Source organism: Crocodylus siamensis, chromosome 1 (assembly GCF_052110815.1).
Source record: "Crocodylus siamensis isolate JL-2025a chromosome 1, ASM5211081v1, whole genome shotgun sequence".
NCBI lineage: Eukaryota > Metazoa > Chordata > Crocodylia > Crocodylidae > Crocodylus > Crocodylus siamensis.
The window spans coordinates 178,167,552-178,455,909 of NC_143395.1; the positions used below are offsets into that span (position 1 = coordinate 178,167,552).

Consider the following 288,358-nt stretch of genomic DNA (forward strand, 5'->3'; position numbering starts at 1 on the left):
GACCGGCTGACTTGAATACATCCAGCCCCTCCAGAAGCTCCTTAATTAAATCCTCACTAACCCTTGGCCCAGGTATGCCTCCCCTGGGGCCCGAGGGGGGCCCAGCAGGGAGGTGGCTGTTCTGGTACCTACTTAGGAAGACAGAGGCAAAGAAATCATTAAACATGTTAGCTTTGCCATCTGGCATGACGACCAAATTTCCCAACGCGTCCTGCAAGGGCCCCACATTACCCAGGACCTTCTTTTTACCCACTATGTATTTAAAAAAGAACTTCTTATTGTCCTTAATCTGGGAAGCTAGTCCCAGTTCCATCTCTGTCTTGGCCTTCCTAACTACCCCCCTACATCCCCGAGCAACTGCAGAATAGTTCTCCCTGGTGATGACCCCTTCTTTCCATTGGGTGTAAGCCTCCTTTTTAGCAAGGAGACATTCCTGGATGCTTTTGGTGAGCCATGGAGGCTTGTGTGCTCTCCTGCTCCCTTTGATCCTGGTTGGGATTACCTTCCTTTGGGCTTGGAGGATCGTCTCCTTAAGGAGCGACCACTCTCCTTGGACACCTGGCTTCCCGCCCCTCTGGGACCTCAGTGCTTCTCCAACTATCCTCCTTAGCTCGCTGAATTTTGTCCTCCTAAAATCTAGGGCCGCTGCCTTACTGCATGCCTTTGTCACCATGCACTGGATGGTGAATTCCAGCAGGCAATGATCGCTGTCACCCAGGTGGTCGAGCATCCGCAGCCCCCTCACCAGGTCATCACCCGTGGCCAGCACTAGGTCCAACAAGGCGTCTCCCCTGGTGGGGCTGTGCACCTCCTGGGTTAGATGGAGGTCCTGCACTCTGGCCAAGAACCTACGTGAGTGTTCAGACCTGGCTGACTGCTCTTCCCAGCAGATGTCCGGGAAGTTCAGGTCCCCCATGACTACCACATCCTTAGCCTTCACTATCTCTGTGAGCTGACCCAAGAATTCCTGGTCAAGCTCTTCTCCCTGGTTGGGAGGTCTGTAGTAGACTCTCACCGTTAAGTCTCTTTCCCCTTGACTGCCTTGTACTCTAACCCAAAGCACTTCAGAGTGCCCCTCCCCTGACTCCTTGCTAATTGACGAGGATGTGTATTCCTCCTTAATGTAGAGTGCCACGCCCCCACCTCTGTTTCCTATCCTGTCCCTCCTGTACAGCCTGTAGCCCTTGACATTCACTGCCCAATCATGCATTGAGTCCCACCACGTTTCCGTGATCCCCACTATGTCCAGGCAGGTGTCAGCCAGCAGGAGGATGAGTTCCTCCTGCTTGTTACCCATACTACGAGCATTTGTGTAGAGGCATTTGAGGCCTCCCGTGGATGTGTGTACTGACTCCCTAGTCCCAGCGTTACCCTGGCCCCTATCTCTTACCTGTTTATTTGCTTCGCTCGTTGGTTTGGGCTGGGCTGTAGTGGTGGGTGCTGTGTGGTCTGGCAGTCTGATGTTTCCACCACCCTCATCTACCCCTACTATCTACCCCTGATGTTTCCACCACTACTCATCTAGCCTAGTTTAAAGCCCAGAAATAGCTTCCTGGAGTGTATGGCACTACAGCTATATTTCATCACATAATTCAACAAATATGACATGGTTCAAATATGGGAATCAGTTATACAGGTGATTTGCTCATTATAGGTACAAATTAGGAAGCTCCTTTGGGAGGATCTCAGTCTATTCCCAAGGGTCACTGCTGGGTCAGAGTCACTCCAAAACAACTTGTCATTAAAACACCTGAGACCAATATATTTCTTTATATACTTATACTTTCCTTTATATACTTTTCCAATAGGTACCTTTTAAAAAAAAAGACTTCCAGAAAACCAGGTGATTTGCCCATATTTACATGGGCCTCTGTAAACCCTATCATGTCTACAGCCCTCACATCATACTTGAGAACTGCCATTCTTCTGGAAGGACAGTCATACATTTGCCCCTAATGCCACTCCCTCATTCCTGCCAGCTGACATGTCATTCCTAAGCATGCATTGAGCTCAGTTTCCTTTTCAGCTCTTCTTCCTATTGAAGATTTCTCCCAGGATTTCTAGGCAGGCTGTAAAGGGCTTCCTTCCATCTTCCTCACACTTATTGTGCTTCTCAGTGCAGTCCAGTCATGTGTAAGAGAAGGCCCTCAGTCAGCTGCTCATTCCCTCTGCACACAAGGTATCTATGGGGTGAGGGAGAAAAGATCCCATAGGACTTTAGAAAGGAAGAACTGCAGGAGAGACTGGACTGTGCATTAAAACATGGCAGTGGGAAGAGGTAAGGAGAGGAAGGGCCAGGTGGTTAGCAAAGACAGAGAAGGGAAACAAATCATGTCAGAACAACTGGGACCAGATTGAACCATAAAAATGATCCCTCACTCTACACTGTCACCTCTGCAACAACAGGACTGCGGATGTTAATATTTAACATATGGCTTTTATCATTTGGCTTCATTTGCTTTGGCAAATAACAAAAACAAATACAAAAAGTAAAACATGAAATGGATTAATCTATTTTCATAGGTCAAAATAAGAAACATGTTTAAAAAGCATCCTTTTAACTGGAGGAGTTAGACAAACTAAGAAACAAAAAAATCGGGGTCCTACAGGTTTTTCCACCTAGAAGCAGCAGCTAGTGGTGGAGTCACATGCTAACTTGGTACTGTTCTGTTTATTTACAAAGAATATATAAAGTCCTGCTTCCTTGAACCCAGAGATATTTAACAGGAAACAGGCTCTTTTCTCACAATCCCAAACTCTTTTCCCAGAAGCATTTAGCCTAACACCACTTATGCTTTTTTGCTTTTTTTCTATATCCATCTTCCCACCCCTTAACCCCTCCTAGCCTCCAACTTCACTCAGGGCCACACAGGACTTGCAATGACTGTTTCCTTGATTTTTTTTTTTTTTACCTTGTTTCTCTGGCACTTCCTTCTGTTTTGTTTTTTTACTCAGAAGCACATGTGCAATTGTGCAGCAATCTTCAGGAAACCTCTCACTTTGCATAGCAGATCTTTAAGTCAAGCTTGCCACACTGATCTATGCTGTAGGCAGTGGCCTGCAGTGTTTAGTTATTACTAAAAAAGGGGCATAAACCTGCCCCCTTTTAACCTAAGCAGAAGAACAGGTATTAGGGGCAAACCCAAACTGTGAAAGCAAACAAGTAGAGTAATTAATAAAGAAAAGGTACCTCTGATTATTAGCTTGTAGTGCAATTAAAACTTTATATTAACAGTACTGAAAATACTTGTAGTTTTATTGCATGTCTCTGAATATTTGATATTTTTCTAAAAGATCCCGCTCTCTTGAGGCCATATAACGATATAAGAAGCTCAGCTTTTCCAAAAAAAAGTAAAAATGCTTCTATCCCTCATTGTTAAAAAGAAAAGCTGGAAGAAAAAAAGCCTTGAAGGTTTAGAATTCAGAACACAAAAAGACCAAAAACATTATTTTTAAAGACAATTTAATAGGTTTTGTGTGGCTGAATGAATGACATTTGAATACTCAGGAGGTAGTTTGATTGATACACATGCGTATATGTAGATCTGAACAAATGTATATAATGTATGTGTCTGGATAGATAAACACACACACATTGTATACATACATATACATATTATACACACACACACATATACACTTTGTGTGTGTGTATATATATATATATGTTCAGATCTATATATACGCATGTGTATCAATCGATTTATCTCCTGGGTATTCAAATGCCATTGTGTACAAATGTATATAGGCTACTATGGATCTATATATAGCTGAACAAATATATAAATATACCCAGATATACATATGTTCAGATACACACATATACCTATATCAATCTATCTGTCTCCTGGGTATTCAAATGTCACTGTATACAAATGTATATAATGTGTGTGTTTAGAGATAAATATTTGTGTGTGTGTTCAGAACTATATAAATCTCCATATCTATATCCATATATTTAACCTGCTTTTGTGAAGCTGAACTTTGCAGGTACAGGGGATTTGCTGAGTTCACATGATTGATGTGGAAGGCTTACAGCCTCTCCCAAAGGGCAGTGAAGAAGTATATGAAGTAAACATGTTTAAGTTACCAGACATTCAGTGAAAAGGTGTGATGGGATTTGATTTGCAGTCCCAACAATGAGGTCTTCTGCGATGCTACACATACATTGCAGGACCATGAGTCTGGGATCAGTGATCAGACTTCAATTGCCCTGTACTTACCAATACAAGGGGAGCCCAAGATCATAAGATGTGATTAACTGATCAATCTTTCCAGAGGTTAACATCTTTCCAGAGGTTAAGAGTATCAGAAATCCATGATCATCTTTAGCTGTAGATGTAGATGTGAAGTTTTCATCCAGTTAATCTGCACCCCATACACACACACACAATAAATCCCCCAAAAGATCTTTTGACTAGCAAGTATAATAATAATATACTTGAGCAGACCCAGAACCAACAGATATCCACAATCTAATTTTCATTTTAGTCAGAATTACTGTTGGCATGAGACAATTTAGCTGTATTTACAGGCAATTTCATTTTGATATAACATGGCATGTTGAATAATACTGGGTGTGTCTACACGAGACACTGACTGTGCAGTAGCCCGATACTACTGTACAATAGCGTCACGTGGCAAAAACTGTGACATGATACTGCTGAGCTACTGTGCAGTAACATCACAAAAAAGGCATTCATTGGCTTCTGTGCAGCATCTCATGTTGACTTGGCCACTGGAAGGCAAATCGCTTTCAGCTCTTTAACATAAAAAAAGATACTCCATGCTTTTAATTTGGAATGAGGAAATTTTATGCCTTTCTGAAAGTTAAGATATTTACATTGGTTATAGATAAGAAAACTTTGTTATTTTTTTCCTGAAACAAAAAGGAGCAAAAACTAGAGGCTACTAAATTACAAAAATCAGCTCTGACTCTGGTACCTGATCACTACAGGTAAGATTCTGCCAACCTTACTCTGCAAGAAGTACCAGGGAAATCTATCTGAGAAATGGGATGCCAGATGAATACAAGGATTCACCACTCATTGCAGGATCACAATTTAAAATGCTAGTCAGCATGAATAAGGAGAACAAAATATACCTTTACAATAGCAGGCCACAGCTTGCTGAGAATTACAGAAATGCTATTGAATTATCTAGCTATCACTAGATGTGAAGTATCTACCATCACCAAATCACTTTCAGAAACAATTTGTAACAAGAATTATCTATCATAGCATAAAAAAATGTAACAGATTGAAAATAACTATTCTAGTGATTCACAACCAAGGTGCTATGGCATCCTGGATGCTTTGAGAACCTTTCAAGGGTGCCACGGGGCACCATGCAATGTTAGCATTGTTAGGTGGGCAAATATGATTCACAAGATAAATCCAAAGATTTCATATAGTAAGCCACAGTGTTAAAAACATTCCGATTTCTTTGCAACAGAAGAATAGCTCTATTACCCTTCTGTTGTCCAAAAATGAGTGAAAACTAAGAACTGGCATTTTCTGAGGGGTGCTTTGAGTCTATCAAGAGGTGCCCTGAGTCTAAAAAGGTTAAGAACCATTGCTCTATTCCAACAGTAATAATACATACACAAGGAAAGGATGTTTAAATGGTTAGCCGATGTGTGTCTTTAAGCCATATAGATCTGCAGACATGAACTCCTAACTGTCATTTTGGGAAGTCCATGTATTGAATAACAAAGTTTGTGATACCGAGTCATTTAGTAAAATGTTTGAGTGTCTGGGTTAAAATGAAATAAAATGAGAAGTATCAGCAGCAACTAACTTTAGCCTCATTTTAGTCTTTGGAGCTGATGAATGCACAAGGCTGAGTAGCAACAGGCCTATTATGTCCCTGTCAGTGCAAACTTGCACCTTTGGAAATCCTCTCGGCACATAGGCCAGAGCATGATGAGCAAACATTTCTCATAACAGCCTCTGATACAAAAAGTGGCCAAAGATAATTGCCCTAAGTATTATCACCTCCAGCAAAAACCACTGAAGTTCTGAGAAATGTGTTTGCAGCATATAGACATACAGAAGCCTTTTCAAACAATAACCCTTATTTCATATCTGAGGAATTCCAAACATTCTTAAGGAAGAATGGTAGAAATGTACTAGACTGGCTTATCATCCTGATTCAAATAGGTTAGGAGAGTGCTTTGTCCAAACATTAAAGAGTGCTAGAGAAAGGTAACCATTCAGGTATATCGGTGAGTCACTCTGTAGCAAATTTTATCTCTTCTTACTGCCCTGACCCCCAAACAAAAATGTATAAAAGCCCAGCTGAGTCATTTTAAAAATATCATCTTAGAACCAGATTTTCATTCTCAGGTGCTCAAATAGCAAGGCAATTACAATATGAACCAGTACAAAAATACGAAAGCAAAGAAGTGACTAACAATCAGGTATTCTCTTCTAAACAATAGAATCCTGGTTCCATTGAAGTCAATGGAAATTTTGCCATTGACTTCAATGAAGCCAGAATTTTTCTCCAGGTGTTTACAGATAAGTGGGGAGGAGAGAAATGGAAGAGGAACAAAGTGTAGAAAATGAAAGGTGCTGGGCCTGATAATGTAACTTACTGTCGTAAAAGGTGGAATGATTAAAAGGAATTGAGATAAATGATCTCGTGTTTAATTATAAAATATTATGGAATTCTGAAACTTGGAAAATACTTTCTGTGAGTGCAGGTTAAAAAGTAGCTTACCCTAGACCCATGTGCATCACTAGCCAGTACAGTGATTCTACATGTTATACAAACCCATTCTGGATGCCAACCACTCTAGGTATTCTATTCTAGACTGGACTGCCTATTTAACATATTATGGTGCCTTAGGATTACAATACAGATCTCTGGGGATGATATGATGCTATTCCCCAGGTGAGCATTTTTCTGGAAAAAAAATAGAAAAAAACTGAAATTTGTTCCTGGGATGTAAGTAAATCAATGTATAGGAGGAGTTATTTTAGTATTTGGAATGGGACATTAAGTATGTGTTTTGCATATTCATGTATTTTAGTAGAATAACTGAAAAGATTCATTTCCTAAATGTACATGTCCCGGGAGGCAAAGTAACGTGGGGCACTCACCAGCAGATTGAGATGAGACGCACATGGGGAGGGAAGAGGAACCTGCGCGGCTTGTTAGTCACCTCTTTGTACAATTATGGCTGGCTGGTGACGTCAGCGTCAGACGCCGGCCGGCAAAAATAAAAATAGTAGCCACAGCTATGGAGGGGGTGGATAGCCAGGAGATGGACCTGCAGCCGACGCTGGCAGCAGAGCGGGCTCCACAAGCAGAACCCAGGGAGCCTGATAAGCAGGAGATGACGCTGGCTGGGGAGAGACAGGCACCCCGTCGAAGACCCCTGCTGAACAACAGAGGTGAGACCAGCTGGCCGAGTGGAGGGAGAGCGGAAGTGGTCCCTGAGAGCGCAGTAGGACCCAGGTGGGAGTGCCGGGACAATGGGGCACAGAGGACAACACGCCAAGGGGCGAAGACCCAGGGACAGCCCTGAAAGGGGTTGCAATCGGGGCAGGGATCGCCGCCGGGGCCCAAAGTGTTAAGTGATGGACCGGAGCTAGTCAGGGGAGCGACGAACAGAGCAATCCCTCCCCTTAATGGTCCAGGGATGGGGAATAGGTCACGGGTTGGTTTAGGTGTATTTGTTTTATTTGGCTACCCCGAGCAATGGGGCAGAGGCAATAGGGATAACGTCCCTGTGGTGGAGCCACAGCGAAGCCTCAGTAAGGTGCCATAGTGGGGAAGGCACCCCATAGGAAGGGATCGGGAGTGAAGGGGTATAGGGGCTGGCTTGTGGGGCAATCAGAACCTCTAGCCATTGGCTCCAGGATGTGGAGCAGGAAACGTGACCCATGGGGAAGACCATGGATAACGGCTAGGCAGTCCACCGAAGGCGGCGTGAGGCCGGGGTGTAGGGGTGGTGGAGCCCCATGAGCAACCATCGGGCACAGTCTGGGCCACCAAGGTACCTGTTAACTGACCCCACCTACTGAGGAACACCAAGACATGGCAGGCCAGAACGGGGCTGGCGACGTGGGAGGAGAGAACTATCTTGAGGACAAACCAGCCCGGAAGGGGAGTGACATCTGCCAGTAGATCAAAGCCGCCCGAAAGCGGCTGGTCAAGGCCCAGCGGTCGCAGTACACATCTAGGTTAAACTGCTTCCCTGGGATTTTCTTAGTCCCTGCACAGACTTAAGAACAAAGGTGATGTGTTGTCATAACAGGTGTTCTAGCCTGTACCTGCCTTTGGTTTGAAGAACACTGTGATTGAAAATGGCTAGACAAATGCGCTTATAACTAAATAGTTTATGTGTTCTAGTGACCTTGGAATATGGTGGTTTAATAAAGAATAAAGGAAATCCACATGGGCCTATTGTGATCCTGAGATGATCATCAAGTATCAGCAGTGTGACAAGCTAGAGGACCACAGTTTTATAAACTGTATATTTATAAATAAATACCAGGTTTTGCTTGTTTCTCCATGGCACCACAGAATTCTGACATACTTTCATTAACTATGCCATGGTATAATGTTCTGTAGTACCTTCACTGAACCAATGACTGAGATGTATTTGGACTTTATCTAAATCCTAAGAACTAAAAAGGATGAATCATCAATGCTGTGATCACATTTGTAAAGCCCTCTGTTACTGCATGTGATTCTGCTGCACTTTCAAATACTTCCCACTTCAAAGCAATAAGAGTTTTTAAACATTCTTTTTACTGCGATGCATATTCTCCTGCTCTTTTTAGGAAAAAATAATTAAAAGCATTAGTTTGATGCATAAACTACAAAGTACATGCTTTCTTCCCAAAGCTACAAAAATCCTTGAATGACCTCACATGTGAGCATCCTAATATATGTCACATGGGACAATCCATCATATACTAAGTTCATAAGAACATCATAAGATGTGTTTTTTATATATATATATATATATATATATATATATATATATTTAAACATAAAAGTGTGTTACACTCTTAATGGGGGCTAGTAAAACAGAAGAAAAATGCACAGACTCAGGTCTTGGACTTTTCAACACTTTGTCTACATTTCTGTTTCATCTGCTGCATTTCATGGCTCATTCAAATGTCAAAATGAAAATCACTCTTGTAAACAATGCCCTCTAAGCATTTATATTTTTTTACTATGCATTTTGAACAAGCTTTTTGATATTTTCTTTTTTACAACCAATTAATGAAAAACCACTCTAAGCTATAAAAAGGAAATAATGTTAGGTTCTGGCATGCATTTATTGCAATGTTTTAACTGGAAATCTGGAAAGAAAACCCAATAAATATATTTGGGAGAGCCCTAAGACTCAGGGGGGAAAAATGTGAGAAATCCTCCCTGCAATTATTTGAATTAAAGTTTAAAAAGCAATCTTTTTAAAACTATGACATTTTCAATGTAGTTGCGGAAAGAACAACAATGAAGTCCTTCCTATTCTTACATTATTTTTAGTCCTTTGTTTATCATAGTGTCTTGAAGCCTAGAATGGAAAACCTCTCTTGTCCTTTTTTTTAATCTGTTAGATATTTATCTTCTACCTCTATCCCTTGGACCAGTCTTTTGAGGGCTGTAGCTTGGTACATGAAGTTGGACTCATTTAAATAGGTAAATTAAACCCCATGCAGAATTTTAAAAAATTGTGTAATGTGAAACTATATAAAGAAAAGTAGTTGCATAGTACATTCTGAATAAATGTAAGGAGGCAAGGTTTCTTCCCCACTTTACATACCCATATAGATGTGTACAGGTTCATAAAAATTACAGGGATTTTAAAAACTCAGTTCAGTTCCCCTTTCCTATAACCTTGTTTCTGTCTTGTTCAATGTTGTACATGGCTTTCTGTTCCTCATGAGTCCAGTTGGTTCATCCTCTTATTCTCTGCCCTTTAACCTCCAGTGGTCTATTTGGGAAGTTACGGAAAAGGGCCCTCCTCCTCCTTTCTTTGTGTGGTCTAGTTGGTCCTCCCAGCCTTCATTCTGGAACTCTGGCCTACTGATTACTATAGAGACAGACAGCAGTGCTTAAGAGAAGATAAAAGAAGTAAGGATCAGACCATCCGGTTGGAGAAACTGGTTAGATGCTGGCAGGAAACCTCAGACAAGCAGATTGAAAGGTTACATTGCCTGGGGGATGACTGTTACTGAGAGAGATGCATGGAAAAAGGTGGAAGTTTATCTCCCCTTAAACTTCTTTCCTGCAGCCACCTAGCATGGAACTGATGTCAGAAATAATAATAAGCTCCAGGAGGCAACAGTTGGTTTTGAAACAACTCTCCCCTCCCCCTTCCAAATTCAAGCAGACCAACCTGACTTAAGAAAACAGAACTGGCACAGATCAAATACTCACATACTCCACTTAGTTCTAGGCTAAGGTACGTATTCTGCCATGAAAAGGGCAATTGGACTATAGTTATAATCTGCCATCCTTATAATCATTCACTGAGCATACAGCCCTCTAATACAGACACATGCCATAGTTTGGATACCAAAGAACTCCGCATGTGGTTAGTGGATACTGGGCACATCTATGTGTGCATTTGCTGCAGCATGTTTACTCGCAAGTAAATTACGCATGAGTAAATGGTGCTGGGCAGGCATCTACACATGCAAGGAAGCAGGAGCAGATCTGCTGCCAATCTGCTCCTGCTTCCCAGAGCCCTGTAATGAGCCTCTGCCACCACCAGGGGAAGCTCCAGGCTCCAGCTGCAGCTGTCAGCAGCCCTTTTCAAAAGTCCACCCCACCTGTTGCTCTCTAGCCAGTCACTTCCTTGGCCAGGAGCAGTGTACATAGTTCAGGGACAGTATGCAGCCGCACTCTCCTTGGTGCCTCTGCCTCCCTGTGCCATGGCTGCTCCTGCCTCTGCCTCTGGCAGAGATGACCAGTGACCCATGCTCCTGTTGGCCTGCCATGCTGACCACTGGCTGGCCTATGGCCATCTCACCCCTCCCAGGTCCCCCACTTGTAGCAACCACCTGGCCACCCACTGCATGCTGTCCCAGGGCCATCGCCATGCACCTGCCACCCTGATCCCATCAGTCTGGACGGACCCCAGAAGGGACACGCACAATGGGATCCAGGATGCCACCACCAGGGCTACCATTGCCCTCCTGGGCCTCACAAGTACTGCTGAACTAAGATTGTATGCACTAAGCAATGAGTTGTTTCTGAGAAAAATTGTTCTCTAAAAGGAGCTGGTAAAAAACAAGAGAAAAATGGGGTTATTGCAGGGAGGAAGGCAAATCGAACCTGAAGTCTTCTTTGTTCCATTCAGGGCTTGGAGCACCTGACCTGGGAGCAAATTTGCTCCTGGATCACATCTACACATGCATTACTGTGTAGTAACTAATCATGAATAAATATGATATCTGCATTTGCAGGTATCAAACTGACTCATGGTTAGGGGTTTGGCCTGTGCAGTAAGCATGTGCATGTGTAGACGTGTACGCTTACTGCAGAGTAAACTACGCTACTGTGTAGTTAAGCATCTCATGTAGATGTGCCCACTGAGTAACAAAATCTAAATAAGTTGATAGAAACAGTGTAACTGTGATAACTGATCACATACACATGCCCAAGATAGGTGCCTTGTGATAATGCATTACTTACACAGGCCTACAGTGCCTGCCTGTATGACAGAAAGCATGTGGAAACTGAACAATAGGGAAATGGGCAGCACTTCCAAATAAGACCATTACCAAATAAGATCATTACCAAAAAGTTAAAAATAAATGCACTTAAGAATGGTTATGCTTACAGATAGCCAGCAGCAAAGCAACAAATTATCTTTGGGATTTCTGCATCCATAGTGAACAATTCAAAACAAAATTCAGTTGAGAATGATCTGCTTTCTCTGATGGCCCTTCCAAGTCTGACACTGAACTTTAACATTCAGGGTCCTACAGAATCATTTTGTTTTCTTGTGCCTGCCTTCCCTTAGACTGCAAAAAGAGATCAGTGAACGGAAGTCAGTATAAAAGACAAACCTGCCCTATCTTCTGTTCTGCACCAGCATGTCATACAGATTGATAAAGAAAGAAATTATATAGGTAGGCATGCTTTCCTATGTTACGTGATCCTCCCAAGGGCTAAACCAAGGGCAGAAACAGAAAAAGCGCCAAAAGAATGTTCAGCACCCATCACCATTAGCATAGAAAGCTTTTGCAGTTCTGTCCCATAAAAACATATCATCAAAACTACAGATATCAATAGGCAGGCATTGAAAGAAGGTGACTTTTTATGAGCTCCAGCCAGGATTGTATATTTTATTCAGCTCCTCCTCCAAGCTTAAATATACTTTTCAAACCAAAAGGCTCTTCCATTAATCCATCAATGGATCAGGATGTAGTACACTCACCCTTTACTGTAAGAGCAAATATTTCAAAACAAGGGTATTTTCTGAACCTTTAGCCTTGTGCTATGCATCTCAGTCTGGTAGGCAAAAATAACATAAATCCTATAACATTTAGACACTTGTTTGAATTCGGCTTTTTTGCACCAAGAATTATAATGACTGTTTTTTGTCAGTCTGTCTCTCACTGTTGCATTATACCAACATTCAGCATTGACAACACTGTGGCATCTAGCACAGTGCTCCAACTGATAGAACTCAAATGAAGAATCTAAATCCTTTGAGGGCTGCCATTTATTCCCTAGTGAATCTGATCAGGAATCACAAATATGGTTGAATTAAGATTGTATGCACTAAGCAATGAGTTGTTTGAGAGAAATTGCTCTCTAAAGGAGCTGACAGAAAACAAGAAGGGAAGGGAGTTATTGGGGAAGAGGAAGGCAGATCCAGCCTGAAGTCATCTTTGTTCCATTCAGCCTCTTTGAATCTCTTTGGTTGCGTGTCACTCAGGAGAAAAAACAACCCATCTGAGATTGCACATGCTCATCCATAAGATGTCATCCATCTCCATATCTCTCACAGGTGCTGGCTCCATCCTTTCCTACCCCACCTGGGACAATTTGCCCTACACCAAATCCCATGTGAAGGGGCATGCACAGCAGCAAAAACCAGCACAAATTTGTGCCACTGCTGTTTTTGCCATGGCAAATGCATGCTCCTGCATGTGGGGACACACTATGTGTCCACTAGCTACTGGATCACAAGTTACCATTATAGTTCTTTTTAAAATAAATGGAGAACCCAATCTCATATGCTTAGCTTCTACTACTAGTTTGACTGATTTGTTGTATTTACTATCCATTGGTCCAGATTTTGTTTTGCACTACATGTACCAAGACTAGCACATTGCAGATTTAGCTTTGCTAGTGGCATTGTTCACTTTGGCTGCCTTGTTGCATTTCTATGTCTTGTTAAGAAATTTATAAGGAGTTTCTATATTGATTTTCTGCTGTCTATTAGAATACAGAGTATAATTTCATCTTTATGTGTATCTCTCTCATTTGGATTCACCTTTTTTCACTCCTAAACAGAAGTAAGAATTTATAAAGCATATATATGTGTTTTCTGAGAACAAAAGACCTTAACACATGGAAGTACAAGTCATCAGTTTTCCTCCATCTCAGTGAGATGCTATATTGATATGGTTTAGTATGTGACAGCATTACATGACCACCACATTACATACAATGGCTTGCTGGATTGCAAATCTAATTCAGGTTAATTTGACAAAATTGTGTTATCTAAATAAAGCTACCATCTTTTTCAATAAGGCCAAGAAAGCACATCCACTTCTCTCTGATCTCAGCTGCTTGATTAGTACCATTTCCTCAAACACTGGGCATATCTACACAAGACTACTTCTACTGAGCATTAGTGCATCATGGCAAAAGCCGTGCTATTGCGGAGTAGAATTAGTCTACTGCACATTACCGTCACTAAAAATGCACACGCCAGCACTGCACAGTAGCACTGATTACTGCGCATTGAGTTAGTACCTGTTATTACACATACTAAACTTAACGTCCAATAACTATGGCACATTATTGCAGATGTAGATGTGCCCACTGTGCAGAATAAAATATGGCTTGGGCTGATTACAGATTTTTTGTAAATTATTTTTATGAACAGAGAGAGAGAGAAAACCAAGGGATAATACTGGATCTATTAACCTCCTGAGTCAGTTGATGTTGAGAATTATTGAGAGGAGGCAACAGGATGAAAAGAGAGCACAAAAAAAGACAAAAGCAAGGGGAGAGGAAGTCCCCTTGGGACTTCTGTGTACACATAAACAAAACTACTCCATGTCTCCAACTTCTCTGCCAAATAGTTGTTTTATCATGCATGTTAAAAGCAGGAGATACAAAGGAGAAGATCCTTAACTAATAGGAAATAGGTCAAAAGGATTGCATGTCTCTTGATTTCTACAAGTGATATTTATATCTTTAAAGGCTTTCATAAAATACCCTCCCATTGCCAATCTGTTTTTTCCCCACAAAGGCTCAATTTGATGAACCACTCAACTATGGGAGATTGCTGCAGTGATATAATGACAGTGTCAGGGACATGCACTTATATAAGGCAGCAAGGCTGTTTTACCTGATACAAACAACATTTCTAGTGGGCTCGGCTGAATTTCAAGTTATTTTAGTTATGTCTTATTTTTAGATCATTTTTATCATCCCTGTGTAATTTTCCCACTGAGATTCCAGTACTTGCATGGAGTACACTCCACACACAGCATCTGTGCCAGGAGTTCTGGGCTGAAAAAAACTGGCTGCTTAAGAGAAATACAGGGGCAAGCCAGTAGAGCCGCCACCTAGATCCAAAGAGACAAAACAACTGATCTAATTTACAGATTTTCCCCAAAATTTCTGTAGTGCTGCAAGTGGAATTGTACCTCTCCTAACCTCAGCATGCCAATTCACTCTCTAACAAAACAACCAATATGTACTCAAACACTGTGGGTCACAAGATGGACAGTGAATAGTCACTACCCATATTTCTGCAGCTTCCGTGCTAGACTCCCAAGACCATGTGTGGTTCTTTATGGTTCCTACGTGCTACAAAGAGGGACCTTTGTGGGAGCACAATTGTCCTTGTGTTCTGCCTACTCATATTACACTTGAGGTGTGTATTATTTCTGTGGCAGCATTACAAAATGTAACCCCTTAATATGTGGACTACCCAGGAGAATGAAGGCCTACTTTTACCTTGCTTAATTCATAGTTCTATGAACTGAAATGAAAATTTCTTTGTAACCCAATTAAAGTTTATCTAGAGAAACATGTAGTCCAACTCTTTACTTTCCAGAATAACATATGGCACAGTGGCTTTACAGCTATCATTATTTTATAATCTGTGGTAACATAGAAAAGTAAGAACAAAAATGGCCTTTTGCTTGCATACTTCCTTATGCATAGGGCCTCTGGCATGAAATTCCACCATTCAGTCATTAGCTGGCCCTAGGTCATTGTTACTTACATTTCAAAGTAATTTGTAAATTATTTTTATAATATCATAATTTTAGTATATTGAGCCCATTGTTCCTGAGGATGCTCCAAATGCAAAGATTTTACAATTGGGAATTATTCTGTAACCTAAAGTGACATATGCTACATGTTACAGTGTTAAATATACAAGCAACCCCCACTTAGCGCTCTTAATTGGTTCCAGAAAAAACGCACGCTAAGCGAAATCCATTTGCCCATAGGAATGAATGTAACTATAGGTAACTGGTTACCACAGCTGTTTCCCACCACTTCTCACTGCCACTGCCTCTCCTCATCAGTCTGCTGGCCTCTCCAGTCCCACATGCCAACCTGGGCCTGCAGTCCTGCTGCCTCACCGTGGGCCCCCACCGGCTTTGGCCCCAGGCATCAATGCAGACCCTGTGCTGATGCCTGTCCCCACCACTCCCCACTTCTCACCGCCACTGCCTCTCCCCACCCACCTGCCCGCTCGCCGGCCTGTGTGCCAACCTGAGCACCAGCACTCTTGCTGCCCCACTCTGGCCATGGGCCTCTGCTGGCCCTGGTTCTGCACTCCTGCTGGCCCTGGCCCTGGGCACCAGTGCAGGCCCTGCACTCCTCCCCATCTCCACTGCTTCAGCTGGTGAACTCAAGTGGCGGAGCATCCCACACAAGTGGGGTGGATGTTTGCAGCTGGCTGGGAGCAGGGGGGTTTGCAGCATCCCTGCTGTGTGCCCGGATGGCTGTAAACCCCACCCTGCTCCCGGCTGGCTGCAAAACTGCCTCCCCTCCCATGGGATGCTCCACTGCCCCACCAGTCTGTATTCAGCAGCTGTGCCTGGCTTCTCCCCACCCCACATGCTCATGCCCAGCCCCCACTCGCTGCCACTCACTGCACTTGCTGTCGCCACTACCACTGCTTCTCCCCGCCTTCCTGCCAAAACTCACTGATTCCACTGAGTGCTACAGCAAAACTCGCTGAGCACTCAGTAAAACCAGGTATCAATTTTAAATGAGCACTATAGCAAAATAGCACTAATCGAAAACACATTAAGTGGGGGCTGCCTGTACTTCATATCTAAAAGCTCCTCTATGTTCCTCTTAACTATATAATTGGTCTAATAGAAGACAATCCACAAAAATCCTTGCCTGTCACAGTGTCATTCTATTTCACCTCGCATAAAAACCCAAATTGTGCTAAGTTGCCTAAGTCCCCGATAAAACTATGTTTATACTTTATGTGACCAAGTTTGTCCTACTGCATATGTTCAGAAGTGATTAAGTAATGCATCAAGGAGCCACGTTCACATGAGCATGGATGTTTGGTTCCCCAGGGTCAAGTAGCAGTGGGATACCTTATGCCACCGCTAGTTGTTCCTGGGGAACGCCTGTGCAACATGCCCTCTGGCACATGGCAGGTTCCCTCAGGCGGGGTAAGCCGGTGACTATGCTGGCCCCAGCAGCATTACCTGGGGGCCAGGGAACCTGCAGATGCATTACTCCTGCAGTTTGTAGCCTGGCTGACAGCTGGAGCATGGCTCTAGCCTACCAGGCTCTGGTTTCGGGCAGTGTGCGCTGTCTCCTTATGTGCTGCCCTGCTTTTTTTCTGCACATGTTTTTTTAACCTATGGATTGTTTTATCTGTTTATTTTTGTACACTTGACACTGCATATTGCACATAAATATGTGTATTTAATTAATCATTTTTTTTGTTTACAGATAACTAGACACCTACTAAATTCACAATTTCCCGATTTTTGCAGAAACTGTGAATTAGGTAGGTCCCCTGTAAAAAAGCTCGGCTCCTGTGAAAACGCAGGGGGACCATGGAAAAAGCTGGAAAATGGCTGGGAAGTGGGGTGATAAAAGGAGCTGAAAACAGAGGCAGGAAGCCCTACTGTCCTGAAGCATGTTGAGGAGGGATGGGAGGGTAGGGAGGGAAATTTCTGCAGCAGAGCACAGCAAGTACCCCTATGCCTCTGGTTGAGGGGCCCCAACAGTCCTGCCCCTCCCTGGAGATTGACAGATGGCCAGAGAGGGGTGGCACTTCCAGGGCTGTGTGGCTAGAGGCAGCGGGTGGGGAGGGGTTCACTGTGGTCCACTGCAAAATTGGTGATTGGCTCCATGCTTGGGCTGCGAAATTGAGAGGCAGCCCACACAAATTAGGTAGGTCCCTACAGATAACATATTCCCCATGCCATTATGGCAGTACCTCAACTGTACCATTCTGTAACTCAGATCCATAACATATGCATGTCATTTAAACGTCTTAGAAGTGTAGCAGAATTCTTCCCAAATGGTCACTGGTACAATTAGGACTAGAACTCTATGGCCTTGGCCCCCACTTCTCTGTTCTAATAGCTCCCTCCCTTTCTGGTGCCTAGAGGCCAATTTGCAGGACAGCGCATAAACCTGTTTTGTCAAAAACAGCTCATCTGTGTTTCAAAGTAGCTTGCAAGTGTTAGCAGTAGATTTAGCAAGACAGGATTGACTTAGCTTTTCATAGTCTTTGATGCCCTATTTTACAATATTGGGAGACGGTGGCTGTAAGTTTTCCTAGCCCCTTTCCTTTGGCTCCTGCAACACATGATTACACTATTGTGTCTACATAATACCTTAAATACCAGCAATATATTCTCCATTCAGTAGTTAAAGCATCTATGTAGTGTACTGTAGTAAAACAAACAGCTGTACCCTGCAAAGAATAGTTGAAACCTCAGAATGAAATACTAAAATGAATCTCTATGGTGAGTCTAGCTTTATTGCACAGAGAGATGAGTCCATGAAGACTGTATACACAAAAACATTATTTTTGATGGAAGTATAGTACTTAGCTTTGAGAAAACAGTTGCAACTGATTTTCTGTGCTCTACTTATAGGCTACAATGCTGTGTACCCAGCTGTCCCTTTTACAGAGCTTTATGCATCATTCTATGTATTATTTATACTTGGAAAAGAGAGAGCCACACAGGAGTCAGAACTTGTTTACATATCAGTTATGAAGCAACTTATTAGTGCTATTGTGTCAAAAAAGTATTTGTTTATTCAGCAGGCTTCTCCATAATCCAGTGATAACAGAAAATCAGAACTTCAATTAATAGAGAGTTGTGATATCATCCTCCAAAATATATTACAATTTTATATTGATTTAATGAGCTGTAACTTTTAAAGTGACTGTCTTTAAAAGAGCTGCACATAGTTGCCTTTATTATTACAAAAGAACTAAGTGCAGGAGTATGAAATTATTGTACTTACATTAAAGAAAATTAAGGCAGAATGCCCATCTTCTTAACTTTATGTTCCTTTAATAGGCACTCATTCTTCATCTTTCCCTTTCAAACATAAGAATGCTTGAAAGGCATAAAACAGGTTCTTTTTAATAAGAGAAAATAAGAGGACCGCCATATAGAAAATGACTAAATTATGCTTAGTTTAGGGGTTTCACTTCTCTCTTTTGCCTCAGGGTTTTGGGACATTAAGGCCATGTTATAAATCCTGGTCAGTGCTTTTTCTAAAGAGCAGAAATGAGAGTTTATTAGCATCACAGTGGTTGCCTCAATAATGACAAAACAGTTGCTCATTACTGCTCATTAGATTCATATTAGATTCATTTGCAATAGCAATACATCTTCTATTCATACTCGATTGCAAAACAACAGATATGATTTGACACCTGCTGTAGTACAGAATTCATTAGAAAGTAATAATACAAATAGGAATTCAAAGTATGGACTTACTCTTGCCTCTCTGATGATTCTAAAATTTAAGTCATTTAATGCCGAACTTTTATAGGATAAACAAACACAGCAGGGAATCATTTTTTTAAAAAAAATATTACACTCCTTGTAATAATTCACAGGCACACTCACACATATGTATATATGCATACTAATATAAAAGGCAGGCAAGAAGAAAAACAGATGTATATATTAGTTCTGTATATAGTATATTGCGCTTACATATACACACCTCAGTGAGTGAAGTAATGTTCTAAACTGGTGATATTTCTAATGTACAGATTTACAGGTTAAAGTAGCTATTAATTTAAAGATTCACAATTACACAGACACACACAAAAAGTGTATTTTTATAATGTTAAATTAAACAAACCAACAAGGCCAATATTTGCCTTTATGTCAGGCAGTCAAAGGTAAGAAAGAAGGCTAGGAATTCACTTGAACTGTCCTTAAAAGTCATGACATTCATTTACTTTAACATTGTATAGGTGCCACTATATGGTCATACTTTTATTTCATCATCTGATATACTGGTTATGGTGTTATCAGGCTGTTTTATCCCCTTCCAGTGAAAAAAACACACTGGGATCAGGCAAAAAGTGCTGTCAAAAATCATGAGTATTTGCCTCCCTCACTCCAGAATAGCCTTGGTTGAACTGATCTTGTAGCTCCCCACCTATAAGGAAATGACTGAGCGATAGATTGCTTCTAGATTCCCAACTTTGTAAATCCCAAGACTGTGCACATCAAATCTCCTTGGGCCCAACGTTGTTTTCCAAGCATTGTTCAGTCAGGTCCTGTAGCAACTGCGTTTTTCCATTTTCACTCTTAAAGAACAGAAAGAAAAAATATTTGACTGTCAACATCTTTTCTGACTTTTTCCATACTCTGCTCTAGACTCTATATACAGAGTAGGAGGCAACAGAGAACAAGTCCCCTTCCATTATAATTCGTTCTTTCATCCGCCTTTCCCCACAATATGAACACTACATTCATGAGCCCCAAATATTTACTGTTCATACAAAGGGACTTCTTTGGGTTCTGAAATGTCACAAGGCATCCTATAATATTAAAGAGACTGCAGCACTCAACCACTAGATAGCTTTCTTCTTCTCTCCTTTTAAGCCAGTTTCTTCCAAGCACTCGTTTCCAGCAGTCGGTTTACAGAATGGCCCATACTTTATGATTGTTTTGGGAAATAACTGTGTGGAAACTGGACATTGCCCCTCACCCTGGCCTACTTTAGTTGCCATTTCTACCTTTTGTTTCTCTCGGCAATCTCGTTGTTTAGACCTGATCCATAGTGATAATCAAACTCAGTTTTCCATGGCAAAACTGGGTAAATGCATCTTCTGCTACCTAAATTATTTTAGATGTGAAATTAATTGTTGAGTCCACAATTAGATACTCGTGTAATATAAAAGATCACATGGTTACCAATGGAACTTTATCAAAAATGTACTCTGGAATTCTGTAATAGTGTCAGAGCTGAGGTACAATGACTGAAGATCTCAGCTGTTCTCATGCACCATAGTTTTACTGGCTTTAAAGAACCTGCAGCAAACCTTTACTCCAGCTGAGGATCCTATGCATTATGCAGATTCTTTTGAAGTAAGGCATTGCTACAGTTCAGTCCTTAGTTTTACAGAGAAAGTTCATATGTCAGTTTATGCATCTTTATTCATGTTTCTGTTTGTTTCACTTCTCCCTTACTGATCATAATAAGCAACATCTAAATTGACTTCATTCTTAAACACTTAATAGGGATGCTGCAATTTCAGGTAGGCCAATGTTTTCAAATCTGGATGCCTGGTTAGGACAGCAAACCCAAGTTAGGCACCTGCACTCAGTGCTTTGGGTTTCAGAAGCCCTGTGTAATCACCCATAGTTAGTGGGTAATGCAGCTCTAGAGCACTTTGCAGTCCAATTATGCACCCAGTTGGATTGATGGATTGCCCCCAGGAGTCTGTTTTTCAGAGGGACACTAGTTAGCTTTCTTGCCGCAGCTACTCTGTTTGGACCACTGTTCCAAAACTCTAACTTGCTGATGTTTAGGAGCTTTCTTCTAATTTCCAGCCTACATTTTTTCATAGCCAGTAGTTTATTGTCCTGATGTATGTGTGAAGAGTAATTGGATCCCTTCCCTACATTTATTCTGCTAGCTGAACAAGCCAAGCATTTTTAGTCTCCTCTCCATAGCTCTTTGCACTTGTTTCATCTTTCCTGTATGCAGGTGACCAAAACTGCATACAACATGTCTCTGAATTTCTAATGTTAAATTTAATTCCATTTTATATTCGCCTAGTTCTCAAGGTCATCTCATTCTTTCTGCTTAATATTTTCCCCTTCATATGGACACTGTTTCCCAACTCTATATTCTCAGAATTCCTGAGGAACTCCACTGGTAACTGCTTTCCTGTCCAACAGTCCCTCCTTTACCCCAGCTATTAAGTAAGTCCTTACTCACTTTCATAGACATTTTATATTAATCCCCATATTCTCCAAATTATTTAACACCATAGTTACTCAAATCTAAATTGACTCTGAATTTAAGATGACCCCTCAATAATTAGATTCTATATATGGAAAATGTATAAATTTGTTATAATTTTGCAGGTATAGAATCTGATGATTAGGGGGTTGTCTTAAATTCATCCCCTCTCCCACTGCCACAGCAGGTAAAGCAGTAGGTGGGTGAGGTCAGGTGGCCCCTTGCCCTCTGGCTCCTCCATTTCTTCCCCCTGCAGCCCTCCTCTGCCCTCCCTTCCTCTTAACCCCCTGCTCCCCACAGCCTCTGCCCCTCCCTGCTTCTTCCAGTTCCTGCACTTTCCCTCCTGCTTCCTGCAGCCTCTGCCCCTTTCCTCCCACTCTCCTCAATCTCTGCCTCTTTCCTTCCCCCTCCCACTTACTGTCAGGCACTGCTCAGGCCCTGCTCCCTCCCAGAACACAGCATGTGGAAGCACAGACCTCGCTGGGCCATGAAGCAGTGATGGTGTTGCTGACCGACTGGGCATGGGACAGTTTCCTTGTGCTACATACCTATGAGGGAAACCAGCCCAACCTGGAGCTAAGCAGTGCCTGACAGTAAGTGGGAGGGAAGGGGACAGCAGAAGTTTGGGGGGGGAGGGGGGCAGAAGTTGCAGAAGGCAAGTGGAAGGGGGTGAGGGGGAGCAGGCAGCTGCTGTGGGTCTGACTCTGGCCCCAACCCAAGCTCAAAGCCAGAGTCAGAGCCACAGTGGCCACCTGCCCCTGCACTCTTCTGTATGCATATCTAAAATGAAGGCTTTTTCTCTCCATGCTGTTTGGTGGGGGAGGGGAATCTTATCTTGGATTTGAGTAAATATGGTAATTTCCTACATGGCACCACATCAAATTAGATACTCAAATATAAAATATACCTATTATATTTATCTATATCCAATATCTAAAATATAAAGAAAGGCATCAGGTCATTCAGGTTATAATCTGCCTTTGGCAAACCAATATTACATGTCATCCCGTTTTCCATTGACCTCCATGTCTTTCATTATTTTTTCCTTCAAACATTGTTCTAAATTCCCTTACATGCTACAGAGGTCAGATTAGTGAGCCTGTAGCTGCCCAGATCACTTTTTCCTTTTTTTAAATATAGATACAATGTTTGAAATTCTGCAATCATATGGTAGCGTCCACAACTTGACAGATTCATTCTGTTCACTGCCTATATCTTTTGGGTGAGAAGCTCTTTTCTTCTTTCTTGAATTATGCTTCTTGACAGAGCACGCTCAGAATACATGTAAAACAAGAAGTACCATATGTAAAACAACATTTCTAAATTGCAAATAAGTATCCAGCCTTTCTTAAGGGGGGCACTTCGTTATCTCACGATCTCTTCACAGTGTTATTTAAATGCTACTTCAGATTTCTAATCCTTTGTTCCTGCTTGTCAGAGGGAAGTAACCTTCAGCTCTTGCTGGAGGAATATTTAAAAATCAAACGTTTCTTGGTTTGGTTAGTCAGTAGAACTGCAAATTTTAAACTGGGTTTATAAGAGTCCCTGTATGAGATAAAAATCAAACGATGATATGGCAGTAGGGTGGGGTGTGAGAACCAGTTCAATAAATTAGCATTCCTCTAAATCCATTCATAACAAATAATCAAAAAAGTAAATTACCAGGTACTACAACTCTAACAAAATCTTTTCAGTAGACATCTTATGTAATGAGGGCTCCACTCTTATCACTGACTACTTGGGGTTGCATAGCTGTGCATGATCAGTTGCCATATTGGTGACTCTATTATTACTTTCATGCACTGTACTCATGTGAATTCTGAAAAATCAAGGCACTGCTTATGTATTGGATGTATTATACAGCTTATTTGCCACTTTACCACTGATTTTAAGTGTTGTATCTAAATGAAAGCAGCCTGAACTTTCATTAAAATGCAGAAGCTTCCTAATTTCTTCAGGGAGAAGAGGTGTTGACTCCCTACCTCTTTCCTTCTGGATGGGACCTGAGAAGTAACAATGCAAATATATTAATATTGCATGGTCAGGCCTACTTTCTATTAATATGCCATTAATACAATGACCCTTGCACAACATTTAAAGATCAAGAAGATCAATATTTATTCTGAGGTCAGAAAAAATCAATTTTGCAGTAAAATGAGTCATATTTAATATATCCCATCACAATAATTAAGTTTATATATAAAAAGCATTGATATGTGAATAATGGGTGTTATGACAGATGAATTTTATCTCACAAAACAGCACATGTAGATAATATGGGAAATGGAAATATGTCAATTAATATATGTGTCTTGGTCCCCAAGTACTTTGCCAAATTCTTCTGTCTCCCTAAATCTTTTTGCTAACAATGCTGCTAAATAGAAAGGTAAGAAGCCATTGCTTTTTATAGACCAAGGATATCAATATGGTATTACTAATACTCCTGGTGTTCCTTCATTTCCATTCCTGATTGTCCTTTAAATGACTATTATAGTTTCCACAACATGTAAAAATTGCTGCCCATCAGTCTTCTCCTGCATATTTTTAGTATATAATAAATGTACACTGGAAACCATTATGACATGGGAAACTAGATCTGTTTTACTGCATAATTCGTTATATGGTATGGATAAAAGGCACAACACTAGGTAACAGCCGTAGCAATCATCCCTATATAATCTCTCTCAATTTACAATCTCAGAGTACCTTAAAGCAAGCTTCTCCAGACCTTTTCAGGTGGGTGAAATAGGACAGGTATGAAGTGACTCATACAAAGCCACAGAGATACTGGAAGATCCAGGATTAGCCCTCCCAGAATTACTTCCAGAGAGAATAGTATTCCTCAATGTCTAACCACTAGACCATGGGTTTTCAACCTTTTTGGGTCAGTGTACCCCTGGCAGCTGATCAAAAAGGCAAAAGTTCCCTGGCGGCCAGATGAGCAGGGGAGAGGTATCCCCCAGCAGCCAGTCAACTAGTGGAGGGTCCCCCAGCAGCCAGTCAAGTTGAGGGGTGTCCCCTGTGGCCAATCAGCAACTGTGCCAGTGCCACAATGGGGGCAGAAGTGCCGGCAGTGCAGCGGCGGAAATGCTAGCAGTGCAAGTGCTGGCGGTACAGTAGCAGCAGAAGTGGCAGCAGCAGCAGCAGTACCTGCTGTCAAGTACCCTCTAAGGCCATTCCAAGTACCCCTGGTTGAAAATCCCTGCACTAGACACATCCCCTTCCTGCACAGTAAATTACTTTCTCTGTGACCCCTGTACCTTTTGTACACTATTTAAATGGGCAAATGAAACTAGAAGCATGCTCTTCCAAAGCCTGTATTTCTTATGTAGACACACACACACACACACACACACACACACACACACAGAAACCCTGTATGAATGCATATATACATAGAGAGTACAGTAAAGATATGTCTCTCAAGGCGGCTCCTGAGAAGCCTGCCCTGCCCACCCATTCCCATACACTCAGGCTTCTTTGCAGCAGTCTCGAAAGCTGTAGGGTACCAATGCAAATGTAGGATCATAGATGGGATCATAGCAAAGCAGGCCTGAAAGGGACTTCACAAGGTCATCTAGTCCAGTCCTTTCCTCACAGGAAGATCATCCCTGACTAAACCATTCCTGCTAAGTGTCTGTCTAACCTGCTTTTGCAAGTTTCCAAGGATATAGATTCTATAACTCTAGGAAGCCTGTTCCAATTCCTTACCACCCTCATGGTGAGAAAGTTCCACCTAATCTCTAGCTTAAATTTTCCCTGCTTTCGTTGCTCCTAGTCCAGTCCTCTACAGCCACAGAAAAAAGTTGCATTTCAGTACCAATTTTTACATTTGGTTTAAAGAGAGGCCTGCTTTCTTATATGATTTCCAGCAGTCTCAGCTGCTTGCTTCTGTTTTGTTTTACAAATAAAAGCTTTTAGTACTTTGAACTCGCTACAAGTTGCAAAATGCTAAAATTGTCTATTAGAAAAACCTTAATCAGTCAGAAAGTTGGTAAATTATACCTTCATGTCATCCATATTGAGTATCCATTACTCCTGGACATAGCACATTAACTGACTCATTAGCTATTTCAAACCATATGGACTTGGGTTTGGGTGGGTCACTTTGATAATATCCTGAGGTGAGCTTCCTAATTATTGTAATTATGTGATCTCAATCATGGGGCCAGTCACACAAAATAGTGTCAGAGACTTTAAAATGGGTGTCAATGCACCTAGACAATGACTGAGATGAGCGACATGCCCTCTGGATGTTTTAGGTCCCTTGATACAGAGAAAAGTAATTACTTAAAAAGTTCTGAGAAACTGGCAGTGAGTGCAGTGATGAAGTAAACATGCAGCAGTGCATGGAGTGCTGCGGTTCTGCTTGAGACTGAACAGATTTCTCAGCAGAAACTGGGAAGGCTGACGGCTTGTTGCTGCTGTTCTTTATACAGAGATGTTATGTCTCTGGTGTAAATTTAGCCATGATATTTTAAGGAGCGAAGAGCTCTGGGGGTGAAGGGGGAAATTAAAAGAGGAAGTGCTAAAATGTCAGTGTTAAATACCACAGAGGTGTCACAGTCCAACAGTGTGAGAAGTTACAAGTTGTTCACCTACTGCAGCAAATTTAAGGGGCTTTGTGAAGGCTGCAAGATTTCAGATAATTGACTGAAAACTTTTATTCTCTGCTTAGGTAGCTGAGCTGAAACAAGTAACAAAAACATAAAGGATTGAAATAAATGGAAAATGGGGTAGGATTTAATGTATAATATTTTAAACAAAAATCCCAATACAGAATCAGACCACAGCGATGATATTTGGTAGTTTTAAGTGTACATATAGTACTTTCTCCCTGAAAAAAATCTCAAAATACTTTGCACATGTAAACCATACTAACAGCATGGCTCTTTGTCACCCTCTGCAAGCTTTTCCATGAACAAAGGTTTATCAATATGCTACTACCTCTGAGCTAAGGGGTCAGGGTACAATTGTTGAAGTTTGTAAGTGACTGACAAGCAGACGCCCCACTTTCAAAAGTAATGTAGGCACATAAAAACCTCAAGGGCCATATTTTTAAAGCTATTAGATGCCTAAAGATGCAGATGGGTGTTTTTTACAGCAAGACCATGATTTCCCTTCCTTGGTTGTTGTGAATGCAGTTATACCACCAGAGGCCCTTACAGGAGCTGGGGAGAGATACTCTCCCTCCAATACTAAGGGAGGGTGAAGATTATTGAATTCTATCTATTCATAACCTGAATGTAACTAGGACACTCAGAAACAAATAACCAAAGGTTGGTTTGTAAGACCTTCCCTAAGAGGTAATGCTAAAGCCTGTCTGGTAGTAGCAGGTAGACTGAAAATGCAAATGATAAAATTATTAGTTAGAAGTTTCAGACAGTAAAGCAGAGCATAAACAAGTAATCCGGGCTCCTGGGGCGATTCACAGAGACAGCAGTGACTTCTGGCTGCCACCAGGCCCCCACCATAATTGTGTGATGTCACTGGCAGCTGGTATTTTTTTGGACCCCTCTCAAGTCAGTGCCTGGGCTTGGTGCCCTGGACACCCCACCTTAGTTACTGTACTAGTGGAAAGTTATTTACCCAAGTGCCATCATTATCACTTTTCTCACATCCTAGGCGTAATTTCTAATTAAAGTCCCAGTTCTCATACCCTTCCTCCTGTTTATTAATGACTTACTCTGGGTATGGACCCTTTGGAATTTGAGTTAGCACAGGATCCCTCCCACCTGCTTATATTGTAAGGGTCCTACAGAATTGGTCCTTCAGTAGTATGGCCTGAACCTCTCATCTATTAGCAGTGATCTTCAAAACGTATGCTTGACAACCTGATGATGTTTTCTTCCTCTATATCAGGAGTGGGCAATTAAGGGCCGCATTGATAGCTCCACCCCTTGACAGGTGCCCTGCCCCCTGGTTGCCATCTTGTGACCAGAAGTCCTGCCCCCTAACCTTTACCACCAGAAGTCCCTCCTATTGCCCCCAGAAATACTCCTTTCAGCAAGGGGTTTTGTCATCTCAGAACCAGAAAAATACCAACTATATTCTAAAAATTGAATGTCTACAATATTCATTAATTTTATTTCAAAAAATATTTTGTCCTGATTTACATGCGTTTGTGTAGCGTACATAGAAGTGATTGCACAATAGCTTAAAATGAAGTCTTATTCTTGTATGTTGTGGGAGGTGGTGGGCATGGGTATAGGTTTGTGGGGGGCTGTTAGTGTGTGGGTATGTGGGGTGAGGGAGCATGTGGGTGTGAGTGTGGGGTGAGGGAGCATGTGGGTGTGTATGTGGATATGGGGTGTGGGTGGGTATGGGGTTTGTGGGGGACTCGGCGTGGGGGGACAGTGGCTGGGGTGGGCGTGGGGGTCTGCATGGAAGGCAGTGTGGGAGGGGTGTGGGTACATGTGTACAGTGGGGTTGCATGAACACACAGATACACATTCACACAGTCTCTCATTGCACACACACACACACACACTCTCTCTCTCTCCCCCTCCCTCATTGCAGGAACGCACACACACACACACATCCCCTTCCTGGCCCTGGGGTACCAGCACAGGTCCTGTGTTCCTGCGGTCCGATTATGCAACTGGGGGCCATCTGGTGGCAGAGCAGCCTGAAAGCAGTGGCAGACAGAGACTTCCAGGTTGGTGGTGGGGCAAGGGGGGAGACTGGGGGGGAGGGGCAGGGCCAAGCTGACCTTGGTGGCTTCCTGTGGGTCCTACTGCCCCTGGATCCTGTCATCCTTGACAGGCAGCCAGGAGCAGATAAATATTAATTTTCTAAATGTGTAGGGGCCCCACAGGCTGGATAAAATACCCTGGTGGGACAGATCTGGTCCATGGGCCATATTTTGCCCACCCCTGCTCTATATGCACACGCCTCAGAGGATGACACCTCTAAATAGTACAGGCTTATTAAAACAACAGATAATCAACAACTTTGTCATGATAACTAGACACTAAACAAATGTATATGCTAGCTATACAGTAGTCTATCCCTCCTCCCCTTCAATTACAATGCAGGCACTGCAATGATTTGAAATGTTAGATTAAAGGTTGCTCTCCTAATTTTTTCTAACTAAAAACAAAACATGAACAGCCAATATTCATGACCATAGGAGCTCTCACATAGCCTGGTGTATGCTGGTAGTGATTGGGTCTGCTGACTAGAGAATCCAAACAGTTATTTGTACTCTCAGAACTATATGTAACTCTCATTCTGCAGGGACACGCATCTTGGCAGAATCTCTGGCTCAGTCCTCTTGAGATGGAAACGGGTTCTTTCATAATTAGCTCTCACTGCAGAAAATGCATCTAGAATAACCTCTGTCATCCTTTCCCTCAAGTCAAACAACAGCCAAACAGCTGGTCACTCTTCCCTCCGAGGCAACAGTAGAGAGAAAAGAGGGTAGGGTAGACACCCTTGACCTGACTTTTATGAAGCTCATGTTTCCTGAGAGGTTGCTAATAGGATGATGATCCAGGCAGTCAGAGAAGAGTGAGCTGTCTCCACTCCAGCCCAAGAGAAAAATTTTACCTTTCCTCCCTTCTTTTACACAATGGAGCAGTTACTGGGTGAACAGCTTTACAAAGAACCAAAGCAGTTGAACCTATATATATAGATATGTGTATGCTTATTTTTATTCTTTCTCCCTTTGCTCTTTATGTAACACATGCTTTCATGAAAATCCCCATTCTTTATCTGAAGCGCCATGGAATGCACTTCTTATGGACAGAGAGGTCATTGTCCTTCACCTATAAGTGCTTAGATTCATAAATTTACTTATTTCACTGTTACATCCAGGAAAACCACTTTTCCAGTGCAACTTCTATTTTTCAAAAGTGCTTCTAAATTAAGTATATAACATGTACTGTTTTTAAAAATAAGAACCACCTACTACCAAGAAAAATGCACAATCTTGTTATAACGAGTGGATTATTTCAGGACTGTCAAAGGTCAAATAGGTAGAAACTCGCTTGTTCCTATATTAAGCCAGTCTCAAGCCTGTTCCCTATTTAAAAGCAAACCCCCTCCAGGTTATCCACTGGAATCTCCCTTTTCTGTGTATCCATTTTGTCCACTGTACTATAAACTTAAAATTACATAAGTCAAACAAACATCTACATAATTTTAAAAATGGGCAAGATTTGAAATGATGCAGTTGCAGTCATCTGTCTTCACTTTCTATTCTTCAAAGTATGTCAGAGAAGTATATAGCAAACTTCTCATTTAAAACCAATGAGGAAGCTAAACCTCACCTACATGTGTAAACATGCAAGCCTCTGTCTTGTTAAATGAGTCACTGGGAGGGTACGCAGCCTGACTTGAATTGACAAAAATAGCTTAGACAGCATATGCAAGTACGTAGCTTGTTATAAGTTAATCGTACCCTTGCGTCTTTGCTTTTAGTTTCACTTTTGCTATTGGTTTCCAATTACAGTATTTCAAACATCCCCTTCTTTTCATTATTTTCTTATTTTCTAGACTGTTATACACTTCTGTTCCCATTTTGTAATCTTATTCTTGTCAAAAACTAAAAAAAGCTTTATAGAATTTATACATATTTCTTGACTAAGAAGTATTCCATTCAGCCCGACTTTCCAATAGTTCTATGTATTTCACTAGTTTCCTTATGCTCCTAAAATTCTGAACAGTTTCATGGAAATGAAATCACCCCATTCTCACTTTTTGAGCAACAGAGAAAAAAAATCAAAAGTGCAATTACAATTTTTGCTTATTTGGACAAACATATTTTTTCTATACGTTCACACTTAATCGGACTTTTTTCACACATATGCTATTAGATTTCACTGTTAATCTTTGGTTTCTATCATAAGCCTGCTTTTCCCACTGAAAAATATCTGTGACCTCTTCCACAGCTTAGGTTGGCAAAGTCATTAGTGAAGTATGGACCCACATTTTACAAACGGCTTTGAGAGCAATGCTTGATATCTGCTACATATCCATAGATTTTGTACATACCTGATTATATTCAGTGCTGCTTCTTGCCCTGGCTTGCATGCCTTTCTGGGTGTTCTGCAGGAGGGTGAACATATGGCTCGAACAGTAAGCCACTTAATTTTTTCATTTGGTTTTAGTTTAGTAATTATAATTCTGCTGTCTAATTCTTAAGCAAAAAAAGTTACCTGTTTAAACAGCAATGGCCCAACTATGTTATAACCTAAATTTGGAGTAGAAATAGGGAAGAGAGGTCAGGGGCAAAGCATTCTTTGTACTTTACATGTTCTTATATCCCCAAAGAGCCTTGAAAATCCCTGGTGTAATTACAGTAGCCTCCAAGGCATTGGCAATCAATATTAGAAAGGTTTCAAGTTCCTCTTTCACCAATTAGGAATTACAAAGGTCTGAAGGCAGCATAGTGGTTCTTCCCCACTTTTGTAGATGCAGGACATTGTGTTGTGTTTTGTGAACAAGCCAGTTTGGAGAAGGCATGGTTTCTGGTCCCGGGTGTCCTGAGAACACTTTGTAGGTGGTTGGGATATACCATGTGAGAAAGGGTGCAAGATCCTTCCTGTCAGTGGTTCTTGTGTTGTAGCATGCATTAGTCATTATGTAGGGTACTGTTTCTTTAAATATTGCAGTACTGCATGCCTCTTTAGGCACAATGTTTGCTTGCAGTTTTGATTCCTGTTCAGAACAATGAAGTTATCAAACACGTAAACTGTGCTGCTTGCTCTCTCTCTACGGCTCTAGTCTAATCTCTCCACTTCTGTGGGGCCACAAAATATAACAGTTCTGTTGTTGACTGCTGGCTCTCTGGGCAAATGAAACCGTTCATTGGAAAGGAAATCAATCTTGTTGGCTGTGTTTTGGCAACTACTGTGGAGTAGAAGAAAAATCCACCAAGAGCATCAGGATTGGCCAAGAGAAATTATTTGTGACTAAATTTGTTTGCTTCATTTTGAGCTAACCCTTTAGTTTCTGCCCTTTGCTTGCCATTTGGTGCAAGTTATTCAAGAAACACAAGTATCTCATGTGGCAAATAGGAAAGAAGTGGCCATTGAGGAGTCATTGTGCTCAAGGCAGGAGACAGCATGTGACGATAATTTCATCTGTTCATTGCCAATTAGTGTTGTCACTGGGATTTAATTGGTCATGAGCTTTGGGGACCATGTTAGACAGGGCCATATATTGCTTGGTGACAAGAAAAAATCTGCTTATTACTTGGAGGAAGTGGTAATCCATCCAGGACTGCAGTTGAACAAAAATACTCTCTAAATTCATTTCTAATCCAGGGATTAGATCCAAGGTGTGGCTGTTATGTGTGCTGGAATGATGATTAACTGTGAGTCATGGGGTGAAAACAGAAGAAGATTTTATGTCTCTGGCTTTTATCAGTGGGCATGGCTGAAGCCTATCAGGACAATAAATGTGGGGAATTCCACTTGGATCATTGATTCACTGAAATCATTAGGAATACATTGTTCTTTGTAGATTTGCAGGTGAACATGAAACTTCACGACTCAGGAGTTTGAAAAATGTTGTGTTTTCTGGGACAGCTACATTCCTGTGACCAGGTGGCTTGCCTTTTTTAAGGCAGGGCCTGAGGCTAGCCAGCCCCATGGTTATGTCTTGAAGGAGGTCAGCTCATCCTCATAGAAGAATAAAAGAGCACCACTGGGAAGGTTGTAGAAGGGAGCTGGGCTCCTACAGTAGGAGTGAGGGGTGTTTCAACATTGCAAGAGGTCAGGGGAAAGGCCTGTGGTACTTTAGGTCAGTGTTGGTAAAGGCACACTTTTGTTTGATGCTTTGCCTCAGTTTCCCTGCTTGAAGACAAGAAAAAAAAAGTGGGCCTGGAAAGAAATTGGGATATGGCTATTAAGGAAGGCTAAGAAATCCAGCTTGAGTGAAGGAAAATGGAGACAGCAGGTATCCTGAACTCGTACTGGGGAGCGGGAGCTCTGACAGCCCCCTGTTAGCTCTGAAGTCTGTCACCATCTTTAATATGTAATACAGGATGCAAAGCAGGAGACTGGTACATGGTTTCCTTCTTGTTGCTCAGTTCACAGGGACACATTTTCATTCACTGAGATTGAAGCATCTTGCAAAGAGAGGACATGCTCTGCATTTCACAAGGAAGGAAAGCTCCAAAATAGCAAATGCAGCTTGCTCAGGCCACACAGCCTGGAATACACACTCCGGTAGGGTGGCCGCCATAGAGGACAGTCCGGCTGTCCTCTGTCTTCTATTGATATAAAACCTGATGCCTTTAGGTCCTCTATTTTTCTCTTCAAGAAAGATACCTCATAAAGGTGTAAATACAGCATGAGCTGATTTAGCATGTTTATTTGATTTATATTATGATTTATATTATTGTATTGTATTAATGCTGGGATGCTTATCTTGCTGGGATCCTTGACCCTAGCTGACTTCCAGCCTCTGGGGCAGGGGCTGGACTCGATGATCTTCCGAGATCCCTTCCAGCCCTAATGTCTATGAATATTTAGTGCATGAAACTAAAAAAGTACCCCATGAGGTGTACCACCTCATAAAGGTGTCAGGTTTTGTATCAACAGATCTTGCGCTCCAACCCGGCGCCTCTACATGGAGCTGACTTGGAGCCTTCTCCTTGTGAGGCGGGGAGCAAAGCGGTCGAAAACAGCGGGGGGAGTTTGGGAAGCTGGGGTGTCACAGGGCTCCCAGACTGCCAACAACTCTTCCAGTGATCCCTGGAAGCGGAGAGACGGAGCCGCTGGTGTGACTTTGCTCTGTGCCTGAAATCAAGGGGAATATATTGAAACCCTTGGGAATACATTTCTCCTGGTCTCTTTGGAGAGCCCCCCTGCTGCTGCCTAGGACAAGCGGGGAGCCCTGGGCCCCGTCCCCTGCGAGTCTCAGCGCGGGGACGGACACAAGGAACCGCGAGTGGGACAGCCAGAGGCGCCGAGCCTGTTACCGGCAGGACAGGACGGGGCGGGACGGGGGCGGGAAGCGGCTTGGCCGGCTCCTCCCTGGCCGGCCGACTCCGGACGTGGCGGCGGCGGCGCAGGAAGGCGGTTGGTGCTGGGCTGCGGAGCTCCGGGGCGGCTGCAAGGAGGCGCCTTCAGCCCCGCCGTGACACTGAGCGTGTCTGGCTCCTGGAAGGGGGGTCTTCACTCTTGCCCCTTCATTAGCTCAGCGGTGCCAAGAAGCCTCGAGGCCGGGTGAGACGCCCCTAGGGGCAGGGCTTCTTTCTCAGGCCTTTCTGTACCAGGGCCCATGTGTGAACCCTGCTGCCCCTCAGGCAGGCTGGCACTCTGGAAGGGGCAGCCCAGGGTTTCCCACGCTTGCCCCCTCTGAAGGAGCCTCCATTTTTAAAGTTTGGCCCCCCGTTTCGAGAGGGCGTTCACCACCCTTTTTCGCGCGGCTTGGCGGGCTGAGGAAAGCTGGGCGAGATGACCTCTGGAGGGGCAGCCTCTTCTCCAGCCCAGCGGTTCGTCATTGTTGGCAGAGATGTCAGGGCACGGAAAGTTTTCTTGTGGAAAATTTCCCAAAACGGAATATTTTCCAGCGTGTGTTTTTTTTCTGTGGGAAGTGTTTTGTTTCTCAAAACTCGCTGTTTCATAAAATCCGTTAGTAACAGTGAATGGGTGCCTAATACAGTATTCGGCAAGCTTGGCAGTTTCAAAATTGTAATGCATGTTTTCCAGGTGATTATCCCTAGAGAGAATACAAAAATGTTTTGTTGATTTGTATACAGGAGGGGAAATACACCCACGTAATTATCCAAACCCAAAATCAAGTTATGAATTCACCTAACTGTCTGTGCAGGTCAAATCAAAACCAAAGCACATCATACATATCATGTACAGTGCTTTGGGTGTGCTAAGATTAGTGTGTCAACAGTTTTCAGTACTTTGGGTTTTTTCCTTAAATTTAAACAAACTGTGTAACGGAAGTACATGCTATTGTGTATTGTCTTTACATTTTTACAAGTATTCCAATCACAATAATTTCTTTCCGCGTAAGGCTTGGGATTTGTTTGAATATCACATTTAAACCACACTAAGCGTGCTGTATTTAATGTTTTTCTTAATTAAACTTTTCGGTTCAAATTCTTGTGGCTATTGGGGCCTACAGTTAACATGGGGTCCTCTTTTAGTTTTGTGTACTAAATATAAATCAAACATGCTAAATCAGATCACACTCTAGGGCGTTGGAAAATTTTCTAATTCAAGCTTTTTCTGGAAAACCCACATTTCTGGTTGTTGGCGGTGGAAGGGACCTTACAGATCATTGGGTCCAGCCCCCCTGCACTTGGGCAGGAAAGACTGCTGGGTTTTCTCAATCTGTCGGTTGCAACCTCAAAGGTGGGTCACAAAAATATATGAAAGGGTCGCGAGCAAGCTTTAAAAATGGATCAGCAAACTTTAAAGGAGAAAAACATGGGGAACTGCAGGTTTCCCTTTGCAGGCTGGCAGAGTTCCAGCCTGCGAGGGGGTGCTTGGGGCTCTCCCTGCCTCACACACGGTCTTGCCCCACACACTGGGGGCTGGGGGTAGCTTGGCAACCAGGCTGTGGACTAAAGCCTTTTATTTCCATTGTCTGACCAGCTGAACTTGAAGTATAGGCCCTCATTCTCCTTTTCCTTGCCTCCTGTTATTGAGAATTTCAGTTCAAAGAGAAGATAAGATGCTGCCATTTGGATTTAGTGGCATTTAATGCCTTCTTTGCACAGAGATAAGTGGTAATGGAGAATAGGAGCCAAACTGGATTAGGTTTTCTGTTTTGCTTAAAAGGCATTGACAGTTTTCATTTACTTTTACATTTCATTTTTTCTTTCAAGGTGTGATGCCACCAAAAGGGAAAAATAAGTTACCTGTTCCGCTTCCAGAAGGAATGGTATTGAAAGACACTGAAGGGAAAGTGTGGAGGCTGGGCGCTATGATTGGCCAAGGAGGATTTGGCTTGATCTATTTAGGTAAAGTGCTGGTAGTATTTTGTGGACAGAAGTATTTTGTGAATGTGTTAGGAGTAGTTTTACTTTATCTGTAGTAACAATTTCCTTTTTTCATTACTGATCATTGTGATTTATGAATGTATTTCATCATCTTCACAACACACAACTGCTGAGAAGTTTTGCTGATGGAACTAAGTCCAGTATTCTTAACTGGACTGTTCAGAGTGGTAGTACCTTTGGCCTCTCAGACTGGATAAGTAGCATAGGCCAGTCCTGTGATTCAAATCTAGCTGTGGAGTAACCCTGTGCACTGGTGCATCTGGCATGTAGGGCTGCGTCATCTGGTCTGGGGGATTTCCAATGGGTTTGGAAATTTGGGGGCAGGGGGGCTGTGGCAGCATCAGTTGCTCCAACTCAAAGCAATTACCACTACCATCACTCTTCTGTTGCCTAATTTCTAGACTGATGGAGAGCCCCGTGGAGTAGATGACAGCTCTGCAGATTTGGCTTGCAGGCTGGAGGTTGAAAATCAGTGGTTCAAATTATGGTTGGCATATGCTATATTGAAAAAAAAAAACATTTACCGTAGCCATATTTGAGTCAGTAGTTATTTAGATGCTTCTTGGTGCTGTGCAGTGTCATGAGTGATGACATTGATTCAGCCATGGCACTCTTTCTCTTGAGTTAGTACTGGTTCAGTGCTGTGGGCTTTGGAGGTACCATCCTTAGCTGAGAGAAAATCACAATACAAGATTTTTGGTCATTTCAGAATTGTTGTTGGTTTTCTTCACTACAAGTAGTACTAACTTTGGTGCCATATATGAATTAAAACTGTGAACTTTCTTGCATTTTCATTTGGAAGTGGTATTCTTTACTGAACCTGTTGCTATATACTCTTCAACAGAAGCTGCTTTTCAGTCCTGAGGTAGTTATTCTTCAGAAGGCTGTAAATGATTCTGATATACATATAAAACTGTTGCTGCTGTCTATAAAAGATTTATATTCTGTTTTCAAAGCAGCATTATAGACTTTTTCTGCACTGCACATTTGCAGTATACACATGAAAACTAGTTCACAATGATCTGTCAGGGACTAAATTGAGCTTGTACTGAGACAGCAGTATAAAATTAATCCTGAATAGCAACAACAATGTAGTCCATCACCCCTAAAGGCAAAGATTCTCTATTTCATTTTTTTTTAAGTTAGATAGTGGAATGTTAGATACTATTTCCAGATTCTTGGTATTAATATTTAAAACCTTGCTGATCAAACTCCTTCAATACATAGACCAACTGCATATTGAACATAAAGGCTTAAAAGGTACAGCTGATGTTTTTTCTCTCCCTTTTGTACATGTTGTCATGGAAAGTATAATTGCACTTTTTTGGCATCCGTTCTTTCTTTGTTTCGGGTAGTGTCATTTCTTTATTTTCTATTTTCCCTTCTGTTTGTTTTTTTTTTGCCTGTCTATTATGATGCCTTGTTTGTACTGAGTGCTTTGTCAGAGTATAATCTCCTAATATGTTGGATGATAGCAGAAGCTTTCCTTTTAGTATGGTTTTCAGACAACTGTTACAAGACAACTTTTCATGAGAATGAACGTTGTATAGCAAATGGTTTACTTCTCAGTTCTCTTGTTTATTAACTGCAAGTAGGCCCCTGTCTACTCGCACCTGCCTGCATTGGTAGACCCCTGCACCTGTCTGGAGCTACACGAAATTTGGTGGGGCTTCAGGCAAGCAGAGTACTTTGCCCACTTTGTGGAGTCTCGGCGAACAAGCTCATACTTCCTGTGGAAGTGTTAATTCATGGGGTCCCAAAAATAAGCATTCATCCAAATGAATGAATGGAACAGAGGTCCTCCTGCATTTCTCTATCAGGTAATATTGTCCATGCTTTGCTGGTCAGAAACACCTTTGATTGAATGAAACTCTTTCATGAATGGGCGATGAGTGCACAATAGCAGTAACCCATGTTTTTACTTCTTGGAGACTGGTCTTGCATATGGTCAGATGTTGTTAAAAGAATACTATAGAAGCCTACTGTGCTTACTGTCAGCAACAGGAAGAGTTGCCAATATTGCTTCTGCATCCTGAAATCTGTGACTTCAAGGACAAAGCGAGTACATTTTCGAACAAACTGAAAAGAAGGATTGTGGACAAAGCAGCAATTAACTACTATAATGTGCTCTATCATGGAAATTGTGTCTTCCATTTCATTGCATACATAGAGAAGAGTAAGAAGGCTTCATTGGCAACCAATCTACCATTGCTTCTGATTGTTCTCCACACGTTTATATAGCCATTCATTTAAATAATATGGAGATGGAGACAACTAATAAGAGCTTGACAACAATCCCAGTAATGCTTAGTTTAATCCATGTGAAGACAGCCAGAGTTTCGTTCCAGGATTTTGCTTCGTTCTATGTTCCACTATAAATAAAGTAGCATGCAAACCATTTTTTTTTAATTCTACACTGTCCAATAACATTCTCTCCTAATATTCATCTCTCTTAATATCTTTTTGTCAGATACTTTATCAACATCTGTTGCCCAAGGTCAAAAAGAAAAGGGAAAAAAAACCCCTTGCTGCCATATCTCTTTCTTGTTCTATTCTGTAGTGTTCTATTCATAGCCTTCCTTGGGTGAGATCAATAGCCAAGGCCCCTCAGAAATGAGCAGTCACAGAAAAGGCGAAGGGCAGAGCAGTTCTGATATTTACATTTTTTTTTCTTTTGATGTACATGATACCTTTTATGACCTTCCCTGTAATATCAGTCAGTTGCCTTGGAGAGATACTATGCCTAAAGCATATATGGGAAGCATAAGAAAATAGACCTTAGCATGAGCAACGGAATGAAGTCAAGGTGCCACCAGAGATTGCTGTTCAAGGGTTATTTGTAGGGAGGGGGGAAAAAGGAAGTAATGGAAGGGGAAATAGAAACTCTCAGAGGGCTCCCATAGAGAACAGAAACTGATACGTGGGACTTGGGTGTAATGCAACAATGAAAGAAGAAGAATCCAGGGGGAGTAATTCAACTGATTTTTAAAAATGTGCCTGAGAGCCATGAAGAGGATGGCTCTGTGGTACTTCCTGTTGCAGTAAAATCATACAAAAAACTTGTAAGTGATCTATCACACAGAGATCATTATGTTTCATACAAATTTGGTTAGTTTTCTGCCTGATCACACAGACCACCAAGATAACTTCATTTGTTATAATGTTTATTATTTTGAATCTTGGCAAGCTGAAGCAGAAAGCAGCCAGTGAACTAGCAGAGAATCACATTGCAGTCCACAGTCTTCACATACGCTACTGGATGTTCCTCCTGGGAGGTCTGCAGTGTAACAGAAGAAATACAGCTGTTGTTCCTGCTAGAATTCTTACTGCCATCCTTCTAATGGTGGCTAGGATTGATTTTAGTCCTCTTACCCCTTTCAAAAGGGAGACTAAATGCTTGACATAGCTCTGCACTGAAAGCCTGGTTTCCCTTGTGACAGATATGGGAGAGAGGCATGTAGCAAAGTTGTGGCTAAAGTAGGCAATGGGCCAGTGAGAATGGGCCCTGTAGGGGTATGAAACAAGGAAGCTGATTTCTTATGCTCACATGCTCATATCCACAGGGAAGCATACTGATGTATGAGGATTAAACCTCATTTAGGTGTTCTTGTTGCTGAGAGAGGTCCTTTTTCAATCTTTGAGACAGAGTTGTCTTAATATACATGTTGGTATATGTGACAGAGTGATTGCTAAGCCTGCAATAAGGTGATAATCCAGAGGGAATCCTAGAGAACTGAACAAAATGTGATGCTGAGCAGGAGACATTAGGCTTGAATGTCTGCAATATATGAACAGTGTAGCTCTTTATAAAAAAAAAAATAAAGGTTAACTTTACTGGCTGTATCTTTTAATAAGTATTTTTACAGCAGTGGTGTAAAGTTTTTGATGTACATTGTTATAGCTTAATTCCCCATTAAGTATGTTCCATACTCCATTAAACTGTAACAGTGTGCTTGAGAAATTTTACACTGCTTCTGCAAATATATTTACTAAAGATGCTTTTCTTAGAGGGTTCTCTTCAGTAAATCAAACCTGCTGAAAGCTATTTAATGACACAGAACTAGGGTTTGGTGATATAAGTAACTTTTTAAAGAAGACAACACCTAAACTTTTCTATATATACAAGTTGCTGATCTCTGATTATTATGTTCCTCCTTTCTAAAATACTTTTTAATACAGACATTTTCTTTGTTTTTTTTAAGTCCGTGCCTTTTCATCGATTTCTTGGGGCTTGTCTATGCTTCCTTATGTTTCAATTCTTGGATTTCCAGAGCAATTCTAAGTAGCATACAAGTGGTACAGTTCTTACCTTTGTTCCAGGAAGTGTAGTTTTCACCACTGTTTAAACTAGCTTAAACCTCTTCAGAAATATATGGCTTGTGCCATGGGAGAATTCTGTGGCCTTTGAGCCAGGCCTACTGAAGCTGCTCCATGTTAGTTTTCTTCTTTGACCTGCAATTTACCAGTGGCTTGCCATAGCATAGCTGGGACAGAATCGTACTAGTCCTTTGACAAGGGCAAGAAAAAGGAACATGACTAGGATTTCCATGATCCAGTGACTGTTTTATTGCCCTGTGGGGATTGGTGGAAGTACATAAGAATTTAGAATGGTATGACTTAAAGAGAATACCAGACACTCATTTATCTCCTTGATCACAGCTAATGATTAATATGGGACTTGATATTAATCATTCTCTTGTCTTACTGCAAGGACTCCATTAATGCACAATTTGGGCTGAAAATTTAAACATAAAAAGGTCACAAGTGCTCAGTTAAAGTTCTAAAACCCAATGTTAAATGTCACCATCCACCATCATAAGTTTGAGATTTCCTTTCCTTCATTCCCAGTGATTATACTTTGACTTGAAGTGTTCAGTAGTCCTGATGTCCAACTCTTTGCCCAAAGGCAGGATGCCCTATTCCTAAACAATCCCAGGTAGATTCCTGACCAGCCTCTTCTTAAAAAAAAATCCAATGAAGAAATTCCAGAGTCTCCCTAAGCAGCTTGTCTAGTTTTCTATTAGGAAGTTTCTCTTCAGAGTCAACCTAATCTGCTTTGCTGTAGTTTTAAACCATCATCCTTGTGCCCTGCTTTCTGTGGAAGTTCTTTCATGCCATTTTTAAATGGCTATCTTGTCTCCTTCTTCCCCCCCAACTGACTTAATCTCCCGTTTTCCAGAATAAACATGTCCAGTTCCTTCAATTTTTCCTTATGCAGTTTGTATTTCAACCCTTATATTGTCTCCCTCATTCACCTTTTTAAAATGCAGATTCCAGAACTACACATAGTACTCCAGTTAAGGCTTAACCAGCGCTGAGTTAAGTTACAGAATGGCTTACCTTGTTTTGCAGGAAAGAGCACCGGGGTCAGATGACCCCGGCAAGGTGCTCATCTAACTTCCTTTTAAAAATCCCCAGGCTAGGAGCCTGCACCACCTCCCCTGGAAGCTGGTTTCAGGCCCTAGCCACCCTGACTGTGAAGTAGCGCCTCCTAACCCTAATCTAAACTTACCCTCCGCCAGTTTGTGACCGTTATTCCTGGTCACTCCTGGCAGCGCACGGGGGAACAGGGACTCCCCCAATACCTGCTGATCCCCCCTGACCAGTTTGTAGCAGGCCACAAGGTCCCCCCTTAGCCTTCTCTTGTGGAGGCTAAACAGGTTCAGGTCCCGTAGCCTATCCTCATAAGGCCTGCCCTGCTGACCCCTGATCATACGAGTGGCCCTCCTCTGAACTCTTTCCATATTGTCCACGTCCCTCTTGAAGTGTGGCGCCCAGAACTGGACGCAGTACTCCAGCTGCGGCCTGACCAGTGCCGCATAGAGGGGGAGGATCACCTCCCTGGACCTGCTCGAGATGCATCTGTGGATGCATGACAGGGTACGATTGGCCTTCTTGACTGCCTCCCCACACTGCCGGCCCATGTTCATCGTGGAGTCAATGACGACTCCAAGATCCTTTTCCGTCTCCGTGCTGGCAAGAGGGGAGTTCCCCAACCTGTAAGTGTGGTGCCGGTTCTTCCTCCCCATGTGCAACACCTTGCACTTATCAGTGTTAAACCCCATCCTATTCTCATCCGCCCACCGTTGCAACCTGTCAAGGTCAGCTTGTAGCCTATTGCATCCTTCTAGTGCACCCACATCCCCCCACATCTTAGTATCATCAGCAAACTTGAACAGGGTGCTTTCTACCCCCTCATCCAAGTCACTGATGAAGATGTTGAACAGTGCAGGCCCGAGGACCGAGCCCTGCGGAACCCCACTGCCCACATCCTTCCAGGTCGAGAAGAACCCATCCACTACCACCCTCTGGGTGCAGCCCTCCAACCAGTTGGCGACCCATTTGACCGTGTGGGCATCGACACCACAGTCTCCCAGCTTTTTGATGAGGACAGGGTGAGAGACAGTGTCGAAAGCCTTCCGGAAGTCCAAAAAGACTACATCCACAGCAACCCCTGCGTCTAATGATTTGGTGACCTGATCGTAAAAGGCCACCAGGTTGGTCTGACAAGACCTGCCACTGATAAACCCATGTTGGTTGCCCCTGAGCATGCATTCCCCCGCAAGGCCCTCCTGGATGTGTGCCAGGATAATTTTTTCAAAGAGCTTACCCGGGATTGAGGTCAGACTAACTGGCCTGTAATTTCCCGGGTCCTCTTTTTTTCCCTTTTTGAAGATAGGGACCACATTGGCCCTCTTCCAGTCCTCTGGCACCTCGCCAGAGCACCACGAGTGCTCATAGAGCCGTGCCAGGGGTCCCGCAATGACCTCAGCCAGTTCCTGTAGAACCCTAGGGTGAAGATCGTCCGGACCAGCGGACTTGAACACGTCCAGCCTCTCCAGAAGTACCCTAACTAACTCCTCGCTAACCCTTGGCCCAGGCGTGTCTCTCTCGGGGCCCGAGGGGGGCCCAGCAGGGAGGTGGCTGAACTGGTCCCTACTTAGGAAGACAGAGGCAAAGAAATCGTTAAATATGTTAGCTTTGTCATCTGGCGTGATGACTAAGTTGCCCATCGTGTCCTGCAGGGGCCCCACATTACCCGGGACCCTCTTTTTACCCCCTATGTATTTGAAGAAGGACTTCTTATTGTCCTTAATCCGGGAAGCTAGTCCTATCTCCAACTCTGCCTTGGCCCTCCTGACTGCCCCCCTACATCCTCGGGCGACTATAACATAGTCCTTCTTGGCGATGACCCCATCTCTCCATTGGGTATATGCCTCCCTTTTAGCAAGGAGACATTCCCGGATGCTCTTAGTGAGCCATGGGGGTTTATGTGCCCTCCTGCTCCCTTTGACCCTTGTTGGGATTACCTCCCTTTGGGCATGGAGGATCGTCTCCTTAAGGAGCAACCACTCACCTTCGACATCCGATTCCCTTCCCCTCTGGGTCCTCAGCGCTTCCCCAACTATCCTCCTTAGCTTGTTGAAGTCAGCCCTCCTAAAGTCTAGGGCTGTTGCCTTGCTGCAGCCCTTTGCCACCTTACGCTGGATGGTGAATTCCAGCAAGCGATGATCACTGTCTCCCAGGTGGCCCATCACCCGCAGCCCCCTCACCAGGTCATCACCCGTGGCCAGCACTAGGTCCAACAAGGCGTCTCCCCTGGTGGGACTGTGCACCTCCTGGGTTAGATGGAGGTCCTGCAGTCTGGCTAAGAACCGACGTGAGCGATCAGACTTGGCTGACTGCTCCTCCCAGCAGATGTCTGGGAAGTTCAGGTCCCCCATGATGACCACATCCTTAGCCCTCACTGCCTCTGTAAGCTGACCTAAGAATTCCAGGTCGAGCTCTTCTCCCTGGTTGGGAGGTCTATAGTAGACTCCCACCGTTAAGTCTCTCTCCCCTGGACTGCCTTTTACTCTAACCCAGAGCACCTCAGAGTGCCCCCCCTCTACCCCCATGCTAATTAACGAGGAAGTATATTCCTCCCTGATGTAGAGTGCTACTCCTCCACCTTTCCTTCCTATCCTGTCCTTCCTGTATAGCCTATAGCCCTTGACACTCACCGCCCAGTCATGCGATGAGTCCCACCACGTTTCTGTGATCCCTACTATGTCAGGGCTGGTGACAGCTAGGAGGAGGGCGAGTTCCTCCTGCTTCTTCCCCATACTTCGAGCATTCGTGTAGAGGCATTTGAGGCCTTCAGCGGTTGTGCCCACTGACCCCCTAGTCTCAGCAATGCCCCGTCCCCCATCGCTTACCTGTTTCTCCCTTTTGACCATTGAATAGAACCAGCCCCAGCAGTGACCCTGGCGTAATCCACTTCATACCGGCTGCCACCTAGACATTGAGCCATTGATTACTACACTCTAAGCCCGATGCTCCAGCCAGTTTTCTGTCCACCTTACAGTCCATTCATCTAGCCCGTACTTCCTTAGGTTGCCTGCGAGAATGCTGTGGGAGACTGTATCAAAAGCCTTGCTAAAATCAAGGTATACCACATCCACTGGTCTCCCCGCATCCACAGAGCCAGTCACCTCATCATAGAAGGCATTGGTCAAGCATGACTTGCCCTTGGTGAATCAATGCTGACTGTTCCTAGTCACTTTCTTCTCTTCCAAGTGCTTAGAAATGGATTCCTTGAGGATCTGCTCCATGATTTTTCCAGGGACTGATGCAAGGCTGACTGGTTTGTAGTTCCCTGGATTCTCCTTCTTCCCTTTCTTAAATGCAGGCACTATGTTTGCCCTTCTCCAATCATCTTGGGCCTCTCCTGGTAATCATGAGTTTTCAAAGATGGCCAGTGGCTCTGCAATCTCATCAGCCAACTCCTTCAGCCCCCTCAGGTGCATTGTATTTTGTCCCATGGACTTGTGTATGTCCAGCTTTTCTAAATAGTCCCGAACCTGTTATTTCACCACTGTTGACTTCTCACCTCCTCAGACTGTGCTGCCAGGTGCAGTTGTCTGAGAGCTGACCTTGCCTGTGACTACTGAGGTAAAAATGGCATTGAGCATTTCACTCTTTTTTTTTTTTTTTCCTAAAAGCGCAATAGGGTATTTGTACATGACACAGGGATTTAGTTGTCCTTAAACTGCTGCAATTTAGGGTGAAGTAAACACCCATGTCATGTACACCCATGTCAGAGCCTGATCCTTATCTGCCTCTCCAGCAATGGGGAGGGGAGAGCAAGTTGCTGGTGGGAAGAGCGGTTCCTGAGTTGCAGGCGGGAGCTAGTGCTTCCCTGTGCAGCAACGGTGGCACCTGCCTGCAGGCACCTGGGGGGCACCACAGCTGTGGAGGAAATCGCTGGGCCCCTGCACAGCTGAGGCAGGCAGGCTCCGGAGAGAAGAAAAAAAGATCAGGCTTGCTGCTTTTTTTTTTTTCCCTTCTGTGGAGCCTGCCTGCACAGGCTACCTGCCCAGAGTGAGTCTAAAAGGAAACTTTGGACATATAGGCCTAAAGATGCAGATTGATTCTGTACATTGAATTGTATAATCATTGTTTTTAGGATATCAGGCAGAACTTCTGAAGATAAAATATAAAGCTAGTTTGCCTAATGACTGCTTTTTGATTGGTGCCTGCACCCTATTGAAACTGGCATCACATCTTCTTAGTAGGCAGTGTGTCAGCCTGGCAGATGGGCAGGAGTGCACATGTGCCAGAAAACAGTGTGTGCATCAAGTTTTAAGTATTAGAGGCATGGACTTTCATCCAAGAATACTGTAACAGCAGACTGTGCATAGCTTTGGTGCCTGAGGTTAAAGGATATGTCATACCTACTCCAGCTCAGACAGTAACTTTGAAAGTTAAAAGGTGGCCTTCGTAGCTATGGACTGCAGAACTTTGGCACTGGTAGCCCATGATTAAAATGTAGTAGAAAGATGAGAGAAAATCAAAGAAATTCCAGCCAGAACTGCTCTGTATTGGAGGCATTTGCAGACTAAATCCAAAACAGTTTTGCAGGGGAGCTCCGTTTTTCATTGGCTAGGTCAGCGAAGTTGTTATGAAAGCTGGATTGCAATCTACTGTAGAGGCTTCTGTACATGTAGTGTCTTCATAATAGAATCTTAAGGAAGCTGAAGAAAGACTTCAAAGAGACGGGGTTGAAAAAGCTCCTTTAAAATGTGTGTATACAGAGAATGGTACTGTATTATTGGGACAAAATCAGGGCTAGTGTAAACTGAAACAAGGGTCTTCCTCAGATAACAGCTCATCTACAGTCTCTTTTAAAATACGTAAAGCTTCAATTTCACAAGAGGTTTGGCTGGGGAGCAAAGTGGGGAAATATATAATGGGTCCGAATAAAAATAGATGTTTGATTCATCATGGTACATTCTGTTCTTAAAATGTACTTGAAAACTACAGTAAATTTAACAACACCAAAATGTTTATGGTGGTCACTGTGAATTAATTGTTTTTATTAACATCAGAGTCATATGAAAATAATTCTTTAAGATGTTTACATCAATCAGAACGATTAGAAGCAACAGAATTTGGGCCTCGTTGATTCTGTAGGCGCCAGGATTTTTCTACTCTTCTTATTTCCAGAACATGACCAAACCAGCTTTTGAATCTGGTGTTAAAAAAATCCTTGATTCAAAATTTTATTTCTGCACAAACTGAGCTAAGACAGTGTCCACTGAAAAACTATGCAAACATAAATCAATAAAAAATGATTTGAGATAACTTTGTTCATGTTTCCAAAACATCCAGCAGAAGCAAGGAGACCAGCTGTGGGCAGAAGTATGGATATTTTTCCTAGCTGCCAAATAGATGTTGTTTTTCTTTTCCACTGTGTAAACTTTGTCAACAAAACTGATTCTATGAGTACCATTGAAATCCTTCATTGTATTCCAGACATGACTGCCACAAATTAACTGCTAAAACTAAAACTGGCACATTAAAACTGGCAAATAAAATTGGCACACTTCTTTGTCAGACTGCATGCAATTGTGCCATGTAGTCCTAGAAAATCACGGTTGATCCAGAAATGCTCGATTGTTACATTGTCTTATTAAAACTCGGGAAGCTACATTAATTAAGGTTGCAGTAGAAGCCAACAAAAGCAATGAAATTCACAGCTAAAACTGATAGAAGCACCCTAAATGCTTTGTCTGGGCAAAGCTAGGGAATTTTGGACCTAGGTTAGTTTGAGGTAACTTTTTTCCTTCAATGGTTAGGTGACAAATGTAAATACTATCAAAACATTTTTTTATTCCAGCTTGTATTTTAATACAGTTTGTCAGCTACTCCTCTGTGCAGTAGTTGTAACTCATGGCAATGTTTCCAATTAGTTGGAAACTGAAAGGAAAAAGTTACTGAAATATGAAGATACATTACAGAAATAGTTCTTGGTGTACAACACACCCCTCTGATATGCAGTAGTTTAGATGAAATGTGCGTATGTACCAGTGCCACAGACTGGGGATTTTTGCTTGTTATGGTGTTATTTCAGGGTACCCTTTCCTAACATAGTCCAACCATACAGTGCCTGTGGCACCATGTGTTAGGTGCCATAACAGTCACCCTGCATTTCAGCACTGCTCTCCTGCAGGGTCTCTGCTTACTGTTTTCTACTTAACTGATTGTAATGTAATAAATAGCCATGTGCTATTGCACAGAACAAGGCATGGTTAATTATATGTATACAGTAATTAATTATGAGTTGAACCTGTGAGAGAGTGGTGCTGGTCTTTGAGAGATATAATCAGACTGATAAACCTTGGAAGCCTTTCTCTTTTTTTTTTGTTTTTTTTTTGTTTTTTTTAAGTAGGCATGTGCAGTAAAGTTGATTTAAAAAAAAAAAACAAAACAACCCAACAAAACTCTGTAAATGACCAAAAACTGTCTGTCTCACTGGCAAACCACAGGAGATAAAAGTATCTGCTGTACAGTATATGTGGTTAATAAAATGGGATATGTCGATGCGTCTTATGCAATATTAACAGCATGAACAATTTGGGGTAAATCAATATTTCTAGAAATAATCACTGAAAACATTTTTCCTAATATTATCTGTAGAATGTATTGCAGTGGTTGGTGCAGTATGCTTGTTACATGTTTAAAGATTATTCTGTATACATGCAATAACAATTATACATCTTTTTTCCCTACTTGTACCTTACAGTCTTAGAACACACATTACAATATTCCTTGTTCCTTAGCTAGTTTCTTTCTCCCTTGTTGCCTCAAAGCCACATCTGCCACAGTCCTTTCACTCTTGGCTTGATTTTAGGCTGTGAGTTTTCTTCAAAATGTGCTATGAGCAGAGCTTCAAAGATCAGCTGGAAACTTATACTGTAAGAAACTAGGGGTTTAGACTCTGGTGCCAGACTACCACCAATTAATTGCCCTCTTTTTCAGTAGTCTGGTGAGCAGGTACTTGCTAATCAAATTCAGAGTATGTGCTGTTAAGAAAGATGGCCCTATCACAGTAGCAGGAAGTACCTATGAAGTTACCTACAGGAGCATTCAAATAAAACCAGCCTCTTCCAGACACACTTAGATTCTGCCTATTGGTATGCACCTATTCTTTCTTGATTAAAATAAACTAGCTTCCATCTTCCTGTCAGTAAGCAAATTACTATGCTCCTGCTTAGGCCATATGGCATTGCTAAGCTATCAAGGAAACATGTGAAATATAGTGGGAAATTATCTGTGGATATTTCAACATGTGGTCTACAGTCGGTTGGACCAGGTTAAAGCATGGTTCAAGGCCATAGTCTTGAACCTTGGTTCTGTTTCCAGAGATGGAGAGAGATCAAAATCCAGCCTTTCATCTAAAAATAAAAAATGTTTCCTGTGCATTCTGTTTGTTAACAAAAAAAAAAACCCCTTGAAAATGCAATCTGTATTTGCCTGCCTGTCTCGTTCTGTAAACTGCTTAAAACATTAGCTCCAGGAGGTGTCAACTGCTCCATTTGTCTTCACTCTGAAGCATGTTGCCACATCTAGGAGGGGATGAGGCAGAGAAAGGGCTGCAGCATAGGATTGAAGCCCTAGGGTCTCTTAATAGCGTGCATCTACTGGCTTAATTTAGACCAGTTGATAAGCAGAATTGAGGAGCTAGAGTAGCCTGATTATCCTTAACCATGTTCAGATGCCCATTTACCCAGTGTAGGGATAATTCAGTTTTGTCAGATCAGAGTTTGTGGTTTTGGTAGTGGAATAAAATAGTTAAACTTCGTTTTTGCCCATGTTAGGAGTTAGTGATTCACCCCTGGGTTTCATAGATTTCACAGACATTAGGGCTGGAAGGGACCTCGGGAGATCATCGAGTCCAGCCCCCTGCCCAAAGGGCAGGAAGTCAGCAGGGGTCATAGGATCCAGCAAGATAAGCATCCAATTTACTCTTGAAGGTGTTCAATGTAGGTGCTTGAACCACCTCCGCTGGCAGACTGTTCCAGACCTTGGGGGCTCGGACAGTAAAGAAATTCTTCCTTATGTCCAGCCTGAAACGGTCTTGCAGGAGTTTGTGACCGTTCGACCTCGTCATCCGTTGGGGCGCTCTGGTGAACAGACGTTCCCCCAGATCCTGGTGGTCACCCCTGATAAACTTACAGGTGGCCATCAGATCACCCCTGAGCCTATGCTTTTCCAGGCTAAAGAGTCCCATGGCTCTCAGCCTGTCATCGTAAGATCTGTTTTCCTGACCTCTGATCATGCGCGTGGCTCTCCTCTGGACTCTCTCCAGCTTCTCCACATCCTTTTTGAATTGTGGAGCCCAAAACTGGACGCAGTACTCCAGCTGCGGCCTCACCAAGGCCGAGTACAAGGGGAGAATGACGTCCCGGGATTTGCTCGAGAAGCATCTATGGATGCAAGCCAGCGTTTTGGTCGCTTTACTAGCCACAGCATCGCATTGCAGACTCATGTTCATCTTGTGGTCAATGATGACCCCCAAGTCTCTTTCTTCTGTAGTGCTATCCAACGTAGCACTGCCGAGCCTATAAGGATGCTGCAGGTTTTTCCTCCCAAGGTGGAGAACCTTGCATTTTTTGGTGTTAAACACCATCAGGTTCTCGTCCGCCCATTTGCTGAGCTTGTCCAGGTCAGCCTGGATCACCCGCCTATCTTCTGACGTGGATGCTTTGCCCCAAAGTTTGGTGTCATCGGCGAACTTGGCCAGTCCACTCCTGACTCCAATGTCCACATCATTAATGAAGATGTTGAACAAGATGGGTCGAAGGACAGAGTCTTGAGGGACCCTACTGGTCACAGGGCACCACGATGAGTGACTGCCATCGATTACAACCCTCTGGGTCCGACCACGGAGCCAGTTTCCCAGCCAGTGGATCGTGGTGGAGCCAAGGCCACAACTGGCCAGTTTTGCCAAGAGGTGATCATGGGATACCAGATCAAAGGCTTTTTGAAATCAAGATATATGACATCAATCTCTTGTCCCTTGTCCAGGTGATAGGTCACCTGGTGATAGAAGGAAATGAGATTGGTCAAACAAGACCTACCCGCAACAAACCTGTGCTGGCTATCCCTTAGAATGTTAGCCTGGGCCAGTCCATCAAGGATGGCCTCCTTAATAAACTTTTCTAAGATCTTCCCCAGGATAGAAGTCATGCTAATGGGCCTGTAGTTAGCCCATTAGCTAACTACAAAGATCCGTGCCAGGGGCTGGACTATGACGCTCGCCAGCTCCTTGAGTACCCTGGGGTACAGATTGTCAGGGCCGGCTGACTTGAAGGTATCCAGCTTCTCAAGGTGTTCCTTCACGAGGTCAGCATTTATGGAGGGTAGGGGATCCCCATCACCCGGATCTCCCTGTCCCATAGCAGGCATGGGCATGCCATGGGACTGATGAAAGACTGACGCAAAGTACCTATTTAATAGGTTGGCTTTTTCCTGGGCGTCAGTTGTCAGTTGCACCATCTGGTTTAGCAGGGGTCCAGCATTGCCCTTGCTTTTCCTCTGGCTCCCCACATATCTGAAAAAGGACTTTTTGTTGTCCTTGATGCTTGAAGCTAGTTGGAGTTCAGTTGCAGCCTTGGCTTTCCTGGTTTGCTCCCTGCAGGACCGGACCAGCGCAGAATAATCCTCCGTGGAGGTGAATCCCATCCTCCATCCTTTGTAGGCTTTCCTTTTTAGCTGCAGGAAGTCTGCTAGGTCCCTAGAGAGCCAGGAGGGCTGCTGTGCTTTCTTGCTGCCTTTCCTTCCTGTTGGAATAGATTTAGCTTGTGCATTGAGGATTGCTTCCTTGAGAAGCAACCACTCTTCTTGAACTCCCATCTCCCTGGGGTCATGGTCCCTGTGGGCCTGACGGACAAGCCTCTTGAGCTTGTCAAAGTCGGCTTTTCTGAAGTCAAGGACTTCTGTGTTGCTGACTGACTTGCCAGCTTTACGGCGGATGGTGAAGGTGATCAGCTCGTGGTCGCTGTCACCCAGCTTCCCATCGATCACTAGGTCGCCGATTAGGTCATCCCCCATAGCCAGTACCAGGTCGAGCAGCGCTTTGCCTTTCGTTGACCCATAGACCTCTTGAGTCAGGTAGAGGTCATCCACGCACGAGAGAAAGCTTTGTAACCACTCGGATTTTGCTGAGTGATCTTCCCAGGAGATGTCCGGGTAATTGAAGTCCTCCATGACAACCAACGTCCTGGAGCAAGCGGCCTCAGTCAGTTCCCGGGCGAAGTCCTGGTCAAGCTCAGGACTTTGAATGGGAGGTCTGTAGTAGACTCCCACTGTTGTGTCCCCTGTGCCGTTTTCCCCACGAATTTTTACCCACAGGGTCTCTAGCTGTCCATGCCGGTCGCCAACATCAGCTTGCAGGGACATGTAGCTTTCCTTCACATAGAGAGCTACACCCCCGCCCCTTTTGTCAACAAGATCCCTCCTGTACAGGTTATAGTCCTCTATACCCATGGTCCAGTAATGGGTGGAGTCCCACCAGGTCTCCGTTATCCCAATGACGTCATAATTCTTTGCACTGTGCAGGAGGATGAGCTCCTCCTGCTTGTTACCCAGGTTCCTGGCATTAGTGTACAGGCAGGCAAGTGTGCCCTTGGGGGCTCTTGCCTTGCCCACAGATTGTGCCAGGGCTGGGGCAGGGGTGGGCTCCCTTAAGTGCCTTGGTCTGCTGGCTTTGTGAGGGTTGCTCAGTGGGCCAGCAGTGGCAGTAGTCCCCCCCATCCCCCAGCGGTCTTAGTTTAAAGCCCGGTGGAGCAGGTCAGCCAGCCTGGCTGAGAAGAGCCTCCTCCCCAGGGGAGAGAGGTGGAGGCCATCTCTTCCCAGCAGCTCGCTGCCTCTCTCGCCAAAGAGCGGGCTGTGGTCATGGAAGCCAAAGCCTTCCCGATGACACCAGCTCCGCAGTCTTTGGTTCACTGCGTGGATCCTCCTCTCCCTCCTCAACCCATAGCCCAAGACTGGGAGGATCGACAAAAACACCACCTGAGCTCCCAGACCTCTAAACCCCACTCCCAACTCCCTCATGACCTGGCTGGGGGTGCTCCGAGCCGTGTCATTGGTGCCCATGTGAATAAGGAGCATGGGGTAGTGGTCTGTGGGCCGGAGGAGCTGCGGGATCCTCTCCACAATGTCTCGGATGCGGGCCCCCGGAAAGCAGCAGACTTCCCGGGCTAAGGGTTTGGGACGGCAGATTGCCCCCTCAGTGCCCTGCAGGATGGAGTCTCCCACAACAAACACCTTTCGCTTTGACTTGGGGAGAACGGGGCCAGTAGCTGCGGTTGAACCTGGGTTGCCTGCGGGAGCTGGCAACTGAGCAGGCTCTGCTGGGGCTGCAAGAGGTGCGAATCTGTTGCTAAGCTCCGGCGAGGGAGGGGCCTTGGTGCGGTGGGCCCTGGGGCCCTTGACCACCTTGGTCCATGCCCCTGACTGGGCAGAGTGGGAGGTCCCAGAGTCCTCCTTAGTCATGGAGGGAGACGGTGCTCTCCCCTGCGGCTCCCGGGGGAGAAGGGCCTGGCAGTAGGACACTTGTTTCCTGGAACTCTGTCTTGGGTTTTCCATCGATTGTTATTACAGATGTGAATTAGTCTCATTACATTTTAATCCTGAGGTGGCATCCAAGAGAAATGCCAGTTCTTTCAAGGTCGGAATCCTGTTGTCTATGAGTAACAAGGAAGCCTGTTCCTGTAAAAGGGAAGTCAGCCCTGTTGAGAGACCCCAGGTGTGGGGCATTTGGATATGCATTGAGTGTCACCGTAGGAGCTTTAAAAAGCTCCAGAAAGAGTTGGGCAAGGGAGGAGGAAGCAAGCTACGAGCAGAACAGCTTACTACAAAGACGGACCAGACTGTGCTGGGGCCAGAGTCCAAGGGCTCCCCTTCTCGTGCTTGGGACATGGCAAAAACTCTTGGTTTTGTTTATTTGTTTGTTATTGCATAAAGACTGTGCTTTCTTTGGGAGAATTGGTTGAGGTGCTCCTCATGGGGCAGAACCTACCTGCAGAAGGCAGCAGGCTAGGCAGCCTGCTTGGTGTGGAACAGAGTTCTGTCCCCCAGCCTGTAATTGGCATGTCTGGTCAGTTGCTACTGTTTTTAAATTTCTACTTGCGCTAAGAAGCACAGTTTCCAATTTCCCCTTTGGGTGGTTTGAGCTGCACTGTCCCTATTTTAGGCTAGTACCCAGGGGCAATGCGTAGGGGGTGCATGCAGGTGCACCTGCTGAGCGTGGTGGTGCATCCCCTGCAAAAAGGGGTCATCAGCGATTGCCCCTAGGCACCGCTGCCAGTGGTGCCTGCCACTGCCACTGCCACTGTCTGCGGGAGCTCCTGCACTTACTGCCACCGGGCTCTTGCCACTGCCAGCACAGCTATGCCCCCCCAGCTGCTGGGGGCACACACTGTTCATGCTAGTACCTAAATATATAACGTTGGGATGGGAATGTGGGCCAAATTAAATAGCAGTGGGGGAAGAATGTAAAATCAGTCATTGATCAAACAGTGAAAATGGGATGACATAGGTTGTAACCTTACTTGGAGTCTTTATCATGAAAGCAAATTGACAGAAAGGATACATGAAGAATACATGGCTGACCGTAGTCATTGAGAAAACAGCTTTGTCTGTTTTAATGTACAGAGTTTTATTTAAGTTTGGTGTAAGTGGGGAGCAAGGGCCTTAGCTGATGAAGAATTAAGATTGGATTGAGACATTTCTGCCAAAAGCAAGATTAGAATTGCCCATGTTTATATCTAGGTATTGTGAAAATTATAAACTGAGTTATGCAATGTTTTGAAATTAAAAGGGGAACAATTCTAACTATTTTGGGAAAATGTACCTTTCATCACTTTTTTTCTGAACATCCTTATGTGTTATATACATCGTGCTACATACTTTGCTCTTCAAGTTTTGGTCATCAAATACTGCATGCAGTTTCATTGCCCTATTTCTCTAATTTTGCAGCTTCTCCTCATATTGATATTCCTGTAGAAGATGATGCTGTGCATGTGATTAAAGTGGTAATACACATTTCAATTCTAAATCATTTAATTTAAATCCAATAGCACTTTCTTTAACTCTTTTTTTTATTCTTGAGTGTTTAGTGACATTGCTTGCTTTTCTTTTGTTCTTGTCACATTTTATCCATTAGAGATAAGTCTGGCATTTTTTTATTGCATTCCTAACCATGAACTTCATAATGGAAAAAATGACTGAATTTAGGATTATATCATAATTATACCTGGGAGGAGTATAAGAATATTGCTCAGGCACGTGGGGATGGAATCAGGAAGGCAATTAGAGTTGCAGCCTACAGGGGACATTAAGGGTTTTTACAAGTAAAAATGTTAGCAACAAGAGGAAGGTCAAGGAAAGCATGGGTCCCTTACTGAATGTGGGAGGCAACCTAGTGATGAATGAGGAGGAAAAGGCTGAAGTACTCAATGCTTTTTTTGCCTCAGTCTTCACAGGCAAGGTCAGTTCCCAGAGTACTGCACCAGGTAGCACTGTTCAGGGAGAAGGTAAAAGAACAGCTGTCAGTGGTGAAAGAACAGGTTAGGGACCATTTAAAAAAGCTGGATGTGTACAAGACCATGGGACTGGATGCAGTGAATCCAAGGGTGCTGAGAGAGTTGGCTGATGTGATCACAGAGCCTTTGAAAACTTTTGGCAAACGGGATGTCCTGAATGATTGGAAAAGGGCAAATATAGTTCCCATCTTTAAAAAAGGGAAGGAGGAAGATTCAGGGACTATAGACAAGTCAGCTTTACCTCAGTCCCTGGAAAAATTATGGACCAGGTCCTTAGGAAATCCATTTCTAAATACTTCAGGGAGAAGAAAGTGAACGTTCAAGTTCGGGGGGGGCGGGGCTGTAAGGTCCCTTCCAGCCCCTAACATCTATGAAATGGGAGCAGTCGTCATGGATTCACCAAGGGCAAGTCATGCGTGACCAAACTGATTGACTTCTATGATGAGATGACTGGCTCTGTGGATGTGGGTCCCATAGCATTCTTGCAAGCAAGCTAAGGAAGTAGTGGTTGGTGAATGGACTGTAAGATGGATAGAAAACTGGCTGGATCATTGGGCTCAACAGGTACTGATCACTGGCTCGATGTCTAGTTGCCAGCCAGTATCTGGGGGTTGATTCTGGGGCCAGTTTTATTCAATGTCTTCATCAATGACCTGGAAGATGGCACAGAGTTCACCCTCAGCAAGGTTGCAGATGATACCAAGCTGGGGGAAGTCGTAGATATGCTGGAGGGTAGAGCTATGGGGAAGGGCTAGGATTTAGAGTGACCTAGACAAATTGGAGGGTTGGGCGAAAAGAAATATCATGAGGTTCAGCAAGAATCCCATGCACCAGTACAGATTTGGGATCAACTGGCTAAGCAGAAAAGGACCTGCGGATTACAGTGGACAATAAGCTGAATATAAGTCAACAGTGTGCCCTTGTTGCCAAGAAGGCTAACAGCATACTGGGCTGCAGTACTAGGAGTGTTTCCAGTAGATTGAGAGAAGTAATAATTCCCCTCTTCTGAATTGGTGAGACCACATAGATTCATAGATGTTTGGGTTAGAAGGGATTTCAGTAGATCATCGAGTCAGACCCTCTGCCCTGGGCAGGAAAGAGCACTGGGGTCTAGCTAGGTGCATGTCTAGCTTCCTCTTGAGGTAGGGGAGAGCACCACCTCCCTTGGAAGCCCATTCCAGATTCTGGCAACCCTTACAGTGAAGAACATCTTCCTGATGTCCAACCTAAATCTGCTGTCTGTCAGTTTGTGGCCATTGTTTCTAGTTACCTCAGGGGGTGGCCTGGCAAACAGAGCATCTCCTATTCCTTGCGCCCGCCCCCCACCCCCCTCCCCAATGAATTTGTAGGCAGCCACAAGATCACCTCTCAGTCTTTTCTTGTGGAGACTGAAGAAGTCCAGGTCCCTCATCGAGTACTGTGTCCAGTTTTGGGCCTCCCACTATGGAAAGAATTTGGACAAGTTGAACATGGTCCAGTGGAAGGCAGCCCAAATGGTTTGGGGGCAGGGGCACATGACTTCTGAGGAGAGGCTGTGGGAACTGGGATTATTTATCCTGCAGAAGAGAAGACTGAGGAGATTTAATAGCAGCTTTTAACTATCGGAAATGGGGTTCCAAAGAGGATGGAACTAGACTGTTCTCAGTGGTGGCAGATGATAGACCAAGGAGCAGTGGTCTCAAGCTGCAGCAAGAGAAGGGATATTAGGAAAATATTTTTCATTTGGAGGGTGGTGAAGCACTGATATGGGTTACCTAGAGAGGTGGGGGAATCTCCTTCCTTTTTAAGTCCTGGTTTGACAAAGCTCTCGCTGAAACGATCTTGTTGGGGGTGGTCCTACTCTGAGCAGGGGGTTGGACTAAATGACTTCTGAGATCCCTTCAAACCCTTATATTCTATGATTCTATGAGTTTTATAAATTCAAAGTTACAATATTTTTTTAAAATACAGTTTTCTAAGAAGTTCTTATATGTATCTCTACTATGTGCTTTCTTTTCAGCATGTATAATGGTTTTTATTTATTTATTTTTTGCAAGTGGAAGTTACTGGTTTTAAAACTGGCATTTTGGCTGTATTATATGAAAAATTGCCTCTGTCAAATGTTATAATCTATCATTAAGAAGAAATAAATAATAAGTCATGTAGAATTTACATTCCATTATGTAGGTAATCTTTCTAGTTCTTTTTTTTAATTCTAAATGCACTTGTTTCTCTGTAGGAATATCTTGAAAATGGGCCCTTATTTTCTGAACTGAAATTTTACCAGAGAGCCGCAAAACAGGAGTATAGTAAGTTTATATTGGCAAAACAAATAATTCTAATTAAGCATATTTAAAAATCCATATCTTTTTTTACAGTTATAACCTCTTCATGCTTTTTGTGTGTCAGACTTCAGATGCAAGAACTAATTCTGGTCTAAGTGACATTTACTTGCATTTATTGTGATTGAAATTTGTGATTCCCTTTAGGTTAAATGGGAACAGAAACTGGTCTGGTTGGTTGCCAGATTGTATAAACTCATTCGCATCAGAGGGCAAAAATGAGCAAAGCTAGGATAATGGCCTTATATAGTCCTTACAGTTCTACCAGGAGAATTGGCATTCTCCTATCAGAAATCACAAAACCTACAAGCGTGCCTTCCATTTCTCCTAAAAGTGAGGATTCCTCAGTTTGGGGAAGAGGCAGGGAGCAGGAGCTGCTGCTTGCCTCCCCTTTCAAACTGGTCTGGGCAGGGGAGGCAAGCAGGCGAGGCAGACCAATTTGGGAAGAGAGGCAGGCAGTTACTCCTGCCTCTTCCCCAAAGTGGGCAGTCCCTAGTTTGAGGAAGAGTTAGGGGGCTTTAGCCTGCTGTTCCCTCAACTCTTCTCCCAGGGGAAGCAGCTGCGTGGCTCTTAATTCTACACAGGGAAAGCCATCCTCCATGTGGCATGGTCAGTGTCAGTGCTTGCCACCTTCATTTTGCTGTCCCCACTGTCCAACTGGGTTGCAGAGCAATGATTTAGAAGCTGGCAGGGATGGGAAGTGGGCTTGGGGAAGGCTTTTCCTGCTCTAATTCCTGGCCCCCTGGCCTGGGGAACATGCTAAGGTTTTTTCCCCATTGGTCAAGTCTGGGGCGTCTTTCTCTGCCACTCAACTCCCTTCTCCGACCTCCTGCACCACCCTTCAAGTGGAGGAGTGGAGCAGCAGTGCTCCTCATGCCTTCCCCAGGCCTGAATTGCCCCGGTCTTGGGAAGGTGCAAGAAGTAGGAGAGAGGAGGTGGTTACAGGCTGAACCCCTGTACTGCTCCCTCTCCTGGAAACATTTCTAACAGTGGAAACTTTTCAGAAATTTCTACTGCTAGAAATGAATGCCTGCTTCTGTCCGAAGTCCTAGCACAGGTGTTGCCTCTAAGGCTGATTCTGCTAGTTACCATTTGCAGGATAAAAGTTGTGCCTGTTCTAGAATCTTACAAAAAGTAACTAATACGTTAAATAAAAACCCTACAAGCCCATGGGCTTGTAGGTAACTTTTTTTTCTTTTTTTTTATGGAAACAGTCCCAAACACATGAGATGTTGAGTGAAACCAGTGGTCAGCAATGTTTCCTGGTGGCAGGAAATGGCCCATCTTAGTTCTCAGGTGGGCCATCACTAGGATCTGACTGCTGTTAGGACCTGGCCACCTCCATTGCTGCTTCTCCCTGCCACCACTTGTCTGTGCCACCAGGCTGCAGTGAAGCCCAGGAAAGTTCCCTGCCTCTGGCTGCCCACCCCCACTCCCCCACTACTGGACGCGGCCAAGGCTCTAACTCCCTGGACTGGCTCCAGCCAGTCAGCCATAGGTGGCTGACCATCAAGTTAAACCATAAGGACACCTGAAAGCATTCTGTATTGACCTGTTTTCATTTTTGCTTTCTGAATAGATAAAGCTTTAGAAATACTTCATGTTCTCATCGCTGAATTCCTATTGCATTTTTATGGCACAGAAAATTATATGTTAAAGAAACATAGAGCTTTATTAATGTTTTGCAGAATGCAAGACAAAAATAAAATTCCATTCTGAATTTTTTAAATTGAACCCTTCTGTAAAAATTATTTTTTTTTTCCTTTTTAACAAAGATTTTGAGAGAAGTTAAATTACAAGTTACACTGAGGATTTTCAACATCTAGCTTTAATCCTGTTTTCTGTCTGTTTTACCATGGTGACAGTACAAAAGTGGATGAAGCTCAAACAAATACGATGTTTAGGAATTCCAGTATTCTGGGGATCAGGATTGGCTGAGTACAATGGAAAAAGGTAATAAGAAATTGAATTGAATTCAGTGCTCTTGGGCATAAAGTGGCCTGAGTAGCTATTTTCAGTGAAAAGCAGGAAGTTTTGTTTTAACCTTGTTGAGTAAAGCTGGCTGCACTCTCTTCATATGAAGGTTTTTCTCATTGTATGTTTTTAATAGTTATAGATTCATGGTCATGGAAAGATTAGGTATAGACCTGCAAAGAATATTTGATGCTGAACGCAGATTTGAAAAAGAACTTGTTCTGCAGCTTGGGATCCGAATAGTAAGTATAGGGGAAATGAAATGTTTCTGTTTTGACATGCTTTGTTTTTTCTAACAAAGCCTGTTTTTTTCCTGTAATGATACCCGTCTGGACCCCAATTAGGGTTCAAGTTACAGGCTTACATAAAAAGTATGCTGAATTTGGAGCTTTACAGTGTTCTCTTAAAATGAATTGCACTTTTGTGGAACAAGTGTTAACAAAGGCTGGATCTACTTGACATTAGAGCTCTATGTCCCCAAACCAAAGTTCACCGAAGTCCATGAAGAGAGTTCTTTTGACTCAGTGGGCTTTGAATCAGCTTTTAGCTTGGAATAGTGACTGAATGTTGAAATATAGGTGCCAAAATCAGGTGCTGAAATTCATATGTAAATGCCTTAGTAAAGTGACCTGATTTTTCTGAGATTGTAGAAACACTTTATTTTAGGCATCTGCATTTGACAGTTTTAGCTATTGTGCTTTCAGCAGTGCTGTTTTGTTTAACGCAGGTGGACTGAGATTAGCCTTTTGGGTTATAGATACATCATCACCTTGATTTTTCTGGTCTCTCTCAGCTTGCCTAGATTATTGGGAGATTGTATGATGTTTCCTTTGAGGGCAGTGGCATTTTTTTTGAGAGAGACTGGTATTGAATTAAAAATGGGCTTTTTAATGATCTAATAAAGGGCCTTTATACTGCCCCTTGATTACCCTCTTTGTACTCTGCCACTGAATTCTCGTCACTGCTGAACTGTTTAAACATTATAACATCTCTCAACAGCCATGATTCTTTTCCTCTTTGTATAAAATGACCTGCTGCAGACATGCCACTTCTTTTTTTGCAAAGTAAGAAATTACCATACCCTCTCCAAGAAAAAAAATTACGAAGTACTGGGTGGGAAATAATGTACAGGCTTAAGGTCCAGTATCTTGTGAGCCATCAGAATGAAAAATGAGTTTGATCCCTTTGGAGAGCTTGAAATTCCCACAGCCCTTCCATTGTTATAAGATATTTGTTTCAGTGAATCGTGAGATAAAAGGCCTGGCGATGACAACATTATTATTGTGAGTAAAGAGATTTTAAAGACTTCTTAAATCCTCTGGGTACTTATACAGGGTAAATTGTGGCCCAGTTAGTAGTTCCTTGCATCTCTGTGTCTGCTACTAGCACTGTGGAAGCAGAGGCAGGTAAATGGAGTGAAGGGGGAATGAGCTAAATCTTGGCTTTACTTCTTGACATACACCTGGCAAGTTCTTTTGTGATGGGTGTAAGTAGAGGAGCCTGGCAGGGGACTGTGACTCATTAATTCACAGTCTCTCTCCAGGACTTTTTCTAACTTAGAGCAGTTAATTGCCTCACTATCTAGCATAGGATATAAGCAATTGAGGCTCATTGAATTTTGGGGGCAAGGAGGTATGGTGGTAATGATGATAATGCTTCCTTTCTTTATTTTTAGTTGGATGCCTTGGCATATATACATGAAAATGAGTATGTCCATGGTGACATTAAAGCAGCAAATCTGCTTTTGGGTTACACAAACCCACATGAGGTAAGCACAGTGTTACTTACATGTGCAGTTAGTGTAACACTTAGAATGTTTATTCATCAGCAATAAGCCATACATTGTTTTTGCACTAAGAGTCCATGTATTAAACATTACAGGATCTTATTGTATAAATGCTGCCTATTCAAGTGTGAATTGTTATGTCAGATCCACAGGCCCACAGTGCTTTTGCCAAGTGCAACAGAGGAGTGATGTGAGAAAGTGATATTCTAACTACCTGTTGGCTCCTCTGATTCTTAGGCTGCCAGAATGTAACTTGGAGCAATCTCAGGACTGTTCTAAATTGTGCCTTATAGAGCTGTGCAAAGACATTTTTTCAGGGATCTAGCCTATTATATCCATAGCTTTCTGAAGATGTTTCTGTTTTCATGATATTGTATAAATACTGTTGTTACGTGACTTTTATTTTATCATTTTCGGTCTAAACCGATCTAGCAGATAAATATTATGAAGACATTTGTATGTTCTTAGTAGCACTGGGTGTAGAGTGCAGTACTTTAAAATGTTAGAGCTAACTATAAAATGAAAATTTTTTTTTCTAAAATGCACCAGTTCAGAATTTTTGCTTTTTCCAACTCTTGTCATATATTCTATTAACCATGGGGTGTCGTAGGGAAATTGTTCAAAATATTACATTTTTACACGTTTTTACAGTTTACTGCTTTTTCTTTTTAAAAGTTTCTATTCAAATTTTGACCAGCTCTTATGAACACTTGGATTTCTCCCACCCTTTTTGATACTGCTCCCAGTGATTGACAAATAGAGGTTGCCTGGTTATTCTGATACTTTCAGAAATTGAACCATTGAACTACCAAGGACTGCTTGGTGTTTCTGAGTTCTCTTTCTTTATTCTAGAACTTATAAGTTTTGCAGCTCATATGACCATTCCACATCAACTTTTAAACCTTCTTAAACAAATGATTTAAAATGTTATACAGGCTATTTAAAATAGCTGCATATGTGCTTTTGTGATAATCAGTCCATAATATCCAATTATGGTAGCATTTAGATTAGTAAACCTGTTTTGGAGATATTTGGGAAACAAATCATTAACCACCTTAGCTATTAAGCAACTACAGTTTTTCGCACTGAAATTATTTTGTGTTGTACAGTGAAGGTTTAGCAACTATAAAGTTTGGGTGTGGACAGAGGTACACGGACAAAGGGCATATTCAAACGGTGCACCTGGGAGCAAAAGACTCTGGAGCAGTAAGCTCTAGAGTTTATTCTTATGCATTAATCACATACGTAGATGCATCCAGCATCTGTTCACTGAGTCCCTGTTGATAGGAGCTTAGTTTTTAATAGCAGCCAAAACTTTTTAGCCACATAACTTAGGCAGTATGGCACATATGTTTATTGCCAAATAGTCATTTTGCTTAGATCTTTATCCACTACTGTAGGACACACTCAAATATTTGTCTATAGATAAGTTCTAAGTGTAAATTCCAATAGAAAAAGATTAGGGATGGAGGAAATGTAATACCGGATGTTGGGCTGGAGTAGGCTGGGGATTAAACATTATTTGTAAATCCCCAGCAAACAAAGAGAAGGCGTTAAGTGCTTACAATCACAAGAGGAGTTAAAAAAAGAATAAAATTTACCAACCACAAGCAGAGTCACTCAATTAAGTTCATATTATCATAGCTCTGACTTCAGAGGAGCTAAGATAATATTACAGAAGCCTGAGATCCAGCCTACCATAGTTGAAAAAGCTGTGTGACGGTTCATTGTTACAAACATTTCAGGATAACGTTTACTATGCTTAGCATGTACAGCAAGGGAGATGGCCCCAGGCCTGCAATAACCACAGGACTTTTGTTCATTCAAATGTAAAGGAATCTTCTGTGGGTAGTTTTCTCTGTTTTTCAATATATTTTATTCCAGTAATTTGTTATGCATGCAAAACTGAGAATAATACTTTACCAACAGTATTACTACAGTGTTCAAAATGGCAGGATTAAAGCAGACTGAGCACTGTAATAATCCTCCTCCTGGAATCTTCGTTATGGGTCCAAACCCAGGAGCTGTATGCTCACATAAATGCTGCTGAAGTTAGTAAGAGTTCTGAGCCTGGGGTCCTGGCAGGATCAGCTCCCGTATGGCTCACTGTGTATACTGCCACTGTGTATACTACCCTCCTTGAGTTCTGTATTCTGATTAAATTGGCTTTCTAATATGCCGCTTATCCAAATTTATCATCAAACTAACAAAATAATTCTAATATAATAAATGTCTTAGTCCGTCTGTCTGTCTGTTCGTCTGTAATGCTCTTGGAGCACTCTGATTGGTTACTGAAACAACCAATCACAGTGCTCCACAAGCATTACGGACAGAAGGTTGTGCAGTGGACCGCTGCCATGACAGTGGGGATGGAGTGGGAGGATGAAGCAGGGTTAGGGTTAGCAAGTTTTCCCCCCCACCATCCATCCCCACGAATTCTTGATGGGCAATTCATTAATATATCATAAGGTTCCATAGGGCAGCTCTGTTAGCTGAGTGGGGAGACTGAACTATCATCATGCCATATATTTTATAATAGTTTTATATGACCAGTTTTACTTTTAATGTGGTTATGCTGTTCTAATGTCCCTGCACACTTCACCTGAGGTTTGAACCTTTAGATATTACTTGGAGAATGGGTATGTTTCTATTACCTTTTTTTTTTTACCTGTAAAGCATTTTTGATCCTATTGTTTGAAATGGGTAGATGGCATTCAGTGCAGCCCATAATGTGACTATGTTATTAAGTCAGGAGTTGGCAGAGTGAGCCATTGGCAGGGTCAAAGTAGAGTACAGGATGACTGGAGATATATTGCTAAAGCACATGCAGGCATTGCTGTGTGGTGTCTGTATTGGGGTTTGGGTGAGGGAGTGGTTGTTACAGAATATGACTTGTCACTCTTTATTTTTAAACTGATGATGTGTCAGTAATTATAGTAGCTTTACACAGTATACTTTTAAATATTTAACTATTAAAAAAAACCCCTATAAACAAAAAAACAACACTTTAGGTATTTATTTCCTGATTCTGCTTTTAAATTTCAAGATTTAGGCTTCCAGAACTGGACGTGTGCATTTGCAATCATATTTTGAATTATCTTAACTGAAATATCTTAACTGGCTATTTCCACATACCACTACAGTGCATGAAAGTTAGACAAACAGATCTGTGTACAGAGTTTCAAAACATTACCTTTTGACTTATTACAGGACTGTGAGAGCCTATTATTCTGTTGGTTGGTACTAAGAAAAATACATTCTTTTAATGCATTCTTCCTCATTCCCTAAACTGCGTTTTGGGAAGTTCTGTTGTTTTGTATTTTAATACTTTTTATTTTACCCTTTAAAAGAAGAGTCATTTGTAATACCTTTTTTTTTTAAATAAAGCATCTTGGAAGTTTGGACCACAATAATCACATTTCATGATTTCTTTTTTAGAACAACAAATATAACAAAACATCTTAAATTTATAGTCATGTCTAAATCCTCTAGCAAGACGGAGAAACAAACAAAGCAAAGGTCTTGTCATTCTGTGACTTTCAAATGATGTTTAGAAATGGTTAGAAGATCAGAATCAACTGACCTCAGAGAGCAACTTGCTGCAGATCCATTCAATAGGTGGGAGCAAGGCCATTCAGTGAGTTACAGGTCAGAAGAGCAATTTGCAGTCAATATGTTTTTTAACATGGAGCCAACAGAATGACTGACAATGGAAGTGACTTATGAGGGAAGAACAGATGAAATCAAGAGAGTCTTGCAAGCAGTCTTGCAGTGAGTACCCCTATAAATTAGGAGTAGTAAAGCACTATTTCAGTATTGTGTTGGGCCTAAACACAATTCACTACGCAGCAATAGCTTTTTATATGGCAGAACAGAATGAGCATTATTAATATAGACCCCCAAATGACAAAGCTGAATCAATTAACCTCTTTAAATCCTGGTACTGTTGCAAGGGAAAACCCGATTGACTACCATCAAATAGAGGCTTAAAATCAGAGAGATCTTTGTAAATGGAACAAGCTTTGAGAGTGTGCCTATTAAACTGTTGTAGCATTATACTTATGGAATATTCTGGCAGGCATCTATACCCTCACATCTGCACTGTTGCCAATTTTTAGTCCAACTATCTTAATACTCGATGAGTTTTTTCTTAAAGATGCAGCTGCTGGAATTAGATCATATATAAGCTTATGGCTGGGATTCTCAGGTAGAGATGTAAAATGAAAAACAAGCTAAAAGGGAAACCTTAAAAACAAAAACCTTAAATAATTTTAACATGATAAGGGAAATAGAAAAGAAACACAGTTTTAAAATCTCCTTTTTTAAATCAATGCCATGTCTTGGAGTCAGACTTGGGATTCTTAATGTTTGTCATTGTCAATATTCATCTGAGTCCTTTCTAATAAATTATTTTTACAAGATGCATCCTCTTTTTGTTGTGATGTTTGTTGCATATAGAAGTTGATAGAATCTACGTTTTCAGGTATAGTATTAAATAGTTAAGTGTTGACAGCATTTTGGCCGTTCCCTTTAACAAATAAAATATAGAACTCATCTCAAACACTGATTAAGAATTCAATAGGAAAAACAAACCTATGGAACCTCAACCATTTTCAGTTTAAATTTGAGTGGCTGTTCATCATGGGAAAAGTTCTTCTTTCACTTTCATTAGGTAACCTGCCTTCATTACCTTCCCAGGCAAGAATATCAATTTTTGGTATTGGCAAGGAATGTACTTTTATAGGAGAGAAAGGTCTTCTGTAGGTTAGAAGGGTCAATCTACTGGCTTTTGACATGGCAGTTAGAAGATTATTTTTGCTGTGAAGGCAGACATGACAGTCTGATACAAAAGGACTAGATGGAACAGAAAGTAAAACCATTCTCACTGAGTAGCTGCCTGTTTTTATGTGTTGTAGGAAAGATATAGTGCCCAGACAAATTGGTCACAAACAGGCAGCAAGATTTATAACCTTTGTATTTTGACTCACTTTCCTTCTCTGGAGTAACATCCACTTGGCAAGGTCTGATCTCCTTCTGCAAATTCTCTTTGTATGGTGAGGCTGGGTTTGGTTTACGTTGCTGATGTAACCCTGGAATTATGGAGTTCATTTCCAAGTGAGAAAAATGTGGTATTGTGTGGATAGAATTCAAGAGAAAATGGAGAAGAGACAGGAAATAGAATGGGAATACAGTGACACATGAGGAAAGGAGGAGAAACGCTCTGAATAGCATGCACCCTTAGTTTTGGATTCAGAGACTCTGTTAGGGATAGCTTGACATCACTGGTCTAGCTGTTGCCTGCCTCTATCATAGAATTTCTCCAGAGTTTATAGAGAAAGGTATCTATTTCCTTGCTATAAGGACAACCAAGATATCTAAGGTTAGGAAGAAGGTAATGGGCTTCCTGTTCCCCTTTCAGTACTTGGAAGAGGGATAGTCAGTCCCCAACATCCTGAAGATGTTTTGATGGCCCTGAACATAATCATTTCTTTCTGCTTCTAGGATTTTGTACTTCACTGTTAAGCCCTGCTTCACTCAAAACAAACTCAATCCTTTCGAGTCCAAGTTCCACAAAGGGAAATTTAGGTTAGATATTAGAAAAAAACTTTCTCACAAGGAGGGTAGTAAAGCACTGGAACAGGTTACCCAGAGAGGTTGTGGACTCTCCATCCTGGGAGGTTTTTAAGACCCAGATAGACAAAGCCTTGGCTGGGATGATCTAATTGGGAATGGATCTGCTTTGAGCAGAGGGTTGGAATAGATGACCTCCAGAGGTCCCTCACAACCCTAATTTTCTCTGTTTCTAATTTTATATATAGTATATGTACAATTTAAGACAACTTTTTTTTTTTCCCTTTTTCCTACTACAGTTCAGCCAGGTTTGTGCAAATTTAGCAAAGTATTTAAATCCTGTGTCTTCCCCCCTTGGCCCAATTGATTGTATAGACTACAGTGCTGGTTGTCAGCCTGTGGTCTGCAGATCTGTAGGAGGTGACTATGATCAATCAAATGTATGTAAATACCCATATTTAAAATTCAGAGGAGTCTGCACCTCCGTTCAAAATGTCCAAAGGGTTCCGCACCTTCATTTGATATTGTTTAGGGGTCCGCAAGTGAAAAAAGGTTGAAAACCAGTGGGCTACAAAACAACACATTTCCTCTATGGTGACCATCAGAAATTTTGATGTCAGGATCAATTTTCCAACCTATTTGTATTTATTTTTCTTTCTTCATTGTAGTTGGTGCTTTTTTCCTCCCCTTCCTACAATAATAACATTTAATTAAAAATCCCCACAATGTGCAGAGTGAGTTAAAAGGGCACCCTGATTTGCATTACCAAAAGCTGACAGGCAACTAGGAAGAAGAATTATTTAGCATGGTAAAAGGGGTATAATTAGGACTAATGAGATGAAATTAAGAAAAGGATCATTGCCACTAAATGGGCCTGCTTCTGCACCCATTGAACTTGGTAGCAGACTTGCTGATGGTGAAAATTTGGCTGCAAGCGAGTCAAAGGGAATTCTGTTGTTGGCTTCAGCTGGGCCAAGATTTCAATCCTAGTAACTCCACAGGTAGAAGTTCACCCCCACTGGGTGCATCTATACATGTGCTTTACTGAGGAGTTGACTAATTATCTCCTCAATAAAATGTCACGGTCTATGTGTGTGCTAATATTAGGTGCAGTAAAATAATTAACTCCACTGTAAAATAGTGCTGTTGGGGATAGTACTATCTTGGAGCGTGTAAGCTGGGATGCAGCACTCTCCTCCTGCAGGGTGATAGCTAAAACGGAGTCATTTACTGCACTGGAATAAATTTCATAGATTTCATAGACTTTAGGGCTGGAAGGGATCTCGGAAGATCATTGAGTCCAGCCCCCTGCCCGAAGGGCAGGAAGTCAGCTGGGGTCATAGGATCCCAGCAAGATAAGCATCCAGTTTGCTCTTGTGGTCAATGATGACCCCCAAGTCTCTTTCTTCTGTTGTGCTAGCCAGCGTAGCACTGCTGAGCCTATAAGGATGCTGCAGGTTTTTCCTCCCAGGGTGGAGGACCTTGCATTTTTCGGTGTTATACACCATCAGGTTCTTGTCCGCCCATTTGCTGAGCTTGTCCAGGTCAGCCTGGATCACCCGCCTGTCTTCTGGTGGGAATGCTTTGCCCCGAAGTTTGGTGTCATCGGCGAACTTGGCCAGTCCACTTCTGACTCCAATGTCCACATCATTAATGAAGATGTTGAACAAGATGGGTCCAAGGACAGAGCCTTGGGGGACCCTACTGGTCACAGGACACCATGATGAGTGCCTTCCATTGATTACTATGCTCTGGGTCTGACTGTGGAGCCAATTTCCCAGCCAGCAGATCATGGTGGACCCAAGACCACAATTGGCCAGTTTTGCCAAGAGTTGATCATGGGGTACCAGATCAAAGGCTTTTTTGAAGTCAAGATATATGACATCAATCTCTTCTCCCTTGTCCAGATGATAGGTCACCTGGTCGTAGAAGGAAATGAGATTGGTCAAGCAAGACCTACCTGAAACAAACCCATGCTGGCTATCCCTTAGGATGTTGGCATCACCCAGTCCCTTAAGGATGGTCTCTAAGATCTTCCCCAGGATAGGAGTCAGGCTGATAGGCCTATAGTTAGCCGGATCCACTTTGCTCCGTTTCTTGAAGATAGGCACCACATTGGCCTTCTTCCAGTCTTCAGGCACTACACCAGAGCACCAGGAATTTTCAAAGATCCATGCCAGAGGCTCGGCTATGATGCTTGCCAGCTCCTTGAGTACCGTGGAGTGTAGATTGTCCGGACTGGCTGACTTGAAGGTATCCAGCTTCTCAAGGTGTTCCTTCACGAGGTCAGCATTAATGAAGGGCAGGGGATCTCCCTCACCCAGACCTCCCTGTCCCATGGTGGGCATGGGCGTCCCATGGGACTGATGAATGACCGACACACATGTAGACGGTGACTGGGGCAGGGGGGCAGACAGCTGCCTGCCACCTAGCTGCACTTTCAGCATCCTCGTGCCCTAGCCAGCTTCTCTGCTGCCCAGTGCTACCATCTGGAGCCCAGGGCTGACCCCCAAGTCTGCTGCCAGCCTGGCGCTTCTCCACCCTGGCTGAGAGTGCTGATATCCTGGGAAAGTGTAAAGGCTGCATCTGGGAGCAGTTGCCTCTGGCTTAAACATTACTGAAGTTTATTGCCTCACATTAATTGAACATGTAGATGCACTCACAGTTGTGAAAAATCTCTTGCTTGTGAAAGATGTGGAAACCTCATCATTGGGTTAGTTTGAACTACACTGGGCAATTACACCGATGAATGAAACTTCAGTGTGTTAGGCAAACCTCAGTGTCTTAGAATTAAGCTGTTACATTTCAGAAGACACCAGTGGGCTGGAAGTGTGGAGATGCCCTTTTTCACACTATTGTTTCTCTTAAATGTCAAAATCAAACTTTATATTAAAAGTTAGCCAGAGTTATTAATGGCTTGTGTTCACTTTGATCTCACTTTTATTTGCACTTGCTCAGATCTACCTGTCAGAAACCTACAGTTAAGCAAAAAATCTGAACTAAGAACCTCCTTTGCAGCCTCTTCTCTCTATGCTAACCCATAGAGTATTCGCTGGACTCTTGTCCACCCACTAAGCTTGATGATATAGTAGCTTGAATTAGTTCTTTTACCATTCTCACTTGGTGCATTATTGACATTAGGCTCAATTAAGGTGGATACTGGAGCATCAGGAAATACACTGGAGAATTCAGGAGAAAATCAAGTCAATCAGCCCAACAAAGCTTATTTCTTGTCCCAGATTTCCAAATGATGCCTATAGTCTTTAATTTTGTATCACAGTTCAGTCCATCAGGTGAAAAACATAATCGGTAATCTTAAAAGCTATCACCCTGCAGGAGGAGAGTGCTGCATCCCAGCTTACACGCTCCAAATAAGCACCGAACCTGCAGCAGAAACAGTAAAACCAAGAGAGCAGACATCCCAAGATCTGAAGCTGCCTGGAGCACAAACAGGAAGCAGTGGTTTCAGCAGAATGTGTTACAGAACAGGTTTTCAGAGGAAAAGAAAGAGAAACCCACCCACAGTGATATAATTAAATTAAATGTAAACGCTTCTGCTGTTTGCATATGCCTGGATAAACTATTTCTTATTAAGCTAAAAGAGGAAAATGAAAGCTACTTTAGAATAGACTTAGAAAAAAAATGTTACCTTTCATTGTAATGTATTTGAAAGATGTTTATTTAGAAATTCTTTCCATTGACTTCAGTGGGCTTAGGAGCTGGATAATGGTGCATTTCATATGTGATCTCAATAACACCCTGCATGATAGGGTAAGAGGTGCTATAAATATTTACAAAAAAGTAATTGACTATTCTTGCAATGGGTAATGTAGAAAAGCAAAGATGAGGTAGGAGTTTGCACGTCTGCTACCAAGAAAACCACCTCATTTAATCTAAAATATGCAAGTGGTAAAATAAACATATCTGCCCTATTATTCAGAATCTGAGGATGAGGAAACTGAGGTAGAGTGAGTCAAATGAATTTCTCAGGATCACAGAAAGTCAGTAGTAGTGTTGTGTGTAAAAACTTCTTCTTCTAACCCTGTGTCTGCTGATCTAACCTATGGCTGTCTTTTTAACAGAAATTTCTTGGGGGAAAAAAGTGGGTTTCCCCACAGTCGTACTATCCACAGTCAAGTATTAATATTCACTTGTGTAGCTACATATTGTTGTTTTCTTTACGTACTTATCTACCGGGAATAATAGTCAAAACCTTGGGGCTTTATCTGTCTCTCTCTCGGTACTTTGGTACATATAGGCAGGCATCGTGAAAAGTGTGCTAGCTCAGTATGTGTAGATAAAGGTGTGTGTCATAAGAAACAAACTTGTTCTGCAGTTCATAGTAGGAGCCAAAACCTGTTCTCTGTTATACCAGTACAAATCCATTAAACTCTCTGAGTAATTCAGAGCAGAATTTGATTCTGTATGCTTTCATTTTGTTTTCAGCATAACTGACAAACATTTAGTTTAGATTGTTTGTTTTATGAGGTTTTTTGTTTTGTTTTATTTAAACAATTGTGCCCAGTACTAGGATACCAGCAGTAATAATAGTAAAGATGCAGCTATGATCAGTCTAGTGACTAGCAGTGCCATTGTCAAGTTCTGTATTCTAACTGGGATTTTGCATTTTAGGAGAATGAAGTACTTTTCACTTTTTATGTTTTTATAGGCCTTGCTATTGTAAACTTGTCTAATAAATCTAAGTTGGTGAAAGATTTGATTGCATGCCTGTGCGTGCGTGCGTGTGTGTGTGTGTGTGTGTTTAGCAAAGCGTGGAAGGGGTCCCATAAGCAGTATGAGAATAGATAAAAGACATATTGCAGTTTATGATGTCTAGATGCCCACCTGGAGAGAGGAGAGCTTAGGAACAAAATAAAAAGACTGAAATCCTATTCGACTCTGAAATAAGATAAGAGTGTGGTAGAGGATGGATTTAAATGGGGAGGGCAGCTGTTACGGCCCCCAGTTGTACATATTTTATCCTGAGGCACCATTTGGTTTAATAAAATGTAGATCTAAGGCTGTCCTTAACCTACCGGTTTCTTAAGACTTAATTATAAAGGTTATACTTTCAAAGGACAAAAGCATTATTCATTTGTCTGTTCATGTCTTCCAGGTTTATCTTGCAGATTATGGACTTTCCTACAGATATTGTCCCAATGGGAACCACAAACAGTATAAGGAAAATCCTAGAAAGGGCCATAATGGTACAATGGAGTTTACCAGCTTAGATGCCCACAAGGGAGTAGGTAGGTCTCTTTCTTCCTTTTATATTTCAGAGGAGTGATTACAGAATGAGTAATCAGGCTGCATAAACTGGCATGTACTGGAGCAATGGCAGGTATTGTTGAGAACTGATCAAATCCTTATGTGAAAAGAGGTGACCATATAAGTAATGTTGCTTCAAGTGCTGGTGGGAGGGGAATATTATTAAAGGTGAGAGAGTGCTGGGTGGAGGATACTGGAAGATGGAATTGGAACAGGAAGCTACAAGAGAAGTTTTACATTTAAAAACAGAGTTGGTATTGGTAATAACAAAGAGCGTAGCAGTGGAGGAGTTACTGGGCACTTCTGTATTTTTCTGGCCAGACAAGGATGCCTTCATGCAGAAGTGTGTCTGTTTGTCATAGTTTCTCTGTCTCAGTATTTCAAGATGACATCCTCCTACAAGAAGAAAATTCTTTTTTAAAGCTGTAAAGTGTTAACTTTTTGAAATCTTTTTCAGTAGCCTTTCATATATCTTACTTATTTAAACTCACTTTGATGGTATTGGAAACACATTTGCAGGTAAATTACATACATAGTCCTTTTATTGGATATTGATTGTACTGCCTTGCATTCCAAGGCAGACTTAATTCAACAATTCCCTAATTAGTTAAAGTCATAACCTATGTCTTGTATTCATTTACCATTAATTAAACCTTAGCTGTTTATTACACTGCAGTCCAAATCCAATAGCAGACCCATAGAGCCATTGAAAAAAGGGAGTGGGAGGTCAATATTGAAAATATATGGTGCAAAGTCCCACTGATGGCTGCATTGTTCACAATCAATATGGTCAATGCAACACAACTTTCTTAGTTGCTATGTCAGCAAGACAAAAAGTCAATTCTAATGTTATGCCAGTGAGAAAATGGCGATTATTGAAAAAACTTTGACTCTTGCTGCAAAACAATATTTTTGTTAACTTAAGTCTCCCCTTCCTACTCCCATCCCCCCATACTGAATTTAAAGTAATGGTTTTTAGTTGCCAGCTCTGCTAAGACCACAGTGTCACAAACGATAACTGTAGAAATTTGTGCTTGTTAATAGTTGCTGAACTGTTACCTTAAACTAATACTTTCTAACGAGTTTTAGTTGGCACAAACAACTGTATATTATTGCTTTTTCTATTAAAAGGACCATTGACCATGTAATGTAGAGGGTCTTGATAATTTGCCAGTGCTGTTAAAACCTGCAGTCGTTTAACTCTGGTCATTAGGAAAAATGAAATAGGACTGTCAAGTGTATGCTACTATAACAATTGCATGGCTTGATCTACTAAAAATGGTTTGTGGTGAGGAGGCCCTCTGATTCAGCCCCTTCCAGATCCACTCAGTGCTTGGGGTGGTTTCTGTGAATCTGTGACTTCTGACAACAAGCTTTGTCTGGAAAACTAGCCCTTGTTTGTCAGTATCAGTGATTTTCAACCAGAGTGTGTGATTGTAGAGTAACCTTGAGGTCTTTTCAGGGGTGCCGGGGGTGTCATGCAGTGTTAGCACTGTTATGTGTGCAAGCATAATTCACAGTATAAACTCAGGGGGCACGTCCCCATGAGCTATGGTGCGTGGCAAGTTGTCCCGGGTGGGGTTAGGGGAGGCTGGGTCTGGCAACTGAGCTGGCTCTATCAGCCTTACCTGGAGGCCTTTCGGGGCTCCAGCAGTGGTGATCCAGGCACACAGAGCCTACCTGGTAGCCAGAGCATGGCTCTGACCAGCTGGGCTCCAGTTTTGGGTGACACATGCTGCTGCAAAGTGTGCCATCTTCTTTTTTTTCTGGCATGAGTTTTTTTGACACTGGGATCTTTGAGTGTAAAAAAACAAATCAAAACAAAACAAGAAAACCCTGCTGTGCTGCAAATTAGGAATACAGTGAACGTCCGCATGTGTTCCACATGCGGTTTGCAGTGCTGCAGACCACATGTGCATGCTCGTGAGGATGCACCTAGAGATTTTCAAATAGGAATAGAGTGTCAGAAGCATTCAGACCTGCTGTGGTCTTTGAGCAATTTGCAACAGAAAAATTGCTCCATTATTTTTCTGTAGTCAAAAAGCAAGTAAAAACTAGGGGGTGTCTTGAATCTAACAATGCTGAGACCCACTGGTGTACTTGGTCACTGAGAATGATGTTGGAGGTTGGGACGTTTGTGACTCGGGACCTGGGCAGATGCAGTACTTGTTTTAATTTTCTGGTGAATAAGGAGGCAGCTCAGGAACTTGACATGCAAGAGGACATGCATCTTTTATTTCCCTTCCCTTTTCAAATGGAGCAAGGGTCATTTTAAATCTGGATGGTGATAGTTTTGTGCGAGTGATTGAATTCTGCATCTCCAATCCCTATGAATCCTGAGTCAGATCATGCCCTCCTGTTAAAGCCGCAGTATGAATAGATGAGAAAGTGTGTGTGTGTGTGTGTTTTTGTGGAGGTATGTGGGTTTTCTGGAAAAGGAAATTTCCATGAGGCATTTGTTTTGGGTTTTTTCTTAGTCATACAGGGTTTGTCCCCAGTGGAAAAGTCTGGAGATCCTGACCACAATTCTGGCAAATCTCAGGGAATCCAGGGGAGGTCAGAGCGATCTGGGCTCCACCCATGGCACCCCAGGCCCACTGGTATCATATTACCACACAATCCTCATGGCAGCAGAAGCCCTTGGGACCCTTAGCAAAAAGATAATACTGTCTGAATTCATTTCTAACATTGCAGGAGATCTTGCAAGGGACAGAAGGAGAAATTGTGCCCTGTGTGAGTTCTATCAGGGCAGTAAATTGCTGTTAGGGCCTCATTCCACATGCATCTAAAACATGGAAAAATCCAAATCTTTCACAGCAAGTAGCTGCTGCCTGCCCCAATATGTGGTGATTCACCTAACTCTTGTGAGGCCCAGATAGGTAGCTGTAAGACACCATATCTCTACTTTGCTTGTTTTTTTGGTTCTGCTGCCACATTCATAGTATTTTGGGTGTAGTGCCACAGTATTGCTAAACAGCACTGGATATGCATCCATTTTAGAAAAGGGGGAAAACCAGTGAGTTAAAACACTTGCAACCTGAAGGGTTCAAAACATTTTAACAAATATTTCCTTTCTAAAAATAAACAAATTTTCCCCCCTTACAAAATGTCATTAAATGTTTTTGTTGGGGACATCTCAGCTTTGTAGTTTGGCATTAGATTGTCTGTATTTTGTCTTATTAAAATCACAGTGGGGAAAGGAAGAATAATAGCAAGAGTAGGAAAATGCAGCCTTTATGTTGCAGTCTTGTAGTTTAACTGTTAGAAAACACAAGCCCTGTGCAAGGTGCATGACCCAGTTAGCCACTCTTGGACTCTGGCTTTATATGCCCTACTCTGGAGAGCATTTACCTAGGCTAAGGATGGGCAAGATCTGGCCCACCAAGGAATTCCATCCGGCCTGGGGGTACCCACCAATTAATTGTACTCCACCTAATCCGTGTGCCTCCCTCTTATCCTGGTGCGTGGAAAGGCCTGACCCAGCCAGCATGCAGCTTCCAGGAGGGGCTGCTGTTGCCACTGCTGCAGTTGCCGGGGGACCTGCTCAGTTTCCCTGGCCTTCAGCAGCTCCTCCTTGTCTCCTTGTTGTAGTGCTTGCTCTGGGCAGCAGGTAGGAAAGCAGCAGGGGCAGGGGGAGCTGTGGTATGGGGTTGGCATGCTGCAGCTGGGCAAAGGCATGGAGCATGGGGCTGGGGCTGGTGGGAGCGTGGAGCCCATGTCCAGGGAGGCAGAGGGAGCATGGAGCTTGGGTAGGCAGGGTGTGGGTGAGAGGGAGGGTAGGGGGTGTGGAGGCCCCCCCACACGTATACCCCCGTAACGCATAGTCCCTGCTGCTGGAGGCAGCAGGCTGGGGCCCTTAGGGCATTTGTACCGTAGCAGCTTGTGGCTCCAACCAGGGCTGTATATGGTGTCACGGTGCACGGCCAGGCTGACCTGCCTCTGTCACGCAGGGCTCCCTGTGGCACACATGCAGCTTCTGGCACATGCACACCACCAGGGGGAAGCTCCACACGATGGAGTTGGCTGCCTTCCCCACCACGTGCAGCTACCTGGACTCTGCTGGAAGTGGCTGGGAGTCCTGCCCCCTGCTTCTGTGGTAGCAGCTGGCTCCATCACACTGGGCTTCCCCTTGGTGGCGTGCAGGTGCCTGGAGCTGCATATGTGCCCTGTGATAGAGGTGGGTCAGCCTGGATGCACTCTTGATGCACTCCTTACCACCATGTGCAGCTCTAGCTGGAGCCACACACCTCTGGGCAGCAGTACCTGTGTGGGCTGGAAGTACACTGAGTAACCACCGCTTGCTACTGCTGCTGCCACCAGTGGCAGAGACTGTGTGCCAAGAGGAGGAGTATGTGGGGAGTCCCCACAGCCCCCTTCCCTCCTTCACACCCCACAAACCCCATACACCCACACCCTGCCCCCCACACCCCACCATACACCCCCCCAACCACACTTCACACACTCCCCGCCCCCCCCAATACAAGAGAGAGACTTTATTTTTGATCTGTTATGCAGTCACCTCATCTACACTACACAAACACAAATCATGACAAAAATATTTTTTGGAATAAAATTAAAGTACATTATAGTAGATGTTTGACTTTTAGTAAATGATTTTGTTTATGTCTGGTTCAGATGGCAACCCCCCATCCCCCCAAAAGGACTACTTCTGGGGGTAAGAGGAGGGACTTCCAGTGGCAAATGTCAGGGTTTAGGGGTGGGACTTCTGGTCCCAAAATGGCAACTAGGTGGTATGGCACCTGTCAAAGGGTGGGGCTACCTTTGCTGTCCTCAACAGCTCACCAAAATTCATTAAGTGGCCCTCCAACCAAAATAATTGCCCGCCCCTGGTCTAGGTGGTAGTTCACTTTGGCCAGTCTGTGGGAGGCAGATTTTAGGCTGCTTAGACATTGCTTTTAACTGAAACATCTAGTCATAGTAAAGCACTACGGGGGTAAACTGGCTGTTGTAAACTACTAGTCCAGCAAAGGCTGAACAAAGGGGAGACACGGGGAGAATAAGATGAGGATGCCGGCTGATGCATATGAGGGATGTAACTTTTCCAGTGATTCTTAGGATGTAGTGTTTGCTCCCCGACTGTGTTGCCTGCAGAAGGAGAGGGAAGAACATCTTTCAGGATGGTAAGGCCAATGGTATAAGGACCTGGGCAGTGTAGTGTTGGTAACTGCTTGTGGGGCAGCGCTGGGATGATGTTTCTGTTATCCTCCCACGTTGTCAGCTGTAAAGCCCATTTAGAGTTAAGGTTTACTTATTCACATTTCCTTTGTTCTGTTTTTTTGGTATATGATTTGTAAAAACCTTGGTAAGGCTTGAAAAAACACAGGTAGGTGTTTGGTTTAAAAGCTAAGCAGGGGTGATGGTGAACATAATAGTTTGGTTTGTATTTTACCAGTAATTTGATATGGGTTAACTATATTTTCTATGCTTGAGACAACTTAAAATACAGTGGTGGATGAATGGTGCATGGCTGGGGCCACAGGATCTCCCCCTACCCTTTTTCTGCATCCTGCATTCTGGATCCAGTGCATCTGGTGCCTACTCCAGCTAGTCTGAGATCCATGATGTATATGGTGTCTATCCCGGACTGGCCAGGGCAGGCGTGGGGTGTGGTGTGGGTTCTGAACTGGCTGGGGTGGACTCAGCTTGCAGCTCAGATTCTATCATGCACAGATCCCAGGCTCTGTATGTAGGGCCAGTCTAGTGTGTGCCACATGCCGTATCTTTGACACCTGCGCTGTAAATGTGTATTTGGGGACACAGTTCAGTGTACAATCAGTCCCTACCCTGAAACTTTTATATTGCTTTTTCAGGCTTGAGCAGTTAAAAACAGTATAAGGACACGATTTTATCTCCATGGCTGGTGAAATCGGTGGAGCTTTGCTAAGTTAAGGTTTTGGCTCATGATAGTACAGCTGATAATGAGTGAATTGCTCTACAGACATACATGCATTAATGCTGCAGAGTCAGTCTCCCAAGTTGCCACATGTCAGATTTCTGGTTATCCATGCAACCTGATGCATATGCATCATCATTCAGTCTTCACTTATGTGATCATACTTTTTTCCCCCAGAAAGACCTATACCTCATTCAGTGCACAAGATGGTTGATCTTCACTGAATGAGTAGCCTGTTCAGTATTTCTCTTTATTTTCATAACACAATATATGGTCCCATGCCATTTTTACTACCCACTCTTCAAATCCTGCTCTGAATACACATTTTTAAATTTCTTGTATTCTTGTGTTGTATTCTTCAGTACAATATCTGAAAGCTTCATAGCCATGAAAGAATTAATATCTTTACAGCATACCTGTATGGGAGGGAAGAATTATCCTACTTTAAGACTGAGAAATGAAGTGTGGGGTGATTAAGGTCAAGATTTTGAAAAGAATCCACTAATTTTGTGCACTAAACTCGAGATATCTAGGACTGGATTTATAGAGAACTAAACATTTTATAAGACATTCTCTGTATAGTTTCCTGTTACCTCAGCTACAGTTATGAGTGCCTGGAACTTCTGCAGATCATTTGATCCCAGGTATCTGAATTTTAGCACTCAGAAAATGAACACACAAATAGTATCTACTTGTGAAAAATCAGAATTTCTGCCTTCTGTATCATAACAGGAACCTGGTGACAAATGCAGGTACAGACTAATTCTTCATGCGTCATGCTTAAGAGCCTAGCCATGACTTGTCATCTTTCTGCAGGGCTCTAATTTATTCACTACTGATTTTTTTTTATTTTTTTTTTTAATTTGCAACAAATGAGTTTGGGATCCTTCACAAAACAACCTCCTTTGCTACACAACCTCAGTTCATTCCCTGAGCACAATCTTTTATGTGGACTGAATGAGATGGGACTCCTGAAGGAAAATCAGTATGCTATGAATAGTTAGACTGTATCAGAAAGCATACACAGAAGGTAGCAAATTTAAGTTGTACAGGCAGTCTTAATTTGGTCTTTCCTAACACTTGAGGAAAGGCTTGATGCTCTTTGAATGTAATATTTATTTTTAATATTTGTTGTACGTGAGATCTTTTTCAGTGAGTTTACTTACTCTATTTCATCATTAATATTTCTCAAGGCTCAAAAGAAGCAAGTGGTAGAACTTGTTTCCATTTGTCTAGCTCAGGACAAATCTATAATAACTTTCACAGGTTATTATTTATGAATTAGCTACACAAAAGCAAATATATATCTGCAGTGTTAAAAATGAATGTAAAACCGTGAAATGGTTACTTTTCAAAGTAACTCTTAAGTAGCCTGGAAACTGAAATAATCTCTCTTCATAAAGCAAGTACAGTACAGCTAGCTTCCTCTCAAGCTTCACCTGTAATTTAAAGCAGCATACCTTGTGGCTCTTGGACTTCAATTTAACCCATTCCTTTCTCGGCCCTTGTATAGCACGGGGGTGGCCAATCTGTAGTATGGGTAGCCTCTTTGTGTGGCACGTGCCAAATTGAGAAGGGACAGGCAATACAGTGGCAGATAAGTGTCCTATCTGAAAGAAGAGCATTGGATCAGGCAGGGAGCAGAAAGCAAAACAGCAGATTGAGCAATAGGGGAGTGCAGAACAGGCCCTATTCAATTCAGATTCAGCCCAAATTCAGGGACCCCAGATTCAGGGACAGTGATTCAATTTGTTGATTCGGATCACTGCCCATGCTTTGATTCAGTAGAACCTTTGCACAGCCCTGTTGAGCAGGGGAAAGGGATTGGAATGGCACTGAGGGAGAGTATAGGGCTAGTTTGTGGCATGCCTGCCAAAAAGTTTGGCCCCCACTGGTTTAGCGGATCAGTTGAGATAGTGTCCACTGAGATCCAAGTTTCTAGGGATTGGACAACACATTATTCTCCCACGGTTTGCAGTTTTATGATAGTTATAAGACTGGAAACTTCTCTCAAGAAGTATAATTCATTTTGGAAACTGGAGTCCTTTTTCATTTGAGCTTTTGGGTTAGGTTATAAGCGAACTGGTATGTGGGGAAGGGTAGCCATGATGGGCCAGGGATATGAGAGAAGTAAGATTTGTGAAGTGAGATAATATCCTTTATTGGACCAACTTAGATAGTTAAGAAACAGACTTTTTGGCTTCAGCCTTCTGCTGTCTCTCACAACTATGCAGGTTCATCCTATAAGTGAACTTTAGACATACTTGAGTTGTTGAGACTCCTTGTTTATTCCAATAGGAGTGTGGCAATATGGTGTTCATACTGTATCTGCCTTCCACCCTATTTCTAAAGGTGGTCTTTGCCTTCCTGCTGCAGTTTCCCTGTCATCTTGGACTAAAACGGGTGCTGATCTAGGGGTAACAACAGAAGACAGTTGACTTGAGGACTCTTCTGTTGGAAGAGTCCCTTCGAGTACTGGTTTGATGGGGGAGCTGATATTGGTAATGAACTCACCTGATAAGTCTCTGAACACCGAGGGAGGCTGATCAGAGAATGAATTCATGGAAGGACTGGAAGGTTATAAAAGGTGGGACCTGATATATTCTTAGTCTTCAGTAGCTCAAATTGATAGGGGAGCAGCTTGGACCAAAATCCTGATGAGGAGAGGGAAACCTGGGCTTTCTTCTCACAGATGAACTCCCAGGACTCTCAGGCTTAGCCATCCAGGGTTCCGGATGTTCTGAAATGCCTTGTGCTTTGTCTTTTGCATAAAATAGTGAGGGTTTGGGGAACTGAACGCAATCCTTGCTTACTCACATCTGTCTTAAGCCTCTGTGAAAACTAAACTGCAAACCAGAAGGCAAACGCCTCCAGCAGAATACTTGGAAGGGGTGGGTTTAAGTTGAAGTGGGAGTCTGAGTGCTTAGGATTTGAACCTGAGGACAGGCGATTCATTTATGGCTTCCAGCTCTTGTGGGGAGGGAGTGGAAAGGCTACGTCACTCAGCGATTTGGTTGCAGGATCTTCTGACTACAACACTGCATGCAATCAGTAAGGAGCACTCAGCAAATACCATCACATAGGGATGTGTTTTTAATTGGAGATTGTACTTTAAATTAAATTCCTTATTATGCTTCAAAGGTAGAGTCACTATGGCTGCCTTGTTTGTTTTAGCGTTGAATTTGAGTAAACCCTATTGAACATATTCTTACGTTCATATTTTTAAAGGCCAGGCTGTATAAACAGTATAACATTTTTGGCTTGTTGCTTGATAATTAAAGAGAATTATGTCTGCATCAAATGTACATTTTAAAAATTTGTGACATAGTTAGTAGTGTTAAAAAGTAATATTTGGATCAATGTGTTTTATAGATTTTTGTAGATTTTCTACTCACTGAGGCATGCAGTCAATATCTAATTTCTCCGGAGATATACTGCGCTTAACATATTGAGCTTTTTTTAAATACTCTAGATCTGTGCATTGAGTGTGTAAGACCAGTTTCAATTTGGTATCATTGATAAACGCAAGGCTATGAACTGTCTATATTAAATTCCTTCCAATGTATATTTGTATTTGCCATGAAGCTTTCCTGTTTGTTTGGCCTTTTAACAAGCAAGTGAATTACAAAATTAATACTAAGCTATGTTGCTTGCTTATTACAGTGGTAGAGATCCACACCAAAATGTTTGGGTTCAGCAAAGGCATTCTGGATTGGATCTTCACTGAAACAGTTCATTAAATGTATATTCTTTCTCATGCATATTTTTAAGATGAAGATGTTGATGCTGATGATACATTAAAGATATCCAAAGCTGGCTGATGGGTCATTTATGTCTACTCAGGGTCTATTTTTTTCAGTTTGTTAGTGTTGGATTCTTATGTGGCATCCATGGCCAAAAGTAACTTTAAAAAAAAAACAACCTCAAAGCTTTTATAGCCATCATCTCTGCTGTAGGACTTGCCAGTTATTCCTGTAATTTGTGCCTATCAGATTGGATTGTTGCAGTTCATGTCACATGAAATCAGTTGTAATATGCACAGTAATAATTTTTACTGGCATCATATTGGTCGTAGTACGGTAGTGGCTTCAATGTCCTTGTTTATTCACTTTTCTGACAGAACTGTTGTCTTGTGGCATCTGGAGGAGTTTAATACTCATCTGTTTTTCTTAAGCTTTTGCTTGAGGGAGTACACTTTTGGGGGGTCTGCACATGTTGGTCTACTAGGAATGGGAAGTCCATTATTTTTATCAATGCTGTCCAGATTAATTATGTATTTCCATACTAATTTTTTGCCTGTGTCCAGGGTTTATATTCTGGGTACATTGTAAATCTAAGAATCAGTTATAGATGTACTCCTTGTGTTTCCAAGCTCATAGATTTAAACACCCTACTAATGTGGAAAAATCAAAAATCAAAACCTTTTCTCATTAAAAGTATCAAGGTAACAGTATGTGATAACACTGGTTTCCAGCATGCTAGTGTTTTTAAGCTGCCACAAACCAAATATGTTCATAATTATTATTTTTCGAGTTGACTTCATATTCATGTAGTCAGATTGTTGATGGGGTAGTCAAATTCTCCATTCTGTCCACAAAACCTGGCAGAAAACATGTAGATTCTTCTGTTTTGGACACAACTTTCTCTGATGTACTTCTTAGAACAGGTTTTTTTTTTTTTAACTTGGTGTTGTGGGGTTTTTTATACATACATTCTTTAAAGCACTATGCAAGGTGATAGTACGTATGAGGGTGTGTGCATATGTAATACTGTATGCTACAGGTAGTGCTAATGTAGTTTGTTAACCAAAAGAAATGGTATTTGTGTAGGGGGAGAAGGGGACCAAAGAGCTTTCAGTTACAATAAGACAGCAATAGATTATGAACTCCATTCAGCAGATGAATAATAGGATTTTAATATTTTGAAGGAAAGATTGTTGGAGAGCAGTAGCTAGCAGCATAGATGTCCTTAGGTAGATTTCAAAGACTGATTTACCATTGAGGAATGGAACTTTTTCAAGGTACAGAGCAGGAGGGTTGTCATTCCAGGTGTAGAGAGCTGCAGGGAAGGAAGCGTGCAAGATGAAGAGTGGGCAGAACCAGGAGGTGAGATGAGGTGGAAATGAGTCTGAATTGTGCAGAGCCCTGAAGATAAGTTAAAGGACTGTTTATGTTGCCAAGTGCTGGATATATTGCAAAGGAATGTCTGGTACAGTTGGAAACAGGAATTCAGGGCAAGTGGGAGAAAAGTATGCCTTTGGTGGTAGAGAGAGGTGGGATTGATTATTTTTATTTTTTTAACACATTCTGCCTGTTCTGTGTGTTTCAGAAGGAATAATCAGAAGCAAGAAACATCTAAATAGGATTCATAACTGATTTGACATGGTCTGCTATTTATATATGTAATCAGTTGATGCTTTCCTCTATAAAATATTTTGGCCCACTTACGAGCTAGAGAGCTCATAAGCCCTTTCTAAATGTTTACAGGAAGCCATTCATTACCAAACTCTAAGAGAAATTATCTGGAGGACTTCCCTCTCCTTGTTTTCATTCCCCTGTTTTTGTCTGTGAACATGGATTTGTTGTGTTCGGCCTAACACTGATATGTCAGTTCCAGTATTCTCTTTCTGCCTGTGGCTAATGCCTCATGGTATAGCAGAAGTCAAATTCCTCTATAATGCACTAAGATAATTGTGCAAAGCTGTATGTGGAGAGGGAAAGGAAGTCTTTCCTGGCCCCTGCAGGAAATCAGCTTATGGTCTGAAACATGAAATTGGATAACTCTTCCTTTCTAAACTCCTGTATAATGCCTACATACACTGATGCCAGGAGGCCCCAGTCAGGACCAGAGGTCCCACTGTGCTAGGCACTATACAAATATACAGTGGCCCTTCCTCTGAAAACCTTACAGTCTAAACAAATGCCAATGGTATGATTATAATGTAATACTAATAGTTTTTTGCTATTATATGTTCACTATCTTCATCACTTATCAGCCTTCTAAGTCACTCTGAGTGGCAGGAGAAAGTTAGCCAAATAAGGACTATAATGGGAAAAAACATTTTATATTACAGGCTGTAAGAGTTTTTGGGCACGTTGGGGGATTGAAAGTATAGAATGGCTGGTATATCATTTACTTTTTATTTTGAAACAGTAATCTGAATTTATATTAGACCTAAACTAACTGCAAAATCTGGTACCCACAGAGGCATAATATATTTTCATCTCAGTGTGGGTTGCTTCAGTTACACTATTCTGACTTAGTGAATTGTTCAGCTCTATCCCTGAATATTGAGTATGCACAATAGGAGCCTGATTCTTAATTCATAGGTGTTCCTCTACTGGAATTATTCCTGATTTATTTTGGTACAAACAAGTACAGAATCAGGCCTTAAACCTTCAAGTTAGAAAGGAAAATGTAAAGTGTAGAATACCTTCTTAGTACTGATGTGGTCCCCTCAAACAGCATTTAATATTGGGCTAGGAAGCCAAGTATTATACTTGCCAATAGGAAAGGATTATAGTAATTGGCCATTTATTTTTAAAAATAAAGCATAACAATTCTTAGTCTACACAGAAAATACAATTTGGTTGACATTAAATAGTTTTTTAAAATATAATAATGTAAAAGTGACAAATTTATTCAGCAGAATTGCTTGATTTTAAAAGAATTGTAGGAAATTTCACTTGCTACGTTTTAAAGTAAAGCAGGTTTTGAGTTCTTTCAACCCATATTTATTTTGCTAAATTTATCAAAGACCAGTCATTTCTGATTATATTAGCAGATATATTTTTCAGGTTAAAATGTAGCTATGATACATTTGGTAGACTGTTCTATGCCATGGAAGAATCCAACTGCTTACTACTTTAAATCATATTACTCTTTTAGTCAAGTAGTTATTTGTCAGGGGTTTTTTATACAAAAGATCAAAATGATAAAATAAATGCTCAAAAAGTGAATGTTTCTAATATTGAACTAATAAGAAGTTCAGGGAGGATAGAGTAGCGTACAGTCAAATAAATAATTAAATTCTAATACTTCTGTAGGGATCTTTAAAAGATGCATGTAAAAAAACACTGACTTCCAAATATCTAGGAAGATGAAATACTGTGTTAGTTTATCATCTCTTTGTAATGTTTTTCATTTTATTTTTAGTGGTGGTTAGAGTGTATAAGTTTAGTTATTCATCTATATTTCTGTAAAACATCACTTTACACTTTGGTAAATCTTTCACACATGCACACACACACACACACACACACACACACACACACACACACACACACACACGTTTTACTATATGAGTGAAGTAGCAGATCAGGAAATGGGTGAAAATGTGAATTAGAAGTAATTAGACATGGCCAAACTACAATGAAGTAAATTTTATTCTCTGAGGACTATTTCATCTGAAGACCAGTTATGTTAGGTTAGCTTCAGAAATCTAATTGACTTGCCATTACTTACAGCTTCATATCAATTATTCCCTCAGTGAAAAAAGTGGTCCATTGTAATTCTGACAATTTTTCTCAAAGGGCTACTTGTATGTAGCCTATGTCACACAAACAGGTGCCAGCATAGCATTTTGTGAAAATTAGAGGATCTGCAGTCAAAAGTGCTGGTTTATATGGTTGTAATCTGGAATTGCCATAATGGAAAAAGGAGTTGTGAACACGTGTATAAATGGAGTCATTCCACAGTTAACGAGAGATTTATGACTGAAGAAATCACTACAGAACAGCAAGTGGTAGAGATTGTGTTTTTATTTTAATATGAGAGCCAAGTCTTGCATTAGGACATTGTTGAATATAGCACAGAAAATAAATGACACCCAAGGGATAGCGTAGTATTCTGTTAGATTGAAGGGCCTTTAATAATCCGATAGTCTAATAGCAGTTAAAATAGAGAATGTATAAGAGCTAATCTTGTCTTCTGCTTTTATAATAACTTACGTATGGTAACAAGAAGCAGTTATGATGTGTTGGCACTAACTTTTAGTGGATGACTTTTTAAATTAAAGATAAGTTTGCTGAGTGACTTTTTGGAATTTATTTGATGAAGGCTCATAAAATATGATACCTGTTTACAGCTGGATTAACAGCACCAGACTCTACCAGTAGTCTGTATGTCTCCGTACTCTAGACATCAGGTACCAAGCAGATATAAAACTCACATTTTTCTCAATCTTTTTTAGAGGTTACAAATTAATTGGGGAAAAAATGTATAACTTATTTTCACATGGACCTGCTTTTATTTAGTCAATTATTTTAATCATGATCAACAAGAAAACATTAGTGCATTCCTACTTACTGTAAACTGTTGGATATGCTTCAGATACACAAAGAAAGAGTCAGCCTTTTCATGTGTAAATTATACAGTTATTTTAAATTAACAGTTGACAATGTTAGTGGTTGGAATACATTGCAATGTGTTTCTTTCCCTGGAAAAAGCCAATATACATATAAATTCAAATCCCTTCTGTCTCTCTGTGTAGAAGATGTTTGGGTTTTGTAGAAAAGAAAAAAAATGCATTATTGCATTTTAGTCAGTTCTTCCATTTGGGGCATGGAGATGGTTATGGTGTTTGTGAAATAAATCTGTGTTTTTCTTACTTGGAAACAAAATTTATGAATGACTTGCTAAACAGCAAGTGTATTTTAGCCTGTGCTACAGCTTTTTCTTTAAGCAAACAGTTATGGAACTGGTAAGTAGATGGATTTGGTGTATAAATGTACACTAGATGGCAGTTTTGTCATATCTTCCAACTTCAAATAGTTCTGTAGTAGAACAGGAAAGGCCATCAGTGTTTAGTCTGCACTCAAAGGGTCTCTGCATGACCAATGTGGACCCCATGGACTTCCTGGAACATGTGTTAGCAATTTAGCAGCAGACATTTATTTCTTTGTTTTACTGCTTGGCTCTTTGAGAAAGTGTTGGTGCTAGGTTATGGGCTGTCTGGATCATGTCAGAGGCCATGGGGATCAAGTTCATGTGACAGGCCAGGCTAAGGAAGGATGAAGTTGGAGGAGGTGAGGAAACTGACCCTTACTTTCAACAGCAACAAGTCACTGCCTGTCTGTGGAGTGAAGCCAAAAGCCTGGGCGTTTTAGTTCTAATACAGCTGAACAAACAAAACACTTTGCCCATTTGGCTTTTTCATATTTCATCAACAGTAGTTCAATCAAAGCCTTTTCTATTTCTTAAGAAGAGGTCCTTATTCTTCATCTCTCTCTCTCTCCTTTTTTTTTTTAAATTCTTACTCCTAGCCCCATCCAGACGAGGTGACCTCGAAATCCTGGGCTACTGCATGCTGCAATGGTTATGTGGGAAGCTACCCTGGGAGCAGAACCTGAAGGACCCTGTAGTTGTCCAGGCTGAGAAAATAAAGTAAAAAAAATTAAATATTTCCATTATTACCAAAACGGGTCTGAAACGGAACTTCAAAAAGAGTTCACAGCCTGGAGAGTATTACCTTACATGAAAACTGAAACAACTTTCCTTAATTAAGATGCGTGCTAGAAAGTTCTTAAAAGATGTGAGCTCTGTGCATATGTGCATCATGTGCACCTATTTATGTATGCACAAATACATGGAGATTTGATGTACACAGACTCAGGTTGTGCATTTTTTTGGAATATCTTTTTGACTTCTTGGTTATTTAAAAGGCTACATTTGCAAATCAGTATATCTGTAAGCTATGTGATCGGAATTATGCTGTTAAAATATGTACTGCTTTGCAGAGACCAAAATGTACATTATGAAAGTTTTCCAGATATTTTTCATGTTGATACATTCCCTTTCTTCCATCTTCAGTTGTGTAATTATTATTTTTTTGACAACAAATAAATCTTCTGGTTTATATTTTTAGTGCTACATAAGCCTACTGCCATAGAAACATTTTAAATACCCTAATACTAAAACTTTAGCTGAATTTTTTCCCCCCCTCAGCATGACTAATTAGAGCATACTAAAGCAACTGTGTATTGCCATTTTTTTTCAGTGTTCTCACTGAAGGGACTTGAGAGAGTTAATTGCATGTGGTACAATATAGCCTGTACAAGGATATACAGAACAGCAGTTATCTATAGATATAGCATCACAATTGGAGAAGGCAGCAAACTTTTAAGTAGGGCAAGTCACAACAGAGGTACACAATAGGGATAGCTGATCCACAAAAATCAATCTGCAAATTCAGTGTGGCATCAGCTCTCAACAGAGAAAAAGGTTAGCCTGCAGGCGGTGGATAATACAGATTGCATCTGTAAATGTTGACATCGTACGTTATGTTTAATATTTCTCCTTTAGAAGTTCTGATCATTACAGAACCCCCTGCAAACTAGCACTTATACATTCAATGTTAAATCAATTTAATCAATCAAGCTGCTTCACTAATTTTGCACTTACAGTTAACTCTGAGAGTGCTGGTATTTTTCCAGTGTGCCATCCCAATAAATACTTAGAAGGAAATACAAAAGTGGTACAGTTCTGCTGAGCAGAATTTTTCTCTTATTTGTACGACTGGAATGAAATGAATGCCTCGGTAGCTTCCTTAATTGTCTCTGATTTTCTGTCCCTGTAATGTTTTAGATAGCCTGTATGTATACACATAGATTTCCATTTATGAGCATTGTGTGCAGTGTTCTGGGGGGGTGGGAACTTGCCCCTTTTAACCCAGATGGTCTTGTGGTAGAACCAGATCTGTCCTATTGAGGAAGACTGGGAGACCTGGATGTCAGGGAGCTGTTGACAAGGGGACAAGGCTCGGGATCCTACTTTTGCAAAGAGCATGCCATTCTCTTATCTTCCCCTATTTCTCTAGTCACATAGCACTGGATTTTTCTTGTCCCTAACACAGAAGAATAGAGCTGTTTTAGGGCTTGGGAGACTAGCCAATTTATAAATATCTTACCCAGTGGGCACCCAGTAACCGGCAGCAGTCATTTACCACCCTACTCTGCAGTAGCAATGAGCAGTGGTGACACAGTTAGTGCACACTGACACTATGTTGCCATAACATTTCATGTAGACATACCCAGTATGTGTCAGTTCAGGCACTAAGGTAGCTATTGCAGAGAGTTTTTCAGCCCTGCCAGGAGCAGGGGCAGGGACTTTTGTCTCTTTAGCCTCAGGGATTTTTAGCCAATGCTGGTTTTGCCTTTATTTATTTATTTATTTATTTATTTATTTATTTTTGAGGATGTATAACATGCCATGTTTTAACTCCTAAAGTCTCCATCAGTATCAGTCACCTTGGTACCCCTTTGTGTTTCATCGAACTACACTTTTGCCAGCTGCAAACTTTTAAAGACAAAACTGGTTTCAAGTTGTCAGATGACAAATAAAAGTATCTGAAAGGTTTACATTAAAGGAAAACTCTAGTATAACATAACAGATCTTTTAATTGTGACCCATAATTACAAGCGGTGAAACAGCGGTTAACTGAAACAGAAAAATATTTAACAGTCAAAAAAAGGAAATGGTGCAGTGGCTGCCTTATGAGGTATATTAAGCTAAGGGAATGCAGGTCCCATGAGAAAGCATAGATTTTCAAAATGCAAGTTTGTGGAAATTTCCCTTAATTTACTTCAGAACCTCCAGTTTCTGATGCTGCTTAATCAGATCTAAAATCTCTTAAGCCACAAGACAGGCCTGTTCTTGGCCCTTAACATAGAGAGTGTTACACAGGGATGAGTATTTGAAAAGTTTATTTTTAAAGACATACTGGCTGCATCTGTGCATGTACTTTACTGCTGAGTAGACTAATTAGCTGTGAGTAAAGTGTCACCTTCTACATGTGTGAGGTATTAGGCCACAGTAAACTAATTTATGTTGGCATAAGATAGTACTGTCAGAGAAAGTACTATTTTATACTGGGGTAATTTACTGCGATTAAATGTACGCTGACCATGGGTATAAATTGTGCCTGGTCAACCCAGCCAGCCAGGACTCAGGCGTCTGCCTCCTGCCTATCCACACAACTCCACACTTTCGGCACCCTCATGCCCCAGCCAGCCTTTTTGCTGCCCAAAGCGGCCACCCAGAACCTGGGGCTGACACCTCCCCCCCACCCACCCCCCGTCAGCTTGGGCCTGTTCCACCTTGGCTCAAATTCTGTCACCTTGGGTGCACATAGACACCTTGCCTGGAAACAGCTTACTCTGGCTCAAACTGTTGTGGAGTTTATCGCTTCACAATTGCATGTGTAGATGCAACCACTGTGTTGTAAAATATCTATTGAAAACCTGCCTTTCCATTTCCCATTTGGCACTAAATGTGATGGAGTTTGTGCAGACAGCTCTTCAGAAGAGATTTCCAGGGCCTCGGAGCTTCTGCATGCTAGGCAGTTCTGCTCTGCAGTCTCTCTCCACTGTCACAGTGGCTAGGTTTTGAGGTATGACACAGCCATAATATCTAATGCTCCACAGATCTACATGGCTACTTCCCCACTACCAAAGGACAACCCTGGCTGTTGTTAAGACCTGTGTAAAGCCATTACATACCAAATTATTAGTTTGAATAGGAGTGATCCCTTTGTGTTTTCTCTGAGTCAAACTGATCTATCCTTATCCTCAAGCCATGGAGTGGGTCCACTGTGTTTCATTCAAAGCAGGACAATGCAGGTTTTGAAGTTAAAAAGCAATTTTTCCCCTTGTGTAGAGTTTGCTTCTCTTGGGTCTCCCCACAGGCCAGGGAAATAGAGCCATGAAGTACAGGTATTCCTGCTTCCTCTCCCCCTTCTCCAGAGCTATGAATACATTAAGATCTTGAATGCTATAGTAATGACTGTGGAGAAGGGGTGGGCAAAATGTGGACTGTGGGCTGGAGGCAACCCACCAGGCCATTCTACCTGGCTCACAGGGCCCCTAAAAAATTTAGAAAATTAATATTTATCTGCCCCGGGCTGCCTGTCATGCAGCCCTTGGTAGCTTGCCAAAACTCAGTAAGCGGCCCTCTGCCCAAAATAATTGCCCGCCCCTTCTGTGGAGCAACTCTGATGGCATCCATGCTGTGCATTACTCTGACCTAATTACTGGGGATGTGAAAAATGGACCAACACATGTTTAAAAATGCAGAGAATTGTGGCAGAATAACATGACTTCATATAAGGACAGACTGAAGTCACGATACTCATCGAGAATAAGGAACAATATTTAGTTACAGTTATGCTCAGGAACGAGGGAAGGTATAAATTATCCCCATCCTCCCTTTTTTTGTAGAATGGATCTTGTTTTTAGTTCCCTCTCACTTGGTCAGCTGTACTGACTGGCAAGTAGAAAGTCTAGCCATGGCTCTGCTTCTTTATTTGTTACAAAGCAGATGAGGCACACACTGCTTTCCCCCCACCACACATGTAGTTGTAACACTGGTGGCCATAGCACAGCTGTCCCTATTCCTCTGTGTTGTGTCTAGGAAGAATCTGGTGCTAAATGATGACAGAAACAGATCCATAGCTGCTCCCAACTTTCAAAATCACAGGAATTTTTAGACTGAGTGCCAAGAGATAATTTTAAACCCAAGGGATTTATTTCCCCTCTGGCAAGTTTATAATCATTTTCAAAGAGTGAAGGTGCTTACCTGGCCACAGGTATAATTTTGCTTAAATCTGTGGGTTTCAAATTGTTAAAAATATAGTGGGTAGGTGAAGAGGAAATGTGAATCCCAGATGTCTGTGCCTTTTGAAATGGAGTCTTGCTGTCTCCAAGGACTCCAAATAAAGGATCACCTACTCAAAGCCTGATTTAAACTTGTTGCATTCTTGTGTTTCAGGCTTATGGATGAGCTCCCACATTCAGTGATGAAGTTGGCTCCTGGAAGCAGCTGTAGTAAGCATGATTACAGAAATATGGTGTGGTGTATAAGTTTAGCTTATTCTATTTGGGATTAAGACCATTAAATATGTTTATAACATTTTTGGAGGCAGAAAAGCAAAGTAAATGCAGTGAAACCTGAACTGTAAAATATTAGGCTGAATTACCAACTCTGCAACACCTAAGAAAAATGCATTCAGCAATGTGCCAATTATCATCTTGGGGTTTGACCCCTAAAAGTATAACACCTAGGCACAACAGTTGCCATGTGCAATCACCTTTAGTCATTCCTGGCATACCAAACTTTGCAGGTTCAATATCTACACCACAAATAGTCTACCAGCCATCAGAATGAGTTTGAGCAAGACTAGCAGGTAAGAACAGGCTAGGCAGTGTATAGCATTCCTTTGGATATCAGATGTGTCCCCCTGTATCCTGCCACTTATGGCAAATTATTAGGTAAGTTTGGTTGGTAATGTCACTAAGATTCATACCCTTTAGTCATTTCCCCTGTCAGTTTCTAGTACTGTTTCCCCCAGATACTGTTTTAGTTGCTTCCTACTTACCTTTATTTCTCTTTCCAATCCTTCTTTTTGTTCCTTCCCCATTTCCTTTTCTCTATTCATGCCCTCAGTTCATTAGTCACTCTACTTTCTCCACTTCTTAATTTGTTTCTTCATTTACAATTCCCTGCAACTCTCATGTCTTACCTCCATTTAGTCGCAGGAAATTATGCTTGATGAAAAGGTTGCTGCATTAGCGCCTTCCATGAAACAAAAGGTTTGCTGCTCTTTCCATGCTTCTTGAGCTATGTTGTTGGAAGCACTTTGTTCTTTCCCATAGACAGAAGAGGAGTAGGAGCCAGGTAGCAGGTAATCGTATATATATATGAGTGGTGTTGCATGTGAGGCTAATTTTCTTAATTGTACTTATGTAAAGCTGGTGGCTGAGTGATGTAACTCTTGATTTGCCCCAGTGCAGCAAAGAAGTGGACCCAGTGCATTTGTAAGTGTGTCTGTTCCAGGTTGATAACAGTCACTATTAAACAACTGTTCTTTTAACTTCTGTGCATATTCTAATAATACTTTACCAGTAGTAAGGCATGATCCACACCCAATATATTCAGTTAACATTTTCCATTGACTTCAGTGCAACTGGATAAGACAAAAATTTACAGAAGCATTTGTTTAAAAGCTGTGGCTTGCAGGTTTGCTTACTGGTGCTGCTCACAGCATTTGTGCATTCCAGCTGGACACTCCTAGAATTAGGGTGTGAGATCAGCCCTTAAGACTGTTATTGTAGATGTCCTTCTTGGACAGGAAGATTTTGTTGTGTTATGCTAAAATGATGGAAATAGGAGATTGAAATGCAGCTTATAAATAAAGGGATGGCTTAAAATCTGTTAGTGGGATAAAGGAGGACAGCAGGGTAGATGACAGATCTTGCTCTTTATCAAGAAATCTTATCTTTCTGCTTCCTTTCCCCATTATCCCATAAAATGAAAATTAAGTAGATGATATATCAATGAAAGACTTGATTTTCAGCTATGGCCTACAATTTTATGGGTGTACCTGATAGCAGAGAGACTTGCATCACGAATGAGAGATATAAGCTAGGTAGCATAACATCCAAATGCTATGAATTGCGCCTAGAATTTCTTCATTGTAATTGCAAAATTAAAGGCCACATTGAGTCCCAGCTAAAAATTGGGCCATAAGCTATAACTGTTAAGCTTAGCTTGAAATCTTTTGTTTAGCCTGAAAAGACTGTCTCTGTTATTGTCAAGGATGTTTAAAGCCAAACCAGAATTCCAAAGAAGCAAACTTCCAGCCCAAAGCCTTGCCCTGTGTCACTTTCTTAACATAAATGCTATGAACTTTATTCTTTGACATTTTGGTAGTTTCCTTTATTAAATAGGAATACTATCCCTCCAGGACACAGTTATGGCTAATCACTCGGAACAGGGGCAGCCAGCCAGTAGCACATGCTGCAAATGGTATGGGCAGCCTCTCTCTGTGGCACACAGCAGACTGAGGATGGGGCAGGTAGGACCAACAGCAGGGAGCAGAAGTCTGAAGATCAGATTAGGCAGGCTGCACAGGGCAGGGAGCAGAAAGCAAAGCAGAATATGAGACAGGGAAAGGGGATCCAAGTGGCACTTCAGGATGGCAAGGGGTTTAATTTGTGCCAAAACGGTTTGCTACCAGTCCATGGACCAAATCCAGCCTGCTCTGTAGTGTCTTCAGATCAGGCTTGGAGACCTCGTGCCGCACTACAGTCAGCCACCTGAGGCTCCAGTAAAAGGGGAGTTTTGCCTGTGCCATGCCACACCACAGTTGGGAGGTATGGGCTCTGGTGGAGGGGACCTTTGCCATACCACTTTGGTCCCTGGGGAGAAATGGTGGCAGAGGCTGCGCTCTATTGCCTGCCTGCCTTCTAACCTGAGCTGGGTCATTCCAGTCCCTCCCCCTCCAGAAAACATTGTTGACCCCTGACTTCAGGCATCTTAGCCACATGCAGTCTAAGGTATTAGAAACGCTGCAAGGGTTTTAAGTACTGTAGGTACTATTAGGATAGAAATGTAAGATGGAGTTGACAGAGAATTTTTTATGACTTAGCTGCTTCAAACTCTCTGAACTCTAATTCATATGTGGTTTTGCTTGTACTGTACTTTTTAATGGAGATTGTATACAAGTAATCCAAAAAAGAACCCCTTGGTTTGGGGCAAATACTCATTGAGAAAGGTTTAGTAAGTATTCTTGAGCTGTTTACTCATTCTGCTTATTTCCACCGAATTCCCAAATGTAGCAGATACAACTGGAAGTGTGTTTATATACTCTGTGAAGCTGTCTTAACATCTTTACACCATGGGTCAAAAAGGACTCATGTCAGTATCTACTGTGACAATTTAATTTTAGGATTATAGTAAAACATTCAATAATAAGAGAAGCTTGCTTGTTTCCCTGTATGTACCCTATAGTAGTATTACCAGATTGCTGAAGGCATTGGTATCCCTTGAGGTACCATCTGGTGGCAGTGGCAAAACAGTGTAGTTGGTAGGTTACACTATTTAAAGACACAGTCCCAATAAAATCAGTGGTTGTATAATGGTTTTCAGGATGTCTGCATAGTGCATAGTTTGTCAAATAACTTTAAATTAAAGCTTTTTTCTCTGTTTTTTAAATGCTCAAAATGTAATATGTTTATGTATATATAAATATATACTAGCACTAAATATACAACAGTAGCATTTTAAAGGTCCTGCTATGATCTACCAAATTTCAAAATATTTCTAGATGCTAAATAATGATTAATGATTTTGAACAAACATGTATCTAACTTATGCATTAATAGTTAACAAAGAGCAATAGGGGCACCAAGTAATTTTTTCTTACTCCGAGAAGGAAGTATCCTTTTATTTCAGTATTTTTCTGTCTTTTAGATATTGCCTTTGGTCCTGTTTTATCTAGGTGGTGGTTCACATTGTTTTGTCTTGCTTGGCAGTAGGGCTGGGCATGGGCAGCTTGAATTTAAAGGTTTTCCAAAGCTTGAAAACTCCATCAGATGAAACTCACACTTAAAATACCCTTCACAGGTGAAATAGCCAAGTTTTTGGCATGCGTTTATGATTTAGCTTATGATGAAAAGCCAAAGTATGAGGTGCTAAAGCAAATCCTGGTGGATGGACTCAAGTCAAGTGGAAGGTACTATGATGGCCCTCTGGAAATTTCCACTGCTAAATGCACACTAAGTCAGCCTGCTTCTAAAGGTCTAAAAGTAAGTAATGCAATTCTGTGATTATTTTCTGAAACCTACTATTTGATAGTTGCTTTTCTTTTGTAAAAGAGGAAACAGTTTAATATCTCAAAATGAGACTGACACAGCAGTTCTGTTGCCTTAAATACATCACATTTGTTAATTCCTGTTTCCCCTAGCTTTGCTAAAAAGTGGGATGTCAACCCTTAAGGAGGAAAAACTGTCACGAGTCCTTTTGACCTACAGCCTCTCACTTCAAAGTAGTAGGTCTGTGGAGAATCATTTACTTTCAGGATAATGGGGAAGTCAAGGACTTTGTTCGCTAACATCTTGAAGGCAAGCTTGAATGCCAGGTTTTTCTTTTTGGCCAGATTAAAAGCAAAGTTGCTTTTTCTTAGTAAAAGCATTTAATTCACTTTCTCTCCCTCAAACTTGTGTCATTTGCTTTTGCATTCCTCCAGCCACCAGTCTGGGTGGGATGCTATTCTGAGACTTAAGTAGCTTATTTGTATGCAGTGCTATATGATGCTCTTTCTAGCACAAAGTTTAAAACTGACAGCTATCGTGTTTATATATTTTTCCTTTGTATGTTTAAGTCTGAATCTATACACTTAATAAAACCTTTTATGTTTTAATAAACTTGGGACTGGTGCAATTAGCAGTCTTACTGGACATGATATGAAATGTCTATCTCCTTTTAAACTACCCATATGCAAAGGCCCTATTTCTTCTCTGATGGGTGTGCAATAAGTTAGGGTCAGGGTACCATTCATTTTTAATATTTCATGTGAACTTTGGACCATCATAAGTGTACATGAGCCAAGAATGCAGGATGCAAACTAATGTGACTGATAGGCTGCTAGATGAATGGTGATTCAAGTATCAGTGCACAGATGGTTCTGATTTGCTGAGTTTTGTAGCTGCTGCAACTGAAGACATAAAATATCTTTCTAGTCATAAATTAGCTCTTTGGAAGCAAAACCTTGGCACCAGAGCTTTACAACCTTCAATTAGTAGGGAAAGAAGTATTTGAATGACTGTGGTATTGACATCTGTAGGCCTGCATAGTAATCATTCCTAATAGAAGAGAATATCTGTTTGAGGGGGTTTTGCATGGCTAATTAACCACCAGTGAGAATATGTAATTTTTTCATGATCTCCTGATTGTCACCTTTCTCTCATGATACAATTACATTTTATTGTAGCAAGTGGCTCACAAACCAATTGTCAGCACTATTTACGTATTGCAGAAGGCAGAACAAAAGTTCATGTTTAATAAAAAGCCACTGGATTTTGATCTTGGTAATTACAGAGACTTATTTTAGGAGTTTTATTGACTTTTGTCTTTTTATCACTTTTTTTACAACAAAACAAAAAGCTATTTCGGAGAGTATTTCTCTTGCAATAATGGTCACCACTTAATCTATGCTAATTTGAGAAGCTTATTTCATTTTTTTAGTTCATAGAGTTTTCTAAACTTAATTGAAATATAAAACAGCAGTTGTTAAAAAAATTGTATCTACTGTCTCCTTTACTGATCTTATGTTTAGATCTCTTCACAAGAATTTTAGACTTCTAAGTATCGGACATTGAATAGCAACGGTAAAGTGTGGTCCTTCACACATTCTTTTCATTTAGGGGCACAGCAGAAGGCAGACCCCTTCTAACAGAATGGAAGCTGAACCCATGATGTGAAGCTTACTCAATCCTGTCAGTTTAAAATAGGTATTCAGAAATTAATTGCAACAGAGGAATAGTAGGTCACAGGAAAACCAAATCAAATATATAAACATAAGAAACATTATCTTGCTGCAAATTTATATATAATTTCAAACCAAAGCAATGCAAGATTAAAAAGGCAAATTTATTCTGGCACTTAATATAGGGTTTTTCACGTTTCATTCTCCATGTCCATATTCAATTTAAGTTAATCAGCGATTATTTTTTCTCTCTATATATAAAATTTTAGATTACTATGAAAAACTGAATATCCAGATAGTTGGATGCATGAAGATTTATTTTGCAAATCTGCTATGCAGTTAGGTGGTGTAAGGGGTTTTTGTTAATGTTTCTCTTTCAGCTGAAAGTGCAAAATATTCAGTTTTATATTTAGCCTAAAACTTAACTTGGATATTAAAGTGGCATGAAAGACGGCATGAAAGACATTACTGAACTTGTTTGCATTGTGAGAGATTGAAGAGTTACTACAGCACTTGCTATTTGCAAGTGCACAACCCCATTAAAAGTCCATGAATGAGGAGTGTCAATTACCACTGCTGCTGTTACTTGGACAGAAGCAGAATTATTTTTAATGGCCAGTAACAAGGTCAGAAAAAGAGAGTTGTGCTGTTTGCAGATTACTTGATCTTAATAACATCTTCACTTAAATTTTCAGAGCGATTTCTAATACTTACTGCCTTGCATTAAAATAATATGCATGCTTGCACTGTTTCAGACTACACTCCCTTCACTTTCTCTAGCAATAGATAAAGTTTAATTCATCTAATTCATTGCAAAACTGGACATAAGACAGAAGCTTATTTCCTGAATGGCTAAAGGAGGCTTCTACTCTTCTTCGTGAAAGCTGAGGGAATGCTATAGTTTACTAGAGCTGCTTTACAGTTGGCTTAAGTGAGCATTGAATATAAGCAGAGGGCATAAGATATTTTATAGACTTAAATATATTCCTCTATTACTGGAAAAATAGGTTTCAATCTGCAGTTGCTATGGCTTACCTAGTTGCTTTTTGTGTTTGGAGACCTAAAGGCAGAACCACATCTGGAAGAGATTTTTGTTCCTGGAGGGCCAGAAGGAACTTCTGTCAGGGCTAATATACTTTGGCTGCGCTGCTGACAGAGTGGACTGTTTGGCTTTGGAAAAGACTGTATTTTCCACAGCCTTCCCACTTCCACCATTTTTTCTCACCTCTTCCCTTCTGCATGTTCCTGTTGCACCTTTCTTCTGTTTAATATGAGCATCTCACTTCCTTAAAAACATAACCTACATATAAAAGATGAATAACTCCCACCAGCCTCCTTTTCTGGTATGAGGGAGATCCTGCTTAGGTGCATTTTTTGGGTGAAGCTTTGGCAGTATGACCCAAGGACAGAGAGTTGATCCTTTATGTAAGCTGTATCCAGGCTATGCTAAGCATCTAAAATGCTCTCTGTAAGCCAAGAGATAGTTGGAGTGCATCTGGAGTACTGGCAGTATTGAGGTTTGCATTGGCTTCAGTCTCCAAATCATATGAAGGTATAGGCCCTGGAAGAGCACATGACAGTGGCCTCAACTGGAGGAAGTAAAATCCTTGAAAAACACGGGCAAAGTTTACATCAAACTAGAAAGGTCATAGCCCCCTAGCCAAATGCGGATGATTAAAAGCTGACTGTATTGCTGCTGTTGTCAAGCAGCTGAGGGTCTGTGCAACCCTAACATGTAAACCTGAGTAGCTAATGGTAGATGTAACAATACACAAGCAACAAGATTTTCAGGGAATACACAAGCAACAAGATTTGCTTGGTAATATTTTTTATTAGATCAACCCTATAGTCAGGAGAGATAATGGGCTATATATATCTGCTTCTTTCCCAGACCAAAGAGCAGGCATTTTATTCCTCAAAGCAGGTCTAACCTCTCTCCCAACTACTGTAATTACTCAAATCCAAGGTGCAGATTTTATCCCCAAGCAACACAGGGGGGAAAGGGCCTCACCCTATATACAAGTACTGACCCAGGGCAGGTGGTAGCTCAGCTCTGGCTTTAGCCCTGGGCATAAAGCTAAAGCAGGAACTCAGCTGCCACCTACCCCAGAATGGTGTGGCTCACTTGGTAGAGGAGAGGACTCGCAATGGGGGAGGGGGAGGGGAGTGCAGGGAAGACCACGCGATGTGGGGGGCAGTGTGCTGGGAAGATCCAGTGTGTGGCTTGGGGGAAGCACAGGAGAGCCAGAGCACATGTGGCAGGAAGGGAAGGCACAGGGAAGGGAGTGGGGGGAGGGGCAGGCAGCAGAGCGGGTAAAGGGCAAATGGTGGGGGAGTCTGCCATCAGGAGGGGCAAGTAGCAAGAGCACAGCAGGGAGGCAAGCATAGGTATGGAGGACAAAGGGCAAGGGGGAGGGAACGAGTGCGGCTTTTGCCCCCTTGCTGCTGCTTTCTCTGCCACAGTGGGAGGGGGGCAGGGGATGAATTTAAGACTATAACAACCTTATAATTTTCCATGCATAGAATCTAATTCTCGGGGAGTCATCTTAAATTGGAAATCATTTTGTACTTGTGTAAATAGGATATTGAGTTGGTTCAATAAAAGTTATTACCAAACAAACTAGGGGTGCACTGGTACAGATGTTGGTAGCCGATACAAATGGCCGATTTTTTTTTAAGGAGGCATATCAGTCGATACCGATATGATTTCCAGTACAGCTTCATCCAGCTGGTAAGTCTGTTGTGGTGGAAGGAGAGGAGGGAGGGAAGGGGCATGGGGGGGCAGATCAATGCCCCCATGGTGAGGGAGGGAATGGGGCTGGGGCAGGTGCAGGATGGAGCCATGGCTCATCCCAGGGGTGCAGGGGGGGTGGCTCCCACCACTGCGTGCACCCTGGAAGGGCATGGGGGAGTGTATGCTCCCTGGATCTACACAGGTGGGGTGGGGGGCTGCAGCTGTTGACTGGAGCTGGGGCTGTGCCAGGCTCTTCTCAGTGGTGGTGGTGGGCGGCAGCAGTGTTGGGAAAGTGCTACAGTGGGGCCTGCAGCCACCCCAAATTGCACCATAGACCCTCCCAACCTCCCATCCCAGCGCCACTGTCACCCACCCAAAGCAGCCCCAGTTCTTTCCAGTGTGTGGGTGGAGGCGGGGGTTGAGTTGGGGCCATGCTGGGTGGGTGGCAGTGCTGGGAGGTTTTGGGAGGAGCTACGGGGAAAATTTGGTGCTGCTGCAGCCCCCTTTCCCAGTGCCACTCATCCCAAGCCCAGCCCCTGCTGAGAAGACTCCCAGCTCCAGCCAGCAGCTGCAGCCCACCTGCCCCGCCCCGAGTAGATCCAGGGGGCACACTCTCACACCCTCTGAATGAGCTGCAGCTTCATCCCACCCTGCCCTGACTGGGCAGTGCCTGCCCTGGCCCCACTTCCTCCCTCACAATGGGGGGGCATTGACCTGCCCCACACTGTGCCTCTTCCCTCCCCGCCCACACCAGACGTACCAGCTTACTGGGATGTGATCCTTGCTGCGCTGTGGCACGGGCATTTATCAGCCAAATTATCGGTTGCATCAGGCCAATTTCCACTACAGTTAGTTTTCTTTATTTCAGCGCCAATGCGGTATCTGACGAATGTGTCAGTGCACCTCTAAAACAAACCTTGGTTTTCACCATAAGAAACTGATACTTGCTTCTACCCTCTCCTGTACCTGCCTTCACCCAATGTCATCCCCCTCAGGGTCATTTGGACTGGGTTTCAACCAACTTTTTTCAGTAATGACCTAGTCTGAACTAGGCAAGGCACTGAACTGCACTGTCCATGTCAAATGAGAAACATTGATAATGGCTGTATCGTTAATGGGCCTTTTTACAATGTGCTCTGGGGTGGAGTGGGGAGCACTTTAATTAGAGCAGCTCTTGGGAGCCACTCTAATTAAAGCACCTGCAGCATCTCAGAGCATCCTCCTTGCATGTGTATAGGTGCCCCCAGATTCTTGCTCAGCTCTAATCAGAATACTTTGAACACATTGCTTCCATACCAAGCTATCATAAACCCTGTCATATCAGTTCACTGTTTCATCGTCACTTCCTGTCTGCAGTGAGAGAGACCAAATCTTTATTTTTCTATTTTGTTTACTACATTTCTAAGAAATGGACCTTTTAGATTTCTAAAATGGTAGGACTAAAACCGCTGGGGATAAAGCTGTTAAAGAAAAAAAGGCTGAGCACACACAGGACCCTCTGATAGATTTCAGATATGACATTTCACACAAGACTACTGCAGCCTTATATTTTTTTATACCACCCTGCATATTTCAGCATGGACAGAATGTCTTTCCTTCAACAAGGCTAGTGGAAATAGGATATGTTTCAAAGGTGCCTAAATGCTATTTTCAGCCGTGAATTATTTTTCAGACTTTCAGAACATTAGTAACTTTCAGTAAGACTGAGGTTTTTCAAAAGAACTTAATTTCTTTGTGAAATTTGCAGTTTTGTGCCTAATTAATTGATAACATGAAAAGGAGGCAGATTTATTTCATTTTTACTAGCTATAGTAAGAAAAAGCCCTTGTGCAGAGGGTCGCATGCAATATTACTGCTGTTCAGTTGTTCAGTATGCCAGAAGTACTGAACAGCACCATGTAGCTTACCAGTTGTTTTAGCTCCATTTACTTCACAGGTTACACATGAAAAAAACGGGCACACGGTTGAGAAAAACTTGGCTGAACTACTGAAACCGTTTAGAACATACTTCCCAGCACATATTAGCAGCCTATGGGGAAAATACACATTTTTACTGCAGTTGAATTATCTTGACTAGAAGAGTTCATCATGATTCTTTAATTGTTTTAATACCAGGGGTGCTCAACCTTTTGGCCTTGCCCACCAGATGATTGGTGCAGGGTTGGTCCACGAGCCTGATCCGCTGCAAGGGTGGTGCATGGGGTCATCCTGTGGGTGTGATCTGGCAGGCTAGCCCAGTCCCACCCCACTCACTGGATCTGGCTGCAGTGACCCAATATGCCAACTGCGATACTGTCTAGAAGGACCACGTCATCCAGCCCATGAGGCTCTCCAAGGGTCTGGAAAGCTGGCAGTGGAGGAGCAGCAATTAATGTTGCTGCTACCCTCCGACAAATCCCACCACAGTTTCTGGACCTGTAGGGAGACCTGCAGGCTCCATGACCTGGCTATTGGTTGGATCTGGCCCATGAACTGGAGGCTGACTACTGCCATTTTGGACAGGTTTTCCTTAGACTCATTGCAATGGTATAAGATTTATTTATAGTTCATCATTTAAACTAGTTACATTCCCATTAATTCATTATCTTGATAACCAAAATAATTCTAAAATGAAAGCTTCATAGAATTCCCCAGTCAATCATATACTTGCTAACAGCAGCATATCTAAGTGCTAGTTTTGTCCTGTTTTCAGGAAAGGCTTTTCTGACAACAATTTCCTTGGCATTTCTACTTCCATTTTCAGTCTTTTTTTAAAGCTTACCCTTGCATTTTTGTGCTGTACTTTAAACACAAGTTTCTGTTGGATGTGTTGAATGTTTTTGCTTATGCCATGCTATTAAACAAACATACATTAAACATACAGGGTGATTTACCAAAGCCTACACGAAGACAATTTCAGCAGAAGCAGGGGAAGCTAGAAGATAAAGAACGTAACCATCTAAGAAAAACTGGTCCTATAATAACAAAGAGACGACAAGATGAAGGGAAAGAGGTTGAATTTAACAGGATGCTTCAGCATGAAGAACTACAGCCGGTAAGAATTTTTATAGTGTTACTTTAGAACTGTAGTTCTCAACGTTTTCAGGCTCACGGCATCCCTCCATAACTAATTCAGCAAGCATTTGACCAGAATACATGTTCAGAATTTTATTCTATGTCCATTTGTGGTCACAGATAGAAAAAAAGGAGGGAGAAAATAAACTATTAGTAGGGCTGATAGTATTTCAAAGGAAGCATCCCAAATGCCAAACGAAGGATCCCTGAGGTGTAGCCTTGTGCAGGGAAGGGGGAAAAGGTGAGGGAATGAGAGGGGAGTTGCGCTGAGCATATAGGAATGGGGTGAAGGGGAAAGAACTGAGCAGTCTTACTTTCAGTGGCATGGGCTCACATATGGACTTGCAGGCACTCACCCTTATTTGCCCTCCGCTGCATTAACCCTCTCACAGCTGCTACTGATTGACATGTAGATCAGGGCTGTGAAAGGGTTAACAAAGTAGTGTATCAGGCAGCAGTGGGTTGGGGGGTGGGAAGAAGCTTTGAGCAGTGCAGAAGGCTACAGCTTGAGCACACACTCTTGTCTCAGCACTTCCTGGGCTGACCCTGTATGCTTTTCCCAGGAGAGGGATGTGGGACAGTCCTACCTGCCCTGCACATCTGTTGCCAGGAAAAGCATGAAGTTGGCCTGGGAATGGCTGTGGCTCCAGTCACAGCTGCTTCCTAATCTGCCTTCACAAGTGAGTGGGGCATTTAAACTTGGCTGCAGCAGCATCCAAATCATAGCATGCCTGAAATGAGTTTGTTGGTACCCAGATTGGAAACCACTGCATTAGCATACGTGCACAACATACACGGCACACTTGAAATCCTGAAAAGTTATCTGCTTTGATGGCTTTAAACTTTCTGCAAAAATAACAAACTCAATATTTCCATGAGTACTGGATGTTGGCATATGTTTAGATTTGCACAACCAATACATTAAATTAGAAAAATATAAAATGTATTTATTCCCTTATCCATACATTAGTGTAGTACTAGTTCCGTAGCTAATCTTGAACATTAGACCTGTAGTCCAGGTGTTAAGGAATTCCCCAATAATCACACTCTTATCTAGTGGTCACCAGCAAAGTAAGTGTTTGAAAGCATGTCACACTGTATGTACCTTCTCTAATTATAGGGGGAAACTGGATTTTCTAATAGCCTTGTTTTTCATACATGACTGTAGTGTTTTGTTTTTTTAACAACGCATAATATTTAACATTATTTAACTCGAAATGATTACATTCTGGCTTCAGGCATTGAAGAGTCAGAATTCAACTAATTGTAGCCCACTAGCTCAATTTTATTGTGTGAAGGGTTTGAAAATACTCCTTCACTGCCATATATACAAGGCCAAGGTAGACTTAGGGCACGTACAGAAGTGACATTTTATTGTACGATCTAGCCCCTGAAAGTGCTCTACAGCCATGATCTAACACATGGGCACAACTGCATGGGCACACTTCTAAACTGGTTGATCGTCTGAAAAATTAAAGCTTGTCTAATCAGGTAACAGATTATGGTACTCTGCTTTAGACTGCCTTAGGGAACTTGTGTTCTCCTGGGGGTAATTTTTCAAGCATAGGTGGGCCATTAGCAGAGAGAGGAAAGGGAGCAGGAGCTGCCTGGCTGCTATGCTTGACTTGAGCTGGGGGGTGGGAGCTGGAATAAAGCACCTCACCTTGCAGCCCCTGCCAACTACCCCGCATAGTGTATTGCAAGTGGGAGGATGGACCAGATCTCCAAGACGAGGGGCTCTGTTTCACCCCTCCTTTCCCAGGTTCTGCCAGGCCGCTTGAGAGCGTGAGCTGGGGGTGGGGTTTGGAATAGAGCCCCTCACCTAGGGTCTTGGTCCAGCTCCCCCAGACCCCCAGCTGGAGCAGCTGTGGGGTGGAAGGCCATGAGGCAAGGGAGCAGACAAGCTTGATTTCCACCCCTTTCCCCCACCCCAACAGGTGAACATCTGCTGGGTTTGGGTGGGGGGTGCTCTAGCTCATGACACTTTATGCAAGGCACTATGAGTTAGAGAGGGGTGAACGTCTGTCATCGTGCTTACTGCTCAGTTTAAAATTTAAGGGAAATAAACATCCCTTCAAGGTTTTGGTAGTGTGGGGTGAGGAACAAAACACCCCTCAGGAAGAGAAGACTTGTTTCTGTCACCTCTTCCTTATTTCAGATTCATTTCAACACCAAGCAATATTATTGGATAAAGACTTGAAAGTTCACTGAGAAAATTATTTACTAAGCACAAATTTTAGCTTTAAAATTAGCTTTATTAATCATCTAAAAATCTTTGCTTTGTGCAGTCTGCTGATCCCTGTATTGAGAGTCCTGTACAAGGCAGCAAAGTGAAGCAGAAACAGCACAGCTGTGCCAGAGGGCATCAGTCAGTCAAGTGGTGAGCACAACAATTTTGGAAGAATCAAAGCTAATAGAAAGATGGCTAGACTGAAACAATCTCTGGAGCCCTGACTAACCAGACTGGAAGAGGCAAATCAGATGCTATTTTCATACAGAATTTTTTTATTGTGGGGTACTGGATGTAAACGTTTCTGGATGCCACCCTACCTCCTTCTCCCTTTCCACATAGCTATGCAAAGTTACTCTATTTGAAAGCAACTGGTTTTGGTTTTCCAGGCAGGTAGTCCATTCCCCATATTTTGAAGGAAACACTGGTCCCAAACATTGTTCAAGGGTAACAACTTAAGCTGTGTATATAGTCCTTGTAGATCCTGTTGCTGTTGAGTAGTGTTGGGATGTACACTTTTGCCCTTTTTTTACATTTAATTTAGAAGGCTAGGATAGGAAGGTATACTTGGTGTTTTTTGCAGTATGACTGATGGTGTGATCTATAAAATTAGAAAAGATGTTTAGGAATAGAGAAAAAACAATAGCTACATGCAGGAGCGCATAAACATCAAATAGCAAAGCCCAAGCAAAAGAATAAGTGTGGCAAGTTTTATATATGGTTGTCTAAGTTCTTTTGGGGTGGCATTTTGAACAGGTTGGCAGGAAGCCAGGCTTATTGAAGTCCCATTACCAAGGCAGTATGAGTTGTGGTATTATCTATGGGGCGAGAAGGATAGAGGGGCAATTTCATTCAAGTTGTTACAGGTTCAGAAGTAGCTTGTTTGGGAGGAACTGTTGGTAATGAGCAGGAATCCTGGTTTTCTGTGTTTAAAAATCCCAAATTCTCCAATTAAACCCTGCCCCAAAATCCACGTTTTTCCACTATTAAAATCAAACACCACTATATATCAGTTGAACACAACTTTTTATTGAGATATTTACAATTTTAAAGCAATTTGGAACCCTACTGGTGCTTCAGTCATTTTAGAAAATACATTCTAAATTCCTACGTATTTTGGTGTTTTTGCTTTCATCATGGAAAACCAGAGCTCTCCCTGCCCCCTTCACTCACCAGGATGCAGGTCCCCCCCACTCCCCTGCAGCTTTGTGGTGCTGAGCAGCCCTGATATGCTGGTGCCCTGCCCCTGCCATTGCCCCTCACGCCCAAGCCATAGCCCTATTCCCAGCCACCAGGCCTGTGGCCCAGCTAGTATCCCTCACTCCCAACTCTGTCCCCTGGCCCTGCTAGGACTGCTTACTTCTCAGTCCCCTTCACCCCCAGTTTATGAGGAAGGGAGTGAGCTTGTGGGCGAGCAGGACATGTGTGCCCGGAGACTTCTGTGCCCACGGTCGGGACACGGGGCTGCAACTGGGCCGAACCAGGTCTGGGCAAGAGCTGCCTCTGCAACCCAGTGAGCAGAACCCAGCATGGGATGGAGCACTGTGCTGCCATAGCCACCAATGTGAGGCACACCATACCTGCCTGGCAGCAGCTAGGGCAGAACTCCATGACACTGCTGCGCCACACCTTGGCAACCATGGGGGCATGGTGCTTTTGCCTGCTGGGCCATGGAATTAGCTCTTGTCTGGAGCTAGTCTGGCCTTGCTGCAGCCCCAAGCCCTGCTGTGGGTGCAGAAATCTCAGAGGGCATATGCCCCCCCCCCCCATACTTACCTGGAAGGAGCTGCTCTCCACCGCTGCTTGGCCCCCACATGCACATGTTCATGGTGTCCCTTGCCTCCAATTGCACTCAGCCTCAAGTATCCCCTTGTAGACTGGAATTCTGCCAGCCTGCAAAGGGAAACCCATGTTTTTCTCCTTTAAAGGAGAAATTCTGCATTTTTTCCAGTGAATAGAAGACTTGGATCCCTGGTAATGGCACTGCAGTCAAAGGCACGGGTGCATAATGGGAAGGGAGAGTTGTTTTAGCCCTTGAAGTTTTTTTCTTTTTAATTTATTGGGGGGGGGAGGAGGCAGTACATCCAGAAAAATGCAGTAGTTACAATGTTGAACAGATGTAGACTTGAGAATAGTCCACATAGCAAAGTAATCAGGAAAGCAGGATGGCCCAGGCATAATGAAAAGTTGAGTAAGAACAGAACATACAGTACGCAGGGGGAGAGAAAACCAAAGAAAACCTTTAAGAAGCAGTCAGAAATAGAGGTTGCATGTAATGACATTTCAGCATCCATGGAGGAGAGTGTTTGGTTAAATAATGAGTGAGAGTCAGAGGTGACGATGCATCCTATGTTAAGTAGCCAGAAAGCTGTTGATTCTGGAAAAAAATAATGCTACAATGTCCTCCAGTACAGCTATAAAGACTCAGAATAAATTTAGCTGTGCCATGACAGTAAAATGAAATAAAGTGTATTAGAAAAGATGGACAGATGAACCAAACCTGAGAATTCAGTATATAGTTCCAAGCTGAAGTTTTATGAGCAAGAACTGTGAAACTACAAATGTATACAATCTTAGGGCAAAGTTAAAAGTATATAAACCTTTAACCATTGCTTTAAAAAATGAAAATAATTCTAATTTTTTTTCAAAACATTTATTCTATGTGCTTTATAGATTTGCTTTATAGATTTTCTTTCTAGTTGCAGATGAAATCACATCTGAATTTACATACTTAGAAATCTTCACGTTAGTTTCACCTGACTAACATGTTTACAAAATCCATAGAGCAGTATCAATTCAGGATATTCTGACACAAATCAGAATTTGTACTTCACTGAACTGCTTTGCCTAAGTTTTCCCCTAACAGTTAATGTAGCAGAATATTTTAATCCAAGGGTTGGTCACCTACAGCCTATTGGTAACCGAAATCCAGTTTGCAGAGCCAAGGGATTTCAGTGGTGGAGGCATGCCCATGCCCCACTGTAGCCATACAGCACGGAGAAGTGTCGGCAGTGACTGGATTCCAGCATCAGCCTAGCCTGGACTTGAGCTGAGTTATTTGGGCCCATTACTGGAAACTTTTGTCAACTGTTGTTTTGAATCTGTTTTGACTCAAATCATCGTTCACAATTAAACCTGGAAACTTTTTTTCTGCAGGAAAAACCCATAAGACATGACTACCATCCCCAGACAGTTTTTTGGGAAGTTGAAAAGAAACACCACCAAAACAGAACTTCGCATTCACCAAAATCTTTGCAAGAAATCAGCTGTGGCATGACAACTACTTCTGCATCCAGTAGTTTTAACCTTGCATCTTCTGATGCAATATACCGGTATAGCATAACTATAGTTGTACTTCTGGTACTAATATTACTTTCTTTATATTTTCTTTGATGTCGCTACTTTGAACTTCATAGTTCAACTGAAGACTTCTCAGAGATGTTCAGGCTCTTTTCAAAGTTTCTTCATGGACATTTTCAGAGTTATTGGCTTAAAAAAAGATTATGTAAAATAATAGTGTAAATGCAGACCTTCTGAACATTAAGATTTACTAAAAACCATCAACTACAATCGTTTATTATTGGAAAAAAAGTAATTAGATTGTTTGCGGTATACAGTTTGGTTATATTGCCAAGCAGGGGTCCCTTCTGAGAGCAGTACAAAAAAGTTTAAATCTCTTCTAAAGATAGAGAATTTTAGTATTAATTTTTATCTAGACATTTAGGTCTTTTGTTTTCAGCAAATATAATTAAATACTCGTGTATGAAGAATTACTTCATATTTTTTATATTTCTATCCCACTGGAAAAACATGCATAAAACCTCCCACAGAAGTTAGTCTGACCAACTTTTAATTTTCTTGTCATGCTTAAGGAGGGAAAAAGGGTAGGGGAGATTTTCCTATCCTCCAATGCTGTATTTTGTTAAAATATACGCTTCCTAAAATATTTCCTTACCTTGTTACAATATGGACATTCACCAAAGATGACATTAAAGCTCTGCCTGCTGGAAGGGAGACTTTGTAACCACTACAAAATAAAATAATGAAAATTTAAGAGCGACATGTCATGCACTTGGAACATAAGCACGATCAATTCTGCTGGATCAGTTTCATTTACCAACTCATTATGAAGATCCTGATTCTGGAAACTAAAAGCAGTATAGCTCTGTCCACTGACTCTCAGTGGCTGTTCACACCACTCCCTTGGTGGTTTTCAGAGCCAAATAGTGGTATTCCTGAAGCTCTGACTTCAAATGGGGGTAACCCCAGTAATTAGATCCTTTATAACCACAGAATTAAATAAGCCTTTTGAGGCAAAGAATGTGCCTTATTAAGAAAAGTCTAACAAGTAAATGGGTAAGAAGAAACATGAAGGGAAGCAATAATAAGAATATGTGAGTGGTGGTTAGTCATTCTAATTCATAACTTTTCCAGTAATCCTTCTCTAGTCCTAGTTAATCATATGAATTACTTCACTCAAGCAATCTGAGTTGCACCCATCATGCAGTCATGCACTGGATACAGAAACATATACCTATAGTTTGTGAATGAGGGTTAAATGAATTTCTCATTATAACTTTTTTTTTTACCTCATATAAGCAAGCCTGATGGAAAGGCTGTCCGCAGCGTGGATCATCACATACTTGATCTGGAACAGTGCCATCAAGTCTGTAAGCATAGCAGATGCCACAGTCCATAGAAAAGTCCTAAAAAGATGCAGACCAGATGAACTGATAAGTGTTATTTATATATTAGCCAAGATCAAAGTAAAAAAAAGAGAGAAGTAGAATAATTACGCTTTACATAAACTATTAAATGAGTTTAAAGTGCATTTTACTCATTCCAAGATTAGCGTTAGTTCCTTCTACAGCAGACAAATAAAATCAGCAAGGTCATTTTTGTCCTAACAGACTCCTGTGCCTAAAATCAATGTCCAGACTCGCACCTGCAGCTTTTTAACTTCAGTAGTTAATATTCTTGGGCCTCATCCCTTTAAACTACAATGAACTGTCACTTTATTAGACACACAGCCTCACAGCAAGATATTAATTTTTAATTTAAGAATTCTAGATTTTCACAAGTATGAGCCAACCTTGTAATCCAATGTTACAGCATTGTCAGAAATTAATTCCAAGTTGGTCTGAAATGCACCATTATTTGGATGGCCTCTTGTCCCCTCTAAGTAGCTCTACCTAATTAGAAATTTAAGTCATCTGCATCTATAACAGAATGAAGTTTGGATTTTCTATATCTAATTAGCTACTCTGGAACTTGCTTTTCCATTGCAATAGTGAAGCCTTACTGTTTTAGAGACCATATGGAAGTGTGCACCGGTGACCAAAGTTTAACAAGCTCTGAAAACGCTTGAGTTTCAGAAGTCTTTATTACTATGCATCAATCTCCTTTTAGCACCCCTTTACTGTTCATGGATATAAGATGACCACTGTGTCATCAGCCTGTGTTATTCAGAAATAAGGATAGTACATTAACAAAGAGCAACTTACAGACTTTTCTAGCACAACACGAGATGGGAACTCTATTTCTAAAACCTCCTTCAAGTTTTGTAATAAGTGGACTTCTGGATTCCTACAAGTAGGGGGGAAAAACACTTTAAAACTGAGACAGCAAAGGGGAGGTTTTTAAACTAAAAATCTTACTGCTGAAAACACTTACCACAAGTGCATATTGTTGTTCAGCTTAATTTTCAAAGGATTTACTACTGCAAACGATATAGAAAAGTATTTAAAACATTCTTCACAACAAAAAACAACCCTTACATTTTAGCACATACAGACCAACTTTAAAACTGTTTAATGCCTAGGTACCTTTTTTAAAACCTAGCCTATTATTAGATTTGGAAATTGATTTAACAACTGCATTACCTTTGAGATATCATAAATCAATTAAGATATGTTCTAGTCTCACCCCAAAACTAGCAAGGAGGAGAAAGTTTAGAGAATACTTTAAAAACATTTTTACACAGTAGTAGGGAATTGGTAATCATTTACTTGGCACTGAAACAAAAATAGGAAAAATAGACACACAGATGATTACATAATTATCTTTCTGAATAATTCTTTACAGGACACAATGTTTCCCTGATATTGTTTGGAAAAGACTAAATCATTTTAGACCTGCATATTAACAGTACAGAATAGCATGCAACAAATTCACTCTTGCATTAAGAGCCTGTATGAGAGCTTGTGCAGCAGGCACCAATCTTTTTAACTTTATATTCTACACAGAACTTCAAACAACTAAATCTAACACATTAAAGCTTTTCAGTAAACTACCATATACCAGCCACTAAGCCTGAGATATGAAAAGATTCCTTACCATGGTCTGCACCAAGAAAGAAACACTCAGGAAGCATAGCTGGATGCCTGGGATCTACCTCAAGGTTTATTGAAACATTGTTTCCTGCCATGAGAGAGCATACAAATACAAAGGAAAGCTTCACTTTCTAAATCAGAAAGCACTTAAGTTTTTCAAATGAACTATTCTGAGTATGCCTGCAATTTAATAAACACTGTTAGTTTTTAAATTACTAAGACACAGCATTAGTTTCACACCCAAAATTTGATGCTGTCTAGCACTACAAATTCCTGTTCACCATGAACAGGATTATGCCATCAGCTAAACTCCTCAAAAATTAACTCCACTAAACACACAAGTTATAAATAACCAGGAGAATTACCATATGCTAAGTATATTCCGTTTTGGTAGATTTTGGACATTACAAAATGGTGAGGGAGGGTGGGAGGCAGCAGAGTAGGGCAGGTTAGGGTTAGGGGGTGCTGCCCAGCTGGGGCAGTGCATGGGGCCCAGGGCCAGGGTGGGAATGTGTGGCCACAGGGCCTAGCTGGGGAACAAGATGGAGTGGCAGGCAGCTCATCCAGGGGACAGCAGGGGCTGACTCCCTGCTGCTGCACACACTCCCAGGGAGGGAGGCATTGGGGGGCGGCATGTGCCCCCGAGATTTGGGTGCAGAATGGGGGCAAATGTGGGCTTCATGCTGCAGGCTTGGGGCGCCCTGTCTGGGGGCCTCCACAGCAGAGTGGGCAAGGCTTAAGCTATTACCAGGAGCTCCATGGTGGCACAGCAGGGGGCTGCAGGTCCAGGCTCTTTTCCCATAGCCCTGGCAGCTGAGGGCCGCCTCAGCTGTGGGATGCAGCCCAATACATTGGGAGCTGCAAGTGTGGTCCGCTATGGTAAATAGGTTGAGAACCACTGGTCTACGTAAATAAGGGTTACATTTTCATTTTTAAATCATTAAAATTTAATGCAAGCTTAAACGTACACAGTCAACTTGAAATTTCCATCAAGTCTAAAAATAAATTAAAAGTAATTTCAGTTAGTACAAATAACCCTGATGATTCTCTGTCATTTATGGTTATACAATCACATTCCCATTTGTTTTTTTTTTTAATCTATTACTATATGAATACCTTCATAAACTAACCAAATGACTGTGAATAAAGTGTTGCCAAATGCACTTTTAGGTGTTATTTAATAGGAAAAGATTCTTCAGACACAAGCTAATATTTCAAATATGACTGGACTGAAGCAAATCCAGTGATAAATTAACTTTCAATATAAGCAAGGATAAATATTAGATGTTTTATCAGAGCTATCAAGAGGTGGCTCTTAGCAAAAACAAGACAGCTTTTATTTCAAAATATGATAAAAGGTTGTGTTTTGCAGCATAATTCTAAATGGACTCCTTATTTTGAAAACAAACCTGATATCAACCTTTCAATGAGTGGGCAGTGGCAGAGTACTAGGGGTGCACCAATAGATTTTTTTGGCTAATACCAATGGCTAATTATTAACCAGCTGTATCAGCCAATACAAATCTGATAGCAGATGTGCAGCCCAGCAGCTTGGAGAGCAGCGTCCAGCCAGTAAGTTGGAGGTGGGGGGGCAAGAGAGGGGTATGGGGTAGGGTGCAGATTGAAGCCCTCACAATGAGGGAGTGGGGCTTAGGCTGAGGTTGGAGACGGGGGAGGGGGCAGGACGGAGCCACTGGTGGCTTGTCCAGGGGGCGCACGTGGTGGGGGAGGGGGAACTGCTCCCCACCACTGCACACACCCCTGGAGGAAGTAGGCAGGGGTTATAGTTTCATAGCTGGTACAGTTGGAAGGGACCTGAGCAGATCATCAAGTCTGGTCCCCTGCCATGGCAGGAAAGAGTACTGGGGTCAAACGACCCCAGCAAGGTGTTTGTCTAGCTTTGTCTTAAAGACCCCCAGGGTAGGAGCCAGCACCACTTCACTTGGAAGTTGGTTCCAGATCCTAGCCGCCCTGACACTGAAGTAGCGCCTCCTGATGTCTAGCCTGAATCTACCCTCTGCCAACTTGTGACCGTTATTCCTGGTCACTCCTGGTAGTGCTCGGGGGAACAGGGACTCCCCCAATGCCTGCTGGTGTCCTTTGACTAGTTTGTAACAGGCCACTAGATCTCAGCCTCAGCCTTCTCGTGGATGCTGAACAGGTTCAGGTCCTGTAGTCTCTCCTCGTAGGGCCTACCCTGCTGCCCCCTGATCATGCGAGTGGCCCTCCTCTGGACCCTCTCCATGTTGTCCACATCCCTCTTGAACTGCAGTGCCCAGAACTGGACACAGTACTCCAGCTGTGGCCTGACCAGTGTCGCATAGAGGGGGAGGATCACCTCCTTGGACTTGCTCGAGATGCATCTGTGGATGCATGACAAGATGCAGTTGACCTTCCTGACTGCATCCCCACACTGCCGACCCATGTTCATCTTGGCATCAATGACGACTCCAAGATCCTTTTCTGCCTCTGTACTGACGAGAAGGGAGTTCCCCAGCCTGTAGGTATGGTGCTAGTTCTTCCTCCCCAGGTGCAGCACCTTGCACTTGTCAGTGTTGAGTCCCATCCTGTTCTCAACCGCCCACCCCTGTAACCTGTCTAGGTCCAATTGTAGCCTGTTCCTTCCTTCCAGTGTGCCCACATCCCCCCACATCTTAGTGTCATTAGCAAATTTGAACAGGGTGCTTTTTACCCCCTCCAAGTCACTGATGAAGATGTTGAACAGTGTGGGCCCAAAGACCGAGCCCTGCGGAACCCCACTGCCCCCCAGATTTGTGCACAGGGCAAAGGTGGGCTCCCCATTGTGGACTTGGGTCCAGGGGCTGTGCCAGCCTCTTCCCAGCAGGGGCCTGGGCCAGGGCTGCATGCAAGGTGGGCAGCAGCAGCACTGGAAGTGGTGGCTATGGTGAATTTTGGGGTGGCTGTAGCCTACCCTGTAGCCACTGCTGCCAGCACCACTGCTGCCCACCCTGAGTGCAACCCTAGCATGGCTCCCCCCACCGGGAAGAGGCCAACAAAGTCCCTGACCCCAAGTCTACAGCGGGCAGCCTGCCCTCACCCCACAAACAGATCTGGGGAAACATGCCCCCCATGCCTCCCCTGGGGCTGCACACAGCAGCAGAGCTGCCCCCTTTGCACTCCCCCACAGCTCCATCCTGTGCCATGCCCTGCCCTGGCTGGCAGCCCCTGCCCCACTTCCCCCACTGTGGTGGCCGTGATCTGTCCACACCCCTTACCTCCCCTACACCCTCTTCCCCCAGACTTACTGGCAAGATGCTCTCCAAGCTGCAGGGCTGCATTTCTGGCCATGCGCATGCTGCAGCTGTGTATATGCATGCAACATTTATCAGTGACATTACTGGCCACACTGCCCAAATAAAGCAAATTGCTACTAGTGTCAATTTTTCTTTTATCTATACCAATATATGGACTGAGATATCTGTACACCTCTAGTGAGAACTAGTTTGTGTCCAGGGAGGCACAAGTGAGAATGGATCAGATAAGTAAATAAAGTACTCTCTCATGTAGGGTTCAGAGTGCTGATGTATCCCAAAATTATACAGGATATACTGTGGAGATGAGGTAACAGAAAGGAGGTGAAGTATAAGCTATCAATGCATGTCCAAGGCTGACTAGCTAGGGAGAAAAGGTCAGGAACACAAGAGAGTCTGTGAGTGTGTCTACATGAGATGTTTACTGCAAAGTTGTCCAATTAGGTCCACTGTAATTAGTCTTGGTGTCTACACATGTGGCCCTATTCAGCCACAGGAAACTAATAAACTCCACAGCAGGGTAGTACTATCCTGCTGCAGAACTTTTCTGCGTGCAGAAACGCACATATAGATGCTGACCTGGCTAGCTGGGTGCTTCAGTGCAGGGGCTGCCTTACAGTTAACCCTGCACTGAAGTACCCTTGTGCCCCAGCCAGCCCCTCTGCAGCACACTGAGCCACGCTGAAGCAGCCTCAGGCTGGCAGGCTGACTCCCAGGACTCTGCAACATGTTGAGGCCCCAGGCACACGTGTAAATATGGAGTCTGAGAGCAATAAACTATGGTGTGACATGCCGGAGTTTCTTGCTGCGTATTAATATGCACATGTAGATGAACTCTGTGATGGTTGCATCTTTCTTAAAAAAGAATGAGAGAGAATAAGCCAGACTATTAACTGGGGAATCCTGTGAATCAAGTCAGTGCCTTTGTTCCTCCCAACCAACCATACCTGACTTCATGTGTCAACACCAGAAGCAATTTCATATTGGCTCTAAAGGCACCCTCTTAGCTGTGAAAAACACTATCCAACTTATGTTGACCTGGAAAGAATATACGTAGGGACCTACTTAAATTGGGGTTGCCATTTTTCTTCAGCTTGTAGGAAAATCATGAAATCTCTTCAAACAATGAAAAATGACTGGCCATGATTTCTCAGGAAATCAACCAAAAAAACACCAATAAACCTAAATAAAATGCTGGCTCCCCAGTAGAAGCCAGCAGTCCTCCTGCTGCTGTGGCCTTGCCTTGCAGCCTCCCTGGGAGGAGAAGGCGCCTGCTGGTGGGGTGACAAAGGGCCAAGATGACACGTGACCCCTAATGCCTCTTTGTTAATCAGTGCTGACAGGCAGGGCCACATGAAGGACAAACAGCAGTCAAGATGGCAGCCATCCACCAGGGTCTTCCTCCCCCGAGGGCCTCTCCGCCAGTCAGCACCAGGGAGGGGGCCACAGCAAAACGCCTGTGAAACTGGCTCTGTGCACCATGAATGGGCTCTGAAAATTGCTTTCTTTCTATGTGAGTTAGGTAGGCTCCCAAATAAAAGGGCTTTTCCTACTCACTCATATTCAAGACAAAGATGCTTAGGCCAAGAAGTCAATCAAGAGTACTCTTCTTGGATTTAACTGCTGAAGGCTGAGCTAAGTTGACCAGTGATTGTGCTTTCTTCTCTGTTTGGACCAGAATAGGCCACCACTATATACTAGAACTGAAGGATTCAATTAGTCTGCTGTGCCTGGAGCTAAGGCATTCTGCTATAGAAGTGAACCTAGAGACGGTCTCTAGGTGTGGGCTCTAAGCCTCTTCTGTGGGGGTCAGAATTTACTTCTGATATCAGCCATTTGTCCAAACCTTGGGAGACTGTAGAGGATGTGACTGGATTGATACTCTGCCTTTGGCATTTGCTGAGGCAAAGAACCATTTATGTTCTGCCTGAGCCACACTTTTCTGCAAAAGTGCTCTTTGCCTCCTGTATTAATTTACATTCTTGGCTTTTTATGTACTATAAACTATCCCTGGTTTGCAAGACATCTTCCTAGGTGATTCCCTGAACTAATAAAAAATTCTAAATGAATAAAATCTTACAAAGGTTTGTTTGCAACTTATGTTAAGTGTTTTTAGTATTTACCAACTGGTAAGATAAAAAAATGTAACAAGTCACATGCAAGTCATAAAAGCTGGTAAAAGGGAACTCAACATAAAGAGTTGCTACCTTTTTTTTTTTTTTACCCTGTGAGCTCCACTTTGAACATAAGACATTGAAAAAAACTACTGGCCTAAACCATGTTTCTCCCTTTTTGGCTTGCATTGAGATCACAAATGTAAACTCTCTTAGTATTACAGCAGCACAGGAGATCACTATATAGCAGGCAGCACGTCACCAACTGCCATTACCCCTCTGCCAGATTTTTCCAGCTCATATTCAAATTGTTTGGCAGGCAGCACTGTCCCATGCCTACTGCAAGTGCGCACACACACACGCACACACACACACCCACTCCCTGACTGGGATGTACTGTAAAGAAGGAGTACCAACAAATATGCAGAATAGATATAAACAGTTAAACACAAAGAAAATAAACCACCTCCATATAGTTCCTCTAGAAGAAAAAGGCAAACAAGAACCTTTGTGAGGGAATTTTTAAGGGGCCAAATTGCACGTAAATAATTTTGTTTAATGAAAACATAAAATCCCTATAGGATTTCTCAGTCCTGAGAGAGAATTAGCTCCAGGGAAATCCCCAGATTTATAAAAACAGTACAGTAATTCATACTGAAATAGAGGCACAAAAAGCTAATGACCCACAAGATTTCTTTTAAGTTAAGAATTTTTCCTTAAAGAGGGGTTGAAGGCCAAAACTGTCAGAAGTGACAATTAATCTCCTTCCAGACTAGAAAGTTTTGTGAAACAGAACATGCACACACAAGAATAGAACCTTTTGGTAATGGAGATGGGACCTAGCTGCTGAGTTAGAACACAAGACTCACTTATTTAAATTTGGACAACTTTTAGTTAGCAGGTTTCTAAGGTCCCTGGCAGATATTACACTTAAGACAAGATTAATCACATCTTAAGTAGTGACCTAGCAACATGTTCATGCAATTAAAGGCACAATAAAACAGAATAAGCCACAAAGTTACTGTGCAACATGCATAATGACTTTGTGGCTGGTTCCCATTGTGCCTTAAACTGAAAGTTTGAATAGCACTGATCAGCTGATTGGCCCTCCAGCCTCAGGAGCAGATCACAGTAGAGGTGCGTGAAACTTCGGTCACTGATTCAATTTGGTGGAGATTCACCCCGATTTGGCAACTAAATCTCTGAATCAAATCAGAAGACCTTTTAAATCTCTCCAGATAGAATCAGAACCCTCTGAATTGATTTGGAGAGGTTCGGCGATTCGCACACAGACACAGCTTTAAATGTTTTTTCTATATACCTCAAGGTACCAGGTGGCTCGTGAATGCTGTGATGCTGGGGCAGATGGAGCATCCCACAGGAGCGCAGGGGAGTCCCCAGCGCGCTCGGTAATGGACACTTCCAGGTCTGCCAGGGAGCATGCGGGGGACAACCCCCGTACCACCCCCCCCCCCCCCCCGCTCAGTGACTGGTGCCTCCTTGCCTCCTGGGTCTGGGGGGAACCCAGTGCTCCCCTGTAGCCATTTGCCGAGCCGGGCGTCGTGGGGAGTGGTCCCCCGCACACCCAGCGTGTACCCAGAAGTGGACTGGAAGTACTTCCAAGTTCACTGCTGAGCATGCGGGGGGCCCCCTCCGTGCTCCTGTGGGACGCTCTATCCACCCCAGCATTGTAGCATTCATGAGATGCGACTGCTACCTTGATGTATGTAGAAAAAAAAAATTTAAAGCTGTATCTATGCCAAATCGCTGATTCTCCGAATCAGCATCAAATCTTCAGATTCAAATTCGGCCGAATTGAATTGGGACCGTGACCTAAATCAACTAATTGAATCACTGTCCCCAATTCAGGTCAAATCCAAATCTAAATTGAATATGAGCCATTTGACACACCCTTACATCACAGTTCTTCCTCCCAGTACTGGGAGCATCAGTCAGCTGGTCAGCATTCTAGCCTTGAGAACACATCAAAGCCCTTCGAGGCTCTGGTGTGGTCCTGAAGCTAGGCACATTGATCAGCTGATGGGTGCTTTGAGCTGAAGGCACACTTGGCACCCAGCCTGCGACTTGCCAGTGCAGGGGAAGCCAATGAACCTGCACTGCCAACAGGGTGCAATTTGGAACTGATCTCTGATCTCACAATCATGCCTCCTGCCATGCACATGGCAACTGTTGAGATCCTGGATCAGATCCATTTGTGTCTTTACCTGCACACCTGTCAGAGACCCTAATATAGGTACCCTACACATCCTCACCAAAAAAACCATCATACAATTGCTGTTTCCAGAAAGATCATGTGGCCTGGACTGGCTGCCATTTTTGGCCTGTGCTTTGACATTTTGATAATCTGTATGAATAGAATTTTAAAGCACAGTTGCAACTGAAGATTATGGGGTCTGGCCTCAAAGCTCTCCATCACTCCATGTTACTCTATTTACATAATCAAAAGATGATAAGGGAAAAAAAAGCCCTTTATCTTAGAATCGAGTACGAGTATGAGGTGGGGGGGGGGCAGGCAAGTGCTTCAGCTCTGGCTCCAGCACCAACAAGTCAGGGCTGGAACCACAGCTACTACCTGCTCCTCACTGCCACTCTTCTCCTGCAGCCTCAGGGACCCTGCCACACCCAGTCTCCCTACTGTGCCACTTCTCTATCTCTGCCTCCCTTCCTGACACACTCCCCTTTACCTTTGCTCCAGTAGGCTTCATCCTCACTGACGCCTGGAGCACAGCTCCAGCCCTGCCCTGTAGCAGCAGTGCTGGCTCTGCCCCACTGGTACAGAACTGAGCAGGAGCCATGCTCAGTGCCCCAGGCTGCAGCGAGGACAGAGCCTGCCAGCACCATAGCAAAGGAAAGGTGGGGGTGGCAGAGGGGCAAGCAGGGCATTAAACACTTTGGGGGAGGAGGGGAAATGGGGACCAGAGGCTGCAGAAGCAGTGTGGAGAAGGGAAAGGGGGGGATGGAGGAAGGGGTGGAAGGGCCTGAGGCTGTGAGTTAAGTGGGGAGAAAATAGGTGATGGGACAAATAACATGCCTCCTTCACTGCCTGCCCCCTACTGCTCCCTCCACCAACTGCTCCCTTACTGCCTGCCTCCACCCCTGCCCCTTACTGTCCCCCTATCAGCTGCTCTATTGCGTGCCTCCCCCACTGTCTATCCCCCAAACACCTGCCCTATTACTGCTCTCCTCATCACCTGTCTACTTGAAGTAGTGTGGGGGTGGAGCATGTTTAAGACAATTCTCCAATAACTGAGAATCCTACTGATGCTCACTTCCGCTGGACTCTCAGGGCACATCCACACATGCAAGCATGTGCGCTTGCAGCAGCTCAAATAGAAGTGGTGCAAATTTGAGTTGGGGCTTTTTGCTTCAGCGCACATGCTCAGACATGCACTTTGGTGCGGAGCAAATTGTGCCACTTGGGGCAAAATAACCCTGCCTAGATACTCCTGGATCTGCAGCCAGGGGGAGCTAGAGCCTGGGGCCAGCACCTGTGCTGTCCCCAGCAGTATAAAAAGCTGCCCCGTCCTGGCCCCAGCAGTAAAAAAAGCCACCCTGGCAAGTAGCTCAGGGCTACTGGCTCTCAGGAGTGTCTGGGGCCCAGCCAACTGGTACCTGGGGACACTACCCCTTGTGCCAGCTGGACTGCTGAAGCAGCCCTGGGACTTACCTGCACCCTCTACCCACTGCAGCAGTCTGGCAGTGGGGGCTGCTGTCTGGCTGTGACCTGCCGTGCACCTGCCAGACTCTGATGGGGACTGCAGGGCCAGTAGAGTCATTTGCCCCTCTGGGCCAGCTGCCAATGGACTGCAGTTGCAGGGTTGGCCTTTGTGTGACACTACTGCCATTTGTGCCTCCTTCACGGCTATCTGGGCAGCTATCACCCGGAAGATGTTCCGGGTGTGATGGCCTGCTTTGAACTGTCAAAGCATGTCCTCCTGGCCCCACTTGGCCAGCAGGTCAGCCACAGCCAGCTGGGTCCAAAGTGCCAGCTCTGAGCTAGCAGGGTCCTGCCCCTGGCCTCCCTAGCAGGAATTCTGGTGTTCCCTATTGGACAACTGAAAAAAAACCTGATTAAAAAAACTCCCAAAAATCACTCTCTAAAATACCCCCAAATCCATGTTCCTCCACAAGTAAAAAAAAAATATCACTATAAAGAGAGCTAGAGTGATCAGTTGGACAATGTTTTACTGATATATCTGCAGTGTTAAAGCAAGTCTCTTATCATAATAAAGTGAACTCTAAATACATGTTTCATGAATATATATTTTGCTGCCCTCCCACAGGGCAATGGCCCCCACAGAAGGGGTTGGTCCCCCACACAAGAGGTTCAGCCCCCCAATGGGGGCCAAATGGCCCCTGCAGGGGCTACCACCCCCCAGCAAGGCCCACATACCCCATTCCACCCCCCAATAGTTGCCCCACCTGGCCCCATCCCTCACCAGCTGCTGCAGGCCCCCCAATGGCTGCTGCCACCCAGCCCCACCCTCCAACTTGCACCCCCAGACCTCCAAGGCTACCCCCACAACCCCAGGCACCATCACTTATAAAAAAAATAAAAATAAAATTAAAAAAAAAAAACAGGAAAAGAACAGGAAAAAAAAAATGGAAAAAAAAGCCTTTGTTTACCTGAGAAGCAGGGGTGGGGGGCCTCCGGTGCCTCCTGGCAGAGCCCCCTGGGCAGCACAGGATAGTGCAGGGGCACCAGGAGCTGTCACCCTGCTCCGCACTGTGCCAACAGGGCCCCATGCAGCCAGACAGCAGCTGCAGCTTCAACTGCAGGTAAGTGCTGGGGTTTGTTGTTTTTTTTTTTTTAAAGTATGGGGTGGGGGGCAGGGATGTGTGGGCTTGGGGGGGATGGGGCTGGACAGGGCAGGGGTTGGAGGGGGGAGGGGCCGGCTGTGGCAGGAGTTGGGGGGCTGGCGGGGGGAGGGGCCGGCAGCAGCATGGGTCGAGGGAGTGGGTGGGGCCATCTGGGGTCCCCCCCACAGTCCCTTCCCCCCTCCTCCAGCCCCCCCAATCCTTACTCACCTGCACCAGAGCCCTGGTGCTGAAGTACACGGCCTAACCGGCCGCGTGTTTCAGTACCAGAACAAGGGGCAACCATACAGATGCTCTATCAGCCACAGCGTCTCTATGGAGAACCCAGCTTCTGGTTGCCTCATGGCAGTCAGGGACTCTGCTCTGCCCCACTTTTTTATATTTTACTTTTTTTAGAACCCTGGATATCCAGGGGTCTAATTTTCTCCCCGTGCTGCAAACTTGCAGTGCAGGGAACATTTTTTTGTTCCCACACACGCCTGTTGCCCCACCTCAAAGGGGTTTGAGGTGGGGCAAGAGGCACGTGTGCGCCCGTGTGGACGCGCCCTCAAGCATCAAAAGAGAGTCCAACAGAATTGGGAAGGAGGGAAGCTGGCTGGACAAAAGGAGGCGCCCTCCAGTCTCCAGGTTGCTGAGGAAAGAGAGCTGTCTGTCATTACAAACAGTACAGTTTACATGAAAAAAAAAATAAAAATAAAAATAGATTTTGACTGGGCATTCCTCTTTTAGTCTTTCCTTAATCTGCAGGTGACCAAAATTCATCCAGCTTTCAAGAACAACTTAGACTTGCTTTAGTCCATTGCAACCCCTCATATTTCTGTGCAAAGCTCCTGGCACCTGTGACCTGAACTAAATACTTACTGCAGTATATAATTACACGAACACTGAAGTGAAAGTTACAGTAAACTTTTCCTTGTTCCAAATGTAAGTGTTTTACCTCAGGTTTTTACTACTAACAGTGGAAAGCACATGTTTTTTTAATAACTACAAATGCAAGTCCATGAGTTCAGATAAAGTCAGAGTGCTTTAGTCTTAATTCATGTTTTAGAAATGTATCATTTCCTATGGTTAAAATCTTAGCCTCTTTTCTCATTCTGCCCTTCTCTATTTCCAGTCTCATTACCATTTTTATTTTATTCCCTTCCCTCTCCCCCCCAGTTGCACTTTTAGCTCTGTGTTTTTTCTTCTTCTGATGGCTTGCTTCTAAAATATTTATTTCATATTTCCAAAAATAAATTGCAAGATTATTATTAGTTTTGTGACAAAACTTTATCATTAGTAGTGAATGACAAATATGTAGTTTTTTCTAATCCCTTTACAAATCCTGTGCTTGAATATTCCTTTAATAGACTTATCACAAATGTGATATCCCACAACACACAAATGCCTGACGTCATGCGGGAGCTCCTTCACCAGCCTCCAACCTCTCAATGCTATGCCCAAGACGACAACTACAAATGTGGAACAAAAGGCTGAAGAAAATACCTAACAGTGAAAAAATGGGCATTCCAGTGGCCGAGTCCTTGCCACCATGTGCTGACAAACCATGGCAATGTATCAACCGCCTATGTACCAGAATGAGACACTCCAAGGAACTGAGGAAGTGGGGCTGTACCACTGGTCCAGCCACCTGCAACTGTGGCACAGCTCCTTGGACTATGCAACAAATACTGCAATGCCCACTGCTTGAAGGCACATGTACAATGTAAGATCACCTCAGTGTACAATAAACAAGTGCAAGCATGTGTAACAAAACAGTCAAATGTGGTACAGAAACCTAAGAAAATCACAAATGTGTCCTCAGGTTGAAATCATCAGGGCACTTTAGTGTTTGTAATTTACAAATATTTATAATAATAAAATTGCTTTTAGATTTAAAAATACAAAATTTACTTAATTTTCTAAACATGAAATATTCTACGTTGGCATGTTTATTTTGTATAAGGACGAAAAGTGTGCGTGTGTGTGTGTACACACACAGCAAATAACTTTTTCTTTCTTTTTTTGCATAAAACAAAAAGCCAAAATTATCAACATTTCTACTTTAAAAAGCTGCTTAATTTCCTCTCCTATCTTCCTACCTATAGCAATTCTTCTCATAGTTGCACTGCGTGTAGGGTTCTCTGGCTCAAGTACCCAGGTCGTCTCATCAATTTCATCCATAGCATCCCAAAATTCCTTCAGTGACTCCAATGCTGCCAAGAACTGGCTGTAAATATCTATTAAAGAGCTCTACAAAAAGAGGAAATGTTAATGAGGTACAGAAATCTCCACATATATCAACATACAATGATTAACACTCTTTCTCCAAACACACAGTTTTAAAAGTTGTAGATAACATCCAGTGGTCAAGAATATTACAGTATGCAAAGCACAATGTTTTTTCCTAGATTAATATTTAAAGGGCTTTCTGATAATGGGGCAAATATCAACTGCAGATAACTGTACTGGGTGCAATTAAGTTTTAAAGCCCTTTATTATTGTATTCCAGTATGAATTATATCATCTTTGAAGTTGAAATAAAGCTATTCTTATTTCTAATACTATTTTTCAAAAAGGAAAAGGTAATGATAAGGACCATCATATTTTTCATTTGATAATTCTTAAATGAGTTCTAGTGGTACAGTAGAAAAAAAAAAAAAAAAGTATTACCTGCTGTTGATAACTTACAAATTTGTCTTGATGATACTTAGCCGTCAATTTGTGCTCCAAGCTAAACTTATCAAACTATTTTATTCAAATAAAAGCCAGTGGCTGTTATGGATGCACTTAATATAAAATACATTCTGTTCATCACCTTGGAAAAATATTTTATAGCCACCAACATGGTTTTTATCTATTTCAGAATAGTTCCAAGATAGAATTCTTTTAAGAGCCTATTCTGCTACTTTCACAAATCATCTTCTACCATGCCCAATACTAGGGAGATTGACAGGAAACAGACTGTAGCTTCCCCATCCTTAGTTGCCAAGATCTAGGAAAAGGAGAGGTAGAAGAAGGAGCAGTTTTAAATTCATGATGATGTCAGAACAGCTTTTGCCAGCAAAGAATCAGTTAAGGGGAAAAAAAATTAGCTCATATCCCCTAAAATGAAATTAAACATTTAACAATTTCAAAAGATTGATAAGAAAAAATTACAAACTCATATTCCAAGTTTGTAATTCCAACTTCCTCTAAGAGAATTAAAAATCCCCTTAGCTCTTCCCATTAGTAAATAAGATTGTAACTGCATCCTGAATTCACATGGGTTGATGCATACAATTTTTAACATCGTTTCAGCTAAAATGATTGTCATGGGATGGGGTCCCCAGGGATAGCCACAATACCCCTAGGGCTCCTTGACCGTGTCAAAACAGCCCAATGGGCACCCTCTTTCTCACCTGCCATGTCTTGCTCTTAACTGTCTATAATATAGGGATGGTGTCCTTGATCTTATCGTCTGGACAGTCCTGCTGGACCCCGCTGAACCTTGTGAGTTTTTGGATCCCGCTCAAAATGGGTGCCTCCCAGGACACCCTCAGCCTTATGGGCTATATGGCTCCAAAACCACCCCTTTATCATGCCCCAAGGCTTGCAGATGTTATAGTGATGTTGTCTCCTTGAGTTGAGGCCTCAGCTTAGTCCAACCTCTGCAACTGCGCCCACACTGGCACTTGGGTCCGTTTCCCCCCCCACAACACTGCGCCCACATGGGCACTGGGGTCTGTTCCCCACCCCCTGAACACTGCGCTCACACTGGCACTGGGGTCTGTTCCCCCCACTCCCCAAACACTGCGGTTCCCTACACTGTAGTGGGCCCCCAATGAGGCCTCTTCCTTCTCCAACAGCCTCAGCCCCATCCTCCAGTGTTATAAGACAGCAACCAAAATATAAGCCCCTGGGCTATAACATAAGAAGTTCAGGGTGTACTCTGCTCCTTAAAGGATTCAAACTTTTATCCCGGCACTAAGTGCCTTGTAGGCAAGGGTACCTGGTGAGCTCCTGGAGCCCCATTAGCCCTAAATGCAGCATATCAGGCAGTTGCAGTGTCTCTAGGCAATTCCTTCCTGAAGGCTCCTTCCCCTTTGGCTGCTGGCAGGGAACTGCCTCTCTAGTCCTTGTCCTGGGGTTTATATGGGCCCAGGGCCCTGCCTCGTCCAGTCAGCTGACCAGGTGCAGGCTAATTTGCTCATTAGCCTGTTGCCATGGTAACCTGCACTTGTGGGCTTCTGTCTGGCTCTTTGGACTCTCTCCCCAGGCAGTTTCTGCTCTTAAAGGAGCAGGCACCTTAGTGCCCTGTGACGATGTTATAATAGGTTGGATCCTAGACAACAGTATAAAAGCAATGGAAGGAATTAAGGGCTCAGTCCTTGGACCAGTGCTTTTCAATGTCTTCAGCAGTGACCTGGATGAAGGTGTGGAGTTCATGGATGACATCAAATTATGTAGTAAACACACTAGTGGGCAAGGAATGGATTCAAGCAGATTTGGACGGGTTTAATAGGATGCAGTTTAACTAAGGTAAGTGCCAAGGTACTGCACCTTGGAAGAAGGAATCTCCAACACACTTACAGACTGGGAGATGACTTCTTAAGCAGCACAGCGACAGAAAGGGATCTTGGAGTCATAGTTGACTCCAAGATGAACATGTGACAAAGTGATCAAGAAGGCTAACTGCACTCTATCATGGATTAGGAAGTGCATCATGAACAGGTCTAGGGAGGTAATACTTCCCCTCTATGCAGCACTGGTAAGGTTGCAGCTGGAATACTGCATTCAGTTTTGGGCGCTGCACTTTAAGAGGGATGTGGAAAACCTTGAGATGGTCAAGAGGAGGGCTACTTGGATGCTTAGGGGCATGTAGGTAAGGTCCTACAAGGATAGACTGAGGGACCTGGATCTCTTCAGCCTCCACAAGAGAAGGCTGAGATGGGATCTAGTGGCTGTCTACAAATTCATTGGGGGAGGGAACAGCAAGGAAGAGGAGATACTGTTTACCAGGGCACTCCTTGGAGTTACTAGAAACAGCAGCCACAAACTGATGGTCAGCAGATTTAGATTAGACAGGAAAACCTTCTTTATGGTAAGGGTTATTAGAATGTGGAATGGGCTTCCAAGGGAGGTGATGCTCTCCCTTACCTTGGGGGTCTTTAAGAGGAGACTGGGCAAGCACCTGGCTGGGGTCACTTGACCCCAGTGCTCTTTCCTGCCTAGGGCAGGGGGTCAGACTCAATGATCTACTAAGCTCCCTTCCAACCCTAAACATCTATGAAATCTAATTTGTTCCTAAAGTTTATATACTAATGACTACCAAGCCACTGGGGGGGGGGGCGAGGAAGAGACTTTAGATAAAATGTAATTAATGTGGTGTTTAAAAGGATTGGCTGTCCCACTTAAAGTATTTTGTTTCATACTAAAAATAGAATTGATTACACCTCAAGATAAAAAAAATGTTTCTGAAATATTTAAAACAAAAGTATGTATTATCTTGCCAAGTTACAGAATCTAGACTAGATAACTACCTTACTTAATCTCTGTCTGTCTCTACTTTGGCAGACCCACTAAGATGGGAAGGAGGTAATAGGAAATTTCAACACCCAAGACAGCCTTGCATTTGTTTTAAACGAAGTTAACCTTAAGTGTTTTACCAGCAACCAGGGTAAAAAAATATGTTGTAATTACCCCAAAACAAAGCACAATAAACCTAAGAACGAAAGGTTCAATTGTGAAACATTTAAACATTAAGGGATCTAAAGGGACACCAGGCAAATATTGTTGGACTAAGATTATGGCATTTTAGTATTTATGACTCAAAGACCACATAATCTCTATAGGACAAGACTTACGGAAGTAATTCAGACTGAAAAGTGCTTACTGAGGAAGAGGAAAAAGTTTTAACTATTTATGGGAAAAGAAGATCTTATGTATCATTGTAGAGGAAAGGGAACACTCGGTAGCTAAGGTAACTTCCGTAAGTGTAGATGTCATGCATGAAGATGAAAACTGGGGAAAATAAGGCAATTGTCATTTAAAGGAAAACATAAGTAATGAAAGGTAAGGAAGGGGGGAGTTGTACTTGGGGTGGTACTATGGAAAGGTTTTGAGGTGAAGGTAATAAGCTTGAATCTTCCACTATACAAGATAATCAATGAAGTCAATGAAATCATTTAGATCAATGATGCACAAGAAATTTGGAGCAAAGATGTCCAAGGTACAAAGCAGTTTCAGTAAATAGTGCTATGTATTGAATAAATGAGTTTCAGGCCTGGAAACGGGAGGGGAAAAGCTAAGTATTCAAAGAAACTGGAGAAAGAAGGAAATGACGTGTGATCAAGGGAAAAATAGTTCTGAACACTTGCTTCTTTCATATAACCAGTTGTCATCTCAAACACAGAGACAGTTGGACATGTAGAACTGGAAGTAGAAAGATAGTTTTAGAGTGCTTACAGATTAGGTAATGAACTGCATAATCCTAGTGACAATCAATGGAAATACACAAGTCAAGTGACAAGGAAGAGGAAATGGACTGGGAAAAGAATCTTCAGTGTAGCTGAAAAGAGAAATAAGAACCATTTTAAAGCCAAGAATTAGTAATCGGGCTATGCCATTTAAAACTTGAAATTACTTTCTGGACAGACAACTACTAAAAATTGTTGTCAAATAAAAAAAAAAAAGGACAATTAAATAAAAAGTGACTACTGCTTAACAGGAATTTCTTTTTATGGATAAGAATTTAAAGAAAGGTTCGTTTATCCCTTAGCTACCATTTTCTTCTGTTTCTCAACAGGACAAAAAGGAAGGAAAATGGGGATACTTAAACATTTTTCTTAAGAGCTTGATTTTTTTTTAAATATGCGAGAAAATATTTTAAAAAGAAAAGGTATAGCTTTGAAATAAAATGTTGGATTTTTCCTACTGTTATTAAATTATATTAAAGTAGGAAAGCACTTAAGCAGAAAAGTGTGAATACTGTCAATCTCAAAATGTAACGCTTATTATCTTTAAAAGCATTTTGTTACTTTTATAATACCTGAAGTGATATAATAGTGTCAGTCACTTAACCACATCTTAGAGTATAATATCTTCATCTTAAGTACTATTATTTCCAGTATTTTAATAATTTTCACACAGTCCTGGAATGTGATCTTTTGTGCTCTGATGACACTTAAATTAATAGCATAATTTTCTGGTACTTGCAACAGTTGCTTTCCATTTTGATTTTTTACATTTTTCTATATCACATACAGATAAATCCTCTAATAATCATTTTTATCTTTATCTTTTGGGAATTCAAAGGGTTTCACTAGAAAAAAGAAACATCAAGGGATTATAACCCACAGATAAGTTTTAAAATCCAATTAATTTTAATACTAATTGTAATTTTTCAATGATGTTCCTTAAAAAGGTAGTTAAATCTTTTTTTTAAATGCTCTGTTCATTTGATCTTATTTGCATGCTTCATTGATGTTACCAACTGGCTCTTATATATATATCTCCATCACATACTTTGTCATGCAAACCATGAAGAATTTTTCCATCTTTTATTTTTCATTAACCAGTTTACTACTGGCCTCTGTTCACCATTGTTCTCTTTTAACATAGACTGTTTTCTTTTAAAATTGATTAAAATTTATTGTTGCTATTTCTCTCTCTCAAAGCAAGGTACCTTTCTCACGTGGTCAGATAATGCAAACAAGTTACTAGCTTCTTGGCAGTTTTTGCCAGAATTAAGGTGGGATTGTAAATTCTCTCAAAGATGCATGGAAAAGAAGGCATTTAATCCTGTATATCACTGTTACCCAAAATATAAAGAAAATACCTTTCATACTGAAAATTAAAAGAGTTACTCCATCTTCTGTAACCATATTTGTACCAATCAGGTAAAATATACATTGTAGGCATACAAAAAAGTTACAGATTTTAATGTTTCTTGAACAAATTTATTTGAAAAAAGTAATTGAGAATGTTTGGTATGTAAAGACCGTTGCATGCTATTTATAATTACTTAGGGCACTCCAATACGATTAACAGCTTGTGTCACCTACATATTCGTAGTTTTCTAACCTTATACTTAGCAAAAAATAGGAAATACCCATGGTAAGGTCACCTGTGGCCATATGTTAGACATCCATCCTAGACCAGTGACTGTAGTAGTAGGATAAAGCTATGAATAAAAACTTTGACCACAGCCCTCTTGTACCAGGCACAATGCCCAAGAGAGACAAGAGCACTGTCAATGTCTTGCACTGCAGGACAATGGGCATGTCTACATGAGATGTTTACTGCAGAGCTGCCTAATTAGCCCCACAGTAAAGTCTCTGCATTACACATATGGCCCTATTAAGATACACTAAACTAATAAACACTGCCACAGGTTAGTACTTGTAAATACAAGTACTATCCTGCAGTGGCATTATTTACTGCAGAGCAACACATGTGTAGATGCTGACTCAGTGACAGCTATCCCTGCACTGATGCACCCTCATTCCACACCCTGCCTCTTCACAGGATGTTGAGTCAGGTCAGAGGAGCTCCAGGCTGGCTCCCCAGGCCCACTGCCAGCTGGGGCTTCCGCTCCAACCTGACTCAGCATGCTGCGGTCCCAAGTGCACATGTAAATGCAGCACCTAGTAGCAATAAACTGGTGCAATATATGCAATGTATTGCTTTGTATTAGTTACACATGTAGATGCACATAGCAAGTTGTTAAGTAATCCCACTCCTTCCACAGGATACCGGTTCAACATGTAGCACTGTTACAGTTGCAGTTAACTGTAACAGTGCAATTAACACAGTCACACAGTAAGTGTACATGTGCCAGGGGTACATTTTGCCCATTATGTTATGACTATGAGGCCTAGGCAGTGACAAATATTTGGCCAAACTAACAACTCTGTGCTGATCATGTAGGAATAGAGATAGTCATTAGGTCACCCACACTAGCCAGATGTGGGTATGTAGTAGTTCTTAATAACAGGAATGTACATCTTGTATACCCAAAAGCAGGGCAATCCTTCTGCTAATTTTCAAATATTTGTTCAAAAGCATGAGGGATTCAGGAACCTTGGTTGAATTTGTTTTTGAGAGATGTGTAGATTTACTGCAGATCCTTTTCCTGCTCTCTCCTCCGAATTCAGGTTCCTATGCCTCTAGGCTCTCCAGCCTGTCTTCATCTCAATCCCCACTAGCTGTCAGTTTCATAGATCAGTAGTTCCTGTCCCAAGTCCAAGTCATCCCCTCCTCCATACCTTTTTTTTGTATCTTAGGCCCTGCCACTAGTCTCCCACTTTCCTAATCCAGTCTTCTTCCCATTCCTATCCCCATTCTTTGCTATCTTTTTTCAGTCTTCCCAACACACCCTCCTTACCAGTCTATTACATGTTCTTCAGATCCAACTCTTCATCCCTCTTAATTCAATGGCTCAATTTAACAGAGATGGAACTGAAACCACAACCTCCTTAACTGTGAGTTCTTGAGACTGCCAGTGTCCAGGAAGAATAAATGCAGCAAAAGCCTAACCTAGAGACTCTCAACCAGGGTTCTGAGATACCCTGGGCTTTCTTGAGATCCTTGTCACAGGATGGCACACAATGTTAGCACTGTTAGGTGTGCAAACATGACTGACAAAATAAACTCACACAGGTTTCAAACAGGAATCCACAGTGTCAAAAACATTCTGACCTGTTGTGGTTTTTTCAATTTATTTGCAAGAGAAGAATTTGTAATGGAGAGTGTCACACCACCTAAACTATAGGCGTCAGTACCTGCGCAAAGTATAATTAACTTGAAGATAGGGGTTAAATAGCAACTTAATGAAATTCAGAGTTGATACACAATTGTAAGGTACTGCAGTGCAGAAAGCAGAGGAAAAAAAACCACACACAACTTTGCAACATAAGCAGAAAATAAGAGGAAATTTGAGAGCAAGAGAGAGAGATATTAGCAAGCTATTTGGGAAAAATAAACTAACACACCTACATCTTTACACTTCAGTAAAAGAAAAAAAGTCAGGGAAATTCTCAAGTCTGGCAATACTTAATAGGTCTTGGGGTGATGGTAAATAACAATTTTGTTCTCAGTGAGAAAATACAATAAAATGCCACTAAAAAATTAGGCTGCAGAAGCAAAATAATAGAACAAGGAGAAGATGGCTCATTTTATTGTACATTTCTGGTAACCATACCTGGAATGAAACTTTCATTTCTAAGCATCAGAATAGCGCTGACAGAGTTCAAAGACTAAAAAAAAAAATGCAATTGGGTGCTTGTTTTCAAAGAAAAATTCAGATGCAACTTAGTTAAAAAATTATCTCATGCTGTGTTTAATGATCTGAAGTACATGAATGAAGAAGTACAAGAAAAGAGAAGAATAATATCAATCGTACTAGCCAAATGCCTGTCAAGAATGACCGAGGGGGGTGGATGGGGAAGGAGCCCCGTGGTCCCTGTCCCATTTGGGCCCGCTCCCCCCTTCCCTACTCCTGCTTGTGTTCCAGGCCTGTTTTGCCCATGATACAAAACCCTATTCACATCTACGTTTAATTAAAAAGTATTAAAACAAGTAAGGAGCCAAGCTAAATTATCTTTCTAACACAGCAGTAGTTTCTTCTGCATTCAAATATTCTAAACTCCTCTAGACTTTTTTTTACCATTTCTCAATCTGGCAAGTGAAATATAGCAGGCACCATTCTCAGATAAGAAGGGTTCTACCCACTTCTCAAAAGGTACATCCATTCCATCCTTCTGAGCTTCTAAAGAGCCCACACGTAGTATTTTACTATTTTTACAGCAAGAATGTATGTATGTCCTTAGGGACATAATAATCACGTACATAGAGTCTTACATGGCAAGCCATATAAGGAAAGGCTGAGGGATCTGGGACTCTTCAGCCTACAGGAAAAAAGGCTGAGAGGAGACCTGGTAGCAGCTTACTGCTACACTAAGGGAGTACATCAAGGGCTTGGTGAGCAACTCTTCACCAGGGCATCCAAGGGGAAAACTAGGTGTAATGGCCACAAACTCCTGGAAAACTGATTCAGCCTCAACTTTAGGAAAATCTTCTTCACAGTCAGAGTGAAATATGCTGGAAACTGCCGATGGCAGTCGAATGCAGCTGAGCAGCAGACCACCCCAGATGGAGGAGTATGCTCAGCAGCCAAAACCCCTTTGGGGACCCCCAGAGCAGGTCACCATGGCATACCCCACCCTGCCACTGCTGGCTGGCCTGCCCAGTATGCCATGGTGACCTACTCTGGGGCTCTCCTGGAAGGGGCTGGGGGGGGGGGGGGGCAGCAGCCAATCAGTGGTGGCATGCATGGCTGCTATGTAGACAGAAGAATCAGGCCCTCTTGAAGCCCCCACAAGCAGCAGGCATCCAGCAGCACCACACCATGTGATGAGGAAAGGGACACTGTACAGAAGGAAAGATTTGGGCCCCTCAGAGCTTCAGTGAATTGAAGGCAGCAGCAGTAGGCACCTGGCACAATTCCTGCAATTGCGCTGGCCACTTGCTGCTGGGATAGCTCTCAACAGGCAAGAAGTGGGACTGGGAATAAGAGCTTTGCTGGTTGGCTCCATGACAGACTCAGGGAGGGGCCAGCTGAATACTTGGCCAGACCAGCCAAGCCTGGCAGAGCTCTAGCAGGCGTCCCTACAAGCAGGGGGGGGCAATAGTGACCAATACAGGAGACTAGGATGCTGGCAGAAAGCAATCTAAGATGATCAACAGGGGATCTGGTACAGAAGTTTGATAGACTGGTCTACCCTAAACCAGTTAAGTCTGATACAGCATCAATCCATCTATCTTAGACTGGGTTCCATCATTTTTAAACTAGTCTACATGCCCCAAACTTCTGTTATATTACAAGCAGAGGCTGGTTTCTCTTATACTGGTTTATGTGTAATGTCTGTAACCGGCCACTGTCAACAATTCTGTATTGGCAGTGGGAAGGATTTGATGACCTGACATCTGAATTTACTGTCGTTTGGATTTACATGGCCTGTTGCTACCATTTGTCATTTATTGAAGTTGAACAGTTTCCCTCCTCTGCATCACCATCACCACTAATCAACCTGTCAGAGGGCATATAAAGATTTAGGAAGTGTTTGTTTAGTTTTTTTCTCCAGTTAACCCTCTCAAATGGCCCCACAAAGGATTTAAATATTCTTGGAGGATAGGTCCATCAATGGGTATTAAACACAAGTTAGGGATGTAACCATCTGCTGGTGACCAAGAGGTTATGATGGGGTGATCACTCTATACATGTCCAGTTTCTAATATTTGTCTAAAGCATCTGCTATTTGCCACAGTGACACCAGATACTGGTTCTTATGGACCTTTGGTTTGACTCAGTATGGCAATTTTTTTCCCTATATTCTTTGTCCTCTGCCTTAGAGAGATGTAGGAAGCTGAGTTTTGTATAGTGCCTAGGCTAGAAATATCACAATTATGATAAATGTTCTTTCACTATATATATTTTTTCTTCAAAGTAACTATAGAAAAATTCTACCCATACTTATATACCAAATCTTGTAATGCACTTTTATTGTTAGCTGTATGACCTCATTAGTCATTAATTTCCACATTCATGACCTTCATGTGATAATCCAGGTGGGTAGTGGTCAATATAAGACTAGTAATCTATTGTGTGGGCTAAAGAATATAGATATATAATAACTGCACAACTATGCCTAGAGTGCATGCTAAAATGTATAGACAGCAAATTTATCTGGTTAATTAGAAAAAGAATATAACTGAAATAAGTAGATGTTCTTGCACTTGTCATTGAGAAGCACTTTGCATTTATTTGGCACTTATAACAGTAGCAGCAGCAGCATTGCCCTTGGTGCTGATTTCTTACTACTCTAAAATGTCTCCTCTGAGCCAGAATACACTGGCTGTTGCTGATCATGCTGTGAGACACCTGCACTGGCTACTAGGCTTGTCATGACGCACAAAACCCTACCATCTTCAGCTTGACATTGTGCAAGTTATAATTATTCATCCAAATGAATATGTCAGAGCAGCAGCAGCAGACCTCTCATCAGAGCAAAAGAAAAATACATCAAAACATTATCAACCCAGCAGGAAGACAGGGACCATAAGGAAAATTACCCATTTTTAATATGGATGCCATAAAGCCATGTCTATTATTATACAAAAAACAGAGAGAAAATAAAGATCTTCCAAGTTTAAAGTCCATAAGCATTAAAACAGAACTCGAAATAGGCAAGAGCAGACATAAAAAAAAAAAAATAAAAAAAAATCAATTACCTGAAATCTATTTATATTCTCTTTAACAAGAGTTTGTATTTGTATTATAACAGTGACATTTGCACTGCTTCAGTTAGGGGTCTTGTCAGTTTCTTCCATTAAAGGTGACCTACATATGTTAAAATTAAAAACCTATCAGTATTAGAATTGCAGGCTGAATACCCAAAATATCTAGAGCACGAGATGTTAAGTTTGTCCTCTTTTTCAGTTTCCCTCTTAGGCACCAATGTATTCAACCACTTCAGGAACTGCTGACTCCTGATCCAACTGACACCTTAGCATTCACTGTGCTGAAACACAGCTTTGCCAGAGCACGGATGTACTCCACATGAATCAAACCCATGCATTCTAAAAGAAAGAGTCTGTAATTTTCTAAGTAGTGCCCCTTATGTTATGGAATATACAACATAGATGTTTAAAAGAATAGCTGCACAGTTTTGCAAAAGCTGCACATTTACCGGATTAATATATGTAGACTTCATCCTTCAGCACTATTAGGCACTATCTGTAGTTTTTCACTTCAATAAACTTTGTAGGGCACATTTACAATACTGGATTTTCATGTGCTTGCAACTTGTATATAAGTACTGACTATTGATTGTAATTTGGTAGTAAGGGTGATGCCTAAATTTGTTTTAAAGCATTTTTATTAAAAATTAAGCCAGCTGAAAGTTTTTAAAGGTAAACAACAACAAACTAATAGAGAGTCTTGATGAAAATATCTGTCTTAAGTCACCTTTCTTTTTTGAGGGGAAGCTATAAATCAAGTAAATAAATATTATAAACAGTTAAAATTATAATATAAAATATAATACAAAACAGAAGCTATATAATACCAATATATATAAAATATACATTTATACATAAAGTTTGGATTTTCTTCAGGATAAAGATATGCATTTGAGTTCATCCAAAACAATTATGCAATCAACCAAAGCTCTGAAGGTGTGAAAAGTGTGAAAATATATAATTTTTCCATGGATGTTCTTACTCACTCCTGCAGGGTTCCTTCACTAAGCTCCACATCAGGAATATGTCAGTAACTTGGGGTGATATACAAAACTCACAGCTTTGTCAAACAGAGAGGATGCAATTATCCCAAGCTTGTATTGTTACAACCTTTATCCCTCCCTCTGTAAAAACAATGTTGTACATGCATATGTAGTTGGAAAGCCTGATAATCTGACAGGCTAAGGTTTTTCTACACTATTTAAATTGTTTTAAAAAATTTAACTAATTTTTCCAGAATTAAATAATCTAAACCTCAAATATTTTCTACAGTTGGTTCAAATTAATTTACTTCTAAGTTGACATGTTTTAAATCTATTTTAAATATAAGCACAAGTACTTTTATTAAATGGAGAACAATACAAGAAATAATGTATGAGAAACATCATGCCTTCCTCAGAAAAGAAAAGGCTTTTAGTTCTTAAACAGAACATACCAGTTAAAACTACTGAATCAGAATGATATGTTACATGTATGATTTTGTAATTATGAGTCATACAATTAGGCTATATAGATCAAACAGGACAACTATTTTTGCCTATTTGACTTTACAAAAATATTTGTCAAATTTTAGACAACAGTTTTTACCATGGTATCAGTAATTATTAATCCCATCCCTTATTTTCCCAGTACTACTCACAAGAATTTGGAGTCTTAGCAGTACAGAATGTATTAGAGGTGGATGGGTACTTAGTACTGTAGAAAGTACATCAACAAGTTTGGGAACAGATTTAAAATGATGAAGGCAACAGATTAATTTGATATTGTAAATATTATAAAATTAAAATGTAATGCTCTAAATATATACATTTCCTAAACACACGTACAGGAAACAAATGAAAAGAAAGTACTACGTAGTCAGACACTTTATTACACATCATTACCAAAGACCTGTCATACATCAGACACACAGTGCAAATACATCTCTGAACTGATAAGTAAATAAAATCGTAGTTATTAGAAAAGGGTACGTAGTAGAGATTTTTTTACCTGTGGAATCCAAGAAACAGCAAATTGAACAGGGAAGTCCACAAAGCAATCTGGTGGTTCTGCAGGATACTGAGAGGGGGGGAAAAACCCACTTTAATCAGTTTTTGCTTCTTTATGTGATTTAACTAGTCAAGCTGATACACTGTTGAAGAAAGCTTTTTATCAAATCATGTTCACATTGGAGAGAATTTGATAATGATATCTGACAGCCTCAGATAGCTCAAGAACTTGACTTAATGAAAATATGTAAGCTATTTTCAGATAGTAATAAATAATCATCATGTAAACAAAAAGCTTCACAATACTAATATAGCAGATTTTACTGAGGCCTAAGAACTATTAGTTTGAAAAGCACATAGAGAGAGGTCAAAATGAAAGAAAGATTTCCTGGTACCTCTTCTGCTTTCTGTTTAAATGAATGTAATTATTCCTGTTAAGAAGGAACACTTAATGGAAGCTACAGTCTCATTCTTAAATTAACTTTCCTGGTTAAGAAAAACTGAACACCTCTTTCCAACTCTAGGATTAAACTTCCAACCTCAACATACAACATATGAAAAGCAGTATATTTGAAACTGAACTGTATGCGTATTCAATTTCTTTAAAAAACAGATCAAAGAAAATGTTGAAAAAGCACCCAAAGTTTTATTTTATACAATCAGACATCAAAGGAAAATAATTCAAATGAAGCAAAGGCTATAGAAACTAGGGTTGGGCATTTGACCAGCCAAATAAAGTTTGGTCAATTGACTGGTCAAACATTGATCAAAAACTGTAAAAAATTGCTGATAGGTTTAATACACAAAAAACCCACAAAATTTCTATTCAGCAATGTGCCATAAAACAATTAAAAAATAATAATACTTTTGTCAAGAAAAATGCAGGGTCTTTTTTTTTGTTAAATTACTATAATCTTTGATTGGTCAAAAAAATAAGCAGGCTACTGATCAGTCAACTGACAATATTTGACTGGTCAACTGACCAGTTTGCGAACCCTAAAAGAAACCCTAAATACCAAAATAGCCAGATGAAAACTGCAGGAGCTACACAACTATGAAATTTGATTCAATTCCAAAATAAAATCCCTTACTTAATTTTGTTCAATTATCTTTGATCATTAAATCATCGAGTCTGTGGAACAAACTAGAGTTCTCAATTTTCTATACAAATACAAGAGAGGCAATTGCATAGAAAACATGCCCACTGCACAGACAGCTATGAGATGTGTTGACATTTTACACAGCTTAATCTAATACAGTGTTATTTTTTCAGTTTGACTAGCTGACCTTACTAATTCTTTAGTGATTAGACAAGTAGTGCACAAACTAAAAAAAGTCTGTCCAGTACAAGCAAATATGTTTTTTTCTTAAGACAAACATTTCTGTCACGCAATTGTTGTTCCTAACAAAATGTTTTACAATACCTTTTTATTCTATATAGATATAGATAGATATATAAATATCTATATATCGATCAATCAATCGATAGATATAAAATATCCAGATCTGCATATCTGCTATGCCTTCTCCTACCCTCCCACACAAGTACAGGCATAGTATTCCTCTTTTGTTTCCTGAAATTCTGATAATCAGGTTCTGTTATCTCTTTTTGAGCTGCAAATTTCAGATGTGATGAACTTTGCCGTCTCATTATCCTTGATGACATAAAACAGCTTAAAAAATTACTTTCTCTGCAGTATCCACATATTTGAATTGCTCTCCTTAGTCTTGGACAGGCTAGAGGGATGGATTAGTTTCACACACAGTTTTTACATTTTATGTACTTTTTTTCTTCTCAACTATTTGCTGTTCTAACTTGCACTATGTTAATTTATCTGCCTTAGTTTAAGTTGCTGGCTCTCCATTAAAAGACAACTATTATGGTTTGAATAAAGTCTTGCATTTTGCCATTTTATCACATTCATTTCAGTTATTACTTGCAGACAAGTTGAAGAGTAGAGAACTGGCATGACTGATTGGACAGGAATCATGTACAAAATTTCTGCATGCAAGGAGGCTATTTTTATTTTTCCCTTTATTTTACCAATTTTTATTATTATTTATTAAATACCTGCTGTCATAAAAATGTATTTGCTATCCTACAGGTGAAAGAACATACCTAAAATTATGGATAAATCAAGTCAGCAGTTTTCCCTAGCACAATCATGAAACTATTATTTAAAATGCTAGTAGCATTAGTTAATTATGCCTTTATACATTGTAGATAAGTAACATGATTTTGATGCATTTTATTTCATGGGGGTGTGGGGAGGCTTTTGAATGAGATATTGAAAACAATTCCTACCTGCCTTGTACAAACTTTAAAAAAACCCCAAGGCACCATCTTGACAAGTTTAGCAAAACTTTTTTACCTCACAATACGATACTGTAATTTGTACAATGGCTAATATGTTGTCCCATATTCTGTATGTATACAACAGGAATTCTGTTAGAAGAGTCAGTTATATATCAGTTAATAGAGTATTTGGGATCATTCAGAATGAGAACTTACGTAGAATATAATAAGAGAAATGGGGGGCTACAGAATTTTAAAATATTATAGAGAAAAATACAATATTCAGTCCTACTGTAGGTAAGCAACACATTTATAAATAGATTATACAGCAGGATCTATATCCATATCTTATATGACAAATCTGCTGTCGGGATAGAATTCTTGCTGTGTCTGGCTAGAATTTCACAGGATTTGAAACCCAAAGTACATGCTGTATTCCTGAAATCCTCACATCAGTTCATCACGGAATATGAAATGAAAGCTGAGAGAAATTTAATCCGTTTCCTAGCTTCATATACAAGAAAAACCTATGCTTCATATGTACTGTCCTTTCACTGTTTACTCCAGTACTAGGCCTCTTTCTACAACATAATTCACTGGCTAAGTAATTGGGAAAAAAAACAATAGATAACCCAATTAATTAATTTATAGCAGAAGTTAACTGGAGAATGAGTTTGTAAAACAGGGCACTATATCTGAGAAAATATCAACTTATCTAGATATGACAGTAAGTGTTTAAAATGCATCCACCTGTAATTTGGGGATTTATTCCGACACATGATAATCTCATGAAAGAGTGTATAAACACAGCACAGTTCTTTAACCACCTGCAGCAGACTCTCTCCCCACCCAAGAAACTACTTTCTTTGGGTAACAGCAGCAGTACCTGAACCTAGAAACTGTAAGGAAGTTGACAATGTGGTGAAGTCCATGGACTTCACCAATAATCCATATCAAACTAAATGACAAAGCAGTTCATAATTTGGAACAAGTAAAGGGCTTATCATAATAATTAAAAATAGGATCATCATAATAATTAAAGTTTGTAAAACAGGCCAAACATCTTGTACAGAGAAACAGTAAGGAATTTAAGAGGGGGTAAGAGGGTGGAGAATGAAACAAGTGGATCAAATCTTCCAGTATCACCTTCTGCAGGATTATGTGGATAATTTATTTGCATTTCTGAGATTTGGTGTATGTTCTGCACTCAAAGTGCACTCAGACCAATTTGTCTACATGATTTCTGAAGGACGGACAACTAAAGCCTTTGCCAGATGACAGAAGAAAATTGCTGCTGTTTTCAGGGAATAAAGATGGCATTAATGACTTAATGAGCTACTACTGGAATCTAGGACAGCACAACAAAAAATAAGATGATGTTTTTTAAAACCTTTCACAAAAAGATTACATAAATAGCTATATCACACTATCTTTCTTACATAAAATACCTGGATGAGCATTCCTTTTCAATGCGTTTAATATGTATACCATTGGAAATCAAACTCCTGTGTCACCAAGCACACATTTAATATATTAATTTTCTCTTGTGGCAAGTTTAAATGCCAGGCACATTTTTAAAAAGGACAAACACGATTGATCCTTTCATCACTACACTCTTCTGAAACAGAGTTGATTGATGACTACTAGTTACAATAGACAAGTTGCATAATCTGGTCTTTTTATTGCACTATCTTCAGGTGTTTACTCATAAACTACTAAAATACTGAAACCTCCTTTTCCTACCAGAAGTCTCAATTTTAGACATTTTAAGACTACAACAAATTACATAAAAGCTGAGAGATTTTCACCAGTTCAGTAAACATGATGACCTACCAGTCACCATAGAGTGCAGAAATAAGAGTTACTCCAAAGAGTGACGACTAAAGCATGACAGCCAAATGAAGAGCTCAGGTATACATGATCCCTTAAACATTTATTCAGCTACTACATGGGAGCAAATAAGTAGCTGTAAGATGCACATGGAAGATTCAATTCCCATTCTTCCCTGTTCTGATCATCCTGTGAGATCCACAGCACATTTTGCCTCTTTTATAACTAGGGACCTACTCAAATCATGGAAATCACAAAATAGAGCGATGTCTGAAAATCCACAAAGGAAAAGAAAATACTGGCTCTGCAGTAGGAGCCAGGAGTCCTTACGGCTTGCTGCAGCCCAGTCGCTGGGGGGAGTGGGGAGAAGGGGGCCACCATGAAGGGGAGCAGGCAGGATGACTGCCACCTCTGCCCCTTGTCTCTGATGGGCTGAGAGGGCTGCCTGTCATGTGGCAGCTATCCATACAGATGACTAATGTACAATGTGATTTTTAACTAGAGTTAACCAAAAACTACAAACATATCAGTTTCATATAAAATCACTTGTCAGGCCACCTGACAGAATGCAAGAACTTTTAGAAGTAAAATAGTTCATTAACGAGTACAAATTTTAAAAACACAACCCATACTGTTTGGTTAGATTTGCTTAGAAGTATTTTCCCCAAATGTACCTTTGCATTTAACTTCAGAGTGATTAGATGCTGTCGACCACGAGAGTCTTCTGCTTTTAGCTTTACAGAACTAAGGCCAGTATCCACATACACGATTCTGAAGGGAAAGAAAACTCAAGTTGTATTAGCGAGACTCACATGTTGAAATGTTTGCTAGACTCCTATTAGTCTGTTACAAATATTAATCAGAGGAAGTCCTGTATGCCAGCCATTTCTACTGTTGTAGATTTACTGCTGTTAATACACCAGTCTACTGCTTAATGCAGTCATATATCTTTGGGTTATTTACCATGTGTGTCAAGGCTCATGCTGTGGTCAGTGAGCACTATGTTTCAGTTTTCCATCACTGGAACCTTTGACACACACAGCATGTTCCTGTCAGCCTCTACTTATGTACACATTAAACTTCCTGTCAAATTCTTTGATCCATTTCTACAGTTTCTTACAGTATGAGACTTTTATGTTCTCAATTTGCTTCTCTCCTCAATGAAGTTCTCCTTTATTATCAATACTGTTATTGTAGAAAATTCAGTTGATATTGGTTCATATACTCAAATTGATTTTCTAAAGAAACACAGTACTGAACAGGTATAAAGTGAGTTATTTACAATAATTTGCTCTCATGTTATGACAGTTTTATGCTGTATACATGTACCAAAACAAGTATTAAGTACATATTAAAGGTCACTAAGATTTTACACATATGACACAAAGACAAAGGTTTTGTTTAAGAGGTCACCGAGTAGAGTTTTCTATAACAATGGAGATGAATACACTTTCAAATGCATCATTCTTTGGCAATATGGTCCCTTGAGTAGTTTAAACTACTGCTAAAAACATTCAAACTTAGCTGTATATTTACTAGTGAACTGGACATGCGGATATTTTGAAATTTTGACAATACAATTTTCCTGTAAAGATAGTCCAAGAATACTGCAGGGCTCATCACCCACACTGACAGCAAGGTCCATTAGGGTTCACAACTAGCATCTGCCTCTTGACCTGCGTAACCATTTAAAAAAACAAAACAAAACAAAACAAAAAACCACACCACTCCCTCCCCCAAAATTACATTCTAGTCCAGTCACTTGAGCCATTTTCCCAGCATGCTGGCTCTTTCTCAAGAGAAGTGGGGCAATGGAATCGTAGAGGCCTTTTCTAAGCAAAAAAGGTCTGAACTAAAAGGTTTGCATGTTCTTGGACAAGTAACAGAAGATAGTGAAAAGAAGAAAACAATCTCTACTCCATAGCACAAAGCCTCAATAGGCCGGCATTGAAAAAATGAGCAAAACACTCCTCCCACCCCACTTCCAAAAAAACCTAGAAATAGTAGCGCTTGTGGGAATATAAAAAAAATACAATAGTATATTTCTATAGGAATTAACATTAGAAAATTCTAATACAAAGATATTAAGTGTTCCTCTGAACTCTTTGGGGTAATTTGATGTGAAATTTTTCCCCTAAAAAAATTGAGTGCTAAATTCAACCATTTAAGTAACATGGCATAATTCAATTAAAAATAATCATCATTATTTAATCTTTCTGAGTTCTTTGCAACAAAAGAATTGATCTATTATTTTTCCATGATCAAAAAATATGAAAGCCTGAGAAGGCATTTTCCAAGGGATGCCTTGAGTCTAACAAGGGGTGCCTTCAAGTCTAACAGGATTGAGAACCACTGTTACATAGTGAAAAACTTTTGTATTCCAGAGTTTCTATTTTACCATAAATGGTTTTCTGGACTTCAGAAGAACATCTTCTGCAATTCAGTATACTCCAGGTCAATGGCCCATAATCCAGACTGTAAAGTAGAATAGCTACAGATTAGCAGTCAACAACTGCCTATACACATGCTTGTTTGAATTTTAATTAGAACTTGAGATTAATCAAGTCCACTCCATTTTCTAATTAGAATTCTCTAGTGTCGCCTCATTGTCATGTCTGTTACGCCTCTGTGCATTTTAAAATGGCTGTGGGGGCACTTTAGCTACACCTTGCTGAATGAGGTTTAGCTAAAGCATCCTACAGCCATTTTTCAATATGTGGGGTTTAACAGATATGAGGAAAAGGCATTTTAATTAGAGCAGCTATCAGGGAACTGTTCTAATTAAAACAGCCCCTTCACTCCTGAGCATCTGTATAGGCAGCCAACAGGCCCAAGCTTATCAGAAGGAAAACTGAGTTTCCCAAAGGACCGTGGTTCCCAACCACAGACCGCAAACCAAATGAGGGTTGCGGGGGCAATGCCAGCACTGCACAGGAAAGATGAGCTATACTGTATGTCGAGAGCTCCCCTGCTCCACTGTCGCACTCCACGCCCTGCAGCAGGGCACAGGAAAAAAAAGGTTGGGAACCACTGCCAAAAGAAATCCAATAAATGAATATAGGGACCTAGACTATGACAGAGCAATTAGCAGTAGTTCTCAAGAAACTCCTCATTGGGTCTAAACCCACCAAAGATATGGCTACATGAATAATTTGCTGCTAACTCAGGTAAGGATAGACATTCCACAGTAACTACTTGTGCGCATGCTCTTACACTGCATTTAGTGGGATAAGCTACTTTGTACTTATCTGGTTAATCATTCTGCACAGAAGCAGCTATTCTCAGTAGCTAATGCTTTATAAGCTCACCCCCTACCTTACTTCGTAGTAGCTTGCTTGTACATGAAGCCAAACCATGACTTGCCTTTCCTAGAAGTAACAGTCAAGCCCAATGGTCAGATCATCCTGTCAAAACACTAGAATCTCCTTTGCTTCAGCTGACTTTTTTGCTCGTGTCCCCTTTGTAATACCAATATCTTTACATTAGTAATTCACTGACATCCCACAGCATGAAAGGGAAAGCGAATGAATGGTTTTTATTACATTCTTTGAATCAATGACTGAAGTTTCTTGCTTTTTGTTCCTAGCAGATGGGTTAGACAGCACTACAAATATATGATTACAGGACAGGACAGGCTATAAAAATCTCTTTTGTAAGTGTTGGAAATTTGATGGAAAGATTCTCTTATATCTAAACTGGGATAGCAAATCAAGACTCAAGCATCAAAAAGAAAGTACTATAATCATTGTGGCTTACTCCCTTGCAGGATTCTTTACTGTCAGCCAACACTCTTGATCATCAGTGGCCAAGAAGGAAAAAAAACATAGACTATTTCAGTCTCTTATTTACAAAATTCCAACAAACATCTAAGATACTCATTTTCACACACTGATATTTGGGGAAGAAAAAGATATAATGCTGAATTTTAGTATTTCCACCTGAAATATTGATCCCTTCATGGACTTTTTTAAAGTTCAAGAAAAAAAATTAGTCTACATGCCATAGGTTTCTTTGCACCACAAAAAGAAAGTTTGTACCTTTTCTAAAACCCCTCCACAGGACCAACTCTTATCATTCTTGTGTGCACGAGACAGACTATTGCATCTTTTACCTGATACTACAAAGGACTTTGTTTACAGCTAGTGCTGTTTGGTTTCAATGCTAATTTATTTTTAGTTATGTTTTGGGTTAAACTTGCCTCTAAGAGAGCATGCAAGTTTCACCATCCTTTTTTCCCTGATTTCACCATCCTTCTTTCCCTGATTATCTCAAGTACTTACTTTCTGAGGTATTTCAGTCCCAGATTTGGCCCACCCCAAAGCATTGCTCTTCTGAAGAGAAAAAAACCATTTGCCCAGACGTAACGCCCCGCCCCCCCCCCCCCAATAAATAAATAAATAAATAAATAAGGTCTTGGGTTGGATTGTTTTCCAGAGAATTCAAGTCTTGGTCTTTCAAATATCAGCAAAGGCAGCAGTGGCTTCCTTCTAATATGTAATCTTTTTGCAGGCATCTAGAGATCCCACAAAGGGAAACTAAGCTGAGGCCAGGAAGTTTGAAGAGTCTCTCAATGGCAGGGGGAAAAAGACTTATTTCCCTGTCTAAAATGTCAGTGATGGGACAACTTCTTTGTCTCTATGCTCTTGCCATATCTTACAAAAAGACACATTTGGAAAGGTGTTAGGCATTTGCCCTGGGACAAGTCTTTGAATATGCTGAATTTCCAGTAAAGCAGAGGCAAACAAAGCAACAGTGCTGAAAAAAGCTGCTCATAATCACTGTTTAAAGGTTGATTTAATGCAGATTTTGCATTTGGTTTGTGTGCATGCTTAGAATGGCCTCTTGCCTGATCACAGATCTCTAAAATGAAAGACCAGAGTTAGTATTTTTAGGGCAAGAATTTGGCATTAACCATATTCTATCAGCTACTATGACCAGGTAAGAACTTTGTGGTCTTTAGGGTGGAAACAGATGTCATCTCATTTATGCAAACAGACATCATCATTAACGTTTGATGCACCACAAAGGAAAATCAGTGACACAACAAAAAGGGCCAGAGTAATAGACTCTGCCATTTTACTGCAGTGGACTTCTATTAGTTCTGTAGCAATAGAATGGGAGGCCTGGTCCACTCACACTTTCCAGCAACCTTGGGCAAGTGTTCTAGGGGCTGGAGGGCTGCTCAAACCCCCCATAGCACCTGTCCAATTGCTCCATTTATAGAGAGGCACCACAGGGAATCTTAGGATGCCCTTCCATAAGCAGGAAAGCCCTGCTTTTCTGGCTCAGCCAGAGCAATCCCCCGTGATCACAGACGATGGGTCAAGCTGAGCAAGGGAAGTCATGCTTTCCACGCTCACCCAAAACCACCTGCAGAGATCACATCACCCCTGGTTCTGCCCTTGAAGTTGCAAAATAAGGGGCATGTATTTCTCCAAGTGAAGGGGATCAGATGATCTGCTTCATGTGATGACATAATTTTAGCCTTAGATAAATGTAGGTCTTCATATAAAATTCTGAATCCATCTTAATGATGAACTGTGACTTAGTTCTTCATAAAAGAAGTAAGGGAAAACTCCAGTTTTTCCACTTCATAGACATTTTTGTTTGTTTAATTTTATACTAGCACAAGCCCCTCTGAAATTACATTACCATCTGCACTGCTTGCTATTTAGGAGACAAGTTGCTTAGAGAAGTGCTGTCTGCCAGAGGATGCTACTGCTGTGAACAATAAGATTACCATGTAGACACAGCTTAAGTTAACCGGCTCAAAACACTGTTTTTTCTTCTCTCCTCTTAAAAAAAATGAAAGCTTCTAGGAATAAGTTTCTCTCATGAGAAGTTTTAAGACTTAGTGCTGTCTCTTTAGAAGTTATTGTCCACAAAATCCTGCATAAATCCTGATCCAAACCCTTGAGGGAATATAGTATTGCCATTGCAATGAGGGTACCAAGGATGCTGAAAACTGTGTGCAGGCACGTATGCTGCACGAGTCTCAAAAAAGTCCCCGCTTTTGAACTCCTTCTGAACCACAGAATTAGAAGAACCAGATGCACCCCTTGGAGATGGGCTCAGTACTACCCTGTCAGATGCAACATGACCATCTTTATTCCCAGAACACTGAAATGCAATTGCTGTTTGTTGCCGTAACAGGCCCCATGATTACTGACTTCCTTCTATGTGAGTCCTCTATTCCTCGCTAGCCACCCCATTGTCACAGTGAAAAAAATCAACATGCCATGCATGGAGCTGAGAATAGGCCCAAAGAATTTGTAGTCCCAGAGTAGGCTCCTCACATCCATACTCGTCCCTTTCTCCCTAGTTTGCAGGGTGCCACAATGCTGCCTTGCACAGGAACAGCCGGACTGTCCCCTCAGTTTACATAAATGACATTTTGTTTGTTCATTTGTTAAAAGAACTGGGTGCATGATCTAAGCCCTTGAAAATTAAAAAAACTATTTTTTCTGTTGCAACCACAGATTTACTTCCTATTTGTAAGTCAGCTGAAAAGATACTGCTATTATCTTTCACTGTTTGACTGTTAAAGTCAAAAGATATGCAACCAAGAGAAAGAAAGGGAAAAAGTAAAAATTGTATTTAACACATTTAGTATTTAACACAACGGTTTAAAAAATAAAAACTGATTTCTTTGAGGTAATATGTACCATTACATGCCTTAGTTCAATTTCATATGGAATGACCTTTTTGTTCATACAGTAATAATAGAAAAACAAAGGCAATGGATTTTTTTTTAAATGTAGGACAGTTTTTCCATTTGTACAGACTATATCCACTGAACCAATTCATTTTAGATAGTCTGAATTCAGTATTTTACCCAAAAGAAGCACTGAGATTCTAAAGATAAAGATAATCTTTATAAAGTTAAAACAGAAAGCATACTTATTCCAACCCAAAGTTTCTATATCTCTGATTAGGTGAGAGTAGTATTCTGGAGGAGGTGGTGTATGCAGGTCTTCTGTATTCTTTAAAGCAACTTCCTGTTTAAAAGAATATTAAGCATACCATTAAAAGACCAAAGATTATAAATGGATGTAAATATTGGAGTCTGACAATCTTCTAATTCACTCAAAAACATTAAGTTTATCTAAAAATTAAAAACAATGTAGCATACAGTTGTTAAAGCCTCCAGTTAAAACAAACAAAAAAGCAGTTTGGTAAACTGCTTCAGATAGCGGCAATGAACACATCTGCAATTAACAAAAAACAAACCCACAGATGTTGCCAGCACAGTCTTCACATGCAAATATCAAGTGTGTCTCTTTTTTTTTTTTTTTAAGTTAACAAATTTGAAGTCAAGAAGCTCAATTGAAAAAACACTTTAAAAGAAAAGGTCCCATTGAGTCCACAGGTGCCTCTTGGGTTCCACAGTCACAAAGGCACATCCTTACTGGAGAAGGGTATGAAATCCTTCCATATCTTTCAAAGATAACTGCATAAGGTTTCTATAAACAATCCAAACCCACTATTTCTTAGTTTTAATACCAGGTAGTCTTCGGGTATACATCTGAGCATACCTGATCACTCAACGCCCTAACAGGAGAACTTTCCTATAGCCAAGTTTCACATGACAGAAAACTATGCCATATTTTCAATGCTCATGCCATTTCATTCTGATCTGTGATATTCATTAAGAGTATGTTAAAAATAATAAGAAAACACTATTTGGTTTCAATAAAAAATAAAATGGAAGTTATATGTTCAATGAAAGTAGTTCAAATAAGACTCCTGTCAGGCAGTCCTGCAGACTTCAAAAGTAAGAAAAAAACACTCAAAAGTCTGCAAGTAGCCAGTGGCCAAAAAAAAAAAAAAAAGACTTAGGAAGAAAACAGAAAAGATGTAGAGAGGCAGAGGGCTAGTGCAGATGAGAAAGCATAACCAAACTCTTTGTCATGTATAAGGGACTTTTTCCTTTTGAGTCAGTTGTAGGACAGTTAGAGGAACCCAGTTCAAAGAAGAACCAAGATGGATCAATTTTAAGAACAGCTCTGTACAGAAAGCAGCACACTGCCAGGAAAGTTTAGGATATGCCAAGAAAAAGTATCTATAATGAAAGTTTTCCAAGCATTAAGAATGAAATTAAAGGGACTCTGTCACAATTGTTTCTGCCCTCATTTAGTTTTCCTAATTTTTCTTTCACCTTAAAGTGAAACGATTTTCAAATGGTGTCAAACAAAGCAAAGACATCTCACTAGTTAACTTTAAAATTGACCTCAACCACCAGGACACTAAAAACCATTCAAATAAAGACTTTTCACAAGCAATTTGTGGGAAAAAGTAGTACATTTCCCAAACTCAAAGGGACAACTCTTAACACTACAAATGTGCAATAAAGTACTAATTGGTGTGACTGGGAGGGAGAATATTCTTTTGCCAATTTGAAATGGCTGGCTTAGTTATATGGTGGGGATTTTCAAACAACTGATGAGACATTATTCAATAATGTGACTGTGAAAGAAAAACAGTGATTAAATACTATTTTAGTCACAATACCATATTTTCTGAGTTAGACTCCCCATTATAATTAAGAGATTGTCTTAGTTACTTTACACTGGCTCTGAACCACTCAGTGTTCTGGAAAAGACATTAATAACTAATCAAAGATTTTCCAAAAAGCCTTAGAGGTAAGTACTTCTTTGCATGGCCTGGCATGCTATACAGCAAGCTGAAACTAAAACCTGCGGCAAGATTGTTGGACTCAGCAGCAATCTGCAATTTCTAAGTTAGATGAGCTAAGAATTATTTTTCATAGATTTCATACAAATTAGGGCTGGAAGGGACCTTGGAAGATCACTGAGTCCAGCCCGAAGGGCAGGAAGTCAGCTGGGGTCAGAGGATCCCAGCAAGATAAGCATCCAATTTACTCTTGAAGGTGTTCAATGTAGGTGCTTGAACCACCGCAGATGGCAGGCTGTTCCAGACCTTGGGGGCTCAGACAGTAAAGAAAGTTCTTCCTTATGTCCAGCCTGAAACAGCCTTGCAGGAGTTTAACAAAAGATGAGATTCTGAAGTCTTCAGAATCATGCAACAAATGAGTTCCTGCTTATAAACTGTCAGGCACAAAATTAATAACTTATTTTTTCAATAGTAGTAGATAGAATTAGTGATTTTTTTCTTTACAAAAGCATCTAAGGATCTAAGGACAGACACCTTTGTTAAAAGTGTGTAATTTACTTTTTAAAACGACAAATCGGAAATACCAACTGCATGTCCAAATTTTCCAGATGTCCTCCATTGGCTTACTATTAAACTTTACATAAAAGACCACCACCCATTTACTTTATATCTCCTCACAAATAGCTTAACATTCTCAAATTTTCTCTCTAGATGAAGGAATTGTCCACCTGTTTCATTGCTTATTATCTGAAGAATATTCCCAGAAGTTCAGGAGGCTCATACTCATTCTACTTCAAGAGAAAAGCAACTCATTCTTTAGGCTGCATGCTCTCTTGGAGTAAAAACCTACACGTAAGGTCACAAGAAACACACTATATGCCAAACTAAAACTGACTGCACAACAAATTATAGAGGAGTGTGCAAAAATCCAAGTGCTCAAATTTTCAGCCAACAGCTATAATTTTTTGTGTGAACAATCTGTTCCAATTACCTCACACATTCTCCTCCCTCACCCTTGCTTATATGAAAAAACTCTACTAGGTCTTAAAATAGCAACGGACAAATGACTACAGAACTTTACTATCCTATTAGGCAGTTCTTAGTAGTACAAAGTAGAACAGAAGTGACTTCATAAAGCATGAATCAGAGCCCAGATTTATACAGTATATTCATTTGACCCCACATTTTAATGCAATAGACTCTTACTGTCTGAATCTAATGTTAAATAAATCTACCATGAGTTAACAAACTTAACATGTAATGTGCATCACACATACATACTATATGCATGAATACAAACACTTTGTATTTCATACTTCCAAGATATAAGGACTAGGATGTAACCAGTCTCTTTTCTTTTAGATCTTCAGCAGCTGACTGACAGGAAAGGAGAAACATTTGTTCTTCAATTCAAGTTCCGATGAGAAGTCTGTCTTTTCATTACTACAAGGTGTCATCCAAATTTACTACTGACATAGTTCAGTAAAATGGCATGTGTACAGGCCACCAAGAGAGAGGTATGACTGAAGTCATTATCTCATCAGAAACAGAGATAAAGCATGCCTCTCATTTCTGTTAAAAAGTATTCACCAGGGAATGCAGTCTTGATGATGACTAATAAAGTCTCCATAAGAGAAGGTATGCTTTTATATTAGAATTAAGTGGATGTGTGAAAATATAAACACATCAAGCCTACATTTGAACTGCTACTGCAGTGCCATTTTGTTAGCTAGCTACATATCCCTTACACGCTACTCAGCTCTTGGTAATTCACTTCAAGTATCACAACTTGCTAACACAGGGGTAGGCAATTAGTTCAGCTGGAGGGCCGCTTAACGGGTTTTGGTGAGCTGTTGAAGGCCACAAGAGTAGCTACGTGCCTTGGCAGGTGCCCTGTTCCCTGGTCACCACCCTAGGACCAGAAGGCCCACCCCTAACCACTGATGCATTTTTAAGCACTTGAAAAAGGTGATTAGGAACCATGAGCATGGATTTACAAAGGGCAAGCCATGCCTCACCAACCCAATTGCCTTCTATGATGAGGTGATTGGCTCAGTTGATGTGGGGAGACTGGTGGATGTGGTGTACCTTGATTTTAGCAAGGCTTTTGATACAGTCTCTCACAACATTCTCACAGGCAAGCTAAGGAAGTATGGGCAATGGATAGAAAACTGGCTGAAGCATCAGGCTCAGAGAATACTAATCAATGGTTCAATGTCTAGTTGGCAGCCAGTATCAAGTGGGCCAGACCCAGCCCAGTAGGCAGCCCCAGGGGTTAGTCCTGGCATCAGTTTTGTTCAATGTCTTCATCAAATTGGAAGACGGCACAAAGTATACCCTCAGCAAGTCTGCAGACGACACCAAGCCAGGTAGAGCAGTAGATACGTTGGAGGGTAGGACTAGGATTCAGAGGGACCTAGACAAATTGGAGGACTGGTCCAAAAGGAATCTCATGAGGTTCAACAAGGACAAGTGTAAAGTCCTGCACTTAGGACAGAACAATCCCATGCAGCTCACAGACCTGGGGGTTACAGTGGAGAATAAGCAGAATATGAGCTAACAGTATGCCTTTGTTGCCAAGAAGGCTAATGGCATACTGGGCCGCAGACATAGTAGGTCTGCTGCCAGTGGGGCAAGAGAAGTGATTATTTTCCTCTATTTAGCACTGATGAGGCCACATCTGGAATACTGTGTTCAGCTTTGGGCACTCCCCTACAGAAAGGATGTGGACAAATTGGAGTCCAAAGGAGGGCAACAAATATGGTGAGGGGACTGAGGCATGTGGCTTATGAGGAAAGACTGAGGGGAGGTTTAATAATTTAGTCTACAGAAGAGAAGACTGAGGGGGGATTTAATAGCAGCCTTCAACTACCTGAAGGGAGGTTTGAAAGAGAATGGAGCTACACTGTTCTCAGTGGTGGCAGATGACAGAACAAGAAGCAACGGTTTCAAGTTGCAGCAAGGGAAGTTTAGGTTAGATATTAGGAAGAATGTTCTCACTAGGAGGGTAGTAAAACACTGGAACAGGTTACCCAGAGAGGTGGTAGAAGCTCCATTTTGGTTTTGGATTCCTTGACCTTGGCATACAACACTGTTCTGCATACAAGAGATGGTGTCCACCTCACGAGCAGAGGGAAGAAACTCTGTGAGAATCACCAGCTTGCTGAGGAGGGCATAAATCCTCTGGCCAAGATGACTCAGGGGAGGCTATTCTTGTAGGGGACATCCAAATGAGTACCAATGCCTCAAGACACTTGCACGGTGACAGAAAACCTAAGATAACTAGGGGTGAACTCAGGTATTTATAGAAATGCCAGAAGCAATGGCAATAAACAGGACGAACTAGCACTCCTTCCGGCAGAAAAAGAATTTGACTTCATTGGGTTGACGGAGACCTGGTGGGATGATACATATGATTGGGCAGTGGCTACTGAGGGCTATAGGCTCTATAGGAAAGATCAGGTTGGGAGGAAGGGAGGAGGAATGGTGCTCTGTGTGAAAGTGGTGCTCTATGTGATCTCCCTACAGATTGCATTTGATTGCATGGGGTCAAGATACAATGGGGCTCAGAAGGGAACCTGATGGTGGGAGTCTACTATAAACCTCTGTCACAGGACTCCTTTAAGGGCAGAAACTGCCTAGAGAGAGGCCCCTAGGAGCCAGGCAGAAACTCCACAGGTACAGGTCACTGTGGTAGCAAGCTAATGAGGGAATTTGCCTGCATCTGCAGCCGGTCAGCTGACCAGAAGAAGGCAGGGCCTGTGGCCCATACAAGCCCCAGGGCTGGGACTGAGGGCAGTTAGGGTCCTGGAAACTGCCAGGGGGAATGGAGTTCATGCAGAAAAGCTCCACAGAGCTGCCTGTGCTGCTGCTGGTGAGACTAATGAGGTTTAGGAGCTCCTACAATTATCTGGGGCTAGGAGGTGGACATTGGTGAGAGAAACTGGCCCTCTTAAAGGGACAGAGTGTGACTTCCAGTGTTATGGTTGCTGTTATGTTATAGCCCAGGGGCTCATATTTATGTTGTTGCTTTTAATCTGGTGGGCCGGGCTGAGGCTATTGGGGCGGAAGAGGGCTCATTGAGGCACACTACCGTGCAGAGTCCCAGCACCAGAGGGCGCAGCAAAGGGAGGCAAGCAGACCACAGTGCTTCAGGACACAGTTACTGAGGCTAAGTGTCCAGTGAAAACAAGAGGCCAAACTAAACTGAGGCCTCATCACTGGAGATAACATGTACATACCATCCACAAGGCATGAGGTGTGGTAAAAGGATGGTTTTGGAGCCACACATCTAGCCTGTAAGATCCAGCAACAGGTCTAAGAACCCACACAGTTTAGTGAGGTCAACCAGGATCCTGGGGTCCACCAGGTCCTCCATGGGCATCCTTGGGAGTCTTCAAGAGGAGACTGGACAGACACCTGGCTGGGATCACATAGTCCCAATTTTGGTGACCCTTTTCTTGCCTGCCAGGGGCAAGGGGTTGGGCTAAATGGCCCACTGAGGTCCCTTCTGACCCTAGAATCTATGAATCTAGGACTCTGACTGCAACTTGAGGGCGGCCTTCCTATCTACCATCTATTATCTTAACCATCAAGATGTGACAGGCGAGAATAGAAGGCACCCCGTGACAACCTCCCTACCAAGAAAAGGAGAGAAACAGGCATTCTCCAGGGAACTGGCTGAGGCAGCCAGCACTAATGACTTGACAGTCATAGGTGACTTCACCTACCTTGACTTCTACTGGGAAGACCATTTAGCCAGCCCACAGTTTATCCCCATGAAAAGGCAGAGCTCCTAGATTCTTACTTCACATGAGTATTCTTGAAATCAGATGGGAACTCATCACCTGTCCAGAAGACCAGAGAATACAGAGAAGACAGCAGTTCACATGAAATCAGTCCTGAACAGGTAAGGGTACTCTTGGAACATTTGTAAAACATTTGGATGTTTTCAAGTCTTCTGAGCCAGACGACCTGCATCCGAGAGTCCTGAAAAAACTGGCCGAGCTCATAGCGATGCCTCCAGTGAGGTAGTTTGAAGGATCATGTAACTCAGGAGTGGCCCCGAATGACTGGAAGAAGGCTAACATGGTACCCATCTTTAAGAAAGGGAAGAGGGACAACCCTGCAAAGTATAGACAGGTCAGTCTGACTTCAGTCCTGGGAAAATTCTTTGAAAAAATTGTCAATGAGGCCATCAACCACAAGCTCATAACTAGTAGGGTATTAAGAAGCAACCAGACTGGCTTTATCGAAGGGAGATCATGTCTAACAAACTTGGTGTACTTTAATGGACCAGGTAACTAACTGACTGGACGTGGGACATGAGTTTAACATCATCTACCTAGACTTCCGCAAGGACTTTGATACCGTTTCCCAAGAGATTTTCTCAATTAAGTTGGAGAGTACTGGCCTAGACTAGTCTACAGTGAGATGGGTTGGCAACTGACTCAGAGGCTGATCCCAGAGAGTTGTACTTGATGGGATGGCCTCATCTTGGAGGGTGGTCTTGAGAGGTGTTCCCCAGGGATCAGTGCTCAGGCCTGCACTCTTTAACATCTTTATCGATGACTCGGATGAGGGAGTGGACAGTGCAATCATTAAGTTTGTAGATGACACCAAGCCATGGGTAAGTGCGGGCACACCTGAGGGCAGGCTATGAATCCAGGATGACGTTGACAGACTGGTCATACGGGCTGAATGTAATCAGATGAGGTTCAACAGGGACAAGTGGCGGGTCCTTCATCTGGGTAGGAAGAACCTGCACCATAACTATACGATGGATGGTGGTCCCCTAGCAGACGCTGCATCTGAAAGGGACCTGCGGGTGACAACTGGCCAGAAGATGAATATGAACCAACAGCACAATGAAGCTGCCAGCAGGGCAAACAGAACTCTGGCATGCATCAGCCGATGTGTTGCCAACAGATTCAGAGAGGTGTTCCTCCCCCTCTATGTAGCGTTGGTTAGGCCACAGCTGGAGTACTGTGTTCAGTTCTGGACACCGCACTTCAAGAAGAATGTGGATAAGCTCAAAAGGGTACAGAGAAGGGCCACCCATACAATTAGGGGCCTGGATGATAGGCCCTATGAGGACAGACTCTGGCAACTGAGTTTGTTCAGTCTGAGTAAGAGAAGACAGAGGTGACTTGACAGCTGCCTACAAGTATGTCAGGGGCAAACACCAAGATTTAAGGGAACAACTCTCCAGAAAGGCACCCCTTGGGAGGACGAGGACCAATGGGTACAAGCTAGTTGAGGAAACATTTAGACTAGACATAAGGAAAAACTTATTTTCCGTAGGGTGTCTAGAATCTGGAACGCACTCCCAGCAGAGGTGATACAGTTGCCATCCCTGGAGGTGTTCAAGAGGAGGCTGGACAAGTACTTTGTTGAGCTCTTTCGAGCCCAATTACCTCCTGCCCATGGCAGGGGACTGGACTTGATGATCTTAAAGGTCCCTCATGGTCCTTCTATTCTACAGTGCTATGATTTAGTTGGGAATGGAGTCCTTCTTTGAGCAGGGGGTTGAACAAGATGACTTCCTGAGGTCCCTTCCAACCCTAACTTTCTATGAGTCTATGATTCTAACACATTATATGACGATTCCTTGCAATGTAGAATTTTGAAAAAATATACATTTCTATCTCTTCATGAGTTAGGATGTTAAGTCACATGCAATATGCACCTTTATAATGCACACTATCCTTACCCAACTGTAAAGAGCATCCCAAATTTAATGCATCTATAGCTCCATAGGAATAAACTGCTCTATAAGCTTCACTAATAGCCATACTGGCAAGTGAAATCTCAAAGCCTTTGAACTTGAACAATACACAGGGCCACACCACTGGAAGGCAAGGGGGATTTCCTTGGAGCTGCAGATCTCCCTTGGGAACAGGCTTCAGAACTATGGTCCACTGAAAAACCTATGACAGCTGAAGCCAAGGGAAGTATTACTGTGGCAAATGGATGCTGAAACTGTCCAACACCAAGCCACATTTGAGGTTCACAATCCTACAACTCTACCCAGGACACAGATGCAACCTGCCCCATGCTTTGTGGCTGCAGATGCAAGTGACCTGCATGTGAAACATTTCCCAAGAACACGGAAGTTACTGACACACCTGGCATCATCACAGAAGAGGTACATTTGCAATCCTACTGTTCAGAAAGAAGTCATAACAATTCTCTCCACTAGAACAGAGATTACAAAGGAAAAGGTCAGAGAGGTACAGTGCCAAGACGATGACATATATACAAAGTCCCAAAAAGTTTACTTAAAAAAAAAAAAAAAGAACTAACAGAAGAAATAAGATACATTTAAACAATAAAATGGATTAAAAGATCACACCCCCGGGCAAGTGCTATAACCTCTAAGACAAATTGCAAAAAGTGCATCAGCAGCAGCCCTTTTTTTTTTTTTTTTTTTTAATGAAATAGCTCAAGGTGCTGAACTCAATTGTGTCAGCTGCTCAGAGCACACCTATTAGATTAAAATCCTTAGGAATTACATGCAAGGAAGCCTAGTTTATGAATCCTAAATAGGTTTAGCCAGACGCTCAATTGAGGAATACAACGGCACCTTGAGTATGGTCCTTGAACAAGTTAGGACTCCTGGGCTTAGGTGCCTAAATTCTGAAGTCCCAGTTTAGGCACCTACATTCCTTTGAGAATCTCATACTAATTGCTTTTATTTGGCTGTTCAGAAGTGATATTAGATATAAGCAATTGGGAAGTTATTTGAATGTGAATACAACTGTTGAAAACAGACTTTTTTTAAACAATCAAAAAAATACTATGTCCAATTTTGACATCACCAATCCCACCTGACCTCTGCATTTATAATCATTTGGTTACACATATAACAAAGAACTCTGATTATTCTGTGCTCTATAAATAGAACCTGGTTTAAATCGCAGGCCCAGCTCATGGTGCAGTGGCTCCTTTAATCCTTGAGTTCCTCCTGCACGCCGTGCCTCCCTCCCCCCACTGATTGGCAGAGGGGCTCCATCAGCATCACTGCTCACTCCTGATGGCCAGGAGGCAAAAACTGCAGTTTTAAGTATGCTGCAGTTTTTGCTTCCCGTCTGGTCAGCAGCAAGATAGAAATATGCATAAACAGCTGAGTACTGATAGTAATATGCATTAATACAAGAACATTTTCTTCTTCTATTTTGTCCAAATAGATTTTTAACAATAAATAGCTGTGTCTATCCATGCTAAAGACTAAGGCTTTGACTATGACCAGTTGCAACAATACAAGCCACAGCTAGCACCTTTGAATGAAATAATCTGAGACCACAACACTGTAGAGATAAATCTTGATATGGAAATTAATGTTAGAATGTTGTCTTCCCATCTACAGTTGCTAGCTGGAGTTGCAGATATGCTACTAGCAGTAACAATACAAAGCTTGTAAAAAGAAAAAAACCCTAGTGCTATTGACACTACCTCCTACCAATGTAAATCTACATTATAAGTAAGAAGTTATATTCACCTTAAGGATGCTTGTTTTCCAGTTAATCAGGCATCATGGGCGGACGGACTCGAGGGGAACGCCTCCAGACCTCAGGTTGGGGAGGACCGGGTTAGAGAGCTTCTGGAGGGGCTGGACGTGTTCAAATCAGCGGCTCCAGATGCTCTCCACCCCAGGGTGTTGAGGGAGCTAGTTGGGGTTATTGCAGGGCCCTTCACATGGCTTTACGAGTGCTCATGGTGCTCGGGCCAGGTGCCAGATGATTGGAAGACAGCCAACGTGGTCCCCATCTTTAAAAAAGGGAGGCGGGAGGACCTGGGCAACTACAGGCCCGTCAGTCTTACCTCAATCCTAGGGAAACTCTTTGAAAAGATCATCAAGGAGCACATCTGAGATGGGCCGGCTTCAGGGATGATGCTCAAGGGCAACCAGCACAGTTTTATTAGGGGCAGGTCACGTCAGACCAACCTGATTGCCTTTTATGATCAGGTCACAAAAGCACTGGATGCAGGTGTCGCTGTGGACGCAGTCTTTCTGGACTTCAGCAAGGCCTTTGACACTGTCTCCCACCCCATCCTCATTAAAAAACTAGGCGACTGTGGCATTGATGCCTACACAGTCAGATGGATTGCAGATTGGCTGAAGGGTCACACTCAAGAGTGTGGTGGTGGATGGGTCATATTCGATCTGGGGAGAAGTGGGCAGCAGAGTCCCCCAGGGCTTGGTCCTTGGGCCCATGCTGTTCAATTTCTGTATCAGCGATTTGAACGCCGGGGTCAAAAGCAACCTGTTTAAATTTGCTGATACCAAAATTTGGGGCAAAGTGAGCACACTAGTAGGGGGGGAAAGACTGCAGCAAGACCTGGATAGCTTACAGGGGTGGGCTAACAAAAACAGGATGCGTTTCAATACTGACAAGTGCAGGGTGCTGCATTTGGGCAGTAGTAACCAGCAGCACACTTATAAGATGGGAGACTCCCTTCTTGAGAGCACGGAAGCAGGAAGGGATCATGGAGTCATTATTGACTCCAAGATGAACATGGGCTGACAATGCGAGGTCACAGTTGGCAGGGCTAACCGGACCTTGTTGTACATCTACAGGTGCGTCTCAGGTAGGGCCAAGGAGGTGATCCTCCCCCTCTATGCGACACTGGTCAGGCCACAGCTGGAGTACTGTGTCCAGTTCTGTGTGCCCCACTTCAGGAGGGATGTGGACAACATTGAGAAGGTCCAGAGGAGGGCCACCCGCATGATCCGGGGGCAACAAGACAGACCCTACAATGAGAGACTGTGGCACCTGAACCTGTTCAGCCTTCACAAGAGAAGGCTGAGAGGGGACCTAGTGACCGTCTATAAACTCACTAGGAGGGACTAGAAGGGTTTGGGAGAGACCTTGTTTCCCCTAGCACACCCCTGGCTTAACAAGAAATAATGGCCACAAGCTGTTGGAGAGCAGGTTTAGATTAGACATCCGTAAGAACTACTTCACAGTCAAGGCGGCTAGGATCTGGAACCAACTTCCAACGGAAATGGTGCTAGCTCCCACCCTGGGAGCCTTTAAGAAGAGGCTTGATGCCTACATGGCTGGAGACATTTGGGCCCAGTTTTTCTCCTGCTCAGGTGGGGGGTCAGACTTGAAGATCTACAAGGTCCCTTCCAACCCTACTTCTATGACTCTATGATCATAGGTAGTACTACATTATAAACTCTGTCTCCAAATCATGCTACTAGGAACACATGTCTTCAATATGGTGGCAAGGATTAGCTGTTTTTAAACAAATTTAAATAAGGACCAAAGAAGTATTCCTTTGTATAGTCATTAAGAGTCTGTTCTCACCGACCTAGGCAGGATTAGGGAGTTCTAACAAACTAAGAATTACATTTGTTGCAATACTTAAAACAGGGCCTTCTGCTGCAGCTTTATTTAATCTGCGAAGTGCTCTAGTCAGGAAGAATTCTAACTCCAAAGGTAATTATTAGATCAACAGCAACTAAGTGCATGCAGCCCTAGCACTGCATCATTTGAAAAGGTTAATGTTGAATTTTAAAAGGCTCATTTAAATTAATACACAGACCCTTTTTCTTAAGAAAGGGAAATAATACAAATTGGCAAAAAATAGTATCTCACCAAAATCGTCTTCAGCTCCTCCATAAAGCTGACCAGATCAGAACAGTGTTGCAACCTCTACAGAGAAAATTTTTTTTAAGAAAAGTTAAAATTTCCTCAATTTCAGTAATGCTTTCAGAAACAGTTTTAATTTTATTACCTCTTTTCTGATATTTTAATAAAATAAAAACATATAAAATATGGTAAAATGCAGCAGATTTAAACTATACTTCAATTAAATTATAAACCCTTTCATTGCAAGTTTTATTATATGATAAAAATGGTATCAATTTTTAGTAAGTTAACTCACACTGTTCACCAATCAGAAAGAAGCCTCCTTAACTCTCACAGTACTTAAAAAAGTATCTTCCCTGGTTGGCTAAATCTTGGTCAAGAGAAACACTATTCTCCTACAGTTGGGATGTCAAATATGTGGCCCCATGGTACCAATCCATTCCACCCACCCAAAGTCAATGGGAGAGGGCTCAGGGGCATAGCCAGCCATAGGGGAAGTACAGACATCCAAAAAGCCAGAGAGAGAATTGATCCAATCTACGCAGTTTCTAAGTTGAGTAGATCAGATCATAAGCAAAGGGAACTCACATCTGCCCATTGAGGGGCAGAGGCATGCAAATGCCTGCACTGGCCTAGGCTAGAACATGGTGGTGTCTTCTGCACACCTCCCAGCGTGCCAGAGAGCAACTGAGCAGGGGCCATCCCTAATTGGCTGCCAGGCACATACCGCCCAACCCCCTGCTGCCACCAAAGACTGCTCCCTCCCTCCCCCCAATGCCCAGCCTCAGGCAGGCCCCAGAGGGGCCACCATGGCACACGCGCCCTGCTGCTGCCACTTGGGCTGCCAGGCTCCACCCCCAGAAGCCCATGGCTAGGAACATGGGAGGGCTAGCACCCAACAGCCAATCAGGGTGGCCCATCTCCGTAGAAGGACCAGGCCACAAGGGGCCCGATCCTTCGCTCTATGGAGGTTTTGTCCCCACTGCCCAGAACAAGACCCAAAGGCTGCCCAGCATATTTTGTTGGCGACAGCTGCTGCTGCTGCCACCAGTGGAACACACCAGATGGCCCAAGAGACGTGTGCTAGGCAGCAGGGATGGAAGCACTCCATACAGGGAAAGATTGGGTACCACTGCTCAGTGGGGGCCTCCTGGACTTCCAGGCATATCCCACCTGAACTCAGCACCAGCAGCATATGGCAGGCAGCCCAGAAATCTTGCACCAGCCAGCGAGGATAGGAGTAATCCATAGCAGGAAAGGCTGGGCCACACGGCAAGCCACACAGCTCATCCCAACAGCTGCCACTGGCTTCAGGTTCTGGCAAGATGCGCTGGGCAGCTCAGGTGGCCCACAATAGGCAGTTCCTTCCCTGTATGGAACTCTCCCATCCCCACTGCCCAGTGCAAGTCTCCCAGTGTGCCCTGTTGGAGCCTGGCACCAGCAGCACCCAACAAGATGCACTGAGCAGCCCAGGTGGTTTGCACCAGGTGGCAGGGATGGGAGTACTCTACAGGAAAATAGGAGTGGGCAGGGGGGCAGCCTGGCCGTCCAGGCTCAGAGCAGGGGCTGTGAAGTAGCAGGAACTCCATTCTCTCCCCTCCCACTGCATAAGCAGGAGAAAATGGCTTTTCTGGCTCCTATCTGTGACAGCATGAGGGTGGGGCTGGCCTGATGCTTGCCCAGAATGAATGAGCATCAGCCACAGCTAGGACGCTGCTCTGCAACTGGTGCCTGGGATGCCAGAGGACAGAGAACTAAGCTGTTTTGCTATGGGATATGGTACAAAAGTTTTATATACTGCTCAAACGTAAACCAATGAAGTCTAATACTACATCCATCCAGGTCTATCTTAGACCAGGTTCCACCACTTTGAAACCAGTCTATGTGTGCTGAACATCTGTTCTGTTAGAGGTTTAGGCTGCTTTCCAATCATTTATACTGGTTTACATGCAATTTCTATACCTAGGCACAGAACAGAATCCAAGGTCCCACAATCCTGATGGATACTGCAATCAGTGTGTGTGGGGGGGGGGCCTGAAAATAAGTGTTCTACAGATATAGCCCTCACTTCCCCTTGCTGGACCCCTACCACATGGATCCTGCCACAGTTACTATTAGCTTCATAAATCTGGCCTGGGAGGAACCCCATAGTCCCAATGCGGCCCAGGGTGGGTGAGTTTAACACCCCTACCCTAGGTAACGTGGAATCATGCCACACTGTTTTGGAAAGGAACATTTAGTACATGAGAATGCAATAGCTACAATGCTGTCATCCTAGCAGGAGGCTGATGTTCCTGTAATTGACATTTCTTGCAAATAATCTTTTCATACTGAGTGCTGTTGGCAAACAACATGAAAAAAAGAGAGGGAAAGGTAGCAGAATATAATCCTATGCAGTGTCAGCTGTTTAATATATTGTTACATCTTATAATCTTTAAAGTTAAACTTCTCAGAAAAAAGCAAAATGTATTGACTAAAATGTATTCTTATATATTTGGAGTACCCTAACAAATCCATATAAATCTGCATATTTACTCATGAGTAGATGCAGGATTTTGAAAAGCAGGGAGCAGATGATGTGGTGCCCCATCACCTCTAACCTAACATTTTTCTCCGGTTAAAAAAACCCCCAAACAACTAGAAGCTTTATTAATAAGAGAAGGGCCTACGGCTATATTATTCAGTTTAAGAATGAAGCAAAAACAAATAACTTTATTGGAATATGCATTTACTTAGCTATATGATGTACTATGTATAAAAACCATACTGAACAAAAAATAATCAAAATACATTGTTTCATTAATTCTATAGTTATTATAATGAAAATTTCCTTTGTCAGATTTATAAAACAAAATCTATCCTTCTTGAGCAATTTGACAGTACATCCAATGCTTCATTGAATGTTATTGCTAGACATGGATTAATGTTCCACACTGTGTTAATGGTTTTAGGTAGAGTTAAAAACAGCCTCCAAGGCCATAAATAGTGGCAGCATTACCAGGAACAGGTAACAGACATCAGAATTGCAGAAGAAAGGCTGGCTTAATTAGTGGAACATCAATACCAATAAAAAGGAGAGGGCTGTTAACACCTGGGGAATGAAGAGTTTAGGAGGGATCGGGTAATTATAATTAGAAATGCACTGATACATTGGTCCATATTGTATTGGCACCAATAAAAAGAAAATTGACATTATCAGCAATCAGCTTTTTTTGGCAGGTATAGTCGATAATGTCACTGATAAATGCTGTGTGCACGTGCACAGCCACAGCATGCATGCAGCCAGCCCAGCAGCTTGGGGAGCAGCATCGGGCTGGTAAGTCTGTTGGAGGGCAAGGGCCAGGGAGAGTGAAGGGGTATGTTGGGTTGCAGATTGTGGCCTTTGTGGTAGGAGAAGAAACAGGGCTGAGGCAGGGTGCTGGATGGATCCCCAAGTGGCTCATACCAGGCAGCATGGGGAAGAGGGCTCAATCCTACCACTGTGTGCACCCTCAGGGGAGGCAAGGAGGGCAGTGTCCCCTGGATCCATGTGTGGGGCAAGGGTGGCTTGTTGCTGCAGGTGGAGCCAGGCTCTTCCCAGCAGGAAGATTGGATTAGGTCTGTGCTCAGGGCAGGCGGCGGCAGTGCTAGCAGGGGGAGCTACAGTGAATTTTGGGGTGGCTGTAGCCCCCACCCCATAACCACCCCTTCCAGCGCTGCCGCTGCCCACCCTGAATGCAGCCCTGCCCAGACTCCATCGCTGGGAAGTGGCTGGCGCAGCACCCAGCCCAGGACCACAGTGGCAGCCCACCCACTGTGCTTGGCACACAATCTGGGAGCCACATCCCCTTGGCTCCCTCTAGGGTGTGTGCAGCAGTAGGATCCGCACCCCTCCCCACCTCCTGACTCACAGTTCTGTCACATGTCTCATCCTGACTAAGCAGCACCTGCCCCTGCCCCTGCCCCAGCTCCAGCCCCACTCCCTCCCTCACAACACAGGCCTCAATCTTCCCCCTCCCCCACCACACCCTTCCCCTTCCCCACAACAGACTTACTAGCCGGACACTGCTCTCCAAGCTGCCAGGCTGCATATTGGCAAATCAGATTAGTATCGGCTGCTATGGCTTGTTAATAATCAGCCATCAGTATCAGCCCATAAAATCTTTATCAGTACACTCCTAATTATAATGAGCCATAGGGACAAGCAACTGTCTCACTGCTGCCTGAGTAAAAATGCTAGAAATCAAAGAGGTGCAACTGTACCATTGTATCCCTCCTCTTGCATCTGCACCTGTCTTTACTATACGAGTGGAAGGTTCTCTTTAAAACTTTTGGAGGGTGGAACAGTACAAAATTTAGAAAACTCATATGTACAGCTCAAGAAAGTTTCTATAAAAAGAGCATACCTGTTTTAGAATCTGACGATATCCATGCAATAGCCTCTTCAGCTGCCAGCTGCACTGTATTCTAGAAATAGAGGATTCACACAGTTTTAACTTGAATCAAGTGATCTTTTAACAAGAAAGCATGTGAGAAAAAACCCGTCTTATAATTTAAGAGGATCAAAAAGTTCCTTTTCCCAAAAAACACAAGAACAAAACAATATTTTCAGACTACTTTAATTGAGTTTTTCCACTCAATGAGTTACTTACATTTTTAAATGTCATTCTGTCTACAGCTCTTTAAAAATTAATAAGTAGACATTTACCTATAAGCCAGCCTCAATTCCATGATGAAAACAACATAATTCTTACAAGTCAATATGGTTTCATAAAAGCCACTAATATTTAAAAAATGGTATTCTGAAAATGTCAGCGTTGACTGCTACACATTTGAGTTGGGATACTTAAGAGTGCAATTCAAATATAATATTTAAGAAGTATAAACATTAATAGTTTGCAGGAGCAAATTAGTTGTTGCATTGTAATCTTGTGAAAATTAAATTCTTTTTTTTAATTCTACTAATCTTCAGAGAAGAAAAAAGCTAATTGCAATATTTTTCAAAGGAATAAAGCTGAACATCTTGGACTACGCTTTTCAGGGCAGTGTCCATATCTTACAGCTATGGTGCTCAACCTCTGGCCCATGGACCAGATCAGGCTGGCAGAGGTTTGTGATCTTACCCACAGGGCTTTGCACAGGTCAGAAAATTAAGCAGCAGGGTAGAGCAGTAGCATTAATTGCTACCAGAGGTGCAAAAATTAACACAACCCCTCTCCACTTCTGCCAAATTTCTGGGCCTGTGGGAAACCCCACAGTTTGAATGACATGGCCCCATATGCCAGATGATAGCCACGTGCAGGATCCGGCCTCCAAACAAGTCCCACACCAGTCATTCCGTCCATGGTGGGACAGACTTAGCACCACTGTCTTATATAGTATTTGCATACTGACTAGAGTAATGGGTTCACCATCTTACCTGGACTCATACTTTCAACAATAACACCAACATTCATCACAATCCTTATGAACTATAACTAACTAAAAATCATTGCCTTTGGCCAGAAGTTGTATATTAGTTCTAAGCCTAAAAGTTTTTGCTGTAACAATGTGTGAAGTAGGTTCTTTGAGCCACATTTGTATAATTTGAGTATAGTTACTTTTTAAAATCATGTTAGACATTAGGGCTTTAAGAAGCTTTAGTCGCTGATTTAATTCCACGAAGATTCAGCCCGATTTGGTGGCTGAATTTGCAAATCCAAATCAAATCAAGAGATGCTTTAATTTCTCCGAATTGAATCGGAACCCTCCAAATCGATTCAGAGAGATTCAATGATTCAGCCATAGACACAGCTATAAATGTTTTTTCTACATACTTCAAGGTACTGGGCAGCTCATGAATGCTGAGATGGTGGGGCATATGGAGCGTGGGGGGGGTCCCCAGTGCACTTGGTGGCAGATCCGGAAGTGGACCAGAAGCATTTCTGGTCTACTTCTGGGTCCGCCACAGAGCGTACAGGGGACCCACCCCGGCAACTGGTGCCCCCCGAGTCTAGAGGGACCGCTTCCAGGTCTGCCAAGCACGTGGCGGGGGGGGGAGAGGGGCAAGCGCTCCTGTGGGACACTCCATCTGCCCCACCATCTCAGTATTTGCATCCCACACCTGGTACCTCAAGGTATGTAGAAAAAACATTTAAAGCTGTGTCTATGGCCTAATTGCTGATTCTCTGAATCAGCATCACATCTTCAGATTCGGATTCGGCCATATCAAATCAATGAACCAAATACGACCCGCTTCACACACTCCTATTAGACATCTATGTAACTTCTACAGAACATGCAAAAAACTAGGGAAGTTTGGCCTTTTGTCTCTGGAAACTTAAAATAACTTTTTCCAAAACTGAAGACTTGCAAAGAGCTTAATCCTTAATAAAAGTAATTGACTATGTCATGTTTGCAGAAAATTTATTTAGAAATATTACACTTTTTATAAAGTGTTATTTTAATTTTTATTAATTTTTATATCATCCTGCACCTCAGATATGACAAAAAGAAAAACAGCATGTCTGGCAGTCTTACACTGCTTGGTGTTTCCATCCAAGATTTTGGATATACTCTAGGCACACAAAAACTCACAGCAAGCTAATGTTCATTTGATCCTTCAATTTACAGATCATTCATACAGAAGTACATTTGATAGTGTGAAGTAAAAACACCCCTTAATAAAGTAAAATCAATATTTAAAAAAATAATACATATTCTGTTGCATCTACAAACAGGGCAAAATGACGTTTGTTATGGAGGGGAAGGGAAAGACATGACTTCTCTCTCAAATATAATTTTGCATTAACATTAATTTAACAGCAAACTTCCTCAATACACCTCCAGTTTAACTGACCTCTCAAAAACATTTGCTGACTGACATAGTTTATGTATGTCTTTGTATAAAGGAGTACCAGCAATGAATTCTTACAAACTTATTGTAATGTAAGCCATGAAGTTTATCAAAGATTATTACTACTCACCAAGAATACGGTGGAGGGGGAATCAAAGATGTGACAGATTACTGTTGCCAGTTAGGTCACAAATAGTAAGAACTGCCAATATCTATTTAGAAATGCACACTTACACACATCATCGCTGCCTACATTACAGTGCAGTCACAGAAACGTAAGCACATTTCTCATGTAGTAGAGAAAAAGAAATAATACCTCACCTTGCATTTTTCAGCTGAAAATCTGATGGCAATAATATTCTTATATGGAAGTCTCTGCCCTATAAAATAAGTTTAGTTGAAGCATCTGAAATACAAATTCACACAGAGAGACATTTCTATTTCCTCTAATGGTAACTGCCAAGAAGGGAAAAATAGTATGCATTTCATTTATATAGAAAATGAGTCATCGCACAGATAATTTCTTCAATCTTAAAAAGCACTGTTGTCAGGTATAATCATTATTAATTTGTGCTTTTAATTCTGATCTTGAACTAATCTCCTTCCACTATTCACAAAATAAAGGGAAAATTCTTAAGTTCCTCACCATGTAACTAAACAGAAAACAATCACTGAGAATTAAAGAATTATCAATAAAAATTGGGTAGTAAACAAGCAACTGAGTTTAACCCAAGCCTCACTGAAGTAAACAGAAGTCTTTCTTCAACTCAAATTCAGGTAGTTTGGACCCTTTAAGCAAAATAATATTACACTGATTGGGCAGTGATTTGACCCTGTACAGTTTTAACCATGTAAATATACCTAGTTCCAATTATTCAAAATGAAACTGGCAGGTTAGTGCCCCACCCCTAAAAAAAAAAAAAAAGGATGGGGTAGGGGCTCTTTCCCACATACTTATGGCATAGTCAGCCTAGATTTAAGATTCAAGTCTTCCCTCTCCATTCCTATATGAAGAGTAATAGTTAATATTGGTAGTGTTGAGGCAACCTTGATGCCATGAATGGGCCAGAGGGCAAGAATATTTATGGGTGATATCTTTTGTTGGACCAACTGCATGGATGGGATAGACCTGTGCAGGCTTTGGGGTATTTTCACAGTGCCCTTCCTCAGGCCTCAGGGACATCTAAGTAACATCTACTTTTAAATTGTTGTCTCTGGGCATGGCACCCTGCTGAGATAACCAGGGCAGTTCAATTCTTATTTTGGAGTCAGACTTCAGATTCATCTCTCCAGGGGCATCAACCTCAAATCGGTTGGAAGACCACTTTCCCCTCTTTTCAGGTGCCTATGCTTTGACACCAGCGGACCTAGCAGCACCACCGTCAGAAGTGCCTCCAGCACTGGTAGGATTTCCCTCCACAGGCACACAGGCAGGAAACAGATGCAATCCCGATCTGGGAAAGGAGTGAGCAAGAGCCTCCTCCACTCCATTCTCAGTCAGAGAAAACTGGGGGAAAGCCCCCAGTCCTTTCCCCATGCGCAGCAGTGCCAGTTCGGGGAAGAGGCAGGATGCAACAGCAGCTGCTGCTGCTAGCACCACAGGAAGCTCCCCCACTGCTGCCAGAGCCAGAACTAAATTCTCTGGGCTGGGCTTGGCTGAGCTGGCTGATCTGGGCCAGCGAGTGAGAGCTGGCTATATGGAGATCATCCGAGAAGGGGGCAAGAAGTGGGGCAAGAAGTGGGGCAAACCCCCCCGCGCCCATTCGCGGCCCGAGGAGCCTGGTGCAGGGAGGGGGGGAGGGGCTGGTACCTGCGCAGTGACGAAGCCCTCGTAGGCACTTCCCCGGCGGTCCTGGCGCAGCAGCAACGGGCAGAGGCGCAACAGCGCCCGCCCGGCCATGCTGCCCTCCCCCCAAGCCCGCTCGAATCCGGCGCGCTTCCCGCGACCCCGCCCTGCGGGGGAGGGACCGCGCATGCGCGCCGCCGCCCTTGGGAGCCAGCGCGCGGGCTCGGGGGCGGCTCCGGCGCGTGGTCACGTGTCCCGCGGGGGGGCCGGAACAAAGCCCGTGAGGGTTGAGCCACTGTTGGCTCGCCTTAACTGTCTTGCGTGGGGTAGGGGCTGCCTCGCTCCTGCGGTTGGCTTCTTGCCACTGCGGGGAGGAGGGGGCTGAGTGGTCCCTGGCTATGTCTACCACCACCACAGTAGGAAACAATCCAGTTCTGCTGTCTCTTCCTGAGGAAAAAAGTTGTTGCCCCTTTAGGTTCTTCTGGTCCTTGTTTTTAAATCAAGATTTTTTTTAGCAAAAAAACTAGTTGTCTCATAAAAATTAAGTAAAAATTTGTGGGGAATACAATAATCAAAGGAAGAGCTACATTCTTCACATTCCTGAAAAGGCAACTTCCAAGAACAACACCAAAAATCATGGCAGTTGGCAACACTGGCTATCACCTCTGCCATGAGTTCTGGCCCCTCTCATCCTTGTTGGGCACGGCTAGGAGGCCCAGCCAGGCTGAGGCGCTGTTGTTTGGGTTGCTTGCTGGCAGCGATTCGCAAGCAGGGTGCCTTGAAATGCTTTCTAAAATTGTGCTAGACATTTATGAAATGTCTACTGAACATGCAAACAGCTAGGAAAGTTTGGCCTTTTGTCTCTGGAAACTTAGAATCACTTTTTTCCAAAACTGCAGACTTGCAAAGAGCTTAATCCTTAATGAAAATAATTGCCTATGGCATGTCTGCAGAACATTTAATGTCACGCAGTCTCAGCACTGCGGGGTGCCACGCAGTCTCAGCACTGTTAGTTGTGCCCAAATGCCTCACAAGATCAACCCAGAGATTTGCAATAGGAATCCGGAGTATTGAGAACATTCTGCCTTGATTTCCAGTAGGAATCTTGTAGGCTTTCTGAGCTCTTTTGACAGAACAATTACTCTTACTATTTTCCTGTAGTCCAAAAACAAGAGAAAACTAGGAGCTGGCATCTTCCAAGGAGGGCCTTTGTTCTATTGAGGGGTGTTTTGATCTATCCAGGGGTGCCTTGAGCCCTAGACAGTTGAGAACCACTGCAATACGGACACGAGGAGTGGGGCCATGCCTCAAAGCGCTTGCAATCTGGTAGGCAGGCAAGTCAGAGAAAGTGTGGAGAAAAAGTAGCCTTCCCATTTTAGGTTAGGAACCTGAGGTCCAAAAACATTCAAGCTAAAAACATGACCTATTTCCCCTGGGGCAAAGCTTTTTCCTCTGGGGTTCTACAGACATACAAGCCTATTCAGCATTGTTTACTACAAATCTTGGAGCACAGTGCCATACTTCCCATGTTTCCCTTTTTGCCACCAGTTTACTGAGTGATTATTTACTGCTCCACCCCACTTTGAGGTGTAACGTTTTGCTGCAGGTGCCACTTTTTACAAGAGATGTCAAGGCAAGGCCTTAAGACATTACAACTTCAATAGCAAATGCTGCAGAAATGGGTGGTCAAACAGGTGCTTTCCTGTGTTATTGATGCTAGTTAATATCATGCAAATATTGAGTTTATTATTAGTGATATTGAGTATGGCGGATCTAGCAGTCATGCCTATTCAATTTCCTTGCTTTGAGTCCTGACCCCTGAAAACATGAAATATTACTTATCATGTCAAGCAACATTTTGCTTTTCTGATTTTTACTTTCCCCTCACATATGTGTAGCAGACTCACCTTTCAGAGCTTGGGTTGAAGCCCAGGCTTGAGATTCTGCTGTTTTGATTGGTGAAGCCCATCCACCAATCAGGAGGCACCAAGAGAATGCAGTCACACACCTTTACTGAGGGGAAGGAGGGATGAGCTCCCCCAGACCTGATTAAAGACTGCAACACTGTCAGATCTGGAAGACTACAGCCCTGGAGGGTGTAAAAGGAGCTGTATTCCTAGCATGAGGGAGATGAGTCCAGGATGGAGAAGAGAGAAAAGCAGGGCTTAGAAGAGCTGATCAGCAGGGCGAAGCAGTAGGTCAGAAGAGCCCCTGAAGACTTCCATCAGCAGGGAGCTGTGACAGCTCCAGCATTTAGGCTCTTGGTGCACAGTACGGCATACAGTGTCCAGACCCTGGGAGCTGCGTGAGGTGGCTCAGGTCTGCAACCTTTGGCATGTGGCCAGAAACACGGTGGCTCAGGTCCCCAACCTCTGCACAAGGCCGGGAGCTCGGTGCAGGAGGCGCTGCATGGAGGGTGAGGGACCCTGGGAGCTGCTTGAGATGGCTTTGGTCTACAGCTGCTGGCATGGGGCAGCAGCTCAGTGAAGACAATGCTGCACAGAGGGTTTGGGAGCAGACTGAGCCCTGGTGCTGCACAAGGCTGTCCGGGCCTCCAACCCCTAGCATGAGGCAAAGCGCTGGCTACACACAGCAGTGCATATGGTCCTAAGCCAGCCTAGCGGCAGCAGAGTCAGGTGGCAGGAAAGCCCAGCAGGGAACAGAGCTCAACCTAGAGAACAGGAGGCAACCCTCCAGGACTGGAGTAGTAAGTAACCCTGCAGAGAGGGTCCCCACAGGGGAGGGACCCCCAGGGTTGTGAAGGGGCATCACATGGGCTGCTCCTGGGTGTTGGAAGACTTAGGAGTCTTTGGGGTCTCTCTCTCCTTTTCTTTCCCCCCACCTCCTTTCCTGTAGTGATACCTTGGGAGTGGGGCCCCTGCCCTGGAGGGCACCCAGGTAGTCTAAGGATTGCTTGTTATACTTGTAGACTGTGCCTTATAGTTTATGTAAATAATTTGAAGTAATAGCTTGTATATTAATAAAGTTATAGGGTTGCCCAATCAATATCTAATACCTTGGGGGTCTTTAAGAGGAGGCTGGACAGATATTTGGCTGGAGTGATATGACCCCCGCACCCGTTCCTGCCCAGGGCAGGGGGTAGGACCTGATGATCTGTTTAGTTTCCTTCCGACCCTAAGTATTATGATACTATGATATCCTTTGTTCTGGGTTGTTCTATTGTTCATTTGTATTTTTGTATAATAATTGGGTGTATATAGGGTGTATGTGTCTGTGTGCATATATATATATATGGTACAGGGTTTATTGCTTTGTAAATTTGTACATGTATGTAATCTATGTCCTTACCCTTCAATGGTTTTATTGTAATAATACATTTGTATATAGTTAAGTAATTGATTGACTGGGCCTGACTCTATAGGGGACAGAGATGGCCCCGGGCTGCTGTGTCCCTTCACAGCACACTGCCCTGCCAATAATTCCCAATTGGAGAGGGGAGTACAAACCCATGTACATCCAGGCTACATACAGTTTTTCAGATCAGGTTGACTTTAACCCATCTCTATACCTGCAGCTTCATTTCTGTTCTTTGCATCTGTCCATGAACAGCATCTCATTACAGGCAGTCCTCAGACTTACAATACAGTTGGTTCCTGAAAACCCCGTCTTAATTCAAAACATTGTAACTCGGAACTGATTTTTCCATAGGAACAATATTATAAATAGGGAATTAGTTCCTGAACCAAAGGCCCAATACCCTATTTCACCAAAAATAGCGCAGGATTTTGTACTCAGTGAATTTTAGATGAGTAATATAGCTAAATCAATGTATTTATATTGTAAATAGCAATCATATTGATTTGGAAGGACTTCTGTGAGGTGACTTTGCTGGACTTTTTGAAGGGTTCTTGGCTAGTCTTCTCGAATCTTGGCTGCAGGTTTTTCTGGAGTCTTGTCTGCTTTCTTAAAGGAAGTGGCCAAGGCAATTTGGACAGATTTTCTCCAGGGAGATGGACGACACAGTGAAGTTGTTCGCTGGCATGGTGTGGTGTCAGATCAGGCATCATAAAGTTGAAACTGATATCAGAAAGTCAAAACAGGGTGTAAATTTATAAACGTCATAAGTTCCGTCTGTTGTAACTTGAAATTTCTTAAGTCAAGGACTGTCTGTACTTCACGACTCACCTTGAGCAGGTAATCCAATGCTTCTCAGTAACTTGCATCCTCCATATTATTTATTAATTTGCTTTGAATCAAAACATTTATTCTCTTGAGCTATTCTCAATAGGCATTACATCAATAATTATTTAATTACTAGGTAGCTCTGCACCTTATCTGGGTTAGTATTAGCCTTAGTAGCATCTCCTGCAAAACTGAAGGAGCACCACTTTCTGTCCTTTTGGCCATACTTTTTCTTCTTCTCAGTATTACAGGAGATGGCAAACCATGCTAGTTAAGTACAACTAAAGCATACAACTCCTAAATAAAATGATTTATTTAAAACTAAGAAATGTAACTATTTTTACAAAATAATTAGTAATACTTTTAGTGATCATTTATTATAATCATAAGTTTATTTCCTACTCTCCTTATTATATTAAGCTTTAACCTTTTATATAAATATACAAATTGTTTTCAGACAGGAAGTACTTAGAGTAGCTAGATCAGAGGTGGTCAAAGTCCGGCCTGTGGGCTGAATCCAGCCAGCAGTGCACTCCATTTCCCAGCAGCCCCTGCCCACGTGGCTGGGGTCGGTTTCCATGGAGATACCAGCAGCATCTGTGCTGTGATAGCATGGGGCTGGGGTCTCCATGGAGACTGGCCTCAGCAGCCCTGGCAGGCAGCAGCAGCACCAGACTTTTCCTGGAGTGGGGGCTGTGCTGTAGGCAGGAGCAGGGCAGGTTCAGCTGCTGCCACCTGTGCAAGGCAGGCGGCAGCAGCACCACTGGGAGGGGTGGCTATCGGGGGCAGCTACGTGGAATTTTTATCCTCCTAAACCCCTCCCAGGAACCACCTGTGCTGCAAGAGTGCACAGCAGGGCAGGGAACTGCTCCAGAGCCATGCTGGGATCTTGCAGCAGTGACAGTGTGGTTAAGGGCCAGGGCAGAGCCGCAATCTACAGCCTGTATGCTTTGGGCAGGGGCACGCAGGCTGTGGATCATGGCTCAGCCTGCTGTGGATCATGGCTGCTGGGAAATGGAGTCTAGCCACTGGCTGAATCTGTTATTTTGCCCACTCCTGAGCTAGATGCTTTCAAGTCAGCAGGGCTGGATGAGATGCACCCAAAGGTAATGAAGGACTGCTTGGCTGAGGTAATTTCAAAGCCTTTGGCTCTTGGAGAAGTCAGGGAGTCAGGTATGACATACCAGATGATTGAAAATGGGCACTGTAGCTCCCATCATTAAGAAAGGGAAGAAGGAGGATCTGGGGAATTATAGAACTGTCTTCTTTAGTAGTCCCTCACAGTTGAGGATGCTTGTTGTCCATGATGTGTTCATAAAAGATACCTATGCATGACTTCTTTTATCATGGAGAAGCTGCTGCACATTATTTTCCACATGGCTCTTGACAGAATGAGACCTTGATCCAATGGCAAGGAGACCAAGATAACTGGGAATCTCATTCCACTGTAGCCTTCATCTGCCTTCACAGACATTGAGATTCTAACATCTTCTGCCTGCTCCACCATTGAGGACTTGTAGACCCATGGCTGGAGGCTGGAAAGGCTTATTAAAATGGTGACCTGTACTTATTAAGTCACAGCACCCTCAAAAGATATATGAGCCTTTCCGGGGGGAAGCCATTGCCATCTGCTACCCACATCCTGGTGGTGATGCCACTGCTTTGTCCACGACTCTTTATTTGTCAGAGGTACCCCTGCTTCTTTCAAAGTTAACCTTCCTTGCAGGTCATTCCACTATCCGCCACCTGTGGATGCACTGGGTAGCAGTACAGCTCTGCCCCACAGTACAGAAATGTAAGCCTGAGCTCAATATCTGGAAACATCATGGAGAAGATCCTCAAGGAATCTCTTTTGAAGCATCTAGAGGAGAACAATGTGATCAGGAACAGCCAGCATGGATTCACCAAGAGCAAGTCATGCCTGACCAACCAGATTTTCCTCTATGTTAAGGTAATAGGCTCTGTGGATATGGGGAGAGCAGTGAATATGATATACCTAGACTTTAGCAAGGATTTTTCATACTATCTCCCATGTGATTCTCATTAACAAGCTAAGGAAATATGGACTAGACAAAAATACTGTGAAATAAATATACAACTGGTTGGATTATCCTACTCAAAGTAGCCATAAATAGCTCAATGTCTCACTGGGCAGAGGCATCAAGTGGGGTTCCCCATGTGTATGTCCTGGGTCCAATATTGTTTAATATCTTCATTATGATTTGGACAGTGAGATCAAGTGTACCCTTAGCAAAGTTGCAAACAACACCAAGTTGGGTGGAGTTGAAGATATGAAGCGTAGTAGTAGTAGAATCCAGAATGACCTAGATAGACTGAGAAATGGTCTGCAATCACTCAGATGAGATTCAACAAGGACAAGTACAAGGCCCTGCACTTCGTACAGAATAATCACATGCATAAATACAATCTGGGGAATGACTCACTAGTCTGCAGTAGCAGAGAAGGACCAGGGGATTACAGCAGGCCATAAGCTGAATATGAGCCAATAATGTGCTCTTGTTGCAAAAAAAGGCCAACAGCATATGGGGTTATATTAACAGGAGTGTCACTGTAACTTGTCAGGGTCCCAGGGGTGGCTGTGATGCCCCCTGCTGGCTCTGTGACTGTGCCCTGCTCTGCCTCTTGGGCACCTTCCCATCTTTCCTGCCATGCCTTGATGGAAATATAAATGAATGGGGAGGCTGCCCTCAGTCCAGCTGGACTGTGCCAGTCTCTGTCTATGCCCAGGCTCCTCACCAGGCTTCACTGGTTCTTAGACTCCTTGCTGGACCTCACTCTGTAATTGCCACCAAAAGGCACCTAAACCTTAAGCACTAAATGCGTGGCTCCAAATCATCTCCTTTACTATGCCTCATTCTTTGCAGGTGTTAATGCAGTGTTCCCTGTGTGAGCCTTTGGCCTTCTCAGCTTCTGCCCCTTTAATCTTGCCAGGCTTTCTAGCCTGGACCCATGGAATCAGACCTGGCTTTGAGGCTCTAGGTCTCGCTTTTCCCTTTGGTCCCCAGGCCCCTAGGTATCTGTTACCCTCTCAGATACAGGGTGTGGCAGAAGGCCACCTCTGTTTCTCCCCAAAAACTCTGCTGTGTGACATTTGGTTAAGATGGGCCCTACAGAAGGTACACACCTTACCCTATCTCTTTAGGTAACCTGAGCTGGATACATTCCTGAGGGAGGGAGGAAACCTACTCCCTCTGCCTACGTGACTGCTTAGTGAGGCTCTGGAACAGTGAGAGACACGCGGGTGAAGCCCGCTGCACCCCCGCTCCCCCGAAACCCCCCAAACAACCCCTCAGCAGCCGCAGAGCCCCCTGCTGACCCCCAGCACAGCTGGAGGTAAGTGGGCTCGTGGTGGGAAGGGGTTAACTCCTCGCCCCCTGGGAGGAGGCCGCTGCCTGGTGCTGGGCCAAGTCAAGCCCCCGCCCAGGAACCTACTTGGCCCAGCCCCCCAGGGAGCCACGCGACTAGGCTGCGCAAACAGGCGCTCGAGTTAGCGTGGAGTTCGCGCGGGAGAGGGTGCAGGAGGGCACGAGACCCTGCCTCTGACCCCCCCAGAGTAGTCAGCCCCAGCCGTAGCCAGCCTACCAGAGGCATGACACGGATGGGCACGTGCCACACCCCGAGGGTCCCCTTGGGCTCTGCGGCCCCCCCATCGGGCACCTCAGAGACGGCCACCCAGATGGAGCCCATGGTTCCGGGCTCCACGCAGACGAAGCCCCTGGCTCTTGGCTGCGGGGGCTGCCTGTCCCTTTTTCAGGCTCTGGGACCCAGGAGCATGGCCACCTCCCCTTGCGGGGTCTGCTCCCTACTGGGGTCTCTGGCACGCCAGCTGGAGGAGCTCCAGGCCACAGTCCAGAGACTGCGTGCCATCAGGGACTGCGAGCAGGAGATAGACTCCTACTGCCAGGCCCTTCTTCCCCGGGAGCCGCAGGGTAGAGCACCATCTCCCTCGACGACTAAGGAGGACTCTGGGACCTCCCACTCTACCCAGTCAGGGGCATGGATCAAGGTGGTCAAGGGCCCAAAGGCCCGCCGCACCAAGGCCCCTCCCTCGCCAGAGCTTAGCAACAGGTTTGCACCTCTTGCAGCCCCAGCAGAGCCTGTTCAGTTGCCGGCTCCCGCAGGCAACCCAGGCTCAATCACAGCTACTGCCCCCGTTCTCCCCAAGTCAAAGCGAAAGGTGCTTGTTGTGGGAGACTCCATCCTGCGGGGCACTGAGGGGGCAATCTGCCACCCCGACCCCTTAGCCCGGGAAGTCTGCTGCTTCCCGGGGGCCCAAATCCGAGACATTGCAGAGAGGATCCCACAGCTCCTCCGGCCCACAGACCACTACCCTATGCTCCTTATTCACGTGGGCACCTATGACACGGCTCGGAGCACCCCCAGCCAGGTCATGAGGCGCTATAGGGATTTGGGAGTGGGGCTTAGGGGTCTGGGAGCTCAGGTGGTGTTTTCGTCGATCCTCCCAGTCTCGGGCTATGGGCTGAGGAGGGAGAGGAGGATCCACGCAGTGAACCAAAGACTGCGGAGCTGGTGTCATCAGGAAGGCTTTGGCTTCCATGACCACAGCCCGCTCTTTGGCGAGAGAGGCAGCGAGCTGCTGGGAAGAGATGGCCTCCACCTCTCTCCCCTGGGGAGGAGGCTCTTCTCAGCCAGGCTGGCTGACCTGCTCCACCGGGCTTTAAACTAAGCCTGCTGGGGGATGGGGGGACTACTGTCACTGCTGGCCCGCTGAGCGACCCTTGCAAAGCCAGCAGACCAAAGCACTTAAGGGAGCCCACCCCTGCCCCAGCCCTGGCACAATGTGTGGGCAAGGCAAGAGCCCCCAAGGGCACACTTGCCTGCCTGTACACTAATGCCAGGAGCCTAGGTAACAAGCAGGAGGAGCTCATCCTCCTGCTCAGTGCAAAGAATTATGACGTCATTGGGATAACGGAGACCTGGTGGGACTCCACCCATTACTGGACCATGGGTATAGAGGACTATAACCTGTACAGGAGGGATCGTGTTGACAAAAGGGGCGGGGGTGTAGCTCTCTATGTGAAGGAAAGCTACATGTCCCTGCAAGCTGATGTTGGCGACCGGCATGGACAGGTAGAAACCCTGTGGGTAAAAATTTGTGGGGAATACGGCACAGGGGACACAACGGTGGGAGTCTACTACAGACCTCCCACTCAAAGTCCTGAGCTTGACCAGGACTTCGCCCGGGAACTGACTGAGGCCGCTTGCTCCAGGACCTTACTTGTCATGGGTGACTTCAATTACCAGGACATCTCGTGGGAAGATCACTCAGCAAAATCCGAGCGGTCGCAAAGATTTCTCTCGTGTGTGGATGACCTCTACCTGACTCAAGAAGTCTATGGGCCAACAAGAGGCAAAGCGCTGCTCGACCTGGTACTGGCTACGGGGGACAACCTAATTGGTGACCTAGTGATCGATGGGAAGCTGGGTGACAGCGACCACAAGCTGATCACCTTCACCATCCGCTGTAAAGCTGGCAAGTCAGTCAGCAACACAGAAGTCCTTGACTTCAGAAAAGCCAACTTTGACAAGCTCAAGAGGCTTGTCCGTCAGGCCCTTAGGGACCATGACCCCAGGGAGATGGGAGTTCAAGAAAAGTGGTTGCTTCTCAAGGAAGTGATCCTCAATGCACAAGCTAAATCTATTCCAACAGGGAGGAAAGGCAGCAAGAAGGCACAGCAGCCCTCCTGGCTCTCCAGGGACCTAGCAGACCTCCTGCGGCTAAAAAGGAAAGCCTACAAAGGATGGAGGATGGGATTCACCTCCAAGGAGAATTATTCTGCGCTGGTCCGGTCCTGCAGGGAGCAAACCAGGAAAGCCAAGGCTGCAACTGAACTCCAACAAGCTTCAAGGATCAAGGACAACAAAAAGTCCTTTTTCAGATATGTGGGGAGCCGGAGGAAAAGCAAGGGCAATGCTGGACCCCTACTGAAACAGATGGGGCAACTGACAACTGATGCCCAGGAAAAAGCCAACCTATTAAATAGGTACTTTGCGTCAGTCTTTCATCAGTCCCATGGGATGCCCGTGCCTGCTATGGGACAGGGAGATCCGGGTGATGGGGATCCCCTACCCTCCATAAATGCTGACCATGTGAAGGAACACCTTGAGAAGCTGGATACCTTCAAGTCAGCCGGCCCTGACAATCTGCACCCCAGGGTACTCAAGGAGCTGGCGAGCGTCATAGCCCAGCCCCTGGCACGGATCTTTGAAAACTCCTGGCGCTCTGGTGTAGTGCCAGAAGACTGGAAGAAGGCCAATGTGGTGCCAATCTTCAAGAAAGGGAGGAGAGTGGATCCGGCTAACTACAGGCCCATTAGCCTGACTTCTATCCTGGGGAAGATCTTAGAAAAGTTTATTAAGGAGGCCATCCTTCATGGACTGACCCAGGCTAACATTCTAAGGGACAGCCAGCACGGGTTTGTTGCGGGTAGGTCTTGTTTGAACAATCTCATTTCCTTTTATGACCAGGTGACCTATCACCTGGACAAGGGAGAAGAGATTGATGTCATATATCTTGACTTCAAAAAAGCTTTTGATCTGGTATCCCATGATCACCTCTTCGCCAAACTGGCCAGTTGTGGCCTTGGCTCCACCACGATCTGCTGGCTGGGAAACTGGCTCCGTGGTTGGACCCAGAGGGTTGTAATTGATGGCAGTCACTCATCACGGTACCCTGTGACCAGTGGGGTCCCTCAAGGCTCTGTCCTTGGACCCATACTGTTGAACATCTTCATTAATGATGTGGACAGTGGAGTCAGGAGTGGACTGGCCAAGTTCGCCAATGACACCAAACTTTGGGGCAAAGCATCCACGCCAGAAGATAGGCGGGTGATCCAGGCTGACCTGGACAAGCTCAGCAAATGGGCAGACGAGAACCTGATGGTGTTTAACACCGAAAAATGCAAGGATCTCCACCTTGGGAGGAAAAACCTGCAGCATCCTTATAGGCTCGGCAGTGCTACGTTGGATAGCACTACAGAAGAAAGAGACTTGGGGGTCATCATTGACCACAAGATGAACATGAGCCTGCAGTGCGATGCTGTGGCTAATGAAGCAACCAAAATGCTGGCGTGCATCCATAGATGCTTCTCGAGCAAATCCCGGGACGTCATTCTCCCCTTGTACTCGGCCTTGGTGAGGCCGCAGCTGGAGTACTGCTTCCAGTTTTGGGCTCCACAATTCAAAAAGGATGTGGAGAAGCTTGAGAGAGTCCAGAGGAGAGCCACGCGCATGATCATAGGTCAGGAAAACAGATCTTACGATGACAGGCTGAGAGCCACGGCACTCTTTAGCCTGGAAAAGCGTAGGCTCGGGGTGATCTGATGGCCACCTATAAGTTTATCAAGGGTGACCACCAGGATCTGGGGGAACGTTTGTTCACCAGAGCGCCCCAAGGGATGACGAGGTCGAACGGTCACAAACTCCTGCAAGACCGTTTCAGGCTGGACATAAGGAAGAATTTCTTTACTGTCCGAGTCCCCAAGGTCTGGAACAGTCTGCCAGCGGAGGTGGTTCAAGCACCTAGATTGAATACCTTCAAGAGCAAATTGGATGCTTATCTTGCTGGGATCCTATGACCCCAGCTGACTTCCTGTTCTTTGGGCAGGGGGCTGGACTCGATGATCTCCCGAGGTCCCTTCCAGCCCTAATGTCTATGAAATCTATGAAATCACATACCTTGATGAGGGGCTTGGGCTACCTGGGGAGCTAGGAACTGCCAGTCTGCCCAGCAACTAGTGGTGCATTTCAAATTGGTTGGCTGACAGCCAACAGGTGCTGGCTTCCATTGGACCAGGTAAATGGTGTCATAAGGGCTATATAAGTTAAGGACTGCCCAGGAGGAGGGGGCAGCAGCCATGAGGAAGACTCAGAGAGAGAAGAGCTGGACCATCTGGAACTTGCTCTCTCTCTCAAAACTCATGATGAAGGAACTGCCTGTCTCTGGAGGGAATCTCCACCTTTCTCTGGATGATACTTGTGAGTAAGCTACCTGAGATCTGACTAGATATATAGCTTGCAGTAACTCATGCATGATCAAAGGCTACCCAGTCATGCCAGTTTGCTCTATGGGATTTCTCTGATATTGCTCTAACCTGTGCCCTATTCCAACCCTACCCCTTGTAACCAATAAAGTTCTCCTTTGTACCTAGCGTGGGAGACTTATTGGGAGTGGATCTAGATTATGCCTTGGGGGACCCCTTGGTTCGACTGACTAAGGGAGACCACTACTTGTGCTTCCGACTGAGGGAAGCATCCCAAGTTCTTGAAGTGAATCAAGTACCCTTGAGGGCTACTAGGTCTGTGTTTCCCAGGGTGTGCAGAGCCAGAATCAAGCCCATCCCTGGGTGGTGGCAGTATTACCCCCAGGATAGTGAGTGTGCTTCAGGAAGCGGGTCGGCCAGATACGAGGCGTCTCCAGGGAGGCACTTGGAGTCTGGAAGATGGTTGGCCACCCACAGGGAGGTGGGTGGCTCAACACAGGAGGAAAGCCCCCAAGCTTCATCAGCAAAAATTAGGTTAGAGATTAGAAGGAACTTTCTGACTATGAAGGTGGTAAAGCATTAGAACAGGATACCTAGAAAAGTTGTGAAATCTCCTTGGAAGCTTTGAAAAACAGGTTAGACAGACACTTGGCTAGGATGGTTTAGTCATAGATGATCCTGCCTTGAGCAGGAGACTGGAGTAGATGACCTCATGAGGTCTCTTCCAACCTTACTTGATTCTATAGTATGATTGTTTGGAACATGTTTAATAAGTAAACCTTACCTCAGGGGTGCTCAACCCTGGCCTATAGGCCATACCCAGCCCCTGGCATCATGTCATCCAGCTCGCGCATTACCAAATGAGTCAGAACAATTTAAAGTAGTGGCACTGCTCCCCTGTTGCCAAATTTCTGGACCTGTGGGGAGACCTGTGGGCCAGATAGCATGTGCACAGGATGGCGCAGGACCTGATCCTAGTGTGTGGGGCCAGATGTGTTTGGCACTGTAATCTCAGCCTGCAGGGGTGGGCAGGGACAGTGCAACACCAGTGTTTAATGGGCAGGGCCTGATTCTGGCATGCAGGAGTGCCATGGGACCATGGGGCCTCATCCTGGCAAGTGGGGTTCTGCCAAGGCCATGTAGGGCCCTATTTTGGTGCAGAGGGCCCAATCCGGCCTGTAGAGTTGCCCTGTGCTACTCATCTGGCCTACATGGCCCAAAGTTTGAGCCTTGTGCAATTAGGTGTTGGCACAAACATCTCAGTTTCCATTATTTACTGGTAAATAACAAACATATTTACCAGCTCACAATGAGAGCTTGAAGCGAAATAAATGGTTGGAGCACTTTTCTGATTCATAGGCCACCCATTTGTCCTAGATATCTCAGTGAAATGATATCATGGAAGGGTACCAGGTCTGAGTAACTGACTATCCAACTCACTCAAAATTTAATCTCAGAAAACAGACACCAAAAGTTATTTCATTTTTACAGAGATGGTTTCAACCATGGGTGGATCTGTAGGCAATGATCTTTCCTCTGGATCATGGTATCCACATAAGAGGTCTAGTCAAAGGCCTGATGAATCTGTGGCTGACAAGCCCAATTGGAGAGCAACACAATTTGTTACAAGTTTTGCAGATCCATATGTTGTCTCAGCTGGAGTCCAAGTTTACAGCACACTGCTTTCTTCTTTCTCCCATTGCTTCCATCCTCTGGATCAAAGCTGCTTCATAGTTTCTGTAACCCCGGTGCACCCCAAAATGTGCGTCTCCCCCTTCAGTTGGAGGGATGGGTGGTCAGGCAGGAGTGCTGCAAGAGGGGTCTGCTGTGCAACGCCCCCCTCCAATCCTCTATAAGGTCAGGCCGGGACAGCTGAACTACTTACAGGTTTATAAGAAAGTACTGGTAAATATATACCAGATCCAGATCGCTCAGACACCCTTTTGCTCTATAGTCAAAGACCCAAGAGACCACCACCTCAAGAGGGCTTGCATCCCCGCACAGGCCAACAGCTGCCAGCAGCAGGTAAGTACAGCAAAGGCAGAGAAACTTGGGTATCAATAGGTAAGTCTAGACAAAAACAAGAACGACAAGTAAATACAGGCAAATCTTAACTAGATGACATCACCCAGGTCACATTAAAGGATAACAATACATAAATAACTATTTACGAAATATAAGGTGCCAATCCTGCCTCCTTCCAGGTACCCACGTGGCTGGACCCACTTGTGTGGTCCCTAGGGTGCCTAACCCTGGCACCTCTCCTAGGGGGGATAATGGGAGGGTTTGAGTACCCTCTCAGCTCCTGATGTCCCCCTACTCCGGTCACTGATCTCTCAAGACCCCCCTCTCAGTGGCTTCCTCCCCACATGGGGACCCGCTCCCCAGGTACTCGCACATCCGGGGAGCAGACCAGGAGGGAGGGGACAGGGTTGCAAACCCAAGCGGCCTGGTGCCACTCCCAAGGTTTGGGACGCCATGCACCGCTGCATGCACCGAGTCCTCGGCCACACGCCGAGGGGAGCAGGCCCGAGCTGCCACGTGCAGGTCCCAGGGTCCGGTGACCCCGTGCACCGCTATGTGCACCGAGTATCCAGGGACCCGAGCTGCCTTTTTATTCACTCTGGAAGCTTCAGTCGGGTCTGGGAGGCTCTTAGCCCACCCCCTCCCGGCAGGCCCTGCCCAGCCCTTACCTGATTGGTGGATGGGCTCCATAAATTGAAATGGAGATTTTTTGAGCCCATTTGAGCTGGGCTGAATTGGTAAGTCTGCTACATATACATCCTGGTTTGGCTGGGACAGTCTCAGATTTCATAGGTTGTCCTTGCTAATTGGTCAAAATTGAAGAAAAAGTACTGGATTACTGGTGCCACCCCACCCGCATGTGCCAAGTCTGGCTTCTCTTGGGCAGTGGCTGGAGGCTGGGGGGCAGACTGGGCTGAACACTGCTCCTTCTGCCTGGGGCAGGGATTGGCCAGGGCAGGGTGCACTGAGGTAGCCCCACTGACTGGGCCTCAGGCACCTGTGTGGGACAAGCCAGGATGGGTGCCTGCCACTGACAGCTTTGTGCTCTGTCACTGTGGCCACTGCTGAGGCCCAGGCTGTGTGTGGCAGCCCTGGATGGCTTCTGGTGGAGGGGGGCACCATGTGGCTATGCAGCGTGAGTTGGAGTCTGGGGGTGTTCTGGGGGACAAAAATGGAGGCACCAGGGCAGCCTCCCATGGCAGGAACCGAGGCAGGGCTGACCCTCCCCAAAGAAAGAAATAGAAAGCCCTGAAAAGAGGGCACACTTACCATCCCCAGGAGAAGCAGAGCCACACCGAGAAGAGCTGCTGGCATGGTTCATCAGCTGCTTTTATTGCTGGCTGGAAACAGTGCTGGTGGATGACATCAGCAAATACTGCCACCCAGCAGATTTAAAAGCCAGCAGCAGGAAAATGGAGACGGGGAAGTTGTTCCCTGGGCTGCAACTCAACAGGGTTGATAGCTCAGAAGGGGTCTGGACAGAGTTCTGCAGGAGGGGTTTCGACCACATTAGAAGAATTGCACACCCAGCTTGGCAGGGCAGCTGGGCCAAGGAGGGATGGCATTGAGGGATCTTGTGGACCACAGATGCCTGACCTGTGAGTGTGGTGGGCAAAGGCCCATACCCCAATTATTCTTTTCTTCTCTCCTTTTTTGTTACTTTATTTTGAAGGGTGCACAGAGCCCGAACTGGGGGAGGTACCTACAAATGACCCTGAGTCAAGAGAGAGGACCAAGGAAGCACAGCAGAAGCCTCAGAGGGAGAACAGACTCATTCACCTTGCCGTCATCCAGGGCAAAAGGTTATTGAGGGATGGGCAAGGAGAGAAGAGTGTGGACAAGAACATCAAAAAGGGACAGGCCGGCAACCCATCATCCGGTGGTCCTGAGGGCTGGTGTGTGGCTGGGGTGTAGGAGAGGTGGAGCCCCAAGAATGCCTGCAAAGGGCAGCACCCAGCCTGCGAGAATCCCCAAGGAGGAACCCCACCACTTAATAAAAGACCAAGTCGTGGTAGGCGAGTGTCAGGACCTCCCTCAGGGTTGAACGCAACCCAACGCACAGGTCCTGGGGATGCATCCTGATGCTGGAACTGGGTGTCCGCTTAAAAGTCTCTAGAGAGCATCTATATGAGACCAGGCGGGTGCAGGGGAATACCACATAGGGGCTGCACCCAGCTGGGTCCAGCCTCTGTGCACAGGGGATGGAGCCTGGCCACAGGCCTCGCTGTCCCATCCTGTCCTGATCCACTGTCAGGGTTTCTGGGAGCTGTGGGTTTGGGAGGGGGAGTGGGTGTGTGTGTTTCTGTGTGTGTGGCACCCCGTACCACAGATTTCCTTACTCTGTCCCAGATTTCCTTCAAAATAGTATGGTCAACCTGGGCACTTTTACATGTGCTCTGGGGGTGGGAGGGTCAGTGCTTTAATTAGAGTGGTGTCTTGTGGGCTAAGATCAAGTGTAGTCGCTGCACTAGTCTGGTACCAAAATAGATTTAAATGGCATTGTGTAGTGGTGGGTGCACCCCATCCAAATGCACTGCAGACAGGACACCCTATGAGAGTCTTATAATTAGCTTCCACTGGCCAGCTTCCAGTGAGAGGATCTCGGCTATACACCTAATTTATGGAAATGGGGGACTACTCCCTAGCTTGTTCCTGCAGCCATTGGCGAGGGCAAATGAGACTTGGGGGCATCTGAACCCCAAGCCTCTGGGTTTGGGCCTGCTTGTAGGATGCCTGCTGATGGATAAGTATCTGAAGCCCGAGGCTGAAAAATCTCGGATGGAGGATACTTACCAGTTACATTGCCACATACGGTGTTTGAACAATTGAGTTTTGTTCAATCAAAAGTATTCAGAACTAATCTAGCTAATTTGACCTGGAACACAAAAACATTTCCAAAATAAATATAAACCACCTCCCCCACTCCATGAGTTGATTTTAAAAAAAACAGGCACACATGAGCCAGATTTGCAAACTGGTGATGGGGACAGAATCCAAACAGCCTGTTTTGTCAAGTATTTTGCAGGGCACCTGCTGTGACAGTAGTAGGTGTACATGAAATCAACTCAAGCCTATGGACCATGGAATTACCATGGCTCTGCATGACACTGGAACACTTCTGGAACAAATAAAAGCTATACAATAAGTACCAATGACTGTAATGAACCACCATAAGATGCAGGGTGTGGTAAGGGCAAGGGACATCGTGTTGCCTGTGGACCTACTTCCTAATGATAGCGCCATGCTGTGTGGGAGCAAGTCTTCCACAAGGACCTGCAGAAGTAGCACAGAGACTTGAACTGGCAGGTAGCCCACCGGGCACTCCTGGTCCAAGCATGGAAAAACAGTGAGGAACAGAGAGGCCCATCAAACTGCCCCAGGCAAACCTGCCAGTGGAAGGTGGAAATGATCAACCACCTCCTCTAGTGTTGCCCATAAGCAAAGCAAGTATGGAGGATAGCATCTTACTTCTCATGATGGTGTCAGGGGTCAAGACCCTGAACAGAGAGGCAGTACTGTTCAGTCACATGACCAAGAGCAGGGGAACCCAACAGCCAGCTTTGATCAGCTTGTCTCCTGCCTTTAGAAATGCTCTATGGAAGACCAGGAACTTGCTCATGTACAGACATACAAGCTTCTCAGTCAAGGATTGTGTCAAAATAGGACCAAGTGAGATGCAGAGATACTACAGGAAGTCAGTGGAAGATGTTGGCAAGGAAATGGCAGAAATCATATGGAAAAGAAAAGACTGGCACAGACCGTTCAGAGGTGGGACAGCCAGACAGTAATGGTGATGATGACGGCAACAATGATGGTGATGATGACGATGACTGTAACAGGGCACTCACTCTGGTGGCCAGTACAGGGGGAAAAACGCCACACCACCCAGAGAGGGAAGTGGAAAACTTACTTGGGTCCAACCCATTGCGGAACAGCACAGGTTGTTAGGAACACAGGTGTTCCCCATCAAATTCCACCCTGGCCTTGGCATGGAAATGTGGGAGCCGAGCCAGTGTGGATTGGCTCCCAGGAATGAAGCAGGAAGTTAAAGAGGGCACAGGTTTTTAGGACCAGTCACCCCAGGGAGGGGATGACTGGAGCAAACAGAGATTGCGCAGTTGCAATGCCGACCACAGAGCTGTGCCCAGCCTGGGAGCTGAAGGAGCCTCTGAGAGAGCAGGTACTTACCTATCATTGGGAAGCAGCAGCGAAGTCCTTGGTGGAGTGAAGAACGGCTTTGCCAGTGAGTGAAGAATTGGTGGGTGCTTCTCCTGAGGGAAACAAAGACAGGAGAGGCCAGCTTGCTGGGCAAAGGGGCTTAGGGTGATTTCCCTCCCCGCCCTGAGGGAACCCCTTGAAAGGGGTGGACTCAGGAGTGAAACTTAGTTAAGGTGGCAAGGACTCCTGCTGGGCAGGGCAGACGGGGACTGGGACCCTAAGGAGACAAAGACCAGCCATTGGGACTGCCGACCAATAGCTGGCAGCATTGCTAGCAATGCTGGGGCTGTGACGAGAACAGCCTTAAGCAAGAGTGAATGAGTGAGTGAGTGAGTGTACCCAGAGAAACCAATGTAGTATGGTCATTGTAAAGGGAATGGAACTAGTGTAACTGTAAAGGTCTCTGTTGGACTGTCAAGGAAACCATAGCAGTTATGTATAACCATCTATAAATATTTTTGAGAAAAAAAAGATGGGCTGCACTAATTTGTCCTTATGGTAGGTTCCCATCAGCATTTTTGACACCAGAGGAGTATGTTGGAGCTTGCTCTGGCCTCCCCAAGTGGTGGCGTTGTATTTCAGTACCTTCAGGCCCAGTGGTCATTTCCTCCTAGGGGAACAACTGTCCATTTTTTTTAAGGGCCATACAAAAAAGAAAATGTTCCCATTAGCATTTTTGGCACTAAGGTGGGATGTCAGAATTTGTTTTCAGCCTCTCCAAGTGATGGCCTGGTATTACAGTACCTCCAGGGCTGATGCCCGTTCCTTTCTGAGTCAACAACTGCCCAGTTTTTTTAAGAGACACACACACACACACACACACACACACACACACACACACACACGTACGTACGTACGTACGTTCCCATCACTATTTTGCCCATATGGGCCATGTGTTTTATAATCATGCTCAGTGTCGGCTGCATTTAATCAGCTTCATAGTTGGTTTCCATTACTAAGCACATGCGGCTTTTGGCAGCAATTTTAATGATAGACAATGTATTTAATGAGCTTTCCTTGTATGCAAATGTAAGATGAAGAGCTTTCTTCCCAAGCTGATTGGGGGGAAAAATCTCATATTAGAGTAAATTTGGTGTGTATTTATGTATATATATGTGTACCCACACACACACCCCTATGCAAGCTTGTATTTATAACATGCAAACATGCTGTGTCCTTTTATATATCGTATACACACTGCATCCCCAAAGGTATAAAAACAAAATGCAGGGTACAGAATGGAATGAGGCTAGAAAATATTTATCAAAATTATTCAGTGAACAGTGACAGACAACAAACACATTTACAAAAGCCAGGATTCATTTATGAACCATTCAATAACAAAAAAGACCTATACTGAGTAATGTGGGAGAGGGAATGATGGAAAAAAACTGGTACAAAATATAAGGATTCTACAGAAGGCAAGGTAATAAAAATACCATAGTATCAATCTTCTGTATTGGTAGGCTGAAACAAAAATTAAATGGCCAATTAAAAAACAAGGAAGATTGCAAACCCTGTAATTGCTGACCTCTATCAGAATGCAATATATTATTATTCATCTTTCCCCTAAGAAATGTCCTTTTCTTCGTATGGCCCCACTTTTTTCTACAAATCCCAAGTGACAGGATTTCATCCTAATCCCATTTCCATTTAGATTTTACAGAAAGCACGTTAGACCTCAGAGGGAATAAATAATCAAAAATTGAAGGATAATATGTTTATAAAATTCAAACTTTCTAAAATCCAGCTGAAATATTACAGTGGTGTTTCAAGGCACTGAAGGTCAATGGTACAAGAAGTGCAAAGCTATATACATCTAGTGTTTCAGATTTTTCCATAACATGAGCTGCATTTTAATAGTGAGATAGATGGTCTCCTAGAGTGCCACCTGATTTATGATCATTTGGCTAATCAACAACAAAAGGAACAGCATCCATGAATTAGATGACAGTCTCTTCTGTCTCAAACTTCCCTATCACTGATCACATGACATCTGTTGACAAATGCAGTAGTTGCCTATGTGGAAATATAACACTTAAAAAGTAGTATATTTTCAATTGAATCTTTAACGTAAGGTGGGGAATGCAAACTAGAAAGAGAAACTATTGTGTGACAAGCCAGTTCTCTGCAGGACTCTAGAAAATGCTTCATGGACCAAAGTTTAAGAATCTTTTCCCTAGGTAATTCTGAAAAGGCTAACATATTTAAAAAAGGGCCTGTAATTACATATAATGGGAAAGGAATGGTTTGAGCAATCTGTGCTTTTAATGGCTTTTCTAATTGAAGCCTAATCAAAGTCACTTAATTATAAACATCACCCCAAAAGCCAAAATATCCATACCTGCTCAGGACACACTGTAACTCAGTCAGTTAATGAAACAAAGAGCTGAAGATTTAGACAAAAAACTTAGATGTTAAGTCCTGCCTTAATTATATTTAAGTAGAGTCTCTTGAGCCTTGATTCTCCACCACAGCTCAGCAATTTGAATGTGCCGCAGAGATTTGGGCCTCAGCCAGGCTGCCCTTGGTGGAAGTTAGAGCAGTGCTATTCCCCTGGCACATCAGGCATAAGTTCCATCATAGCTTCAACCAACATCCCACTGATGGAATGTCCCTAACACTCCCTCTCCTTCCTATTTTAACACCAGGGCAGCTGGTATGAGAGAGAGATTTCCACTGGTGCACAGTTCCCTAACATATTTATTGTCTGCTCTTCTAAGGCTACTTAGAATGTATATGGCATGAAGTAGTGGACCAGAGAGCCTGTCTTGTGGTTTTCAAACACCTTTCTAAACAGGGAGGTAGGTCATTACTAAATGTACCTGAAATAGTGGCAGTGTCTTTAATGTGATTCGTTATATAAAAGAATTGAATGTCAGAAACAAATGCATCCAACAAAAGAAAGAACATCCATGAATTAGTTGACTGTCCTTTCTGTCTCAAATTTGAGTATAAACTTCTGTTTAAAAAGATATATCTTTTAAAAAAAGTTTCAACTATCCAGTACTTAGACTGGGCTTTGCCAAGCCACATTCATCTATGCGCATACATGTAAATAAATCTGGGAACCAATAAGAACCCTTTTGTTTGTGGCAGATGGGCTATCAATATGACTGACATATGAACAGTTATGCACCCAGACAAATTAGCTTCTGCACATAAAGAACATGGGTGCTGTAAACCTAATTTACATCTGCCTAAATTATGTAAATATTCTCCACATAGACATTATTAATCCAAGAGGGCCAGGCCAATCCACGTGTAGTATTGTTTCTAAAGGCTCAAAAGTATGCAGCAAATCACTTTCAAACCTTGTAGATTATCAACTCTTGGACATCTTCCAAGAAGCTAGCTGAAAGTTGCCTTTCAGAACTGATGAGCGTGCATTGTTCTGAGATGCCAGAAGAAATCTTGGACCAAAATCTAACCTAAATAACACCAGTGGATAGCCATAGTATTCCAGTTTATTTTAGTGAAGATGGCTATATACTAGAATAAATATCACACACTGTATATTCTGTGTAGGTGGGTTGAATTGCCTGCTGCAGGGGTGCTCAAACACCAGCCCTTGGGCCATAGGTACCTGACCCACAGGGCTGCCCACAGATTGGCAAATTTGGCAGTGGCAGAGTGGTGGCAGTAAATAAGGCCACCCACCCCCATTGCCAGATTCCCAAATCCTAAGCCCCCCACAGCAGGTAGGGGCTAGGTCATGCCCCTTCCCCCTCCCCTTGCAACTGGATAAGGCCAGGCCATGTCCCTCCCTCTGGACTGGATGAGACTGGGAGATGCCCCATTTCCCCCAAGCGGCTGGGTTGAAGATGGCTCAAGCCCCCTTCTATCCTGCCACAGGCCCAGGTCAAGTCTTCTTCTCCCTCTTGATGCTTGGCCATGCCCCCTTCCCTCCACAGGGCTGGGTCATGACCCCAACTTCTCCTCCACAGGACAAGGTTGGAGTTGGGATGCCCCATGCCCTCCTCTACATGCCAGATCTGGCTTATGGACTACCTGGGTGCCTCCCATTGGTCTGCAAGCTAAAAATGTGGAGCACCACTGGCCTAATGGCAGTGGCTTTTCAAACTGTTCTATGAAACCCCAAGGTTCTGCTGTAGGTGTCATCAGCAGTTGCACAAAGAGATTGTGGGGAATGGCAAAGTGGACTGGGAGATGGTGTGCTGACATTGCTGGACTGCATTGCCTGGCTCTGTGTCAGCTCACAAGATAGGGTTTAGGGTTTACAATAAAAAGTAAATATCACTTGAGCTTCCTGATGAGTTCAGGCTAATTTGGAGCCTGGCAATCCTTAGGAAACACTACAAAACCATCATTTTGGAAAAGAATGAGACTCACAACATTAATGCCCCCTTTTCATGTATCTGTATCCCCTAAAAAAATAAGCTCTGCCATGTCTACGCAAGCAGCTGACTACACAGTTGTTACTGCGGAATGAGTTAGTATTTGCTTAACAAGTACTAAATGTGCAGGGACCAGCATTACTGCTCAGTCCCATGACTGCATGGTTATTTTTAGATGCTACTGTGCAGTAACAATAAGCTACTGTGCAACAGCTCATTATTACACCACAGTAACATCGCCATCATAGTTCATGCTTGGTGATGCAACAATGCCATAGCAATGAAGTATGGCTCAATAGCTCATTGCTACTGCACTGTAACATCTCATGTAGATGCACCCTCTATCAGACAAAACTGGTCAAAGCAGAGGATTTATAGCCTCAAAAAGAAAATTGCCAGAGTCTCCATGAAAGTCACTAGGGACTTCAGTATTGCTAGTCAGTTTTATGTGGAAAGTGTTTAGATACTGTACCAGTGATGGCATTATAAAGCCCTAAAACAGATTTTCAGTGTTAGAAATTAGAAACCAAAGTATCATAGGGTTGGAATAACACTAAACTCAGCTAGTCCAAACCTCTTCAACTGGAGGACTCACTGCTCCTGAACAGTAATCTAATTCTTTTTATCTTACATCTTATCTTTTTATCTTGTTTTTATAAATTATGTGCACAAAACGTTAAGCACAGACAAATGTCAGAGTTACTTTTACACAAAGGGATATGCCTATGTGTAGTTACCTACTGTAATCACGGCGGAAGCACACTGGTTTCTTTAATCTTGCTTGTTTCGCTGCACACCCTCATGGCCCCGCCACTTACTGCTGATCAGCTGGAGGCAAAAACTGGTTTTAAGTATGCCATGGTTTTTGCCTCCTGGCCAATCATCAGAAGCAGCAGGGCCACCAAGGCCTCTTGGCCAATTAGGGGCAGGAGGCAAAAACCGTGGTATATTTAAAATCACAGCACACTTCTACCTTGATTTTGATATGTCCCTTACTATGTGTGCCAAAATTGAAATGACTACAATGAATACAGATTGCTCTCAAAAGATCCAGCCACTAAATGCTTCTCAGGCATTTTAAGCCTGTGGAATCTAGGCACCATCCCAGTTTTGGGCTGTCTAGGTGCACTCTCAGGCTCACTCTGCCTCTGTTGACATCATCTCCTCCAGACAGCTGGTACCTGCAGCCCAGTTGTCTAACCTCCAGATATATTTCTAACTTCGCAGACTCACAGTTGCCTGAGTGCCAGCCTTGGACTGGCAGGGGACACAGGGGCAACCCTGGACTGGCAGGTGGTGGGGGGCAGCCTCAGGCTGGCAGGGCACACCGGGGTCAGCCTTAGGCTAGCAGAGGACTCCAGGGGCAGCCTCAGACTGGCAGGGGGGCATGAGCTGGCCCTGGTTCCACAGGCAGCTCTGAATGGTGCGGAGCCCAGGGCTGCACCAAGAGCCAGGGCTGGCCACCGCCGCCCACTACCCTTTCCCCACTCCCTGGAGCTCAGAGCTAAGCCCTGAGCTCCTCACTGCTCAGAGTTGCCCCCAGAGCCGTGGTCAGCTCCTCCCCCACCCCTCAGATGAGCAGCAGTTGTGGCCCCTGCTGCCTGGGTTGACCAGGAGCAATTTGCTCCCAGTTCAGCATCTACACATGTTCAGGCGCATTCATGTAAAGCACCACTGGCTAGTACCTATATCAATCAGTACTAGCATATGGCACTTTACATTAATCTACTGTGCAGTAATTGCCATGAGTAGACGCACCCACCCACAGGCTCTGCAGTTTCTAAGCATTCTTTGTTTTTAATTAAAAATTAAATTTTAAAGTATTAGAAGTCAACACACTCCCTAAACACCAATGTTCCTTGCTCAAGACTTCCCTTGGGAGCCTTTGTCTCTGGAGGCAGGCAGGAAGCTTATGCATTGACTTCTCTAACCTTAATTCTAGCCCTTCCCTTCCTGCCCAAAAGCTTTCTGACTTTCTCTCCACCTCTGGGAGGACTATTTACATGTTCTCTGCCACATTTCTGTCTCTGTCTTGTCACTAGGAAGTTTCATTTCTCTCCATTTTCCTGTTATAGACTGGAGAAAGGAGTATTTTCTCCTAGTCAGAACACATCTTTTGTCCCAAAATGATTCACCATAGTTAAGTGATAATTGGGATCTAATAAAACACTGTTGTCCTTGGCCTGTCAGAGATATGCCTCAACCTTTGCCAGGCAGAAGTCAAGGGTTCATTTGCACCTTATAGACAAACCAAATCAGAGATGCATGATTTATTCAGTCTCTAAAATGCAAACCTACCCTTTCTGCCTGACTTCAGACAACTACAGTTAACTAACTGCCTCTCAAGCTTGCCAGCGACTAAGGAATGCACTTATGTAGATGTACTTAGTAACATAGCAGTTTTCATTTAATTTCAAAATGTATATCAGAATTGGTAAGCTGTACAGAGATAATCTTGAATTATCAGAATACAAGCATCTCAAATTTTCATGCATGAGCTAGGGATGTTCAGCATGTAAGATGTGCATGCTAATTTTTTAGTTTAAACATTTAAAATGATTGCAATATAAACTCTATTGCCTATCAGTTTATCTACAATTACTATCAAACTTTTGAACACCATTTAAAAATCTTTGAAGGGAAAGAGCAGTAGGTATGAAGACAGTTGACAGGTTCTTGAGATTTTACTGGTGAGAAGTTACTGATTCTGAGAAAGTTCAACAATTATGGTAGGCTGGTGAGCTTCATTTGCCTGAAATATAATCAGAGCAACAGAATGAGAGTTATAGAAGTCATTGTATTGGAAGAAGGCATATGGATTAGTTTTAAAAGAACTTTTTAAGAAAGGGAGTGTAATTGGTGTGAATCATAGTATATTGCACTTTAAAGCTCAGTGCAGAAATCATATTACATATTACAGATTCATAGTCAAATAAATGAATATGAAATGGAAGTGAGCTGTTTTACTATATGGACATTTTTACTAATACTGTGCTAAAATGCATTGCTGTGATTAGCCATGTTTTGCCTTTATAATAATGGCACCCATGATAAACCACTGTAAATCAAGTCTGGAAAAAATTACTGTACAAAAATAGTGTTGAAGGTGGCCTGCATGATCTGAATTACAAGGATGTGGAACATGGAAATTAGCAGAACTTTGTTCTCATCTTAAAGGCTATCTTTACATCCAGATGGGCTAAATATATATATATATAGTAGAAATTAAATTTTGGAGTATCCATCCAATACTAAATATATTGATTTTTTAACTTCAAGGTTGCATAAAACAAAAGATAAAGTGGTGTAAATATATAGAGAGTATATATAAAATTAGCCAATATCCGAATGAGTGTCAGATTGAGCGTGTGTGAAATATGCTGTTTGCAAGCTGTATAAATTGTGGGCATACAAATAAAACATAAGCAGTATTTTAAAGGGCCCATTTTAATTATTTTTAACTCATGAACTATAAGAGAATTACTTGATCATACACAGCTGTTACAGATTTGCAGGAAATGCATTCCCTTTTTTACAAAATAAAGTGGTTGAATGGCTATTTTAAGTGAAAATGCAGTGCACGCTTACAGTTGTGTATGTATGTATAGTTTAGCAAAGGAGCTAGAGGTTTTGTGGCCATTACATCTTAAATCCAGTAGATGCAGCCCTTGTGGCTTTATATTAAACAAAACAAAGCCTTACTTATATTTAACTTTGTAATAGTTTTAAGGGAGGAGGGGTAGGAGCATAGAATATAAGAGTGGAAAGAAATTGTGCAGAAAGTAGAAAGACAAAAGAGAAATATATAACATACGATGTAAAAGGAAACAGATAAAGAAAATTAAAAGGATTTTACTGGAGAAAAACAATTTCATTTTATTGTGAAGCTCTAAATGAATAAAATAAAGTCTTTGAATGTGAAGATGATTAAAAGACAAAATCATTAGCTAAAGATATTTACAAGTTTAGACTTTCATTTTGATTGTAATTTTAATTAGCTGGACACTGGGGGGGATGAAAATGAAAGCCTGCATCATCTACTTACTCTTTAAATTGCATTCCACCTTAATTTTCTGCTCTTCAGTTCTTAATTTTCTCTATTTTTGTTCTAAGTAATCCGGTTATCAGACTAAAGTGATTTTCTCTCAGCCAGGTTTAACATTCAGTATTTGAGTCTGTGAACCAAAAGTTCACCCCACTGCTTCAATTTTTATTCTTTCAATAGCAGAAACTCTCCAGGTAACTTTTCCAGTCCTTTGTCTGTACAGCAGGGTGCTTTATGTACACATGACAGTTATGCAACTAATAACAAAGGATTCTATTTTAAAAATAATTATGTTCCATTTACACAGTTTCCCACGGAATTTACTCATAAAGTGCAGGATGCGCCAAAAAGATTAAATGCCATTTTCCTGTTCATTAAAGTCATTTTTCTAAATGTAGCTGAGTTATTTACCTTTTTGCCTCCAAGGAACTGCAAGCCGAAGAAGGATAGAATCAACCAAAGTCAGCTGGTACTTAAACAAAGGAACAAGCTGAATTTAAACTGTCTACTTTGTACAGTTCATCTCAGTGATTGGCACCAGATTTGGGCATCCAAGTTAGTTTAGCGTGGGCACAAGCATCCCCACTGCCATATTTTCCCTGTACAGGCAACCCCCGCTTAGCGCTCTTAATTGGTTCCAGAAAAACCGAGCACTAAGCAAAACCCATTTCCCCATAAAAATGAATGTAAATAGAGATTAATTGGTTACTGCCTGCCCTACCATCACCTCTCCCCACTCCCCCACCCACTTGCCGGTTGTCCAGCCCCACATACCAGCACAGGCCTGTGCTCCTGCTGCCCTGCTTTGGGCCCCTGATGGTCCTGGCCCTGGGCACTGGCACAGATCCCATGCTCATGCCCAGCCCCTCCTAACTGCTTCTCACTGCTGCTGCCTCTCCCCACCCCCCTCACCTGCCACTGGCCTCTCTGGCCCTACTTGCCAGCCCAGGCACTGGCACTACTGACGCCCTGCTTTGGGCACTGGCACCTGCCACCGGGCACTGATGTAGGCCCCGCACTCCTGCCACCCCACTCTGGGCACAGGTCCCTACTGGCACCAGCATGGGCCTCATGCTAATTGCCCCTGTTGCCGCCACTTCTTCCCACCCCCCTGCTTGCTCCAGCCCAGGCACCGGTGCTCCTGCTGCCCTGCTCTGGGTGCGGGCTTCCACAGGCCTTGGCACGGGTCCCGCACACCAGTGCAGGCCTCATGCTCCTGCCACCCACTCTGGGTGTGGGCCTCTGCTGGCCCTGGCCCTGGGCACCGGCTTGGGTCCTGTGCTCCTCCCCTCTTCTGCAGCCGCTCATCTCTACCCTGCTGCCCACTCCAGCACTGTGTCAGCCTGGGCCCGCGCTTTTGCTGTCCTGCCCTGGACCCTCATGCCTGCCTGCCCACTCACTGCTTCTGCTGCTTCTCCCTGCCCGCCTGCCTACCAAAACTTTGATTCCACTGAGTGCTATAGCGAAACTGGCTGAGCACTCAGTGGAATTGGATATCAATTCTAAATGAGCACTATAGCGAAATAGTGCTAACTAAAACCGTGTTAAGTGGGGGTTGCCTATACTGCATCTTTACCATTTCTGGCCTCATCTCTGTGTCTGGAGGTTAGTCCTGGGTTGCTTTTGTTTAGATACTCTAGGATTCTTCCCCAGTCATTTTCTCTTTCTATAAAGGTGTAGGAAGGGAAATAAAATATTTTGAATAGAGTGATTTAGACTTCATGCCCCTTCAAAAAGGGCAAATTACAGCACAAGCCAAAACAGAACTCGAACGCTAACCCAGCCCCCCATAGATCAGATGTAGGTTAAAAGGGAGGATCAAAAGAGGACATACAGGAGTAAAGAAAATTTCAATTTTTTTAGCAATATTTAAAAAACAAAAATATTTGGGTTAAGTATCTCCTGCTGTATTTATTGACATGGATATATATTGACTTGGAAAAAAAAGTCCTTATACCTAAATACTTGTCCCAGTGGAAGAGGAAGTAAAAATCAGGGATCCTGGTTTTCTCTGATTAAAAATAGCAAATTCTCTTATTAAAAATCACAAATTATCTGATTAAAACCCCAAAATCCATGATTAAAATGAAAGGCCTCTATATCTACAGGTATCAGTTGAACACAAAGTTTTATTGATATATGTACAGTTTTAAAGCAGTTTGGAAGCCTGCCAGTGCCTCAGTCAGTATAATAAAATAAATTCTAAATACCTATATATTTTGTCATTTGATTTGGGGTTCTTCATCATGGAAAATCAGAGCTCCTGCAGATGTTGTAGCGCCCCCTGCCCCCACTTTGTGGTGCTGAGCAGCCCTGATATGCCATGGCCTCTCACTCCCAAGCCTCAGACGCCTCCCCCCACCAGCCCTGCCAGTGCCCCTCACACCTGGCCTACCCCCCCACTCCCTCCCTCCTGGCAGCGGCTCTTCCTCTGCACCAGGATGGGGTGGGGGAGTGGTATGGGATTGGGGGGGATATGGGACTATGTGGGGTTTGTGGGTGGATGGGGGGTTTGTGCAGGGGGATGTTGTGGGTGGGTGTGGGGTTTGAGGTGCACAGATGCCACCAGTGGCAACTCAGCAGGCAGTAGGCCTTTGGGGCGCTCATGACCATGGCAGGCAGAGACCCCAATAGTGTGTGCATCTGGCTGAGTCCCAGGGCCTGCACATGGTGGCACAGTGTCAGTCTGGCCTGCCAGCATGCACCTTCGCACAAGGGCTGGCTGTGTGCCAGCACATGTGGATCATGGTGCTGCAGGCAGGAGCTGTGCACAGTCAGGCTGAGGGGGCTCCATGCCTCCATATGCCGCTTCCCACTGGAATGCTGGAAGCTCCATGTGGAGGTACAGAGCTGGCCGGCTCAGCATAATGACACATGGACCAGGAGCCATGTGCCATTGGTCTGGGAGAGTTCTGCGCCTCCATGTGGAACTTCCAGTACTCCAGGGGGAAGCCGTATGCAGAGGCAAGCAGGAGCTCAGCTGGCCTGATGGCACATGGCTCCATGCCTCCATGTGCGGCTTCCTGCCCAGCCTGATGGCACACAGCTCCTAATCCATGCACCATCAGGCCAGGCTGGATCCATGCCTCCATGTGGAGCTTCCAGAACTCCAGCAACAAGCTACATATGGAGGCATGGAGTCACACGCCATTGGGCCAGGCAGGCTCCTGGTTGCCTTTGCATGCGGCTTCCTGCTGGAGTGCTGAAAGTCCCACATAGAGGCATGGAGCCAGCCAGCCTGCCTCGATGATGCAGGGATGGCAGCAGCAGGTCAGCACCTGCCCCAGCTTCTGGTAGGCCATAACATCCCCTGAGCTGCAGTGCTGCACCATGGGCACTGCTTCCTTCTCGTGGGAGTGGGTAGCAAGGCAGGTGCCCTAGCTGCTCAACACTGCTAGGCACCTGCCTGCCCGCCCAGTGGGGTGCAAAGATGCTGCCCAGGTTCTCCCATGCTGACCTAAGAATACCTGCAGGCACCTTACCACTCCCCCAACCCCCACCCACACATCCCCACCCTGCTCTGCACCAGCCCTTCTGGCTTTTCCCACAGCCCCCAACCCCGTCCCCAGACCTGGCAGTCAACTGCTCCCACACCTGACCCACAGGGTCCCCCCAGGCCTGCTGGTGCCCCCTATCCCCTCTCAGCCCTGCCAGAGGGGGTCCTCAGCTGGCCTCCCAGCCTCCTGCAAGCCTCACCTACCCCAAAGGCTCCAGGAGGGAAAGTGAGCCCAAGCCAAGCCCTGGCTGATTTGAGAGTCTCAGGCCCCACTCCTTCTCCCTGTCTTCAGGACAGGGCTTAAGGTTTTCTGCCCTTTTTGCAAGAAACTGTTGCAGGGTGGAACTCTGCCAGCCTGCAGAGAATGCTGCAAAAGTAGAAAACCCTTGTGTTTCTCTGTTAAAATGAAAAATTTGCCTTTTTTTCTGTTAAAAGGAAAAATCTGCATTTCCCCCTCTTTTTTCCCCATAGGAAATAGAAAACCTGGAGCCCTGATAATAATAAAAGCCTGAGGAGGTATAACATGCAAGGGCAGCCTGAACCATTATGTATATTAATATATTTAATAAAATAACAAAATTATCTTATACTTTTAAAAATAGGAATTCATGTTCTCCCCACAAATATCTGTTCAAACTTTAAGAAAATGCTTTCCATAGGATTTCCACTTTCTGTGCCTTTTTTAGTTTTACTGAATTTTCCCAAAGTGCATATTTTTTTTCAACGTTTCCTTAATAAAACCAGGTACTTAAAGACCTTTTATATTTTTACTCAATTAAAGTATCTTCAGCACTATTACACACAATTTTATGCCCATATCTACTACAATTATTTTGTTAAATTCCATTCTTTCCTTTAGAGATTTAAAAGCTACAAGGTCTACACAAAGGGACGTACATGATAGAGGAACCCTTTCCTAGGATCTCAGAATCAACCAAAATCACTATGCATTAGTCCCTCCATCTCTGATAATTAATTGTGGATTAAGCAAGGAAAAGAACAACAAATAAGCACATGCTTACTCATATATGTAGTACCTATCATTGAAGTCAACATGGCCTCTACTCAGGAAAACTCTTAGATAAAGATTTGACTTTAAATATGCATTTCTCTACCGCAGCGTCATCAGCAGTAGCAATCGCTTTCAGTTGAGGATGATTGTTGTCCATGATTGCCTTATCTGTGGGTCCAAAGATGGCTGATAAGACCAATCTGGGATCAACAGGTTCTATTGCAACCCAAGCACATGTTTTCATGAGGGGTGTGTGTGGCTCTCGTTTCTTGGTTTGGTCCGCAACATGCTGTTTCTGCTGGTCCCGCTTTTCCATCTCCTCTTGTCATAGTTTCATAGTTTCTAGGGTCAGAAGGGACCTGAGCAGATCATCGAGCCCAACCCCCTGCCATGACAGGAAAGAGTACTGGGGTCAAACAACCCCAGCAAGGAGTCGTCTTAAAGACCCCCAGGGTAGGAGCCAGCACCACTTCTCTTGGAAGATTGTTCCAGATCCTAGCCGCCCTGACCGTGAAGTAGCACCTCCTGATATCTAGCCTAAATCTACCCTCTGCCAGCTTGTGACCATTATTCCTGGTCACTCCTGGTAGTGCATGGGGGAACAGGGACTTCCCCAATGCCTGCTTGTCCCCTCTGACTAGTTTATAACAGGCAACTAGATCCCCCCTCAGCCTTCTCTTTTGGAGGCTGAACAGGTTCAGGTCCCATAGCCTCTCCTCGTAGGGCCTGCCCTGCTGCCGCCCATCATGCAAGTGGGACCCTCTCCATGTTGTCCACATCCCTCCTGAACTGTGGTGCCCAGAACTGGACGAAGTACTCCAGCTGTGGCCTGACCAGTGCCGCGTAGAGGGGGAGTATCACCTCCTTGGACCTGCTTGAGATGCATCTGTTGGATGCATGACAAGGTGCGGATGGCCTTCCTGACTGCATCCCCACACTGCCGACCCATGTTCATCTTGGCATCAAGGATGACTCCAAGATCCTTTTCTGCCTCTGCTCTGACGAGAAGGGAGTTCCCCAGCCTGTAGGTATGGTGCTGGTTGTTCCTCCCCAGGTGCATCACTTTGTACTTGTCGGTGTTGAATTCCATCCTATTCTCATCTGCCCACCCCTGTAACCTGTCTAGGTCTGATTGCAGCCTATTCCTCCCTTCTAGCGTGCCCACATCCCCCAACATCTTAGTGTCATCAGCAAATTTGAACAGGGTGCTATTTACCCCCTCGTCCAAGTCCCTGATGAAGATGTTAAACAGTGCGGGCCCAAGGACCGAGCCCTGCAGAACCCCACTGCCCACATCCCTCCAAGTCGGAAATGACCCATCCACCACCACTTTCTGGGTGCGGCCCTCCGGCCAGTTGGTGACCCATTTGACTGTGTGGGTGTCAACACCACATTCCCCCAGCTTTTTAATGAGAACGGGGTGAGAGACAGTGTCGAAGGCCTTCCAAAAGTCCAGGAAGACTATGTCCACTGCTACCCCTGCATCTAAGGATTTGGAAACCTGGTCATAGAAGGCCACCAGGTTGGTCTGACAGGACCTGCCGCTAATGAACCCGTGTTGATTGCCCCTAAGCATAATCTCCCAAAGCATAATCTCTGCTGGCCCCTCGTGGATATGCACCAAAATACTTTTCTCAAAAAGCTTGCCCAGGATCAAGGTAAGACTAACTGGCCTATAGTTTCGCGGGTCCTCCTTCCTCCCCTTTTTTTGAAGATGGGAACCACATTGGCCCTCTTCCAGTCCTCTGGCACCACACCAGAGCACCGTGAGTGCTCGTAAAGCCGTGCCAGGCATCCTGCAATGACCTCAGCCAGTTCCCTCAGTGCCCTAGGGTGGAGATCGTCCGGACCAGCTGATTTGAATACATCCAGTCCTTCCAGAAGTTCTCTAACTAGTTCCTCACTAACCCTTGGTGTGCCTCCCTTGGGAGCTAATAGCCTCGCCTGGTTCCCCAGTCAAAACAGTAAACATAAAACATAAAACCCCTGGGCTACAACATAAAAACTAGACCGACCGGTGAAACAAAAACCTACTCCCTACTAGAGAGTGAGGGAGCAGAGGGGAAGGAGGGCTCCCCGCCCTCAGCAGTGACCAGGGGATGCTCTCAACACCAGAGTCCTCCCCTCCATCTGTCCGAGCTGAGTCCCTACTCCCCTGGCTGCTGGAGAGGGACTGCCCTCCTGGCCTCCTACCTGGCTTAAGAAGGGATAAGCCCTGACCCTTCCTGGTCAGCTGTTTTTACCAGTTGCCCCGGCAACCAGCACCTGTGCAGCCCTGGTGACTGGCAGCTGAGCCTCCCCCTTTCTGCCACTAGGGGTCTCCCCAGAGCAGTCTCCGCTCTCAGGCGCAGGACATCATCATCATGAGGTTTCAAAGTACTGAGATCCTTGTAGCAGGCTTTTCCTCCATGTAGGGTGGTCCTGGATGATAGTCTTCTATGAGTTGATGTAGAAGTTGCATTTTTTCAAGCTGGCCTTCAGGACATCCTTGAAATGCTTTCTCTTCCCTCCTCTTGAGTGTATGCCTTTACTGAGCTGGGAGAATAAAACTTGCTTTGGGAGTCTGGATTTGGACATTTGGATGATGTCGCCAGCTCAGCAGAGTTGGTGTTGGATGATCACTGCCTTGATGCTGCTTGTGATGTTTGTTTGCAAGAGGACACTAATGGTGGTGCATCTGTCTTCCCACTACATTCAAAAGATCTTCTGAAGACAGCATTAATGGTGCTTCTCCACTGACTTGAGGTATTCCCCTGTAAGTTATCCACATCTCAACTTCATACAGTGAGGTAGGGATCACACCTGCTTAATAAGCCATGACCTTGATTTTGAATATGATATTGCAACCTTTGAACACACATTTTCTCAGTGTAAAGGAGCTTCAAATTTAGTAGGTAGTCTTAACACATGCACTGAGATAGAGAAATTCCTAACACATCCCCATAGGATCTTGTTCCCCTCAAAATGAAGCTGTGACCGTAGCTGTTCTGTAACTTCCTAAGCTAGCTTTTTAAGTGCTAACTCCTTAACCTCAAGTAGTATACTTGACTTTATCTGTCCTGCAGCAGGTCACTTCGTCTCACCTGGTCCAGGTGCCATCCATCCCATGACATGTCCCACCACTCCTGGGCATGCAGCAGGGCTGGGGCAGCTCCACAGCTGGTCTCCGGCCCCAGCCCCTTCTTGCATGGGCTCTGGGTGGCCACAGCAATAAGGGCCTGGCAGTGGTGAGGTGGAGGTGGCTGCTTTTCCCCTGTGCCCAGCAGCAGCTTCTGACTGGCTGCAACCACTGCCGCTCATCAGGGGTGGGCAGGTCTGGAGCAGGCATGGGATTGGCCAGGGTTGGGATTGTATGCGTGGGTCCTGGCTGGTATGGAGCTGGTTCACACCAGCCAAGGTGACTCCTGAACAGGCGTGGGGTGGGCCAGGGCAGGGGCTGTGTGCTCTGATGCTTCTGGGTCCTAATGGCAGTGAGGAGCCACAGGCATGCAGGCTCTAGGCTGTTGCAGGGGGCGAGGTGCTGATTGGCCTGCAACAGCTCCCAAAGACTGTTTACGTGGCCTGCAGGCCCAAATAACTTGCCCAGCCCTGGTTTAATGGCTAATGCACATCTGCACTGCTTCCGGTTTGATAACTAGCGTGCATAGAGCTTATGTGGGATATCTCAGTGCCATCTAGACATACCTTTTCTTTTAAAACACATGGTGAGGGTGTCTAACTTTCATTTAATAGTGTATGAAGATGGCAGAGCTGGGTTTGATTCCTTCCTCACCCTAATGGAATTCAAAACAAGAGTGCTTTAATCTCCCTCCCAAGAGAGGACCTAGGATTTTGAAAAGGGAGGTTCAGATGGTTTGGTACATCATCACATATAGCAAAATACATTTTTCTCCAGTTAAAGAGAAACTGGAACCTCTACAGTAGGTCTAGAACTATATTATTTAGTTTAAGATCAAAGCAAAAACCAAATATAGCAGTAACTATTGAAATGGGCACTAATTTGCTAAGTTATATATAAGATCTTAAAAAAACACAACAAACCATGCAAATAGTCAAAGGATATTGTGTTACTAGTCATTATAGTTAAATGTAAATCTCTTATTCACATTCATAAAACAAAATATAGCTTCTTGGAAGTCTTGACAATGCCTCCAGTACTTGAGCATCAGTCATTTCTACACCTGAGTTAATAGTACCATACATGAGTTAAAATTTTTGGATTGAGCTAAAAACAGTCTTCAGGGCTGTAAAATGAAACAGAGACATTACCATGAATAGCTAACAGATAGAAGAATTTCAGAAGAAAGGATAACTTGAATAGTGAAACAGCAAAAGCATTAAAAAGGATAAAGGGTCATTAACACCTGTAGAGTGGAGAGATTGGCAGGAATTAGGGAGATGATAATGAGCCATGAAGTCAATTGACTCTGTTAGCACTACCTGAATAGAAACTTCCAGGTGTTGGGAGTTACACTAAGTGTAAGCTATTCTGCCCCTTCTAACTGTTCTCTTAAAACCATGCCTCTGTGCAGAAATGATTTGTTGGACCAGACACTGAGAGGCTGTTTGAGGGAGCACGCTTTTGTAACATAGGTCAGGGCACTCACTTGTATATGGCAGTTGTTCTTAGTCTTTTTTAGACTCATGCCTGCTTTTAGCTTTCATTGTTTTGGATTCCAGGAAAATAATAGAGCAGTTGTTCTGTTGCAAAGAACTCAGACCATAACAGGTCATAAGGTTTGTGATGCTATGGAATCCTACTTGCATCCTCTGGGTCTATCTTGTGAATCATGTAGGTCAGGGGTGCTCAGTCCCCAGCACATGGGTCAGATCTGGCCTGGAGAGGGAGCAGTGCTGGCCTCAGCTCCCCCACCCCAGTCCCTGCAAGAGGCAAAACAGCAGCAGCACAGGGCAGGGTGGGGAGGGGGCTGGGATGGAGTTCCGCCGCCAAACGCCTCATGCTGCTGCTGTTTGGTCTCTTGCAGGAACCGGGGTGGAGGAGCCGAGGCCAACAGCGCCTGAAAATTCTCTTGTATTGAAAAAGTATTTTCAAAGCACTGCTGGCCTCGGCTCCCCTACCCCCTGTCCAGTCCTTGGCACCACTTGCAGGGAACGGGATAGAGGAGCCAAGGCCAGTGCTGCTGGCCTCGGCTCCCCCACCCTCTGTCTGGTCATGGGCGCGGCTTCAGAATGATGGTGCACTCTCCCACACTTGGACCACTCTGATTGGCTGTTTCCATCAGCCAGTCAGAGTGCAAATAAAGTGTTGCAGACAAGCAGACATAGGCTTTTATAATATTAGAATTTCTGATTTAAATGTATTCATGTTGTAATAATGTTATGTGCTTCAGTTTCCTTGACTGACTTGTACAGGGGGTAAACAAGTAGTTAAAAACAAGAGATCCCATTGTTGTCTGACCTATGTGACAGAAGACACATGTGTCCACAAGGATATAAGTAACCTTGTTGTTTCACCATATGGAGGGGGAAGAGAACCTCTGGCAAAATAATCTTTGCCTCGGTAAATGTACTGAAGAGGAACTGCCTGTTTTGCTGCTTGCAAACACCCAAATTCATTCTTTTCCCTCCTTTTTCAGCTGAAGTGGAAGGTAGCTCTCTAAGGCAGGGCCAGGAAGGGCTAGGGACCCAAAGGTTAGGGTCTCGTATTCAGAAGAAGACAGTTTCTCTCATCTAATTTGGGCTGGCTTCAGAGGGTATTCAGAGGGAGCAGGCAAAAACTAGAGAACCTGATCAAGCAGTCCCTTAGAGGACTCTGTAATAACTTGATTTCTACTTTTCTGGGCTGACTAAATATAGAGATGCCATGCTGTATATAGAAAGTACACACTAAAACTCATTTTTATTAAAGGTAAAAATGAAAGTTCTGAGAATATTAAAATATCTGAGAATATTAAAAAAAAAGAAAGATTGAATCAGCTCATGTCCTACAAATTTGCACATAGCCACTGTCTTCTGAGGTGTATCTGTCTGAGATATAGGCAGATATAACAATTGCACCAATATCAACTGATAGTAATATAACCCAGGGGTGTTACCTTACATTGTGGGCCAATACAGACTGCAGGGCCAGTGGTAGAGAAGGTAGGGCAAGCATGCGAGCACTGATGGTGGCCATGGACCAAGAGGCTGCAGGCAACTGGGCTGATTTGGTCCTCACTTGCCCTCTTACCACTAAACGCATGTCTGTCAGGGCCTCAGGGGCCAAATTCTGTGGCAGCCCCTGCCCCTCAACTTTCAGTAGCTCACTGGTAGCTTGGTGGCCAGATAGAGTGGCTCTGCTGTTGGGTTCGGCCCATGGGCCATATGTTTGACACCTTTGATAGCAATGCAATGCTTACATCTGCCTCTCTAGTAATGGAATTGTAGCCAAACCATTGTAACTTCAGTTTATTTTATTCAGGATTTAGCTAATTTGTATCACTACAGCAGCATGAAGCTATAGCAGTTACACTGCAATAGATGACACAACCTCCTAAAGGCATCTCTTTCACCTCTTTTAAAGCTTTTAGAAGTTACATAGCTTGAATGTACAGAATAAGTTTCAGGTGCAATAATAAGCAAATGGAAGGCATATGCAGTCAACTTTTTCTTCTTTATTTTTTTTTATAAAAATAAACTAAACTAAACAGGTTTAGAGAATTATCCATCAAATTACATTTTTAAGAGTGGTTGTTAAAATGTTGATGAAAGAATATAAGATGATGAGTCAGGGACACTAAAAGACCAAATGCATGGGTTCCACTAGATATTATAATAAGTACTGAGAGTTTCACTTTATAACGCAATGTGATTAAACAGCATACTGCTGAAAATGCAGATGTGATACTACTATAGTAAAATAAGCCTTTTTAAAGATGGTTCTAATTAAAACATGAAAGATCAGAGAGAGAATGGGGAGAGACCTTGCTAAGAGTGCAACCATATGGGAAAATCCTGATTTGAGACTGACCTTTGATGTGTCTCATTTAAGGGTACAAGGCCCTGGAATTGTTGTTTTGATGGAACATCAAAATACAGTAAATACTGGCTAATATTGTAATGACTTTGCACTAGTAGATGGTGGGGTAATTTTGGAGGGGTAATTCAAGTAATTTTAAGGGAAGCCAGATATTGCATCATCTTCCAGAAAAAAAAATAGTTTGAGTGTTACCAATGAGCATGGATTCATGAAAAGCAATTATTTATTCATGAAAATGACTTTTAACAAATATAATTTCTTAAACAATGATTTGACAAGAAACTGCTCTCAGCTAAAAAAAAAATTGCTAGCGTTTCTTTTCCAATCTTTCCTTAGTTCTTTTGTTGTGTAGTAGTACTTTGCAAACACATCACTAGATGATCATCCTGCAGCAAACAACCAATAGCCCATGTGCGATTTTGGTTAATCCCAAAATTATTTAGTACAGTGCTCCTGTGATAACTTCTCCTGTTTTCCATGTTAGCATGACTATGAATCTTTGAAAGTCCTTTTTTTTTGGGAGGACTTCATTTCTACAATGTAATCCACCTTTATTGGGTCGTGCCAAGCTCCTTTGTCACTGAGTATGTCCTGTATAACTAAACTCATTCATTCTGATCTGGAATTCATTTCTGTTCAATTCAATGTTCTTTTTTCATTTTTGTAATAGAACATTAAACTGCTTCTCATTGGGGAGTAGATCATTTTCACCTCAAAACAGATCAATAGCAATTTCTTCCTTCTGCTTTATTCAGATCCTCACAGATCAGAGACACAATGGATTCTTCAAACTCAGGTGATGATAGACTCCTGAAACAAAAAGTTGAGGGTGGGGAGATCCAGAAGCTTTCATCAGAACCTGAAAATTCTCTTGTATTCTGAAGTCTAGATGTGACTGTCTGAAGTATTCTTCTGTGGAAGTGCTTTGATTTCACTATACATTAGGTTTTATCATTGCTTTTATGGATGCTGATCAATGAAAAATCTCATTGAATTATAAACATTATCTCATGTTTTTGTTTCAGTAGACAAGTTTGCTTGACCATGTGTATTTGCAGACTCTCTTAAATCCCATCACACATGGGATTTCCTGTTCCCTTATATTACACTTTGTCAAGCAGTATCTTAACTTTAGACAGGCCTGTCAGGCTTTGCTTGTGCCAATGTAGGAAACAAGCTTAGTTTTCTATTTTAAGATTGGGTAGTAACTTATATTTCTTCATATGTCCACTATCATTTCATTGCACTCATCTCCAGTGCATATTGTTAACTTGCCTTTCCTTCAGTTATTTCAAGGATCATCAACTGTATTTTTCTTGGGTCTTCATTTGTACATTTATTTAGAAGCAAAGTAACAACTCAGATTACTCATGACTATCTGAACATTGCCCTCTCCTTGCATGTTCATTAATGTTTTTATATGTCTGTGCAAGGTTTGCTGAAAGCAATATAAAGTGGTTACTTTCATTGCAAACATGATACCATAGCCAATGTTGTTCATTGGCAGGAGTTAGGGCTTCGGGCCCCAGCTGGCCCTGATTACCAGAGTGGGCCTGGCTACCAGTGGCATAACTAACCCTAGCTGTCCCTATGGATGTGGTTGTCTGAATATAAGCAGGTGACCTTTCAGTATTTCTCAGGCTATTCAACAGACTCTTTAGCTGCTCGCTCCACTCAACCCATGTCAAGGTCTTTGTTCCTGCTCCCTAACTACTGGTTCCTCGCTTCTAACTCCAGTCGACATCCTTGCTTGCCAACAGCCCCCTGACATCAACTCTGGCTATTATGGTAGTTGGCATTTTTTTAAAGGGCCTTCTGTTGAAGTCCTTTTATTACTTGAGAATTGTAGCTTTTCACTTAAAAAAAAAGTAAGTTTCCCACCTAGTTGTGAATAAAAGCTTGAAATAATGAACTTTAAATACTCAAACACTAGAAATAAAATGTTAAAAAATGTATTTGTTCTTTAAATCTATTATCTCATGATCTCATTATTTTGTAAGCTAGCTCCTGTATTATGAGTGTTTGTATGTGTCCCGGGGCACAAGACATGGAGGTGGACTTACCAGCAACTCAGGAGGCAGCGTGTGAGGGGCAGAAGGCGGAACCCGCACAGTTTGCCAGCTGCCTATTTATCAAGCTGCGGCCAGCTGATGACGTCATCGTTGAATGCTGGCCGTCAGGGTTAAAAATGGCGGCGCATGCTGCGGAGCCGGCCAGGGAAGGAGAGAGTGCAACCTCAGAAGTCCCCACAGCCCAGACAAGCTGGGACACGGGAACAGAAAAGCAGGAATGGCCAGGATGGGAGCCGAAGGAGAGAAGAGAATTATTTTGGCAACGCTGTAGAAAAGGCGGTGGAGGAATGTCTGGATCACCTCGCAAGATCGGCAGAGGAACATCCTGGGAGAGAGAGACTGCGGGGAGCTCAGGAAGAGCTGCAGCAGGAGAGAGCATTGCCATTGGATTGGGAGGTGCCTTAGAGCAGTCAGTGAGCTAAGTGCCTAAGGGGATGTGGCAGCCAATGTTCTGTTGAAGTGCTGGAAGGGAGCGAGGGGGGGTAGTTAAAAGGGCAGTACGCCTGGTTTTGAGTTGGAGACTTTTTTCTCTGTTGTTCTTGTGATTTTTGTTCTTACCCAAGCTCCGGGGTGTCTGAGGGCAATGAACCTGCATGGTGGCTAGGAAGTGCTGAGGAGGCTTGAATACGGTCCGGTCGAGGGTCCCAAGAGTGAGACGCCAACTATCTTGAAACAGCTACACAGGAGGCGTGAGGCCGGGGTGTAGGGGTGGCGGAGCGCCGTGAGTAACCGCCAGGAGGAACCTCAGGTCTACGAGCACGCCTGATGAACAGCCCTGGACACTGAGGTCAACAAGTCGTGGCAGGAGAGCACAGGGTTAAGGATTTGGGCGGAGGTCACCAGCTCAGACAGAGGTGGGAGCCCGTGAGGCGAGTAACATCAGTCACCCAAGCGAGAGTGGCACGAGAGCAACTGATTGAGGCCTGGCGGATACAGTATGTTTGCCAGAATCTTGCAGACTTTTTGTACTCCATACCTTCAGTCATATTGTGAGTCCCTTCAGGGTTATTAAACAAAAGGTTTCTGATGATTGTGTTTTAAATTTATCTGTACTGAACTGTACACATATTTATGTAGATATATTTAAGTTTATTCTATACTAAAAGAGCCTTTTGTGGTATCTTTTGGGTGAGTGGGGGAGGGCCTGCTACCCCAGCACCTAGATTCCCTCTTTGGTCCAAACTACCTGCTGGCTCTTTCCCAGCTCCACCTTCCCTCCAGTCTCTCTCCTGCCATGACTTTGGTGTTATCTTGCTTGTTGTTAGGGGAGATGGTCCCTGAGGTTGGGGGTGAACTTGCTTGTTGCCTTGCCTTCCAGGCCAGGTCAATCCCTCACCTGGGGCCTGTGCTCTTCCTTGAGTGCTCTAGTGCTTTCCTTTTAAGGCTTCTGAGCATTTGTTGGGGCTTCAGCTATTGCATCCTTGGCCCTCTTTTCCTTTGGCCATACTCTCAGCTTTGGTACACTGTCTAAGACCTCAGCTTCTGGGTATTGTTCCTGCCTTAGCAGCAGCCCTACATGGAGATCCAGTCTCAGCCCACCAGTATCCGCCCCTCCAACTTGGGACTAGCTTCTGGCACCTATGACCACAACCTGGTCCCCAGTCTCACGTTCAAAATGGAACATAAATACTAGCTAGTTGCTTCACAAAAATATTCTCCCTTACTCAGTGTAAATGTTGCCCACAGGCCATCAGATCCCTCAGAGACATCTCACCCCAGCTCCCCTGGGTTGGCTGGTTGTCTGCTGGCCTGCAGCACCTCTCTCTTGAGAGCTCCTGTCCCTACTGCATGCATGGTCAGAAACTGCATTTATATCCCCAAGTCCTGCCTCCTTCCCATCACATGACTAGATCTTCTGCGCCTACGGACCAAGTGCAGCTAATTGCCTCATTGGCTGCCTGGCCATTTTAGGCCTTGGTTCAGTCCACCCGGGCATTACCTAGAAACAGAGGAAGTGGTCCTTTGTTACACCTTTCCTTTAGGAATCATTTTTATCATTCTTGGAAATATTCTTTTTTCCCCACACACCCAGAGTTTCATTAAAAAAGTTGAAACATAATATTTGTTTTCAATTTCCTCTAAGTTCATAAACACTTGTCTTTCAATTTTTCAAATTTTCTACTGTTTTCAGTAAATGAAAATTTTTACTAACCATTTTCATAAAATTTTCTATACACCACTTGATTAAAAAAAACTAATGAAAAATTTAGGGGGAAAGAACAAAATTGTGGAAAAGGCATCCATTTTTTACAAAAGATAAACTCTTAAAGTTAATTTGATGGAAATATTTTATTCAAAAAGCATTGAGCAAGTTTATTCTTGTGTCCATGTCTTAACTAATCAAATACAAAAGACTAGGTTTTACCATGCTGTTATTTGGTAAATAAAATATGATTTCACTAAATTCATTTTTGTGTTAATTAAACAACAACATCACTTCAATACTTCTTGAAACATTTAAAAGATTATTTAACAATTTGAAGTCTTATCCAACGGGAAGGTACTGTAGCTAATCAAAACCTCTGGGCCTGTTATATGGAGAATTTCTTCCTCCTTTCTGCCTCAACACCTTGATTTCTGTTCAGTAGTTCTTCTGGGAGAATTTAGAAGTCTGCATCTATTGAAGTTTCTGCTAGTTTCCATACCACAATGAGAAATTCTGGTGGCTTCATTTCCTCCATTTTGTCAAAGATTCTGTTTTCTTCTAACACTGTAATGAAAGCAAGATGTGCAGGATTGGTGGCAAGAGGCTGAGTTTTATTTCCACATAACATAATTCCAGATTAAAATAAACTGTACTCTCAATCACATTTAGTGTCCAATGGCTCTTTTACAGTAGACTATAGATTTGCATATTACAAAAGCTTAAATATATCTAAAGAAGACCTTTGTTCTGAATTTCCTTTCTCTTTTTAAGGGTGGGGGGGAGGGGAGAGGAACTTGACTAAACAAAAATTGGGGTGGAAGATTAAATGTGTTCAACATATGGCATCCTAAAACACTTGATATTTTAAACCTATAGTAAATGTCAGGAGCATTTTTACTGCCCTCCCTACATTATAGCACTTGGATCGTTTGTCTTTCAAAGGACTAGTAAACCTTAATTTGCTTTAGCAGCTTTGAATGGATTTTTATTGTTTCTTACTGCAGCCTTTCAACTCCAGTAATTTGAAAACTAAATATGAACTGCAAAACTCAATCAATCCAGTAGTATCCCTTTAATATCAATTTTTCTATAATTAGCCCCCAAACTGTGTTCAATTACTGGCAATTAATCTCGTGCACTTTAAGGGACAACACTAATTTTACACTTAGCAGCATTTAAAAGGAAAGTGGTTCAAACACCATGGGAAAAAGTTCCTTACTCACTGTGTTGTGCATCATTTTGGCAGTCTTAAGGATAAAAGTATGGCTCCAATGCAATACCTTACCAGAACACAATTTTACAAAAAACGTGTACACATAATGCAGATCCTATTTGATAGATGCCTCGTGTCAATATTGTCATGTTTCAACCTAACTGTTGTCATCTTTACAGCAGTGTCAACCTGGGGAAAAATCAAAAAAAGTCTAAAGGCTAGATTAAAAAAATGGCGTGTAAGGTGATAGAAATTAGAATGTCCTGTACATACAGTAGCTGACGGTTTTTTTTTTCCTACTTGGGAACAACCCACTGAGGCTTAAGGGAATCTAAGCATGTGTAACTGAGTGCTTACTGATGTTAAACTCCCCCTTGCCCCCCCCAAAAAACCTGTGCATTACTGGAAGAAACAGCGCATTAGTTTGACCCAGCTCTGCAACGTTTGTATAGATCGAGTGCATCAGTGGGGCTTTTTGGTGCATTAATCTAATAGCTGATTTAATCAATAGCTGGACATAAGAACTTCTTCACTGTCTGAGCCCCCAAGGTTTGGAACAGACTGCTGCCTGAGGTGGTTCAAGCACCCGCTTTGAACACCTTCGAGACACATTTGGATGCTTATCTTGCTGGGATCCTATGATCCCTGCTGACTTCCTTCCCCTGGGGCAGGGGGCTGGACTCAATGATCCTCCAGGGTCCCTTCCAGCCCAAATGTCTATGAAATCTATGCAAAGTGCCAAAAAAGCCCCACTAAAGCACCAAATGTATACAATTGTTGTGGAAGCCAGGACCAACAAACTCAATGCCTCTTCTGGGCATGTTCTGGGCTTGGTGTGAGAATATGCTGAGTTTAAAGTAAAGCACCATTTTGGCTTGTTTGTTTTAACATCTGCAAGCAGCCACTTGATGTATTGAGCAGACTGAAGTTAAAGTGTTAAATACTGTAAAATTTATTTTGCACGCATAATACGTTTTTCAGTGATTACTCTTTCCCTCTATTAGTAGATAGGTTCCCTACCCAAACACTTCCAGCTATGACTGTGTACCAAGGAGAAACTTGGGGCAGAGTCTGGAAGTTAGAGCTGAGCAGGAAACAGACCTCCCGTACTACAACAGTTTTCACGATTCCAAAATATTTTCCTATCCTGAAATGGGACAGCAGTCATCATTTCATTTTTTAAAATAAATCAGTACTCATGTCAATTAAAATATTTTGTTTCAAGACATTTTAAATGCTTTGTTTCAAATTAATTTTTTTGTGTTTAACTATTTCCTACTAAAAATAATTTTGAAAGCAATGTTTCAAATAAAAAAAATTTTTTTCAGTGTGAAAATGATTAGTGTATTTTGACAATTTCAAGACTTAAAAAATTTCTAATTGCCAGATTTGTTCAAGCTAACCTATTATTGGAAATAGTTTTACTTTCTATTAAATGACATTTCATGATAAGAAAACATTTAATTGGAAAATTCTCAACCATTTCTACTGGTAACTTAGGTATGCATTAGACTGATTAATTCAGCGGTTCTTAAACTTTTTAAACTTGAGGCACCTTTCCATAACTTTTGTGATTTGGGTGGCATCCAGTGTCAAAAACAAATTAATATATTATAGTGCTTACCTCATTAAATGGAGTGGGAGATCTTCCAGGCAAGGACAAGCCTGACCCTGGGTTACCTGCTTACATTAGGTCTTCATACCTCTTAACACCCTTTGGTATATCTGGCAGAACTCCAGGGTGCCCCATCACCCTGGTTGAGAATTACTGGGGTAACTTTTCAGTGCCTAATTTTAGATAAAGGTGTTTCCTAATTTAGTTGGAAAACCACCTTTTAGGCACCAAACCTTTGGTCATGCTCATGGTGTCAAACATTAGGCACATACCAGTGAACACAGCAGATTAGTATATACTTAAATCACACCCTAAAAATATCTCATATACTGCTGTGCACTTATGGGTCTATTTAGGTGCCTAACTTGTATTTAGGTGCATAAAATACTTTGAAAATTCAAGCCAGTGGCTTGTTTTTCTGAGTCTGGTGTAACAGTTTACATACAGTAATTACTTTTGTAAGTAAGTGAAGAGAATCTTTGAAATGTGGAAACCTAAGAAATAGGCTACGGTTCTTCTTTATTAGTGCATCCAACTGAAAGATCAGAGAACCACAAAAGACCACTGAAACTAGAACAAGATTGACTGGTATTTCCACTGAAGCTAGAATAAGACTAACAAGCAGCCCACAAAGATGTGCTGTATTCAGTCTGCCTTGGAATACGAGCCCTGACAACATACTCAACAGTAAGAAATAGAAAACTCTGAAGTCAAATGAGATAGTTAGTGTAGCCCAGGTAACTCAGGTATATACTCCCCTTCTACAATTGAAGGGAATTGTTATCTGGCAGGTGTGCTGTGGGGTGGGAACTGCAGACTGCTCAGTTTCCTTCTGTCCCTATAGAACCAGGCCAGGACAGTCAGGGGACTTAACTATATACAGCTTTATTTATATTAACTCATCACAAGGAAAAGAAACATGGATATAAACATATGTGTATGTATGTGTGTGTGTTTGTGTATGTGTGTGTATAGGATATCAGGTATGTATCATATCCTAATCACACCCTTTCAACTTGCCTCCCCATGTGCCATCATGATCCCAGGCTTGACCTGTGTCCTGAAAACTATACAAAGTGCAGTCCTACATGCAGCTTCCCAGCATGGGGCTCTTAAAGTTCTGGGAGAGGGGCAATGGGGTCCCTGTACTAGGCAAGTTCAAAGCCATGCACCCCAAAACATGGGGTTGCTGGCATGCAGCTCTGCATATGCCAGGCAAGGGAAGTTGACAGACTGCCCTTGCTTGGTAAGTTTGAAGCTGCGTGCATTAGCAGTTCCCATTGTGGGTCTTCTGGGCATGCAAGGAACCTGACATTTCCCTCTGCCTTGCACATGGAGAGCCATGTGTCACAGCCCTATATTCAGGACTCCCAGGCACACAGTTCTGAACTTGCTGACTGGGGGGAGCCAGTTAGTTCCCCCCACTCATCCCCTGCTGGGCTGCCCCTCCCCATAGCAACAGATGAGGCAGCCCTGAGTCTGGGACTGGGCTGGTGTTGCCCCACTCCAATGCTGACAATTATATGAGTGTTGGCATGGGCAGAGGGCATTCCACACATTCACGTTAAGGTACTGTACAAACCAGCCACAGAGATGTTCTAACAGTACATGTAGAACAACTCTGTGGCTGCTTTTCTACTTCATAACACCAAAAGTTGTCTGAATGTTTGACATACTGCCACACATGGCAAAATTAATATATTAATCAGACCATAAATATATTGTCTTCCAGGGACCTAAATTAAATGTAACTTGAACTCAAGTCCTTCAGTACACATGTGACACTGAAGAATTTTCTTGGATGTCAAAGTGTTTCCTTAAAGGTCCAAGAGTTACCACATTAAATGAGTGAATGACACAGTTTTTCATGCCCTATTCAGCTGGCATCCAGCTAAATCAATCCAGTGAGAAGGAGCTAGAGTAACCAAAGCACTGTGTCTGGATGCTGGTACTAGCAGTTGGACAGTAGACAGGGCTAGCTAGTATCTAAGTGGGACTCTATTGTAGATTTATAACTTGATTGTGCTCCATTGAAATCACCTGGAGTTTCTGCAGTTGACTTCAATGAGAGCAGCGTCAACCTTTTGTACAGAAGTAATTACATTGTATTATATTTATGCTGCTGTTGAATTATTTGATTTGATCTTGAGGTAACAGGAATGTCTTCTTTTTTTTATTTGAGTACCTTTAAAAGGTTGTCAGTAGTGCCCAGAGCAGTGAATGGGTATTCTTTTATAACAGAGTAGTAAAAATGCAAATAAATAAACAAATGATCTTTTGCCCATATTAAGCAAAATGTGACTAACATAAATTGTTAGGTATAATTTCTTTAAATTATCTGATGTATGCTATGAGGAGTAATCAGAGAAGACAAATAAACAATACAGTAAGTGTACCTTTAACAACAAATATAATAACCTTTTGTTGGTAAATGACAGCCAGTCTCAGGTCTCGTATATATCATATCAATAAGAAATAAGTTATATGATAAATAACATGACACAAAGAATGCAGTTCCTACGCACTGGCTGACTAGCTGCAGAATGAACAATAGTACCTGGATTCTTGTGATGTGAGAATATATTCAAGGTAAATAATTTATTAAAAATTTGGGGGCCAGTTTGGGGGTGGTTACTATTAGGGCTTGGTACTTTGTACAAGGTTCTGATTTCAAAGTGAAACAGTTTTACATCATTGTCATTTCTATTTAAGTGACATCTGAACTAAACCCACTGATGACTCAGAGTAGCTAGTATTAGTGGCAAGTTTTAGCCTTTTGTTTATTCAGAGAACTGGATAACAGCTTCTTTTATAAGGGAATGACACTGCTTATGTCACAATGAAGTCAGGTAGGAGCCATAAAAAGTAATAACAGCTGATCACAGAATATGCCTGTATGTACTGAAATTGCTGGAGTGACATGAGAATATAGTCTAAGCAAGCACAAAATCAGGACAAAGCACAAGTAGCAGCACTGGTGACAAGAACACCTTATGTAAATTTGGAGTACAGCTTGGTATTCAGGCTTCACTTGGCAGCAAGTGCAAGTGAGTTATCACAGAAAGCCATAAAATGGGTGTTTAAAGATGCATCCTTGTAACACCAGCAGGTAAGTTACCAAAATCCAGCAGCATCCTGATCACTGGGATTAGTTTGGTTTTTTTGCAAAATCATGTTATCTGCTTTTTAGCAGCTCCTGGGATTTGCCTTGCTTAGATTTTCCCTGCTATATCTGCACAGAACCAACAGAAGACTCTAGTGACCATCACTGCTACATGCTGAGTCCCTTCCATCTCTATAGCTAAAACTATACCATAAGGTTCCCAAACCTTGTCCTGGTTATTTGATCCAAAGCCTTGTTGGGAAATTTTCAGTTGACTTCAGCCAGCATTGGATCCTGTCCCTGAAGATTAAAAAAGAACAGCAGTAACTAGAATGGTCTGAAAAAATAGTTTATTATAATATTTTATAGTCTGTGAGTCTACAGATTTTATATTGTGAATAAATTACAACACCACACAACTTCACTGAGAAATGAAGGCCATGCATATTATGCTTATAAAAATTAGAGAAAATACATATTTCTGGTAGACCATAGCAGGTTACTGCCAGAGTTAATACAGCTTATCTTCACAAAAGTAATAAGTCTGACTTTAAAGTTAGGTTGATCTAACTGATCTACTTACAGTACATCTCTGATAGAGTATTCCAGTCTACTGTGTAAATAACAGATTTTAAAAATTCTGTGATGTGTTTTTATTTATGCAAGAGATCACTAAAAACATTTAACAAATTTGTATATCCTCAAAATATATTTTTAAAACAGGAAAATTAAAAGTAGAAAATATAAAATTCATACAACATAAAAGGTCGTATTTAAACCACCAGGGCACAGAATACACAGTGAAGGCAAATGCTGTTTTTTGAACTCACCTGCTTTTGTTTACTTATTGTGGGGTTTTGGGTACATATTATATAATATGTACAGCAGTACCTAGGCATAACCCAGTGAGTTAATAATGGAGTTTTAGTTTTAACTGTTAATTCCCTTGCATTTGTTGGTATATTACTGAAATAGAAGGGGTTTTGTGGTATAATATATAGTAACACATTGAATGTCAGCTGGAAATCCATTTCACAGTTGTGGAACAATATACAGAATACAATAAACCCATTCGCACCTTCCCATTCCCTCCTTGCGGTAAGAAGCCAACATTTAGAAGCCCATAGCAAGCTAACACCTGCTAAGCATAAATCATGAGCATGAACATGACACTGGACAAGTTCAGAAAGATGTGATGGGAGCAACTCCATGAAAAATCTTAATATTCATTAAGAAAATTTTACGTTTGTTTTATATTCTGATGGACAGCTAGTGAATTGACTTGTGAACAGCTAGAAGAAGAGCACTGGTTATTATGCCAGTAAAAGTTGAACAGCAGAGTTTTTTAATAAGCTGTACTCTGTTATGATTACACTGAGGGAGCCCAAGCAGGAAATGCAATAATCACATAGAGCAATAACAAGAGGATCAACTAATATCTATCATATTTTCTCACTGTTTTGCTTCTCCCTATTAGTGTGACATACAATAGAAGTATGTAACTGCAATAGAAGCCTTAAAATCAGATACTAGTCAAGCAGGTGCAGAAACAAAGGCATCTTCCATTTGGAGAGTCAGCATTTTTCTTTTAAAAAACCCTATTGTGCTATGCAGGTTGGAGCCTAGGTTGCCCATTGTTGTTGCCCATTGTGCTATGCATGCATTATTTTATCTCTTCCTGCAGTGTATTGTTGTGATACGCATCAAGCATGTGTTCACAAAGTTACCCAGAAGTACACTGAAAAGATTCAATATATGCCATGGCCTGCAATTATTCTTTGCTAATTCCACAAAAACAGTCTTGAAAAGCCAAGATGCCTACAGCTTTGTGTCCACAGTAGGTGGAAAACAGCACATTACATGTTATCACTGTCAGAGTATTACAGTGTACTATGCAATACTATTACTCTACCCAGAGAATGATAGTGGAAGTGGCACTGCCCCATTACTAATGCTTAATGTATGACCAATCAGAAATAGAAAATCTTCTGACTGGTGGAAGCTTATGCCATACCATCAGTTATTAAATTGGATTCAGTTTGTATGATGGACACAATATCCCTCCACTGTAGGTGGTCTCTGTTTCATTAGGTTTCAGATTGATGGTGCTGATCAGTAATCCAAAAAAAGTGTGATGGGTACATCAGCCTCATTTTTCATTAACTGTGCTTCCCAAATATACTGAAAGCAGGTACAAAACACAGATTTTGTTTGGCTTATTTTGATCCTTGTAGGAAGTATTGCCTACCCAACATCACTGCTGGGTGCTGATGCTACTAGTGTCTGGTATAGCAACTGAATGAGCCATTTCTGATATAAATCTAGCCATTTAAGAATGTTGCTGAAAGAGTTAGTGGCAAAGCTGGTCAAAATTTCTTTCAACATGTAATGAACATACAATTGATATACAAGACTGTGAATAGGTGTTATTCTAGCATCATTTAAAATTAGGTAGTAGAGACAAAAGTGAAGTGATTTCTTTATAACTCAAGAAATGAACAAAGCAAGAATATTGCTGTCTTAATACTTATTCCTTAAAAATGTCACTCAGGTTCACTAAAACAACTAACAAAACTAAATCTAAACTGACAAATTGCCCCCTTAGGCTCTATTTCATTGTCTTTAATTTGTTTATATAAAATATTGAGTTATTTTTAAATTTTAAAACCCCACTTTCTTAATGTTAACCAAATATTATGTAATTTAAAACAAAGCACTTTTAAAATGTGGATATTTAAATAAATCCAAAGTAACAATGTTGTTCTAAAAAGGTGACAGACACATGACATTAGACTGTAACAGATTCACAACAGCTGTTATCATGATATTTGTGTACAACAGTTACATTATCTCTGATGCATAAAAGCTATTTTTGTAATTTTTGTGGAAAAATAGGACATTAGCTTAGCCTACCAGCTGTAAATATATGGCTTTTTAAATACAATATTATGAATTAAGGAATTCTCAAATATCTTTTCTTCTTTAATTAAAGGCTCTTTTATAGGAACAGACAAAAGTGTATTAATAGCTGTATGTATATTTTAAAAGAAACTACATAACAAAAACATACAGGCCATCTAAATCAAAATTAATAATATAATTTGATCTTAATTACTATGTCAATGCTTGTCATGTTTCAAGCCACGATTTCAGGTCAAGACTTAGTCTAAAAGTATTTATGGCCAATCATACTCCTGGAGATTTAAAGAAACTTCTTAATTTGAATAGCATGAACACCACTGATACATGTAATGTATGTCTTAATACAGCATGCACTGGTATGATATCTTATATCCCTTTATCTTTTCAATCAATTGTTTTTGCTTCTGTTTAGGAATGTATTGTTATATTATTTTTGTGAAATAGTTATTTTAAAATTCTGCAATTTCTAACATAACTGGACAACTTTTCTTCTAAAGTTCTAACACGTTTCCATTGACCCAGTTTTTCAGCCTTGAGTATCTCTCTTTAATGGATCTCTTTCAATGTGATAATACATATATATTCTGCTTTAATTAGTGTCATGAAAGGGAAAAAGGCTGCTCAAATGTAAATGGTTTGCAAAAGTTGTTGGAGCATCTTCTTAAAGCAAAACTGAAGGACTGGCTTCCACTTTTTTTCCCCTTTCACATGATCTTATTACAAGAGTTTTTTTGTAAACTGGTGTTATAAACGATTATTTTTAGTTAAGAGAGGCACCAGGAAACATTAAAAAATGGATATAAAGACATTTTGGTTCTTGATCTTCTTTTCTTCTCATCTCATACTTTAGAAAGTCTTGCTGGAAGAACACAAGGAACAGCAGGAAGGTTTCTAACAGATCTCTGAGACCTCCTTCCAGCCAAATCCCAGGGGAGCTAGAACGGTATACCTCTGTGGTTCAAAAACTCTTTGGGCCAGAAAAAGGGGCCTTTATCTGCTGACATTTCAAACATATTCAATCAAATATTGATCTAGAAAATCAGCCACTTTTTCTCTAGCAAAAAATTAAATTAGTACTACCTACTGAAGATCTACAAATGGTTCTCCTGAAGATAATGACAGTACCCTAGGCTATTCCTAGGATCAAAAGTTTTTATGGACACCAAACTGATTTAATATTTTCTGTAATACATGCAGGAAAAAAGGCAAAAGATCTGCTTGCCAACAGTAATGCACTGGAGATGATCTCATGTGGCGAGTCCGTGCATCAAGGAGCCAGGTAGGTTTTTCAAATCCATCTCATCTTTGAAATAAAAGAGATGGAATATGGCCCATTTCACCTTAAAGAGAGGTTTTCATCACCAGAAACATCTGATACTCCTTATTCACATTGGGTCTGGTAGCACATGCTCCCCTGACTCATAAACAGTTCCTGTCTCTATTGTATTCTGTTTTCAAGATGCCCCTGATGTTGCTTCAATAGAAGCAAGAGGTCTCTTCTTCCTCTTCTTAACACTCGTATTTCAAAAGATGACAAAAACATATCTAATGTTCAGTAATGAGTTGAGAATCCTTTCCAAAATTATTCTTAAATACCACTGCTGCAGAATTTTCATCAGGCTGCTCTTGGAACTGACATACTTGTACTACAAAGACAGGCAGTCCTTACAAAGGAACATAAGGTTTCAATAGCTTATTTTGATGAATTTACTAGAAAAATAAATCATACATTACCAGTTATGTTTAATAATAGTCATTATTAAAACATTTCTCATGTTCTCACCAAAATGGGGTCTTGGGAATTCAGCTACACTGAGACAAGAAAATGAAATGTTACTGCAGCTCTATCAATAAAGAACTGCACTTTCTTTCCTCTCTCTTCTTCATAAGATAGATAGATAAGCAGATCTGATGACATTTTGGAAGTCTGGTCATTTAAATTTTCTAATTGTTTTCTCTCTCAAAAATAGGTTGAACCAAAACCCAACATCGAAATATATACATCAGGGAAAGCACAAGCTATACGTTATGGATATGAATCCAAGTTTCCCCAAAGTTCTGGCATATTTAACCAATGATTTGAGTTTGACCTCTTACTGAGAAAGGAGGTAGCCATAAAGTTCAAATCACTACACTTCTAAAATTTCAACAAAGCCTGCAATATTTATATCTGTTTTTGTATTTGTGTTCATCATTGGTATGCATGGTATATATACACTCACTCGTAACTTGTTCGCTAATAGTTATATTAGCTAACTAAATCACGAGGCCAAACAGTAGTTAGGATACTGTATGTGTTTATATGTATATTTATATTGTATATCTTTCCCCCTACAAGTAAAATTAAGTAAGATGAAATCACAAAGGCTAATGATCATCATATTTCAGGACTTGAAGTAATCTTCAAGAGAAGTCAGAAAGAAAATTTCCCCAAGGTCAAAAGCATTAGGGAAGTTCTTTATTTCCTTCCCTGGCAAACAAATATTGCACAGTTGGGGCCATTGGTTGTCCAGTGTGTCTGTTTCTTTTTCATAGCCATGTAGCATCTTGGCAAGTTCCTGTCATAAGCTGGTTGAAGTGTTCATTATTGTTTCTTCATGGTGAAATATGCTTTGCAGAACTTCTTTAAAATGTTTGTTGCACATCATCTTGAAAAAATGATATCTAGCTTACTAGTTTATGTTTACCTATATATGGATGCACCAATACCTATAAGTTTATCAAGGGTGACTACCAGGATCTGGAGGAACGTTTGTTCACCAGAGCGCCCCAACGGATGACGAGGTCGAACGGTCACAAACTCCTGCAAGACCGTTTCAGGCTGGACATAAGGAAGAATTTCTTTACTGTCCGAGCCCCCAAGGTCTGGAACAGTCTGCCAGTTCAAGCACCTACATTGAACACCTTCAAGAGCAAATTGGATGCTTATCTTGCTGGGATCCTATGACCCCAGCTGACTTCCTGTCCTTTGGGCAGGGGGCTGGACTCGATGATCTCCCGAGGTCCCTTCCAGCCCTAATGTCTATGAAATCTATGAAATCTATGAAATACAATGGTCAGATGGACATGGAAGTAACCAGACATCAGTGCAGAAGTTCTGTGGATTCTTTATCACATGTCAGGCAACTTGAGGTGACACAGATAGACCTGATTCAAATTTACAGAAAAGCCAGTCTAATTATATCTAAGGGCCTTAATGTGAATAAGAATTAAGCTTGCATGACTTTAAATTTAGGACATCTAGAGCAGGGGAAAAGTATTTGAAACTAATTGCATAACTGTTGCTGAAGGTATTGTTGCCATGGAATGACAGTCTTTTTCATAACCACATTGTTGGCTCCTTTTACCTGCATAACTGAAAAAAAGTATAAACTGAAAACAAAAATAGTTCCCCACATTAACATGGCTAACAGTCAACAGAGCAATTCAGACTTCCCCTTGTGAAACTACATTTAAATAGATTGTTGGGGATATTTTAAAGGTCCAAAATGTGAGTGCTTAGTATAAAAAATAACCTTCAGAATGTGGAAATCTAAATTAGTAAAGACAATAAAATAAATAAAACAATTCCAAATTAGTACAGATAATAAAATCAGTTTAAACTGAAGCATGCAAAATGTAATAGGGGAATTAAAGGACTAAGTAGGAGCTCAAAGAGCAAATACTTAAAGATATTTTAAAAATCCATGAGATGGTCAGTCTATTAAAGAATGGCAAGGTATTGTGGATTACAAGGAGTTAAAGGGTTCAACTAAAGAACGTGGCATTAAATTATTAAAGGATGTGGCTAAAAAACAAAAATTTCCTTGCATCTGATTTCATCACTGAAGATGTTGGGGAGACTCCTAGCTAAACTTTCTTTTTTATGAAATAATGATGAAGCACTTTCAGAGACTGTATCAAGAGAAAACTAAATCGAAGACAGCTACTGTACCAGGTGATTGGAGGCTCCAAGGGTGATTCAGAAATTATCAGATTTAGTTAAGCAGATCAAAATAGACATTATAAATAATAGTATATTTAAATAATCATGCTAAGGTAGGCACAAATCACTGTGGAATTCTTCCAGTTTTGCCCATCTAACAAATACCCACTGAAAAAGAAAATCACACCTCCTTAATCTACTTCAATTCACTGAACACGTCAATGAAATTGTGGATAATATTGAATCACATGCAAAAGTTTGGACCTTCATAATATCTTTGTTAAATTAATTCATAAGAGGCAACTAAAAAAACTAAGTTGTTATGGCATGTGAGCCGAAGGGTAAAATTCTGGCCTTGGCAGGGCTCCCATTGACTTCAATGAGACAGGATTTCACTTAAAATATTGACATTCATCAACTTGGCTAGGAGACAGAAAACAAAGAATGGGAATAAATTATCAATTTTCCTCACAGTAAAAATCAAACATCAAAGTGCCACACTGCTCAACAATAGGAATGGCATTGTTTAATATATTTATTAATGAACTGGAAAGGGATGAGCTTTGAAGTGGTAAAATTTGCAGGTGACACAAAATTACTCAGGTTAATCAAGTCCAGAGAGGGTAATAAGGAACTTCAGAAGAAAATAAACAAGCTAGATGAATGAGCAACTTGATGGCAGATGAAATTCAGTGTTGATATATGCAAATTAATATACTTTGGAGAGGAATTTTTGATCTATTTATACACATTACTTGGTTCTAAATTAATTGTATCAAAGGGAAAGGACCTGGACATCATTTTCGACAGCTCAATAAAGACCTCTTCTCAATGTGCAGCTGCAGTCCAAAAATTTAGGATTCATACGGAATGAGATGGAAAATAATATGGAAGACATTATAATGCCTTAAATGATATTATAATGACATAAATTAATGTTTTACCCTCATCTGGAATACAGTCTGTACAGGTCATCATCTAAAAAATATTGCAAATATAGAGACAGTTCAGGGAAGAAGACTGGAATTGTATAGTAAAGGAGTTGAGCACAGGGTGTGATAAAGTATATAAAATAATATTGATGAAGCGGGTTTGGAATTTTTGTTATCTGACCAGGCAATGAATCTGCAAGGAGGTGAATTCAAAACTGATAAAAGAAAATACATAAAGCTTAAGTAGACTGTGGATTTCTGCTAAGAGTGTTGTTGAACCCAAATTCAGAATTCAGGAAGGGATTGAATATTTGTTTGGATTCTTAGGATCTTTGGCGTGTGTTTTTCTTTAGAGTGAAAATGTCAATTTGTACATTTTCAGTGGGTGTGCCTACATGTATGTTTATGCTGGTTTAAATTTACTGCACCTTAAGTTTCATAGTTTCTAGGGTCGGAAGGGACCTGAGTAGATCATCTAGTCCAACCCCCCGCCATGGCAGGAAATAATACTGGGGTCAAACGACCCCAGCAGGATGTTCATCTAACCTCCTCTTAAAGACCCCCAGGGTAGGAGCCAGCACCACTTCTCTTGGAAGCTGGTTCCAGATCCTAGCCGCCCTGACCGTGAAGTAGCGCTTCCTGATATCTAGCCTAAACCTACCCTCTGCCAGCTTGTGACCGTTATTCCTGGTCACTCCTGGCGGTGCTCGGGGGAACAGTGACTCCCCCAATGCCTGCTGATCCCCCTGACTAGTTTATAACAGGCCACTAGATCCCCCCTCAGCCTTCTCTTTTGGAGGCTGAACAGGTTCAGGTCCTGTAGCCTCTCCTCATAGGGCCTGCCCTGTTGTCCCCTGATCATGCAAGTGGCCCTCCTCTGGACCGTCTCCATGCTGTCCGCATCCCTCTTGAAGTGTGGCGCCCAGAACTGGACGCAGTACTCCAACTGTGGCCTGACCAGTGCCACATAGAGGGGGAGGATCACCTCCTTGGACCTGCTCGAGATGCATCTGTGGAGCATGACAAGGTGTGGTTGGCCTTCCTAACTGCATCCCCAAACTGCCAGCCCATGTTCATCTTGGAGTCAATTATGACTCCAAGATCCTTTTCCACCTCCGTGCTGACAAGAAGGGAGTTCCCCAGCCTGTAGGTATGGTGCCGGTTGTGCCTCCACAGTGCATCACCTTGCACTTGTCTGTGTTGAATCCCATCCTATTCCCATCCGCCCACCCTTGTAACCTGTCTAGGTCTGATTGTAGCCTGATGCTTCCTTCTAGTGTGCCCACATCCCCCCACATCTTAGTGTCATCAGCAAATTTGTACAGGGTGCTTTTTACCCTCTCGTCCAAATCGCTGCGGAACCCCACTACCCACGTCCTTCCAGGTTAAGAAGGACCCATCCACTACCACCCTCTGGGTGCGGCCCTCCAGCCAGTTGGCGACCCAATTGACTGTGTGGGTGTCGACACCACAGCCCCCCAGTTTCTTAATGAGAACGGGGTGAGAGGCAGTGTCGAAAGCCTTCCGGAAGTCCAGGAAGACTATGTCCACTGCTACCCCTGCATCTAATGATCTGGTGATCTGATCATAAAAGGCCACCAGGTTGGTCTGACAGGACCTGCCACTGATGAACCCGTGTTGGTTGCCCCTAAGCATGCAATCCCCTGATGGCCCCTCATGGATGTGTGCCAGCATAATTTTCTCAAACAGCTTGCCTAGGATCGAGGTAAGACTAACTGGCCTATAGTTTCCTGGGTCCTCCTTCCTCCTTTTCTTGAAGATGGGAACCACGTTCACTCCAAGTTACTGTGCATTAAGTAGGAATAGGCTGGCAGCTACACATGCAGGTGTTAAAGTGCATTAACACTGTGCATGGACTGACTTGGGACTAACTTTAGTCCCAAATCAATCCACACACACAGTGTTATGGTGCAGTAAGGCATCTACATATGCATTACTGCACAGTATCTAATTGGGTGTAAATTTAATACCTGCATGGTGCAGGTGTTAAATTTATGCTCAAGTCAGCGTAACTTGCCGTATTTACTGTGCAGGATAGACATTAATATGTAGACGTGCACCCATACTGCTCAGTAATTTCAGTTATTGCGCTGTAAATGCACACATGTAGACACGCCCAGTTACAACAAAATAGTTTAGCAGGAATAATATATTATAGATTGCTTCTTTTACTTTGTATGTAAATATTTTTTAGGCTGCTTAAGTTATAATTTTCTCAGTGGTTTTTCTTCGTATTATATAGCTTTCACTATAAAGCTGTATGGTAGGACTTACAAGAGGAAAGAGTGATGAAAAGAGACAGAGAGATAAAAAAAAACTGAAGCAAATTTTTATTTCAAGTTTCATATAACAGTGCTGGTACATCTGTCCTATATTATCAGTATGAGAATGCAGGTGTGCCAAGGAAACAGTATTTTAATGGCTTCCAACATTTAATTTAATTAATAACAGTCAGAAAGGTAAGGCAGAATGCTGCAAAGCTATGCCTTTGTAAAGCTGACTATCATTTCCAACTGGTGTTTTTGAAAAATATTCAGTGTTTTTGCATGTGAAGTTTTTCATGTGTTTGTTTTAAGCTGATTACTGTTGCATGAAGCCCCAGAAGCATTATATGCTATATAGTGCCTTGTAGCCAATGAAAAAAACGACACACGGATGTCAACATAAGGTTAATAAATAGGAATTCTAAGGGATTTTCACAGGTTTAGTGGAGTGGTGACACATGTTATCATGTTGGTCACCACAGCCTCGAATATGATTTTACGCTGCCATATCATATTGGCCCATGATAACCAGAAGTAATTTATTTCCTAAAAACAATGGTAACCAGATATGACAACTTGAGCTGGCTCTCTGTGATGTAATGGTTTTACTTTCTGATAATGTGGAATGTAGTCTGTGTCATGCCTGTAAATCACTTTTTCTCATGCAAGATCTGTATGTTTTTAAGGTGTGGAAGGCAAATCCAACTTTTTCTTCTTTTATAATCTTTGATCTTACTATAACAAGAAAACTTACATTAAAATGATGTAATGAGCCTCAAATTAAGAATTAATATAACTTCAGTGCACAATGTATAATTAAGCTGTCTTGTGGAGATAGAATTGGCTACCATTTGGCTCCATTTTCTGGTATAGATCTATATTAAAAGGAATTGTGGTTTCTTGGCTCTGTTCTGTTTTATTTTTCTAGCGCTGTATTAGTTACATCTTAATGTTGCAGAATTTGAAATGCTACCTCTGTTAAATTAAGAATGCAGATCTTTCACTTTGTTGTTTTTTCCCCCCAAAACCATAAATAATTATGCTTGACTTTCAAATAAAAAAGATGAATTTAGATTTCCTACTGTAATACAAATTTTTTTCCTTTATGGTTTGTCTAGCAGAATGGTAATATTATGCTCTTGTTAAGATAGGATGCTAGAAATTATCACATAAGAGTTCCCTACATTTTAGACTTTTTGTAAGATGGATGCAGTGGATGTATACAACACAATTTAGAAAGCATTTCATCAGGCTTCATTTTCAAATTCTGCTGTAAATTCTGCAAGCTACAGTAGTTTAATGCAGAAGCGAAGATGTCCATAAAAAGCTGGAGAAAACTGTGTATGTTATAATGCTGTTATAAAACTGTCTGTGATATTAACACACACTGTATATTAAATACACAAAACTGTTACAATAACTTGAAGGTTGAGACAAACTCACAAAAACAAATAAATTCTTCATGGCACTAGGCAAAAGGCTGTTCTTTACAAAAAAAAAAGGACTAAAATACAGTAGTACAAACAATGGGGGTGGAATATATATATAACATATATATAACATTTTATATTTATATAAATATAACAATATAAAAATATATAAATATTGGATTGCCCGTTGTGCTGCCTGCAGTGTGTGGGGTGCCAGGTTCAGCCCACACACCACATGTAGCATGTGAGGCTGGGACCAGTCCAGAGACCCACAGGCTGGATCATATGACTCCATGAGCAGGATCCAGCCCCTGGGCGGTTATAGAGCAAATCCATTTGACATCCCTAACTTACAGTCTTTTTACATATGACTGTAAAAAGTCTGTGTCCATAGTTACAGTGATGTAACTATAGAGTAAATCCATTCATACCAAATAGTCGAACTTTAGTTTGGTGTATAAATGAAATTATGTAAACTAGACAAGGGATCTTATATTAATTTAGTATATACAGGTACATGTGTAAGGGCAGCTCAAACCAAGTATGATGGCTAACTAGCAAAGCATAAAGAATGTTTATTTAAAGCTGACAAAGGCCAAAAAAGCAGATATAATCCTTAATAAGGTTTTTGTCATACATCATAAAGAAACCAAAAGCGGCAGAAGCCCATTATTTTTTCAGTTTACTTTTGGAGAAATACAGACATTGCTTTTATTTGGATCAGTGGAAATTCAGAATAACTTCGCCCCCTAGATTATATTTTTAAGCTGTATCGATTAGTTTAGGGTTCCTCAGTTTTGAATGCCCAGTTTAAGATGCTCAAAACCTGGTCTGGAGTTAAAGCTATAACAATGCTATCTGAAATTAATAGGAATTGTGGGTACGCACCACCTCTGAAAACCAGGCTCTAGATGTCTCTAGTTGGGAACCCAAAACAACAGGTGAAGTATTTGAAAATGCTGGTGTTCCAGTCTCTGATAATGCTGACCTCCAGCAACTGGATGGAGTTACTGTGTATTTTCACTGGCATTACTGACAGGAGAATGTAACAGAAAGTCTGCGAAGGCAAGATCAGGAAACTGAACTGAAGCCTGATGTCATACCTTGGCCCTGGTGTAGTACAAAGTATGGGCTCCAGTGTGCTAGTAATGGGTGTTGCATTTTTGTTTGGTACCTTTTAGATCAATTATAATTCTCTTATCAAAACTTGGCCTGCCATCTGTTCCATGGAAGGTATATGTCCACTATTTATGATTTTGTTCAGGTCATTGTTTTAACCTTCTTACTTGTTTTAACCACTAACCTGTTGGGCTACTGACTATTTGATCTTGAAGTGTTATTTTTGCCTGTGGCTGTGTCCATGTTGGCTCCATCCAGTATTTTTATTTATAATAGTTTGTGGTTTAGGTACAAGACTGAGAGGTAGGAGGCCAGAGTTACAGTCTGTATCACCTTTATTTTGCTATTGACTTGCTATGTGAATTTAGACAAGATACCTAATCTTTATCCACCCCAGTGTATGCAGTACACAAATAAGTTGCCTGAGGTGAACTATATAAGAACTTAAAAATGTCAGTTACTTCATGGTCACCACCTCTCTGCGTGCTTTTAAGTCCAATTGCAATGGAGTTTCTCTCTTTCACTGGCCGTGTCTACATATGTTATAAATGTGAAGCAATAAACTCCATGCCAGAGTTTACTGCTCCCACAATTGCTGTTTGAACATGCACCTGGGACCACAGCACATTGAGCCAGCCCCAGCTGGCAGGAGGTCCTGGGGGTCAGCCTATGACCCTAGGGCTGCTTCTTCCCAACTCATTGTGCTGTGGAGTGGCTGGCTGAGGCACAAGGGTGCTCCAGTGCAGGGCTAGCCATCAGACAGCCCCTACACTGAAGCACACTTGTACCTCAGCCAACCATGTCAGCCACATTTATCATGAGTAGAAGCCTGCACACAACTTCTGTAAAAGAGGTAATGTGGCCTACATTTACTCCATATCTTACCTCAAGGTAACTTGTTCATGCCCCAGACCTTAATTTCCCCATCTACATAATGGAGATTTTAATGTCTATCTCCCAGGGGTGTTATAATACTCAAGTAATTAGTAACATTTGTGAAGTACTTTGAATGCATGAATTGAAAGTTGTTTAACAAATGCAGCATTTTTTTATTATTTATTGTCTTGTTATGGCTAGAGACATCCTTCAATCTTCAAATCCCATGGAAGATTCCCCTCACCCTCATACAATGTCCTCTTCTGCAGAGGGGCTGTGTTTGTCATCCCCTGCCAAAAAACCCAACTCCTTCCTCTCTCCTCAGCAAACACCACACTACATTTCAAAACAATCATAACCAAAAGATAAAGGAAAAATGCTCCATCACCTCAGAGTGGCAGGCCTGTGCACTACCACCAGGGGATGGACCACCCCTGAGCCTACTAGGCCACCATGACTTTTGGGAGGTGCCTTCTACCCCATAATGATGTGAATATGTTCTTACTGACTCTGGGGCTTCTATCTGGTGTGTCCTTCATGAGGCTCCTCCTCTCTTTCCCCCCACCTCCTTACTCTCAGTTGTTCCTGCAGATTGCAGGCTCCACCTAGGCATCTGTCATAGGTGGTTCAGAGCAGCTGGTACGACATTGGAGCCAAGGCTGGTTACCGTGCTCTACTGTATTTTGAGTAAAAGGCTTACACAAAAGAAACCAAATAACTAGATGCATCTCAGTCTATGCAGGGCAGGGCACTGTTGCCCTGTACTGAGCTGCTCACTCCCGAGCATTAGAGCATAAGGGTTCACTTCTTCACCCCCTTTACTCCTCTTTTTCTCAGGGGCTCTTCATGGTTCTCTTATAGCCAGGTGTCCCTATGGTGCCTCCGGCTCCCTATCAGTCATGCCTGGGGTTCATAGAAGCAGATTCTCTGCTGACACACTTCATGAGTGTGCTTGGGTTATGGGGTGGCTAGGGTGATGTGCCCTGCAGCTCCAGGGTTCTTCCCCGCCAGCCCCTCACTATGCTCTTCCCCATCCCTGTTAGTCCTTAGGAGGTGCGGCTCCTGGTTGGGTGTGGGTTAGCCAGTCTGGGGGCCTTGTTGCAGGCAGCATCACCCTGGTGAAGGGTTTGGACTGTGGACAGACCCTCTGTGCAGAGCCAGCTTGTGTTGTGCTACTCTGGGCCTGAAGCCCTGACGCCGCCCTGGCCTGGCTCACCCCTGGCTCAGGTGGGCCAGGGCTGGTATTCTGACTTACAGGATAGTGGTATGTGTGGCGGTGGCAGCAGTGTGGCCAGCAGCAGTGACATGGGCTGCAATGGCATGAGCAGGGAGTCCCTGGTGGTGGGGTTGGCGTCTGGCCCAGTCTCTCATGCCTGGTGCCTTCCACTCCCTCCCCTGCTTCTGGGCTGCTTTTTAATGCATAGTCACTGTGGCATGCACCAGTCAGGGCCCAATTTGTTTCGCTGCACAGCGGCAGCTGCACTGATCACAGCCCAGCCTCCTGGACTGTGGAGAAGAGGTGAGTTGGGTGGGGGCCTGCCACACTCAGTCACTACCAAAGGGTGGCACCACCCAGGTAGGCCTACACTGTTGGCTGGATGTGTCCTTCTCCCTTCTTTAGGTGGCCAAGATAGTACCTGGGCTGGGCCTCTAGCTCTCCTAGTCCCCTAAAGAAGGTGGGGGGAGTGACGGTAGCAGATTACAGCATTTACTCAAATCCTCCTTTCAACATGGTGGGGTAGGAAGGAAAGCCTTATTTTATATTAGAGTACGGGCCTGTATCAGGGCCAGAGCTGCTGCTACCTGTTTGGGCCTGGGGTGACTTGTGTGGTGGAGGAGCATGCGATGCTGCGGGGAAGTGTGGGAGACAGCGTATGGTATGCAGCCTAGAAGATGCACAGGGTGATTGTGTGGTGCAGGGTGAAAAGTGTGGGGGAGGCCATGTTGGGGGGCAACACAAAGGAGATTATGTAGGAAGAGCGTGAGAATGATGGAGACCATGTTGGGGGGGAGAGCAGGTGAAGCCATGCAATGCAGGACAGGGGGCACATGGGTGAGACTGCACCATGGAAATGACAGTCGGGGGGGAGCAAGTGACAGGGGAGATGCTGCATTTCTGGCCCCAGTTTGGTCCAAGGGCCAGACTTGCCATTGCCACTGCTAGGCCAGAGCTAAAGCCATTACTAACGTGCTCTAGGGCGGTACAAAATGGCGCCATTCGGCTTTGACTTGCGTTTCAACCTTTCAATGAAACAGCATTTCATTTCAAATTTTGTTTCAATTTGAAACCACTGTTCCATTTTGTTTCATCAAAACAGTGACATTGTTTGAAGACTATTTTGACATTTCACCCGTAGGCTATAATGGGGAAGCTTGAAACGGCCTCATCTTATCTGGCAGGCAGATCGAGGCCCGCACTGTGGGGGCTGTACCAGTCTTCCCAGGGCTGCGGGCCCCCAATCTACCTGCAAGATGAAGGAAGGAAGCTGGATGCTGCCGCCTGGGACCAGCGAGCCTGATTGCTCAGTTCCCCTCCCCAGAGCTAGGATCGGACTAGGCTGATCCTAGTGCTGGGGAAGGGAACTCAGCTGAGCTGTGCTGAGTTCCCTTCCCCAGCCCGATCCTAGCACTGGGGAAGGGAACTCAGCTCAGCTGATCCTAACGCTGGGGAGGGGAACTCAAGTGCTTCAAAACTCGAAACGTTTTGACTGCCCTTGTTTTGTTTCAAGGCTGTTTTGAAGCCCTTTGTTTCATTTTGATTTACTGTTTTGAGCTTGAAATGGTCAGAACTAAACAGCTGGTGAAATTTCACACAGCACTAACATGCTCTGTAACCTAGGCTGGAGTTGGAGTCATGGCCACCAAATGGAAGGCTCTCAGGAGGTGCAGGTAGTGGAGTGTAGGGCAAGGGGTGGGGTCAGGCTGCCTGCCTCCCCATCACTTGCCTCTGTGCTGCTGTTTTCCCCACTACAGCAGTGTGTGTGTGGTGGTGGTGGTGGGGGAGGGATTTAAAATGACCCTCCAATAATTAGGTTATGTATATAGAACATGATAACAAATGTATACTTTTCCATGCTCAGAATCTTATTATTGGGAAGTTGTCTTAAATTCAAAGTCAACATGGATTTGGGTATATACGGTATTCATCCCAGGGAATGCAATAATCGGTCATATCTGTTGACTTTTCAGGCCTCACAATTTTAATAGGAATTTTGCTGTTAGGCTATGTGGGTATGGCATCTGGCTTTTCCATGTACATCCTCTGGAACAGGGAAGATCTACCCAAACTCAGGCCATGGAATAGGGAAGTTTCTCTTTCCCTACTTATATCATTGCAGGTTCAGTATAGGTTTAACTTCCTGTTTTGTGGTCTGGCCACCGCATTTCTTTGGAAAGTCTCCTACTTAGGTTTGTTCAAATTATGTGTAACTAACTAGAGCAGTGATTCTCAACCAAGGTACCACAGATATCCTTTTAAGGGTTTTGGGCAATATTAGGACTGTTAGATGTGCAGACATGTACTCATAATACATGAGACAAATCTCTTTCATCAGAGATTTGAAAGAGGAATTCATAGTGTCAGAAATATTCTGACTTAGTTGTGGTCTTTCTGTGTTCTTTGTAGCAGAAGAATTGAGCAATTATTTCTCTGTACTCAAAAAAAAGGAGTGGAAATTAAGAAGTGGCATTTTTTGGGGGGCGGTGCTGAAGTCTAGAAAGGTTGAGAAGCACTGAACTAGAGTGAAAGTATTCTTTGTTTTCACCTGTGAAAATAGGCCCATGCTTTTTGCTTCTCACAATTCCCCACACATACACAACGCAGCTATTTTCACCCTGTTTACTGTATTGCAAGATGCCTGGCTACCTTAGCCTATACATCTTACTCAATTAGGTGTACTCATATTGGACTATCTACCTTCTTCTCCTTCTAAGCCTGCTTTGCATTTAGCTCATAGTACTTTTGTCTAATGGGAACATCAGTGAAGCACAAGTACTGCTGTGCTTAGGCATGACTGGCTAGAATTAAATGTGGCTGCCATTTTACATAGTCCCAAGGTCATGAATAGTAAAATATGAAAATCTAAGCTCTTTACTTTTGGTCAAAAACCTTAATATGGTCTATGACCCTACACTGGATTCAGCCTATAAAATGTCAGAAGCTTCATAAATCTCCCTGTAAGAAGTATTTTGCCTTATGACAATTAAAACTCAGATCAGGCTTTGAAGTTTTAATGGACATTCCAATATGATGATAGCAACTCACCTAGGCTTATAATAGGTTTGCAAAGCCTGGAGCAGCTCTAGTCATCCTGGAGTCAAGCACTGGATGGCAATGAACTCAGGCAACTGCAAGCTTCAAAGGGCTTATTCAAATATTGTAGCTCTGCTCTTACCATGTATTGCAGGCAAACTGTTAAATACATTTCCTCTTATCAGAGTATACTTTTAACTCAGCCCATTCATCATAATGTCATCCTCTAATAAACTTGTATAGCCTTCTGGCCTGAAAAGGATTCATCAGATCTGCCCCCTTTGCTCCATCCCCTGCCCCCTTCCCCCCCAGTACAGAGGAAAGAAAATCTTGTGGAGGAGCATGTGGGAAGGAATAGCAGCTGTTCTGCCCCGCTCCATGTCCCCGCTTCAAGTTCTACAAAAAAGCCCCTGCAACCCAAATGTCCAGATGTGAAAAAAGGGAATTTGACTAGGGAATGTGGCACTAAAAAACAGGAAAAGAACTACTAGAAAACCTATTTCCTTTACTATTTAAAAATATTAGATGTCTCAACTCCTCTAGGCAGACAAGGTTGTTTGGGTGAATCTGGTATCTTTTATTAGACCAACTTAAATAGTTGGAAAACAATTTTTAAGCAAGCTTTCAGGTTCAAAAACCCTTTGTCAGGCTAAGGAAGTTTCAGCAGTTGGTGTGTGCTCTTCCTGGATGGAATGAAAAGTAAAGAAGCCAGAGTTTGGGCTGGTTTGGGCTGGACAAGACAGGCAGTCAGTGAAGATGTAGATTGAGGAGTTAAAGGGTGAGAGACAGGCTGGGTGGGGGGAGTCCTGGCTGGGAATGCACGGGTATCTCAGTGTGCCAGCCCCTCCCCGCTCCTGCAGCAAGATGCCTGGCTACCTTAGCCTATACATCTTACTCAATTAGGTGTACTTATATTGGACTACCTACCTTCTTCTCTTTCTAAGCCTGCTTTGCATTTAGCCTGTGGCCAGGTTGGGGTGGCTGGCAAGTGGCTGGATACAAATCCAGCGACAGTGGGGGGGGGGGGGGGGGGGGAGCACTGGTGCCCCCTTGCTACAGCACATGGCCTCCTACCCCTATCAGTATGCCACTGTGTGTGCAGAATTAAAAAGTTATTATGCAGCATGATTTTTTATTGTGTGCAGTCACGCACATGAGTAGCTTAGAGGAAACGCTGCCCAGACACTTCCTGCTCTTCTCCCTGATCTTATATAGAAGTGGAGGGTCAGGTGATAAGGAGCCAGCCACTCAGGTATTGGGGTGGGTGGAGCCTTGGGCATTGTTGGAGGCTTTAGGCAGGCACCTTCCAGCTTCTGGGAACAGCATCTTCTTGTAACAGGTTGGGGTAGATGACTGGTCAGGCCAAAGCACTGTATTCAAGGCCTGACACGTGGTCAATAATCGGGGCTTCTAGGCACAGCAGCAATACTCTAACAACAACAGGAATGGAGCTGCCACTTGAGGAAAGCAGTGAGAAGTTGTTCCTCTGCAGCATCATGACATACGAAAAGTTTTGAAACAATGCAGACAGACCTGTGGAGTCGTCTCTAGCCACACTGACTTCAGTAGGGCTTTGCATGGGCATGGGATTTGAACTTGCTCCACCTTCATGGCTCTGAGTAACTGCTGGTACCAAATTAATTTCAAGGGACATTTCCAGATATATTAAGACCAACATTTTGGGTTTGGGAAAACAAAATCTCTGAGTTCAATAAATAGAATATGAAAGATGGCATGCAGATGCTAGTTCAGATTTGCACTCCAGAATGACTAAAGGCGGGTGGGGCAGGGCTTAAATAAATGGTATAAATAGTGACAAAAGTAATTATTTTGTTGTAATAATCTAAAGTGTTATCAGTAATTGTGACAGAGTAGCTTCAGTGCTCTGTCACTTTAAGGGCTGGAGCGGGCAGCAACCAGGTGGTTGATTAGGGTGGCCATTTTAGAGACCAGCTCTCAGGGCTGAAGAGAGGAGTTTCTGGTCAGCAGTCCAGGGAGTAACATCACTCAGAGGGGCTACTGTTCCTGGAACATCTCAGAGGTAAGGGTGGGGCTATGGGGAAGGAGAAGACCCCATGGCCCTGGGCATGACCTGAAATTGCACCCTGCCAGGGAAAGATGGCCTGGCAGGGCTGTCTGTGGTGGGACAGCTGCCATGAAATGCCGGGCCAGTTACCTCCCCAGTGAAAGGTGGGTAGGGGCTCCTTAACCCCAGGGTCCACTATGCTGGTGGGATTCTTAATGAAAGCAGTGGGCCAGGCATACTGAGGTGTGCTACCTGAGCCTATGGGTGTGCTCAACATCATGCCCTAGAGAAAGAGTGGAGTTGAGAGGCCCTAGAGAGAGGGCAGAGTTGAGAAAGTGGAGAGTGTGGCCACAAGGTAGGGAGGGTGCAGCATTAGCCCAAGGGAGGGGCAGTGTATCCCAGTTGTCCCGGAGTTGGTAAACCAAGCTCACGGTGTCACGGTTGGGTGGCTGGCTGGTGGCAGTCTGGACGTGAAACAGGCAGGATTACTGGCATGGAGATCTGAGGCACGGAAGCATATGGTTTCAAAATACAGATGATTTATTAGACTTACGCTTTGAGGCGTAGGTAGTGATGCTTTCTTCAGTTACAGTTAAACAAATGCAAACAACAAACAACGGAGGGGTCTGTTGGCCCACGGGGTTCTCAAGTGAGCCCTTGCTTTCTAGCCGGAGCTAGGTGCAGCTGCCCAACTTGGTAGTCCCAGGGCTGGTCAACAGCTCATTAAATGGAATAAACGAACAAACAAAACTGTAACTCGATGGACAGAACGAACGTCGTGACACTAGTCCAAATGGACAATGGATGGTTGTTGACAAAGCCGAGGTTGAGAGCCGGGATGTGATGCAGCGAAGATACAATCGAGGTGAGTAGGGATGAGCCGAGCCGTAGTCAGTAAACGAAGCCGAGGTCAGTCAAAAAACCAGGTAAGTAGAAACTGGAATCAAAATTTATACGCAAAAATCGAAGTCGAATTGAAAGCCAAATAACATTCAATAACCGAGGAATCAATACGAGAGAAATGAAATCGAGGAGGTTAATCGCTGTGTGAAGCTATGAGAAGAACCAGGGGTGTGAATCCCAAACTCTCTCTGCCTCACAGTCCCTGCTAAAAGCAGCCTCTGTTAGCAGATTGAGCAGCTGTCTCTTACCACACTCACACCAACGACGCCCTACAACCCACACCTCCAACTCCCACACCAGGTTGGGGGCTCACTAGCTTTTAAAGCAACCCCTTGGCCAATCAGGGCGCTTGGTGATCAGAATTTTCTGGCACAATTACATCATGCTTTTGTTAACTGAGCATGCGTCTGATCAAGCTCTGCGTGGAAACCAGGCATGCGCAGGGCTGAAAAGTAGGTCACCAGTGATTGACAGCTCCTGGGGTCGCCCAGGGGGCACACGGTGGAATTTTCCATGAGTCTGGGTTCTCTGCGCATGATCACAACTTAACTTATGTGTTGCCAGCACCTTTCAAAATTTTTACTTGGACACCAGTGAGGGGCTAGTGGCGAAGTTGGCCCACAGTTTGGCTAATCACCCAGCCCTGTTCAGATGAGGGTTGCAGGAAAGGCCCAAAAGGCTGTGCCAGGGCTAACTGAGGAGTGCAAAGCCAAGCCTGATGGCCTTCTGGGGTTGCTCAAGGGAGCAAGCGTGATGTGTATGAGGCCCTGGATAGGTGGCATGAGAGAGACCTGGTGACAGCAGGCAGAGTGCAAGAGGCCCCAGTGAGAGCGGGGTGATGTGTGTGTGGCCCAGTATACGGCGCTACGGAAGAGGCTTAACTATGTACTGAGTTTGGCCCAGCCTCAAGCTGGAGTGAAACCAAACAGAGTCTGTTATCTGCAAGGCATGGGACACATCAAGGGGAGCTCAGAATGTGTACATTTCGTCCTTGCCATGACGGCACTCAAAGTGCAGCCTCCCGCCTATTGGACATCTGGATCAATTTATAACAACGCATGGCAGGCGAGCAAGGTGGCTGGCTTGCCCAAAGACAAAGAAGTGGGCCAGTCTTGCAACTGGGCCTGGGAGTGTGCTCCTTTTCATCACAATAATACATAACAGACCCCCGCCCCTCCACACACACACACTCCTTTTAAATAATATACCATATTTACTTGAATACAAGATGTCAGTCCTCCCCAACCCCCAGTCAGCATGGGGGGAAAAAGCCTTCATCTTACATTTGCATACAAGGAAAGCTCATTAAATACATTGTCTATCATTAAACTGCTGCCAAAAGCAGCATGTGCTCAGTAATAGAAACCAACTATGAAGCTGATTAAATGCACCCAACACTGAGCGTGACTATAAAACACATGGCCTGTATTGGGCAAACATACTGATAGGAACCTTTTTTAAAAATGAAAATATGAAGCACTTAAAAACCTGTTTCCATTGGCTTACATTAAATTACAAAAGAACTACATCAATTACACGCCAACAAAACAATATGCTTTCGAAACTTAGAACATGCTTCCATCTTCTTACATTAACATACAAAAATGACATCAACTAAGGAGAAAATGAAAAAATAAGGTGCAAAACTTAAAGCATGCTTCCATCAACTTCCAAAACTTTGACAAATAAGAGAAACAAAAAATATTTAGACATTATTGAACGATTCCCTCCTTTTCTAAATGCCCATTAATCCAGGAGCCTGGACACTCTCATTTCTTAAGACTGCATTTTTCTTTGTCGCTTTCCAAGCTTGTCTGTTAACACCTATCGCCCCTTAATCCCATATATGTTTTGTTTTAGCCCCTATCATGACTTTCCCTAGTAAACCCCTGAAATGACAGCTATAGCTTTACCACCTCTCAGGCCTCATCATCTTTTCATCCTGCTAGATCTACTAGGTATCTCCATTCTTCTTTTTTCCATAAATTCATCACCTGCTTCTTACATAGTTTTGTTTTATCCTATCAGCAATATCACTTCATTTCACTAAATGGGTGCATCCACATATGCAAGTACAAGTGCTTGGAGCAGTTCAAATAGAAGTGATGCAAATTTGAGCCAGGGCCTTTTGCCTCAGCACACATGCCCAGACATGCACTTTGGTGTGGGGCAAATTGTGCCACTTGGGGAAAATAATCCTGCCTGGCTCATCCTGGATCTGTAGCCAGGGGGAACTAAAGCCTGGGGCCAGCACCTGTGCAGTCCCCAGCAGTACAAAAAGTTGCCCTGTCAAGTAGCTACTGGCTCTCAGGAGCTTCTGGGGCCCAGCCAATTGGTACCTGGGGACACTACCCCTTGTGCCAGCTGGACTGCTGAAGCAGCCCTGAGAGTTCCCTGCACCCTTTACCCACTGCAGCAGTCTGCCAGTGGGGGCTGCTGCCTGGCTGTGACCTGCTGAGCACCTGCCAGACCCGGATGCAGACTGCACAGTCAGTAGAGACAACTGCTCCTCTGGGCCAGCTGCCACTGGGCTGTGGCTACAGAGTTGGCCTTTGTGCCAAAAGCACTACTGCAGTTATTTTGAAGTCCAATTGTCAAATCAAGAGCGAGACTTTATAAAGGGGGATAAGGCAAAATGCTGCATTTATTGATTACATGAATTAGATACAGAGGTTCAGACATACCACTCATAGACACACACACAAATCATCATGCACATTACATACAGGCACACACAAACACAAAAAACCCATTCCATTCAGACATTATAGTTACCAGCAGCAGTTGTTCAATTATGGCACTGGGTGGCCGGCCCAGGCCTTACTGAAGAAGAGAAAGATTTTGGAGATAACAGCTTGGAATGGGGTGAAACAGACACGTCTGTGCTCCGAAGAAACAGCAGTTGATACTCACCCAACTTGGCATTTTCAAAGTCCTCTTTTATAGGGATTGGCATTCTTTCAGTGCTTTAGGGTTTTTCCATACCCAGTTTCTGTTTTTGCAGTTGTTCCTTATTCTTCTTCTGCTTATCTCAGCCCAAAGTCAGTTTGGTTGTAAAAACTGGTATCTCAACCTTGGAGTGTCCTTGCTGCCCATTTGACAGGATCTGTGCCTCCCTCCTCATTATTTCCTTTGCGCCATAGGCCTCACAAGGATTCTTCAGCCATCCATGAATTACTTTACTGATTGGTAACTTACATTTGCCAGCTTGTTGCTTACATAAACAGTTAAATCTTTTTCTCCCATCTCTATGCCATTCTCTCACCATTCACCCTTTCAAACACACTCATATATAAGGCTATGCAGAGTTCATTCACTTATGTTAAGCAGAAGGATACAAAATGGAGTTTTTAAGTTTCTTACAAGACAAGACTAACATGGTTACATTTCACTACTATTACACTCTATGTTAACATCGGCTATATCAGTTCAGTTCTTGCTACATTGCCATGTGTGCCCCCTACCTGACCATCTGGGAAGCTATTGCCCAGAAGATGTTCCCAGTGTGATGGTCTACTATGAACTGTCAAAGCATGTCCTTCTGGCCCCAATTGGCCAGGAGGTCAGCCACCCACATTTGGGTCCAAGGTGCCAGCTCTGAGCAGGCTTCTCTGCCTGGGTCCTGCCACTGGCCTCCCTAGCAGGAATTCTTGCATTCCTGTAACAGGGAACCCTAACCCTGTTACTAAGAGGCAGGGTGGCCCCTTTAAGCCCAGAACCTTCTGGTCACAGCTGGCTGGTCAAGTAGGGGTTAAAACTCAAACCCTGCTGGCTGGTCAGGTGACTGGAAGGGGCAGGGCCTGGCTCACATATAAACCCCAGGGCTGAGGCCAGGACAGCAGTTCCCTGCCAGCAGCCAAGGAAGAAGGAGTTTTCCCAGAAAACTAAAAGGGAGAGGCCTGACAAACTCTGATAGGGGTGAGGGCTGGAGCATCCTGGGTGTGGCTTGGATGATGTTATAGCCGGGCAGCTTGAATTTATGTTATAGCCCAGGGGCTTGTGTTTTGTTTTCTATTTAAGTCCGGTGGTTTGGGTGAGGCTATTAGGGGATGGAGGAGGCCTCATAGGGGACCCCAGTGCCAAAGAGGGCATGGCATTTTTGGTGTGTGCCAACCCCGGCGCCAGAGACAGTGCAGCATTCTGGGGTGCACTGACCCCAGTGCCAGAGAGGGCGTGATATTTCTGGGGGCACTGACCCCAGCACCGGGGAGGGCGCAAGATTCAGGGGTGAGTGGACCCCAGTGCCACAGAGGGACAGGAGCCTGAGTGAGGGTTTTTTTTTGAGAGCTAGAGCCTGGGAGTCAAACCCTGATTAGTGGGTTGGGTTTTTTTGACTGACAGGCCTAGCTAGAGAAAAAAGGGTAGGCACCACAGTGGCTGAGACCCCAACATAAAGAGGAATTTACAAATACCATCTGCAAGGCTTGGGCTGTGGTGTAGGGGAGGAACAGAGCTGCAGATAGCGCCCCCTGGCATTGGGGCATACAATGGGCAGCCTCCCACTTAATTACAACAATTAATTAACAACAAGGCATGGCAGGTGAGAAGGTGGGCGGGCCCATAACAGTGGGCATGGGCCACCAAGCAAGCCCCCCCCCATTACAATGGTGCATTGGCCAGGAACTTTTCATACTGGCAGTATGCATCATAGGACGCTGGTTTGCCTGTATTAGGGAAAGAACCCTTGGGTCCATAAAGAAACCAGAGAAATGAGAGCATATGTTAGCCCCAGACCCAGAGTCACAGCAGCAAGTCTTGGATCAGCTATGCCAAATAATACAAGGCCTACAGGATCAAGCTACAAGACAACAGGCACTGTTAGCCAACATGACTGGAAGCATCCACTTGTGATCAACAACCCAGGTAGGGATGTGTGGCTATGGAGCCAGAGTTGACTCTGAGGTGGAGACAAGCCACCCTCATTGAAGGTGGAAGTGACAATGGAGGGAAAAAAGGTATGGGCTATGCTGGACTCAGGCTCATTGCAGACCATGGTGCAAAGCGACGTGTTACCGGCAAGAGAGGGAAGTAGCAGACTGCATAATTGTGCAATGCTGGTGCAGGGATTCCATCAAAGTTGACAGAGTGGGGGTCATCCTACAAGTAGGCAATAGGACCCGCCAGATGCTAGTTGGGGTCGCTGAGCGCTTACCCTACCCAGTAGTACTGGACTGTGACTGGCCAGAGTTGTTGACAGAGATAGCCAGTGTGAGGCAAAAGGAGGGGACTGAGATGAGAGAAAGTTGCTGTTGGAGGCCCTGGGAGACTAGGAAGCCCAAGGCTGGATGGGAAGATGATTTGAGGGCTGAGGGATTCGCGGGTGAAACCAAACAACCTCCTCCTGAAGAAGAGGCCGAACAAGAGGTGGATGTCACACATTTGTGGGAGGACAAACATTTCCAGTTGGAGCAGAGTCAGGAGGCAGATTTTTGGTATGCTTTGCAGGAACACCTGGCTCAATGAAACGGCGAGGTATTATGACTTGAGCTGATGAAGACAACACCAAGGTTCAAGGTAAGAAATGACCTCCTGTACTAAATTGAGCAAGGGAAGCCTGAAGGAGGGGAGGTCGTACAGTTGCTGGTACCTCGGCGATATCGACAGGCTTTATTGAAGGTGGCTCATGAGCTCCCTATGGGTGGACATTTGGGCAGGGACAAAACAGAAGCCCGCATTCGGGGAAGATTTTTTTGGCCCGGACTGTTGCCAGGAAGTGGCGAGGTATTGCGCTTCATGTCCCGCGTGCCAAAAAGTGAACCCAAGGCACCCTCCAAAAGCTCCTTTAATTCCGATGCCCTTGGTAGAGGTTCCCTTTGAGTGGGTGGTGGTGGACATCATGGGGCCACTTCCCAGAAGTAGCACTGGAAACCAGTATATTTTAGTTTTACTGGATTATGCAACAAGGTACCGGATGTGCCAGACAGTGTCCACTCCAAAGGTGGCAAATGAGGTATTGAAAATATTCTCATAAGTAGGACTCCCTAGAGAACTGCTGACAGACCAGGGAATGAATTTTACATCACTTATGTTCAAGGGAGTGAGTAAAGCTTTGGGGATTAAACACCTAAAGACGGCAGTTTATCATCCCCAAATGGATGAGGCTCGTGGAGCATTTTAACTGGACATTGAAGCAGATGTTAAAGAAATTTGTGGTCGAGAGTCCTCAGAATTGGGATAAAATGATATCACCTTTGTTGTTTGCTGTAAGAGAGGCACCCCAGGCCTCAACCAGGTTTTCACCCTTTGAACTATTGTATGGCGGGCAACCAAGGGGAATCCTGGATTGATTAAAGAGAGTTGGGAAGAACAGCATAGTAAAGATCAGAACTTGATCCAATACATAATACAACTGCGGGAACGCCTTGAAGCAGCTCGGAGCAAGGTTTTAGGAAATCTCAGAGAGGCCCAGCAACAACAAGTGAGGCATTATAACTGAGGTGCATGGGAAAGGAAGTTTGACCTGGGGGACCATGTGTTGGTTCTATTGCCTGACCATGAGAGTAAATTACTCACCGGGGTGGCAAGGACCCTATGAAATTATACGCCAAGTGGGGCCCGTAGACTATGAGGTGCATCAGATAGATAAACAAAAAAAGAAGCAAGTATACCATGTCAATATGTTGAAGAAGTGGGAAGAGTGAGTGTATGTACCTAGCCCTTCATCCCAAGGAATTAGAATTGGGACCCTCTTTGACAGAGGGAAGTGGACCAGGTGACATAGAACTGGCCCTGCGGCTATCTGAAGAACAGAGAAGACAGGCTGCCAAGCTAGTCAGGGAATATGGAGATGTGTTCCAGGAAACTCCTGGGGAAGCTCGGGGTGTGGTACACTGGATAAAAACTCCTCCAGGCCAGGTGATCCATGAGAACTGGAGATGGATTCCACAGTGACTGCAGAGCCAGATAAAAACGGAGATTGAAATGATGCTGGAGAAAGGCATCATATGCGAGTCCCACAGTGACTGGTGGAGCCCCATCATAGCAGTACCCAAGCCCGATGGAAAAATTCATGTCCGTATCAATTTCCGGAAGGTAAACGCAGTAGCTAAGTTTGATGCTTATCCAATGGTGAGAGTAGATGAACTGGTGGAAAACACTGGCAAGCTCGCTACATTTCCACTTTAGACCTGACAAAAGGTTACTGGCAGGTCCCAGTAGCACCCAAAGATCAAGAAAAGACAGCATTTGCCACCCCTTGGGGTCTCTTCCAGTTCCGGCGCATGCCGTTTGATTACATGGAGCCGCAGCTACATTTCAGCATCTAATGGACAGGGTTTTGGCTCCCCATGGGGGTTATGCCACATGCTTACATAGACAATATTATTATATACACTGAAGACTGGGCTGAACACCTCACCACGCTGAGAGCAGTAATGCAAGACTTGAGAAGGGCCGGGCTGACAGCCAATCCAAAGAAATGTATGATAGGGAAAGAAGAAACACAATACCTTGGGTTCCTAGTAGGAAGCGGGAAGGTGAGACCGTTGTTAAATAAGGTGGAGGCATTGCGAAAGTATCGAGCTCTTCATACCAAGAAACAAGTGAGGGCTTTTATGGGGCTAGCTAGTTATTATAGAAGGTTTGTACCTCACTTTGCAGACTTAGTAGTGCCTTTGACGGAGATGATAAAGGCGGCGGTTCCAACCAACGTGAGACGGACGCCAGATGTGGAAAAGGCATTCCGAGCAGTGGAGGACGCACTATTCTTGCAACCCCTACTATATACACCGGATTTTAATAAACCTTTCCTGATGCAGACCGATGCATAAAAAGTGGCTATTGAAGCGGTGTTGGTCCAGAGAGAAGGAGAAGAAGAGCGCCCGATAGCCTACATAACTAGGAAATTACACCCACCAGAACAGAATTACAACCACGACAGAGAAAGAGTGTTTGGCAATTAAGTGGGCCGTACTGAAACACTCTGAGTATTATCTGTTAGGGCAGCAGGTTCACACTGATCACCGATCATGCACCTCTACGCTGGTTACAGAGCATGAAGACAGACAGTGCTAGACTGATGAGATGGGCCATTCGTCTGCAACCATATTGTTTTGAGGTACAGCATCACCCAGGAACCCAGAATGTAAGTGCTTATTTCTTCTCAAGACAATTATGAAGAGGAGAGGGGGTAGAGGAAACAGAAGGACCCTGGACAAGAGAGAAGAGAGGGGGTGTGTAACAGGGAATCTTAACCCTGTTACTAAGAGACAGGGTGGCCCCTTTAAATCCAAAACCTTCCAGTCACAGCTGGCCGGTCAAGTAGAGGTTAAGGCCGGTCAGGTGACTGGAAGGGGCAGGGCCTGGCTCACATATAAACCCCAGGGCTGAGGCCAGGACAGCAGTTCCCTGCCAGCAGCCAAGGGGGAAGGAACTCTCCCAGAGCAACTAAAAGGGAGAGGCCTGACTGCAGGTACAGCCTCTGATAGGGGTGAGAGCTGGAGGATCTGGGTGTGGCTTGGATGATGTTATAGCTGGGCAGCTTGAATTTAAAGTTATAGCCCAGACATGTTGCCTCTCTTGTTTAATATTAACACCGGTGGTTTCTGTGAGGCTATTTGGGGAAGGAGAAGGCCTCATTGGGGACCCACTACAGTGTGGGGACCCCAGCATCAAAACGAGAGCATGCAGTATTCAGGGGGTGAGCTGACCCTAGCACCAGAGAAGGCACAATATTTGGGGGTGAGCCAACCCCAACCCCAGCACAGGATTTGGGGGTGAGCTGACCCCAGTGCCAGAGAGGGCGCAGTATTCAGGGGTGAGTAGACCCCAGTGCTACAGAGGGGCAAGAGCCTGAGTGAGGGGTTTTTTTTGAGAGCTAGAGCCTGGGAGTTGAACCCTGATTAGTGGTTTGAGTTTTTTTGACTGACAGGCCTAGCTAGAGAAAATAGGGGTAGGCCCACAGTGGCCGAGACCCCAGCATAAAGAGGAATTTACAAATATCATCTGCGAGGCTTGGGCTGTGGTGTAGGGGAGGAATGGAGCTGCAGATAATGCCCCCTTGCATCGGGGCATACAATGGGCAGCCTCCTGCTTAATTAACAAGAATTAATTAACAACAAGGCATGGCAGATGTGAAGGTGGGCAGTTGGCCCATAACAAATGGGTGGGGCCACCAGAAGATGGACCCCAAGGAGGCACCCCTGTTACAGTTCCCTATTTGAAAACTGAAAAATCCCTGATTAAAAAAACCCCAGTCAGTCTGTAAAATATCCCAAAATCCATGTTCCTCCACAATTACAACAAAAGACTAATATATATGAGAGAGAGAGAGAGGGATCAGTTGGGCAATGTTTTATAGATATATCTACAGTGTTAAAGCAGTTTGGAAGCCTACCAGTATCTCTATCATCATAATAAAATGAATTCTACATACCTATATGTTTTGCTGTTTCACTTTGGTTTTCTTACTATAGAGTAGTTAGAGCTCCCTGTGACCCCTTCACTAACCACAGGGTACAGCCGCCCCACAAAGCTCATGGACAGCCCCCCACAGGAGCCACAGCCTTCCAACAGGGGTTACAGCCCCCCCAACAGGGGCCACATGGCCCTCACAGGGGCTACCACCCCCTCTGCAGGGCCTATGTTCCCCTCCACTTGCTCCCCTAGCCCTCCACATATTGCTGCCCCACCTGGCCCCACCCCTGCTTGCACCCGCAGCACCTTGATGGCTGCCCCACTTGGTCCCACCCCCTGCCTGCTGCCCCAGACTCCCCAATGGCTGCCCTGTTTAGCCCCATCCTCTGCTTGAACCCCCCCTCGCAAAGACTGGTCCTCTGGCCCCAACTTCCTGGCACTTTAAAAAAACAAACAAACAACCCCCCTAACTGTGGCTGTCACCCGAGTCCTGTGCTATGTGGCAGTGTCCCAGTGACCCCAATGCGGCTGCTACTGCCGGTGACTGCGGGTCTTTATTTTTTTTTTAATTGCTAGGATGCTGGGGCCGGTTGGGACAGTGATCATGGAGGCTTGGGGGGCAGGTGGGGAATGGGGCCAGGTGGGGCAGCACCTGGTCCCCTCTCCTCCTCATCTCCTACTTACCAGCAAGAGCCCAGGTCCTGGGGTATGGGAGGACTTAAAGAGAGAGAACTATTGTATGTTCATCTCCTTTTCTTCCCTCATGCATCTTCACCTCCTCTCAAACAGCTGCCACTCCAATTTCAGCTTCATGCATCTGTCAAAATATATCATCATCCTCTTCCTCCTCCTCTCTTCTTCCCCCGAGTCCCTACCCTTTTTCTTAACCCTTCTCACCGCCATTCTTCCCTCCCCATTCTTCCTACTGCACCCTCCTAACTTCCCTCTGATTTTGTTTCCCCGCTATAGCAGGGGGGACGGACTCAAGGCAAACATCCAATAATGAGATTCTATACCTTGAAAATTATAACGAATTTCTAACTTTTTTGCATATATAGTTTAATTAGGGGGTCATCTTATATTCAGATAAATACTGTATATGTAAAACAAATGCAGTCTACCAGTCCACTGTCTAAAACAGTAACTATCAGGAAGGATATGTTTCCCATGAAGAAGGTAAGATTTGTACTATATATTTCAGTGTCCTCCAAAAACATTTCTTTGCCATCCAGATACAGGTATTGCCTTCTATTCAGTGCATGCAAGAAAAAGACATAAGTTTGATATTTCCAACAAGCCTTCATACTAAGTGAATGTGGCACCACATTATCTTGGCATATATTTTTCACTCCCATTTTAAGAGTTATAAACATCTTCCAACATCAAATAAGAGCAGCAGGGTAATCCAGATAAAAGCAAATCTCTAGACCTAACAGCTTGACTCAGATTTATGTACTAGTTTCAAATTTTTGTTCCTCAATCCAAAAGTTGCAGCATTTCACAAGCACCATATAATGTGTTACTTGATTGGCCTTTCCAAGGATACAATGTGCTACAACACATTGTACAGGAGTTTTATAGGTATCAATTCCCCAACACCTTTGCTATTCATTGAAAAAAATATATCATGGCCTCCTCTTTCTGTGCTCTACAAACCTGACATTTCTTAATCTAAGGTTGTCTTCCAAGATGTCAAACTGTTTTTGAATTATTTTACTGTATTCTCAGTTAAAATAGTGTCATGTAAATCAATCAAGTCTGCATGGTTTTTTTTTTTGTCAGGCACTTGCTGTCTTAAACCATAGCTTTCAAACTGAATCAGGGAGTAACTAGATTTCATTGTACATACTGCAGATAAGTAAATCCTCAACTGATACCTTTTTTCTAATGACCCATACTGAAGTATTTGCTAATAAATTTTGCTAAGAATAAGGATAAGTGAATTTTCACTTGCTTAACCCTGGTCCAGATTTTTTCTAGCTGGCATGTTTTATTTATGACAGTCCCCAAAATTCCAACTGTTGAGTTCTTCTTTCTATTGCCACTGCACTCTTACACCAAGATTCAGCACAGATTAGATTATTTACACATAGTAAGAAACGCTCTGAACTCTGAAAAGCTTACAATCAATATATAGACAAAATAGGAAAGGAAGTAACAATATCATTTTACTGATCAGGACTCAGTTATAGAGAGATCAAGGCTGTAATTAAAACACCTCCATCCAGGACACTATTTAAGCAAATGCTTAAGTCTTTTTGATGCCAGAGCATACTTATCCTGAATAAGAATTAATCAAAACCCTTCCCAAAGGAATATGTAAATGAAATTATGCCTATGCAGTAAAGTTACCATGCCTAACAGGACTACCTGCTAGCATACTGGGGTTCTGTAGTTGAGCTGCCTCCTAAACCAGAAGCAGTATAATAGAATCTGGCATTTTGGTAAGCTAATTAGGACTACATAAGGTGCAGACAGAAGTGCAGCTCCCAGCTATAACTTTCTGCAAAGCATTTTAAGTTACATTGCCCCAGACCAAACAGAAGTTCACTGTTGTTTCCAGGGGAAGAGGAATCTAACTGTGGTCTGGAAGCCTGTAGCCAGGTTCCCATCACAATGGCCACAGCTCTCTGCCAGTGCTCACTGTTTTCAGAATGGGGTAGAGGGAAAGGCAGTGGAGGAAGCTCATTCCTGGGGCTCCCCAGCTGGTGTTGAACTGTGGGGTGGATGAATTGGAGTGCCCCCCTCCCCCCACCTCAGGTGGGCTCCAATATGCCTGTGCCACCCTCCAAGGGGACAGAACCCCCCCCACCTTGACTGAAATCCCTCTGCTCCCTTTCCCCCCTCCCATTCTGAAAACAGCAACAGGCTGGGAGCTCCACAGATACAAGTTACAGAAGATGCTACATTCTGAAATGTCTTTATCTGATATCTTATGCAATGAGGGGTAGATTTTCACCTAAGTGGCCATTTTTGATGCTGTGTGCAGCCATACACTTGTGCTTGGTCATGTTATAGACTGCTTTCTATGGCCAAATAGGGCAAAAGTTGTCACTTCTGTCTGCACCCTTAGTGACAGCAGAAATTAACCAGTCTGCAGCAACTGCTCAGACATGACTCTAGGATTTTCAGTTGAGGAAGTAGCCTAACAGAAGCAGCCCAGTATGGCTGCGAGTGCTGTTGCTGGGCATGGTTAATTTACCATTTAGACCTGGATTGGTTTTCCCAAAGTCACAGAGAAAGTACATGGCAGAGCCAAGGATGCAAATTAAATCATGAGTCCCAGCCTTAACCAAAGGATCATACACCAATTTTCTCACCCATGTGAAATGCAGTATCATTATTTCTAGTATTATCTTATTCATTGCGACCACTATCCCTTGAATTTCACCTAAGGCTTTGTCACTAAACTCTACAGACAAAGGGCCAGTTCCAAGCCGTTCTCATAGGTGCCTAAACAGGAGTTAGATGCCAAATTACAAGAAAGCAGTATAGACTATATCTCTCTCAGCAGCCACAAAACTTAGGGTGGAATTCTGGTACACTTTGTTCAACTACACAGCACTTACCCAGCCATGTAGGTGGTATTTTTGGCACTCCTGAACAGTTTGTTCCCATGTAGTGTGGATGTCTAAGCATACACTAAGCAGCCTCAGTAGGCTGTGCACTGACTGAATAGCTAATTTGGCTGTCTTGGGGGCAGGAAGATGGGGTAAGAGCTGTTATGCCTTCTGTCAGAAGGCTTAGTGCATTTTACAGCTATGCCCCATTTCAGAGTTCAAATAAAAGCACATTCTTTACTTTGAAACTTCTGTTAGCAGAAAAGATGCAGGCCCTTCTACCCACTTCTCACCTCAAAGAAAATTGAGCAAATATTATTGCCTCTTTCAGCTTAGGAGGTAAGGTTCAGATGCACTTTATAGGATAACTGAATCAGAAATGCATAAGCTTTCATGAGTGACAACTCACTTCACCGGGTAATAGGAAAGGACAGACTATGAAGGTTCTCTACTCTTTCTGTCAGGGAGGGACCTTTATAAATGCTCTCATCTGAGAACCTGCTAGGGAACTGATTTGTCCTAGCTGTACCTCATTACCAGTCAGGGCAAGCAGCTCCTCCTAGCTTTTTAAAGAATTTCTGTTTCTTTTCATAAAAGGGTCATTAATATTCTAGCTTTAATGTAGTGGTTCACAATTGGGATGCTGCAAAATCCTTTGAAGGGTGCTGCAGGAAATGTGAGGAGATAAGGAAGATGTGAGAAGATAATTAGATCAAGGCAAGCTCCCAGTATGAAGAGATAAATAAGGTAAGGGTTAAGCTTTCCCTCCTTGGTGGTTGCTGCCCCACTGTCTGACTCCTCTGCAAGGAAGTAAGTACTGCAATAAATACGTTAGCTTTTGAAGTGTGGTGTTAATTCACAAAAGTTATGAAGGAGTATCTTGAGTCTTAAAAGGGGTGCCTTGAGCCTGAAAAGGTTGAGAACCACTCCTCTAATATCTGAGTGGTTATGGGAATTTGCCCCAAAAGCAGAAAACCCCCAAGTTCTTAGGCACTTCTCACCTAGAAAGGGCTTGAAACTGCTTCAGCTTCTCAGTGCTGTGCTCTAGCTACCATGCTACAGGTGCCACAATGCCACATTACCTAGGTTCTTCTACAACACTTACTTTAAAGCTGAGCTATTGCAATTTGGATTCAGTAGTGATTAGATAAAGTGGATGGAACAATGGGAACATTTCTGTTTCGTTGCAATCGAGAGTCCAAGCTAGAATGCAGAGCCTGCTGCTCTCCAAAGCAGCATCCATCTTATTGAGCCACACACCTTCTAGCTTGCTCTTTTCTTTGCCCTCTCTTGACTGCCCAGGGACTAATTTCAGAAGGAGCATGTTGACTCAGAAAGCATGCTAGCTCATGCCTAACCTGTGGTGTGGTGATTTTAATATACTACTTTGGGAAGTTGGAGAGAGACATCATCTTTCTGAGCTGGTAGTGGATAGGTATAGAATCCAATTTTCCTGCATTCTGGGTGCAGTCCCTAACCACTGACCCAAAATATGGGAGGATTTACTAGCTATGGGTTTTTGTCTGGATAAACTTTGTGACTTGCACATGTACACAGTTGTGTATCTGCCCAGCCAGTATATAGCCCACTAAGCACACTCAGAATATGCATGTATACTTATGCATCCACACTGCAATGTTAATACAAGTGGAAACTACTTAAATACCAGAAAGGGTGCTTACATGGCTGGAAAACTACCAGTTAGGTGTACAAAGGTTAACAGAATTCCATGAGTGTCAAAATTACTTTGACACCTAAGTGCTGGATTGAAAAGATCTCTAGATGCCTAAATGCAGATTTCTAGGTGTGTGGAAATGCCTAAGTATAAGTTGGGCATCTACTCTCAGAAGAGGTCTTTGTGTTCTGGAGACTGAGTAGATTATAGCACTGAGTGAAGTACCTAAAATCCAGAGAAGGTCAGGGGAATATTCGCATGCATCCTTGTGCTCCATGTTTCCTGTTGACTAGTGGTCATTCAGGCTGTGTGCTGGTATTTGGGGAGGTTTCATAATTTCATAGTTGGTAGGGTCAGAAGGGACCTAAGCAGGTCATCAAGTCTGACCCCCTGCCATGGCAGGAAAGAACGCTGGGGTCAAATGATCCCAGCAAGATGATTATCTAGCCTCCTTTTGAAGAGCCCTGGGGTAAAAGTGAGCACCACTTCCCTTGGATGTTGGTTCTAGTTCCTAGCAGCCCTGACTGTGAAGTAGTGCCTCCTGATGTCTAGCCTGAACCCACTATCAATCAACTTATGGCCATTAATCCTAGTTACTCCTGGTAGTGCTCGGGAGAACAGGGTCTCTCCTGTTCCCTTCTGGTCTCCCTTAGTAATTTATAGACAGCCACCAGATCCCCCCTCAGCCTTCTCTTGTGGAGGCTGAACAGGTTCAGGTCCTGTAGCCTGTCCTCATAGGGCCTGCCCTGCTGCCCTCTGATCATGAGAGTGGCCCTCCTTTGGACCCTCTCAATGCACCACCCCCCTAATCCCAGGACTATCTGGACCCCTGCCACTTACCTGGGTACTTCTTGTGCTCATCGTCTGTCTTGGCTGGGAGGTGTCATAATTTCCCCCTGTGGCCCCAACCCTCGGCAAAGCTAGTTTAAAGCACGCCATACAAGATCAGCCAACCTGGAAGAAAAGATAAGCTGGCCTTTAGGGGAGAGGTGAAGCCCATCCAACCCATGCATGCCCCCTGCATGAAAATGTGGGTCATTGTTAAGGAACCTGAGGCCTGTCTGGCAGCACCAACCCCAAAGCTGCTGGTTGACCACTCTGATGCAGGCCTCATGGTGCCATCCGCATCTACTTACCAGGAGAATAAAGGAAAATACCACCTGTGCCCCCGTTTCCTTGAGCTTAGCCCCCAGGGCCTCATAGTCCTTCATGATGCAGTCTGGACTGCTCCCCGCTGTGTCACTTGTTCCCACGTGAATTAGGACCATGGTGTACTGGTCCAAGGGTCAAATGAAGTCTGGGATCATGCCTGTAACATCCTGAATCCAAGCCCCAGGCAGGCAGCAAACCTCACGTGCCATGGGTGTGTCACATGATTGGGTCGGCAGATGGGACCCTCCGTTCCCTTCAGGATGGAGTCTCTGATGACAAGGACTTGGTGTTTCTTCCTCATGGTGTTCTGTCCATGTTCAAACTGTGCTGTGTGTACAGTAGCAACATCTCCCCAGGAGGCAACTTCCTCGACCTTCTCCTCTAAGGCTGCCAAGGCCTTGAATCTGTCCTCTGCAGCCCTGATCCCCAGTAGCCTGCTCAGTTTGGCCTGGAGCTCCCTCACCTGCTCCTCCAGGGCCTTAAGTTGGGCACAAGAGGGACAGGCAAGGGAGCCTCTAGACCCCTCTCCCACCAACGGCCTCTGGGTCCCCACCAGGCAGCCCCCACAGTCAAGGGGGCAAGGGACCGCTGGCACCACCATGGGCTCCATCTGGGTGGAGGCCTCGGAGGAGCCCAGGGTAGGTGGCACAACTGGCGTGGGGGCCCTAGCGACCACCCTCCACGTCCTTACCACCAGGTTGTGGTTCCTAGCAGCCGCTCCCCATGTTCTTACTAGTCCGTGAAGCTGTGAGTCTTCCTCCCTTTCTTGCTGCAGACTGCTTCCTGGCTTCTGCTGCATGCCTGCCTTGTGCGAACGCTAACGTGTCCTTTCAGAGCATGCCTGTTCACACGCTCTGTTCGTGCACACTGCTCGGGAGTGCGGCTCTCTGCTAGCTCACTTAAGTGGGCTTGAGGGGGAGCCCCCTCTGGATCCTCTGCAGCTGTGCCGGCTCCCTACTTTCTCCTTGCTTACCCTACAGGATCAGGTGCCGCTGCCTCCACTGCTGGTGAGTGTGGGTAGAGGGGCACACGTGCTGGCTGCACACATACACCCACTCAGCTCCCAAGGTTAGATTGGGTTAAAAATGGCCATCCAGTCTGAATTGGTTCACCCAGATACAGACCTTGTACCACTTAGGTGAATCCAAGGGTGAACTGTACAGATGTTCAGGACAATTAGATCAGTCTAAAAATGGCTGAGCCAATCTAAGTTAATGTTAACTCCAAGGTACACTCAGCTTGGATCAGGTTAACCATTTTTACACTAATCTGTCTAGAATTTCTGTACATTCCCAGCACAGCCTCAGGGCTGGGAAAGTTGTGGGGCTGCACTTTCCTACCCCCTCCCTGGCACTGGTCCCTCTCCCCATCTCTAGATGAACAATGCTCCCCTCTCACCCATCCTGAAAAACACTTCCAGTACCAGTATTACTAGCATTCACCAGTGCCAGGGCCAGAGCAAGTAAGTTGGAGGAAGGGTGTATAGGATGAGGTGGAGTTGTTCATCTGGGATGGAGGGCTAAAAATACCCCTGGTTCTAATCTAAGGGGGTGGGGAAGAGTCCCTCTGCCCCACCACCAGTCCCCCTGATCCTGCCAAACCCTCCTGGGGAATCCCTTTATTGACCATGTGGGAAAAACAGGAACCAAAGCATACCTCAGAGATAGTGTTATCTTAGGTCAGGTCAACATGGTGTGGTTGCCATCCTTGGAGGTGTTCAAAAGGAGGCACCTTGTTGAGCTAATTTGAGCTCATTAATCTCCTGCCTATGGTAGGGGACCAGACTTGATGGTCTTCCAGGTCCCTTCCAGTCCACTGATTCTATGGTAGCTCTGGAATTTGAAGCAATATAGTTGTATTAGCTTGGCGCTGTCCCTAGGTCAATTGTCTCTGCTGAGAAGCAGAAGTCCAGGTGCGGTGACATGCTGACATGCCTACACTACTTCCAGGTCTCAAGCTCATGCATACAAAGCTAGCTTGGGTATCAGTGCACAGTTCTGTTTTGAAATGTATGTAAACATGCCAAATCTAGATTTTACTCTATGTTTTTGTTAATGCAGTGGTTTTATGAGGTCCAAGCACTTGCATTATAGTCAATGGGCCTGCTTCACCATTCCCATGTACCTTCACTTGTCATTTATGCCTCTGTAATACTATGAGATCTCTCTTAACATTTTGAAGTGACCTATGTTTTATAAAAAATGTTATATGCTACACTTTATTAATGCTTTGTAACTAGTAGCTAGCACATCATTTATTAGAATCTTTTGAAAAACCATCCATATGTGTTCCCACATGTTGGGGCATACCTACAATTATGTATTTTTTTAAAGTATTTTCTATTAATCATGTAACATTAGTAAAATATTTATAAATGTACCTTAATTTAAAGTGTCACCATGTTCTTCTTACAAATCAATAATCTGTGACAAGTTTATCAGTGAAGAATGATGTTGAATTAAAATAAACTAGTTTCTGACATTCAGAGCTTTGGTGCAGTTATTTTTCCTTATATCACCAATACATACAATTTATCTCTCTTCTCTTCACTTTCAGATTCATAATGTATTTTGTGTTGTCTCTTTCCATGCCCTCAAATCCTTAGGGGGCAATCTTGTAATTACATGCATTAACTCTGTTATGTTGTGGACTTATTATGATTCTGCACCCACAGAAAAAGTAGCTACTGCATTCTTAAATGCCAGATACTCTTTAACTGTAAAGGCACCTACTATTTTATTGAAACTATTCTTGCTTTATTACTGTAAACAACTTTGATCATAATGATGCCATTTGAAAGAGCTGATCAAGCTGAGAAAAATGACACCACAGTCATAAAGTCATACTAAATTTTGCTATTAACATTTTATAGTGCATATAAGGAAAGTGTTCCAAGTTGCAACTACAGACAAAAGAGAAAATTAATTTTACATAAGACTGTAGATGTGAGCATTAGCAATATACTGGTAAAATAATTTGCACCATATTTTTAAGCACAACAGATGACCCTTGATGTATACACAAAGCATATGGGATGCCAGACCCCAGGAAAAAGCTGTGCTTGCTCTCAGGCGAACATGATACGTTATGTCTCTGATCCCTAAAATAAAGAAAAAACTATTATGGTAGGAAGAAATATCATATGAAAGAAAATCAGATGTTAGGCTAAATGCAAACATATTTCAAACTGGCTGTTGGTTCCAGTTTAAGTGTTTAACTGGAGTTTTTAATCGCTATATCCCAAAACTGATAATTTGACACTGGGGAAAACAATTCCTCTCCTGGGGGCAGGTTCCAATTTAGGGGTTTAATTCCAACTATAGTGGTAAAAAAAATAAAAATAAAAAAAGACAACAAAACCAAATGGGTGCTAGTAAAGAGTTTATCAGGAGCTTATCAGTAAAAACATATATACTGCCTTTTTTCTTTTTTCTTACTGCAGATTATCAGTTTAAAAAAAGGGTGGGGGGCAGGGTTGGCAACCCTGATTGACTGCAGCAATGGTTTGACTCCTCAAGAGGCCCCCCACTTAACCCTATACCCCAATACCTCCAACTGTAATGCTGCCTCCCCTCCCCCAGCCATCCCCCAACCTGCTCCACACACACTCCCAAAAAGGACTACTATCTACCTACCTGTAAGGTGAACAGAATTAGAGGTAGGTGATGATATTTAGCAGCATATTGTTTTGGGGGAAAAGAGAGCTATGGAGGATCCCCTGGGTTACAAAGCACTGAGAAAATGCTCCCTGCAGGATGCCACACTCCTGCTCGGGTAGCACTACTCTGCTCGGCCATGAATACTTGCCTCCAGCCTCTTCACAGAGCTCCCAGTTGCTTAGATTGTATTACTGATGGCTCTTTCCCTCCCCCTCCAAGACTTTTTGGATGGGTACTTCTCATCTATCTTTACAGATGGTCCATAAATTTAAAGACAACTGGCAACTCTGGATACTGTAGAAGTGTTAGGCTTTGCCCCCAAAATACCTTTCTGTACTAAGTGAAGTAGAGCTACATTGTCATAGGCCTATACCCTATCATGGTGTTGCAGGCACTTGTAGGAGTATAAATTGATGTGCCACTTCAGTGCAGCATAGCTGCCCCTTATGGTTAGCTAATAAGCAGGGGGCTAATGCTTTATCCTCCACCCCCTCTTCTTTTGGGTGCTGTATTTTCCTGAAAAACCCTCTCGATATTTATTCTGAATTCCCCTGGAAGCTGGACAACTGGGCTGCACAATGCAGCAGAAAGTTCCTAACGTCTTCCCACTATTCTGTGCAGTGGTATGAGGTAGAATTTAGCTCCAGATAATCAAGTACACCAATTTCAACATGGTTGCAAAATTACTGTTCTGAGAGGCTGGCATTTACCTATTCTTTTAATTGTTGCTACCTGCTGTACTACCCAGTGAACTACAAGATATGGTCTGTTAACACTCTCCTTCAGATTCTCACCCACCTTATTTCTTGGAGGAAAAAAAAAGGCAAGACTGTTATTTTACCTCCTTATGTGGCTAATTTTATTCCTAGTTGTATTCTTTAGCTATTTTGTCTAATTTCATAGACTTTCACACCTGTATCATAATAAGGGAATTTCTGTGGAATTCTGCTATGTTGACAAGACACTTTCTGTTTTACAGCAAATGCCTAGTGAAGGGGAAAATGGCATTTTAAACAAATACCTGCTAAATTAATAAACTTCATAAATTACAAAATCCCTGAACACCAACTGCTGAAATACAATAACTCTCTGACCTGAACCTATTAAATGAATAAGTCTGCTGTGCATAATTTACACCAATACTACACATGAAAAATAGCTCATGTAAAAAGAATGCAAGAGAACAAAAATTTTGTAAAGAAACAGAATTCCTATCTGCTAGGGTTCATTTTAACAGCATGGGCCCCTGGGCTGTTTCATCATTCTCACTTCTGTTAGTGTATCATTTTCAGGAATTGTTCAATTATCAGTAATTTAGCAAAGGCTTTTCTCTTGCTTATGCTAGGGCAGGATGACTAAGCCAGTCTCTTTCATAGTCTACCTCACAGTGGATATACAAGGTGTGATTATAATTCCTATACTCAGATTTATAGACCAAACCTCTCTCACAAGAGTAGTCCCATTAACTTTGTATACATGTACAATATATGTATAGGTGTAGATGCATAAAATATAGTGGAGTATGAGGGTTTTATCAGCAAGGGGTAGCAATGATAGAGCTGAGTTCCAAAGCATTGCTAGAGTTATGTAGAACACTTCCATATGTGTGCTTATTAAAACCGTCTACTATCTGTCCAGTCCATAAGTGCTAAACTCCTGACCTGCAGGTCAGATCCAGTCCATGGAGGCAATTAACACTGCCAATGCTACCCTGCTGCCAAACTTCCCAGCCATGTGTGGCAGGATCAGGACCTGGGCAGGCCACCCCACACAAGAATCCAGCACAAATTGGTAAAGAACAGCAGTTACTACCATGTGACAGAATCCAGTGGCCTATGTGAAATGATCTTTATAGTCTTCATCCTTTAAAAAAAAAAATCACCATTACATGTGATATTAATGGGCATACTTTTTGGCAAGTTTCAAATAGCTAAGGATTGACAAGGCATGCAGAATAAGCAATACCACTGACCCCAGATGGGATTCCTAAGGTTCAGCTTGGAGGTTCTTGGGAGGTATGGGGAGTGTAGCTAGCTGCTATGTTGCATCTGTTTAAGAATAAACTGAGGTAATCACTCTAAGGCCTTTCAGGAATACTAGTTCCATACTGATGTGTTTCCAAGCTCTTGAAGCTCCTCCAAGGTTGTTTTACACATAAAACATCTCAGAGTGTAACAGAGAAAATAAACAGACAAAAATTCCCTTATGCAGAAGAAGACCCAAAGTCAGGAAACAAGAGGAAGGGAAGAAACTGGAGACCAGGCAGGAGCTGGGAAACAGAGCTGGAGAACCCAGGGTCAAAAAGCTCCTTCTATGAATAAATGTATTGTGCAGCTATCTGGGCTGACCTGAAGTGACAATGGACAAGAAAATGGGTTAAGAGGTCACCTGTTCAGTCCCAGCTGGAGCTAACTAGCTACTCAAAGTGCCTAGTGTAATGTTGATTAGTTTCTACACCAATTGGATATATTTCCCTCTTACATAAGGGGGATCTCCTATTAGACCAGATCATGCCCAACCCCTTTTCATTGCAAAAATGATAAAAAAAAAAAAAAAGACCTTGGTGAGAAAACAAAGGCTTATCTTGGCATATGCCATAGCCTGGACAAGTGTGGTTTGCTCAAGGTTTTCTTTCAAATGTGTATGATTTCTTCTATGAGTTCAGTGCTTCTTGGCCATAGCTTGCAGAGAGGGGTGGGGGCGCAGATCTGGCCTGCAGCAGACTCCATTTCCCAGCAGTCTCTACCCATGTTGCTGTGGCCAGTGGACATCCCAGGAGCAGCGGGGCCAGGACAGTGCAAGGCCAGGGCTTCCATTGAGACTGGGCCCAGCAGCACTGGTGTGGTGTGTGGCTGGGTGGGGACCTGCTCTGTGCCTGGGATCTTGCAGCAGTGATAGCATGTTTCAGAGCCAGAGGATAGCTGCATTATGATGCCTGCACACCCCAGGCAGGGGCATGAAGGTAACAGATCGCAGCTCTGGGCCACGCTTTCACTGCCACAAGATTCCAGCCCTGGAGCAGCTCCCCGCCCAGCTGCATACTCTGCCAGTACTGCTGGGGCCAGTCTCCATGGAAACCTGGCCCCACGATATCATGGCCCTGCTGCCCCTCAGATCTCTGTGGAAACTGGCTGCAGCAACATGGGTAGGGGCTGCTGGGAAATGAAGGCCAGCTACCAGCCGGATCTACCATTTTGACCTCTCCTGGCTTAAGATCTAGACCAGTATCTTCTGACATATTTCTTTAAATCTTTCCAAGCAACTAATTCAGTATCAAGTAAAGCATATAATTAGATGTATTGGAATGGATATTAAAAACAAAGTCACGTGAAAATACTGTATGCATTAGGATTCTCTGAAAGCATTAAGGTATTCAGAGTCATGCTGTTATTTTTTGCACAGCATTTTTCCTTCATCTCTTTTTCTGGTTGCATGTGAACCTATAGTGGGATAATGAAGTGTGAATATGGTAGGATATTGGATATTAAATTTCCTGCCTAACAGTTTTTAGGGAATTTTGCTCAAGGCAAGAGAAAATGCAGGCTTTCTGCCCTGAAGAATCAACTAGCATTGTGTTACAGAAATAAGTGTCAGTAACAAATCAAGAGGTCTCTTTCTGCATGACATCATTGCATCTTCTCCAACTGTAATACAGATCAGTGTTTTGGGGACAAAGGTTTTTGTTTGTTTCAGGGGGGAAAAAAATGAAGACTTTTTATATTGAATGTATGATTGTGCACTGTATACATTTATAAATGAAGATGTGCTTGTCCTCCCTGGAAAAACTAGGCTGTGGTATAATTTGCAACTGAATGTCAAAGATTGGTCATCTTAGTCCTTCTATCATAAAATTCTCATATGCCTTAGAACTTTATGAAGAAGGAGAAAAGCTTTGTTTCCTTTCTTCTTCTTCCCCTCCCTTCTTTCCAGTAACTTTCCTTTCTATGGGCTATATCCATGTTTCTCAACCTTTTGAGACTCAAGGAACCTGTTGTTAGACTCCCCCTCCATAACTTTTGTGACTTCAGTTGCACATAATTTCAAAAACAAATTAATCTATTGCAATTGTTACTTTCTTGCAGTAGCAGGGGAAGTCAGGCAGAGACGGCCTGCCCATATCTGTTTATCTTCTCACACCTTGCTTATTTCCTCACACTTCCTGTAGCACCATTCAAAGAATCTTGAAGAATTCCAGTGTGCACTAGTACCTTGGTTGACAATCACTGAGCTATGGGTATGGTATACCCTGTTCTAGCATCTGTCACTATTGTTCCATTTTTCTCTTTTCTTTGTTCCCTTTCTTCTACCATTAGTCAGTTTGCCGGGAGGGGGGAGGAACAACTTGCCTCTTTCTCTCCCTACAAGTGTCAAATTCTCATAAACCCTGTTCACAAATTAGTCAGGAGGCCAAAATTCTGTTATGGGTCAGAGACCTTAAAGTTTGGTGTTACACGTTTTTGCTGAACTAGAAATGCAAGCCTTATACCTGCAGGAAGATTTTTTTCAGCTTCTAAGGGTGCACCTACATGCACATATTAATACACTTGAATAAACTCTGGAGCTTATTGCTTTGGAGTTTATTGCTCCCAGGTACAGGGCTCCAAGTGTGCCCAGGAGCACAGCATGTTGAGCTGGGTCAGAGAAGCCCTAGCTGATGGAATCCCAGGGGCCAACCTGCCAGCGTGAGACTGCTCCCCCCAGCTCAATATGTTGCAGATGGGCTGGCTGGGGCATAAGTGTGCTTCAGTGTGGAGCCTGACAGGCAGCCCCCACACTGAAGCACATTCATGATCCAGCCATCAAGGACAGCATCTATACACATGCTACTGTGGAGTTTTTTTTACTCCAGTTTTTACAAGTACTATCCTGCTGTGGAGTAAATTGGTTTACTCCAGCCTTATAGGGGTGCACGTGTAAACACATGACACTTACTGCGCAGCTAAACATCTGTAGATATGCCATAGTAGGATTAACATATAGTGCAGGGCAGGCCAATAGCAATTAAAGCATTCTACTTTCATGAGGGGTACAAAATTAGCTGAATTTAAAAGGGAATTTAGAAAATAGTTTTTCATTGGCATTAATGGATTATACTAGTGGTACCCAGCTGTTTGGCCCCATGGGTTGAATGACCCATACCAGGTTGGCCAACAAATTGGATTGGGTCTATGGGCTAAATCCTAAAAGTAGAGACATAGACTATTTCAGTATTAATCCTGTGAAGTACTTTGAAGTACTTGGTTATTCTGGTTACTAGCTGGTCATCCTGAATGTAGTCCAATTTAAATAGCATTGGCTATAGAGTCCCCCTACATGTGCAGGTAAAGGCGTGTTGGGATTTCACGTGCAATCCACACAGCTGCACTTCCTGCCATGCCACATGTGCATGGCAGGAAGCATGATTTTTTGGGATTGCATATCAGATCTCATTGCAACTTTTTATAGCTGGAGGAGGGGAAACCCAGTCTTGGGCTCCCCATGCAGCAGCAAGAAGCAAGCTCTTGTGGCCGGGAGCCTCATCAGCTGTCCTGGGCTCCCAGCATTAGTGGCACCCCAGGGGTCCCCATGGCAGGGAGACCACAACTGACACAGTATCCCAGCTGTGGGGGTGGTCCATACACCCCTGAAGCTGGGACACCATGACAAATAGTCTCACAGCCAGAAATGCATGAGGTACTCCAGAGGCTGAGAACCCTGTCAGCTGATGGGGCTCCTAACTACGGGGGCATACATTCCTGTGGCTGGGAGCCAGCATCAGCTGAAGTCTTCCAGACTTGGGGGTGCACATGGGCCCTCCCAGCTGAGAGCTCCAGTCAGCTGACAGGGCTCCTAGCCACACATTCAGTTAACAGCATGATAGGAAGCAGCTTCAAAGTTATTCTATATTTTGGGGAATAACTTTGTAGCATATTCCTCTTTATCACATCATTTAACTAACTGAACATGTGACCATGAACACTGCATGCCCCTGGAGGCTGGGAGGGTATGGTGCCACACTCAGTGGCAGCATGGCGGTGGCAAGCGGTGAACTCCCGTAGGTGGCCGTGACCCTGTCAGTGGTGTGGGGTGGCGAGCGCTGTCCAGTGGTTGGCAGCCACCTGCAGACGCTGCTGGCAGTGGCGGTGTCAGCCAGCAGTGATTGGGGGCTGCATGCAGAGGCTGCCAGCGGCGTTGGTGGTGAGGGGAGGAGTGGCAAGTGGCAACCACCTGCAGGCACTGCCAACAGTGTCAACGGCAGTCTTTGCAGAAGATGCACCGCCAATCTCAGGGGGTGCACATGCACCCCTATGCATCGCCAATGCATGTGACCAGGTGACCATGTAAGATGCGAATAAATGGCCAATCACATCTTAAATGTAATATATAGATGGGGCCATAGATTAATAAAAACAATATATCTTTTTCATAAGGGCATCTGAGACTTCAATATGAGATTAGCCATTACTAAGAAAAGTTTGCAATGCACCTCTAAAGCATACCAATGCATAATATAGATCTAATTAAGAAATTCTATATTGGGATTCTACGTTTTTCGAAGTGCCCTAATTTTCAAAATTATAAGCAAGTTGTAAAATCTTCTATAAATTCTTTGATTTTAAAAACACACACTAATAAAGATCCAAATAGTCTTTGTCTGAACTAGCAACAGAAATCAAGGACAATAAGAAGTCCTTCTTTAGGTATGTAGGGAACAGGAGGAAAACAAATGGTTAACAACTCAGAACAACTGGTTACCGACATTCAGGAGAAAACTGAACTCCTGAACGACTACTTTGCTTTGGTATTTCGCCAGACTAAGGGGAAAATCGTAATAGATAAATTTCATAATGGGAATGACTGCCTTCCTAATGTTGACATCAAGCTGGTGTGTGATCCATTAGAAAAGTTCGACATTTTATAAGTCAGCAGGACTGGATGAACTTCATCTGAGAGTGCTGAAGGAGCTGGCCAGTCATCACGGAACCTCTGGTAAAATTTTTCCAAAACTCATGACACTTGTGGGAGGTCCCTGAAGACTAGAAGAGGGCCAATGTTATGCCCATCCTCAAGAAGGAGAGAGGACCTGCTAACTATAGGACAATTAGCCTAACTTCTATCCCAGGGAAAATCCTGGAAAAAGTTATCAAGGAGTCTATGCACGATAGGCTTGTAGAAGGTAAGGTTCTGAATGACAGCCAGCATGGCTGTCCACTATATACTGAATTTATATATTTTTTTCTTACACTTTTATGGAAAAATAGCTAGATTTAATGTTAATTTTACACAGCATAATAAAATTCATGGAAACAGTTTTTTAAAAACACTTCATATTAAATTTTAAGAATTAATCTCAAATGTTAATTCATTCCTGTTTTATTTTTGTGTCCTTTTACTTTCTCTGAGAACTACCTGCTTTTCAAGCATTCTTCTCCTTTTGTTTTCATCACTGTCAGAATACAGTACATTATTATCTTCATTTAAAAAAAATAGAAAATGTCACTCTGGGTTGTTTATTTGGTGGTTCTGATATTGGTTTGAGACTCTAATGGTTGGTAAGCTGAACTCCAGATGGAAAACACAGGGTTCAGGAAGAGTCTTCTACCTATAGGGGCAGGTGACACTTTAGCCTCCAGTAAAGCTGGAGGAACTCTGCATCACGTCCATGCTTCTTTCCAAGAAAAAAATTACCCTTTCAGAGCATGATGGCCGATATCGTTGTCACACACATTTTTACACAATATATATATATGAGAGAGAGCAGAGCAAGTGTGGGGATAGAAGAGAGGAAAATGTGCAGCAGAGAAAGAAGACATAAGTGAAACTACACCACTTCTTGGATTGAGATTACAGAATTCCTTATTAATGGCCAAACACACTGAAGACCTATTAAAATGACATTGGGCCAGGTCATCACCTAAAGTATTGTTCCATTGATTTCAATATTATAGGTCCATCACTATAGCAGAATAGGCTGCCATTTTATAAGGACTGAAAGGAGAAAAGAAATGTGGTACTATGAAAAATGGCTAAATTGAGAAAGCAAAGTAAATCAGAATAATGACCTCCATGGAGTAACTGGCTTCTGTTAATATTTGTAATGCCACAAAAAGCTTTGCAAGAAAAAAACAATAATATGCAGTTTGTTCATTAGTTTTGTGACAATCCACATGCCTTTAAAAAGAAAAGCCTTGCCTCTGTGAAATGAGGGTAGACTTTCAGGTCAGCCCCGAAGCATCTATATCACAAAAATCCATTGCTGATAGTTTTCATGCAGCAGACATCAAGCTGATATAGAGACTGATCTAACAGACTGACTGGCTAATGTGATCCCAATTTTCAAGAAAGGGAGGACCCAGGTAACTATAGGCCTGTAAGCCTCACCTCGGTGCTCGGCAAGATCATCAAGGAGCACATGTGTGGGGGGCCCGCAGGGGAGATCATGCTCAGGGGCAATCAGCATGGGTTCATCAAAGGCAGGTCCTGCCTGACCAACCTGGTTGCCTTTTATGACCAGGTGACTAAATCTTTGGATGATGGTATCGCCATGGATGTAGTCTTTCTAGACTTTAAGAAGGCCTTTGACACGGTCTCTCACCCCATCCTCATCAATAAATTAAGCGACTGTGGCATCGATGCCTGCACAGTTAGATGGGTAAAAAATTGGCTGATGGGGCACACCCAGAGAGTAGTGGTGGACGGGTTGTACTCAACCTGGCGAGATGTGAGCGGTGGGGTACCCCAGGGCTCGGTTGAGTAGTGGGGTACCCCAGGGCTCGGTCCTCAGGCCCGCACTATGTAACATCTTCATCAGCGACTGGGACGAGGGGGTGTCCAAGTTTGCTGATGACACTAAGATGTGGGGCGAGGTGGACACACTTGAAGGGAGAGAGAGGCTGCAAATAGATTTAGACAGGCTACAGAAGTGGGCAGATGAGAATAGGATGGGGTTCAACATAGATAAATGCAGGGTGCTGCACCTTGGGAGAAGGAATCCACAGCATACATACAGGCGGGGGAGTTCCCCTCTTGAAAGCACAGAGGTGGAACGGGATCTTGGAGTCACTACTGATTCCAAGATGAACACAAGCCACCATTGCCAGACCAGAGCCAGCATGGCCAGCCATACTTTGCCATGCATCCAAAGATGCATCTCAAGCTGGTCCAGAGAGGTGATACTCCCTCTCTGTGAATTTGGTCAGGCTGCAGTTGGAGTACTGCGTTCAGTACTGGGTGCCGCACTTCAAAAGGGACGTGGCCAGCCTGGAGAGGGTTCAGAGGAGGGCCACTCACTTGGTGAGAGGCCTATGAGGAGAGACTGAAGGACCTGAACCTGTTCAGCCTCAGCAAGAGGTGGCTGAGGGGGGACGTGGTGGCTGCCTACAAACTCATCAGGGAAGATCAACAGCAAATAGGTAGAGCCCTTTTCTCCCCAGCACCAGCTGGGGTGACAAGGAGCAATGGTAATAAGCTGCTGGAGAATAGGTTTAGGTTAGAGATCAGAAGGCAATTTTTTTACAGTTAGGGTGGCCAAAATCTAGAACCAACTTCCCAGTGAAGTGGTCCTCGCCCCTACCTTGGGCAAATTCAAGAGGAGGTTGGATGATCACCTGTCTGGGGTCTTGTGAACCCAGCATTCATTCCTGCCTGTGGCAGGGGGTTGGGCTAGATGATCTGTTCAGGTCCCTCCAGACCCTAGCTACTATGAAACTATCTAACACTTCTCTAGCCACTGGAGTTCTGGTTCATCTTTATTTATGGCAAACTGTTCTTACAGTTTTACAGAAGTCTAGACAGGATCCCATGCTAGGTAATCATAATGGTGGTCCAGTGCCATATCTTTACTAGTAAGTGGCCAGTGCCAAACAATTCAGTAAAATATCCAAGGAAACTCATCATGGACCTTTGCAAAATAATCTGTTCATATAAAGTTTCTTCCTAAAGCCAGGCAAATAACACGTGGCTTATGCCTTGAAGCATGAGAGTTAAAAAAAAAAAAAAATTCCACCCCCAATCATTTTCGTCCTATGGTATGCTTGGGCATTCTCATTATCCAAATAAGTGCATAATCCTTTTTTAGAATCCTACTAAGCTCTTGGGCATAATGATAGCTTTTTGCAGTGAGTTCAACAGGCTAATTATGCATTGTATATAAAAAGTATTTCTTTTTATCAGTTTTAAATTTATTTCTTTTCAATTTAATAGATGCCCCTTTGTTCTTACATTATGGGGAAGGGTGACTAGGAGTACCCAATTGACCTCTTCTATACTATTAATTATTTTATATATCTCTAAGAAGTCTCCACTTATTAATCTCTCTTTCAACTACACAGCCCTAATCTTTTAAATCTCTCTTAATATGGAAGTCTCTCCAGGTCTTTATTCATTTTTGTTACCTATCTCTGGACCTTTTTTGATTTTTTTTACTGTATATTTTGAGATGATGTGACCAGAAATGAATACTTTCATGCAAAATGTACCAACAGTCTGTAATTGCATATTACAATATTTTCCTTGTTTTCCACATTTTATATACTCTCTAATTTTATTTATACATTGATCAGATGTCTTAGTTGAGTTGCCTAGTTCATTTAGAACCCAACAGTATGTTAAATCTGTTCCTTCTAAACCAAATCATCATATTTATCAACAATATTTTTTTTTTTGCTATTGTGATAGCTAAGTTTCCATTCAGTTGTCTCTAATTCTGCTACTAAATAACTTTGTCATCTGGAAATCTTCCCAGCTTTCCACATACCTTATTTTCCAAATGACATATAGCTGTTTTAAACTCTACTGCTACAACAGCACGGTTGGAAATGTTTTATGTATTCTGTGACTAAACAGAAGAATATGGTCTGGTTGTACACTATGCTGAATGGTAGTGGTATACGGGTATATAGTCATAGTATAGAATAACAAGAAAGAAAAGACCTCAACTCAAATACTACCCAAAGTTACAAAGAGCATTGACTTTGATGGCCCAATTAGTGCCTATTTTTGTAAGCTGCACAATCGCAATAAGGTTCAACACAACTAATCATAATCATGCAGTGGGATTGTATGTGGATTATAGAGTGTGTTGCTAGAACTGCGTATGAAGCTGCCTACACTGGTCTATATTTAAGACAGTATTGTTAGCCTCTTGCTTTCATGAGTACTAAATTCACTCTCACAAAACGTCTGTGTACATTTGGTTGTGCTGAGATTTGGTTTGGGGCAGAAAGGCTGATTCAGGCAGACTGTCTGCTTTATTCTCTTCCGTCTATTCTCCCTTCCTCTATGTATTCAAGCATGTAATTCCCCACTGAATTTAGCTTTCCTTCTTTTATTCTGGAAACTACATTTTTACCTCCTCCAACAAACACCTTTTGCCCTCCTCGTTTCTCTCACCTATCTAGTTAGCAAATAACACTTTAGGTACTGAGCAGGTAAGCAATGTCTTTTAAGAGTGGTGCCAGCGCTGCTGTACGTACTAGCCAAGAAAATAAAGTTGCGTAACAGGAACCCAATTCAGACTTTGGATCAGGCTCTGTTAATAAAGCATCCCTCCCCATCTTGCTGGAAACATCACCTCTTCCACACACCTGAACTCCACTGAACCTGGGGCACAGGAGTGCTCAGATGCTGGCCTTCTGTGCTATCACGAAGCTAATGGGCTGGCAACATATTGCTTCTGACATTCATAAACCACATTAGACAAAAACAATTCTAAATAAAAGACACACAAAGAGAGAGAAAAAAATCTCTTTCCCACAGAGAAATGGGATCCCACAGAATTTCAATCTACATAGAATTCCTTCTGGTTTATAACTTAAAGGGGAAAAAAAGCTTTGATAATTAATTTGAATAATCATAATTAATTATATAGATATTTATACATAAAATGACAGTAAATATAATTAGCAAACCCCAGCAGGGTACAAAAACCCTGTATTAAATTAGATATGTAAGCTACACTGCATCATTTTTAGGGTTAAGAGGGTTGCTAAGAAGCCTATTTGCTCACCATATTAAAATGTAACTTACTGATATGCCTTCTCGCTCTAAATTGCAAGTTTCATAAGCACTAAAAATTGGCTGACCTACTTCTTGATAGTAATTGAAAAGGATTATTACCGACAATTAGCAAGCATGTAATAAATTACAAAAGCTTCAATGGATAATTTACTTCCCAAATATTTTGTTACAGCAAATGTAACTTTAAAATATATAATAAAAAAACATTAGATATTTCTTAGAATGACAACCCAGCCATTGTTTTATGAGAAGTGTTTAAGTGAAAAAGTTTGTTTCCCATTATATCAGCATGAGATCTTTGTTATCCTCATCTGTAGAAGGTTCTTGTGGGTAAATAGCATAAAGGGAGAGGATTTACTCATGTAACTATTATCATGAATTGCCACATGACTAGATTTCTGTTGATAAGAATAAAAAGGTAGATCACAGGGACAAATTTTGCCATCAGATTCAGATTTTGATATTAAGAAGTGTTTCTTAATGCAGTATTTACAGTCTCTCAGTCCAAAGGTTCTTCCTGTTAACTATCTTTTTGGAACAACAGCTACCAATGTCAGCATTTATTAGAACTGGGCCTTAACAGTAGCATTCTATACTGGGTGTGAACAGAAGCTACACTTTTGTATGATGAGGCCGCCAAAAGCACTCATCATAACATAACAAATGTTCTGGTCTGCAGACCATTTTGAAAATGGCAGATCGCATGAAAAGTTAACCCTCCTCTGATGTAGTATCAGATGAAGGCACTCTAGGGCAGCACACCTTGGTGAACTTATATACAGGTTCACATTGAAGATTAATCTTGGGTGATTCTGCCTGCATGACAGGGGCCTTTGTGGGCTGAGCCAGCACTCACAGGTGAGCACTGGCCCAGTCCCACCTGTAGGCTGTCACACAGAGGAGACAAAAAAGGCTCCTGGAAAAAGCTCTGTCTCCTCCCTGAACAGCTGAGTGGGGGAGTAGGGAACAGGAAAGGGAGCCCCCCCTCAACCCCTGCTAGGGTACTGGGGGGAATTGGGCTGGGCCTGCACAATTGGGGGGGGGGCATGGTACTGGAGGGAGCTGGGCCAGGCCTGCAAGGCAGGCAAAGGGGGCATTTTCCCCACTACTTCAGCTGCAGGTGCAGCAACCATAAGGCTGCTGCTGTCAAGTGGCTTGTGTAGGGGGTGGGGGAAGGGAGCCCCCTGCTGCACAAGCCCAACTTAGTTCCCCCTAAGATCCCAGCAGTGGTCTGGCAGCCTCCTGGAAGGCTGCTGGAGTGCCCATCTGCTGGCCAAGACCAATGCAGGCAGGCGCTGAGCTTCCGCCACCACCCAACAGGCGAACTAATGCCTGCTGGGTTCAGTGGCACCCTAATTATGGTTCTTGTGTGTAAAGCACCATAGGTAGAGTGCCTCCCAACAGGGAGCCTAAAAATCTGTATGCACCTGTTCATTATTATGAAGCCTTAAACTTCTGAAGGCTAAAAGTAAAAGAAAGAACCATTTTATCATTCTTGTAGCAAAGTCACTGAGCATGAGCATCCACTATTGACGTCAGTAGTGCAGGATTAGCTACTGAATACATATCTAAGGAATGCTCCAAGCATGTATTGTTTGATTATCTTTTCTGGTAAGGTTAGTTTGAGAATCAAGCTAAAGCGCAAATCACTTTCAACTCATTGGATAAATACCGTTAGATTTTTCTAGCCTGAGAAATTAGTCAATTAAGTTGCTTTAACTGAAATCTCAAAATAACATTATTTGCTAATTTGTTAGATCCAGCTAAATTTTCCTATCAGCAGGTCTCTATGCAAAGATTACTCTCCACATCTCTGTGGTAATTTAAGGCATTGAGGAGAATTTCAGAGCTCACTTTCTGATTGAATCAAATAGTAACACCATTATTATTCTTTGCTTCTTCAATGCTGATAGATTCTACAAGACTCCTATATGGATGTTAAGTTTACCAAGTTCCAGGAATCCTTAAAAATGAGAGACTTTTTCTTCCTCTCCCCCTCCAAATTTAATACAACAGAAGTATTCCAAAGAAAGTGCCCCAATTTTATTTGTAGAAAACTAGCTGAAATAGATGATCAGATGTTAAGCTATACCTTTTCAAAAAGGAATATGGTACAATCCTTTTATTTGTTTGTTAGTTTACCAGAGACACCCAAATATAATAGCCTCACCTTGATGTGTGTCCTTTCTGTTCCTTAGAGTGAGATTCCAAACCCACACCCTATCTGAAAATGCATCGAAGGTTGGTTTCTGACAGTATCTCCAAGCAAGGCAAGCTTCTTTTGTCCATCCCTCCTTTCTTACTGCTGGCCATAAAAGAAAAAACAGGTTGGACCACAGATAAAGATACCCAGTTACAAGAATTTCCTGCTTACAATGTCTTCTGGACATAAAATGACCGATTCTCCTCTCATTTACACCATATAACTCCTTTGACCTAGAATAATTCATCCTTTTTTGCATGGGTGTAAGCGCAACCAGGATCAAGCCCAAACCTCTGACAAAGCTTCAGATTTTATGGAAATAATAAATGTTTCCTTAATCATTCATTAAGGACACATGCTTCATTAAGGAAACATGCTTCTGCACAGCCTATTGCCACAAAGTATCTCAGGTGGTGTACAGCAAAATGCAGTTTAAAAGACATCAAATGTACAAGGTTACAGCAATTAAAATTGGTAATAAAACCATAAATAAAAGCAACATGGTATGCCAAGGCCTTATTTAAGAATGAATATAGTGCTCATGAAAGATAAAGGATTGACACAGTGGAAGATGCATTCTGTATTTATCCACAGAACATTTGCCAAAGGCCTTCTGAAATAAAAGCTTTTTAAGCACAAGGCAAGACATCTTTTGTTAGAACATTCATCTATTGTATATCTCCCTTAGCCAGCTTTTCCTCTCTTCTACCCCTGACTAATCCTGAACAGGACAATTAAAAGTTTCACAACCTGCTTTTACCATATGTCATCTATTCATAAGAAGAAGAGGGGCAGGCACCATGTTAAAAAAAAAAATCATTTCTTTCCTTGGAAAAAATCGTTCACAGTGTTGGTTTCTGCATTTCCTTCTCCCTTCGAAGTAAAATGATATCAGGTAGTTTAAACCCTGAAAGAGATACTGCATTCAGAAAAAAATAATGTGGATCCTAAACTTTAGTATAAAGAGAGAAATTGCTAAGTATCTAAACTTACGCGTACAGACACAAAAGCCACCCTTTTTGATCCTCTCAGGAGCTGCATCTCAGTCTTTTCTCAAACTAGCCTCCAATTACAGTCAAAAGAAATTTTGCTTTTCTTAGGTCTCCGAGTCTGGTCCCCTGACTTATACGGTGTTGCTAACTTGGCCAGAGGAGAATGCCCAAACCAGCTTAGACTTTTTCAAAACTGTGGTCATACCATTGCTAAAATAGGTGTCCAGAACAGCGACGTGGACTAAAACAGTACAAAAAAGCAACACATTCAATGAAGCCCATTTTACTTTGGTTAACGTAAATGGCACAATTCCCACTGAATTTTTCTTTAAGTGGAGCAGAATGAGACTTCAAAAGAATCACGTTTCGTTTCCCATGTACTTGAAGAAATTTATCAAAACTTACAATATGGGGAGGGGGGGAAAATGAAAGTATTGCATTATTTTTAAATACATGTGCATCGCCAAGGAGGGAAATACTCTGGTTGTGTTAATACATATTCACAAATATACTTTGGTTTAATGTTGCAGCAGATTACAGCAGAACACCATGAATAGCACTGTGCATTTTGTCAATATATCAGTTTCTCTCACCAGGTAAAAAAACCTGCTATGGGTCCCCTCCCGTGGCCTGGAGTGGGTAGAGGGGCTGCACTGAAGCTGACATCTGCAGGAAGAATTCTGCTACACTGGTGCATTGTCCTGAATGATTAGGTTCATGGCAGTAGTTTCTCTATTTTTATTGTTCTCCCCCCCATCATCTGAAGGCCATTATGACTGCATCTACACGAGCATGGACATTTGTTTCCCCAAGGACAAGAAGCAGTGGCATACCTTGTGCTGCTGCTACTTATCCTTGGGGAACATCCGTGCCATGCACCCTCTGGCATGCAGCAGGTTACCCTTCAGGGGAAGCTGAGGCCAGCACCCTTACCTGGGGTCCTGGGGACCTTGGAGCTGCAGTGATCCTGTTACTTGGAGCCAGGCCAGCAGCTGGAGTGTGGCTCCAGCCAGGCAGGCTCTGGCTTTGGGGAATGTGTGCTGCCCCCACATGTGCCACCCCACTTTTTTTTTTTCTGTACAGGCTTTTTTGACCCAGAGATCTCCATTTCCTCCACCCCCATTCCCTCCTCCAGGGCAAAGTAGCAGCACAGGGAACAGCCGAATACGTGGTGCTGCAGACAGGTCTCTGGGGCCACATACCGCACTGCCGTGCTCATCTGGACATGGCCTATGAGGGGTGTCTACACTGTTACCGTTGCGCTAAGCAGCTCGCAAGTGAGGTCTAGTTTGTCTCCAAGTATCCCATGGTTAATGAATCAATGTAAGGAAGTTGAAGTTGATGACACAGGGCAGGCACGACGAGATACAGTTTCTGAAGAAAATTCAGTGTTGCAGTTCCCACTTGGTATCCAACTCCCAGAGGACACATGAAATACATATGCTGTTCCCTGTCAACAGTCCCAACCAATAGTATCAGTAAGGGAGGCAAGCAGGGCACCAGCCCAGGTGCTGACTTGGGGGTTCACAAAAATAGGGCACCACCACAGCGCCAAGCAAACTTTCCCCCACCACTGCCCACCATACTGCTGCCTGGGACAGAACGGACCAGTTTCTGGTCCCAACACCGTTTCTCTTAGGTGCAAATTTTTATGTCAGTAATTCACTAGGGCCCTTGAGCTTTCCTTGCAAATGCTCAGTGGCAGTAAAAGCTTCTTGCCTATTACTGTGGATACCAATGGCCATTGTGCTAATTCTGTAGCATATGCCTCTTGAAATGTATCCCCTTATGTCATTAGTTCAGTTGTTTTATCTAAATAGGAAGGTATATTCCATACTAGATCAAGTGTGGATGACACCATTCTTTCATTGCTGTGTTGTCAATCAAAGCTTTTATTCTATTTTGCACATGTCACATCAATCTGTAATAGATGTCTATGTCAGTCAAATACATGTTATGCACTAGTATGCTTTGGATTCAAATCCATGATAAAATTTTGTGTGGATTCTATCAGATCCTTTTTGAAGAAACAGGCACAGAAATCTCTTAACTGAATTTTCTCTTTAACAGTGAGCGACATTTTCACCCAGCCACAGCATGGACTTTGCCTTTGCGCGCACACTTTTTTTTGTCTGTCGATGCAGGATAACTAATATCTTAGGACTTGCATGTGGCTTTCTACCATTAAAGCACTTTACAAACAATAATTAAACTTCACTATACCTATGTGAGGTAGGTCATTATTATTAACTATATTTTGCGTATGGAGTAAATTCCTAACTGCCAGAGTCTGGTTAAGCTCCATTGGCTCTACTGGAATAACACCTGCTTATGCCAGCAATGACTTTGGTCCAGAGAGGATAGGTGACTTACCCAGCAAGTCAGTAGCATATTTGGCATTAGACAGAATTCAGAAGATCCTACCTCCCAATTTAGGCTTCTCAGCCCATTAAAATACTTGAATTCCTGGATTGCATGTTCAGAGGCAGTAACCTGGCAAACAGATGGGCCTGTAAGCTAAATGAAAAGCTTTCTGAAAATTCTGGATATTCAATAGACACCCTATCTCATTTCGGTTTGGCTGATTTGGTTCAACTGATTATTTGATAAAATCTGAGCCAACTTGATGCCTGACTGTCTGTCATTCCTGTGGTCTGTTACTTTGCAATACCTCCTTATTGTTTTCAATAAAGTAGTGAACCGAACACATGTAATTTCATAATTAATCAAGCTCAAGCTATTAATTTTATTTCATTTGAGCAGAGGTTTGGAAGTCAGGGAAACCGATTCATAGAGAATAAAGCAACCAGCACACAAATGCTGTATGTCATTGTATTTTTCAAATAGCAGAGAGGGTTGGAAATTTATCTCCCAATTTTATAATATAACCTCAGCATATTGAGAGAGACTCCACTTCAGCAGTCCCTTCAGGAGTCAGTGGCCATTGTTAATCCTTAGAATTCCTTATTCACCCCACAGCCCAATTCAGAATGTGATTGATAGTGGGCTGGAAGGATCCCCATATCCTCCTTTCTTCATGCTAGCAAAAGTAAAGATACCTTGTTGGCAAAGAGCCAGAGAAAGAGATTCAAGGAATACCAAAGGGCAGAAAGGTAACTCAGGGTGAAGAGATGGGTAGCAACCTACTCTCAACGGCCTGAAACTTTCTGCCACCAAAACAAAACAACACAAACTCATCATTCAAGTGACATGATTGAGACTATTTAAGTCCAGTTCACAGATGAGTGCCTCTGCAGGAGATGCAGCTTAATCCTTTAGATGGGCACTTGTATTGTCCTATAGAGTATGATGTACAGATTCAATCCCTGACAAAAAGAGAAGTAGGCCTTAAATAGTTTAGCACCAAGGGTGGTGAATGATACCACTCAAGCATTTAACAGGCACAAGATACAGTATTAAAAGTATAAAAGAATATACATTTAGCATCAAGGAAGTGACAAATGTTTCCAAAAGGTACCATGCTTACAGGCAGAGCATTGTGTAACATTCTTTTTTTTTTCCAGGAATGTGGTGGCTGGAAATTAGCTAGATAGGGAAGAAGTGATTTCCTTGCAGCTCCAGCATTGCAAACACTTAGTACCAATTTTTCATCATTTTGTTAATTTTCACTAATATGACAAGTATGTTACTAATATGATTGTTCTGTTTAAAAACTAATACACACTATTAATATGTTACAGTGATGAATTACTAACAATAATCTATCACCAAGGGGAAAATTGTTGTAATTAAGGCAATGTTGCTATCCTACAATAGTAATTTGTTAATTTAGTGCAAGGTGCTCAAAGAAAAAAACTTTATCATATTGTTTGGTGTTTCCATCCCACACTCGAGAAGAACTGATCAACCTGAGAAAAAGACAGAAACTCAATTCCCGAGTCTTTACTTACCCCACTTGCAGGTGTTCATACATACACTATTAGAGCTAACCTTGACCGCACTTTAAGAACTGGGTGTTCTGTTTTTGACCAACAGACTCTTCTCATCATGATTTTATAGAATCTTTCTATTGTCTTGGAAAACATTGTATTACATTGCATCAGTATGCTCACACACCAACAACTGTTCTATCGCTAGGTGGTATATTGTCATATTGCATTAATTAAAATACTTTTAATTATATACCTCTCCACTTTGTGTCCACTCTCCCAATGTCAATAAAAGGCCAAATAACATAAAATAATATAGAAAACAGCTTTGCAACTGTGCTATCCATTCCAAAATGTATAGATACACAATGATTAAATAAGTGGGGAGGAGTGAAGGTACTTCTCTTTAGGTAGGCATCATGTTGGAAATAAAATGGTTATAATCACTCTTTGGAGTGCTGCCTATAAAGTAAGTTTTGCCCATCTGTATTTCTACAATGAGGCAGCACACACAGCAGACTCTGCATGTATTCAAAATGTGATCTTAAGTTTGACAAGTATAGTCTTATCATACCACTTACCCCTGTGATACCCTAGAGAAAGCACCCAGTGTCAATCTATAAAGCCATTACTGACTAATTTTAAGATGCACTTTAAAACCAACTTCTTTTGTAATTTATGCAGTAATGTACAAAGAAGCTAGTTGGTTTGAGAGCTACTACCAACTGGCCAACTCCCCAAATATTTGCTACCCATCTTCCACACACAATCTCATCTTTTATTTATTCATCCAGTTAGTGCATCTATTTTTCTGGATCCCAAATTCCCTGGTGACAGGAGCTGCCATTTTTACACCTCTTGAACAGTAGCTTTCACTGTGGGTCAAAGCTGATTGTGCCATGTGTGTGGGTGCTACTACAATATAAAGTATTACATGTGAAGTATGGAATAATTTATACCTATACCAGATGAGAATAAATCCTATCAGTTTGAGCAGGTGCAATTTCTATACTACTTTGCATAGATGTAAATGTAAATGACTAGAGAAGAAGCAAGGTGGTAGAATAATCAGGTCCAGTGTCTTTGCACACACTGATCATCTTCAACTGGTTGACACCAACTTACCAGAGGATTTACTATAGGTTCCATTATAATTAAGGGATTGCAACAGGTCGCCCCTTCCAGCGCCATCTTCCTAGTACGCTGTGCCTTGTGTGGGCACCCTTGGATCCTTCTTTGGGATTCTTATGTCCTGTCCTATACTCTGCCAATTGGCTACAACATCATTCTTCCTTCCACACCAGGGTTGCTTTATCTTTCCCTAATCTCAGGCCATACCTGCAGTCTACCCACTCCTCTTAGCTCAGTCTAGCAGAGCACCTTCCCCTCTGGCTGCCAGCAGGAACTACCTGCCTGGGCTCATTCCCGGGGTTTAAATGGGAGCCGGGCCCTGCCCCTTCCAGTCAGCTGACCACTAGCAGGTGTGGGTCACTGGCTCCCTCCAGTTGCCCTAGCAACTGGCACCTGAGTGCTTATTCCGGCTCTACAAATTCTTCTTTTAATTCCTAGAGACCCATAACATGATCCATCAGATTGGGTTCTGTACAATCATGTAGTCAGGAACAATAACATCTGTATCTCCTTTTAACTTTAAAGGAATAGTACTTAACTGGACTCATGAACTGTGACTGTAGAAGTTCAGGTAGAAAAAAAAACAGTGGATTTTGTTTTTAAATGGGTGCACAGAAAAAGCAGAATAGAAAATATGTCATCTAATCTAATATAATCTATTCTTCCCTTTCTGCTTCTTGCAGCTACTATGACCAAAATAGCACAACATGCATAGTTAATAATAGACCAACAGTATTTTTGACAAAAAGTAATTCTTCAAAGAGTACTAAGGCACTTTGTCCTATTGAAGACAGCACAGTAACTGCTTTTGCTCTCTAACCAGCAAGACCCCTGTTATGAAAAAACATTATGTGCATGTGCATGCACAATGCCATGGTTTTCAAGAGTGATTGCTCAAAGAGTTTAATATTATAATTATTAGTTTTTAAAATACAGCAAGACATAACTCCAAAGGTATATCTTCTGTGGCACACCTCCATATTGGAAAAATCAAGCTTTCTTGTAAGGTGAAAGAATGGACATAGGGACGTAAAGTTGACATTGGGTCAGCATGATGCCACCACAGGAAAAAATGGCAGAAGTCTTCCTGCACATATTCAAATTTTTAAAATAACGTCGGAGACCTGAATTTAAATGAAATGTAGCGATTCAAATTTGGCTCATAAACTGTGAACTTTTATGCCAAGTTCTAGTCTGAAATGAATTTAAATGGCCACATTTATAAACTCCACAAGAAGGAGATTATGAAACAGCTGGCAGAAATGATTTGTGTTTTGAGAATATAAAACTAAAGAAAGATATAATCTTAAGCACACAGGACTGCAGTTAAGAGGAAAAAGAGAAGAGAAGAGGAGGAGGAAACTGGAGAGTATGATTTAAGAACATTTGCTACATGGATGATTTAATTTAAGAACATTATTTATTGGGAGTAGGTAGGGACATTTAGTCTTTCAGACAGTAAGGTACTGAAAAGGCAAGGATGCATAGGATGGTAGGGGCAAAGATTTCTTGGAGTAATATCCTTTATTGGACCAACTGCATAGTTGGGATAGGGTTAAATAAGCTTTTCAATGGAAGACATCATTCACTTACTGGAGTTGGTCCAATAAAAGGTATCACCCAAAGAAATCCTTAACTTTTGCATAATTTCTGGAATCCTCATGGCTACATCATTTGAACACTACCACAGCATGGAAGGGTCACTGTGAAGGTAAACAGCAGTATTTGTGGGCATTGGGCAACAGGCTAGTAGGAGTGGTCCTAAGGTTGTGGTTTTTCAGAAGTAACCATACTGACTGCCTACGGGGATTGCTGTGCAGACTGAACCCCAGTAAAATGACTGAGAATTAACTGTCCAGTGGGTGATAATTTGAAAATACAAACTTCTGATTTCCTAGACACATTCCACATGAGCATAATAGAATTCTGGTCACTTCTATGTCTATGCCCTCAGTGACCCCCATACATAGAGTTTAAGACAGGAATGCTTCCTGGTGTTGATGGTGAATTCTGCAATGGGATCACTAGAATTCTGTGTAGGTTTGAGGGATCACATGGCTGGATGCCTTTGCAAAATACAGCCTATATCATATCCTAGTAAAACAGTTTAAATACAGTAAAGCCCAAGACAAAAGTTTAGTTCCTAGAACAGTGCTAATACCTATAGGATACCATTAGTGACGACCATTATTTGTCTAAATCTCAAGGCAAAATAAGCTTGTTGGGTAATTGAGATAAATGCATACTGCCAGTAAGCATTTTTGGTTTCAAAAAATCATGTATCTAATAACTGTTTTCTTATATATGTAATTTCAGCTTCCTTGCCCTTTTTATTTTATAACCAGTTCTCTCTGCCCCCTCCAGTACATGCAACTCTCGTGCTTTTCTGATTCAGTGAGCCTATAAGGCACATCTTTAACCTGCTGTCTTGCAGTATTTTATACTTCTACAGTACTTCACTGTGGGCCTTCTGGTACCTGTAGGAGTTAATGGAAATTGGGTCAAACCATAGGTGAGGGAAGCAGGTGGTGAAAAAGTCCATGTTTTAATCTTGGTAGGAAGGAAAGGCAGATATGTGGCTAAGCAGGGCAGTGAGCCAGGATCTGTAAAGTCTGCTCCTAGCTTTTCCACAGATTTCTTGTGTGAAGCTAGGTAAGTCACTTTAAGTCCTGAAGAATGAATGCCTCCCATGAGATGCTCCAAGTCTAAGCAACATCAGTGGACTCCCAAAAAGTACTGGGCATCAAATCCTCTCAGTGCCTCTGCTTCCCTCAAAGCTCTCTGCATAGGATTCTCACTTCCTAGTGACAGGTTTGGGTTCCCTTTCAGTAAAATGGTAATAATAAAAAAAAAGTACAGTCAGGTTCACTTACCTATCAATACTTGCAAAGTGCCTTACACTCTTCAAATGCCAAGATTTTAGAATTTAGATCTTCAGATTTAACAGCAAAGTACTACGGGCAGCATCTAACACAGGGAAACCTTGACAAGAAGGCAGCTCTCCAGTGAAGAACGCCTCTCTTCACTAAATGGGCAATGCTTCCCCAACAGCTTCTGCAACAAAAAGTTTTGTCCCAGGGAACTCTCCATTCCCTTCCAACCAAAGCAAACCCAACATCTGCTTAAACCTCTATTAAAGGTCTGTTGAACATCTGGGGCCAAGCCCTATGAAACTGAAACCTATCTTCATCCCATGCCTCCTGGATGCCTGGCCTGCATAATGTGTGCGCGGTCTCCTGTGTTTTCCAAGAGGGAAAGAAAGGGATGAAGGTCTCTTTGTCAAGCCCAGGCACCAAGCTACTCTGGGACAGGGGGGATGCCAGAGCGGTGACTCCATGAAGCCACCAGGAAGAACGTGGGGACTGCTCTGGGGCTGAAAAGGCAGCACCCTGGCAAACTTGGCAAATACTGCTGGGGAAGGAAAGGAAACACCATGGCAAACTTGGCTGTGGGTACCAGATGCTCCTAGAGAGGGAGGGGAGGCAGAAGTATAAGGGGAAGGAAGAAGGGGCTCAGCAGAGGAGATATGAGTGGAAGCTACCTTGTCATGTAGTCACCCCCACCCTTCCCCCACTCCCTGTGCCTCTAGAAGACATGGGAGCTGTTGTATTGGGGAGGGGAGGGGGAAATGAACTTGCATTATCATTATCATTATTATTATTTCAAAACCCCAACAACCCTCCCCCACGAAACCAGCAGCCTGCAACCCTTGTGCAAAGCAGCTACCAGCTAACCACCCTCCCAAGAAAACCATCCTGGTGATGCAGACGGGGTTGGGGGGGGGGTTGGAAATAAATAAATAAAAGAGAGAGAAAGAGAGAGAGAGGGAGAGGGAGAGGGAGGCAGAGAGGGAGAGGGAGGCAGGTTCAATTATCTAAACAAAGAAATCATGGCGGAGTGTTTACATTTGGCAGCCCCCACGGGCGGCGGATTGCGACGCTGCAGGACCCGCCGGCGGCCGGCCACCTCCCGCGGCCCGGGGTAAGTGCGGCGACGCGGCCGGAGGGCCAGGGCCAGGGCAGCCCCGCCTCGCGCCCGCGGCTGCAGGGGCCGGGCACAGGCGGCAGCGGCGGCGGCTCCCCCCTCGGAGCGCCCGGCAGGAGCCCCCTCTCCTCTCCCCCGCCTCCCCACCGCCGGGGTCACACACGCCTGGCTCTGACTGGCTGCTCCGCCTCCTCCCAGCCGAGCCCCGCTCCCCGCCCGCTGCACCCGGCGCGCGGGGCTGTGGCGGGCGGCGCAGGGGGGTCACAGCCCAGCGCTCAGCGCGGGAGGCTGGCCTGGGTCCTGCAGCGTGGCTGAGGGCCCCGCGGGGGTCCCCTGCAGGCCCCTCATCGCGCCACGCTCCCCCCAGCTCCTCACACTCCCCCCTCCAGCTCCTCATCTCCATAGTCCCATACCCCTTCCACCCAGATCCTCACACTGTTTCCCCCCTCCCGCTTCCCCAGCTCCTCACAGCCCCCCAAGAAGGGCTGGCACAGGAGCCAGGTAACTAGACGCAGGCAGGCAAGGTTCTTCAGGAGGACGTGATCTCTTTTATTAGACTCACTAGATAGTTGGCAGATTGGTGCTCTGCAAGCTTTTGGGCCCAAACGCCCTTCTTCAAGGCAAGGTGAGTAGACGGGAGTCCAAAGGCTTCGCCCGCTAATGGGGCTGTTAGGGGCAGGTGACCTCCTAAGGTCCCTTGCAACCCTGGGTTTTTATGATTCTGTGACTGGGTGAAAACTGCCTCCTCTCAGCTTCTGAGTCCCGCTTAGGGTGGCCAATCATAGAGGACATTGTGGTTTTTTGCTACTCTGTCCTCTGTTACAAAACACAACACCTCTATGTCACCTGTCCCCAGTTGTTTTCCAGCCTAGTGCAGGGAGGGCTGGACCCAGTGATCTGCAAGGTCCTCTCCAGTCCCTTACAATCTATAAATCAATCTATTTTTTTCTTCAAGAGAAAATAGAGGGTAGGTAGGCATCTGGTTTCATATCACTGGAGGATAGAGGACAACTAGGCTGTTCTCTATGATGGCCACCCTAGCCCACTCCTGTCAGGGTGAGGGAGAGCCAGTTTAGAGACTGCCTCCCCATCCAAACCCAGATGGCGGGGGTGGGGTTGGGTTGCAAATGCCTGCTCCTGGATCCACCCCACTTTTGGTTTCCCATTCCCCAGACTCCAGTCACCTAGGTTTAGCCACCTGTACAAAAAGGAAAGAAAAAAAAATCCAAGCTGGGATATCCCCATCCCCACTCCCAGTGAAAAGAGCCAAAGGAAATTCAGGTCTGGTGCCTGGATCCTGGCAAATTTGTTGGCTACCAGACCAGAAATAGTGCCCTTCAAATAGGAGCACCAACATGTGTTCCCTGTTCCAGTAAGAAAATCTGGGTTCTCACATGTCCTAGTATCAGGAAGGTGCAGCATATACAATGGGACACCTAGCATGGATAACAGTTGGCTGACAACAGTTGACTCTTTAAATTGGGCACACATCCTTCCGATCCACCACAATTACCTGGCCATCAGTGCATGTGTGAATTTGGGAGTCATCCAGGTAATGGAACCAGGATTTGCAGCACTGTTGCATCTCTTCCTCTCTTCCCGCTGGGTGTACTGGAGGCCAAATTTTTGAAGGTACATTAGAACCAACAAAAAATGTTATATATTACTTTGTTAGAAGTTGGGGATGGGATAAAATTTTGGCTGGATCCAGGCTATATGGTATTGCTGTGCTGTGTATCAATTCAAATGATATCAGCTTCTACTGTGGATTCCACTTATTCATATTGGATTCATGCACTGGTCCCAGTGTTTTGCCTGTTGCTTACCCTGTAACAAACATCTGCCTGTGGGTGAAGTGTATAAATCGTGTAAGTGCATAGGAACTCTTTGGCCGTATTGTCTACTTTATAATATAATTATGTTTCTTTAATTGTCTAATTGGTGAAACTGAGTAGAAGCACTGAATTTCAAGGCTGCTATTATGGGCATAAGGCCATCTGAGAAACAAGGTAAGGAAGTTTTAGCAAGGTGCAAATAGCTTAGTGTAGGCTGTAGCTCAAGCATAGTTTAACCCTGAGTTGAGATAAGTGTGTAGCCTTTTTCCAGCAGAAGGCTAGGAACATAAATGGAGTAGTAGTAGATTACAAAACTACATATGTGGGTTGACTCTTCCATGCTTTAGACTCCCAGTGTTTTCAAACAATGTATTTTTGGGAAAGACTAAATGTAAACTTCTTTATACACTTTTGATATTGCCAGTTTTAGAAAGTTCATGAAAGGCTTACTTTTGCATGATTTCAAAATCCTTGACCCTTGGGAGTCACAAAGTGTAAAAGTTCTTGGGGGCTCTAAAACTTTTTCAAGCCTGCGAGACAGTGATTTTTTTTTTTCATATTTCCTCTTCTCCCAATATATTTCTACTTGTGTTCACTGATAGTGAAGATGTTTGTGCTAAAGTAATGTCTAACTTCCCTCGCAGTTCATCTTCCTCTCCCATCTGAACTTGTAAGAGAGTCATAATGCTGAATTAGTTACTACATGTATATCCATGGATATCTCTATGATGCAGAGACTTTCAGTTACACAATTATTTATTGTCATTGTAATTGAAAACCCTGCACTCAGATCAGCATGGCAATGATACAGGAGAACAGTAAGAAAAATGGAATGATGGAATAGATTTCAGTGTCAGTGCTGGCTTTGCTTTCATAAGGTCTGATGGCTTGATTCTTCGGTATCTCCACTTACTGGTACTTAATCATTGTTCTGCTTTGGCTGTTTACCCAACTGCAAATTCTGCACTACCACTGCGGTATAGAAGTGGATTTTTTGTCTGTCCTGGACTCTGAGCTGGTATTCTTACTATCTGAATGAACACCGAGCATCAATAATTTTTCTCTTCATTCAAGCTAACCTTTATTGACACTTATGATTTATGTTAAGCTGATGTCCCCTTTGAAACAGCTCACACCTCTTTAAGATCATTTGAAGTTATGTGCATAAAGAGGGTATTGACTTGGATCATTAAATTACATCTACTTTGATAATTAGGGCCTCATCCTCAACCAGCCAAAGTCATGCCATGTCAGCTGCCCTTCCTTATCTATACAATATCTTGTAGCCCACAGCAAAACTGTTCAGATTGTGTTTGTTATTTCTGGAACATAGCGTGCAAATGCATCCTAGATTTTCTTCCAGAACACTTGTAAGAATTAGTCTGGAGCCTATGTATCTCTCCTTCTGGACTTGTCCTGGTTTATGAGCAGCAGAGATAGGAAGTACCAGAAGTTGGGGACAGAACTGTGGGTTGTTGCAGGAAGGCCCTCTGTGCTTAGGGCCTAGAATACGCAAGTCAGTCCCAAACATACTACAGAAAAGGGTGATGCTGAAGGTGAGTAGTAGATTTTGGGTTGATCTGACAGCTGGAAGTTCAGCATGGCCTTGGGGATTGGGTGTGACTGCCATACAGAGTTGAATTAGGGGTTTTACAGTATGGATGGTTAATGGCTATGAGCTTGAGAATTACCTTAAAGTCTATACTGAATAGCATTGTAGTCACAACATAAGTTGCATAATTTGGTAAGATGTTAGTATGTATTACCTCTGTCTGTTTATTGACCTTGGTTCTCATGCATTACCAGTCACTGTGGAATCTGGGTGCCTCACAAAAGTATATATTGTAGACAGAAAAATAGCAGTGCAAAATGAAATCATGTAACATTTCTGTACTGTAGACATCACTGGAAGGAAAAAAAAAACCCCATGTTTTACTAGTTGTGGAAGGCACTGCTTAAAAAGCAAAACAAATAACTAACTTGTCCCCCGGAATAAATTCATACAGCATTTACTTTTAGATTGGGTCTGTTTAGGACACATTTTGTGAAAATGTATCTTTTGAGGGAACCCTCATACTCTTTGATGTGCCAACTGTTTGCCCCTTTACTTCCTATTTCAGTGATCAGTTTTAAAGCTTCTTGGTAGTCTTAGGCTGTTTTGTCAAAGAGAACTTTCAAACAACTTTAATTGTTGCTCCATTTTTTTCATGGTTTACCTGGCTCACCTGTAAATCTTACATTACTGTTGTCCAAATTGTTATCTCTTTTGGTATTATTCCCACTCTCTTTATTCAAGACCAGCAGCAGTAATTTTTCTTTTAATTCAAACCAACCTTTATCGAGATTCATGATTTATGTTAAGCAGCTGTCCCTTTTGAAATTGCTCATGTAAGTATCTCAAGTTCATTTTCAGTTAAAACAAACTTGACTGTGATTTAATATTTCATATTAAAATAGCCACATTGACATTTCTGATTCTCCAGTATAAACTTGCCTAGAGGGGAATAGGTTCAGAGGCTGGCAAAACAATTTACAGGATCAGTAGATGGGCCAGCAAATAGGTGGACTAGCTGGGGGATGGGAGGGACATGGAGCAGGCATTTAATTTAACAGGGTGCCCTAAAATAGAAATACATTGAGCTTAAACAAGACTGAAAAGTTGGATGCATATTTACTGTTGTGACTGGAATTTTGGGGAAACATTGTTATTTCTAAGAGTCGTGTGTAACAAGACTAATATTTGCACCTGAAGTGAAAATCGCTCAGTCCTAACAATCGCTCCTTCCTTTTGCTGTATCTCATGAAGACCATACACTATTCACTTTTTAGGCAGACTGTCTTATCTTTTAATAGGTACCAGGTTTTGGCTGCTTGGCCAAAATATTCACCACACCGCATAAACAAAATGTATCTCCTACAGTTTTGCTGCACACAAGCCTATTGTTTGACACAGCTTGATAAAGAATTAAAGTGTATATATTTTCTTTTTTTTGGTTAGTGTTTATAACTTTGAGTTAATGGGAGTGTATATAGTAATAGAAGAATAGATTTCTTAAATGATGCTGAATCTATCTTCACATATGCTGCTTATGTAATAGAATGGAACTCTTGGACTATCGCTGGACAGTAAGATATGATGACATGAATATATATTTTGGAGCTCTGCACAAAATGAGGATTTCATGCATAGGCAACGTAGTGTGACAAGTCATATCGTATGTGACCTTGTGCTTACAGTATAAAGTTGTGTAATAATATATTCTACTAAATTAACATACAAAATAAACAGGACACAACTAATTTTTATGCTAACAATAATACTCTTTGATTCTATAATGCCTTTTATGCTAAGACCTCAAAGTAAATTACAGGTATGAGTAAACTGAGCTTCATAATACCCCTGTGAATATTTATGCTATCATTTAGAAAACAGCTGGAAAATACATTAATTATTGATTAGTGTTGGCTAATTATTATGATAATTATTACCCAGTTTGTTCCCTGTCTTACTCTTGAGTATTGCTCACTCTGTCTTAGTAACGTCTTACTTCAATAATACCTATCTCAAAGTTAAGAAAAAAAATTGACATAAGGGATAGGATTTTGAACTGTAGAGTGCATAAAATGAAATTATGTTGTAGCTGGCTCATCAAAGGATGAAGAATTGGAAGAGAGGGTGGTAGAAGAAGGTAGGTATTGTGTGCCCGGTGCATAAGTCAGTGTGTTGAGTATGGGTCAGCATAATGCATTGTTCTTAGTTTAGGGCTAAGTACAGACTGTCAAAAAGCCCAAGACTGAATTAATTCAATCTTCACAAGTTAGTCGAAGATATGTAGATTGAACCAATAAGTAAGTGCACAGACATTCACTTTGATTCCAGAGATGCAAGCACATGCCTGCAGTGACACAGGCCAGAAGCCACGGGGTGCTAGAGCATTCCTCTCTGCTAGGCTGGACAGCTTGAGCCAAGGCTAGCCCACTCACCCTGTGGGGAGGGAGTTTTGTGAGGGAGGTGTAAAGCATCCTGGGATGCTGGGGGACTGTGAGTTAACTTGAATCTGGAGGGGATCTGGGACAGAAGTTCAATAAACTCATTTAACCTAAATTACTAAAGTCTGATACTACATCCATCCAAGTTTATCTTAAGCTGGTTTCGGCCATTTTGAAAGGAGTTTATGTGCACTGAACTTTTGTTGTGTAACAGATTTGAACTGGTTTCTGATCACTCATACTGGTTTATGCATCATTTCTGTCCCTCGCTTAGATATACTCTGTGCAAGTGGTAGCCTGCCCTATGTGTGGAGGTTTATCAGGGGGACCAAATAGACTTAAGGCTGTTTCTACTATTTTGAATCACCAAAAATACTGACTTATTGACATGATTCTGTTTTTATGAAGTTAAAGGTGCAACTTCCACTGACTTAATTGGGAGTTGAGGTAATCCAGTAGTAAAGTGCTTCTCAAAAATCCCACCTATTGTGGGCTTTTTATTTAGCTTTGATATCCTTTTAACTTATATATTTTATATATTATATATAACTTTTATAGCTTTCTGACACTTGTATCTCATACAATTCACTGTAAATGGAGATGGACTGCTGTGGCAGAACTGAGAATTCAGCCCGTAACATTAGCTTTACTTTCCACCAAAGTTTGTGAGGTGGCATGGACTGTAAATTTAGCACAAAAATTGGCTCAAAGTTATTAATGCGTATTTCCAACCTTTATTCAATTTGACAAAATGTTTTGCTCTGGAATGTTTGTGGCAGTAACATACAACAATATTATTACTGCATTTATTAGGCACAAACAAAGCATTCCTATATTGCTATGTAGAGGCAAATGAGAAAACAGAATGTATTGCAAGAAACTCTTTCATTAAGTCTGCACAAAATAAGGATTTAACGCATGGGCAGCACAGCCAACCCCTGGAGGCTTACTGCCCATAATCCTACCTTGAAAATGGCTCCTCAGTAATTAGTATTACAAAATGGACACCATTTTCAGTTTGGCTTGTCTACCCCATACACAGCTGATTGCACTTAGAGGAAGCGAGGTATTATTTTACCTTCTGCAGGTTGTCCTAGTTCCAGCAGTATAACTATGTTAACCTTCGCATATGATTTCCCTTCTCAAACCAGTAACTTTCCCCATTGGCTTATTTTGTCACAATAATGCAGAGCATATATGGCAACTGCCCTCACTTTGGCATGCTCAAGCCATCCCTGGACATTAAGATATTATGACATGAATATATATTTGTGAGCTTTGCACAAAATGAGGATTTCACGCATAAGCAACATAGTGTGACGAGTAGTATCCAGCATGACCTTGCAAATGCCAGCAGGGCTCCAGAATAAACAGCTCTAAAGAAAAAGGAATACAGCTGACTCTTGGGTCCTGGAAAGGGCCCCACAG

General features: G+C 43.0%; 2 protein-coding genes and 3 long non-coding RNA genes across 11 annotated transcripts in view; 3 read left to right on the top strand and 2 right to left on the bottom strand.

Annotated features, from left to right (window-relative positions):
- Nucleotides 1-33,634: 33,634 nt before the first annotated feature.
- VRK2 (VRK serine/threonine kinase 2) lies at nt 33,635-108,677 on the top strand. Of its 4 annotated transcripts, XM_090049929.1 has the most exons (14): nt 33,636-33,842; nt 35,465-35,599; nt 53,945-54,000; nt 56,729-56,798; nt 58,697-58,784; nt 58,942-59,047; nt 60,481-60,573; nt 71,279-71,411; nt 86,608-86,728; nt 91,109-91,164; nt 94,745-94,926; nt 102,203-102,373; nt 104,682-104,773; nt 107,780-107,932. In XM_090049929.1, exons 2-14 carry the CDS (start codon nt 35,470-35,472, stop codon nt 107,790-107,792), a joined length of 1,311 nt encoding a protein of 436 aa, XP_089906055.1. In that variant the 5' UTR covers nt 33,636-33,842; nt 35,465-35,469; the 3' UTR covers nt 107,793-107,932. The 4 variants fall into 4 exon arrangements, with proteins under 4 accessions (XP_089906045.1, XP_089906055.1, XP_089906039.1 ...); XM_090049919.1 differs by lacking the exon at nt 104,682-104,773 and having other exon boundaries at nt 33,635-33,842; nt 53,945-53,997; nt 107,780-108,677; XM_090049913.1 differs by lacking the exon at nt 104,682-104,773 and having other exon boundaries at nt 107,780-108,677.
- FANCL (FA complementation group L) lies at nt 107,977-168,555 on the bottom strand. 2 transcript variants are annotated; one of them, XM_090049954.1, is made up of 15 exons: nt 168,414-168,555; nt 166,925-166,983; nt 164,175-164,235; nt 159,796-159,852; nt 147,455-147,552; nt 141,229-141,325; nt 136,430-136,498; nt 123,262-123,412; nt 116,074-116,108; nt 110,960-111,086; nt 110,297-110,342; nt 110,128-110,209; nt 109,213-109,329; nt 108,579-108,650; nt 107,977-108,112 (listed from the first exon to the last, which is right to left on the bottom strand). In XM_090049954.1, exons 1-15 carry the CDS (start codon nt 168,501-168,503, stop codon nt 108,077-108,079), a joined length of 1,197 nt encoding a protein of 398 aa, XP_089906080.1. In that variant the 5' UTR covers nt 168,504-168,555; the 3' UTR covers nt 107,977-108,076. The 2 variants fall into 2 exon arrangements, with proteins under 2 accessions (XP_089906080.1, XP_089906074.1); XM_090049948.1 differs by lacking the exon at nt 116,074-116,108 and having other exon boundaries at nt 110,960-111,043.
- An 86,532-nt stretch (nt 168,556-255,087) lies between these two features.
- Nucleotides 255,088-281,247, bottom strand: LOC149873707 (uncharacterized). 3 transcript variants are annotated; one of them, XR_016442731.1, is made up of 4 exons: nt 281,027-281,247; nt 271,076-271,207; nt 258,721-258,771; nt 255,088-256,349 (listed from the first exon to the last, which is right to left on the bottom strand). It is a non-coding gene; the product is annotated as an uncharacterized LOC149873707 (long non-coding RNA). The 3 variants fall into 3 exon arrangements; XR_016442729.1 differs by having other exon boundaries at nt 271,076-271,210; XR_016442735.1 differs by lacking the exon at nt 258,721-258,771 and having other exon boundaries at nt 271,076-271,210.
- The window catches only part of LOC149873708 (uncharacterized), a 725,387-nt gene continuing 717,238 nt past the window's right edge, over nt 280,210-288,358 (top strand). The window contains exon 1 of the long non-coding RNA XR_016442736.1: nt 280,210-281,102. This is a non-coding gene — a long non-coding RNA (uncharacterized LOC149873708). The remainder of the gene's footprint in view (nt 281,103-288,358) is intronic.
- LOC149873709 (uncharacterized) overlaps nt 281,463-288,358 on the top strand; it is a 38,466-nt gene continuing 31,570 nt past the window's right edge. The window contains exon 1 of the long non-coding RNA XR_016442738.1: nt 281,463-281,730. This is a non-coding gene — a long non-coding RNA (uncharacterized LOC149873709). The remainder of the gene's footprint in view (nt 281,731-288,358) is intronic.

Coding starts and splice junctions, on each gene's coding strand:
- FANCL (XM_090049954.1), bottom strand. CDS start 168,503: ATGGCCGGGCGGGCGCTGTTGCGCCTCTGCCCGTTGCTGCTGCGCCAG. Junction 159,853..164,174: donor ATCGTCAGATTCTAAAACAG/GTATGCTCTTTT, acceptor TTTTCTCTGTAG/AGGTTGCAACACTGTTCTGA. Junction 111,087..116,073: donor ATCCTCTACAGTCTCCCAAG/GTTTGGACAAAT, acceptor TTTCTGATTTAG/AAAGTGAAGCTTTCCTTTGT.
- VRK2 (XM_090049913.1), top strand. CDS start 35,470: ATGCCACCAAAAGGGAAAAATAAGTTACCTGTTCCGCTTCCAGAAGGA. Junction 71,412..86,607: donor AGATGCCCACAAGGGAGTAG/GTAGGTCTCTTT, acceptor TCTTACTCCTAG/CCCCATCCAGACGAGGTGAC. Junction 94,927..102,202: donor CTGCTTCTAAAGGTCTAAAA/GTAAGTAATGCA, acceptor TTAAACATACAG/GGTGATTTACCAAAGCCTAC.